This window comes from Diaporthe citri (assembly GCF_014595645.1).
Source record: "Diaporthe citri strain NFHF-8-4 chromosome Unknown scaffold_6, whole genome shotgun sequence".
NCBI lineage: Eukaryota > Fungi > Ascomycota > Sordariomycetes > Diaporthales > Diaporthaceae > Diaporthe > Diaporthe citri.
In genome coordinates, this window is record NW_025064851.1 from 3,269,294 (window position 1) to 3,549,361 (window position 280,068).

The following is a 280,068-nucleotide window of genomic DNA, read 5'->3' on the forward strand; positions in this document are numbered from 1 at the left end:
AATCATAAAGTTATTTTTGCTAATATAAGGCTTTTAATAAAGTTAATTAAAGCTTATAATAAGGTTTATTTATTAATAAATTTAAAGGCCCTTTATAAGAGCGCCTTATTATAAAGCGTATTTTAAGGCGCCGCTAATTTAAAGTTTTAAGGGCTTAAGGCTTTCTTTAAATACCTATTTTTATTAGCTTTAATAAGGTTTTTAAAGCCCTAAATATAGGCCCCTTTTAGCTAAGGGGGTTGTAAATAAGCAAGCAGCGATTCGCTATAGCATAATTAAAGGGAAAATTCCCAAAAAAGATTTCGGCAGCTATAGCAAGGTTTAAACCTATGCTCTCTATAAAGAGAAGCCAAATGCATAACCAGTGCGCCACGCAGCCTTATAATTTAATATATTAATTATAATAAATTATTAAAAAATAATTATTTAAATATAAATTAATAATTAAATTAATAATATTTTTATAATTTTTTAATTTAAACTTTTTATATAAGCTTTTTATTTAAAATTTTAAAATTATAAATTTATTATATAATTTATAATTAATTAATTTATTTTGAATTTAAATTAATATTAAATTAATAATATTTTAAATTTTATTTTATATTTTTTTAAATAAATTTTTTTTTAATTTTAATTAATAAAAATTATATTTTTATTTTTTTATAATAATTAAAATAATTATATTTATAATAATTAAATATAATTTTATAATTTTATATTATTTTTAATAACTTTTTATATAATATTAATAATACTTTTTTATATATTTGTTTTATTTAAAATTAATAATAAATTTATAAAACATTATAAAAAAATTATAATAATGTAAATTTTATTAATATAATATTTAATATATTAATAATAAAAATAAATATTATTTATTATATAATTTTAAATAATAATAATAAAATAAATTTTATTAATAATTATAAAAAAGTTATTAAAAATATTTTAAAATAATTTAAAAATTTAATTAAAAATTAAAATATAATTTAAATTTTTAATATTTTTAAAAATATTAAATAAATTTATAAAATAATTATAATATTGTGGAAATAATATGTATGGGCATTATATATAACGTGCTTATGCAGTGAGTGCGCTGCAGGTAATGCATAGATTTAAAGGTATAAGGTTTAAATTAATCTTATTAATAGCAGCTGCCAGCTAATACTAGCCGGCTGCCAGTTAGCGGTTATATGCCCTATATATAAACTATTATAGCTAGCTTATAACTAAATAAAAAAAGGCTATAACTTTGCTATAACCTACCTTTTACATTATAGCTAAATTAATTATATACTTTATTTATTTATTATTAACTATATAAAAGTTAAATTAATATTAATTAATACTTACTTAATAAGTATAAATAATTAAATATTAAAGAAATAAATCTTATTTTGCAAAAGTTTATTTACTTATAATAATTTTATTAAGAAACTTTATATTAATAATAATATTATAAGCTATTAAAAAGCTTAACTAAGCATTAAAAACTAATTTATAATAATAATACTTAATCTTTAATTATATTTATTAATATAAATCATTAATAATAATAATTATAAAAAGCCTTAATTAAAAAGCCTTTCTTAATATATCTTTAAGTAATTATAACCTTTTTTAATTATTAAAAGCCTTTTTATAATACCCTTAATTATTAATTAAATTAATAATAAGCTTTACTTAATTTTATTTAATTTATAATAAATGCCTAACTTTTAAGTAAAATTAATTAATTTATAATAAATACTTAACTTTTAATTATATTATCTTTATACCCTTAACCCTCCTTATAACACTTTTAAAAAGCCCTTATTTACTACCCTTAAAAAGCTTTTACTTAGTACCCTTAAGAAACCCTTGCTTAATACCCTTAAAAAGCCCTTACTTACTATTCTTAAAAAGCCCTTGCTTAGCACCCTTAAGAAGCCCTTGCTTAGCACCCTTAAAAAGCCCTTGCTTAACACCCTTAAAAAGCCCTTGCTTAATACTCTTAAAAAGCCTTCTTTTATAATTAATACTCCTTAAGGCACTTATATAACGCCTTAAGCCTTTTAACCCTTTAAAAAAACCCTTAAACACTTAATAAAGCATAAAGCGCTTAAATACTTTAAAATATTAGCAAAAAAAGCAACTCTTTTAGCTAATTTAAAACCGTTAAAAGGAATAATTAAGATTTATTATAAATTTAATTATATAAACAACTTAATTAAACCTTTAAGATATTTACCTTTTAATAATAATTAATATTTAATTAATAAGCATAACCCTCTTTCTTCTTAATGCCCTCCTTATTAATACTCTTTAATAAAATCTTAAGCATAAATTACTTAAAAAGCTAATAAAAATTAATTTATTAAGCAATAATAACATTTAAGCGTTATTACTTATAAGTAAATAGTTTAAAAACTAATTATTAGCTTATAAACATAATATAAAAATATTTTCTTTTCCTTTCTCTTTACTTTATAATTAATTATTATAAGATTTACTTTAATAATAATAGCCTTTATATTAATAATAACCCCTTTCTTTAATAAAAAGAAGGTTATTAATATAATTAAAAGCTTTAAAGATTATTTAAGCTATAATAAAGATCTTTTTAATGAATTTTAATGCAAATTTCATGGATAAATAAAGGAATACTTTTAAAAGATTAATTAAAGGCTTTTTTATAAGCTTAAATAAATACTTTATTATTATAAGGTATATATAAATTGCAATTATATATTAATAATAAAGGCATTAATTATTTTAACTTAATTAAATAATTAAGAATTGCTTTAATAATTTTAAGAAGAATTTATAATTATAACCTTTTACTTATAATTAAAAGCATATAAATATTAATAAGAGCTTTTTAAAAAAAAGCCTAAGCTAATTAAAAAAAAGCTAACCATTATAAAGCAACCTCCTCTTCTTCTTTATTAATTATAACCTCCTTCTTAATTAGCAATGCCCTTAATATAAGCCTTATAATAATAGCCTCTTTTATAAAAATAATAACTTCCTCCTTATTAAGAAATATAATAGCAATAACCATTATTAACTTAAGCTTAATTTATTCCTTAAGCACCTTAATTAACTTAATAATAAAAAGAAAAAAGCTATTAAAGTAATAATTAATTAATTAAAGAATAATATTTAAATACTTTAAAGCTTTAAAATATTAATAATTAAATAATTTAATTAAGCAATTTAAGCAATTTAAGCATTTAAAGCATTTAAATGCACTTATACTTAAATACTTATACTTAAACACTTGCATTTAAACACTTATACTTAACCCTTTAAAGTAATAATTATAAGGTACTTAACCCTTTATAGCCCCTTAAAGAATAAAATATTTATATTAATTAAGCAATTTAATTAGCTAAGCAATAATTTAAAGAAAAGCATAATTTTAAAGCATTTATATATATATATATAAAAGACTGCCAATATGGAAATAATATATATAAGCATTATATGCAGCATGCCCATATAATAAATATGCTATAAGTAATGCATAAATTTAAAGGTACAAGATTTAAATTAATTTTATTAATAATAGCTGCTAGCTAGTGCTAGCTAGCTGCCAGTTGGCAATTATATACCCTATATATAAACCATTATAACTAGCTTATAGTTAAACAAGGGAAGGTTGCAGCTTTGCTGCAACTTACTCTTTATATTATAGCTAAATTAATTACATACTTTATTTATTTATTATTAATTATGTAAAAGCTAAACTAATAAATATTATTATTAATATTTTAAGTTTTTAAAAAAATTATTAATAATTAAATATGTAATGGGCTTGGGCTATTGCCCAAGCCTTATATAGTGTAGCTAGATAATCCAAGGGAGCTTGGATTATTACATACTTTTTGGCATAAATAGTTGCTGCTTTGCAGCTTATGGAAGAAGGCGCTAGCCAGCCTACAGCCCCTTTGGGGCCAGCCCATAATAAATAATCCAAGCTTTAGGGTTAAGGGTTTAAATTATGTTTACCGCAAGTAAATGCAAGCACCCCTTTCATAAAGAAGATCCCTGGCTTAAAAGGCAATATCGCGGGTAAGCCTTAAGGGTAATTATATTACTATATATAAGGAGGGAGCCCTAAAGGAAGGGGCTATATAATGGGCTTAAGCTATTGCCTAAGCCTTATATAGTATGGCTAGATAATCCAAGGGAGCTTGGATTATTATATACCTTTTGGCATAAATAATTGCTGCTTTGCAGCTTATAAAAGAAGGCGCTAGCCAGCCTGCAGCCCCTTTAGGGCCAGCCCATAACAAAATATTTATTTAAAAAATAATATATTATAAATATAACGGTTATATTAAGGTATAATTAAATGGTAAGTATAAAGCTTAATTAGCTTTATTTTAAGGGTTTTTAACAAGGGCTATTTAAGGGCTTTACGTGCCTTATTTAATTAATATATAACTTATAAAGCTTATATACCTTATTAATAATGCTTATAATGCATTGTCTTTATAGCGGCTATTATAAATATTAAGTATTAAAAAAGAATATAATATCCTTATTATTAATAATCTTAAACTTATTAAGAATGTTATATAAGCAAAAGCATTATAATTATTAATATTAATATTTTGCTAATTTCTTTTTACTTTTATAATTATCCTTGCTTTTTTAAGGTATTTTTTATTATTATTATATTTAAATGCATAGCCTTATATATATTAATTAATTCCTAATAATTAATTAACTTATAAAGTAATTTTTAATAATTATGTTATATTAATTAACTCTTTTAATATATAAAATATTTTAATATACTTTTTTCTTTTTAATGCTTAATCTTTTTATTTAATATTCGCTTAATCTTATATTTTTCCTTTAAAGGCAAGCTATTATTAAGCTTATTATTTTTTATATAATAATGTATTAAGCTAGGTTTTAATAGCTTATAATTAAAAGAATTATTTTTAACTTAATATTAATTAAGGTATTATATGCTTATTATTAAGTAAACTTAAGTATTCTTATTTTAATTATTAATCTTAAAATTAAGTTTATAAGCTAAAGGAAATACCTTTTTATAATAATTAAGTTTTATTATTTTATTAAAATAAAGGCTTATAAGCTTTGCTTATATAAAACTATACTTTATTATTAATATTAAACTATTTTTAATAATAAGTAATATTATATAGCCTTTTAAATTTTAATATTATAATATTTATAATTAATTAAGCATTTTATTATAAGTATTTTTATATAAATTAAATATTTAATAGCTTTTAAATAATATTAATAAATTATTTAAAACAAATAAGATTTTAAATTTAAATAAAAACTTATAAGGATTAATATTAATTAAATATTAATAAGCTTTATTTAAGTTTTATTATAAAGTAAATAAAATATTTATTTATAATTTACTTAAGTATTTTATTATATAATAATAAATAATTATTTTTATATCTTAGTTTTTTTATTTAAAAGCATTATTAAATTATAAGTAATATATTATAAGTATAAGCAATTAAGTATTAAAACTTTTTTATAAATTTATTTAAAATTAAAAAATAAATTTAGCATTTTAATTAAAGATAATAATATATAAGCAAGCTTAATTATTAAAAAGTAATTACCTTTTTAATATTATACTTTATTACTTTAATATATATTTTATATACCTTAAAATTAATAATATTTACTTAAAAATCTTATATATAATAAGCATTAAAGCATTAAACGAATTAAAATCCTTTAATTATTAAAATATGCTTATTAAGGGCATAATTAATAATTTTATAATAAAGTTAATAAAAATAATATATATTAACTTAAATAAAGCTTAAATTAACTAAAAGCTCCTTATTAGCTTTTAATTATCCTTTTTTTATGCTTTATATTAATAGCAATAATATATATACTACATAATATAATATTTCTTTCTTAAAAAATATATATTATTTAATGCCTTTATTATATAATCTTTCTTAAAGTAATGCTTATTATTATATATGTTATGGGCTAGCCTTGGGTCGTCTGCCGTAAGGTGTCCGAATGGGGTTTATATTCAGAGTGCAAAGGAAAAGGTTCACTCCCCATCTGCACCCGCGCCGAAGCCTATTCTTATAGGGCCAAAGCCCACTAACTAATCACAATGGGCAAAGCCCAAACCATAACAATATATATTATAAAGAAACTCTTAAATTAATGCTTATAAAATTATTAATTACTTATTATTATTATTATTTATATTATATAATAACTGCTTATATAAGTAAAATAAGTAGTTAAGCTTTAAAGTAAAGATAATATTCTCATTATAACGCTATATAATAAGCTTATATCCTATAATATTTAATATATATAATGCTTTAATAATTTTATTATAAGTAAATAAAGCTTTATAAGCCTTTATAAAGCATATATATATTTATAAAGATATAATAACTTTTAAAAGAAATAAGATTAAATTATCCTTTTTATTACTTTAATAATTATAAGCTTATAAGTTATTAAAAATGATATTTAATATATTAAGGCCTTTTTATTACTTAATTACCTTATTATCCTTTGCTGTTAATTATAATAAAGTATTAAGGATAAAGTTTAATTAATTTATTATATAATAAATATTAAATTAATATTTTATTAAATAAATTAAAGCATTAATAAGGCGGCAATTAATGCAATTAATTAAAAAGGTATTTAAATAAATATTATTTAAAATGCCCTTAATAGCATTATAATTTATTAAAATAATTAAAGGCTTATAATAATTAAATAAAATCATTATATATAATTGCTTTATTATTTATATTAAATAAGCAACTTTTTACTTTAAAGATTTATAATTAACTTTAGCTTTAATAAAGTAATAACTAAGAAAAGTAATAAGTAAAATTACTTATATTAAAATATACTTACTTAATTTTTATATAAAATCCTTCTTAAGTTAAAAGGCCATTATATTAAAGCTATATTATAAGTAATTATTTATTTATAAGAATAGCCTTTTATAAAAATTTATATAAAAGATTTATATTTCTTAATAAATAAAGATTTAAAGAGTTTTAAAGCTTTTAACTTTCTTAAGCATTAGCTTATAATAAATGCAATAAGTATATATTTAATGCATATCCTTATTATTAGCAATAACTTATCCCATTTAATAATTTTTAATTAATCAAACTACCTTTAAAGTTATGATAATATTTATATATTTTATATTTAAAAATACAAAATACATAAATACATATATTTACATTTATATTTAAATACTATATTTATATTTATATTTATATTTATATAGGCCTTGTATTTTATATTTATATCTATATTTATATTTATATTTTTAAAATTTTAAATATAAAATATAGATATAAATATAAGTTATATAATATTTAATTTAAATTTTATTATTTTAAAAGAGAAAGAAATTTTAATTAAATTTTATTTAATTTAAGCATTTTAAATATATTTTTATTTTATTTATATTTAAATTTACTAAAAAGCTATAAATACTTTATATTTAAGGGGAAAAAAACTTAAATAAGATAAGACTTAAATAAAAAGATAAGCTTTTTTTATAAAAAAAGTACTTTTATATTATATATAATAACTATTTAAAAAAAAGATATAAAATTAAAGAAAATATACTTAAATAGCTAATTTTAAGCTTATTTTAAAAGAATTTATATTAAATTTAATTAATTAATATTTATATATAATATATTTTATATTTATATTTTATATTTATATATTTAGATATATATATTTATATTTATATTTATATTTTTATATTTATATTTATATTTTATATTTTTAACATTTTACATATTTATATTTATATTTATATTTTTAAAATTTTATATATTTATATTTATATCTGTATTTTATATTTTATATTTTTTGTATTTTCATAACTTTAGCTACTTTATAATATTATAATAACTTAAATATTTAAGCATAATATAAAATTATTATATAAAGAAAATTAATAATGCTAAAATATATTTTAAAATTCTTAAATAATGCTAAAAACTTAAGCTTTTAAAAAACTTTAATTCTTTCTTTAATTATTATTTATTTAAAAGCATTAATATAAAAATTAAGCAGCTTTATAAAAGAATAGCTAATATATAACTTTATTAAAGAAAGAAAGATGCTATATTAATTAAATAATATTAATATTTATTTAAACTAAATAATATATTCCTTATATATATTAAAAAAGATTATAATATTATTAATAAAAATATAATAAAAATTATAATGCTTATAAAGCAAGCAATTTATAAAATATTATTTATAAATAAGTAAATTTTAAAATCTTATTAATATTACTTAAAAGCATTTTAAATTATAATAACTTATAATTATAAAGTAATTTTAATAAATTAAATAAATTAAAAATTAAAAAAAGAAAGCAATAATATTAATAATAATAATATATAATTTATTATTAATAAATTTAATAATATTTTTTTAAAGTAATAATAAATAATTATTAAGAATTGCTTATTTATTAAAAGGTTAAAAATTAATAATTATTTATTTCTTTTTAATATTATAAACATTATATTAAATTATAAAAATAAATATAATAAAAAAATAAATATTATTAATAAAGTTTAATTACTTATCTTTTTAAAAATTATTATAAACTTAATTAATAAACTTTTTATTTTATTAAGCTATTAAATAATATAAATAATTAAGCTTAGCATATTATTAATTATTAAGTAAGGGTAATTTTATTATTTATTCCTTAAGTATATTAATAAAGGCCTTATATTTCTATATATTAAGAAACTTTTTAATTACCTTTTAAAATTACTAAGCCTTTTTTAAATTTATAATATAAATATAAATATTATTTTTAATAATAATATTTATAATATTATTAAGCACCTTAAGGCTTATGAAATTATAAAGTAATATTAAATAATTATAATTTACCTTATTAATATTCTTTATAAAGAAACTTAAGTTAAGATCTTTAATAAAACCCTTGCCTTTAATAATATAATAAATTATATTAAAAAGGATATAATAAATAATATTTTATTAAAAAAGGCATTTAAAAGCAAAATTGTAATAATATTTATATATTTTATATTTAAAAATATAAAATACATAAATATATATATTTATATTTATATTTAAATATTATATTTATATTTATATTTATATTTATATTTATATAAGCCTTATATTTTATATTTATATTTATATTTATATTTATATTTTTAAAGTTTTAAATTTATATTTTATATTTAAAATATAAAATATAAATTTAAATATAAGTTATATAATATTTAATTTAAATTTTATTATTTTAAAAAAGAAAGAAATTTTAATTAAATTTTATTTAATTTAAGCATTTTAAAAATATTTTTATTTTATTTATATTTAAATTTATTAAAAAGTTATAAATACTTTATATTTAAGAGAAAAAAAACTTAAATAAAATAAGACTTAAATAAGAAAATAAGCTTTTTTTATAAAAAAAGTACTTTTATATTATATATAATAGCTTTTTAAAAGAAAATATAAAATTAAAAGAAATATACTTAAATAGCTAGTTTTAAGCTTATTTTAAAAGAATTTATATTAAATTTAATTAATTAATATTTATATATAATATATTTTATATTTATATTTTATATTTATATATTTAAATATATATATTTATATTTATATTTATATTTTATATTTTTAAAATTTTATATATTTATATTTATATTTATATTTTTAAAATTTTATATATTTATATTTATATTTATATTTTATATTTTATATTTTTTATATTTTTACAACTTTATTTAAAAGCTTAATATTAATATTTTTACCCTTAATTACTTAAATTAAATTAAATAAAATATTAACCTTATAATTTATAGCTAATTAATCCTTTAAAAATATAAAACTTAAAATTAAATTAAGTTATATACCTTTAATAATAAAGTTTATAATAAGCATAATAATTAAAGTAATAATGCTAATAACTGCTATTATTCTTAATGCTTTAACCGCTCTTATAAATAAAGCTATAAAGTAAGTTAAATTCTTATATTTATAAATAATATTTAGCTATATATAATAATTAACCTTAATTATTATATTAATATTATTATATAAAATCATTAAGTAAGGGCTTTTTAAATTTATTAATATATTTATTATTAATAAGTAAGTAAATGTAAATATAAAGTAATGTTTTATTAATAAGTTAATATATTATATTAAAACTTAAGTAAATTATCTTAGCTTAAAGGTATAGGCTTTCTTTAAGATAACCTTATATATTATTAAGTTAAATACTTACTTTTTAATAATAAATAAAATAATAAAGTTACGCTGCTTTAAATATATAATAATATTATTAAAGTATTAAATATTAGCTTATTAAAAATAAAGCTAATTATTATTAAGTAATGCATTTATAAATAAGTTATTAATAACTTAAGTTATAATAATTTAATAAAGAAAATTAAGGTTATTATTAGCTTAATATTTATAAGTTAAAAATAATTATTATATAAGCTTAATTAGCTTAATAAAACCCTTATTAATATTATTAATAATATAAATATTATACTTAATAATAATTATATTATTAAAGTATTATAAAAACTTATAATTTATTAAGTTATAACTTATGCTTATATTAATATATATTTAAAGATTTAAATTATTAAATTTAGCTTAAATATTAATTTATAAGTAAATATAATCTTTAATAAGGGTATTCTTTATTAATTAAAGTTAAACTTCCTTAATAATGTTATTCTTAATATATTAAATAAGAATTATATAAATATAAAAAGCTTTTATTAATTAATTAAGGTTAAAATAATTATAATTAACCTTAATATGCTTATTTTATTTAATATACTTACTTAAATACTTAAATATTTAATTTTAAGAATTAAATATATAATTATAAAAGTTATAAGTTTTATTATTTTTTTTATAATAATATTAATAAATAAGTAATAATTAAGGCTTAAGGACCTTAAAGAAAGAAATATTAATAAGGCATTTTAAGGGTTATTTACTTAATATATATACTTAGGTAAAGAAAGAGGTAATAAAGTATATAGCTCTTTATAATTAATTTTACTCCCTTTTAATATTCTTATAATTATCCTTAAACTTATTATTCTTATATTTCTTATTATTATAATTATTATAATTATAATAATTAAAATAATAATAATTATTATTATATAATTAAATGTAATTATTATAATAAAAAGGTAATTAAGAAAAGTTATATTAAAAGAAAGTTTGCTTATAATTATAATGATTATCTTAACGTTAGTAATTATTAAAATTATTATATTAAAATTATATAAGCTTATTTTTAATGCCTTATAAATTATAACAATATATAAGTAATTAATTAACTTAATATTTAGCTTTTATCCTTTTATAATACTTAAGGTAGCATTAATTAGCTATATTAATTAAAATATTCTTTATTTTTTTAACATTCTTTATATACTTCTTTAATAACTTATATTTATAAAAAGATTTAAAATATAATTAAATTTGCTTATTTATTTTATTTTAAATATTATTAATAGCTCTTTTTTATTTAATATTTTCTTAATTAAGAATATTTATAATTTAAGCATATTATAAGTTCTTTTAAATAAACTTTTAAAAAATAAACTTATTTTTAACAATATCTTATAATATTAAAAGATTCTTATAAATTTATAAATAACTTAAGTTAACTTTATTAAAAAATGCTAAGTTAATATATTTATAATCTTAGCATATCTCTTTATATAAAGCTTAAGATAAGCTAATTTAATTATCTTATTATTTTATTAATAAATTACTATTCCTTAAAGCAAGGTAAGGAATATTTATATAATTGTTTTCTTAATATTATTTAAATTATTTAAGTTTAAAAAGGAATTTAAGCAATTAATAAAGCTTTAAATATTTATAAAGATTAAGTTTTTATTAATTATAACTAACATAGTTTACTAATAAATAGTGCATATTAATAAGTAGCGCACTTTTGCAACTTTCGCCAACTTTAATCAACCCCAATACTCACTTAATACAAACAATTTAATTAAATTTAGCATTAATTAATGCCAACTATAATTAAATCCTTATTTTTAATTAATTTCATTAATTTAAAAGCATTAATATAATTATAATATTAATTTAAATTAATTAACTTTTAATAAAAAATATATATTTAACATTATTTAATATTAATTACACCCTTAAAAAGTTAATTCATTATAAACCATTAATATATATATATTTATATTAATTAACGTTAATTAAGCTAAATTTATTATAATATAATTAAAATTTAATTAAATAAACCCTTTTTTATTTTTTTATAAGTTTTTACATTATACTTAATCTTATTATAATTATTATATTATCTTTTAATTAATTTACTATAAATTAACTCCTTAATATTATTACTTATTTTATTAGCTAATTACTTCCTCTTTTATTTCTCTTAAATAAAAGCTTAAGATTTCTTAATTATAAATGCTCCTTTAAGCTATACTTAAGTTTTTTTAACCCTTTAATATTTAATAAATACTATATTAACCTCCTTAAAAGTATAAACTTAATCTTTTAAAATAATAAGTTTATATATTATTACTTATATATTCTTTATTATTTAATTAATAGCCTTTATAATTAATATAAAAAAGCTTTTTTAATAAATAAAAATCTTATTTTTAATAAAATTTAATTACTTAATAATTTATTAAGCATTTAATAATATTTAAGATTTTTATTTTTAAAGAAAAATAAAGAGGAATTATATAAAAGTTTATAAATAAATATTAAGCTTAAAAATTATAAAATTAAGGTTTTAAAGGGAAATTTTAACTTTTTTAAATATAAACTTAATATTTTTTATTATAAAAATCTTATTATAAGTTATTTTAAATATAAAAAAGAACTTAAACTTAATAATATAATTAATAAAGGCTTAAATAAAGAAATTAATTTAATTATTATATATATACTTTAAAAATAAATATAATAATATATTAATAATAATAATTTTATTATTTTTATAATATTAATTAAATTTAGTTAATATATAGCTTTTATAATTATTTATAATTAATATTTAATAATTAATATTTCTTTTAACTTAATATATTTATTAAAGTATTAAATTTATTTTAAATTAATTTTATTATTTATTTATTTATTAAAAGTAAGTTTAATAATTTAATTATTTAAAAAATTTATCTTTATTACTTAACTTATAAAATATTAAATACCTTAAATAATTATAAATAAAAGAATTTATAATTTACTTATATTAATATATTTAATAATAATTACTTATTTTTAATTATTAAGCTAAATTAATTTAACCTTTTTATATTTATTAATATATATAATAATTATTAATGCAATAATTATATTTATTATAAAGCTAATATTATTAAAGTTATAAAGATTATTATTAATAATTTAATACTTAGCTATTATATTATAAAGTAATTTAAATTAATTTTTAATAATTTTTAAATCTTTATAAAGGGCCCTTTAATAATTATAAAAATAATTAAATTTAGTTTTAAGGCTAACTTATTAATTTATAAAGCATTAAGCTTAATATTTATTAATAAATTTAATATCTTGCAATATTAATAAAAGGTTAGCTATATTTTTTATATTAAAAAGTTATAAGGAAAATCCTTAAATATTTTAATTAATAATATATTAAATAAGCATTTACTTTTTAATTTAATTAAGTTTATATATATTAATATATAATTCTTTATAAAAGTATTATTAATTTATTTTATAATAAAGTATAATTTTAAGAATATTAAAGATTTATATAGCTTTATATAATTTAAAAGGTTTAATGCATTTTTTAAGAGTTTTTAATTATTTAAATAACTAAAAGTATTTTATTTTCTTTAAAAGGTTTTAACATTATAATTATTAATTTTTAATGCATTAAATATTTAAATAAGTAAATAAATAAAGAATTAATATAAAAAGCATTAATGCAATTCCCATTAAAAATAATTCCTTTATTAAAACTTAATTACTTTTATTTAAGTTGCAACTACTTATATTACTTTAAATTAAACAAATTAATTAAAAATAAGAATTTAATTATAATTAGCATTAAGTAATGCTAAATTTAATTAAATTATTTATATTAAATAAGTGTTAAAATTAATTAAAGTTAGCAAAAGTTATAAAAGTATGCTACTTATTAATATACATTATTTATTAATAAACTATATTATATTAATATTATTAAGGTTATTATATTTTAAATTAAAAACTGTAATTTCCTTTTTTTAAGCTTTATTAAAGAAAAAAAAGTAAGTTTAATCTTTATTAAAAAAAAAGTATTATAACGTTAATTATAAGGATTTAAATTTAAGTTCTTGCTAAGTAATAATTAATATTAATTAATATTATTATTATTAAAGTTATTAAAGTTATTTAAATTTAAGCTATTAAGGTTATTTCTTAAAGCTCTTCTTCTTTAGCTTTCATTATTATTACCTCCTCCTTATTTATTATTTCCTTTATTACCTTTATTATCTTTTCTTTCTTTAAAAGGATTTTTATAGCTATATAAGGGGTGCATTTTTAAAAATGGATTATTATTTTTAATATTGCTTATTTTAAAATATAAATTTAAAGCATTCTTAACTTTATTAATATTTAAACTTAAATTATTAATTAATATTTTTAATATTTTATTTATATAATTTATTTTATTATTAACTTTTTATATTATTATTAAAGCTTAATTATTAATTTATTAAGCTTTAATAATTCTTACCTTTAACTTATTAAACTTTTTTTAATATAATAAATATATTTTTTAAATATATTATTATTTAAAATAAATTATAACTTTTTTAATAAAAATAAGCATTTAACCTTTATAATTATATTTTTATATATAAAAAAATAACTTACTTTATTTTTAATTATATTAATTAATTAACTTTTTAATTAAAATAAGTTTTTATTTAAAAAAGCATTAAAAAGCTTTATATTATTAAATATATAATGCTTAAATAAGCTTAATTAAGCTATAAGGCTTTAAGTAAATTATTATAAATTCTTTTTTAAAATAAAGGGGATTTTAATAATTATAAAGCTATAAATTAAAATAATTATTAAATATTATAAAAAAGAAATATAAATAATAAAATTAAATAATAAAATAATATAAGGTAAATAACTTTAACTTTTTAAATAAGCATAAAATAATTAAAGTAACTTATAATATTTATAATAAATAAATTATTTAAGATTAAAGTAATATTATAAAAATAATTATTATAATTATTTAATTATAAAAGAAATTAATATTTAATTAAAACTTATTTTATTTATATAAATAATTATAAAGTAAAAAAGTATTATAATATATTATTTTAAGTAAATATAATATATAATTATATTATTTTAAGAAAAGTCCTTAATAAATATATTTTTTATTATAATATAATTAAAAATTATTATTAATAATAATTAAAATTATATTTATAAATTAATAATTATATTATAAAATAAAATTAATATTATAATAAAGCTTTACTTAAATTAACTTATTCTTAAGGATTTAATAATATTAATTAATCTTTATTTTATTCTTATAATTTAATTACTTATATATTATATTCTTTATATTAAAAAGGCATTAAATAATTAAAAAAAATTCTCTTTATAATATAAAATTATAGCTATTATTTATAATAATTATATTAAAATATAGTTAAATAATAAATATAAGGCTTAATTAGCTTTATTTTAAAGGTTTTTAATAAGGGCTATTTAAGGGCTTTATATGCCTTATTTAATTAATATATAACTTATAGGGCCTATATGCCCTGCTAGCAATGCCTGCAATGCATTGCCTCCGTGGCAGCTGTTATAAGAAAAATAATTTAAAAAGAAATAAAGTATTATAATTATTTAAATTTTTAAAAATAAATTTTATTATTTAAAAACTTTATAAAGAATTATAAAAAAGGTTTTTTTTTAAAAAAAAGATTTATAAAAAATTATATATTATATAATTTTTTAATTTTAAATAATTTTAAAATAATATAAATAAAATATTATTATTATTATTATTATTATAATATTTTAAATATTATTATATTTTAAAAAAATAAGTTTTTTTTATAAATATTAAAATAAATTATTATTTATATTTTAATATTTTTTATTATTTTTTTATAAATTTAAAAAAATAATATATTTATTTAATTAATTATATTATTTATTTTAATAATTAAAATTAAAAAATAATTTAAATTTTTATATAAAAATATTATTAATATTTAAAAATATATTTTTAAAATTATTATTAAATTTAATTATTTTATTAAATTATTAAAATATTTAAATAATTTATATATATAAAAAGAATAATTAAAAAGAATATTTTAAAATTATTTTAAAATATAAAAAAATATTAATTATATAATATAAAAATATTTATTAATTTAAATAAATAAAAATTATTATTTATATTAAATTAAAATAATTATAAATATTTTTAATATTAATTATATAATAAAATATATTATATAATTAATAAATTTAAAATATTATAAAAAATATATTAATTAATAAATTTATTTTTATAATAAAAAAAATAAAATATTATTAATTTATTTTATTAATTTTAATTATAATATAATTATTAATATTTAATTAAATAAAATTTTATTATTAATAATTATTATTTAATTAATAATAATATAAATTTATTATTTATTTATTTTATTATTTATAATTATTTAAAAATAATTATTAATTAATATTAATTATATTTAAATTAATTATATAAAAAAATTATAATTATAAATTATTTAAAAATAATATTTTATTATTATATATAATTTTTATTTATTAATATTTTAATATTAATTATTTATATATTTATTATATTTATTATTATTATTATTTTTTTTTATATATATATATATTAATATTATAATACTTTTTAAATAATAATAAATTATTTATTTTAATTAATATTCTTTTAATTTATTTTTATTTTTATTTTTTTTATTTTTTTTTTCTTTTTATTTCTTTTTATTTCTTTTTATTTCTTTTTATTTCTTTTTATTTCTTTTTATTTCTTTTTATTTCTTTTTATTTCTTTTTATTTCTTTTTATTTCTTTTTATTTCTTTTTATTTCTTTTTATTTCTTTTTATTTCTTTTTTTTTTTTTTTTTTTTTTTTTATTTCTTTTTATTTCTTTTTATTTTTTTTATTTCTTTTTATTTTTTATTTCTTTTTATTTCTTTTTATTTCTTTTTATTTCTTTTTTTCTTTTTATTTTTTATTCTTTTTATTTCTTTTTATTTCTTTTATTTTTTTTTTTTTCTTTTTATTTCTTTTTTTTTTTTTCTTTTTATTTTTTATTTCTTTTTATTTTTTTATTTCTTTTTATTTCTTTTTATTTCTTTTTATTTCTTTTTTTCTTTTTATTTCTTTTTATTTCTTTTTATTTCTTTTTATTTCTTTTTATTTCTTTTTATTTCTTTTTATTTCTTTTTATTTCTTTTTATTTTCTTATTTATTTATTATATAAAGTTCATGGCTGCATAGCGAACACTTAAGAGAAGCTCGTTATTCTGGTTACAGTTCCCTCAACCTGCTGAGTCTGCTGAGCCTGCTGCCTTTCGTTGAAATCGGCAACCTGAGCCCGTTAGTACTATGATCCTGGAAATTCAATTGGTCAGACTGGCCTGTACAGGGAAGGATCACCAGATCGAAGACTGGAGTTCAGAGTCACCATGTGAAAGCAAGCTTCTTCAGTATTGTAAAGCAGACTTTGAAGGGATGTGTTCTCCTTTTTGACGCTCGCAATGGAAAACTTTCCAATTTACCAATCAGTATGCTGGATTGAAAGGTATATCTACTTCCTCGCTTTGGGCATCTTCTTATCTTCTATCGCATCAATCTCGTGCTTCTTGTAGAAATGAGGCGCCAGCTCTCTCAACCAGCCCACCTCGATCGGTAGGCAACTTCTCATGTACTCCTTGCTAGTCTGAACCAGGTCGTGGTAGATGACCGTCTTGGGTGGTGGGTGCAGCTCCTTGAGCACACTGCTCGGGTGGACCCAGACAGTTGAGTTGTTCTTCATTGTCCTGTACCCATCGCCTCTCCTGTCCATGCGTGTTGCGTTGCTGAAGAAGCCCGCCGTGAGCGCGCGCTGTATCGCGCGGAGATTGTTGGCTCCGCAGCTGGACAGCTGCACCTCGACACGGTCACACAGCTTGGCAAGTTGATCGCGGACATCCCGCGCACGGGTCAAGCTTCTTTGCTGCAAGAAGTTCTCCCTCGACCAGATAGGACTGAAATCACTCTCGACCCATTGATTCCAGATGTTGAGCAACGTCAAATGGTCCCCGCCCTCCTTGACTGTAAATCTTCTGCGTGCAGAATCCGCATGAATCTTCTTGTCTTTGGGTCGGAAAAAGAGTGCCGACGCCTCGTCGAGCATGGCGACAATGCTGAGGACCTCCTCGACTGCACCCTCCTTGTCGGCTGCTATGACAGCTTTGGCGACTTCGGGTGCGGTTGGGAACTCGGCCATCTGTCGACCAAGGCGAGTCATTTCACCCTTGTGATTGAGAGCTTGGAGGGCATAGAGGTTGTCGAGAGCAGAGATGAGGGCTTCTGTGGGCGGCGGGTCAATGAAGTCAAAATCGAGGAGCTTCTCGATACCGAGGGACTTGAGTTGCAAGACGACGCTGTTGAGGTTGGTGCGCTGGATCTCAGGTGTCGGCGACTCGTCCATTTCGTTCATGTATGAGAATTTGGTGTAGAGGCGGAAACATTTGCCTGGTCCTACACGGCCAGCACGTCCACTTCTCTGGTTCGCAGCTGCTCTGGAGCATGGTACGACGTTCAAAGACGACATGCGAGTGGCAGGGTTGTAGTAATTCTGCTTCTCGTACCCGGTATCTATAACATAGACAATGTTGTCGATGGTCAGGGACGTTTCCGCGATGTTCGTAGCCAGCACAAGCTTGCGTGCGTTGTCAGGGGTTGGCTCGAAGATCTTGGCCTGGAGGTCGCTCGGAAGGTTGGCATAGATAGGACATATGATCAACTCCTTGATACGGCTTCCCAATTTCTTCGCGATGTCGCTGATCTGCTGCTCGGCCGTGTCAATCTCATCTTGACCGGTAAGGAACACCAATATGTCGCCCTTTCCTTGGGTGGTATGAATCTGGAACACGGTTGAGATCATCGCTGCAACATAATTGCTTTCTGGCTGGGGAGTGTAGTAGATGTCGACGGGATACCTTCGCCCGGGGATGTTGAAGATTGGCGCGTCGTCAAAATAGCTCGCGAACTTGGCTGCGTTCATGGTAGCCGACGAGATGAGTAATTTGAGGTCTGGACGTTCTCTTGCCAGGTCCTTTAGCAAGGCCAGGAGAATATCCGTGTTGACACTTCGCTCGTGAGCCTCGTCGATCATGATCGCAGAAAAGTCGTTGAGCATGGGATCCGTCATAAAGTGTCGAAGCAACATACCATCCGTCATGTATTCAAGAATCGTCTTGTCAGAGACGTTGTTCTCGAACCGGATGGAGTAGCCCACTTCGTTTCCTAGTTTGACTCCCATTTCTTCGGCGACACGAGCAGCAACACTCATTGCAGCCACTCTTCGCGGTTGTGTGCAACCAACTTTGGCACCGTCCTTCACGAAGCCCCCCTCCAGAAGGTACTGAGGCAGCTGAGTTGTCTTTCCACTGCCTGTTTCTCCCACCACGACAAGGATCTGATACTCCTCCAATGCAGCCAGAAATTGGTCTCGGTAAGAGTATATGGGGAGCGTCTTCCTCGTCTCTTGGATGGAGAGCTGCTTTTTCTCTGCGGCGTCGATTTGAGCGGCGAGATATGCCTGTTCCTGAGTCAAGCCTGGGTTGACACCGTCCAGCTTGGCAGCCTGGATCCATTGCACGTATTGGTCCTCGTCGAATAGATGCTCGTATGAGCCATCGTCCTCCAACTCGGGCCTGAGGATCTGGGCCTTGGCCTTTTGGGCCTGTTCCCTCTCCCATTCCTCATGTTCTGTGACAAACTTTTCCTGCCCATACTCGTCCCTTTCAACGTACCGCTTGTATAATGCCTCCTCTTTCTTCTTCCTGTCGATTTTCCCCTTTTGCGTGATATAATCCTCGGGCATGTAGTAGCCCTCCCTGTGATCGTCGATGCGTAGCCTCTCCTCAGCAAGACGAAGCAGCTCCCGATTCTTCCGGAACTCCTGCCTTTCTTTCTCCGTCAGACGTGGGTTCGACCGCTCCTCTTCGAGCTCATCAGCCACCTGTTTCCTGAGGAGCGCGATCTTCTCCGTCTCTCTCTTTGCGACATAGCTCTGCCTCGAGCGGATACGCAGGTCTTCGACATCCCGTAATTCGTCCAACCTGCTCTTCGAAGCCTCGACCTTCCTGCGAGAATCTCCCCGATCCTTCTCTCGGAGCCGCTTGTCAAGGGCATCGCGCTCCTCCCTATCACGCTCTGCAGAATCGCGGTTACGGCGGCCGTCGTCTTTGTGATCATCGTCGTCGCCATGGCTAATTTTGACGCGTTTGGATGCAGACTCTTTAAAGTCAGCGGCTTCAGCCTCATCCTCTTCTTCGACTGGCGACTCATCAGCCCATCTGTCCTCATCGCGGTGGCGGCGGTGGTGACGGGACGACCTCTTGCTCTTCTTCTCTTTCTTCTCCCTGGGCGATTCGGCTGGGTCGTCCATGGGGATGAAGGCGTATCTTTTGGAAGCCATGGCGAACTGGGTGCGCCTCTCGCTGGGCCGGCTAAGCTGTGGCGGGTGATTATGCAACAGCGAGGCCCTTATCCCCCGTCTGATGGGGTGCCACGAGATCACAAACGAAGGATCTCAGATCAAGACGGCTTCGCAGACAGCCCGATGTGTTGATTGGATGTCCTGCTTGACGGCTGTTGAATGATGGCGGAGAGAATGGCCGGGACGTTGCAGCGCTGCCGAGGAAATTATTGTGGGGCCGCCGACACGGCTTATTCCCACTGGCAGGCAGCACAGCTCCTACAACTTTGGGGCGAGGTACCACCTAGGAGTTGAGAGCTTGGGAACAGCAGGCATCTTAAGCAGAAATAAAGAATGAGTTGAATGTGACAGTTGTTTGGCTTGAATTCTCAGTCCATCTTTTGTTATTTACGCCTAGCAGTGATGTCAGATACGAATATGGTCTAATCGACCAAAGCATTGCCAAAAATGTTCTGGGCCTTCAAGCAGAGCTTCTTATCTGTTAAGGGGGAGCAGATTCAGACAGCAGATGGGGTGTCAAGCCGAGGTCATTACTATCAGCTGAACTCTTATCTAAACCCCTGCCTGCCAGACTTACACCCATCTTTTTAACACGCTGGTGTTTTCCAACCGTCTAAATCGGGCGGCCGTCTAGGAATAAGAACACCTTTCTCAGCCATTTCCATTTTCTCCCTCGACTCGACCCGGCCTGACCCACCCATCGTCACTCCTTGGAACTGCACCTCCCTCTCGCTACTTCCTCCTCATATGCTGCTCCGACTTTTCTAGAGAAGATTGCTTTTATCTGGCTGGAGAGGGAACGAAGCCGAGATGTTCATCAGAGGGGCAGCTTTGCTGCTCCTGCTTGCGCTCCTGCAGCTTGTCCTTTGCGCAGAGGACTTCTACAATGTACGACATTCTGTCCTTGTCACTTGTCCGTGGTCACTAACATTCGCAAGCTCCTTGGAATAAGCAAACAAGCCTCCGACAAAGAAATAAAATCAGCATACCGAAGGTTATCTAAGAAGTACCACCCTGACAAGAACCCGTAAGTCCAGCCCGCGCAACAGCCAACAATACACGCACTCCACCCACGTCCAAGATACTGATATACCACAACTTACAGCGGCGACGATACCGCCAAGGACAAGTTCGTCGAAGTCTCCGAAGCTTACGAAGCCCTCATCGACCCCCAGTCTCGCAAGATCTACGATCAGTATGGCCACGAGGGTCTGAAGCAAAGACAGCAAGGCGGCGGCGGCGGCCATCACGACCCATTCGACCTTTTCAGCAGGTTCTTCGGTGGAGGCGGTCACTTCGGCGGCCATGGCGTGCGGCGCGGCCCCAACGTCGAGGTCAAGATCGGCATCTCCCTGCGCGACTTCTACAACGGCCGGACGACCGAGTTCCAGTGGGAGAAGCAACACATCTGCGAGGAGTGCAGCGGCACGGGCTCGGCCGACGGCGTCGTCGACACCTGCGGGCACTGCGGCGGGCACGGCGTGCGGATCACGAAGCACCAGCTCGCGCCGGGCATGTTCCAGCAGGTCCAGTCGCAGTGCGACCAGTGCGGCGGCCGGGGCAAGGTCATCAAGCACAGGTGTCCCGTGTGCAACGGCGCCCGCGTCGTGCGGAATCCTACGACCGTGCAGCTCAACGTCGCCCGTGGCGCGGCCAGGGACTCGCGGCTAGTCTACGAGAACGAGGCGGACGCGAGCCCCGACTACGAGGCTGGCGACTTGATCGTCATGCTGACCGAGAAGGAGCCGGACTTGGAGCAGGAGAACCCCGACCGGGTCGATGGGGTCTTCTTCAGGAGGAAGGACGACGATCTTTTCTGGAGGGAGGTCATTAGCTTGCGCGAGGCGTGGATGGGCGACTGGGAGAGGAACATCACCCACCTCGACGGCCACGTCGTCAAGATCGGCCGCAAGCGGGGCGAGGTCATCCAGCCCGGCCACGTGGAGAGGGTGCAGGGCGAGGGTATGCCCAAATGGCACGAGGACGGCGACAGCGTCTACCACCAGACCGAGTTTGGCAACCTGTACGTCGAGTATGTGGTGGTTCTGCCCGACCAGATGGAGAGCGGCATGGAAAAGGAGTTCTGGTCGATCTGGGAGAAATGGAGGAAGAAGCAGGGCGTGGACTTGCATGCTGACAGCGGAAGGCCGGATAAGGTCGTGGTCCAGGAGGATGCGCATCCACATGAGGAGTTATAGGATAGATGGGGTATTTTAATGCCTAAATAGCGCTATCATAATGAAGTAAACCATTAAATCAGTAACAGCCTAACCATTGTGTAATGTTCGCCAACTATTGATAATGTGAGGTGTGAGGGCATCACGACCGGTGGTCATTTCTCAGCCGGTGATCTCCATGGCGGCAACAACGGACTGATCTGAACATGTTCATTGGCTGTAGCTCACTGTGAAGATTGGTCTGTACAGAACGCTCTGAGCTGAATCGTCTTCAGCACGGGAAATGTCCAGTATGGTTTATTATATAGCATACGTTAATAGCAGGTGTATGCAACCTCACTAGATTTTCAAGGAGCATGTGACAAGCGTACGTGAGAAATTGATGAGTGTTTGTATACCCTAATGTGGATGCGCTGAATGTGGTTTTGACGTGGAACACTTACCGGATAGCGTTCGAAGCCAAGTATACGCAGGTGTCATGGAACACAGGCTGAGCATACTGTGGAGTCAAGGACGAGAGTCGTTTATGTGAATGCAACGCGAATTTGGCTATCTGTCTGAGCCTAAAGCAACGGAGAAATAACTAATGTCTCGAGAGTGCCAATGTTGTGGCCACGGTCCAGCTTCATCAACCGTCAATGCTGGATCCGCCAAAAAGTTCTAAATGTACAACTCGGAAATGCTGTCGCCATTGAACATGCCGACTCGTTCAATTCCGGCGTGCTTCTCAATTCTCGCCCTCACCGTTCTTTTGATCTTCATTCTCTCCGAGGCCCGCAGACTCGACGACATTCTCGCCGGTCTCGTCATTCATGACTGCAAGCGTTCCTTCGTTCACGCCATCATGTTGGCCAAAGGTTTCTTCACTGTCCTCAGACTCCGAGGTTGTCCGGTCATTATTCTCGTACAGTTTCTCAATGATGGGCCCGATCGACATCGAATTTCCATCGTCATATTTGCTCGAGATAGACAAGACGTCTTTGACTTGAGTGTTTCTGACCAGCGTCGCGAATTGGTCATTTTCGGTCAAAACTTGTTGGAGTTCCCCGATTTTTCTCGCGAGTTGTCCCCTGTCATCTCCAGCGGCCTTTCGAACCTTGTCCTCTAATTCAAATGCCCTGATCTTGACGTTGGCTTTTCGGTTTTGGGCGGCAGCGGCGGTGAGCTCATTCTCGAGTTGGTCGATTTTTGATCTGTATTGGATATTTTGCTTTTCCAGACTCAAGAGTCTGTCATCTTGGGCAGTGTATTCTCGGAGGATGTCGTTCATGTTCGCGCCGATTCCAGATGAATGAGCCAGGGCTGCTTTGTGAACACCCAGTTCCCTCGTAACGATTCTACTGCAATCGAGTAATGTTTTCTTGTCCCTCTGGAGCTCTTCAACCTCAGTTTTGAGTTTTTGGTTCTCATACACGATTTGGGCCCTTGAACGATCCGAGAGCACGTCATCGTTGTTCTGGCTCGTGAGTTCTGTGATGAGAGCCTCTTTTTCTTTCACCAGTTGATTCGTAGTCTCAATCTCTTGAAGACGCTTTGACAGCTCTTCGTTCGTCTTCTGCAATTGGAGCTTGTACCTCTCGGCCCGCAACATCTCTGTCTCTTCGTTCCTGCTCTGCGACTTGCTTTGCATGGATCTGCTTTTCTCGTTCATGGCTTTGATAGTTTGTCGTGAAGGCACAGTTGGAAAAGAAGGCGAATCAGATGACGCAGAATTACTCGGCATTGATGACAAGCCAATTTCACCCATTGACTGGGCAAGCATTGCGAGGGTATTTCCACCCTGCCCAGAGAAATGCTCAAGAGCGTCTAGCAAGGGGTCTTCGTCATTCGGCGATGGGATATGTTGGCCCGCGGCATGAACCAAGTTCTTGACCTCCTGAATGGTCTTTGGATCGGTGCTGTTGTCGATGTATCCGTGGGCCTTGAGCACGAGGTCGTTCCAGTCTTGAATTTGGCGTTGCCTTTCCTTTGTGGTTGTCGGCCTGGTTGAGACTTCTTTAACGAAGTATTCGATGTCCCGTAAACTGTAGCGTGCTCTTGGTCCTTCCGCATCAGGAGGCGCATTGTCACGCCATGTCGCATCGGCGTCGTAACTTGGTTCTTCAGCCCTCTCATTGTCCCAGCATTCTAGCGATTCATCCTCACTTGTCTCGTCATCATCGACAGGGTCTTCTTCATTGCATTCCCTGGATAAGACTGAGTCTTCGGTTTCTTGGACCTTTTGAGATGTCTTCGTCTTTCGTCGCTTCGCTGCGGGTAGTTTGCTAATAGATGATGCCGAGCCTTTTCCGGGAGATGCCTTGCGCTTCGGTTTCTTCGTGGCCTGTTCCGTGTCATCTTCTTCATTGGATGAGACTGAGTCTTCGGTTTCTTGGACCTGTTGAGATGTCTTCGTCTTTCGTCGCTTCGCTGCGCGTAGTTTGCTAAGGGGTGATGCCGAGCCTTTTTCCGAGAGATGCCGATTTTGCCTTGCGCTTTGACTTCTTCGTTTGTTCCGCAGTATCTTCCGGATTCAAGATATAGTCTTTGGCTTCAGTCCAGTTGAACGAACTCTTGCCTTCTTTTCCCGTAGCGTGATCTTGGAATATATCAAAGTCGTGCCCGTCGGTCATTCCAATGTGATCCAGCTCCTGTATCGCCGTGTTTCCCCAGTCCGTCAGAGGCAGTCTTGATCCTCTCTTTTCGCCTGGGGCTCGCTCACGCCACATGCTTGGTATGTTGCCACCAAGCATGCACCAAACCGCCAAGATAAACGGCACTGTGTCGTCCGTTATTGGTGTCTCAGGGTCCCCGGTAAGAAGTTTTCCAACTTTCTTGCATTTCTCGTTCGAGGCAAGCTGATTGTTGAACCCATTGATCTTCCTGATGTGGTCGGCAATCTTTCCGTCCGGGTCGTTAAGGACCTCTCTCAGCTTTGCCATGCCTTGGGCCTTCGCGTAGTCCGGTGTCTGTGGCTCTGCAACGTAGCGCTTCCAGACGGCATCCGTGTTCCCATCGATCTGGCCGTGGGAGACTGAATTACTCGGAGATTGGCTCGCATATTCAACAGACACGTGATCTTCGCCCATCTCAGGCGCAGCGGGCGTAGCGACTTCGCCATTGACAGCCCTATGCATATCGACTCCGTCATCAGCGGCCATAGCCATGGGAGCCTTGTCGTCAGACGCCATGTCGTATCGAAATCCCTTTGACTTTAGATAGGCAGAAACTCGCGTCCGTAGTGTTTCAGCATTGCTAGACTCGAAGAAGAATTGTCATTTGTCTTCAGCGATGAGTTGTAATTAGAGGTTCGGTAATGTAGTAAGAGGTTTGGTAATGTAGTAAGAGGTTTGGTAGTGTAGTAAGAGGTTTGGTAATGTAGTAAGAGGTTTGGTAATGTAATCAGTGGTTCGGTAAGATCGAGTTGCGTTCACTTTACAGCGAGACTTTCTTGTGCGGGACGAGCAGAATCGACGTGGCTGTCTAGTCGCTCGGATCGTCGTCGCCGGCCGCTCTCTGGTGCCGACCGAAGAAAAAGTGTTGCAGGAAAGGTTGAGTTGAGCTCAGAAGGGCTGTGAGATTTGCGGTTTTATGCCCGAAAGACCTACTAGCGGCGCTCCTGCCAGATGTGAGTCTTATCGATTGATTGTCTCTAGTGCACTTTTTTCACTTCGCGTTGACCCAGAAAACTGAAGACCTTGCGGAAGGTTGAACTGGTCTCAGAATGTTGTGATGCTGTGCGGTGCTGTGTCCAGTGGGTTTGCTAACAACCGTCAGTTGTGTGCCTTCTAGATCGACGGTCACTCTCGCCCACCTTGTGCCCCGACAAAAGTTCGCTTGCATGTGAAGAAAAGGCGACTTCAATTGAGGTGCCCCCCCATGCCTCTTACACCATTTTCACCCACGGTATTTGCCGTAGAGTGCTGATCTGTCTCCGACCCGTCGCGCTGGCCTCCTGAAGAGACTGAAGAAGAGCTCAATTAGAAATTCTGGCTGTGAGATTCTGGGTTTTGATGTCGGTGAGAAGCCTCTAGGTGCAATAAATGGCCCCACCTTTCTCCCATTATCTAATCAGACAAGTACAATGTAGACTACCTATTTGCCCTACGAGGTGAACGTATTCCTGTCTGCGGTAAAAGATGTAACATCTGGAGGTATAGGTTGGCTGCTCTGCAACTTCTTCTGCACACTCTCCTCCTCTGTCTTTCTGAGATAGTTGTACATCAAATGAGGGTTATATTTGAATCTCTATCTTGAGCTGAAGTTTGACTACCAAGAAAAATTGAGGTCACTATCTGAGCATTAGTTGACATTGGAGGCCGTTCACGGGTAGTGAATCAGAGGAGGAATTGGTAAGAGATCTACTGATCAAAATAGGTATTGGATTTGTGAGAAATAGTCTAGTCTATGTATAGTGCAAGAACTAGATTTGTTTTGCTTTGAGCTCAAGTCACAGGCTTAGCAGCTCATTTTACTGGGTACATATCTTTTCGCCTCACAAATTTTCTCTGAGGTATTCTTCTCCTCACTAGTAGTCAAAGACAGCAAAGGGCTGGACAGTAGCTCATATGTGACGTAACCATCCGCTGGAGCAAGCTTCCAAGGTTACAGCCACCTAGAATGTAGCGACAGACGTCTCAGAGACAACTTTAGAAGCGAATCAGATTGACGGTGCAGCGAGACGGGACATTGCGGACATGGTGGCGTACAGATGAAAGGAGTCATTCAGTTTTTCATGACGTAACTAGCGCACTCTCTCCTCTCCCAATATGACTGACAGCTCAATGGAACTTGTAGGAGGGGTTGGCACTTGTTGTGGGCGCAATATCACCGTCAGCACCCATATACCCACGGCTGCTAAGCTCTCTACAAGACTCATAGCTGGTATCTAATCCCGCCTACCTCATTCCTAGTGATGATATTCAAATGTGAGTCGGAGATCCTGTGGTAGAGCTCACGTTGATTCAAGGATATGGTGTCTATTGCGGCCCTTGAGAGCGATAAATGATGCAGTAGATATTGATAACCCTTGTTCCCTAATAGATTTTCGCCCCCAACGCGGTGCTCTTCGGCGTCAGTCTATGTGCTTTTACTTTGGTGCTATTGCGGATGACCCTTCAGGCTAACCAAAGGTAAGTCTGAGTGTGTGAATACCCTATGAAGGCTTATAGTAGTGTAATAGAACAGTATCCACATTGTATTCATGTCTGCACTGATAAAATAGCTGGCAGGCTCCAAGAGATCATATAGTGCGGGGTCATGCCAATGGCTTCTTCAGTGCCTCTTGTCAAGCACAAATGTCTAGGTTCTAGTGGAATACATGAACAGATATATTTGGTGAATCATGGCTGCATGTTGATACTCCTATGGAGATGTTTTGACTTGGGAACTCCCCAACTGACCATCCATGCCCATTCCCCCCCCCCCCCAAAAAAAAAAAACAATAACTTTTAGTAAAGGCGTGGCTTATCCACTGATAGTTGGCGCAGTCGGGAAGTTGAAGCTGATGGAGGCTAGCCGAGGAGTGCCTTCCGGTCGTACTGGGCGCTCGAATCGCTGTGGAAGACTAATTCATTCTCATAATCGGACGGGCAGACCGGTTTGAGACCGGGAGTGTTGGGTGCGTGATCACAACGTCCTCAAGGCGGCATATTTTCCCACAAATGAAGGCTAAAGAAGAAATCACCCTCGCCGTTTGCTTCCAAGGTCACCAGATGGCGCAATCCCATCCCAACTTGATCTCTTCCCATCCATGTTCGTCTCATCCTCTGCTCCCGAGCTTCATAGCCGGCCAAGTACTGCGGTTTGTCAGATTGATTACCCATGCGGCACCACATTCCGAAAACTGGATGGTACTAACATTAAGCTTCTTTTTATGCGGGTCCGGAAATCATGCCACATTCCGAGGAGACGCTTGTAGTAAACACGTCCGAGGCCCCCTTCAGCCCTCTGGGGTCCTGGGTAATCAGCATGCGAAGCCAGTCTGGGCCTTGGGTTGAGCCCGAGCTGGCTTGGCGGCCAGCCGTCAAGCCTTTGCCCAGCTGCGGTCCCTGACCTGACGATCGGGGGTCGTCCGGAGTCCGATGTGGTCTGGCCTGGGGCTCCTGTCAAACCTGAGTGGTGGAATCCTTGGCGCGTCTGCCATGACCCTCGTTCAATATGGCTAAACCCATCCACTGGAGCCCCGCTGCTGCAACCTTAATCTATCAGACCCCAGACTTTGCGGCTCCAATACGTTCTCACTTATATTGACGTCGTCTCTCCCTGAGCCGGCATTGTCGATCACGACTCACAACCAGTCGTTAGGCAAAAGGTTCCCATACGCCGGGCTGGTTTGCCAGTACCTGCTGAATTTTCATTGCTCACGCGGCTCTGCACCTACGGTCGGCTGTGGCTTGCAAGCATCTTGGCACCTCGCCTAGATGACCACCAGAAGCTTACTTCTGCAGAACCGAAACACATGGCCGCCAATCGCTCTCGGGGGGTCTCTCCAGCCCGTAGGACCGGTACGCCTTAATATTTTTGTTTCATCACCGAGCCACACATGACTCGACCCAAGGCTCGCGAGACTTGTTTCGAGATCACAGACCCTGAAATAGGTGCTGACCAGTCAATTGGGTGCATGCGCCCATTGGACCGCAGTATGTGAACAATACAGACCCCAATGGGCCAAGGCCACAAGCCTCGGCTGACCCTGGCTCGTTCGAAAACATCCTCGAGGATGATGTGCTCTGGCGTCACCGCGCGTTGCAAGCGCAGTGGCGTATGGGCTATGGGGATGTGACGGGCTGTCAGCCTGTCACGGAGGCTCTGGCGTTTGTCCGGACATTTGGGTAGCACTGGTCCTGCAATAATCTGACGAGGGCAGGTTGTGCACCACCCAAGCCTCTGGACGAACGCGTCGCTCTGTCGATCCCTGAGTCTGAGCCATGGCAGACCTACGAATTTTCAGCCATTGGCCCCCAACAACTCCTTTCCCCTGCTTGTTTTCTGACGCCCGGCCAATGCTAGCCACGGACACCAGTTTCTTTCGGACCCACCCCGTCGCTGTTTCATGCCGCTGTCTGTCCAAGTCCAGCCTGGTGTCGGTAGTCATGGACAGGGATGACGGCTTATACGTGCTCCATGTATTAATCAATCGCGGGCCGCTACGCCATTCTCCCATAGCCCCTTGCAAGACTCTTCCCAAGGCCGTCGAGGACATGTCACAGCTGGCATGTCACCCTGGGATACGGGGGTACCGCGCGCCTCGGCCATTGACCACATCTTGGTCCAGATCACATCAGATGTATTAATTATTCACGGTGGAGAAAAGTCCGCGGTTTCCCCCCTGCTGTAGCCGCGGGGGAATTATTCTTGGGTCGAGGCCCATGGTTCGATTGACTGCACGGTGGCAATCGTCAATCTAAATTAATATGTGAATGCCGGGTAGATCGAGCTACCCACATTCTGGGTGAGAAACATCCGGCTGAATGGCCTCCGATCGATGGAGTAACACAAAGGTATTCTCGAAGGCTCAAATATATAAGAGGCCACAGCTGCCCTTCCTCGTGTTGGTTACCCTTTTCATCAGCACTCAAGTACTTCTAAGAGTATTTAGCTAGTCTCCCTCTTTTAACAACCGCGTTTCGACAACGTCAACAAATCGTTTGACACGACATTCACTTCATCGCGCAGTCTGACCGCATCCATCAGAAGCTCATATTCCTCAACACTTACAAGACACCACCAAAAACACAAGCCGCCACAATGAAGTTCTCACTCGTCGCGCTCTTCGCCGCCTCTGCCATCGCCGCCCCTCAATTCGGAGGTGGTAAGGGCAAGACCGCAACCGGCGTTCCTACCGGCTTCCCGGGCTTCCCGACTGGATTCCCAACTGGAATCCCTTCTGGGTTCCCTACTGGATTCCCCACAGGAATTCCCTCTGGGTTCCCTACTGGCTTCCCCACTGGATCCGGCTTCCCGTTCCCCACCGGTGGTTTCCCCGGTGGTTTCCCCGGCGGCGAGGACGAGGACGACTCTCTGTTCAACGTCGAGAGTGGAGATGATGAGGCTGCTGATCCTCGCCCAACCGGCAAGGGCAAGGGCAAGGGCACTGGAAAGCCAACTGGCTTCCCTGGATTCCCTACCGGAATTCCATCTGGGTTCCCTACTGGGCTCCCCTCAGGGTTCCCTACTGGCTTCCCCACCGGGCCTGGTGGTCCCATCCCGACTGGCCGCCCTGGCGGTGATGAGTAAAGACTCAACTGTCGTGTAACGGAGGCTGAGTTCTAAGTGTGTGGACGGCCACGAATGCGGACGCGCAAGTCCGATCAGCTCACCGTGCTAAATGAACCAGTGCGTACGTATGTCAGTTACTTCGGCTGCACATCACGACTCAGCCTCCTTCGGTCACCTCAGCTCGGACCTTTCGGCGGCGGGCGAGCGTCAGAAACCACCTTGGACAAACGTCATTAAACACCCATTCGCGTCAACCTATCCCCTTCACCTGATTCGAGGCTTGATTTGGATATCAGACTGAGGATTTACCTTGTTACTGGTGTCTACCTATTCTTCTGTATATATGAGCGATTAGCTAGTTGAGGACCACCTACCTATACCAACAAATCCAAAACACCGTACTATTTAAGCTTAACGGTTCCGCAAAGTCCTCGTGATGAATATGGTTTTAGGCTTTTACCCATAGAAACAAGAAGTAATAGTCTAATACTGTAGAATGACATGGCTGTTCGATGCCGCGGAATTGCTTGGCTGCTTCTGCCTCAAAACGCACGAGTAAGCAATCAAAGAATTTGTGGCACATGCCTCCTTGACAGCAGGTTCAAGTGAGAGTCACATGCGATTGAATTTCCTCCAGTCTCTCTCTTCGGAATTTCGTGCAAGTCCCTCCCGCTCATCCGTACGTCACCCCACCTAGTCATTTGATCAACCACTACCGGATGGTCATTTCGCAGCGGCACAGAATATTTAGACGAATTGATACCGAATGGACGGACATTTTGCCTTGCAATGGTAGTCTGAATACTCAGGACGAATAATGACTCCCTTTGTTATTCTTCTTGGGTACACGATCCGTAACAATCTTATCGTCGCCCTTGAGGTAGGCACCACCTCTGATACAGAAAAAGTCTCAATTGTTCTTTTCCCACTCGTAAACGTGAGAAGATTTTACTCCCGTATCTCGATGACCTCATGATGTCCACCGCAATGAGAATGATGAACATACATCGCCCCAGCCTTTACCAAGACTCGAGAACAAGACAGCTCCTGCCCTCCCTCAACTCTAGTCGCGATAACCAGCTGAAAGCACGCACTGCCCACGAAATACAAATACATCCGCTTCGGTCCGTGAAGACAATAAAGAATAGCGCAATACGACGCAATGTTACTCCAGCCATTATGGACTCGGAGCCTCTCGACCCGATCCGTGCTCGACCTCGCCCGCAAGCCGATGGCGGATCATCGGGCCGAGCACGAAAGAGAGGCACGATCTTTCAACGAGAAGATTGCGCCGACGTCCACTCGATGGTAGAATGCGAGTGAGGAATGTGTCGACACCATCGGCAGGGAATGCGACGCCTTCGTTCACCCTGGTTATGTGTGACGGTGAAGGCGCAGACCTTGAATCGATCACGCTTCGGAGACTTCTGGTCCGACTGCCCCCAGGAAGAAATGGTCCCCCGAAATAAGCAAATTTCAAAACACGGTTAGCTCGTCTCGGGTTAGCAACTCTCAAGCTTCTTCAACAGACCTTTCGGCACAATTTACCGCTGAACGAGGAGGCAAATTTCCGGCTGGGCAGAGACGACTGCCATAGCGCAGAGAACCGTTGTTTCCAGGCGGAGGTAGTATCCGCAGCCATTGCTGTACGATGGCGAAGTCGTGACCTTTGGAAGGGTCGTGGGCTGATGTTGCTTCCGTTGCTGGTCCCAACATATTTCGAGCTTTTCATGGGTTGACGCCCAGGGGAAAGGAATCTGAGGATTAGGGACTTCTTGGCTAGTGTCAGTGGTATCATGTGATTGATTGTTTTTGTTTTCGGAACCCGTAGCTGTTGGCAAACGGTGGATGATTAGAAACATCTGAACTTCTCAGGTAATTTTATTCGATCCTGCATTACGGAGCCGAGTGTTCATGATGAACAAGCTAATGAGCACTAGGCAGTAGTCCTCCAGTTTGGCAAATACTTTTCTTAACGGTACGAGTCGGTGGCTGACCTGCCAAAGCCACCGAGTAACTTGAACTTGGTCCATATGTTCAAGAGTAGGTAGAGAGTGTGTTAGGTCAAAACACGCGTCTCAACAGCGGCCGAGCCACTTCGAATCTCCTCAGCAAGATCGCCATGGTAAACCATCTTCTGGTGTAAATACGCCTTTCCGATGAACAGCCAGTCGTTTGGATCATACTGCGGACATTGGTCCCTATCATCCGCGCTCCCTACTTTCCGTAGGATAACGGGAACCTGTATCCCAATCGCCACGCATACCTCGTCGCCGACCTGAACATCCGGGGGCCCGATTCCGAAGTGGCCGCCTGCCGTGACAAAGCTTGCCCTGTTGGCGCAGGTGGCTTCGCGGGCTGCGATATAAGCCTGATTCTTTGCCGATGCTGTGCTGGCTTCGGCTGTCCGAGACGATGTGTAGCCAATTTGTTGACTGGCCGAGGAAGGCTCAGCCGAGAATTCTCCCGCCGTGATGCTAAGTTGGAATTCTTCTTCGAATGTTGCCTGTCCCAGTTCAGATTTGCGGCTCTTATGAGCTTCCATTGCCATCCGTCGCCAGGTAGGCAATACCGAGTCCCATGCATTCCGGCCCTGGAATGAGTTCACCATCGTTGATGCTTGCCTGCTGATAACTTTCATGGTCGAGTTGACCAGCGCGTTGATAGATCCTCCGGCCAACGGCCCAGTTTCCACTACGTTATCGCTCAGATGAGACAACACCTGAACATCCAGCTTGTGTGGATTCCCATTATAGTTTGCATAGCCATCTAGATCAAGATGCTTCCAATCTGGAGGAACTGTGAGAGAATCTGGCTCTGGCGGAAGTGCCTGGACCGGAATATTTCCAGCCGAGGAAAAATTATCGTCCCCCTCGCCCGGTAGTCCAGTCCAGAACGGCCGGAAGCGCAGGCCCGTGTCCACTGCTTCAACGTCCATAAAGGCTGGACACCAGCTGGGCAGATACTGCGCCCCTTTCATCATTCGTAGTACTAGGCATTGATGGGCTCGTCTGCCTCGCCCATTCTGCTAGAGCCATGACCGATAGGCTCTTTGTTCGCCGGATGTGTCTTCGCGCCAGGTCGGTAGACATGAGCGAGCTGCGGCGTTCGTAATCAGGTCGTACAAGGAGTGTCTCTAAGTCAATCGGCTGGCCTGAGGCTAGGGAAAGGCCACCGATCCCCTGCGCCAGTCCTTGGAAAGCGAAGACCTTGTCACGAGGCTCGGTGGCCCGTCTAGAGCGAAAGTCATAGATCAGGGACAATAGGTCTGACGCCCGAGCCTCGCGGGGTTGGACGACATCCTCGGAGCCTGTGGCTTTTGGTGCATCACCAAGTGACGAAATCGTCGTCCTGGCTCTCCAGTTGTCCCGCAACGCTCGAAACTCGTCAATATATATACCAGTACTCGGGAACAAAGGCAGCAATGCGCTGCTGTCCATAAACCAGCAGAAACGATCCCAGCCCAGAGTCTGCGAGCCACAGCAAACCGTGACGTCGCGGGCCAAGACAAGTTCCTCGGTCACCCAGACTCGGGTCCACCAGGGTCTTCGGAGCAGGTTTGACAACACTTTGACAGCTCCGTAGTGTATGCAGTTATGTGCCTCGAGAGAACTATTTGCCGCCTCGACCAGATTCCCCAGCCCCCAAGGTTGAACTTCATCTAGCCACACAACCACACCGGAAGCCATCGAGTAGATGTGCTGCATCAGTAGGACCTGGGCGCTCCTCTCAGCGAGATCTGCTTGGTTGATGCAAATTGCGTCTATCCAAATTGCTCGTGGCTCTCTGCGGCGGCGAAGGTGCAGAAGTGCCTGGAATAGAGCGGTAGACACCGCGAATGCACTGTGATTGATCTGGATTGCCTCAGCCAGACCTGGCGGACCCCAGACGCATGAAAGAGCTTCATACTGAATGCTCTGTGTCGAAGCCAGATCGTTGACCTTGAGGCGGCAACAGATTGGTTGCTCGCGATGGCCCGGTTCTATGACCAGAACTATCACCAAACCTTCTTTGCGCGTACCACTCAGAGTATCAAACTCTGGCCCCCTTCACGCTCAGCGTAGCATATATGCTGGCGTTGCGATTTTGTTGTCCGAGTACTCTAGTGAGTCCAATTCAGAAGCAGCTGTCTTTAGACGGTCCAAGAAGTACATCAGAAACCCCACTGGAGCCAGCCAGACTTGAAGCTGCAATGAGAAAAACATGGGCACAACGCCTGAACCCTCAGGCTCTGATCCGAAGTAAAAGCCTGGGGCGATGACGATGACAGCAATGAGGCTCTGCACCCATCGGAGTACACGAAGGACCCTGGCCTCGAAATTCATGCTGCGCAAGACCACGAAGTCGACAATTGCCGAGTTCACGGTACGCCATAGGGTAGTCGAATTCGTCGAGGATACACGACCAGTCGATCCCGATTCTGCCCAAAAGCAGGAGCCAATTGTTGCGCCGGTCCGGGTGCCCATACTCAGAAAGTAGCTCCAGGAAGATCGAGCGAGCCATATCACGACCTTCTCAGTTGAGTCCACGTGCTCTGCATCCTTAGGCGAGCCGAAGCGCTTCGGCAGACTTAGGACGGCATCGCGGACCCTTCCCGACAGGACGAAGTAACTCGGAAGCACGAACGTGAATATCATGGACGCCGGAAAGATGAGGCACAAGTGGACAGCCCCGCCCCGCCCGCGATGCCCATTTGTACTAGGCCTTGGGTTCGGGCGAGCAGGCCAGCCAATGGCCCTCCAAGCCGGCCATGTCTCGACAACGGCCCGACGCGAATGAGGCTCTGGGCGATAAGGACTAAAGAGACACAGAAGTTTGTCGCCAGAAGAAAGGGCATGAAGAAGATGACCCCGCCGCAGAAGACGACGAGGAAGATGCCGGTGTAGAAGAGAGCAGTACGCAGGTGCGTCCGGAGCCGCGACTCTTTTGCTTCATCTTCAGCCATGCTGGGATCGTATTTCTTTGGCCGCCAAGGATACCGAAATCTGATGGAGATTTCAAGGAGCTGATCGGCAGCACTCCAAGATTCGCGAGCCGAGTTCAGCTGAAAACAGTTGCACAGCTGCCTGCCGAATGCGGGTCAGATTCGACCCCTGAAGGACATCTTGCATCTGTCGTCAGTGTGCGTCGCTCCACCACTATGTCTTTGTGTTAATAGCCTGTGCATGATCAGTATAGCCTCAGGAAAGAAGGAGAAAGAAATTTTCAATAGAAGAGGATTGCAAAATGCATCTGAAGCTAAAAGAATAGTTAAGTGCGAGCAGATATGTGCTCCATTCTCAGAGGCCATTCCCATTGGTGCTGAGGGGACACTGGAAATATTCCCAACTCAGCTCGCGTGCCAGCTCATTGACCCATGACAGCTTCGGGACTAAGAGAGCCTCATGAAGTTAATAGCGTCAGGCGATGTTACCTAGGTACCGGCCTTTTAGCGGGAGGCTGCAGAAGCAGCACGGCTGGGCTCGAGGCGCCGTCCCCGCGGGCCTCAAGCCTGCTACAGACACACAACACCGGCGACAATCCAGCTCGCGTCAAGAGGGGAACAGCAGCTTTTGCGCCTCGAAGAGTCCGGAAGCGCCCTCACTTCCAGTGCGCGTGCCTGACGGATTTTAGGTCCACGGAATGAGACTCCACCATGGATTTGCTGAAAGCTGGCTAGTGCCAGACAACAACTGGTTGTGCTGTGATGCGCACCAGGGCATTGCCTGCGGGTTGTTCTGTGTCACAAATTCCATTGAATGTTGGAAATCCCACCAGGGCTATAAGAACGCAGCGTTAAGAATGCCCAATGCTCGAGCCTTGGTCTGGGAGCTCATTACCAGGTTAGGTTCGGACAGTATCGATAAGGTCCCACCTCGGCAACTACCCTTTGACGTCATCACACGAGATGGGCCGTGTGCCTCTGGTTGTCCGCATCAACGCTTGGAGTCATGCAGCAATGAAGGGACATGCCATGTGCGGGAGCGACCATTAACTCATAGAGAGACAGAACCATGCTGAGTGCGACAGCTCCTTGGGGTTATGGCCGAGCCTGCCGGTACAAGGCCAGCCTCATGGAGGAGGGGTCGGGGGCAACAAGAGGGGGCGGGGCAAGAAGCCGGTGTACGTGCACCTTGGTTGCCTTGGCTGCTCTGGTTTCTCCATCTGGGGGGCGATGATCGATCTCGAGCAGATCCAGTCATCACAACTACTGCGTGATACATGGCGCCCCGCCTCTGTGATGGGAAAACCATGAGCGGTCACAGGGCTTTTGCGGGCTTATCTGTTGTCTGAGACGAGTCTTGGTGATTGGGCAGCGAGGCTAACCCGTGGACTGACCTCACAAGAGAAACCTTTGCTCTTACTCCGATGCTGCCGCCGTAGCCAGCCCTACCGTCTGTGCAGGTGGCTTAGCTCCTCAGTCAGAGCCCGGCCAAGGCGCTGCAGCGGTACCACCGCGTCGCTCCCCCGGGATCGAGCTTTCTGCAACCCATCCGCCCATGTGGAATTCGTGTACAGACAGACCGACCCACTCGAGCCACTGACTGACAGAGGCACATCAAGGCCGTGTGGGCTCTGATCTGGTTTCTGCAAAGTGGTTGCATATATGCCATGCAGCAAGCCCCCCTTGTCTCTGATACGACAGGCCCTCAGGCAAAGGAGCAGACTGATGGTGTGGAACTCTGCCCGGGACTCTGCTTGGCTTCCATGTTTCCAAAAAAGCAAATGCCGGAACACATCATCCAGAGGGGCATGCTGAAGGGGGAGGAAGAGGGGGATCTTGTGCTCCAGCAATCCAAACACCTGGCTGCCGCTTCCTCTGCCTCTCCCCTCTTGTTTACGTCCTGCGGATCAAGGCGGGAGGACTTGATCGGTCCGACACGCCCGCGAGGCCAGGAACAGAGACCGCCCCAAGAATAGTGGGCCAGTGCCATCAGCAAGCACCCCAGGGTGGATTTGTCTCCGAGGTGGGGCCTAGACCTGAGCATGGGGTCGGTCTTACACTGCAGCGGCAAGCACAACACCTCTCAGCCTCTGTCCGACAGCCAGTCTGTCAGTCTGGGTGGTGTCTGCGTGTCTGCGTGTGATGCCCATCCAGCTGTGCAGGCGCAGGCGCTAGACCTCATACTGTGAGGTGCATGCCGTGGCCACAGGTTCTACATGATTCTGTTGATGTCGTCAGCTGTGCCTCCTTCCCATCGCACCCGCACCCGTGGGCTCTCCCCCAGTGCAGTGCAGTGCAGTGCAGTGCAGTGCAGTGTTGTGTTGTTGTATTGCACTTGGTGCGGATCCGTTCGGCCACTATACTGCATACGTACCGTGCTGCAGTACAACAACAACAAGCACGGCAGTCTAAGAACAGGTGCGTCTAGTTCTCTTCTTTTTTGCCCGCGTTGCCCTGTCTGGCCTCGCCGGCTTCGTTCGCATTGTCCGCTTCGCCCCGGCCCAACCGCTCGTCGCTGTCTCGTGGCCCAGCAGGTGTCATCCTTACAGGGCAACAGCACTAAGAGACAATCGGCCTTGTTCAACCACATGGGCAACAAACAGTCACTTGGGTCCATCATCTAATGCTAGCCTCGTCTAGTGCTAGCCAACGTTTCCCCTGCAAACCACCGGCCAGATCCTGGGACAGCTGCCGAGTTTTGTGACTGGGACGGGGGGACTCGACCGTCGGTTGAGTCCGTCATCCTGCCAACCGGCCGCCCAGCCATCCTAATTTTACACCCAACAGCGACTCCAACAACACCCCCCCCCCCCCCCCTCGCCGCCCTCCAACACCAACAACACCACCTGTTCTCCCGAGCTGACCTCATCCGGCCTTTTGAGCCCATCTTCTCTCCTCTTGGCCTGGCTCTTCCGTCTTCCCATCCCGAGTCATTTCCCCACATCATCTCATACATATCCGCAGCCTTCCCTACAGCACCTGTTCGAAACCCCCTCTCAGCCCCGACTCCTCTCTTTGCTTCGTCACCTCCTCACCCCGTGTGCGCGCATCTGGCCCCAAGATGCCTGACACGGTCTACCGCGAGTCCCGCAGCTACGTGCGGGAGCGCGACGACCCGGAATCCGACGACGATCGCTACAGAGGTGCACCCACCGTCCGCCGCTACAAGGTCACTCAGACCCAGCGTGCGCCGCCTCCTCCCCCGCCTCCGCCCGTCGAGCATGTAGAACGGATCGAGCGCACCGAACGTGTTGTCGAGAACGACTTCATCGAGGATGATCGTCGTTCCAGGTTCTCCACGCATTCTCACCATCTGCACCCCGGGCGCTCATCCGGCGACTTGGTCGAGGTCGATACCACACGACGAGTGGACAGGACCTATCTGCCCGAGAGGCCGAGATCCGCCTTCGACCCGCCCGCCCAGAGGAGCACCCATGTCGTGGAGAAGGTCACGGAAAGGGAGCGAGGCAGATCGCCAACCCCCGAATTTTACGACATAAGCAAGAGGAGTGTTGTCCACGACGACGGTCGCAGTGCTGTTTACGAAAGGACCAGGGAGGTCGAGCGCGAAGACCCGTGGCCCGCAGACCGCCAACGAACCACTGTCGAGACGAAACGCGTAGTTGAACGTGACGACGACCGCTGGTATGATGACCGGGACCGACAACGAACAACGGTCGAGAAAAAGGTTGTTGAGCGAGAGGGTGACCACTGGTGGGACGAGCGTGAACGTCCCAGGGGCGGCGAACTCGTCTACGAGAAGACAAAGGAGGTCGAGAGAGACCGCGGCCCGACCTCTCCGCGCGACTGGGACCGGCATTCACACTCTCCGTGGGACCGTGACAACGTCGATGTCCGGGTCGAGAGACGTGTTGAGAAGCGTGACGATGGTGTAGATGTCACCATGCAGCGCCGCGTGGAAGAGCGTCGCGACGAGACACCCTACGGCGAAGTGGAGCGGTACCGCAAGGAGACCGAGTACTACGAGCCGGCACCCCCAGACCCCGCCCCCATCATCATCCGCCAGCGCGCTCCGGAGCAGAGGATCATCGTGCAGGAAGCCCCCGAGCCAGCGCCCATCATGATTCCGTACAGGCAGCAACAGAACACAGTGGTCGCGCGGCGGGAAGAGCCCCGCGAGGATGAGTACTACTACCGGCGCAGGGAGGTAGACAGGTATGGCGACCGTCGTGATGATTACGCTGTCGCTGAATATCGCCGTTCGCACTCGAGGGACCGCTATTCTGACGGATATAGATCTGACGATGATGACGTCTACGTCAGGAGGACAATTATTCGGCGTCAACGGAGCAAGTCGCCAGAGCATCACCACAAGCTGCATCTGGCGGAGGGTGCGGTGGCCGGCGCTGGTCTGGCCGCTCTTGCGGCCTCTCGGCGCAATGGTGATGGTGACCCTCAGGGAGGTCGGGGACGCAAGGTTCTTGCTGGAGCTGCCCTGGGTGCCCTGGGCACCGAAGTATTCAAACGCGCGCGCTCTGCTTACAATGACCGATATGGTGATGATGAAGATCGCTACCGGGACGACTACAGGCGCGGGCGGTCACGGTCACGCGGGGGTGACTACCGTGACTACCGTGACTATCGTGAGTACCGGGGCCGTGATGACGACTATGAAGAAGAGCATGATAGGCACCACAAGATCAAGACCGGGCTCGGGCTCGCGGCTGCGGCCCTGGCTGTGGCTGGAGCAGCTAAGTACTACCAATCCCAGAAGATCGAGAAGGAGGAACTGCGCCGTGGACGTAGCCTGCACCGCTACGACAGCGACTCGGGTGACAGTTACATCAGCCGCTCCCGCAGCAGAGGACCCGGAGGGCGGTCCCCATCTCGTGGCTCAGGCGTCGCCAAAGCCGCGGCTGGAACCGCCGCCGTCGCCGGTCTAGTTCAGCACTTCCGAAGCAAATCCCGCGCCCGCCAAGAGGGTGGATCCAAGTCGCGCTCACGGTCGCGGCTCCGGACCGGCGCTGAGATCGTTGCCGCTGGGCTAGCGGGCGCAGCGGGCAAGAAGCTGTATGACCGTTCCAAGGACAAGAAGGAGGAGCGTGAGAGGGAACTCTCGGACGAGGAACATGAACGCGAATACCGGGAGCGGGAGCGGTCCAGATCTCGGAGGGATAGGTCTAGATCGCGATCCCGCTCCAGGTCGCGTAGCAGGTCGCGCTCTAGACCCCCCAACCCGACCTCTGCCGCAGCCGCTGATCCTGAGCTAGGTTTGGTTGAGTATGGCGGCCACCCCCTGTACTCCGACCGAGACGGGGACCATCGGCCACGAGCGGCCGAACCGGGTTACGAGTCGGCGGAGGACAGGAGGAGACGGAGGAGGGAGCGGCTGGCCAGGCAGAGGTCGCAGTCGAGGGGTCTGGACTCAGAAGATGATGGAGTGTATGATGAGAAGGAGAAGAAAGAAAAGAGGGCTAGGAGTAGAAGTCGCTTCAGGGACATGGCTGCTGGTGCTGCCGCAGCGGGCGCTGCAGCGATCGGGTTGAAGAAGTATGGGGATGCTAAGAAGGACAAGGAGAGGGCTGAGTCGAGGGAACGGAGCAGAGAACGGTCTCGAGAAAGGTCGAGAGACCGGGAAGACAGAGAACGGGACAGGGAGGCCAGGGCGAGGGATCGTGCTGAGAGGGACCGGGATCGTAGGGACAGGGAGAGAGATCGCAGAAGTGAGTGACACCGAGCCCAGCCCACTCACCACACAGCATCTGGCCTTTGACGGGCTCTGATTTCTAACTACTTTCATTAGGTTACGAGGATTCCGTCGCGGACGGACATCATGACGCCTACGACTCGCAGCGGCCTCCGTCTCCACCACACGCATCCGGCGGCTACTTCGATCCTCGCCCACCAGGTCCCGCCCCTGGCACCGATACATACCAACAGGGCTTCACACAACATCCTAATATGGCCTCTACGAACCTTCACGACACTTATACGCCGTACAACCCTCAAGAGTATCACCCTTTCCCACCGCCACCACCAGGACCGCCGCCAAATTCTGCGTCGACTCCGACTGGAATGCCACCGCCGCCAACAGGGGGATACCGGCGAAACGACCCCGATCAAGTGAGTAGCGAAATATCTGATTCTTCTGTCAACGCCAATGTCAATGTAAAGGATGGGGACCACGGCCACAACCGTGAACGCGGGCGACCCAACATTCGCCGCGAAGCTGAGGGTGCGTCTGGTCTCGGTAATATTCCTCCTCAAAACACAACAACACATCAAGCACAGGCACCACAGCCTTCTGGGCCTAGCCAGCAACCACCTTCGTCGGACACCAGGAAGGATGGACAAGGACCTACGCCTTTGGCCTAAGCGGGCTCTACGTTTTTGAAATTGATGTTTTCTTTGCCATGGGAGCCAATCTGGCCAACATGGGATGTCGATCCGCGTGGGAACTAACAACTGTCATTTCTCCTACGCAGATGGTATAAGCCAACCCCTGAAACGCTCTCCGTCCCGCGACAGAACGCCATCAGCAGCATCCTCTGCCTTGTCGAAACCTGGACAACGTGCGCCCTCGAGATCGCCATCTCCGCCCAGGACACCGTCTCACGTCCAGTGGGTTCCACTATCACCACAATCCTCTCAGACACTCCTCCGTCACCGAGCCACCAAGTCACGCGAGAATGTAGACGACGAGAACGCTGCAGCAGCCGATAACGATAGCGCCATTGTGCCGGCTCGCCGGCGCTTCCGCAAGCGGCGGCGCAACTCAGACCCCAGCGCCAACCGTCCCGTGGTCGGGAGGCATCGAAACGAGCTTCCAGAGTCCGACCGGTCGGAATCTGGGAGCGAGGAAGAGATCGAGGTCCTGCCTGATCGCTTCGATGGGACGGGCCGGCCGATCGACCCCAACGCTCCGTCCAGCTCCCGGAGCGCACGGGTGAGAGGCGGGTGGACGGAGCGGCGGGGTGACTTCGAGTATCGGTCCCCGCGGCCGGGAGGCACGCAGGCGAGGGGCATGTGGAGTGTCGGCGGGACGGACCCAGACCAGGTCGAGAGGATGATGCAGGACGTCACGGGGATCATCGGCGATGGCCCGCCAAAGGGCGTCAGCGGCTGGATCGGACTGGCCGGGCGGTTGCTGGGGAGTGGTATTCTCGGGGCTCACGGTCTCCCTGGCCCACATGACGACGAGTATGATAATGGTGAGCAAGACAACGGCGGCGGCCGTCGGGGTGGTGGTGGAAGGAGCAGGGACGTCGACAAGGTTGGGTATGGCGGCAGTGGAAGCGAGATCAGCCGCGACGAGAGGGGCAAGGGGAGGCGGAGGGTGAACGACCATGATGACACGGACGATGTTGACGAGGACGACGGGATGAGGAGGAGGAGGCGACGGAAGAGGCGGGAGGTGGAATGACCACCTGCTCGCCTCTGTCTGCCTTGGTGATGATTTGACGACCCATTTTGACGCATCTTTGTTCTTGACCTGCATTGTCATTCTGTTTCTCACGATTCGGGCGGCTTCTTTACTTCTTTCGGATATCCATCATGTCATTGAGTTGGGCCGTCCAATCCAAGTCATGATAGCGGGAGACGATAATTATATTACGCACTAGATGTCATAACGATCACCAAAATGGAGGACAGGAGGAAAGGGAGGATGGCCCAGGCTATGTATCGTTGACTGTGGTGGTTTGATATGGTAACGATGGTTCACGACTTATGAACAACAAGACCTTGAGATTTACATCATCAACGACAGCTATGTTCTAATATGGGCTGCTGCTTCATGAGAATATTGCATGTTTCCAACCACTCCAATGTAACCCTGCTTGAGTGACGTTTGCGTGTGTGTTTGACAAGTAAGGCAGCTCTCTCCTCCGCCGAAGCGGACCGTCTACGAAATTTGAGTGTATCATCCCTCTCTTCCCGGGCGAGAGTAACAAAGGGAAAATGAGTGCGCACTGTTAAAGCTATCCGAGATTCTGAACACGGAATTACACAATGCATGATAATTGGGTGGCACCACAACAGGCTCATTACAGTCTGGCCCATGATCAAACGCGGTTTAATTATGTGAAAGCATCGCATATTGGTTTTGTCTATCTGAGGGTAAAGCAACGGAAACTGTCTAAAGTCCCCATCCCCCCCCCCCTCGGGAGGCCAAAAAAAAGGAAGAAAGAAAGAAATGGTGGCTTGACCATGGCTCAATTTCAACTTGATAACGTTTGGCAAGTCAATGTCTGAGTGTTGCCTGATGTACATGATCCCACGGTGAGAAATTAGCAGCATTCTGCTTCTCGAGCCTTTCGACTTTTGATTCCAGATCTTCGATCATGGCCTCCAACTGCTTTCTTGAGAGTTTTGCGAATAGGCGGTCAGAGCTTCCAGTGCCATCCGCCTCATTTGCTGTGGCTTGTTCAGGTCGACTGTGTACGTCCTTCGGCTGCGCCTCGTTCGCAGTTTGGAAATCTGTCTGCTGCTGATTTTGTCTGCTCAAACCAGTTGTCTTTTGCCGTTTCGCTGGGCCCGGATCCTCAGGCGAGAGAACTGCCGCGTGTTTCGCGGCGCCCGCCCTGCCGGGGCTCCATAAGCGATTGTAATAGCACCAGAAAGCCGCATCGTAGTTGTAGGATTTCTTGTGAAGTTTTCCTGTGATATAGGGTTTGCAAAAGTCGAAGTTGAAGTGGGCGTTTTTCCCAAGATTCACCAGTTCTGTGGCCATCTTGTTGCCCCAGTCCGTGAAAGCCCTCTTCTCACCAAGCTTTTGACCATTCTCACGCTCTGCCCACGTGCTTGCTGTGTTTCCACCAAACATGCACCACGTCGCGATGATGAAGACCACATCCGTACCTGCCTTCCCTTTAGTGTGTGTCATGATGGCCGCATCCTTGTCCGCCTTCTCATCGGTGAGCATTGTTCAAACCATCTGGCATCTCTGGTCCACAATGTACGGACAGTGTACAATGCTCTTGGCGATTTCATTTTCGGGGTCGTTAAGTATACGTCCCGCCATCGCTATGCCTTGGATCCGCGCGTCAAGATCAGTGGCAGGGTTTGCTTCATATTCGCGGCATCCAGCGCCTGCCTCCCTTTTTGACCTCTCTTGTGCAGCCGATGCTTTGCTCTTTGGGTCAGTATTCAGGGTCTGCCTTCCACTTGTTGTGCTTCTGTTATCCATTTTGCTCCTGTCGTCGGGCTTGGACGTCTCCATGTCGCCGTGAAGCCTAGAATGTCTGAAAGTCCTTGACGTTGAAGCCCACAATTTCTGGGCTCACTTGAAGTGCTTGTGTTGTCAAGTTGTATCAGATGAACCGTTGCAGAGGGTTGGCAAAAATCAGGTTGCGTTTAGCTGGCAGCGAGATTGTGTCGAGGTCTACAGTCAATAAGGTTGACATGGCTCTTCCATCGCTGGATTTGTTGCTACTGGTCCATGTTCTGACCAATCCAAGTTTGTGAGTAAGTCTGTGCTGATCTCAAAAAGTCCGAAACTTTGAATGCTTGGAGTTCAAAAGGTCTGGAGATCTGAAGGTCGAAAGGTGTTGCGGTTTTGTATCCTCCGGTGCTTCTTCCATCCAGGTGTGTGCTGTCTCGAGGCTCAACTTTTTTTTTAACGTGGCTCTTTCAATAACTCGATTCTTTTTCTGCTGATACATGTCCCAGCCCAAAGGAAATTTAGGGGACCCGTTGCGTTGGACTAAAAGGTTGAAAGGTGTTGCGAGTTTGTGCCCGCAGGTCTGCTAACGGCGCTTCTTCTTGTGCCTTCCCGACTTACCGGCACTGTGTTTTCTCTGTCAAGCCGACAGCAGAAAAAAAAGTTGGAATGCTGAATTGATATCGAAAAGCTGTAAATAACTTTTGCAGTATTTTGTCCAGTAGGGCTGGTTAGTAGCGCTCCTGCTAGTTGTGTGCCTTTCTCAATTCGTAGGCACTCTTGGCTACCATGTTCCTCGCCAAGGTCACCAAAGTCAGTGGGAAGGAAAGGGAATTGTGTTCCATCTATGACATGTCTTTTACTCAAAATACGTCTTATGTCTCCATGTGTCTCGTGCCCATGGTTTGTACCGTCAAACCTTGACCTGTCGCTGTTCTCCTAGTCTAGAGAGAATGCAGAAGAAAACTGACTTTAAATCCTAGCAGGGGGATTCCTAGCTTTGATGTCTGCCTGCTCTCAACAAATTGCCACACTCTCTCTTATTCAATCAGACAAGTACACTGCAACTGTTTGCTTCGTGATATAAGTCCATGTTCCATTGTCAGCATTACTGGTGGTGGTAAGAAGTTAGCTTATGTAAGCAGTCTGGTGCATGTTGGCTACTCTACATTCACGAATTCTCCAGCCTAGCAATGGATGTGGGGGATGGGGGTTTGAGTCTTGGGAGCATGATGAGTCTGTAGATATATGGTTCCAGTATCTCGCTTTTTATAAAGCACTGATACTTGTGAATTCCACCTTGAGACCATCCCGCATGAGACACGGAAGCGATGGCAGATGCAGATTGCAATTTTCTGGGAATGAGCTGGCTACTACAAAGTCAGCTGGGAAAGCAATTTTCATGAAAATCTCCTAACAGAAAAGCTCATATGAGAAAAAATGATATTAGATGTCAGATGAAAGATGAAAGATGGTGATAAAGGTGGCATTCCTATTTGAAGATATTACATTTTGTGCAGTGAGGCCAATGGGACAAGCAGATCCTGACGTTCTAATGTGATCTCCCACATGAGTGGTTTGCATTTATTCATGCAGCTCTGCCTTAGATGTCTTGTTCTACTTTTAGAGATTCTCCAAATTCTGGTTGCCTGGATTGGATATTGTGCAGAATTTGAACCATTTATAAATGCTAACTTCCTCAAACTAGAGTCCATTCTAGCCATCACAAGAGATAATTATGTTCAAAACCTACTATTATCAACATTATATATTTTTCTAACGCTGGGTATTCAAGTGTTTATTATTTTATAAAGGGATTAAATGTAGTTATATTACTTAAGAAGCATATATAGATAGATAAAAAACGAGACCACATACTAAGAAATTATTCAAAGTTAATATACAGCCTTTAATTAAGTATAGAATAGGTTTGAGGAGTGAAAGGCCTGCAAATCGACAGGTCTGGCTGTGGCAGAGGACTGTCGCTGGCATGAGCACGAACACCACCAACCCAGCTGGACGATATAACACTACTCGGAGGTACTCAATAGCAGGAAAACACTCTTGTTTCCCCCCATTGGTTTGGTTCGGGATGAGAAACCATGGTAAAGACTGACACACCAGCAAAGCACTTTGTGGTGGTCAGCTGTCCCAATCACGGAATGCAACATCGTTCATTACAGACCCACCAGATCTCATTGCTTGACACAGGCACATCGACTCTCCTTCACAGACCTAGCATCTCAGACGTAAAAAAACAAGGAATTGTGCCTGTATGGCAAGAATGTGTATAGTCGACAAAAATGCTGTCAGCCTTGCTGACTACATATGTCCCTTCGTCACGTAGCCTCTCCGAATGTCAATGATCTACAAATATCTTTTAGGCCAGCAAGTCATGAATAAAAGATCTGAGAAGTTATGCCTTCATGGGCGAAAACTCCATTCACAGCAACAGAAAGCGATTTCAAAAGCGTCGCCGAATTTGAGCCCAAGATTCAATACCGTGTGTTTCACAAGGCATGCCAGGGAAAGACTGGTATTCTCATGCTTTCGTGTGATATATTCTTAGCATCAACCAAGGCTGGATTTACACAGCACCATGGAATTTCGTGTTTAGCAACATCACACTTTGGAAATGATGCTTGAGTCGTCTGTCAGGGCTTGATTGGGCCAGTCCGTGCTGAGCGAGAGCGAAGGCACGTGGTAATTGTTGGCTCTTCCCACCGCCTATCCAGCGCGGCTGCACCTCGCATGAGCCTCGACATAGGGGCAACGCGGAGCTATGATTGGCCGTTAGTCCTGATGGGCGCGCGAGCGGTCGTGGCTGGGCGGTGGGTCATGGCACGAATGAGCCTTCGTCAGCTCATCAACAGTGCCGACTTGGCAACGGAGCCCACCCGGCGCGACTGCCCTAGCCTCTGGTGATGGATTGATTGCTGGCTACACCTGGCGGTTTTGAGTGGGCGGAGCCTCACTATGCGGCTCGCCGCAGCGTTACACGATGATGTGTTTAAGCGTTTATCACTGTATGAAGGGACTGGATGCATATTGCTTAAGAAGCATGTGTGTACAGATTAAAAACGAGACCACTTACACGATGACGAGGGGCTTCGTAGGCACCCCTGAAGATGAGAGTCCAGAGCGGCCAGGCGCTGGCGACAGTAGCAGCGATAGGGTCAGAACAAACTCGATCCTTTACTCTCGGTTCTTGATTCTGACAAGAGGGGGGTTCCTCTTGGCTTGCATGAGCAATTTGTTCAATTCCGGGTCCGACGTAGGCAATCTGGGGAAGCATCTAATCCAGGCACATGGCCCGGACAACGGCGTGAACACCAGTTGGGCCTGGATGAGCCAGTTCGTCCGAGCCAAGGGCACGCATGATAGTGACAGACTAGACAGAGCACCGGATAGTTCCATGTAGAGCGCACCTCGATGCAATGTTTTATCTTCAAAACGTTTCGATCTTCGCTGCAGAGAAGATCATGTCTTGGAAAGCTCTTAGTTCGATCTGACAATAGAAGCCAGAAGGGAGCGCAGGATGAATACCCGCGGTTTGTGAGCGGGCTGGGATGGGCCAGACCGATCGTCGCCAGGGTGCCGGGTCAGGGGTGGACGGCGGAACGGACTCGAGGTACGGATGAGGCCTGAACGGGCCCGCCAGCTCGAAACACACGTGCAGGGACGGCCTGCGTCGCCTGCACGGACTGGGTGGTTTATTAGCTGACGAGGGCTGCGAGGTTGTGAGTCGGGCATTCACGGCGGCATGGTGGCCACCAGGCCACATCCCGTTCCGTTGTCCATGCGACAATCAACTGCCGGGCAGTTTGCTCAACAGGAACATGCCATACAGGGAAGGTCAAGCCGTCCCTGGGACGCGATAGCTGACTGTGCCTGCCGTCAGCCTGTCAGAAGCTGCACCCCGCGACTTCCACCCTGGGTAGGTAGGCAGACTACAAATGTCCTGCAGGTGTCATTATAGCCCAACACGTTTGCACGTGTGATGAGGACTGGAGGCCCCTGGGCTCTGTCATCGGGTACCCAGGTACCTTTGTGGTATAGTAAGCCGTGAGGCTCTGGCTGGGGGTGGGAACTGCAAGCCTGGTAGTGGCTCAGGAAGCTGCTAGGGCCAGATTTCTCCCAAGTGCTTTCCTAACAACTCTGACCGTCACTTTTGGTTCTCACTGATAGTGAGCGACTCGCGGTGTCAGATCTTCCATCACGCAAGCCCGATCCCGGGATCGCGAATCCACATCTGGCCAGTGCTAGTGGACAACGGAATCGGATTTCTCAGCGTTCGGACACGGGGGGGATTCTGCTCTCGCATGCATGTGCAACGCACATCTAGTCCACCCAGGCACTTGCGTGCATGTGGAATAGGCCGAGCGGCCCTGCGAAGCTAAACTCCGACTGCCAACCCCTCCTCCCCCTGTGGTGGGCGTCCGCCTCGACGCCAGGGCCAATCCGTGCTAGTGCTCGCGAGGAACAAAGCAACAGGCCGGCTTCCGGGCGACGGCGGAAGCCTCGACGAAGATTCGATGATGGAAGACTAGAGCTTATTTGCTTCAGCCTGGCTCCTCCCGGCGCGTGGTTTGTCAGCTACCGTGAACGGTGAACAGTGGACCATGGACCCAAGTATTAGACAGCTAATAAGTCTAACTATGCACCAAGCGGCTTTCTGCACGGTCGTATCCGTCCACAAGCGGAACCTGGGAACATCATGATTCATACAGTCTGCCCGCCGGACATGGCCAGGGAATAGTAGGCTCTGGGATCGCGACGCGCGCCTCCGTCCTCCCATCCCCGAGCCCCCTTCCCACCCACATCAAAGCCGTTGACATATCTCGGCCGCGCTGGGGAGCCCAGCACAACCAGAGTCAGCGCATTGACCGGGGCCTATCGAGGTCCCAGAGAAGCTGTTCAATGCAGCCTGTCCGTTGGCCTGTGCCGAGAGACCCGGCGGCCCTAGCAGGGGTCGTGCCTTCTAGCCTCAGTCGTTGGTAGCCTTTTTGGTGGTGGTCGATTATCACGCAAGAGCGACTTCCAAGGTTTTTCGAGGAGGAGGAACACCTGTGGCTGCACCAACCCCCGGGCATTGCGGCCGAGTACTGAGTGCCTGTGTAACTTTTCAGGTTAGCTGCAACCCGTGTCTGCTGTATCAGGGCACCTCGGCGGTACATCTTCCTTTGAGGACAGTCCATGCAAGGCCCAGTCTCTCGGTGGAACCGCCTTGTCGCTCAGGGTCCCGGCATCGAGCTTTTATCTCTGCACGCACACAGCAATTCTCGAGTGCGACGGAAACGACAGGACGACACACGCGCTGGTCCACCAGCGTTCATGGCCTCGGCCTCCACAGTCCCTCCATTCCGGCCCTCCTTTTTCGAACTCTATTCCACATTGTGATCGGGGCTCCGCTGCTCTCACGCTTCTCCTCCTTCTTCCCCCTCTGCCCTGCCCTTGCCCTGCCCTGCCTGGAGCTGGAAGGAGGCCCCTCCTCGTCTTTGTCCTGGGATCCTCAAACTTGACTCAAGACGCGAGCGAGACACGGCCAGGCAAAGTGCAGTACGCCATCGATCTGACCTCCCAATCTCCCCAGCACTCTCCGTAATCTCCACCGCCTCTCCCAGCCCGCCAGCCCATCCATACCATCCATCGCCGTCTTGGTCCCCTGGTCCCTCTGGAGCCCCTGCCCTTCCCTGGCAATCTCGACCCCCGGCCGCCCTATGATTCATCAGCCCGTCCTCCCGCTAAGTACGACCTGACGCGGCAGAGATCCAGCATTTTCCGATATCAGATCTCCTACATGTAATATCTTTTGTCAAGCTCCGTCACCCTTTCCACCATGGGGAGCTGAGCAACAACAATATCTAGTGCTTCTACTCGCACCTTGGATTCCCGCCCTCGTAAATAAGACATTCTTCGGCCTGTCTTGTCTCGTTCATACTCACATTCAGCTACCGTCTGGGCATCGCGCCTGCGAACGAGCTGTGGATTTCAAAGACTAATCAAAGAGGACCCCGGTCTGCCAGCATCTGACGGGATATAACAACACCATACCGGCCTTGCCTCGCGAGAATCCTGGAATCAACTGAATCGAACACGCACAGAAAGGAAGTGTCAGTTCCACAGACATTCAAAATGACGGGCCCTGTACACAACAGCGCCGTGTTCATCATGGGACACGAGCAACATGCCCCTGTTGTTCCTCCTCTCTCACCTCCGTCCCCCGTCACACCCAGCAACGGCCCCGACCTGTGCATGCCGATCGAAGAGCTTAGTCTGGATAACGATGTCGTCGTTGCTGGCCCGTCCTCGCCTCCTCTCCCGGAAACACCGTCCACCCCGAGAACCCCCGAGTTCGACGATCAATCCTCCTCCTCAGAGCTTTTCGATGACAGGCTCGCCAGTGCAATTCACGTGCTGAACACCGAAGCTACCTCTCTCGCCTCCCTCACTCACCTCTATTCCAGTGATCCTGTGGCCCGGGTCGCATTCAATTCTGCAGTCGACATCATCACTTCCCGGCAGAGAGGGGCGTCACGTGGCAAGCTCGTGATCATCGGCGTCGGCAAATCCGGCCACATCGCGCGCAAACTCGTCGCAACATTCAACTCCCTCTCCATTCACGCCTCCTTCCTGCATCCTACCGAGGCTCTCCATGGCGACCTCGGCCACATCGGCGCCGACGACACCCTCATGCTCATCACCTTCTCCGGCAAGACGCCCGAGCTCAGCCTGCTCATGCCGCACCTGGACGCACGGCTACCCCTGGTCGTCTTGACTGGAAAGACTCTTGATGCTCCGGTGGTGCTCGAGAGAGAGAAGCAGGCCTCCGGGGCAACAGTCCTGCTGCCCGCGCCGATTCATGAGAGCGAGACCGTGAGCTTCGGCGTCTCCGCTCCCACCACCAGCACCACCATGGCGCTGGCTGTTGGCGACGCGCTGGCTCTCACGTGCGCCCGGGAGCTCAATCCCATGGCTGGCGGTGTGGCCGCCATATTCGGTAGCAATCACCCCGGCGGCGCTATTGGCGCGACGTACAAGAAGCCCCAGACCGTCAGGGACGTTATGGTCCCCTTGGCAGACATCACTTGCCTGTCAGGGTCACAAGTCCAGGTGGGCGGGGACGTCCTGAAGGCGGCCTACGTTTGCAAGACCGGCTGGCTGCGCGTGGGCGAGGACGCCGTCGTCAGCCCCTGCAGGATACGCCGGATGAGCTCTGCGGAGCTGGCCATGAGCGTCGCGCAGATGCCGTGGCTGGCCGTCCCGCGGGCGGCCTTCATTTCACTCGGCGCGGCGACGCAGCTCAAGGACGCTGGAGAGTGGCTTCGCGCGAACATGCAGAAGCCGCGCGACTTGATTGAGGACGAGGATGTCTGCAACCCGGAGTCTATCGTCGCGGTGCTGGATGAGGGCGAAATCGTGGGTGTGATGGAGGCGTCTGCTGTTCTGGAAGCGGCCCTCTGAACACCTACTGTGAACGAAGTAATGAGGACTTTTTGAAGGACATGGTTTCTGGTTACTGGCGGGTAAGGCGGCATTGGCATGAGCGTACATCACTCGCTCCTTCTATTTTCAAACGGGTTTACACGGGGCGGCATTCATTGAAAGGAACAAAATATGCAAGACTTGAGTTTGAGTCCGCGGGCTCTAGACCAGACTTCATTAGAATTGCGAGCGAACGCATGATCTTGTTTCTCCTTGGTGCGGGAGTTTATCTCCGGACAGAGACGGTTCGGCTGGGTTTCTCTGGGAAAATACCATAGCATGTACGCGTCCCGAAGCAGGACTGCGAAAGCCTCCATGTATTATTGATTAAGCAAGATCTCAACGACGGTTAGATTCGCGGATTGCAATATCTGCGCGGCTCGCTTACTCGGTTCCTCTCGAGAATTCGCTGGCTTCAGTCCGTGATTATGCAAATAGAAGACTCGCCGCCCTTCTTGGCTGATTCGCGTGACCAGTCGACGCAACGCAGCTTTGAGGCGATGACTACGAATTCATTTCACTTCATGCACGCACGGGTCGTGATAGACACTTGACACAATGTACGTACATCACAATAAGCTGTCCCTTGGCACTCTTCGGCTCAACAGGCTCATCCAATATCTCACAGACCGCGGTTCATTGATTACTGCAGATAAATTGATTACAAGTAAACTTCTCACAGACGGCAACTCGAGATCAATTTAGCAAGTCAGTAGCCTCACATAATGAAGTTCCCTAGGGAGGCCTTGGCCTATTTTTGCAAGCTTGGTCCAAGGGAACCATCAATAGAACCAAGACGGGGGTGAAACCACCTAGTCGGAGGACGGAGACCAAAATCTGTGTCACCTTGATACCAGCGAGTCTGGGTCATGCTCTTGGACTTTGACTTAGTTATCATACTGCGCTCTGTTCCTAGGATCCAGTGCCATAATATATTTCTCGAAGTCTTCACATGTTCGAGACATTCGTGACATCTGCTCGATTTCGGCTAGCTAATGATTCGGGCTGAGATCAGTCAGTACACTGCGGGAGTGTTTGATACATGGGAGCAAGGGGTTCGGCTATATCACACTAGTCCCTTGACAATTCCGTCGAGCGATGCAGATGTGAGCAACAAGGCAATTCTTCTCGGTGGACTCAGTTCAATCACATCTTCAGCAAAGTTTCTGTGGTTCATCCTTCCAAATTTAGGTGAATACGGCTCTTTGCCCGCTTCGCCCCGCCGCTTTGCTGATCGTTACCACTATGCACAGCACATTTCAAGCGACGGCACCAATCAACACTGAATTCTCAGCGAGAACCCAACAGAGAGATAGCAAATCTAATACCACGGTTTAACCAAAAAAAGGGCCCACAACCACGGTTTACGTTAGTGTTCAGCGTTACTGCAATCAAGTCTGTAGCCACGACTTCTGATCCTTCAAGAATGGTATAAACAAAGACAGCGCTGAAGCATAGCTTGTGCAGGAATAATGTGGACGTACCGCTACAGCGAGACCATATGCCACTTTCGCGGACAGACTATTAGTCCTGCACCGAATTGCATTCCCTGCCAGGCTGCCAACGGTGTGTATCCTGTGCTTGTGGCAAGGACCCAGCAACACTACTGTAGAAGTGTGAATGGCAACGCAAAAACAGATGTCTTGGAGGACGGGGCTCAACACCTCTGTAATCCTCAGCAAGGCTTTCGTGGGCAGTGTTACCGTCAGTGTACAGTTACTTATTGGCAGCACCGATGGCGAGGAAGTAGGTACCTATGCAAATCCAAATATGGCTCAAGAACTATGTCCAAACCCCGTTACGGTCCTTTGGGACTGAATTCAGCGACAATGTAGATGCCGTGGAGAGAAGCAGACCGGTGCATGCCGAGCCTGGGACTCACCAATGCATGAGAAATGTCAAGTTCTGAAGTTAGGGGAGCGCCTCGTACCGTTTGCACAGATCTGCACAGTCAACGCACCCAGGAGTGAGGTGAACATGATTCTCGTGGACTCCAGAATCTCGTCAGTTGCAGAATTTGAAACAGGTCGCTGAACATATTGGGACATGCGCCATCTCGGGATATCGCATGCTAATACACCAAGGCGATGCGATGTTAAAATACATCCAATCCGACATGACCGTAGCTTCTTCCGTCAAGCTGCTAACATGCAGGCATTGTCTGGGCGTTCATCTATAAAGCGAGCCCAGTGAGAATAGGACTGTTTAATCGGGAGTTGATACACACATGGGCCATGAGAACCCGACTGGTGGGTTAGAAGGCCTCCGTTCGGCGTTGCCCCGGTATGTATAGTCTGAGGGGAACAGGCTTATCCTGTTGACCGTGGAGATCGCACACGGAGCATTTTCTTAGACAATCATCCTTAGCTCTACCTAGATACACCTTAGCCGGAGCACCGGGGTTTTACTGGGTACGGAGGTCTTGAATCACGGGATAGGAGACGTCGGGCACGTAAGACATAAGGATTGTTGTCCGACTAGGTCGTCTGGCGATGGCAAGCAGTCAGTCCCGAGTACCATGCAAAGTAAAGGGTCCTAGGACATGCGGAGTATATTGTGGGATTATGGTCAGAACGTGACAGAACCAGGAGCTTTTCGTAGCTCCTCAAGCTTCGCCTCGTATCATTCCGACTAATACATCTATGTTTCTTGTGCGATGAACAATTTTGTCCGGCTATCAACGCCCGCACGCCCACTCTTTGCGGGGTGATATCAAAAGGGTCATTTTCAGCCAGGAGTCATCCTCCTCAATCCAGTCTAGCCCGTCGCTGGACAGAATCGGTGAAAATGCAGACTTGCCCCCAATAGACTGGGGACGTTTCGTCTAAGCCCGCTTCCAAAGCCTCATCGATTGTGTCGTTTTCGTCCACACTCCCTTGATCAATGTTGGACGTCCACCCGTCTCCTTGGGAATTATCGTCACCATTTGGGGCAGATTCGCTTGTTTTGGACGCCAGGTCTGAGTTTGCATTGCGAAACCAGTCAATCTTCTCGAGCCGTCCATCTTCCCGAGCCGTCCATCTATCCTGGCGAGTATTTCATCCACTGTGATACCCAAGACTGGGTCTCTCAAAGACTGACTCTCGGAAGACCTAGCAGACGCTCTCTAAGCGTCATCATCGCTGTCGCTGTCGCTGTCACTGCTCTCACTGTCACCATCGCTTCCCGACGTGTCATCGTCCCCAGCAACAGCTGCACCGGCGGACGACTCATCCTCAGACCCTGACTCCGAAGAGGAGCTGCTCGAGGAAGAGGTTTCGGCATTGGCGCGCCCATTTGGGACTTCCGATTCCTCGTCCGAGCTAGAGTCCGAGGATGATGAGCTGCTATCACTGGCATTATCGGCTTCGGCTTCGGCTTCAGCTTCAGAGCCATCAGAGCTTGAGTCACTGTCTGAATCCGAAGATGACTCTGATTCGGAACTGCTGCTGTCGGTGTCGGCCGTGCGCAGCTTCTTCCTTCTCTTAGTCTTCTGTTTCGTGCCCTCAGCGCCGGTTGCTTTTGCGTCGGCACCATTTAGGACAGGCACCTTGACCCTCGAAGATGTGGCGTTGGTCGTGCTGGCCGAAGGTGCTGCGGCATCGTCTTCGCCGCCTGAGGATTTAAGAACGTCGACGACCATTTCTGCACGCATGCGCTTCACGAGGCGTTGCTGGACATCTTTGTCGACCGTCCGCAGGGTGAATTCCACCTCGTCGAAACTTCTCTTGGGTGCTCCGGTGGAGCTGCCACCCTCCGCCTCGTCCTTCTCCTTCAAGAGCTCGGCTACCATCTCCTCGTACTGCCCTTGCTTCTCCTCCGCGCCCTTGGTGCCCTCTGGGAACCCCTTGGGTCCGGCTTCCATGTCCTTCTTCCTCACCTCCTCTGCCTGTTCAATCAGCCTGGTCCTAGAGCCACCTTTTATGTCGTTGATATATAGGTAGAATGCGTCAATGTCCGCCGCCGGCAGTGCTTCGGCCTTGTACATGTACTTTAACAACAAGGTCTGGTGGTTCTTGTTGAACTTCCAGGCATCGCGGGCTTTGTGCCACGTCCTGAGGTACTCGAGAGAGGGCGTGAGATCATGTGGCTGTGGATTTGACTGTGGCTTGGAAGCCTTCTTCTTCTTGGCTGGCTTTGGTTTCTTGGGAGCCGCCTTTTTGGTGTCCTGCGAGAAGGAGACGGACTTCTTGGAGGGTGTGAAATCAGAGTCGTTCCACCTAGGGCGCTTGTTGTCTGATGCAGGGTACGAGCCGGAGGGGAACTGCTTCCTCTTATTGAAGGCCGGTGTTCCGTACTGTCCGTCTGCATTGAAGTTGGATCGCTGCTGGTGGTGTGCGAAGCGGCCTGAGGGAGGGGCGGAGGTTGTTGTGGTCGTGGGTTGCGAAACGGTGGCAGCAGGGCTTCCGTCCGAACTGGCTCCCTTGAGCTTCAGGCCCAATCGCTTCCAGGCTGGCACGGCCGACATGATGGGCAGGTAGCAGGTAGAAAAGGGAGGGTGTGTTCAGGTTGTGCAGCGGATTCGGGAAAGGGGGGTAGGGTGAACTGGCTCCAGTAGTGGAAGGACTGGAGAGGCACCAAAGTCAAAACGGCCTAGCTATCGCAGGCTCGACGAAGATCAAGGACGGCAGTCTTCATGCGCAGGGTCGGGATTGCATGGGACAAAACGCGCCGACTGGACGGAGGGCTTGGTAGGGCGTGCGTTGGGCTCAGTGCGTGACAGCAAACGGCGTGTATGTGCGTGTCCGTGTCTGTGTGGTGTACATGTGTTGAAGCCCAACCGCAGACAGACTCGTGCTGCTGCTTGGCCAGAGTGCCGCAGGAAGGGAAAGCAATCTGTTGCCTCGAACTTTTTCTCTGGCTCCTGGTGGGGCAGCCAGATAGACAGGGTCCCAGCAATCGATAGGCAGGGGTCAGATCTCCCAGGACCTAGGTAGCCTAGCAGTTCTGCGCTACAGCACCTAGGTAGGTAGCGACTAGAAATCTGGGTACGCCTGTACCCGAACCTGGAAGTGAGCTGGCTGCGATTGACTTACATAAGCTTGGAGCTCGGGCCCGCGGCAGGCCAACGCTAGCTTGGACGCTGACGGGTGCTCCAGGCAAGCTACGGCCAACGCGTACCCAGCCCAGGCAAGAGCTTCATTGACGACAGCTCTCTCCAACCAGCCTGACCAGCCATCAACACATCCGACTGCTCCCAACTACGACTCTTTCTCCCACCGATTTCGACGACAGTCTTTCCTCGAGCGAACAATCCAAGTGGAAGCCCTCATCCAGGCCAACCCCCCCAACCAAGCCCTCAAGATGGCGAGTACGTCTTGTCCTCAGCTGCAGCCGATCCCACGGCTGGCTTCCTCCTTCGTCTCATCGTGACTGACACCAGACCCATGAACAGGCACCGGCATCGACAGGCACATCACCATCTTCTCTGAGCAGGGACGGCTCTATCAAGTCGGTATGATCATTCCTCCGCATGCGCTTCTCTTCCCGCCTCCCCAAGCGACCGACAAGGACAAACGGAGAAGCGCGAAGTCCTGCCCGAGAGACCGGAGGCTTGATGCTGCGACAGGGGGCTGACATGTTGTGACTTCCGTAGAATATGCCTTCAAGGCCATCACCGCCGCCAATATCATGGCCATAGGCGTCCGGGGCAAGGATTGTGGAGTCATCCTGTCGCAAAAGAAGGTCCCAGTACGTCACTCTGGCTCCTCCTGACTTGTCCCCGCCCGCGCTAGGCACCGCTGACCCGATACACAGGACAAGCTGATCGACCCTGCGTCCGTGTCGCACATCTTCCAAATATCCCCCTCAGTCGGCTGTGTTATGACAGGCTCCATCGCCGACGCCAGAGCCTTCGCCCAGCGCGCACAGGGCGAGGCTGCCGAGTTCAGATACAAGTACGGCTACGAGATGCCGAGCGACGTTCTTGCCAAGAGACTGGCCAATATCTCCCAAGTCTACACTCAGCGCGTAAGGGGGCGCCCGGCTCTTCGATATACAGATCCTTAGAGAGGCCACATTGCTGACTTGCATTGAACACAGGCCTACATGCGACCCTACGGCGTGGCGACAACACTAATATCACTTGACTCGGAACTTGGGCCACAGCTCTTCAAGTGTGACCCAGCAGGCTACTACATTGGCTACAAGGGCACGGCCGCAGGACCCAAGCAGCAGGAGGCGCTGAACCACCTCGAGAAGAAGCTGAAGAACAAGGATCATGCAGAGGGCAACTGGGAGGAGGTCGTCGAGCTGGCCATCACCACCCTCAGCACGGTTCTCAGCATGGATTTCAAAAAGACGGAGATTGAGATCGGGATCGTTGGCGGCCCACGCGCAGACGGGAAGGAAGGCCCTGATCCTGGCTTTCGGAAGCTGACTGAGGAGGAGATCGACGAGCGTCTCCAGGCTATCGCTGAGAAGGATTGAGCTGAAGGATACCATTGACGACGAGACGCAGCCTGATAGGAGGCCATCAGGATGCTCTAGTCGAGGGCTGCGCGGGGGCCATCGGAAGGAAGGGATTTGCAGAGCGGCGAACACCCGCTAAGCTGAGGCCCTTTGTAAGCTACTAGATATTGCAGCAGAAACGATTAGAATCAAGACATGAACTGTACATCAGCCGGCGGGACCTCGCTGTTGCATCGGAGACGGGCTCAGCTCAGTGCTGCATGAGCTGAAGATGACAGAACCGGTGGCTTGGCAAGACACGGCATTCGGCGGTCGCAGCGCAGGCAAAACCCACACCGCTCCGGGCGGCCCTGTAGCAAGTAGGTTTCCGCCGAAGAAGGCGGACGGAGCGGAGGGCAGGGCAAGGCAAGGTGAGGCGAGGGCAAGGCGAGGCTGGAGGGTGGTGTGGGTGCACGAGATCGCTGTCTCACACCATCTGGCGGCATTATCAGCCGGACCAGGGCGTGTGCGGCAGGATCTAAGACACGAGGTAAATCGCCTGGGTGGGCAGCACCCAACACCACCCAAGAAGAGACCCCAGGTTTAGGTTAAGTTCCCGAGGCGATGGAGCGGGATTGACGATGCGGCCATCTCGGAGGCCTACCGTAACTCGGAATGGAAGAGCCTCAATTGTGGCTTGGTTCCCACAAACTCCACAACCCGACGCCCAGCACATTCATTACCGAATACGGAGGAGATTCTGGGAGGTAATGATTGTCACCCGACTTGGGCCTGGACGCTGCCGGGCTCATCCGTCTGCCCGTCTCTCGCGTGCTCACCCTCGCACCACCAGGTGCAATTTTTCCCGCTTGTTCCCGCCAGCGCGCCTATACTCGAGCGCTTGTCCCCGGCGACCAGGTTGCTTTTTTTGGCCGGCATGCACGCACCACGGTGCCCGTCAGTCCCCCTTCCCCCCCTCGAACGGGACTCTTTTTTTTTTTTTTTTTTTGACGAGCCTGGTGCCGAGGTCTTCACCTGCATTAGGGTTCAGCTCGCCCCCCCCCGGAGGGGCGTCTTGAAAAACGTGGCCGTGGGTCACGGCAACCACCTCTTCCGCCCGACTATGTCGACTATGTCGACGGCCTAATGCACGAGTGAAGCTTGCCGAGGTCAGCTTTGCCTTGCTTGATGTCATCATTGGCCGCTGGGGCGCAAATGGCTGCCAGTCTCGTTCTTTTGTCGAGAGGTGAAAACTCTCCTATCAAGGCCGCTCCGACTGCAGGACCCCCTGTCCCGGTCCAGAAGGGGCTGCTGTCGTGCCTTAGTGCGTGCGTGGCGACAGCTGAACTCTCGTCTGCCATTCCGATTCGGGGGTTGATGGGTACACATCCGGCAACATTTCTCCCACGATGGACCTCCCAGTTTCCCTTTTCCTCCTCCCTCTGTCCCTCTGGCCCCTGACGGGTGGGCTTTGAGGTCATCACCCACGGCTCAGGTTGCAACACAATGGAGTCGACCTGAAGTCTAGCACGCCCGTGCATATGTACATCGACCCCAGCAAAAGGCTCGTCACGCTCATATTCTCCGGTCGACCCGTGGGTTCGCCCCGTTCTTCTAATTTTGGAATGTAGCTCTACAGTCGGGATGTCCCCGGATCGCTTTGTGGGGAAGAGGGCGCCCAAAACAGCTGCCTGGGTTCTCGCTCAGCACAGGGTTCTGGATGCCACCCCCTGCTTGTGCATTCCGTCCCGCTGGGTGTGTGCTTCCGCCGAGCCCCTCTCGGCCCTGCTCTCCGATTCGTCGGGAGGGCTGAGAAACGACGTGGATATCGACATCTGAGTTCTTGCAGCTCCTCCCACGATGACAGCTGATTGAGGGCCGCTAGTACCGTCGCAATGGCTCCCCCTGATGATCGCTGCACTGCATAGGTATCCCAGGTATCCAGGTATCCTGCGGCCTGCCATGTGGCAGCCCACCTGTCACTGCCCTTGGAGTGGGGGGTGGAGGAGGAATACGGGCTGTCACCTGTGTGCATCTTTTCTCGTTGACTCAGGTTGGACGATTAGTCTTGTCCGATCTGGTACCCTTTACTCGGGTCATTGATATCATGAAACTTCTATACTTTTTTGAAGCCGAGATGCCGTCGGAGTCCTCAATTCAGAGTTTTTTTTACCCTCCGCGATGTCGACATGCACTGTTATATCAGGCATGCTTGTGGCCGCCCCAACCAAGGCAAGCCCGTCGTGATGCCGTCTAGACCATCGGCGCCAACGACCTGTCAATAGTGCTCCTGTCACAATTCAGCCTTGACTTTCAGGTCTGTCGATCTAGGCCCTTTTACTCAATATTGTCAACTTTATTTATCTTCCTAATTCGGGGGCCACTTGCGAATTCATATTGACCTTCATAACCGCGCCTTGTGATCTCTTACATTGGCATTGCTCAATTTCTTTATGAGCACCATCCCTACCTTTCACATACTTTCCCGTTAGGACCGGAGCTTTTAGGCTTACTTGTTAATAATGGACGGACGTAAGTGGCTTTCTCCTTACTCGCATTCAACTCATGCCTGGGGCAAGATGGTGCCCGACATGGTGAGGCTCGGGCCTCGAGGCGACCATGTATGTGGACTCGGCGCCCATGCTAACCTGCTCATAGTAAACGATTTTCGAACAGTGCGAGTTGCCGAGGTTCTCTCGGACTTCCAGAGCATACAGTACTTCATTGCGGCCGCACCTGTGGACCCACCGAATATGAACGACTACTACACCGAAGGGTGGGCTGCCCTACGGCAATGTAACCTCGATGGCCAGCGGATTTTGAATTGTGGTGCGGATACGAGCGTTCCTGAAACGAGTGGTGGGCCCGACGAGCAGGCAAAGGCCGAGTTGAAACAGTCAGTCCCCATGGTTGGTGCTTCGTTTTGCGGGACCTGAAGGCTGACGACAGAAACATTGCGCACGGAGCAGAGTTCTCCTCGATGCGTTCGCACGCCGACACGAGGCACAGAAGATATATCTCCGCCAAGCTGCTGCGCAGCGGTGGATCGAGTACCGGGAACTTAGTCTCAAGGCACACTCTGGGAGCCAGTCCCAACTGAGACGGTGCGACCAACAGCTCAGAGCAGTATGTTTTCCAGACCAGACCGCCTCGCTGTTGCTATCGAGACCGAAGCTGACGGGGCACTGTCACAGGAGCTCCAAATGATCACAGACGAGGCTATCTACGCCGAGCTGCAATCATCTGACATTAACAGTGAGTAGCCTCCACAACTCGTTTTCCTCCTACCCATGTTTGGAGTGGTGCTGCCGCCGCAGATCTTGTAACGAGCTGTCTCTCGGAGGCCGTCCCCTGGTTGGAGTTCAAGGGATAGACTCCGGTCAGGTGTCCACTTGCATCATCATCTCCCCTACCCACTTCATCAGAGCATCTGATAGCTGACTCGAACCGCTTCTGCAGTGGGCCGCTGGACGGCCGAAGACCCCAGCCTACGCAGTATACAGCGTTGGGTTCGCACTCGACGATAGAAGCCATAGACCGATCCCGGGATCAGCATTCCCCGACATTAATGATCAACGGCCGACTTTTTGTGCAAAACATAGCGGATACCCAGATTCAATTTTTGTTGTGTGGATATAAAACGATGTAAAAGATTTCGACGGTTGCAGATTGGATGAGTGCATTGCATTATGCTTGAGTCTCATTTCATAGAGGGAGGACTGAGAACGACAGGTATCGTCTCCAGGAGGAAGGTTGTGTGTTTTGTAAGATTGGGTGGGATTTCTGGCTTTGATTAACTGCCTGGCGCAGTCTGGACTCATATGGGGCAGGATCAGATGTAACAACTTGCAGGGCGAGGAACGCCAGGATGATTTTTAATAGTTGAGCATAAATTTCCCTACATCCACCCTAGGCTACTATGAGGGTTACCACGTGGCAGGTAGCTTTCTAAGTGGGCACTTGCAACCCAGCAGCAACCCACAAGGCTGAACAAAATCCACAGGCCTAGCCGAGGAGATGAATCAGTACTTGCTAGGTAATTGTCTTATGGTTCACTTGACTTGTAGGCTGCAGGAAAAATGGATGCACTCACACCCCTGAGCATAGTTTGAGGTTCTATATGGTGGCTTCCTGGATTCTAAAATTACCCAAGCTTGTGGCTTGGTTTAGCCCATAGGTTTCGTTCTTGTATGGGGCAGGCTGGCTGTGGATTACAGGCTATTGAGTTTTGAGCATAAGTGTATAATAGGCAGGTGCCTGAATATACTTCTAGCAAGTATGCCTGGATACTGGGTTACCTTCTATCTGTCCCTAAGAGGAAGAAAAATTGTAAAATCAATTAGGAGTCTACTATTTCTTTCATAACAATGGCTTCAAGCCTCTTGCATGGCAAGCACCAGTCCACTTGGACCACGGCTGGCATGATGGCATGGACCTCCGACAGCATTTGAGGTTCTGAGCACTTGACTTGAACTTGTGCCGGATGTGTCCCAATAATACAAGATCTGAGTTGTTGTGATGGTTCGGAACAAGAAGCCTTGGGTGTGAAGGCTGGTCTCTACCAATATGTACCATCAGATACCTATCATATATTATCTGGCTGTCTAAGAGACTGCACAAGACAAGTACCTCTCCTAACCAGCACCTAGGTCTTCCATTCTGATGTATGCTGTGACGTTGAACGCTATGAAACAGTCATCCTTGTTAAAACAAGGCTAGGGGACTACAGTGTCCTAGAGCCATCTAGAAAGAGACTAAATCCTGGGCATCTCCCCACGACCTAGGTAGGAAACTAGCAGACATTTATTTAGGTCTCCCAATAGCCTTCTTCAAAAAATAGCACAGGTACACCCCTTGTCAAATGGGTGTGAAGGCCTGCGGCTAGGTGTGTAGAGTAGTCAGGAACAACAGAGTGCCTGGCCTGAACTCCTGTCATAGACCCAAGGCTAGAGAGGTAGAAGAACAGTCCGCCGAAATAGGCACTGTTTGATGGTTGGACTAAAAGTACTGGCTTTGGATCACAAATTCAATCTCAAGATTGTTTCTGTAGTCCGTTGAGCTGCACTATACTCTGCAGTCATACCTGGACCTGAATGTTGCTCCTAGCCATCTTCATGTTCACACCCACAATTGATCACAACCACACTGACAACCACTTCCCAAAGACTATGAAAGTCGTCAGACTGGAATCCATCCCGTCACAAACCATTACATCGCGTACCATCTTGTCACAAACTACTGCTCTGCAGGCCGCCATCTTGTGTGCACCACCACCTTGTGGAGACCAGATCTGTGGTACTGACCAATCTTATCATGCTCCATCCACGGAGGCAGAACCGGCACAACGGTGCAAGTGGCTATAGTGGCAGTCATGGGCGTCTTCTCCAAATATGCAGAACATATGTCATCAACCGATTTGCTCTCACTCTCCCAGCTGGTCTGCTGCCCAGCGACATGATCCGCCCGTTGCTCGACAACACGCGGTCGTCACGGCATAAGTTTATCCTTGGAAACGCGATCTACTACAGGCTTAAAGCTCTGGGGCGAAAGCACAGGAGGAAGATCACCGCCACGCTTCTGGACCAGTCGCCGTCCAGGGGCCAACTTCTCCACATGTGAGTAGGGCCTCCGACCGATCGTGTCTTGCCTGGTCAGGGCGGCTGAAAATTGACCTTGAGACAGACTGGACAATGATGCAGTCTTTCGAACCCGGGTAGAGAAAGCCAGGGCAGTGTACGAGGCATACCTCCGTCAGCGCCGAGATGAAACGGCGTTGGTGGAAGAGGCGCAAATGGCGCCTCCCACAACGCCTGACCAGCCACAGAGCAACCAGGACGTGCCCAATCAAGCACGTACCCAGATTCAGACCCAGTACCAGTCGCAGCCCATGGTTCGGACTCACACTCACCGAAACCCCAGACAAAGTGCCAGGGGCCTTGGCCGTGGTGAGGCTCAAACTACCACAGTTGTCAACGGTGTCCCCATCCGCCCACCGCCCTCCCACGCCCAACCCCAGCCCCAGCTCCAGCCCCGACAGAATGTTGTGGTCAATGCCCACAACCGCGTTCCCCGCCCTGCTGCAAATGGGGGTCGCGGACTGCTACTCGAGTTCGAGTACCAAAACGGCTGGTTGATCTGCAGGAACCTTGAGACCCATGAACATTTCGTGGTACACGAGAGGACCATAGTGGTCAGTACACTTTCAATGAGATTTTGTTTGTCCCTGGCTGAGAATTGCGGTGTGGTGTCCCCAAGACAACGGGGGCTGGAGACTCCTCTCCCGTTGATGGAAGTGGCCATCGATTTACTGACAAGATCATAGATGATACTCGAAATCATGGCCTTCCTGGCCAGTGGGAGGCAGGTCCTCTGGGTTTCTCGTCTGCTGTGCTGCATCATCATCCTGTTCTCATACCGCATGGCTACGAGGAGAGGTTGAAGAACTTGAGCAATTCCACACTGCAGACAAGAGCTGCATTGGAAAACGACAAAAGTGGGAGGAAAGAAAACCAGCACCTCATTACCAATGTGGGCCAGGATACTCGGGGCGGCTGGCCATCATTCTTCAAAAGTATTGCCTATCCAGGCAACCAGTTGAATGACTTGAGAGAAGCACATTACTTGGGGGGCATGTGTAGATGCTGGTTCTCTATGTGCGAGTATCAGAACACAGGTATGTTGAGTGACAGCAGGAATATGTGCAAAGACAGTAACGGGAAGGCGGGTTGAGCCAATGCCAATCGGTCTATTTGTTCTTGCTATGCACACACAATGCAATACCTGTCAGAGACAAAACCATGCTGCGCATTTTGTCAGTAAAATCTTGCTTCGTGGCAATGACACGTGAAAGAAAAATGAGAAATCAGACGGCAGATGTTGGGATGCTGGGATGCTGGGAGCAACTGGGGAGTCACCCAAGATGGGGAAAAGCCCCTGTGTTTGGCACCGGAGAGTAGCACCACGCAGGACTTTGGTGGCAGGGCATTTGTTGGGTGTCACAGGCATGAAGTATGCAAGTGGGCAGTGGGGCATTATGCAAAGGGATGGGGAAGAAGAAAGAAGGAGTTACCCAGCCATTGTGTCTGAATGAATGTTAGCCTCATGCAAAGCTTGGTTCTTTTGCGGCATAGGAAAGGGGGAATGGGGCGTCAAGACTTACTCCGACTAATAACTTTCCCATCGACCCACCAGTCACCAATGACAGTGAAAAGGAATGCAAGTGTGTTGACGATGGGGACAGTTAGGCTCAATTCTGAGAACGTGAACATAGTCAGTCAGCACACCCAAGCACGATATCAGCCCATAAAGGCCCAAAGCCCCACAGCGGGAGGCCCAAGAGGCCCAGGGCCGGGTTGACTCACCAGCCTTCCCGATGAGCAAGAAGAACCACACGCTGCCGGTCAGGTTCAGCAGCAGCGGGATGGCGTAGCGCGGGTTTCGCAGGAGGTCGACGACGGCGAAGAAGGTGCCGTACACCTTGGACCTGAGCCAGCTGGCCTTGACGGCGTCGGACTCGAGCACCGGGTGCGGCGCCGGGTGGTGGTCTTTCGCGGCGCGGCGGATGAAGGGCGTCGTGAGGCCCCAGGCGATGCCGACCAGCGTGAAGCCGACGACGTAGTTCAGCGGGCCGGGCTGCGGCTCGTCGGCGTCTGTCATGGTTCCTCTGTTCTGGCCCGGTCGGGCGCGCCGGCAAACCACCCCCTTCTCGGCCTGGGATCCTGGTGGTGGTCGGGCGCGGTTGGGCGAGCGTGGGCTCCGCTCAGCTGGGCGGGAGTGGAGATGAGCTAGCTGTGAACGCTGGTTGTCGGATTAGGTGAGGCTGGATGGAAGGCTGGACTAGTGGTGCTGCTGAGATTCGATAGTGTGTGCCTCTGGCTTGACGTTTGGCTTGACGTTCAGCCTCGCCGTGTTGTGTGCCGTGCCCCGTGTACCCGTAATGGGGGGAGAACGGCGCAGCTGGCCGGGTGACGTTGGGAGTGGGGCTGAGCGCGCCCTCGGCTCCGGTCCGCTGTAGGTGTGGGGATGGTCGGGCCCGCGTGCAGATCCCATGCATTGTCAAGGGCTGAGGTGCCAGCTTGTCTTACGTCGGAGAACTCGAGACCCTTGTTATGCTCAAGAGTTATGCTTATCACAAGTCTTCGGGTCATTTTGTGGTAGTCCGTCCATTGTAGCGCTGGGGTGGGACACCCGTGAGCCCTTTAGATGCCGGTGCACTTTAGTACCGTCTATAATTACGACATGCTCAGGGTAGCAGTTGTACTTGGTCACAATATTTCCAGAATCGGCAATCTGGTGCTCTTCCAGAAGACGACTTCCCCCATAATCTACCGAAGTATGTCGATGCCATGTTCTGCGTTGTCTTTTCAAGGGATTGCCCTCGGCGTCACCGTAAAGAACGGTGTCCCGTCCTGGTAAAATTTCTAGAACAGGACTTTCCCTTGAGTTTAGGTCGGGACTGAGGTGCCGATGAAGCTCGCGCTTCGGTGTGTTCGGGGTGATTCGGGGCATTTGTCAGGTCACTGTGGCTTGGACAGAGGGGGAAATGCCCAGTGTGTGTGTGTATGGTGAATCAGCCTGTCAGCATTGCGCATCACTAATGTACCTGCAGATCTCTCCGGAAATAATGACCCGGAGACTCTTTCGATTCGTATCGAGGCGTCGTCATCTAGGAATCACTTTGCGGGCGCTAAAGTAGGTAAGTCGTCGAGGAGGGCGCTCATAGGCTTACGGACCAAGAACATAGGACTTGGCAGCGTCGTTTATATTGGAGTGCCTCCCTTCTGCCAGTCGTGTTCGTAAATCATGTAGGTCTGGTCCGTGCAAGATGGCTGACGACAACGACAGGCGCAAGTCGCGGGCTGAGCCTCAGTGTTTCCCCAGTCTTTCGGGTCGGCACAACCTTGGAAGGCTTCTAGAAGGCGGGAAACGTGACTCGAAACGGGTGGCAGTGTAAGTGTAAGCTTTGCTCTGTTTCAATTAACAAAAAGACGGCACGGGCGGCATGATGTCGCGCCGAGTCTCAGCAGGCTGACCTAAATTGAATTGAGTTGGGCTTCGTTGGGTGGTTGAGCTGTGACAAGCTTTGGGTGAGGTTGTTTTGACTTCCGGGACAAGTCTGGATGCCGCATCGTGCATATGCACAATATTGTGCAGCACCCCATCGCAAACCAGCATCGTAGGTGCTGAGTCGGGGTCGGGCAAATCGTCAAGTGGTGCGCGTCCCCGGAAAGAGCCAATCTGCCCTCTAGCGGGTGGTCTGATTCAGGATCGATGATCGATGCGCGCCGTCGATGGTTGTCATGGTAAAAATAAACACGCAGCTGTGGGGCGTTGGGCGTTGGGCCAGAACGGTGGTGATGAACACACGGCAGTATGGTCAGATTCTGCGTTTTCAGCCTACTGCATAGCATAGAAGGCTGCTGCACTGCAAATCGTAGAGGCCACCAGAGCCTGCATGGCAGATCGTGAAGTGGCACGGGTCCTCCTGCACGCACGCATCAGAGGGTGATCCGCATCGTCATGGTGGATATGGGTTTGGTGGGGAGCGCGGTGGGGATAATGACCGTCAATCTTGTGTCAATCCGGTCGCTCATCATTCTCTCTGCCTCTTACTGTGCCTCTGCCTGCTTGCAGTGCCGTAGAAACAAGTCATTGCCTCAGCCTTGCTTGGCAACTTCAGATTCAGCTGCACAAGCATCCACTTTGTCGGATCGGACCTTCCAACCATCTCTCCTCACGCGGTTGTTTCACATGCTACGGCCAGGCCAAATAGAGGCGAGGCAGAGACAGAGGCATACGGAGAGCAGAGAGGGCAGGAGAGAATGAGGGAGAGACAGGTACTTGCTTTTCCGCTGCGCTAAGTTGGTAGTCGACCGTACCTGCTTCTCAGACGCTTCCGGCCGCTGCCAGCCTTCGCTCATCCCCCTGTCAGCAGGTTTTAGGTTTCGAGCCAGGCAGGCCAGGCAGTGCCAGGCTCGTGCCCTCAGCTGCCCTGGCTCCCCAGCTAGGCCCCTGGTCTCCCTGAGTGTCCTCGAGCTCATCCCTGTCGAGATCCCGCAACAGTCGATGCAAACAGCGCCCTGTAATTGGGCCCAGCCTCCCCGTTTTCCGCACTAGGCCGCTGGTCCAGGCGTGCCAGGCAGGGGACGTAGCCTGGTACATACGGCCTCTGCGCCGGCACACACAACAACGTCGTACCCCAGCCACCACTTAACCCACTTTCGCTGCGCCGGGCATGTCGTAGCTAGCTGGGTAGTGCTTTGCTCTGCTGCTCTGCGCTGTGGTGCATTGCGCAGCTTGCTTGCCCAAGAAAAACATTGGGAACACCCCATCCATCATCGCACAGCAAAGCCTCGTCCTCCGTCAGCAAATAGACCACCACGGCCAATCCAGAAAGAATCCACTCTTTCTCCTTCTCTTCTTACCTCTCCGCCTCGTCTCGTCTCGTCTTGTTTTCTTTACATTACCTCGCCTCCAATCTTCAAGTCGCACAGCTCCTCCTCCTCCTCCTACCCATCCCCTCCCAAGGTTGGTCCGTTCGTTCTTATTTGTGTAACGCGGACGCTACACACTGTCGACTTCGTCTTTTCCTTGGCCCCACGTCTTGTGCGATATTTTCATACCCTCTTCACACTTTTCTTCCCATTTCATGTGATAACGGCACGGCTGTATCATCGTCCAATCTGCCCCGCCTGTATCTTGCAGATGAATCACAAGCCTGGGGGACTTCACAGCCCAGGCAACACGGCGCGAACCGTCGACAACATCTCCGACTCGCTCTGGGATTTTTGTAGGCACTGAACGCCAAAATGGTCAAGGCTCATCCTCTCAATGCGCCTCATACGGCTGGTCTCTTCTGCGACATGAGCCTCGATGGCCCCGTAATCGGTACCCTGGTTATCATTGTCGACCGTGCAAAGAACCTGCCCAACAGGAAGACAATTGGGAAACAGGACCCTTACTGTGCTGCAAGGCTAGGCAAGGAGGCCAAGAAGACGACCACAGATATCCGAGGAGGCCAAACTCCCAGGTGGTAAGCCTCAAGTTTCACTCTCAGCCCAGACCAACGCTCATGTGCCTCTTTCTCTGACACTTGCAAACATCAAGGGACCAAGAGATTCGTTTCACTGTTCACGACTCCCCAGACTACTACCAACTCAAGATTTCGGTCTTCAACGACGATAAGAAGACCGACTTGATAGGAGAGACATGGGTCGACTTGCGTGACATTGTTGTCCCTGGCGGCGGCCAGAATGACCTGTGGCATAACCTGACTTGCAAGGGCAAGTATGCTGGTGAGATCCGTATCGAGCTCACCTACTACGACACTCGTCCAAAGCCCGAGAAGCCAGCCGCCAAACCCAAGCAAGTAACCTCAGAGACGGATTCCCCTGCGGGTTCGCTCAGGGCCGCACCACCCAAGAGACGCCCTCTCCCTTCGGATCCTTTTACCGGCCAGACGCCCGCACAGCAGCCTCCGCCGCCAGTACCAGGCCATCTTCCTGCTCCACAAAGGCAGCAACCAGGATCAGCAAGAGATTACCCTACTCCAGATCATGTACAGACTCCTCCTCACCGAGCACAGCCAAACCCACCACCGTCCCATTCGCCGGACCATACGCCCTCGCACTCAGGACACTACAGCAATGCTTCATCCCTTCGTCATCGGCAGGGCGACCCCTACTCTTCGGCACCAAACAGCGCATATCACACCCCGTCAAACCATTCTGATGCACGACATGCACCTTCAGAAGGGTATCCTCTGTATCCTGAAGACGGAATGGAGTCGCCTGACCACCACGGGCACACCCCGGATAAGAGATACATGCCATCTGCTCCCTATGGTGCGCAGTCGAGCGAGCAGATGTTCAAGCTAGACATGGACAATGAGAGGCCACCCCCGCCACCAGCCCATCGCAGCACGCCCAGTGCGGCGTCCGAGCCAAGACACAGCCCCGGCCACGAATCGATGCTTCACAACCAGACACCGCCCGCGATGAGGATGGATGTGCTCCGGAATGAGGCTCATCGTCAGTCTGCATCGTCAAGTGCATATCCCGGGCGACCGGTATATCGACCATACGATTCTGCCCCATCTCCGCAAAGCAACGAGCTTCATCTCGGCGGGGCTCATCAAGTTTCTCCGCCTCGCCATCATTCTTATGATACTTCCTACGACACACATCACAAGTCTATGCAAGCGACTGTAGAAGATGTTCCGGACTCCCCAAACTCCGGCCTACCAGATTATGGCGAGCCTGAATATCGTCAGGACCCTAGCCCTGCTCCCCTCAGCTTGAGAGGCCGCGGCAGTGCACCTCCTGCCCCCTACTCCGGGTCTCCTGCTTCGGGTGCCCGCCAACAGGGCGCGGCCATTGACCACATGCAGTCTGATCCGTCTTTATCTTCAAGAAATCGTCCATCCTACACCGCTTCTCCATTACCATATGATCCGCAGCCTCAGATCGGGGGCTACACACCGTATCGTGGTGGTAGCGGACAAGAGCTTGAAGACACTCAAGTGCGCGCTCCTGATGGCTCTATGAGATTTGCCCTGCCCTCTATCCCAGCCTCGCTGGTACCCGGGGTTGACCCTGGTCTCTCCATGGAGATCTCTCAAAGAATCAACGAGGATAGGCGGCACGAAGCACGATATAGTCAGCCTCCACCTGGAAGCCAGCCTACAGCCCTTGCTGTGGCCTCGGTCCGGGGGCGTCAGATGACTGGGCCGCCACCGAGCTACGGCGCACCGCAGCCCAGGCATGGCTCACATGATGCCTACGAACGCAGTCCTTCTGCAAGGCCTCCATCACAGCATGGGATGGACAGGAGGGGGCTCTCGCCCAATCCTAGCCCCAATGGACAGCATACTATCAGGAGGAAGTCGATCAGTCCGGCCCCGCCACAAGAAGGCCGCGGCCTCTCTGGCGTTCCTTTTGGTCCTGATTCATACGATGCACTGAATCCAGTTCTGTCTACTTCAGCTCCAAAAGAAACGATCAGACCCGACTATGACGAGGTCAACGGCAAGATCATCACTCATGATGGGAAAGAAATTGACCCGTCAGATCATCTGCCCATGGATACATGGGCGCCGGAACCTGAGCCCAAAGGCAAGAAACCATCCGATTCTACCACCACAAGACCCGCCTTGTCAGGCCCACAGCCCATTCCACCATCGGGACGAAAGCCATTGCGAGTCCGCGAAGTTAGGCCCACATCCACGGCTGCTCTTCCACCAGCAACATACATCTCTCCGGAATCGGGTCGACAGCAGTTGCCGCCACCGAACACAGGACGCAATCGACTGCAGAAAAAAACTAACCGTTCTTCTGCCATGCCTGTGATGATGTCTGGTGCGAACGGCGCCGGCCCAGGCCCGCTGGCGCCACTTCCACAGGCCCAGGATAATTACGCGCCTCGGCCTCTGGGTCGTGCAAGTACATATGACTATGAGAACCACGCTCCGCCACCGATGTACGACACATCCTCTGGCTCATATGCACGAGATCACAGCGCTTCAGCCCCTCCAATACCGGCCAAGATCCCCCTGGCTGCCGGCCCAGGCTCCTCGATGCATATGCACAGAGGCGGATACGGCGATTTCGGAGGGGAGAACTCACTCATGGAAGAGATGAGTCGGATTGATATTGGTACTGGCAGGGCAAGGCGCCACCACCAGAGAATGGGATATTAGAGGTATCCTGATCTGCCGGAGCTGCCCGAAGGGGGAAACTCCCAAGTACCGACGAGTGAGCACGAAGATGAAAGAAATTCCGGACAAGAAAAAAGAAGTCGATCTTAGGATGGACGAACCTCAACTACGAAAGTGTTCGGGCGAATGAGATTTCGCAGACGTGATGGAAATGCGTCGAGTTAGGGGACGCAGGGTAGCAAAAACCGAATCGAGATTGGAGGAACACGGAACAAAGAGCGTTGGAATGGAGATCGAAGGGAAGGAATTGTGTGGTCATTGGGGTCTATTCGCTTCCATGTCTTCTTTTACGATATATGGGCGGGCGTTTCTTGCATGCTGTGGACAGGATGAGCCGAGTTGGCTTGTCTGCGATCCAAGAGCTTTACGCTCCGGCATTCTCAAAGTTTTCTAATTCCTGATCACAAGTCGCAAGGCGTACACGAGAGCGAGCGACTTGGACTCTTTGTATTATCCACACATTATACATCGGCATCTAGGTTTGAGATACCCAGCTACGAAAGATTAGAAGTCATTACAAAGTATTATTCACGGTCTCGCCCCAAGGCATTTTTGAAAGTGATACTGTGAAGTGGTAACTTGTCGGCTTTGTGTGATGAAACCCCAAAGCCAGAGGTGAAATTTCAACGAGGATTGCTTGGTATCAAATCAAATCATTACACAAAGTCCTTTCTTCTCAGAGCCAGCCATCGGTCCCTCCATTTTGCAACTTTTCGGTGTCCAATCTCACGAAACGCCAGGGCCATGCCAATCAAAGAATATACAACCATCCACACAAACTTAACAGACCAGACTGCAGCCGGCCTCGCCCACCCGACTAGGACTCGCCCGCGATCATCAACGCCTCCAGCATGCCGCCCGTCTGTGCGGCAACCTGGGCCTTCTCGACCTCCTGTCCGACCCTCTTCCTCAGGGTCTTGAAGCCGGCGGCCAGCTCCTCGCTGCTGCCGACGTGCTCGGCATAGAGGTCAAGCAGGTGCAGGCCGACGTCGACGCAGGCAGCGCGGTACCGTGGGTCGATGATGTGGTTGCATATCCAGTGTAGCACGGGCTCGACCGTCTCCTCGTCGCGGCCCTCGAGGGCGGCCCGCAGGGCGCTGCGGTGGCGCAGGGCCACGAGCAGAGTCAGCACGTTAAGCTTGGAGTGGTCGGGCGCCGAGGTGTCGAGGACGCCGTCCAGCGCCGCGGCGTACCTGCCGTGGCGCAGATCGGACTGCCAGGGCTGCTCCTTCTTGCGCCTGCCGGACGCGTTGTCGTTGTCGATGAGAAAGTCGACGTTGTCCTGGACGGTGGAGAGCGACTTGTTCATGGCCTCCTTGCGCTTGCGCTTGGCCGACTTGGCGTCGTCGAGTTGGCTGAGATCAGTGGCGGCCGCGAATCGTGCGCGCTCGCGCTCCTTCTCGGCGTTGGAGCCCGTGAGCCGGGTCTTGAGGGACAGCACGCCCGACTGCATGCCTACTGCCAGGTGTCGGTCTGCGGCGTTTGCGCCGGCGGTGATGACGTTGAGGGAGAGCACTGGTGACGGGTATTTCATCCCCGAGACGACGTTCCACGACCCCGTCTCGAAGACCTTGACGTGCCCGTCTAATCCTCCCGACACGACCCTCTTGCCGTTGGAGGCGAGGCAGAGAGATGTGACTGTCTTTTGGTGGTTGGTGATGACCCGCAGTGGCTTGGCGGCTACCAGGTCCAGCACGGAGATGGCGTTGTCGGCTGCTGCGAGAACGGTGGTGCCGCCTGGGAGGGGCAGGACCTCCTCGACCGGGGCGGCGTGCTTGAAGGTCAGGACGGAGCCGGTGGGCACTCGTGAGTCCCATATCCGCACGGTGGAGTCGTAGGATCCGGTGACGAGCATGTTGCTGCTGGCGCCCAGGCCGCCGGGCATGAAAGTGCCGCTGCGCACATAGTCCTGGTGGCCGACGAACTGGCGCGTGGGCTCGGAGCTGGGCAGGTCCCACAGGCGCACCGTCTTGTCGTCCGAGGCGCTCATCAGCATGGTCAGGTCGGTGGGCGACCACTTGGTCACCCAGACGGGCTGCTTGTGGATGTGCCATGTCTTGAGAATGGCGGCCCTCGAGCCGCCCGCGACGTCAAATACCTGCATCCTGCCGCTGTCGTCGCCGGCTACGAGGACGCGCGAGTCGGACCGGATCTCACCGCTGCGGGCGACGCTGTCGAAGCGGCCGATGGTCTTGAGGGGCTCGCGCTTGCGGATGCTGTAGACATCGACGCGGGGGCCGGCGGTGACGGCGAAGAGGTCATTGTTCTTGGCGGCGGTGGTGGACGAGGAGGATGAGGTGCTGTTGCTGTACGGGGAGGGGAAGCTGATGTGGGCGACGGGCCAGGACGCGGTTGAGGTGTGGGATTTTTGGTTCTTGAAGGTCTTCCAGTAGCGCTGCTCGGCGGTTATGGGTGATGGGGCTGCGGGCAGCTTGATTTGTTGGAGTGGCCTGACTTCTGCCGCCATCTTGTCTTTGCAAAATGGTGAATTGGTTGGTGGACAGGAAAACAGATGGTCGTTGCCGTCCAGAAGCTGTAGGTGAAGGCATTGGACAAGCAGATCGTCTTGGCCAGGAAACTTTTCGAGACCCACTGAGCTTATCGATATGCTATCTTACTGGCTAGTGCTGTCGATAAGCCAGATGCTGCTAAGTAGCACCCAGCGACTTGGGAAGGATAAACGGGTGGGGAACCTAGACATGCCGCCGCACTTCTTTGATGGTTTACAGCACTTCACACCTGGGCAGTTGTGACTATTGCGGCAAGTGCCCGTCATACCTACCTAGGTAGGCACCAAAGTAATCACCTAGGTATCCAGGTACATGGGTTTTGTTTCTGTCCGTTTTGTTCGAGTGTTGAAGTGTTGAAGTATCCAAGTCAGGTCTGAGGCTTACCGTCAAGGAGTATCAGTACTGACCCAATGACGGCCCCAGGACCTGTTTATCACTGTGATTCCTCATCATGGCTGACCGCCTGTGGCTGCTTATGCGGTTTAATGTGCCGTACCTTGTCTGTCCTCACCGGTTGACCAAACGAGCAGACGAGTGCTGTCTGGCGGCCGGGACGGCTCATCTGACGCTGCATTTCGTTTGACAGGAAATTGCTTTTTTTCTTTTCGGCCGCCGTGACCTGTCACTATTCACTATGAGATGTGCACCTTTCCATCGCACTAGCAAACTAATAACGGAGGAGAATGTGCAGTTGGTCGCCTCCCTCCCGCAGCCAACTGCAGATGGAACATTGGAAACGGCAGCAAAACAATATCAAATAGCAGAAAACGCCCCACCCAAGGGTCCACGGCGGCTGGACAGGGACCTCGGGAAGTGCCACTGCCTTCCAAGCCTAGTCCATAATGCCTATCATTCACGGTCTGACTGATCGGCCGGGGCTGGCTCTCTCTTCCCACCCGGTTTCCATCAGCTCCGCCTCTCCCCTCGGCCTTGCAACGTAACCACACACGCACACGCACCATGCCAGACCAACTAGACTAGGCCCATTGATCAATCGCAACCTTTGACCGATTCTTCCCTCCTCTTGCTCCCGCCCGTTTGAATGCGTGCTTTGACTTGCTCTGTTTGTGGCCCAACCCTTTCCTTCCGAGCCAGCCCGACCCGAGCAGAAGTGAGCACATGGTCAAAGACGAGAGGGGAAGCGAAGAAGCATGACTGCTTCCACCCACCCAGGAAGTCGCAAGCTGGGGCTGTGAACCTCTGCTTGGTTGCACTGCAGCATCACTGCATAGGGAAGCACAGCACAGCACAACGCAGCACAAGACAGTCTGCGCTCCTTGCCCTGCACTGCACTGCTCTCTGTGCTTGTTCCCAGGCAATCCCAGGGCTTTCATTTTCGACCTCCGGCCTCCCACCAGGTCCCATTACATACCTAGCACAGGAAGGACCCAGGTCCTGGCGCCATAGGTGCCTTCTTAATTCAACCTCCTTGAGCATTGTAGCATTTTCTGCATCTTAAAACTCAAATTCAAATTCGCTGCTTCCTCCCTCTCTCCTGCTGCTCCACCTCGCCAGACTGTCGCGGATCACGGCGCGCTTTCCTGAAAATTGGCTGCTGCCGAAATACGGGCACGACACTAAGTTGTCCAGGGCAGGTGCAAGTCGAAGAGTCGCCCACCCACCACCGGCCGCAACCGCAACCGCAACGACAACTCGAGTTCCTTCCTATCTACCTCTTGCTAGACAGATCTCTAGTCTCCTCCAAGGGCGATTTTCCCTCAGCTTTTGCCACTGGGTCCGTCTCCATGGTATGGCCTGTTTACTTTCTCCCCAACACGGCAAGCCTGTCTCGTCGGAAAACCCGCGACTGAACCGCTCGCTCCTGCATCACCAGCCTCAGTTAAGCAAACCCCGCCACGACGACGGACTCGACTTCTGCATGAGCCCTCCAATATAACATGCCTGGCCCTCCTCAGACCTCGGGCTCGGGTCAACACGGCGCCTACAGCGCGCAGGTCGTCCATGCCAACTCTACCCTCAATGCCTTTGTCGGAGGGAAGCAAAAGGCATGGATGGCAAATGCTGCTCCTGTCCAGCCAAGTCCGCGCCCTCAGCCTCATCCTGCTCGACCTCAAGCGCAACAGAACCAGCAGCGCCTCCCTCCAGTGCTCCCAACGTAAGACACCCGCACGCGCCTTGGTAAATCCCCCGCCGCTTCGATGCTTCGAGCGCGGGCCGTGACCAGGTGCCACCCGTCCCTGGCGCTCGCTCCGGAAATGGGATGATATTAGCTCTCCGTGATGTCAACCTCCTTGGAAATAGACTGCTAAAATATGGAATGCCGACAGGACCCCTGCGAATGTGAATGTGCTGCCCTCGCCAGCACCGAGCGACGAGCCGAGTCCCGCTTTATCAAATCCTCACGACAGTCCGAATCCTCGTACCCGTCCCGTACCAACTATCCCTCAGAAACAGACAACCGGACAACCTCAGACTGTGCAACACTCCCTGTCGCCCCGAGCTCCCCGGCCATCCCATCCTGCGCACTCCGCCCCCGCCCCCGCCGCCGCTGCGGGGGCCGTCGAATGGACCGCTGCGTTGGAGCACGCGACCAGCGAGACGTCCTCCGAGGGTGTACGCACCTCACCCGCCATGGCCCCTCCGAATCTCCCTCAGCCGAACCAGACGGGCCAGGTCGCAAACGGTAGAAATGATGTTGGCTCGCCCGTGGTCATGTCTGGACGCCCAGCGGCGCAGTCGTCGTCGTCAGCTCCTGGGGAAGGTCGTGCCGGCAAGAGGAGACGTGTTGAGTGCGCAAATCCACGGTCTCTTGCCGATGGACTTGTATTGACTTCTTCTCACAGTCCAGCTGCATCAAGCCCACAAGCAGGTGCGGCCGGTTTGACATTCGCAGGCTTGGCGACTTTCATCGACAACCGTGTAGGCCAAGAAGGTGGTGACCAGGCTCTACAGCCTACCGTCGAGAAACCTCGCTTTCACATCCTACGAGACGCATGCGTTAAGCAAGATTACTTCTATCTCATCCTGCATCAGCTTTACTGTCTGTGGTCTGTCAGCCCGCAAACGGTACCTGACTTGCTGCCTGGTGATATGGGGACCATTGCAGTGGGTTTCGAGATCTTGGACTCCGTTCTTAAGAAGAACTCTGGGTTTTCAAGGTCCAATCTGGAATGGTGCGCAAACTTTCCATGTCAGAGGGTTGACCTACCTCGTAGTCCGACTGTCTACAGCGTGGCAACGTTTCTCGTCTGTCTAGCCAACAACTGGACATCCCTCCACGAGGGGTCCTTCAATCGAGTCTGTCCCTATCTCATGGACGAAATGATTGGCAAGCTGCAATGCTACTCTATCGTCCTGCAGGGTATTCTGTTCACAGCATCGCGACGGAGGCTTGGTGTTTTGGATGGCCAGTTCGGTACAGAGATGGATCAACTATTTCGCAAAGATCAGCAAGAACACATATTGGATGGCCAATTCCGAGTCCTTCTGTCTTCCGATGGGGCCGGCGAGCTCGAACGGCGCAATCAGGCCCTTATCCAGCGATACCAACAACTCATTTCGTCAGCCAAACAACACGAACAAGAGAAAGCCCGGCGGCAGCAACAACTAGTGTTTCAACAGCAGAATTTGCAAAACCAGCAAGCACAAACACAGTCACCGCGACAAGCTACGTTCCAGACCAACCCCTTACCCAACACCATGTATGAGTGGCAGCAGAACCAAGTGGCTCGAGCAGATCAAGTCAGGAGAGCCTCGCTTCAGACCGCACATCCTCCGAATCCATCGTCACAGCGGCCCGTAACGTCACCAATGATGGGTACAACATATCACACCATGAACAGTCCGCCCATCCCACAGACTATGTTCAGTCCGCCTGCTACCGGGCGTCAACTAGGGCATGTTCCCCCAGCACTAGTTCTGCAGAGTTCCTCGACCGCAGCCATGCCTACCTCGCAGATGATACAGTCGATGCCAAGCCCTCAGGCCTATGCGCAGGGCGGGCTCAACCATCAGCAGTACAGCTTTGGTAACCATCGTGCCCCGACTCAAAGCATGCAAAGCGTCCAGTACATGAATCCTTATACGCAGAATATGGCCTCCGTACATCAGGCTGCCGCGCAGCAACAGTGGCCCAGAGAGATGTACCAGTCGACCGGCCAGCAAATGCCAGTGTTGCAGTTTGCGGGCTCTTCTCAATTTGTTTACGGACCTGGCCCGAACTCACGACCACAGGTACCACAACAAGCGATGGCAAATGTCCCACCGGCAGCAACCTGGTCTCGTCTTCCGACAACATTTGTCCCACGGCCGGGCCAAGTGATCGAGCGAAGTGATTGGCCACATTCCCACCAAGACAGGAAGTCTCTCATGATGTCTTTGCATCAGGCTCACGCTCGCAGCCCTGATCGGACGCGGCGTGCTGACGAGGAGGCAGAGCGGCACTACCAGGCTGTCCGCTCTTTCGCTATTGAACCGTTCCGTCTAGTCTACTTTCATGAGCTCGAGTTCACAGTGGCGCCTGAAACTCACTCGTCGCTTTGCAAAATGAAAGGATTGCCGCGTGTCAATGGCCAGCCGTCAGTTTCTACCGTTCACGAATATACAAATGGTTCACTTCGGTACCGGCTTCGTTGTTGCCGGATCGATACAGATAAGGCGGTCACAGAATCGGACTGGGTCACGAGAGAGACATCTTGGCCAGATTACATTTTTCCACACTTCAATGAAGAAAAACTCGTCGTCAGACGAGGCACCCACCATGGAAAGGATCTCCCCGTGGAGCTGACGGATTTTGTTGTTCCAGGAACCAACAAGCTCAAGGTAGCGACCATGCAGGCCGGGCCGACCGCCGACAAGATAGTCAGGCGGTTCCACTTAGCAGTCGAAGTCGTGGAAACTCTCAGCCACTCGGCAATTCTAGAGCATGTCTGGACCACAGGTGTTGTTGATTCTGCGCAGACCTTGGAGAAGGTCAGGAAGAGAATCGATGCGGTTCCAGACGAGGACGGAATTGCTGTGATTGATCGAAGTGGTGTCACAGCGTCAGAACTCTCCATAGACTTGACCGACCCCTTCAGCGCGAGCATATTTTCGATACCAGCCCGCGGCTCAGCATGCACTCACATGGAATGTTTCGACCTCGAGACGTGGCTGAACACCCGCCCAATCAAGCAAGCGACTTGTCACCAACATGCTCTTACTTGCCCGAAACGTCTCGAGCCTTCGGATCCCGACAAGTGGAAATGCCCCATCTGTTTTGCAGATGCCAGGCCAAGGAGTCTTCGCATCGACAGCTTTTTGCTTAGTGTGCGAAGACAACTGGAGGAGCAAAACAAACTGGACACGAAGTCCATACTTGTTGCAGCTGACGGCACATGGCGGCCCGTTATCGAGCCAGTTGACGACGAGGATGCTGGCAGTGATGGTGACGGCCCCATTTCGAAGGGTCCGGTCGCGACCTTGCGCAAGCGACCAAGCAAATCAAGCTCGGTCGAGAGGGCGCCGGTAGAGGTCATCGAGCTCGACTAGGGCCGTTAGTTGACGCTATGGATGGCGAGTGGTTATGAATGCGTTGCGTTTGGGTCCAGGAAATCTGCTTTTCACATCATTACCATTGGCTTTTTGAGCATGGAGTTCAGGACCAAAAGGAGGCATTTCTTATTTAGGCGTTCAAACATCAGGCACAGCATTTTTGATTTGCTTTAGCAAATGGAGGTTAGGAACGAGGCGCGATGACCTAAAGTTTCGAGCACGGAGCACGCTGATGGCATATCGCTTTGGCCAATGTATAATGCACCAGGGGCTTTTGGCTGGCCCTGTCACATAGTAACACAATATTGTGTGTATCTAGTAATAACACCAGAACGGGTATCCTGATGGCTGCTCAGATACCTTGACTGAAAAGTCACCCTGTGAGAACGGATTGAATACCATACCACCGTGGCCGCGGGCACAACTCTCTCACATTCAACAGCATTGCAGCATGTCGATTTTTTTTGATTTTTTTTTTTGTCACCGACGCTCGAGCTTCGAGGGGAGAGCGTGATTCAGAGCGGAACAGCTGAGGCCGTCATGTACTATTTTACTCGCATTTTCGCCAGCAGGTCTTTTCTTTTCTCCCCCACCCTTCCCCCCTTTGTTTCTTGACTCGGCCTGGGGCCATGTCTCTTGATTGATGAAATGCCTACTAGAGGATGAATGCACGCTTTTGTAACATTGACGAGCCGCCGGGATCTGACACGAAACTTTGCGAATAGACTGAGGATGTAGGCAGTATTCCCCATCGCCTATCGTTGTGTTGATGAGTTCTCTGCACACAATATCTTGATACAATTGATCTTGACATTCATTACGGTTTGCACCGTGGTCACTGTTGTAAATTCGGTGAGTAATTAAGTGCGTTACCCATTGACTTACCCACTGCGCTCAATGTTCGACAGTCTGTTTTGTCGAAGATTCGACAATCTACAAGCGTGTATTAAGGCAATACCGTCTTAAAGGCGTGTATGTGGGTACAACCAGGTGAATGATATTCCGATTGACTCACTTGTTGCCCAGGTGCCACTTGTCAAAATATTGTGCAATTGTCCCAAGATAGGACTGATTGTGCGTCAAGTCCCAGAGCATTCGCGAAGGCCTGGCGAAGAGACTGAGATATAATGAAAATCTCAGGAATTTGGCATTTAGACTGTTTCATAACGGAAGGAGAAACAGATAGGAATGATAGGAACATAAACGAATGTGAACAGTACTCAGTTTCGCTGCAATGTCTTTTCTTCCCTATTCCGTCAATGCTGCTCAAATACGTCTTGAGGCTGTCTGCTTGGGATCAAGTCTCGAGGGTTTTTTTTTTTGGAAAGCTCACCCAAGGCACCAATTACACCGGAGTTTGATACTGCAAGTGGATCTAGAAATAGAGGCTTGTCACTGTTTCATCTCCTCCAGCCTGCAATGATGGTTCCACTTCACCACGTGCGTTCGGAGGACCTTGGTCACCACGCCTAAAGGGCGAGTCATTCAACTTTGTCGAAAGCCATTGTCCGCACGCGTTGTTGGTCTTTTACCCGCCTTTCGGATATGCGGCAGGACTTCATAAAAGTCCAAGTATCTAGTCCACCTTGGCAGCAGACCCAGATCGCTCGTCCAGCTCGATTTTCCCCTGGTTCCTGCGCATGACCCGCTCACCTAGGCCCTATCAAGCTGCGATACCGAGATCGAACTGCAGAAGATCAATTTCCACTCTTCGCTTACCGCAGAGGACGAGTCATGTCCCTGTGGTTGTAAGCGGAGCTACAAACAACTTCAAAATGGAGCTGGTTCCCGGTCGAGATCCAGGACGGGTTGCTTGGATTTATACCGCTGTATCGGCCTCACGAACTTAGCCCAGGGGTATACCCTTCTCCAGAGGTCCATTCATCCTACATTCTGCCAGCCATCATGCAATAGCAATGAGGTTCTTTGGCCTTCAATTCCTCGCGACGGCCGGTCTCGTTGCGGCTTCCCAATACTCCCACGGCAGGATCGTCCGAGCACGGGGTTAGTGGAGACAAACCATCCAACAATGGAGAAAAGTAGTTACTAATAGGGTAATCTGCTCGCCATAGACTCGCAGGTCACCAACCAAGAAGTGGACAACTTCAAGTTCTACGCTCAATGGGCTGGCTCAGCGTACTGCAATGACGATTCCGAGCCGGGCGAGAGCGTTGTCTGCTCGCTAGACGTCTGCCCGGATGTCGAGAGCCACAACGCGACGATAGTCTCGAGTTTCAGGTAGGCATAATTGACTTCCATATCCAGTCTTCTTCTCTCAGGAAGTCATGTTGCCAGGAATGCTGATACTTACCATGTTAGTGACAAGACTTTCACCAGCCTAGAGGGCTTCGTAGGCCGCGACCCTGTCCGGTCGGAGATTGTCCTCGCCATTCGCGGCAGCGAATCGATTCGCAACTGGATTGCAGATTTGACACTCAGCAAGACTTCGGTAAGCACTAGCTTCCACGGACTTCTCGGCTTCCTAGCTCTTTGGAAGCTGACTCGAACTGCTTTAGTGCTCCGACACTGGCCTGCCCGTGTCCGACTGCGAGATTCACAGCGGCTTCAACGACGCATGGGAGGATATCTCAGACGACATTTACGAATCCATCTGGTCCGCATTCCAGACATATCCCAACCACACCCTCGTCGTGGCCGGCCATTCCCTCGGTGCGGCCGTCGGGACGATTGCGGCGGTGCACCTGAGGGAGGCCGGCTACCCCTGCGACCTCTACACGTTCGGCAGCCCGCGGGTGGGGAACGAGGGCTTTGTTCAGTTCATAGCGTCGCAAGAAGGGCGCGAGTACCGCGTGACCCATTCAGATGACCCCGTCCCCAGGACACCACCTATCGATGAGCCCTTTGGTGGGCTTTTTGGGAGCTTTGGGGGTGGGTATCGACATACCAGCCCTGAGTATTGGCTTACTGTCGAGGATGGAAAATATGTTCCGGCTTCGTCGGTGACTTCGGATAACATGGTCTTGTGCGAGGGCATTGACAACGAGGAGTGTAATGGGGGCACCGGTGGCTTCGATATTTCGGCTCACAGGTATTACTTTCGTAATATCTCGGCCTGCGCTCCCGGGTTCCAGATATAACATTCTTGTAAACTATTATCACTTGATGTAAATATAGAGGCTTTCTCCAGAATTGTATGGGGATTACTAAACTGGTGGAGATGCTAGCGCCTTGAGACTGCGATGAACTTGCCTACCAACCTCGCTCGGCCAGGATCAGAAACAGAAACAGATTTTCAAGCAGACTTTGACAAAGGGCGAGACTTGGGACAAGTTGTACCAGGTGTCACTGCTGATCTGGCGTCACGGGCCTCGACTGCTTGCGAAGACCCACTCGGTGCACTCGCCGCGACCGTTGTATACGGAGGTTTGAAGAATTGAATGTCTTGTCTCATTTGCAGATCTCCTGTCGATCTCCGAGATCACCGTAGCCCTTCTTATACTTTCATGTACTGATGTGGCTTTGACCTCGAGAAGACTGGCTGAGAGCTTCGTGTCCGCAGGCCCGCATTGAGTGGTGACCCATCAATGGTAACTTTCAGACGCTTGGAAACGTCGACATGTTTCAAAGGGGCTTCTTTCATCCGTCTGTGGCCATATTTTTATGAGGCCATTCCCTCTGAAATTCGAGATGTGACCTCCATCTAGAGTCGCCGGGCCCGCCGCAAAGGAGAGGATATGGCACCGAGGACTATTCTGACGTACTGTCCGTAGTTGATCGGAGGTCGGGCTACGCTCGAGCGTCTGAGCTTGAGCGTCTGAGCATGAGCTCCCTAGCGAGCATCGACTCTTTGCTTCCTGCCCACGGATAATGTGTCCACTGTCTTCAGTTAAATCTGAAATCGCCTCAGAAGTAGCACGCCGGGTTCGACATTTCCCCATGCATTACTCAACAAAACCCATTAGGTATTTCAGCTACTATCCTTTACTTCCGTGAATGTGGAAGATCCGTATAGGCACCTGAGTCGAGTAAAATGGGGTCAATGTTCCATATGGTCTGCCGTGGCGTATGAGGGTATCCTGCTGGTCCTTGACTGACAATTCCACCTCCTTGACCTGGAGACCGGATTTGGCGCAGCTGTCTCTGAAAACCATCAACGTGTCTGAATTTCTCTGGGTGGCCGAAATAATTATCTCCGTGTCCGGGTCAAGCTCCACAAGCTCCGTCAACGTCGATACCAGAAACGGGATAACCTTCTGGTCGTAAGTTACATCGGCGCCGATGACCAGATCGATCTTCTGGCCCCCGTTCCACTCCGGCTCTTCCGTTCCGACCAGTGCGTGGCCCCACTTGAGGAGTTTTGGGCTGAGGCGCGCAGAGCTCGAGACGTTGTAGTCCCATTCCAAGCCGTTCAACGCAAAGTTGTCGGCAAGTTTCTCCACAACCTCCTCCGACCCATCAGACGACGTGACATGTGTTGCAGCCAGCATTTTCGCGCACAAGATCGAGAGGTAACCCGTGCCTGCGCCCAGCTCTAGCACTCGTTTGTCGGCAACGAGATGGCTGTTGATGGACAGATATTGGCCGAGGTGAAGGGCAGCTTCCCATGTTCTGAGACCGGTGGTGCCACCGGCAGCTAGCAGAGCACGGTTTTCCAGGATATCAATGTGCTCAGGGGGCTGGACGAGGGATAAGCGGTACGTGACGAGACACTTGCGCTGGGCCTCATCTGCCTCAGACATCAGAGGCTCGAACATGAGCTCACCCAGGCGGTCCATTATCCTGTCTGAAACCTCCTAACATGATCATGTCAGACCAGATTCTTGTAGCTGTTGGAAAATGGGCGTTTGTCAATTTCACATACAAAGTCGTCTGCTTCGTTGTCGCTTATGCTGTCCTGGATTCTCTTTACCAACTCTTTCAATACTCGCAATTGAAACCTGGCGCTCTTGGAAGAAGGCGAGCAACCCTCAAAGATACGATCGAAGATTTCATCTTGGGCTTCTGGTCGCTTCAACGCTTGCCCGTCGGGATAATCAAGATGCGCCTCTAGTTGAAGGTATTGGCAGCAGAACCGGTCTATGGCCGCTTTGCCAAGCTCTGATGAGCTAATGTCTGGAGCTGCCTGTGGTTCCGCCATTGACGAATGTGGGACCATGAACTGTGTGGAAGAATGGAAGAGTGGGAAATGTAACCAGAAACAATCGTGCCAGTGATGGTGGCACATATGATGGTCTTGTTGGTGGAATGAGGGTTGCAATTGAGGCACACAGATTTTCAAAGAGAGCTTGAGGGGCTTAGTCATCTTGGGCTCACCACGTAGCGTCACCAGGTGTTGAACAACACACAGGTCAATGCCTTATTCTCTTGTTGCAACCTACCTAGGTAGTTTCAGTGACCACTCTGCATTATTTGAGTCTCATTTGAGCAGTAAGTGACTCAAAAATCCGGCAGTAGGTATAGTCCGAGAGGGTAGGTGTGCCGCAAGAGGGTATCCCACAGGGAATTGTCGGAGTCCACAAAGACGACATAGCTGACTTCTGGGTGCCTTATCTAAGTGAAAGAGGAAGGAAGCCTTCTGAGTGCTTTCTCAATGGGTAAGATTGTGTAGACAATATCAACTTCTCTGAACAGAAGACGAGCTCGAAAGGAAAGAGTTACTCTAAACCCCCCAACCACCCCTGCCCCCCCCCCAAACGAAAAAAAAAAAAGACATGCCATGGTATTACGAAGAACCCAGGATATATGGGGTAGGGTTAAGTAACTTCCAGCATACATACGTGTGGAAAGTCACTACTACATGTGGGCTCGTGTCAGACTGCAGAGCATCTGGTCTTGACATTTCCAAGCAAAAAGCCAAAAAAAAAAAAAAAAAAAAAAAATATTTTTCAGGTTGCCTCAAGTGAGGCGGGTATACTGACAGCTCCAGGCTCCCAAATGACCTGTACTAATCTAATCATGGCTTTCCAAAAGCCCCAAAAGTTGCGCCTCCGGATTTTGAAGTCGGAGGACGGGGGGAACTCTCATGCCGTCCTCTGCGCTGCTCCTTAAGCAACGGGAAAGACCCTACAGCCCGAGCTCCAACCTCCCTCGAACACAAAGCACGATTCCGCCGCCCACCCTCCTCACATCACCAGGTTCCCAAGCACGACACCGGTCGTCGCAGCCAACACAGCGCCCACTATCCTTCCCATGTCACCGCCATGGCGCCAGCCGGTAGCGCCGCTGGCCTTGACAACAGGCACGTGCCATCCACAATGCGTGAGCGTAGCGTCTCTCGTCTTGCATGTGTAGTAAGTGACCTGGCTGTAACCCTGCTGCGCGAGGGCAGAGGCCACCTGCGGGTCGTTCTTTGGCGGAGGCGGCGTGGTCTGCGCCCTGGCCACCGTCTGAACCTGCGCCGGTGCCTCCGGGGCGCTTCCGACCGCGGCCGCGGCGGGTTCTTCGCCGCTTTCCTCCTCTGTCGAAGATGATGACGAGGAGGTCGACGAGTCTGAGTCTGATTGCGAGCCGGGCGATGGATCCGAGGGCGTGGTGGGTGCGAAGACGTCGTCCCTGAGTTCCAGCTCGGCCTCGCCTGGCCGGCCTGTTCTCCTCGGCCCCGAGGACACCGGGATAGTGGTTGGTGTCTGCGTCGTTGTGGTCGTTGCCGTCTGTGTTTGTGTGATGGTGAGGACCAGGGGATGGCCGTCTTGGGCGGTCAGGGTGACATGTCTGAGGCTCGGCTGAGATGGGAATGTGAATGGGCCGGCCGTGGCCAGTTCTGGCAGGGCCAGGAGGACCGTGAGGAGAGAGATGGCCAGCATCTCGGCTGTTTGTTGCACAAAGAGGAGCCGGGGAGGGTATCCGAACGGGGATTGAGTGGTGTGACGAGATCCAGTGACCAGATGATTGACCCCAGGTATTCAAAATCGTGGCCTGAGATTGTTGTGGGCGTGTGTGTCGTCTAATTGGGACCTCGGATTTACAGCCACTGATTTAAATGAAGTGAAATACAAGAGAGCCTCAAGCCCGTCGAACAAAGAACAAGGGAATGAATGAACAGAAAAGGTTCTTTGGGAACATTGTGCGGCAGCGACTCGGATACAATCGCCGGCGAAAGCTTAATAAAGAGCAAACACATACACTCAATGGTGATGGGCTGTGTGACAGTGACGACTCCCACATTCGCCGCACCCCCCCCCCTTCCGTCTCTTTTCCTTGCACCGCCCTCAATCGAAGCCTCCAGCTCAACTGCCTAGTGCATAGGGAGGGCAGCAGGCAGTGCGCCGCAGCCAGGCGATTGACGGGCATCCGTTTCAAGGTGACCGCGTCTCGGCGTCCACCCAAGCTCACTCGCGGGCCACAAAGCCCCCAACCAGAGGGGATCCCCGCCCATTAGACATGCGCCCCTCCCTGCAGCTCGCAGCACCGCCGCAACTATGCTGCCTGACAGGCGCGAGACTGGACGATAAAGTTTTGTCACTTTCTAGAATTGTTTCAAGTTTTTACCAGCGAGATGGCACTCTACACGGTAGATCTAGGACTCCGGCGCCGCGGCGCATCCCTGCGGGCACGCGCCTGTGTAAAATGATTGGCTGTCTGTCTCCCAGGACCGTACGGCAGCTGCACACCCCTTGTGGGGAAGCAGGGGCTTTGATTGATCGGGCTGATCCAGATCAAGTCGCTGCCACCGAATCAACCGCACCTCCTCGGTTGGATCTAGAAACCTGCCAGAGAGAAACTTTGACCAGGAAAGATGTTTTCCAAAGCCCTATAAACCAAGCTATAATATGCACTTGCCAAGGACGGGGACGTCAACTCGCAGCTAGCATAACGCCTCGAGCAGGATCAAGATTCGGCATTTGCGAGGAATGCAAGTGCAGTTCTGTGCTCGCGGGTTGGACTGGGAACATCCGGTAGCTCTCGCTTCCCACATGGTGGTCTCACAGCTTGCTATGCACTGACAAGAAGGAAGTGAACGTGCCATGAGGACGACAATAGTCAACGTCTTAATATGTGGATCTCCTGAGCTTGGGAGAAGTCGTTGTCGCCACCTTTCGCATCCTCACTATGAGTGCTTAGAAAACTAACATAGACCAACCGGCCATCGCATTCAATCCGGCCATACTAACGGAATCCAAACCACCAAATTCATATCACCAGGCCGCCAAGCCCTAGTCCTACTGGATCAAGCATGCGTTCCCCTAGAAGCGGTGACCAGACGAACGCCCCCCGACTTTGCCAGCTGAAGCCTTTCTTCCACCAGGCTCTTGATACGTGCTCGGCGCCCATTCCCCATCCGCCCCGGCGTCCGCCCCATCAACCTCCGCGACGGGCATACTGGCACCCCTCGTTGCCCTCGTTGCCCTCGTTGCCCTCGTTGCCCTCGTTGCCCTCGTCGAGGGCGATCTTCTTGCTCGCAGCTTGTTGATGGTACCAGGGACACTGCCGGCGGCCGAGTCATGGTAGTCACCGTCAATGTCGTCGTCGGCGTACCTCTCCGTCAGAGCCTCCGCAAACGGGTCGTCGTGGTCCGAGTCGAACCGTACCTCATCCTCTCCATCCTCCCTTTCCGCCGGGGACTCATCGACTCGTGGCCCTGGGCTACTGGTCAAGAGCGACATAACCTGCGATCCAGCTGGGATTTTGAAGGAGCCCCCTTTTTGTGCCCGGCTCTTGCTCGGCTCGGCTGTTTTGCGCAAAGCCGACTTTGGCGACGTGGTTGATTGCCCCCTACCTCCTGGCGAGCTTGAGAGGGCGTGGGCCGGCTTCTGGCGCAGCTTGGATAGTGATGGCGGGGATACAGGACCGTCGAAACTGGCGATAAGGGACTTGGGTTTGCCATTAGGAGTGGGCGACCCCTTGGTACCGTGCTTCCTTGCTTTCCTCGCAGTTTCCCCCGTTTTGGCCACAGGCGGGCTTGAGTTGCTATCCATCAGGCGACTGCTCCGACGTATTCGCTGAGAAACACTTCCCTCGTCGTTGGTATTCCGAGGGCTCTGCCTGACCGAACGTGTCAAATGACGGCTTCGCTGAGATACTGGAGTGCCATTAACGCTCTGGCTTCTGCCGTTCTCCGGGGACCTCGATCTTGTATTCGCTGGGGAGGAGGTTTCGTTGATGTCAGGAATTCCTGCCATCTCTTGAGGCGCCTGGGAGGCTTGTTCGCCCTTGACATTGGTCTGGGAACCAGCAGCCTCTTCTTTGATGTGCTCTTTGAACTTGGCCATGGCTGGCTGAGAACCTATGAGCTCAAAGTCAACGAAGATACTCGAAGAACCAGTCGAGGCTGAGCCGGCCGAGGTCGGACGGCCATTGGCTTCATGGGAAATCTGCGTAGATTTGAACGGCGTGAGGTGTGCCGCTGCATCCTGAGCGTGTGGCAGGTCGTCATTGTAAACCTCCTGCGTAGGAGTTCGCTCATGAATGACCCCATCAACCTGTCCTCGCTCATCCGCTGGGTACGAATCGTTGAGCGGCGTCATCGTCGTCAAAGCCATTCATTATAGCCGAGTCGTCCGGCAGCCCGTGTCCCAAGTCGTCTGAATGAGTGATGAAGTCTGGGTCGATTTGTCGTCCACTGCGGGCGCTTGTCTGACTTGTGAAGGAGACGTCCAACTTAGGATATTCTACGTTCCCCTTGGAGGGAGTATGGCCAAATGCGCCTCCATTCTCATGTGTATTGTCTGAGTTCGCGCCTAGCTGACTGGGGGACTGACGGGCTGAATGGAAATCATCCAGGGCAGTCGCGACAGCTGGCAGGTGCGCTTCTTGTTGTGAGGGGTCCTTGGACCCGTATTCAGACGGCGCTTCTTCTGATGCTTCTTCTGATGACACTCGCTGTGACGACTGCAACTGACGAGAAGGTAGCATTGAGGACGCTTCTTCTTCCAGTTGGCGAGATGGACTCCCAAATTGAAGGAGTGTGAGCTGGTCAATAGACGATCTCACCATGAGTTGGCTGATTTCAAACCGGCGTTCTTCGCTTATGGACACATCCTGAGCTAGGGCCTCAAGCTGGGCTCCAGCATCGGTCTCATTGTCAGCGATCATGTCGTGGTTCGTTTCAGAAACAAAGCTCTCTCCTGCTGTGATGGGTCCATCGGTGCTGTCAACATCCGTCACATTGACCTTATCGCCTTGTCCATCCTGCTCAATATCCATGGTCTTCGACTGATCACTGTAGCTGGTTGACTTATTGCTGGTCTCGACTTTGCGAATCGGCTGACTGTCCGCTACCTCGACGTCTTGCTCCGGTGGTTGGGTCGCTTTATTCTCAGTGGTAGATGGAGAAGGCCGCCGGACCATGCGCGGATCAATCATCTCCGCGAAAGAAATGTCTCTAAAACCCAGGTCTGCTTCCTCGTCCTCCTCTTCGTCATCTGGCACTTCGAATTTTGCGTAGATTCGCCCTCCTTCATCATCATACTCCTTCTCGTCCTTGTCGACATCTCTATCGCGCTTTGCTAGTTGAACTTGAAAGTCTCCACTGCCGTCAACTTCGGTGACAACAGCGGTCATGAAGTTGCTCAACTGCGGTTGCCAATTATTGGCCTTGGTGAGCAAAAGCTGCTTCCATGCAATAATTAGTCCAGGCTGGATGTCGTCAAGCGAGAGTTGAGGGAGCAAAGACATGTCCGCCGGCAGAGCTGGGAGATCCTCATCTACCGTTGGGGTATGACCAGTGCCGGTATTCTTGGACTCCATTTTGCCTTGGTCCAGACCGACGGGTTCGTCGTCATAGTTCAAGGTCACATCATCTTGATTCAAGGAAAACATGGTCGTGTCCTCCCTGTAGCTGTCTGCAAGCTGTCTCGATGACTTGCCGCATTTCCGCTTCTTTTGACTTTGGTTGGATCCGTCATAGAATTGGGAGTCGTCTCGCGACTTCCTCTTGCCACGACGCTGTGATGAGTCCCAACGCTGTACGAATGGAAACGGGGGCTCGCTCAGCGCTACTCCTTCATTAACGCACTCTACCGCACGGTACGAGATTTTCTCTCTCCAAGCATCTGTGTCTTCTTTCCCCTTGCTCAGATCCCTTGGCGCGTTTCCAAGAGGCGTGCCCGTACTGGGGTCTGTAGCTGGCTTGTCACCGCCCTTTGAGACACCTGAGGGAACACCCAGTGACTGCAACAACGCCTGTTTCTTCGCCATCAAGTCGGCATCTTGCACAGTGGGGACTTGCGGGCTCTCGACACTTCTGGAGGCCTTTTGTGCTGCTTTTTGGATTCTCCTCCGTGCGTTGCGTCTTTGAGTCTTGGTCAGGCCTTGACCTGGAGCCACAGGCGTTTGAACAGATGATTGGGATGCAGCGGAGGTAGAGCCAGGCTTAACGGAAGATGACGTTGCTGTGGTCGCGTTCTGAGACCGAGATGCCCTCGTCCCCCTAGATGGCGTGGCAACTTCTGCCTCCGGCTCTGACTCTGAGCTTGAGTCGCTGCCTGATGACGAGTCCGAGGATGAGTCCGAGCTATCTGCCTGGCTGTCCTCGTCGCTGTCGTCGGAGCTCGAGCTATCGCTACCGCTTTCCGACGATGAACTTTCCGTCACGTCTGATGAGGAAGCGACTCTAGCGGGAACCATGGTATTGCCATTCGCGCCGTTGGATTTTATACTCTTAGCAGGGCTGCTGGCCGGCGAGGATTCGATGACATTTCGCCGCCGCCGGTTATTTAGGCCGGCTCTGACACCAGCCCTTGGGCCGGAGATGCTTTGATTTCCATTACTGCTGGCCCGTTTCCCACCCTCAACCTTCTTGCCGTGATTTACAGCGTCGTCTCCGGGACCACTACTATCATCATCGCTCGAGTCGCTTTCATCGCTGCTTGAGTCGGAGCTGTCAGCGCCGTTTGCAGCAGACGGAGGTCTCGAAGCGGGATCGTCTCCGGCGCTAGCATCGCCCTCGCTGTCACTACTTTCGTCGTCTTCGCTTTCAGATGATGTTGCGTGTGCTTCAGATTCGTCGTCTTCCTCTTCCTCATCCTCTTCAGCGGAGGAAGATGAATCCGTTGCGTCGTCCTCGTCTCCAATACGGCTGACTTCCCCAGGGGCTTCTGCGGGTTTCCTGGGCGGCGACGAAATAACCATGACCTCCTTTGGCAACTCTAGCTGGGTATTCAGTACCATGGTTTGTGCGAGGTCCAGTCGCGGCTTCAGCTGCTGAGCCAGCGTCTTCCATACGCTACCCACGTCGTGGTTGTGCTTAACAAGAAGTTTTTCGCACACGTCACCTGGCACAGCCGGGAAAGCAGATCGGACCGCAATGACCTTGTCCGAGATATCATGGCTGGATCGATTGCGAGAGTCAGCATTTGTTCGCCCAGACCGCATATGGGATTCAGGCTCAGAGTCTTCCTCAGTGAAGGGGCCAAAGTCATTAACTTCCCCCCGGACTGAGGGTCTCTTATGAGCACCATCATTTCGGCTGCGAGAGCATTCGGAGTCTTCTCGGTCCTCGGCAGGTTGATTATCAGCTGCTTCCTCTGCAAGGCCCCTCAGCTCTTCGCATAGGTCTTCTGCGTCCGGCTCAAACAGATCTTCCTGGTCGTCTTCTGCCTCGGTGTCTTCCTCGTTTTCGCTCGATTCACTACGGTCATCTGTATCGTCAAATTCGGCGCTCGCGGTTACGCTGCGGGGAAAGTGGACGCGCCGACTGTCCTTCCTCGTTTCAGGCTCGCCGTGTTGCATCAGCAGGAGCGGCCCCTCCTCTTGCTCTTCCTCTTCCTCTTGATCGTCCCTTGATTCGTAGTATTTGTCGGCCAGTTCCCCATCTAAAGTCTCGACTTGGTCGTCATCGTCGAATTCATCTTTGTCGAAGTCCCCATCGTAGGTCAGCCTCCGCCGCTTTCTTGGGGCAATGTGGACCGCAGGCCGGCCTCTCGGTGCTCTGAGCCGTGGACGGCCGAAAGGTACGCCGTCGATCAGGTGCTGGCCGCCGCTGGAGATCTGGTCTCTACCACTGATCCGACGTTTCTTCAGGTCGTTGGTCAGGAGGGGTCGGATGCTACATCACGGCAGTGAGTACTAGATCTTGATCTGGACGTAAGGCGGTCGACATGCAATAGGGAACGCACAAGATTTCATCGTCCTTTTCGAGAATGCTCGCGACAGACTGGAAGTGCAGACACTCGAAGGCATGGCCATCCTTGGCATGAAGCTCAACGGTGTAGTCATCGAGGCCCCAGTCGTCGCTCTCGAGCGGAATGGACTCGTTGACGAGCTCGACGAGCTGCGCAATGGTTGGGTCATTGTCCAGGGGTACATTGAAGAGAATCCTGGCTTCTGGTAGGCCATGGCGGCGAACGACAAGACGGAGGCGCAAACTTTGGTCCATTTTCTGTGTTTGCAAGTGCGAAGGATGTGCGGTGGTGGCCCGCGGGGAGATCAGCAGGCGAATTGTGACATTCAGTGACAGAGCCGGTTGGGGCTCAAATGGAATGCAGAAACGTCAAGCATTGTATTGGGCTGTAGATACAGGGGAACTGGTGTTGTGTGTTCGCACAGCTGAGGTTTGCGTCCCCTACAGCTGCCGTGGCGATGCGACGGGAGCTTCTTACTGTTGCTGGCGCTGGCGCCGTCGCTGTCGCTGTCGCGTAACGAAAATAAAGTTCAACAGCGCCGCGTCCGAGGCCTAGCTCTCGACAGGTCCGCGGGGTCACGCGGCAGCCAATTTAGTACTGCATGGGTGGCACGGCAAGTCCAAGGATCACAGCTGCTCGAGTCCGGTCTGATGTAGCAGGGTTAGGGTCCAGCGGCCCGTCCTTCAGCTGGGGCCTCACCTTGGAACTTCTAGAACAACTTCAACAACTGTGTGTATACAGACTTTCAGTCTAGCGGACCCGATCACACAACGGACCTCGGGAGGGGATGCACCGTCTGTGCTTCCTTTTGGCGATCACCCTCGTCTGGGGAAGCCCATACTACCGGGAACGAGCATCCCCGGCCAGTAGGATCATCTCAAACGGGGCCCCTTGCCTGCATCCCAACAAATCTGTAAGCCCACAGCAGAGCCTCACAGGACATGGCTATATAACAGGGCCCAGCTATACCACTTCACTCAACGGCCATCCGAGCCTCAACTGCCGTGCCTGGTAGTCCGTGGACAGCATGTTCCCTGTCCCCGTTGTCTTGAAGGGTCTCCCATGGCTCGGTTCAAAGTTGCCGCACCACGATTCTATGTCCTGTCAATCATTTCAATGCATGATCGCCAGGACGCAAGCGTGGTGTAGCAGGTTTCAGTTCTGCCATCCTTACCTCGCCTTGGTCCGACAATGGCGATATGCCGCGTCTTGATCTGGTCATCAACTCCTTACAACTGCACCCTCACCCAAGCAGCCACAACACGCATTGCTTCCATAGGGTTCTTCCTTGAAACACTGCGAGATCTGGAGGTGCCCTGTGATCATGCCGCCCTCAATGCGCATGCGTGAGTCTAACCTGACATCGAGGCGCTCATTCCAGGTCTCACCTTGCCTCCGAGGTGTCACGGCCGAACCGTTCGCTGCAACAGAAAACAAAAAGACGGCTTTGAAGCCGTCTTGCCTCGCCGGCCGCCAACTTCCAGTTCTGGAAGTGTCGTCCACCGCCAAGTTCCTGTTCTGGGACCCCATGTGTTGTCTCAAGCCCCCGAAAGGGAGCTCGAGCTGATTTCATCCTCCCAAGATCTTTCTCCTTCTGGATCTTGGTACACGTCTCACCAATGCACAACATCCCAAGTTGATGTTCACCCTATTGGCGGCTCCCATCTACCGAGATTCCTGGTCAATTTTCTGAGCTGGCCCAGATGCACTATAGCTCGGTGGCTTGCCTAGCATAGCGCATCCCGGACAAGATCACACAGTAGACCCAGGACCCCGTCTTCCCAGCGAACACACGAACCATGCAGCATCGCGGCGAACAGGAGGGTGTCCTCGCTGAAACATAGCATATTTTATATGATTACCCGGCTGTCAACTCCTTTCAGATCGAGCTCCGAAACCCAGCTGCTCGCTGACCAACCGGACCTTCAGCCCTTGTACAATTCCCACGGTATTGTAGCCCTAGGATCGCTGAATTGTTCCCAAACCTTTCCGAGCATCCGTATCACAATGGCAACCAAGATCCCCCTCGGATCATAGCCGGTAGGGTGCATATACTCCTCTTAGTCACATTGACGGCATTGCCGGATTCAGATCTTTAAGATCCCCAGCCCCCCTTCCACCCTGCCTTCAGAACTCAGTGTACGGGTGAAATTTCGAGGCTCCTACGAGTTAATGGTAACGAAAAATCCTCTCATGTTTGCGCCGATGACGGGGCAATGATATCCAGGATTCATATCACAGCTTTCTCATGGCTGCTGTGCTTCTCGGCCCTTGTTAGTGGGCAGACGACAGTCGGCCAGCTTCTTCAGCAGACTCCAACATGCGCCGTGAGTAGTACAGAAGACACGCTCTCTTTTACCACTATGTCGCAGCCGGCTGACTTGAGTCGTACTAGGTGTCATGTTTCCTCGACGTCCTTCCGGATGCTAGCTGCCTCGCCAGCATCGACCAACTCAACTCATGCATCTGTTCAAACGTAACACTGCTCACCACGCTGTCAGGCTGTACCCGACTGGCATGCGAAGTTCCTGACCAGATCGGTGAGTTACCTTTGCTGCTGTTGAGCCGTGTAAGCCTGGCCCTCGCTGACGACATCTACTATCCTCACAGTGGGCGAGAATGGTCTGGGTCAGATATGCCGTGATGCTCCTCTATTTGTGGAGTCACAAGCGACGTTCCTCAAGGTCCTTGCTATCATGGCGATGGCTCTTGCTATCCCAAGCATCGGGCTGCGGTGGTATGCGAGATACCAGTCCTCCACGCTGGGCGTTGACGACTACCTCGCCCTCCTGGCTACAATCGCCTTGCTAGCTGTCAGTGCTGTCCAGCTCGCAAGTAAGTTCGACTCTCCATGGGCATATCTATGAACGTATTCTTATTGTCACAATAGGCTCATTCATCGGCTTCGGCGTACACGTATGGGTCGTTGACCCCCGAAATGCCATTCCCCTATTGCGATTTTACTGGATCAGTCAGCAGCTCTACATCCTCGATCAGCTGCTAACCAAGATCTCGCTCCTCGCTCTGTACCTGCGGGTGTTTCCCAAACGCTGGATCAGCCTCACGGCTCGCTACGGCATAGTTGTGATGGTAGTCCAAGAGACCATCTTTTACTTCCTCATCTTGCTACGTTGTATGCCCGTTTCCGCATCCTGGGACATACGCGAGAAAGGTCGTTGCCTAGACCTAAACGCGATCGGGTTTGCGGGAGCTATACTGGGTATAGCGGAGCACTTCGCCATCTTGGTCATGCCATTACCGGAGTTATGGAAACTGAAACTTTCCAAACGGAAACGAATTATGCTGGCGTTCGTGTTCAGTCTAGGGTCCTTGTGAGCCCCCCCCCCCAACCTCCACCCGCGAACTCCGTCAGAGTTCATCCTATGACAGCGAAACGCGTCATGTGTTAGCATCCCAGCAGCTGCTAACAATCTCGTTTCAGTTCGCTATTCACTAGTGTGATCCGTATAAGATATGTCAGAAAGTTCGCGCCCACGGCCGACCTGTCTTGGGACATAGCTCCGGCCATATCTTGGTCTCTCATCGAGTTACTGAGCACGGTAATATGCCTGAACCTGCCGCCGTGCCGGCAGCTCATCAGCAAAATCATCCCACGTCGACTTGCCACAACCATTCACAAGGGACACAACGGTACAGGGGCGTACGGTGTCTATGGAGCTTATGGTGCCGCCACCGAACGTGGCGCGCAAACCATAGAATTGAAGAGCAAAACTCCGCCGATGGGCGGCATCTTGCACACGACTACTATCGAGGTCACACATGAACGCAACTTATCCGATGATGAGCTCCTCATCGTCAAGACGAGGCCGTCGGTGTCGTCCGCCGCATCGAGGAGGAGCCTGCAGACTATCGATGAGGAGTATGACGACCCTAATGAGCGTGGTCGGAGCAAAGTAAGGCGGCCGCCTGCGGCTACTACTGTGAGGCGAACGCCGAGTGTGGATGTGGAAATTGATCGATCCAGGTTGGGTCTGTACGACTTTTTTCCACACAAAGATTGAGTGGAACTTTCATTCACCGACTCACCTCACGCAAGCAATAGTAAGAGGTGTGGATAATCTTTTGAGTATGTAAATTTAATTTACTCGCGTACCATGCCTGAAAGATTTCTGTCTTATGCAAGAGACTTTACTACCGACCGATAACCTTCATGTAAGCACATCATATTTTTCACATTATCTGCCTAGTTATAATCAGGCCTCACAGCAATTGATAGTCCTAGACCGTGGCAAGAACTTGTTGGGAACCTGTGAATAACTAGTCAGAGAACAGCGTGTAAATCAGCGTGTATAATACAATAGATCCGGAGGGGCCGGTGTATCAGCACAGACAGCCACCCAATTGAATGAGACGCACTTAAATCAATGCTCATCTACGATCTCGATGATTCAAATAAGGGAGCATCGGATGTTTCAACAAATAAACTAGGAGGTGCGGGCCCGAGAATTGGCTCTGTGGCCCGTTTTATTCGATAAGTTTCACGTTGTTCCTCATCGACACGGATGAATCAACAGTCAACTGTCAGATGAGGGCCAAAGCAAGTGTGATAACACCACTCGCGTTCGTCTACACAGAGAACTGCCGATGTTACTATTTGGGCCTTTTGAGTTTGATATACTAGTACTAGTAGTATCTCGCGAAATGTCTGAGCGAGAGTGTCAATTGTATTTTGAACTTCAGATTCGCGTATAATCTGGCCCCGAGTCTCACAATCACCCGATTATCCCGCCAGCTCGAATGACGTCCCAGCACATTCAAACGCAACAGACTCCATCGTCACCATCAGCGGACGATCCGAAACTTTGTGTGTATTCATCCCATTGCAGAACACGCAAACATTTTGTCTAAAACGAGTGTCCACTCGCAGAATACCAAAAGACCGTTCCCCGAGAACACAGTCCACCACCTGCAACCTACACAGACAAGCCTACCAGAGTCCCTGCAAGCCCAAGACCGGCACCGCCATCAACAGCGCCACTCCCACCACCCCAGCCACGTCGGCACCCCGCCCGGCAGCACTACTGCTCGGCGCAGACGACGACGCCCCCGGCGCACTGGCCGTACCAGTCGATGACCCCTCAGAGGCGGTCGCGGTAGCGGTAGTCGAGCCCGAAGACTCCGTGGCCGTCGTCGTGGACGACGCGGTGCCGGTAGAGGTCTCGCTCTCAGAGACGGTGGGCAGGGTGAACCCGCCGTCGGTGGTGCTGGTGCTGGTGGAGGAGCCGCCGATGATGCCCGTCGGCGTCGACGTCGGCGTCCCGTCGGCCGCCCTTGTGGCACAGTAGGCCTGGGGGCACTCGGTGCAGTCGCTCGGGTTGCTGATGACGCAATCCTCGTTGGCGGGGCAGACCGGGCACTCGGGCATGACCTCTGGGCACATAACGCAGCTGTTTTGCCGGGGTTGCGGGGCTGTGAGGATTGTCAGTGGTCGGTATTGCTGAAAGTGCCCGATACCCGGGTAGGTATAAGACGGGGCTTGGTGGCGATTGGAGCGAGACTTACCATCGGCGAGGGCCGATGCGCCAAAGATGGCGATGGATAGCGCAGCCTGGAAATGCATGGTTGAATAAGTTCTGGTTTGCGTATGATTAAATGGTCACAGAATGATGGGACTGAGCCAATATACAAGATGGGGTTTTCAGCTTGACATCGAGGAAGAGGGGTAAGAAGAGGTGCTCCTCGGGATCACGAGGCCAAGAAGCTTCAAGTCGATCGCACATATATATACATATGCTTCACCGAAGATCACAACTTGTGCAACCAGCACAACATGGTCTGCAGGGGTTCCCAAGTGCCTTCGGGTGGAGTGAGTTAAGGTTGCAGTAGAACGTGGCCCTGCAGTGCTTGTGGCCCAGGCTGCCACCCGCGATCCTGCCGGACTGGCTGGGCAAAGTCGCCCCCCAGCCCCGGGCCCGTCCATTCAGCCAGTAGCGCTGCGGGATCCTGCGTCGTATCACCCACTGCCCAGGTTCTCTCCCAGAATTGTGAGTTATGACCTTCCTTTCTTAGCCAGTACCCAAGTCGCGTCGCATGAAGTCACGCGGCGCACATGGGGCTTCCTATTCAAGACCTGGGTACACGGGGCGGCATAGCAGCGAACACAGCACTTTCTATATGCCGATCGATGAGGGGGGATGTGATCAACTTGCTCTGATACCGCCATTGATCGTGCAAAGGAAGGGCAGAAGAACCCGAGTTTCAATCGAATCCATGGTCGTGCCCATTTGGCCAGGCGCCCTGCGCTGCTCCATCCCCATACGGGCCTCCCATGACGGCATCTGATGCAGTCAGAGTCGGTGTCGCTCGCCAAGAAATCGGCTTTTGTTTTAGTATGAAGCTCTCTGTAGTGACTCGGTAAGCGAGGCGGGCCGCATTGTGTCCACGGCTGTCTCACTCGGATACGCCAGGAGGGTGCCTTCAACAGCCAACCTCTTCCAGGTGTCCAGTCAAGTGTCATTTGTCTAGTATTTTCTGGGTATATGCTGAGCAGTTGTGCAGTTGTGCTCCCCAAGGAAAATGTGGGTTATGTACATTGATACACTAACGCCTTCAACATCTCCGTTTTATGTGTCTTTATTTTGGTGTGTATATCACTGTGGGCCCGAGTCCATGTCGAGCATATGCCCCATCTTCTCGATCTTGTATTCAGAGTCAGCTTGGTATCCAAAAGGCTGAGGGGAGAAATTACGTACCTTGGTCTTCAAATATCCCTCCACTTCCTTGCTCCTGAAGCCGCCCCGGCCCCTCCAGCTTAGGGGCACCATCTCAACCCGCTCCCTGACCACGATCTCCCTGTTAGGCCCTTCCACCGCCCGGATCTTGTCCGGGTTGTTGGTCAGCAGCTTGATGTCCCTCTGGCCCAGGTCCGCCAGCATGGCCGTGGCCAGCCCGTAGCTCCGCGCGTCCGCGGGGTGCCTCAGCAGCAGGTTCGCCTCGACCGTGTCCGAGCCGAGGTCCTGCAGGTTGTACGCCTTGAGCTTCTCCCCGAGCCCGATGCCCCGCCCCTCCTGCCTCAGGTAGATGATGATGCCGCCGGCCTTGTTCGACGGCAGCGACATCAGCCGGGCCGCCTCGTCCAGTTGCTCGCCGCAGTCGCACCGCGCCGACCACGCCGTCTCGCCTGTGTAGCACTCGCTGTGTATGCGCACGAGGGGGATTTCGCCGCTCCCTTGTGACACGGCCGCGTCGCCCCCCTCGGCCTGGCCATGTGGCATGCCGCTACTGGTGCGGCCGGGGAACAGCCTCCCTACGTAGGCCCCGCGCACCATCCGGTCGGTCTCCGTCTCCCCCGGCCGGGGCTCGTCCAAGCTCTTGCTCCGTATGTTCTCCCCGAACACAATGGCCAGATGCTCCTTGTTGTCCACATCGTTCGAGTACAGGTGCAAAAACATCTCCGTGCCGGCGACAGTGGGTATGCGTGCCCGGACGATGCACTCAACCTGTGGCAGGCGCTCGACGAGGCGCGGGCGCTTGGTGCCGCAGCCGGATGTGGAGTCGGGTAGCGTGGAGTCGACGGGTACAGCGCGTGCTGGGCGTAGAGTGGTGGAAGGTGGCCCAATGGATGCGCCGGTGACGGAAGAGACAGATGTAAGCGGCGTAGCAGTGCCCGGCGTCGAGGGAGGGGTGAAGGAGGGGCTGAGGAGAGATGGCGGTGGCTCGGCTATCAAGGCCTCGTCCTGGTCTGGGTTGGAGGTTGGTGGCTGCTGTGTCTGAGGAGCTGCTGGCGCTTGGCCATCGAGCGCCGCGGCAGGAACGTCGACGTCGCTGTCACCATCGCGAGGAGTTGTCCGTGGGGAGTAGAAGGAGGGCAGCTTGCTTGCTGCTGTGTCGCCTTGATTCCGCCGTTGGCCCTCCAGGCCGGACTTCTCGGGCGCCTCAATGCCAGGCATATCCGGAAACGTTGAAAACGACGCTGTGATCCGAGGGCAGCTCCTCCTGGACCTGGAAGTCGGGTTCGTTCCGTGCCGTCGTGTTCAAGTATGCGCCGTTGGACTGGCGCCGATCGGATTGTGCGGTTCGGTGGGGCAAGCACGCACCGGCTCAGGGGTCGTCGCAACGGCCGGCGAGCTTTACTCCGACCTGGGTGGGGGGGGGGCACGGGACGGCTTGTGCAGGCTGGCAAGTCTTGGGAAAGCGTTGAGAATAATTGCTCGCTTGTCTAGGGAATCGTGAGAAGCTGCTTGAGAGTCTAAAGTCTAGAGGCTAGAAGATGCTGAAGCAGACGGCGGGCAAGAGACTTGGCCCTTCCGGCTGACTCGAAAGTAAGTATTGTTCCAGTATTAGTCATGGACCTGGATGATGACGAACGGGCGCAGAAATACCCACCGCATTCTACCTAGGTATCTGCCGCGGTCGGTCAGGGCCCATTCGCCGAGGTTCTGGGGTCCTCCGAGACTCGCTCTCGGCAGTCGGGGTTCAAGGACGGGCCGCTTTAATCGCCTGCCCTCACAATTAAACATCATTGACAAATGGCCGGCTCTTGTCAGTACCTAAACTCGTAACTTTTGCCTTTTAACACAACCGCGATGTGGCTCTACGCTGCCAACATCTTTTTCATTTACAACTCCCGTAGAAATTTCAAGGCAGGCATGGCAATCAAGTCATCAGATTTTTAGGCCCTTTTTTTTCGGCAAGAGGACACTCGGCTCCAGATAGTGCACCATGTGTAATACTCAATGCTCAACTTGAATTGGAATTGTTATTTCAAATATGGATACTGGGCCACAACCAAATCCAAAGTTTACAAAGGCAGAGCAATGTTCTTTGGCCATGCCGTCGGGTTGCGCCAACTGCCCAAGATGAAACCTCGCAGGGGCACCGTGTAGTGTTCGCTTTGTCCTGCGCTGAGGCTCAACGGTCATGCAGACATGTGGCCCGGCGTTGAGGACCAGATAGAGTTGAATTCAAAACATGCACGGAGTAGTCCATTCTGTATCGCAAATAGTCAAATCATTGACACAGACAGGGCCCCGATGCAGTCACGGGCATGTGAAACTCGGTACCGGAGTATGTGCTGATCGTAAGGCGGTGTTCGGCCGTGCTGGACGACCAACAGGTCCCCGGCGAATCGGTTATGGTCTAAAATGCGACATACTGAAGACAAAACTCAAATTCACGGCTGTTGGGGGGCTATCGTTAGAGGTTCGAACACAAGCCCAATTCGTATCGGCTTGCGCACAGAAGCATGGCAGGTCTAAATGACCAGCATAGCTCACACCAGGATATACAATAAATTGTAAATGTCCAACAAATTCATAGCACCGTTAACATGTCCAAACAATATGTAATTGGAAAACATTTGTACAGGTTACTATAAATGAGCCTTACGACTTTCAGGTTTTGCGGAATCATCCGCTCACAGCCATCCTAATGCAGGAGGAGATACATGACGCATCTGCTCCGCTCCAGCCCTGCATGATGAAAAGCAATGGCACATCTGCTGAAGCGGCTGTGTGAAGATTCCGAGGCAGGAGTGGCACGACTTTGGGAACGGTACGCAAGATGCAAGAAAAGTGCTGAACGCTTTGGTATGCAGATTGGCCTCCTCAGCCTTTCCTGCTATCAAATGAGAGGCTGATGGCATCAAGACAGACCTTTTTGAAGAATCTATCGCATGGTCCGCTGGTGAGCAGCCTCCTCAGATTATTTGTACTATGCCTAGCTATTGAAAATGTGCCCTTGCCACAAGCATTGGATGCCTCGCTACTTAGTGAAGGCTCCTGTGCAACTTCGGCGTAGGACACTGACAGATTGTGCCCTTTGACCATTTCCTTGCGTGAGAAAAACATGTTTCAAATGTCCTGAATAACTTTGAACGCTGCAGTTAGGCATTCTGGACCCCGGCCCGAAAGGGTATCGGGGCTGTAAGCATATTTTCGGCTCGATCGTGCGAGCCCGTCGAGATATCGACATTGAGGCCTACCAGATGCAGAGAGGGAAGGGCTCTCCATGAACCGGTAGTGGCCGACCTCATGCAAGACGAGAAATTCGTACAGAAATTGAAGCACACGCTCTTCATCAATGCCGTCTGGTCTCTCTCAAAAGGCGTCTCTGAAAATGGAAACGACGACGAACTCCACTGGATCCAATCGCCCTGGCTGGTGAACATCGAGCTCCCTAGAGAACGTGAGCGTGGCATGCATTTGGAGGATTCAGGTGGCCCGCCTGGGTCTTGGGATGACGAAGGGGTCAGGGTCAAGATCCCAGGCCTCTAGACAACCTTCAGAAGGCCGGTGAGTCCAAATCTACTTCTACCCAGGAAGCTATCCAGAAGCCCCCCGAGCTGGGAGAAAATTGGAGGATTTCGTCGGACAACAAGGGTCCATCTCTTTCGACCACGGCAGGGTCATTGTGGTAGCTGGAGACGAGTCCACCACCTGAGCACCACCTGAGGGCTGAAGCTATCGTCGGCAAAAGCCTCGCCGAAAATTTCCGGTGAAGGAGCTCCCATTCAGCCGCAGAGAACGGGGTTCTCCCATTTGTCACCGCTATACCATGGCAACGAAGCTTGTGTAGCTCTCCAACCCGATCCCCTGAATCCCGTCGAACTGGATACACAACCGAATACGGCCGGGTTCGGTAGGACAACAGGAGTCCGAAGAATCCCACCAGTCTGGCGGTTGCAGGTGGGTGATGGATGGTTTGGAGAGAAATGCACAAGCTGGGAGTGAGGACCACTACGTGGCGCCCTCATTGGAAACCTCGCCCATCCGAGTAGGGTGCGAGATCACTGCGTTTGCCGACTCGAGACTCCAAGACTACCGACCAAAGCCTGGGTGGCACTAAAGACACAACGGATGGCCGCAACAGAGGCACTGATCAGCCCGAGGGTGTTGAGTGAGGGGCCATGGACGTTTTGGCGGAAGGGACAGGAAAGCCCTAGATGGAGGAGGAATGTGTGGGTTTAATGGACCCATCCCCACCCCCAGACTGTCAGACCGTGAGCAGGGCCCACAGTGGAGGTCCTTAGCTCCTTGACCTGTGGTTGGCCTTTTGTCCAAGCGTTTTGACGGTGCTTGGTATACATATACTTGGCGGTTCCTGCATGTCTGGCAGGAGTGTAGTGATGGACATGATTGATGGAGCATAGCGAGTGTCCCAATGCGGAGTGTTCTGCCGTTTGTCCTTCGTGTTCAGGGAGAGGCAGGGAGGCGGCTGGGGAAAGCCGGGGGACCCAGCGTGCAGGGATGGCCAACTTGGAAACGTGAAGCACAAACAGCCCAACGGCGCTTTGATTTGATGTGATTTGCTGATTAGATAGCACGAGACAAATGACGCCGGCTGGAATGAGGGACCTCTGGTGGAGGGCAGGCTTTTTTGGCGCTTGGGGTAAATTCTCAGCCACTGGCTGGTGCCCACTGCTGTGCCCAGTCAGCTTCCCTCCGTCCCTGGCCTCCCCCGAGGTTCCTGGTAACCTTGAGTCCTGCTGTTGCTGGGTACGCTTCGGGTAGAGTGGCGCCCAAAATAATAAGGTTGGTTACATCCAAGCGTCCGTCCCGTTACGCACTCTGGTCACCTGTGTGGCTCTGTCGTTCCCCTTTCTCGTAACTTGGCTGTCCAACTTTCCAAGCCTCAATCTCCCTCTCCCTTCCTTTTCTGCCCTCCTCACACCTGACTCCACCACGTCAACAACCTCACCCCAGGCCAGGCCATCACGGTTGTCATCGACCCACAATTCTGATCTGCGCCTCTGCTATCGTCTGTACTGCATTCATCGACATCCATATCGGCTGTTCCATGAGCACGATTTAGCACCGCTCGTGCCGTTCTGACGAGGCGTCGGTTGTTTAGCACTCGCGACCAAAGCCCACGCAATCCCTCGTATTCGCCCCTTTCCCGGCACGCCCAGCTGGCCCAAAACCTCCTCTTCGTCGCCCGACCCAGCGTTTTTACCATCGTCGCTCGTTTTCTGCCATCGCCAGATCCGCAAAAATGCCGTCTATCGCCTTGCGCGCCGCTTTGGCGCTTCCTGCCCTTGCTCCTGTCGCCAATGCGGCTTATTCCATTGCAAGCAATGGTATGTGGTCCTCCCGCCCCAGATCCCGCCTCAGGTCCCGCCTTGGCTACATTGGCGCCCAGCTCTTGGTACGCCTTGGTATTGTGGCATCGCTCTGACAGGTCATCCGCAGACGACATCAAGACGACTGCTAAATCACTTGCTTATGACACCATGAGCTACTACAAGGGAAACACCTCGGGCCAGACGCCTGGTATCCTGCCCGGGCCTCCTCCTGCCGGTGATTACTACTGGTGGGAGGCCGGTGCCCTGTGGGGCGCAATGATCGACTACTGGCACTTCACCGGCGACAGCACCTACAATGATGTCGTGACGGATGCCATGCTCTTTCAAGTCGGGCCAAATAAAGATTATATGCCCCCAAACGTCACTGCATCGCTCGGTAATGACGATCAGGCGAGTCCTGCCCCGAGCATTCCTCGCTCCTACCAAACCCGGAGTGTTAACATCGTGGACAGGGCTTCTGGGGCATGTCCGCCATGACTGCCGCCGAAAACAACTTCCCCAATCCGCCCTCAGACGAGCCTCAGTGGCTTGCCCTCGCCCAAGCCGTCTTCAACACACAAGCAGATCCTATAAGACATGACAATACCTGCAACGGTGGTCTGCGCTGGCAGATTCCCCTGTCGAATAACGGATACGATTACAAGAACAGTAGGTGACCTTTTCGCGGCGGACACGGCTGCATTCCGTACTGACATCATCCAGGCATTGCGAACGGCTGCTTCTTCAACCTCGGTGCACGGCTGGCTCGCTACACCAACAATCAGACCTACGCCGACTGGGCCGAGAAGACTTGGGACTGGGTTCGAGGTGTCGGGTTCATGGATGCTGACTACAACATTTACGATGGTGCTCATGTCGGTACTAACTGCACCGACATAAACAAGGCTCAGTTTTCCTACAACAACGGCGTCTTCCTGCTCGGTGCCGCTCACATGTACAATTACGTGCGTATATCCCTCCCTCACAACGCCGTGGCCACCAGCCGCTGACAAGTGTATAGACGAACGGAGACGAGACCTGGAAGTCGCGTGTGCAGGGACTCCTTGACGCCACCATCAAAGTCTTCTTCCCCGACAACATAGCCTACGAAGTGGCTTGCGAAGAGCACATGACTTGCACGACCGACATGCTGAGTTTCAAGGGCTACGTTCACCGGTGGTTGGCTACCATGACCCAGATTGCACCCTTCACGCACGACCAGATCATGAATGTCTTGGAAACTTCGACGCAGGCGGCCATCAAACAGTGCACAGGGGGTACGTCAGGCACTCAGTGCGGGTTCCAGTGGTCCAGTGGCTCGTTCGACGGCAGCGTAGGCGCTGGGCAGTCCATGAACGTCTTGGGCGCTGTTTCTTCACTGCTGGTTGCATCAGTCGAGGCACCCGTAACCAACGCCACAGGTGGCACAAGTGTCGGCAACAACAACGCCGGTTCTTCGTCTGACAGTTTCATGGGAGACTCGAGACCGCCAACCACTGGCGACAAGGCCGGTGCATCGATCCTCACAATCCTGGTCCTGGTCGCTGCCGGGGGCACCTTTGGATGGATGTCGACAGGCATATAATCACACCCGACCTGCACAACCACGCAGTTCTGGATTCGTTTCTTGGTCTACGCTCTCGGTAGCTGCCTGGAATTGATAATGGTTTGATGAGGCGACGTTTACAAGGACTGGGCCACGACGGGCATGTGCTCAGAGCACAAGCCATGTGAAGAGCGGCTGGACAACGGCGTCACGGAAGGGTTGCACAATTACTACTGGGAAAGATCTCTATGGGAGGGGCGTTGATATCTTGCTTCTCGATCTGTTCATAGGACAAGCTTCTGCTAAAGTGGCATATAATTGGCCTCTCTGCCCGCGGGGGAAGATGCAGCGGGTCCTACATACCCGCTGCCAGCTGCGGGATGAGCTAGAGCATACAGTAAATCGTATTGTCATAACTCTGAGGAGACGTTGTGAGACTCGTTGATTCGCCGCACTGGGCAGTCGAAACCGTCACGAACCATGAGGTCATCGACGCTCAAACATCAGATGAGCGACTTGTGAAAGCTGCTGACGACGTCCACATGGGCTGTCACCTAGGGCCGTTTCAAGGCGGGAGGGCTGTCTGTGTGATGTGACATGGATCCCACGAGGAAATGACGTCCGCCGTCCATGCAGCCTTTCACTGGGCACCCTTGATGGTTTGTCACTGCAGACGTTCACCTACAGCTCGATTGCCTGGCAAAGCAGGTACGAGAAGTCCAATAGAGGTTGAAATAAGCTATGAGTTCTAGGTCGGGGCCCCGACCTGCAAAAGGTGGGTACTCATCGTGGGAGGAACGAGATGATCTACGCTCGCGGTCGTAAGCGTGGGTGGAGTTTTTGGGAGGGCGGATCCTCGTTGATGTAAGCAGGCTGTCAGGCGGGCATTTTCGTCTCTTGTTTGTGCTCCACTCCCGTGGGAATTTTGTGCTTCTGCTCTTAAATGGGATTCATGAAGTCCGCTGAAAACGCAGCGAATTCGTGACATTCTATAGCTCTGTTCTTTGAGAAACGACATGCCTGATTGTGCCGGCGTTGCAGTTGGTCAAACCACTGAAGACTTCGGGCCGGCGGGCACGGGGTTGGACTCGGCGATGCGTTGTAATGGTACGGAATCTGAGAGAAGTTTGAGAAATCTCACTGGCGCTGGACTCTTGCGACACGTGCAGCTTTGGAAAGACTGTATATGGTTATGCCGAGCGTACAATATTTCTCGGTACACGTCAAAAGTGTAACGCCGGAGTGGATTTGGGATGGCCCCCTTGCCCCTGAACCCCGCGTGTTTTCGCCCGAGTGCCTGCGGGATCATCCGTCGCCAACGGCACGAATCTCACAAAGACCATTCTGTCAACTCGTACAACTCTTTTCACCTGCTGTCATTTGGCATTGCGTTGAGCTCTTTGTGTGACAATATTGTTGGCTCGACTCGGAGCTGGTGAACTTGTTGGCCAAGGGCCCGGATCCCTCTCGTGCAAGACGTCCCAGCACAGGCTTGTTTCAACCCCGACCCACGTCTCACCGGGAGCAATAATTGTGTTCCACCAACCATTCTCACGAACATCTCTTCTTCTCCTTCTTCTTCTACCGTTTTCCCCTTCCATTTGTACATCACACACAGCACTCAAGATGGCAGCCCCTTTACCAGACTTCACAGACATAGCCCTCTTCCCCACCTTCCTCACAGTCCCAGAGCAAGACCCGGCAGCACCGCCGTCGGTGGCAGCGCTCCCGCCGGGAAAGGGACCATGGTACCTCGTCGCCCAGATCAAGGACAATATGACCATCAACAAGCCAACCCTCGTCCTCACCGACCGGGGCGCCAACCCCTTCGCCCTCGTCTGGGAGGGGCTCGGCCGGGATGACCTCGACTTAAAGGGGCTGGGCTTCAAGAAGGGCTGCACCGCCGTCATCCCCTACGCCTGGCGGACCAAGCCCGCCGACGAGGGGAAGCGGGGCTTCGTGAGGGTGGAGAAGAGCGATGCGCGATCCGTGAGGTCTGTCCCCGGACCCCTGGAGAGGGTGCTTGCGCTGGGCGGGAAGGCGAAGGGCGCGAAGTGTGAGACGTGCGGTGGAGAGGGGCAGGACGGGTTGAAAAGCTGTACTGGGTGTGAGAGGGTTGGATACTGCAGCAAGGTGAGGTTCGGCTTTTCACGTCAGTTGCAAGAGATGATCGCTAATGGTCCCGTACAGGAATGTCAACTAAAAGGGTGGAACGAGGGAGGGCACAAAGGCGACTGCAAGATCCTGAAGGCCCTAAATGGAATCTTCACATAACACCTAGTCATCTTCGGTGGCCTTCTCCTCTTGCTCCTCTTTCTCCTCTGTCTCCTTCCGCCTAATCAGCTCATACATGATATCAGTCCTCATCGTGTATTTCGTGCCCTTCACGACGTCGTCGCCGCAGTGGAACAGCCGACGATGCTGGAAGATCAACACCCTCCCCGCCTTTGGGTCCACGTCGACCCGCCTCTCGCTGTCACCTGAGAGGAAAGACGTCGCCCCTCCGACCAATTCAGCGCTCTTCCCAGCTTCGGCCACGGAGTCATTGAGGTACAGGTGAAGGGTGAAGAAGGTCTTGAAGACCTTCCCATCAACCTCCTCGCTGAACGCACCATCGCAATGTGCTGCAGCCTCGTTAGCCTTGACGCATGCCGAGTCGCCCGCTTCCAGCTCCTGTCTCCCGGTATGGATGAAGAGGGCCCGTGTCCAGGTTGAATAGACTTACGCCGAAAGAACTGTCCCGCACCATACTTCAAAAACCGCATCCTCTGGTTCAGCCGCCTAAACTCCCACCTCTGCTTCTCCACGGTCCACTTGGGGCCCCTTCTCCTGAAGGCCCCGAGCTGCTCGTCGCCATCTATCACGTCCAGCCTCTTCCTCAGCGCCTCGGCCGCCTCACCCTGCAGGCACCGCCGCCAGATCCGGTCGACGACCTCCTGCTGGTCCCAGACGATACGGTCTGAGTTGCGGTACCCGCTGTCGAGCACCTCAAACCCGGACCCGGCGTTGACCATGGCCGGCTTCCACGGGTTGTGGTCGCCCGTCGAGTTCATCCGGGACACGTCGACGCTCGACTCGGCGAGGTCGATCAGGGTCTGGCACTCGCTCGGCGAGAGCACGTTTTCCAGCACCACGGCGAACAGGCCGTTGTACTCCGGGAGCGGGCTCGAGGCCCAGTCGACTGGCGATATGGTCACGGGCTGGGCGTCCGGGGGAGGGGCCGTGAGGGAGAGGAAATCTTCCGGGACGGCGACGTCGCGCGATGCATAGTGCATCCTGACTGGTTCGCCCTCGGGTATGCCATGGGATCTGGCATTGTCGGACCGAGGGTCCGACCTGTTGTATACTTTTTCTTTGAGGAAGTCAAACATTGTGACTACGGGAATAAAGTGAACACTATTTCGTGTTATGCGAATGAGGTCCAAAATCAGGCTATAAAGATCTTGGAAGACATGAAAACAAATGAAGCAGGTATGGGCAATTGATCTTAAATATAATTCAGCCTCGCGGCCCGCTAGTCTACGAGAGCTCATTCTGGGCATTGCAGGATTTAATGCGGAGCTGATGCCTGGAACGCTGACAGTGTCCTAAGCGTGCAAGCGGTGGGGCAGTGTTCGCCACGTTTCCGGGCCCTGGAGTAGAAAAATGACAGATTCATAAGAGTCACAATGTTGAAGACACATTTTATTTGTACGACCATTCGAGGAGTGCAGGGACAAGTCACATGAGGCCAATGTTTCACATCGAGTAGTTTCGTCGTGCCTGGTGTTAGTGGAGCCACAGAACCCAGCAACCTTGCAAGGCAACAGGATAATCTACCCCTAGCCTTCCAGGCTCTAGCATAAGAATCATTTGGTACTTGCATCCACAGAAAGAGAAAATTGAGATGCTGTGAGGAGGTACTTTTGGGCAAGTGGATGCAGGGCAGCCGCTTATAATTGGCAGATGATCTAGGTACCTAAGCACAATTCACCCACCTGCCGGGCCTTCATTGACTTCACCTACCATCCCTATGGAACCAATCATCTTCTTTTGGGAGATAGTGCAGAATTAATTTCCATTACATTGATGAGGACAGGGAATCAGTTCCCTGAAGCCTTTATACCCCATTGGAGCAGTGGCTATATCGCCCAGCATCCCATGCACGTCACCTCCGGCCGAGAGGGCCAGATATAAACAGGCCCAAGTAGGCTCCCCTTCTACAGAAATAAACAACTCGTGCATTCTTTTCTATTCAATAGACACATTGTATTATGGTGGCTTTGGTTTCTGTATGATTTGCTGGGTCGTTTCCGCCCAGAAGTGCGACTTACCTACTCGCCGTTTTAAAATGATCTCTTCTTGGTATTCCACAGCTAATTTCTCTTGTGAATCGCCCCTTTGCCATGTGAATGGCTTGTTGAAGGAGCTTGATTAAGGAGCTCTCAAACTCCATTTGCGCTATCTACAACTCTAGAGTAATTCAAAGCGAATGGATATTCATACCTATAGAAATGGATAATATACTAGTACATCACCAACACCACAGCTATATATTTCCATGCCTAATATCTATATGCCTAATACTTACATACCTAACACCTATATGCCTAATTTATATTATTAATGGGGTGCTAAGTATATGGGTGCTAGGCGTATGGGTGCTGGGTGCTGGGTGCTAGTTGTTGGGTCTGTGAATTGGGTATGGGTATTGAGTGCTGGTGATGTACTACCATCCGTTTTTGCAGGTGTGAATATCTTTTCTTGATTCAAAAGGAGCAAGGATGCACACAGCAAGACATACCAAACAGTATGTGACTCTAGAGCATTTCAAAGAGCTGCTGATAGTTGCCAATTTCGCTCAGTCCAATGAGGTTATTTTGTTATAGTCAAGCTACAGTAACTGCTATTTCATCTCAAATAGTCCGATGTTGCTGCCAGTATGAGAGCTTCCCAAGAATAAGCACAACTGCAATGGGCTGGTATCAAAATTTACAACGTAAAAGTGTTATAGGCTGTGACTTTGTTGACATTGACCTCCATCGAGGTCATTACCTATGCCCCAGTATGGATATGTAGTGACTTGGTCATTGTGACAACCCCTACCCACGTGTGTATGATGTTTGGTGACAACACGGAGTGATGGAGCATCCCCTCAGATTGAAGACTAGAACAAGGGTTGTAAGAAAGTCATTTACTCTCGGTGAGTGCTTTGCCTTGAGAGTTGCTTACTGACAAAGCGTACCGTCTGCTACCCGGCCATTTCCAAACTCTCACCGACTTGAAGCAACTCAGACTGGCCTTGGAAGGAGGCACAGTTTCCCGTGCTGTGGCAGCCAAGTACCCTGTGTCAGCTTGATTCAGTGACTGACTGCTTTTGACCCAGAGACTCAATTCTAAATACACCAGCCTTCGTCAGAAGATGGCAACAGTGATTCCCTGAGGGGACTTTCTCATACAGGAGCTCTTCTCTCACTACAAAAACCCCTGACTTTGTTCACCTTCCCGCTCTCCTCGAAACCATCCATCAATCCATCTGCAAGCTTACGTCTCTCGGGATCCCAACTAACACCTCATTGACTCCATTGTATAGCCAGAACATTCCAACCCTTTGCAAATTATCACTATGCAGGGACCGACCAGACTTCCGCCAGACTTTATGACAGCCGCCAAGATTTTCGGGGCATTTCTCCATCACTACACTGATGAATGGAGATATTCATTGAGCGGTTCTCAAGAGCATCCGACCAACTCAGCGGCACTTGAATACGTACTTGATCAGTACAATTTTCGGATGAGGGATATCAACAAAATTATTTTGTTTGGGTTGAGAGATCCAGGAACGCACAGCGAACAGCGAGCCAGCTATTACGGTCAGGCTCTGACCGATGATCAACAAACCGCCCAGAGGGTCAACATAACACGACTTGGAATCGCCCGGCACATTCAGGAATACATTCGCTTGAATTTCCCACAGAATGGAGCAGTCAGTTTGTACGTCTGTGAGGGTTATCTCAGCGAATATACCAAGGCGCGTCTTCGAGACCTAGGAGCGACCGCATTTGTGTGGGACGGCTTACCCGACTACATCAACCAAAACAGCCTCGTCTACGATGTCACCAGGAACCCGGAAGTGTTTCGCAGAGACGTTGAATTTAGCTGGGAAGGCGCCAAGGTACCACCTGCTGTCGTGCTCACGCGCATGGATTCTGTGGAGCCGTACGGCGAGTTGGACAAGTAAGTCTACGTGCCCTCTCCCGCATCCCCGCGCCAACGTCTAATGGATTGGATCCATATCTTACAACCTACGTTATTCTCGGTCTTCCATAATATACTGACAATGTTAGTGAACTTCTCGAGAAGTATTGGCTGGGCCCATTGATGAACTTCGGCCCCTCTCCATTCCCAACACACAGGTTGCAGGGCATGGACTGGGCGCGCCAGCAACAGTTGCAGTCACAGCAAACCCAGGAAATGTACTCTGAAAAAAAATCAAGAACTCACGTTTATTTTCGACCGGCATATGGTCATGCTGTGTCGAAAGGATCTCAAGAGGGATGATGACGGTGACCCGGTTCCGGATCTCGAGTCATAGTTAGGAACCCCTACCTCAGCATCAAGGACCAGAGCATCAACAGATGGGATTGTATGGGTAATATGGTGGTAATGGGGAAATAAGTGGAGGTTCACCAGATTTGAACGATGCTTCTGGGCCTTGTCCGTCTGGCTACGGTAATGTTCGCCATTCATGATGATGATGGCCCGCACCGGTAGTTGGCTTGATCTTCCCAGGCACGAGATCTGGCCAAAAGAAGACCACAGAAATTTAGGAATGACCAAGACAGGTGGAGCTATGCTTTTCGGCCTCTCGGTTGGTTTTTGGTGGGCTTTTTTGGGTTTTTTTTTTTTTTCTTTTTCTTTTTTTGGGTTTTCTTTTTTCTTTAGGGGGACGGGAAATGAGGGGTTGGACATAATTTTGGGATTCTTTTTGGAAGTCTTACAGGAGCTTCTTTTTTGAGGCACGCTAAACCTAATTAATGGCCATTAATGATTAAGGGCAGTAATATATTATTAGCAACTACAGTGTGCCATTATTTGTATGTGTTGTGGAGTGGAATGCTGAAGTCTTATATATTGGCTATAGCACATTACATCAGTGTCTATCTTGGGGCCTAGTTTCCCTGCAAAACCTCAGGTGCTTTTGAATTTTATGGAGAGATGAGATCGAAATTTTGGCTGGTAGCTGCAGGCACTCAGTTCAGTGACATTTGTCTGGATGAAGATTTGTTGCCTACTGATCCCTGCTGTGCTTTCCAATGTGGTTTCTTTTTTTCCTTAGTGGTAAATTCAATGATGTTGCTGGATCCCATTTCAGACAAAGGTCTCACCCCTTGTAGGTTACGGATATATTCGTATAGGAAGTATGCACTTGAGTATTATCACTTTCCGTGACGAGGGATGTAAGAATGAAACCGATGAGCTTTGGGAACTCTGGGTTTTGTGAAAGGCAGCGATAGTTCTGGCGAATTCTGCGATATTTGTATTAGAAGTGGGCGCATGGTTAGAATTCTGATTGCAGAAGACGTCCAGAGGATATCCTTTATGAAGACGTACGTAGGATATGACCCCCATTCACTGCCACAGTCTTACGCCACTGGTGTGAAATTGGTAGATATTCTTATGAGTGTGCATCTAGCGAAGAAGCCCGAAACTGTCCAGCATGGCTGGTATGGCATGAACTATCTCCCTAGGCTCTCTTTGGAATAATCAAGGTGTACTGTGGGCGGCTGTTGTCCACTTGAGTGCTTCTTTAGTTTCACAGACGCATCTAGATATGATTACGGTCGACCTCAGGCAAGCTACCTACGTAATAGTACTCATCCATAGCTACTGTGTGTTGCACGTTATCCATTACTAGTAGACATTGACCCACAAAAATATTGACATTTTCCTGCTGGAACTTATTCATCTGTTAATTGTGTGACAAATGTCATGGGCTGTTGTCCTCACTTGAGGATTATAACATTGATCCATCTCGTTCATTATCACTGATGTTGATCTAAGAGCCATTTTTGGGTAGACCACAGCGCTTACACACGGCGAGTGACTAATTAGATACGCACACCTGACGGTTCGACTCCGTATCAAACAAGAACCATCCATGAACAAGACCGTAGAGGCGGCCGCCATGGATATCTGGTTTTTGAGATCCGTGAACTATGCTGGACAATCTGGCGTGCACGGGGATGGCAGCCGTCGACTGGTGTGGGAGATGTGGCCCAGCGAGAGTAACTAACTAGTCGATGACCCTGGACGGGACATTCCGCGAAGCAAGTCGAGAGATTGTGAAGTGCGGGCTTGACTCATGGGGTCAAGCACTGGACGTCTGGAGGGCTGGTGGCAGTAGTCCCTCCCTGTCAACCAAGCCACAGGAAAATGACAGCCAAGGACGGAACAGAGCATCAACAAATACAGGTACAAGGTATCTCTTACCAGCACTTGGTGGCGGTGTAAGTGAGATACGGCAGAGCTTGTTGTCGTGAGCGGGATCGATACGAGGGGCATTGACGCGTCAACCGTCAGGGAGAGAAACACAGAGGCAGCCGGGTGTCCATGCAATGCAATGACAAACCATCCATGATGGACCATCATCAGCCATTGGACGTGGGCTGAGGATGGCCGGACTGAGGCTGGTCGAGGTGGTGGTGTGGGTGTGGGCTTGCGGGTCACTGCCGCCCTACACATGCAGGTCAGCGACTCTGTCGGGAATTCTGTTGGCTGGCCGGCTAGGCTGCATGGGGTAATGAGCTATTGACCGCCCTGCCGCCCTGGGCGAGCTCATGCCACCCGGCGATGCGAGCTCCCCCTACGCTACCACCCGCACCCCTGTCTCAACGGATCTCCAACGTTGTTGAGAGGGCTTCATTCACCTCAGCTCCCTGTGTCCCCGATCCCCTATTCATGCCATGCCATGCCATGCTTTGCCATGCTCTGCCATGCTTGCACTGCTTGCAGCCCAGCTTCTGGTGCTGTCCGTATCCAGGTCAGGTACAAGAGAACGAGCGACTTGGCGCCAATGGCCCCTGGCAGCTGAGTGAAAGCGAGGCTGATGCGACAACCGAGCGATGCAATGCACAGATGGCTATGGGCGGACGTTGCTGTGCTCCCCCAACTTGCTCGTCGATCAGCCCAGCCGAGACAAAGAGAAGGCACGGCAGGTTGGATCTAGACTCCCAGACTCCTCCCTGGCCAGTGACCACCACCACTTCCTCCTGCCAACCCGCAAGCCTGCCCTCCCATGCCCATGCGGATCTGACCTGATCTTGCCTGACTAGACATTCCCCATCAAACCACGTCCAACGGCTCCCCGGGGATTCCACATCGGCGAGCCAGCAGCAGGCCAGCAACAAGCTCGCTCTCGGACATCCGTCAAAGTAAAGTCCACATTAGCTCTCGTCCCATACCTAGATATACAGATCTGCTTCCCGTCCCGGTAACCTCTCACGATTCTGATCCTCCTCATCCTGTCTAAACGGCTTGAACTGTACCTCTCTCTCATCACACTCCAATTGCTGTCACCACTTGTCGGCCGGCCAGCCAGCTGTATCCCTTAGATAAACAATCGTCCACCTGCCTGTTCACTCATTCACACCGTAACCGCGGCCACCATGACCAGAGTCACAGCTCCCCGTGAGATCGCCAAGCTTGTGAGATCTATAAGCACCACGGCCGCTGCACCTGCGCCCAGCAGGCTCATCGCCAACTCCTCCAAGACAGCATCTGCTCGAGTCCGCAAGGAGCTCGATGCTGCTGCAAAAGCAGATGTCCCGGCCTCAGAGGTGAGTCGGGCAGTTTTCTCTCTCGTCCTAGTCCATCCACGTCCGACCTCCACGCCTTGACCCAAACACACAACCCCTTCCCCCCAACTCGGTCCCCGAGACCCGTTTCCCTTATCCCCATCTCAGCCTGGCCAATACCGAAACCGAACTATCACCGATCTGATCCCCGACTAACACACCCACCCCGTAGCGCACCCTCACAACCAACACTCGGCCCACGCCAAATCCTCATAGGGTAATCCCCCTGATGCAGGGCTTCCACACCACCCAGGCGCCTCGCTACGCCCAGGCCGACGTGTCGACCATCGACTTCGCCGTCCTCCCCTCACGGGAACAGCTGTTCGGCGGCGCCCCGGGCAACGACGCCTTCTCCCGCGTCCGCGTGCCCCTGCTGCCCGACAACTTCACCCCGAACCGCGCCGCCGTGCCGGGCAGCTTCGCGCCCGAGGCCGCCGACGCCCCGCTGCGCGCCCCGGAGATTGTCGTCATGGCAGCCGATCCGTCCAGCGTCAACGCCGTCTCCGCCCTGACCGAGGTCGAGGCCTTCTCCCCCGACGGCGTGGAGCTGAGCTTCGCGCACGCCTTTGGCGGCGGTAGCGGCCGTGGTGGCGCCGCGCAGGAGGAGAGGTATGCCGGTGGCATGCTCAAGGACCTGTGGGCCGGGCTCAAGGAGGACGTCCTTGGTCCCAACGGCCAGGCTAAGCCTGTCTTGTAAAGCGTTTTGTAGGACATTTTGTGTTGTGTGTTAAGCGACAAGAGGGATGCCCGCCCAGCTCTGCGATGGACTCCAAGCTTCGGCGATGGCGAGGTGTATGACGGTGTTTTTTGCTCTTATTACTGACTGGCACAGACCGGGACCAGCGAGGTCCGTCAGGCGATGATTGTGTCTTTGTGGTTCCATGTCTTTTACTGCTTTTGGGGCATTTTCATAGAAAGGGAAAAGGCACGATGAGTGGTCCAAGGAAGGGCTGATGACTTTGATGCAGTGGTCACTCGTTAGATTGTTTACGAGATGCTGCTTGCTATCCTAAGATTGTAATCAAAACCCAAGAGCTGTTGATGGTATCAGAGCTCCATCCTCCATTGTATTTCGGAGTCTCGAATCAACAGCTTGTTGATGGCCTGCGTTGACTGTCCGGAGTAGTTGGGAATTCACTTTTTTTTTTTGGTAGTATTATCCCCCTATCTAGAGGCTCCCTCCCTATCTCTCAGGCCGTGTCCGCTTGTCACCCCAGATTCGACAAAGGAGTCCGCTCTTGACTCTAGGCTAGCATTTCGTTAGTCCTCGGCGGTCGACTTCTCCTGATATCTCCACACTAGAGAGTGCCCTCACTATGCCCGTTGGTAGGGGGCCCGAGCGACGCCCTCACAACCTACACCCGTCCGCCCGTATGAGGCCTGACAATATCTCCTAACCTCTCGGAGTTTGTCTTGGTTGCAATAATTTGCCCCGATCCCCCTCAAGTCTTGCGCAGGTCAATGCTTAGCTTTCCAGCAGGCCCTCTTCCACCCATAGTGGTACAGTCTTTGGCGCAAGTCCAGTGTCCATTTCGAGCGCCATTGTCTTCCATATTCAGTTCCCTTCCTCAACCGTCATCTATCGTTTCTTCACACTCGGCCTCGGCTTGCACTCATCCTGCTGCACAGGGTGCAGCATGATCTTGATCGGCTGCGTCTGTGTGTTGCCCTGGTAGCCCTTGGACCAGTCGTAGCTTATGGCGTAGGCGAAGATGTTGCCGTTCTTGTTGAAGTTGGTCGCGGTGATGCTGCCGCCGACGTTGGGGTAGCCCTTGAGTCTGTGCTTGGCGTCTTTGTCCCAGAAGTGGAACGTGCCGTCCGAGCCGGCCGTCGAGAAGGTGCCGTGGACGGGGTGGAAGGAGATGTCGTTGACGGCGTAGACGTTGGTAACGTTCCCTTGCGGTGGGTCGCGGTGGCACTTGAAGGAGAAGTTGGAGCTGTTTGGTTGTTAGCATGTGACCATGAGACCAAGCCCATGCAGGGAGAAGCATCGTGGCATCTGACGTACCCGGAGTCCTTGTCCTCCACATATTGGATCGCACACCTTCCCTCGATACTGCCGATCGCGAAGCCTGCCGCGTCGGCAAAGCAGCTGACAACCCGCGTCTGCCACTTGAGGGGGCTCTGTAGGGTCTTGTAGAACTTGTCGGGGCTGGCGAGGTTGACGACGTTGATGTAGCGGTCGGCGGTGCCCACGACGAGCAGGTTGTTACGCACGTCCATGGTGTAGACGCGCTCTTGGCACTGTAGGGTAGCTGCCGGGGAGCTTTGCCTGCAGTCCCAGTACTTGACGGTCTTGTCCCACGAGCCTGTCGCGATCATGGGCGTGCCGTTGGCCTCAAAGCAGCGCACCACACGGATGGGCTGCTCGTGCGCCGCCACCTGCATCGTTTGCTGCGTCGCGAGATCGCATAGCTTAACTTGCTTGTCGGCGGATGCGGAGACGACTTTCGAGCCATCCTGGTAGTTGATGATCGGTTAGCATCGTAACAAAGTAGACCACAGGCCGGGAGGGAGGAGGGCTGCGCAGCAGTGCGCGCTTACCTTAAACCAGTCCACACTGAAGACAGGACCTTCGTGGTCGTAGGCATGTCGTGGTTGTGCCTGGCCCTGCGGCGTGACCTCGTAGAGACGGACTTTCTTATCCCAGCTGGCGACTGTGAGGAAGTCCTGCTGGGAGCTTTGGTTCGGGTTGAAGGAGAGGTCTGTGATGCCGTCGGTGGGTGGCTGCTGGACCTCGACATCCTGCTTCAAGTCTCCAACCGTATTGGAAGACGCTGCCGAAGCGGACGGGCCACCAAAGAGACCAGACATTTTTGGCGATCTGCAATCCTTCCTGCGGTTGGAGGAGAGAAGAGACTTCGTGCGGGGGACCAAAAGGGGTAGACGCGACAGCAGGCAAGTTATCCCGTTGACCGTCGCTGTGTCTTCCAACCTTAGTGTTTCCCTTGAGTTAGACGCCTGGGCTGGTAGGCAGCGGCCTGCTAAGAAATTCGACGCGATCGGCCTGCCAGCCATGGTCCCAACTGGGTCCCAAGGCCCAAGAACCCTGCAGTGCCTCGAGCCTCCGCTGAGTACGTAATCAAAATCTGATTGGCCGAAGCGTGGCCCCACTAACGACCACTTTACATCAAAAACTCAGTCGCAGAGCCGCAAGCCTTCTTTCCTTCTTCCCTTCTCTTTCAAGTCCCCTCGCCCAACAAATCGCCATCGAAGCTTCAAACGGAGACATCTTTCGGGGTGTCTCACAAAACACTTGCTTCGGGAGAAAGTCCCCGGACAGTCTTTCTTCTCACGAAGGGAGAATGCCGAAAGGCGCCGCCATAGAAGCACCACGCGGCTGATCTCTGCTCTCCTCCGTTCCCTTGTCTGGCTTGCCTGCCCTGCCTCGCCGCTACATCTTTCTGGTTTGCGTCCGTGGTGTCTCAGTCACCGGGGTGCCTGTCTCGATGTGTCACATGGACGAAGATATGAGTCCGACGCGCAGAGCCAGGTCCTGGCTGTTTTGGGCTCCTCGGCGCGGCCGTTCGATGGCGGGGCGGACGTGATGTGCGGCCTAGTGCTGGGGGCGCTCTGTGGGGAGGGCTTGAGAACGTTTTTGTCGAGATATCATAGGTATGCGATTGCCCCATGCCAGGCTCTGCCTGGCTGGGTTTACTCGATGGGGCTCATTCTTGGTGCGAGGGGACTTCACGCACACCACACAGGCTTGTTGCTTGTATTTGTTTCTCGTCTGTCTGGGACTGAGTCGACAAACCAAACTTCTGGGCCTCGTGGGAGGCTTTTTCCTGTCGACGACGTCTTGGCCGGTCGAGGATCGGATACAACACAGCACAACCTCTTTGAGTTTCACATGATGAACACCATTTATAGAGTCAAGCACTGAGGCGGTGCCTACCTAAAATGGAGGTACTGCCGCTGACGATACAATAATGCGTTATGGTTTCTGACGAACTCATTCCTTTTTCGCTCTGCATCTTCATTTTTCACCGTCACGTTTTCACAATTGCAGATAGAATACATAAGGCACGTTAGTGATCAAAAGAGGCTCAAACCCCGGGCCTGTACAACTCAAGTTGCGGCAGGCCCTGTCTTTCAGAATCTCGATTGTTGGCGAAGTTTTTGACGCTTTCATGATCCAAAACAGAGTGAGCCTTGATCGCCTGACCCTCAAAGTCTCACCGACCCAATGCCGCTTGACCAGGCCCAAACAATGACCCTTGTCCCAATATGACTCCAAACCGATGGATATCTCCCAGTGCCTCAAACCCGGCAACTACAACGGCCTGATGAAGGAATAAGAAAATGGTATCATGTCACCGAGATTGCCGCAACATCATCACTTGCGTATTATGCCAGCCGCGCCGTCTTTGCATCCATCACATCAGCCCTCCGAGCACTATCTTCCCCACGTTGGCCACCTCTGTCTTGACCCCGTTCCTGCTGGTGTCCTCGAATTCCTTGACGATGCCCTGCACGATGATTTTGCGCACCCTTGAGTCCGCCTTCGTGAAGAGCTCGGCCACGGCAGCGTTGCACTCCCTGGGCGTCGGTAGCAGGCTCAATAGCCGTGCGTAAGCATCGATCAGAACGTCACACAATGTCGCGAACGTCTCGAAGAAGTCCGGGTCGAACGGTAAGGATGGCGTCAGCAAGTGCACGTACTCCTCCCCTGGTAATAGGTCCGCCTCGCTCTGGCCGAAGCTGACCACGCTGGCCGAGCCTCCGAGGCCGTTCCCCACCGTGAATGCACCGTTCGATGCCGCCTGGCCGGACATGGAGCCACCATTTGTGCTGCTGATCCCGCCGTCGCCAGCCTCGTATAATATCTCGTTGTTGGCATTGCTGCTCCGCCTTACTTTTGAGGAGGGTGTGGCCCGCCTGAACATCTGCGGTATTCGCGCGCGGGAGAGAGAAGAGGTGGTTGAGCCTGAGTCTGAGTGTAATTGTTGGAAGGAATCGAACTCTGTTAGTAAGACGTTGAATGCGCGCAGGAATTCCATGGGCGTGGAGGAGTTGAGGTCGATGACGGTCGGGAGGGATAGGCCCAGGAGGAGGTAGTTTGTGGCCCGGCGGGCAAGTCGCCGGGCATCGAAGTAGGGCATGCGCGCGAGATCGGGCTTATCGAAGAGGAGGGTGTTAAACCAGTAGACACGGCCTTCGTGGCTGCGTGTTGGCAGGGCAAGTCAGCGTCTCTGGGAGCCTAGAGATTGGAGAGTTCGTAGGGGGACTGGGACTGGGACGTACGCCTTCCGTAAATATTCTAACGTGGATATCCTTTTGTTGGCCATCTCGTGTATATGCTGATGCACCATGTTGGACTCGTTCTGCATACCTCCTGCCGAGGGGGGCGGCATCATCCCCCCTCCCGAGGGGAACCCGTTGACGGGGGTGGTGCCGGACCGGCTCAGCATCCTGGAGTTGGATGTCTGAATATAGCCGCCGGAGATATCCATGTAGGACTTTGGAGCGGAGTTCGGGGAAGCAAAGACGTCGGTGTCGCGGCTCGTTCTCGCAGCCGCTGCAAGGGCAAAATCGGGCAGGGCGGGCGGGTTCCCTCTGCTGGTCACGACAGGCTTCTGACCGGTTGCTACTACGCCCAGCGCAGCGCCGACGCCATCCCTGTCCCGGAGCGAGGAGCTCGAGTTGGCGCGACGGCGCAGGCCCCTGAATATGGACTGCGACTGTAGCTGCGACGAGTGCGAGACGAGGTTGTCGAAAGACTGCTTGCCGCGGAGCGAGTTCTTGCGCAAGAGGTTGGGGCCAGGCGGTGCTAGAGCCGGCTGTGCTTGGAACGGGTCGCCGTTGGTGGTGGTGCTGGCGAAGCCGCCAATGCCGGCTGAGATCGGAGGGGCGCCGGAGCTTGTGCCTGGTCGCGGTCGTGAGGAAGAGGCGGTATTGTTAGTGTTGGCAGCGGTGGTGGCGGCGTTGGGACTGTTGAAGAAGGAGAAGTTGAAGCCCAAGCCGGTGGGAGTTGGCGGGACGTTTGCGGCGCCGGGGCCAGGCGCAGGTGCAGGCGCAGAGGCGCTGGACCGTCTCCTGGTCCTCTGCATGGCGGAGCGGTGCTGAGCCGAGCAGCGCAGCGCAGGCGCGGCCGAGCCAGCGGGCGTTCCAACCAGCACCCCCACTACCCACGCACCAACTGCAGCTCGGGTGCTGCCCAGATCAGCCCAATCTAAATTTGCAGGGCGTCCTCCACTGTGGCCCCCAGGGCTATACGAAGCGATTCAGCCCTATAAGACGGGGGCTGCAGCAGAGTGGGATTCGCAAAGGACGACAGAAGAGGAGGGATTGAGGCTGGCTCTTGGGGTTTGAGGATTGCGATGGTTCGGCCATGGTTTAGTATACTTGACGGAGGGCAACATCGGACAGAAATGGAGGCAGGAACAGAAATAGAAACAAAAAAGAAAACTGCAACAGGTTCCCTGGTTCCCCTGGTTCTCCTGGACAGCCCAAGAAATACTGCTCAAGCTTCCGCTCAGACTCATGCTGTGGCAGGATTGTGTGGTAGAGGCGGCAACAGCCTACCACTCAACCACCCAACCACCCAACCACCCAACCAGCCAGGATCCAGCTCAGATATCCGGATCATGCCAGCTCTGGAACCGTGGACTGGGTCCCGTAGACTGCTGATGCTGGTCGAGGAGCCCTTGCCCGGGTCCCCTCCACGCCCGGTGCCGGCGGCCATTGGCGTGACTTACCTGGTGCTGCACCCTCAACATCAAAGCGCACGACCTTGGTTTGTTTATCGTGGCATGATCGACCGTCAGTCAGGACAGGGAGAGGACACAAGCCGGCGCCGCGAACCACGGTGCATCGTGTATCGCGCATCGCACACTACGCACGATCAGGCTTGGTGTGGACGTCTTCAACAGGAGAATTGCCTTTCTGGAAGTCTGGTCCGCCTGAAACGGCCTGTCATGTTCCAGAGCCGAGTTGAAAGACCGAGTTCACTCGCTGGAACTGCCTCTGTGGACAGGACAGTGGGCGCAAATGGGATTTATCGTAACATTTGCCCCGAGCCGACAACATTGCCATTTGCGATTGGCCCGGTGGGGTCTTCGCCCCAGGGTTGTACTATGCCAATGCCAATCTGCTGCTCGGACAGGAGAGAAACCACCAGATTGGATTTGTCGGAAACGTGGTGGTCCAGCCCATGTGCAAAGTTTATGTTGTCTGTCGCCGGCCCTCGCAGCGCTCCAGATCTGGGCACGGGCAGATTCAGATGGGGAGTTGCATTCTCAGGGGCACAGGGGTCGGTGCTTCCCCGGGCGATTGCTTGCCCACTGAGGGGTCCGCTCACCTCCGCTGGAATTAACCCAATTCATAGCCTGGGGGACATCAAACCCAGACAATGCAGCAGTCGAGCCACTCTGCTACACCAACTGTACACTGTAGACGGACCGCTCACTCACTGATCAGGTGTGACTGGTTGCTTGTCTTGTGATCTTGCGTCCGGGTTAATGCTTTGCCCAGACCGAAAGCACTCGAAACAGTCCAAAGGAAGCTTAATCACTCAGTCAGTCGACCGGTGAGAACACACATACTGTCCTCTCGCACACTCCGTCCTGTCTCCCCTGCCCTGCAACTATCTAGCCTGGACCATGTCAGCCACAGATCCCATCTCTCCCCCAGGGGACCCTGCCCCAGAGGTTCTGGATGGCCGTATCTGGGTCGACGGATGCTGGGACTTCTTCCACCACGGCCATGCCGGTGCCATGCTCCAGGCCCGCCAGCTGGGCGACGAACTCTATGTCGGCGTGCACTCGGACGAGTCCATCCTGGAGAACAAGGGTCCTACCGTCATGAACCTTCAAGAGAGGTGAGCCACCCATGCTGTCTGCTCCTATACTGTCCCATAACATTATACCATCTCTGACGCAAATCACAGACTCGCTGCTGTGGACGCCTGCCGCTGGGTGACCCGCTCCGTGTCACACGCCCCCTATGTGACACAGCTCGACTGGATCACTCACTATGGCTGCCGTTACGTCGTGCATGGCGACGACATAACCTCTGACAGTAGTGGCGAGGACTGCTACCGGTTCGTCAAGGAGGCGGGCCGCTTCAAGGTCGTCAAGCGCACCCCCTCCATCTCCACCACCGACCTCGTCGGCCGCATGCTGCTCTGTACCCGGACCCACTTTATCAAGTCGTTGCGCCGAACGCTCGCGGGTAGCGACGGTCATGGCAGCGATGTGGAACGCAAGACCGAGGGAGCGGCCATGACGGAGCGAATGAGACTGTATGCTACCGATGAGACGGCTAAGAAACCCGGCGCAAGCGTGTGGTTCTGGGAGACGAGCTCGCTGCATGCCAAGACGGGGCACGACGGCATCGACGACAATGGCACTTTTACGCAGTTGTTCGAAGGGCCAACACCGAAGCCTGACCAGAGGGTGGTGTACGTCGATGGCGGGTTTGATCTATTCTCGAGCGGCCATATTGAGTTCCTGCGCCTAGTGGTCGAGGTGGAGGAGACGAAGGCTGCCGAGAAGGGATGGAACAAGGACTACTCGCCTGTGTATGTCGTCGCAGGCGTTCACGACGACGAGGTCATCAACCACTGGAAGGGCGTTAACTACCCCATCATGAACATCTACGAGAGAGGACTGTGCGTGTTGCAGTGCCGGTATGTCAACTGCGTCATCTTCGGCGCCCCTTTCACGCCCACAAAGAACTACCTCACGTCCTGGTCTTGGGGCACCCCAGATGCCGTCTACCACGGCCCCACCTCCTTCATGCCTCTCACCTACGACCCCTACTCGGAGGCAAAGGAACTCGGCCTCTACCAGGAGATCGGCCAGCACAGCTTCCAGGATGTCAACGCAGGCAACATCGTGGACCGCATCATGAAGAGCCGCAAGCAGTATGAGGAGAGGCAAAGGAGGAAGGGCGAGAAGGCAGATGTCGAGGCAGCTGCGAAGTTGAGGGAGCAACTCGAGGAGGAGCAAAGAAAGAAAGAGGCACAAAGCTCAGCATAATTGCGTCCGTGCTGGGCGAGTCATACGGTTCATCACATCATAGAGCGAGAGCACGATCTTCAACAGTATCTCGACGGAGTCTGGCAGCGATTCATAGAGAGGCGAAAAAGTAAATGCTTATAATACATAACAGGGACACATCAATTCTCTGATGCGTTCGTCCTAGCCGACCCACCATTCTTGCTACGGTTTTTGAAGGGGATGCGTAAGAGTTTATCACACGCTCAAGAGACCGGGTGCATAAGTGATTGATCCAATGATGAGTGAAGGCTATTAAATGAGACAACAAAATGGTACTCAAAGGTTGGTTGACACATGAGTACAACGGCTGGGTATGGAGGAGAGATATAACAACAATACATCTTGGGGGGGGGGTGGACAGTACCAGGCTAATTGGTGTCGGGGTCAAGCAATCTCTGAATCTCAGGTCATATCAAACTGAACAAACAAGGACGAGGTCTCAGTCAAACATGAGCCTCAAGCATTGCTTGTTCAATGGTAGACAGCCCCAGGGCACGGACGGGCAAACAAATTTCTCGATTGATGGCCAAAAGTTGAACCACCGGCGGGAGTTGAACCTCGACTCCCGCATCGCCATCTTAAGTCCTGACGGCACAGTGCGATGTTGCTGCGGAATCAAGGAGGCATCATCCAAAAATATGAGGCCCAGCCAACTTTTAGCTGCTACTGCGCCCGGCGCTTTCGCGAGTCCGCATTTCTTTGCAGTGCTACCCACCTAGGCGTTGGTACGGTGGACACTGTGTCTGCAGGGTTGTTTCAATTTCGCATGTATGCAAGGTATCTTCAGGTTAACCGCCCGACCATTGCTAGCTCGCCTGATTCCTGGCTGCAGGGAAGTTTGGCAGTATCATATAGCTGAGATGAAAATGACTGTGCTGCGTTGGCCTACCCAGTGGGCCGGTCGGTCGCCAGCAATGGGCGGCTACAGCTCTTTGCTTGCTCGCCCTTCTCCAGTGCCACCCGTTGATGTCCTTCTGTATCTATCTGATTCTTTCTGTTCTGGGAATACCTGTTGGAGTTCATCTAATCCATACTGCCAGATGCCTGCCTCGATGCCAATGCCTTGCGTGTTGGCCTGGTATCAAGGCCGCCACAGGTTTACATGTGGGCAAGACGTAGACACTGTTGCTTCCCAACGTCTCATCAAATTGCATAATCACGAGTTTATTCTGTACCTATGGCCCCCTCTTGGCTACTGTCCAATCGAACATTTTCGTCTAGAGCTCCACTCGTATTCAACTGGACGACATGCCTGGGCCTGGTGAGTTCAAGTTAACAACATCACGCAGTTGAGTTAAGCACTGAAAAGCGGTCAAAGTCTTGCTCACACCTCTGAGTATTTATTGACATCCATTGTATACCAACTCTAGTCTATAGGACATGTACTGGTAAGAGAACGATGTAATAGTACAGCACAGAGGGGTAACTCAAGTGTGATACGCACTCATGACACAACACCTCGCCATCTTCTTGTCAAGGAACCGGCCCGTGGACTACAGCGAGTCACATAGATTCCCTTAAATTATTGCGATCGTATTTACCCGCAGCCTTCGCGGAGCACATCCGGATCCTCGTTCAAGACCACATTGCTAGCAGTGTAACTGAAGTCATGCCTGAAGCCTCCGTGAGCAAACGAGTGCAGGTATATTGGACTACATATTCTGAATTCATCCTTACTCAACTTTCAAAATGTTTACTTAATCCCAGTGTCATTAAAACCTACTGAAATGCGTTACCACGTATCAGAATGAGATACATTGCATGTATTTATTTGGCAGGTGTTTTGTATCTAAACGCTTGCATGGCTAACTGCCACAAAACTTGCCAATTTTGGACCGTCCGGTAGATTACAAGACATGTAAGCCGACAAGATCATATATATGACTCGTACCTAGCTCGTGTCTGACTATCTATCTAGGTAGGCAGTTCACTGAACATTTATTACATGCGCGTATTCTGCCTCAAACATTGAATGATTCCATACACTGTTTCAGTTTTGGGCGTACGAGAGATTAAATTGGATCTTGGCATGCATGTAGCTCACGAAGTCTTGTCTTCCGATCACGGCAGTACAAATCCACAAAAATGGACACAACAAGGGCGTCTTGAAGTGCAGATGATGACAATTGCGGTGACCGGGCACGCAAAGCCGCGTCAGAGAACCGCCCTCGTGATAAGAAATGTTCCAAGGACCCTCGGCAATTGGCGTCTACCAGCGGTTAACTGCGGCATCACGTCTCAATTTCCCACCTCACTAGTCCAACTTCCAAGATCTTTGCGCCACGGACGACATGTCGCCCTCTAGCATGTTCTGCCGCAGGAAAATCTCAAACAAATCCAGGTCGATCACGGCTTGACCGATCGAGATGGTCAGTTTTTTAAGGATAAGCTTTCACAGGGCCACGGTGCAGCCGTGGTGCAGGCCGACACGTGTAGGAGCAGTGCTCTGATATCGACATGCGGGCGGTGGGCGGCGGGATGGACGGGATACCTATAAAGAGGACGACTGACTCTTGATATGCATAGCACACATGTCAGACGGGCACAACACCAAAGGCGATCTTAAAGCTTAGGAGACGATCAAACCGAATCTGGCTTGAAATCATATCGAAATCTGACTTAAGTCGAACCGAATCTGACTCAAAGACAGCTTATTCTCCTGGCGCGATGGGCGCGTAGCCAGCTCATGCCTGGACGTCAAAGAACCACTGCCGGGCGCTGCAGATACCGGAAGCCCTCAATGCCCAGACGCCTAGTGATTTGGGACGTTGAGAAGCACGGCAAGGCGATGCAGGGTTCTAATAAAAAGACAGCGTCGAACTTGTCGAGATGAGGAAGGCGGTAGGAAAGGGGAAAACTAGACCAAGCACGCCTAGATCCGGCATACCACCTCCCATCTCAGCACAGGAGCGAGAGGCCGAGCCTAGAGCCTCAGCAGCATTGCATTGAGCAACCCCAGACTGGCCTCCATGCGCACATGCGCAGCAAGGGCAGCCGTTCCGGAACACGGAGCCCTCTTCCTGTTAGCATCGATGTTTGCATTATCAGACTACTCCACCGTCTGTTGTCTATCATGAATCAAGCTGCCATTGGCCAATGAGTCACCTGCCCCCCTGGATCGGGATGAACGTTTGTTAGTCCACCTCGGTCCCAACGTCTCCTTCCTCGAAGCTAGTGAACGCTTATAAGAGCAATTGGGACCTCGCTAGAATTTTCTAGTCTGTTTCTTTGTTTATCCAACCTACCAACTCCTTCCCATTGTGACCCATGAGCACACTGTGACTTGTCAAGCTTTCTTCGTGTTGTCCTTGACCACCCCAGTCCCCATCGTCGACCCCTTGATACGCCAACCACACGCATATTCTCACCGGGGCACATAGGAATAATATCCACCATGGCTCCCGGCTTGATCACCCCCACTACATCCACGTCGGATGTGGACCTCACCTCCAAGGCCATCGAGCACAAGCTGGAGAAGATCAACGCTCCCTCCAAGCTGGCCGAGCTGGACGCCTCCAAGCTCACCTACACCCTCACCAAGAACCCACGCCCCGTCCCTGATGAGGCAACAGCCTACGCCGGCACAGAGACAATATGCTCCGACCACATGATCACCGCGACCTGGTCCGCATCCAACGGCTGGGCCGCCCCTGAGCTCAAGCCCTACGGGCCCCTGAGCCTGATGCCGACGGCTTCGTGCCTGCACTACGCGACCGAGTGCTTCGAGGGCCTCAAGGCCTACCGGGGCTTCGACGGCAAGTTGAGGCTCTTCCGGCCCGACTGCAACGCCCAGCGGTTCCTCATGTCCAGCACGCGGATCAGCCTCCCCGGGTTCCCGCCCGCCGAGCTGGAGCGCCTCATCCTGGCGCTCATGGAGGTCGACGGGCCCAAGTGGCTGCCGCGCGACCGCCCGGGGAGCTTCCTGTACATCCGCCCCGCCATGATCGGCACGCAGCCGCAGCTCGGCGTCGGGGCGCCCAAGGAGGCCCTGCTGTTCATCACCGTCTCCTTCATGCCGCGCATGGACGAGCCCCTGGGCGGCATGAAGCTGCACACCAACCCGGAGGACATGGTGCGCGCGTGGGTCGGCGGCTTCGGCTACGCCAAGCTGGGCGCCAACTACGGGCCCAGCCTGCTCGCCACCCAGGAGGCGAGGAACAGGGGCTACGGCCAGATCCTGTGGCTGTACGGGTCCGAGGGCTACTGCACCGAGGCTGGTGCGTCCAACTTCTTCGTCGTGATGAAATGCAAGGAGACCGGCAGGACGCAGCTGATCACGGCGCCGCTGGACGACAGGCTCATCCTCGACGGCGTCACGAGGAGGAGCATCTTGCAGCTTGTGCGAGAGAGGCTGGGCGATGAGGTGGACGTCGTGGAGAGAAAGTACACGATCGACGAGGTCCTCGAGGCGGATAGCGAGGGACGGATGATGGAGTCATTCGCGGCGGGCACAGCAGTAAGCTTTCCTTGCTTCTTTCTTCTTTCAAACCACCTGGGCAATTAAATCAAGCTTTGCTAACCTTGGTACCCTTCAGTTCTTCGTCTGCCCCGTTTCTCTGATCCACCATAGAGGAAAGGATATTGGGTTTGGTATGGGCGGTGGTGAGGGAGGGAAATATACCCTGATCATCAAGAAGTGGATGAAAGACATCATGTATGGCGGGGATGATCATGCATGGGGTGTCGTTGTGAAAGAGGAGGTTTAAACTAACTTTCTATACTTGCCTTTTATTTTCTGTCAGCAAAGCATTACAGGTAGGCGTTCTGGTATTTGGGGCTCGGAGGCGTTTGTTTCTTCGATAGATCTGACTGTCAAGGACGACTGGTCCACCAATTTCAAGCCAAAATGAGCAATATCGACCAGATACACCTTTTTGACTTCAAGTTCAGAGTCCTCAACAGCGGCTTCCACATTGCCTGTACTCACAGGCTCAATCCCAGAGTCCAGCATCCCGAGGGCAGCAAGTTGAAGTATCTCCTCCGTCGGTTTAGCAACCAGAAGCAGCACCAGACCGGCCACAATACCTCAAACTTCACTAGAAGAGCACCTCGTCGGACGAGTTTGCACCAGACATTGGAAGCTGCCAAGATTGTGGCACACTTTTCAATCTTACTTAGTCTTCCAACAGATACTGCTGCAGAAGAGCGGACATGGCACCATGTATCTTTTTGCCAAATTCCTATAGATGATGTGAGCAGACGTGGATGGACTCTAGATCATGGGCATGGAAGCCTACCTTTTCGCACGCCCGAGCTTCCTCATGCGAGTCTTCGATGATGTCCTCTGCTTCTGCGCCAAAGGCTTTCATGTCTTCCGCCAGAGACTGCCGCACATCTTTGCCAGAGTAATTCTTGCCCGCTGGGAGATTGATTTCGCCACCCAGTTCAGCGAGCCTGGCCTGGACCTCCCGTTCAGCGGCCTCCCAAGCGTCCCACAACTGGTTCACTTCCGTCTCAAGGATCTGTATGAGGTCACCAACCGCGGCAACCTCCTCGCCGATGCAGACCTCGCGACGAGTTGTATTTCCCTGTTCGTCGCTGGAGCTTTCCGCAATGACTGTCTCAGAGGGTGGTTTGATCATTTTCTTTTGGTTTGACTCCACAAGAGCGAGGAAGCGATCATCTTCGCCTTCCATGTCAGCCATGACACCTTTCAAAGCTTCGTACAAGTCTTGAAGCTGAGTGAGCCCGTTGTTGTGGAGTTGGCTCGACTCAGTCGCGAAGCTGCCTGTTCAACAAGAGGGTGTCAGAGCGGCTGGCACGATTTAGGTTACGAATGCACGAGGATAAGGAAAGCCATCGCACCTGCCAGCTCGTCTCTCAGCTCTTTGGCGACAGGCGATTCATTGACAACGGGCCGACGCATTTTGTCATGGTTTTGCTTTTCTTGATGGAATGGACGTGAGGGTTTCTGCTGTTGTACTAGACGAGGCGATGTCGGAGACGGCCGTGGTATCTGGCCCTGGCTTTCCTGTGCAGGGCGTCTCTGCTTGCCGAAGAACGCGGCTGTCACGTCGATGTATCGAGGCTTTTCAGGGCAGAGGGTGGCGGGCGCATTTGACTTCTCTTCCCCTGCTGAATTGAGACGAGCAAGCAGGCTTTTGCGACTACCGTTTTGTTGGTTGTAAGAGTCCAAGGGATCAAGACGGACTCGCTTGACGCCATATCGGCCCCAGTTACCTGTGCTGCCAAACATGTTGAACCCAGAACTTGGAACCTAGTAAGGGGTTAGAATCACAGAATAATCCTGCTGGTGGCTTGTGCCTTGCGTCGTCGACTGGTTTGACGCCTGAGCCATTCGCGAGGGAACCATGCCCTGAGAAATGAAATGACGACTTGTGCGGGACAGGATGCCTGATATTTCCAACAGTTTAAAACAGCCCAGAATCGAGAATTGTTAGATTAAAAAGGAAGGTGAGAATTTAATGATGACTGCTAGAAATAGAGATGGACGTGGTGCTCTGTGAGTTGAGGGAAGGGAAGGCACTCTGTCCTCGGGGTACTGCAGTTGCCCATTTGGGCAACAACCTCAGATGCACCTGCCACTCCCAAAATGCGAGTGCACAAGGCACCATGGAATGACTTGCTCACCAAAGTCTGCACAGATGTTGCTCATAGTCAATTTGTCAGGATTCTCTGGCTCAGCACATGCCGTATCTGGCTTGATGTTAGGAAAATGGCCTTGCCCAGCACGAGCAGCAATCCCCGCGTCGACGGGAGAGGTCTGCAGGAGCCAAGGTTTATCCGCAGACAGCTCGTGTAACTTCGTATGGCAGTCTCATAACATTCAGCTATCGACAAGATGAGAATCGGTGTAGATCAGCTATGGGAAAAGCTGAATTTCCTATAACTGAACCGGGTACTACATCAATGTCTCGGTTGCGTGATCAATCACACTTGTGACCTTGCGTCAGAATCTAAACACCATCCAGTCGAGAATCTCGGCCCATCGAGTTGTCTCAGATCCTGCCTTGCGGCACGTTGTATTTTTGTGGTAGCCTGGACACATGGTCCCTCCATGCTCCGTCATCGAGACAGGTTGCTGTCAATCTGGTTGCTCACCGCCAGCACATGGACCTCTTTCACTTCTGGAATGACACAACAGCGTACCGGAAGCTACCATTAGCATACCCCCTTCGCATCGCACGGAAAGCCTGCAGGAAAGCAATCCCATCCCTGCCCTGGCTGAGCGCGAAGGCCCACAGAGATGGGTTCTGGACCAATGACCACGAGATGTCCCTGAGGCGCAGCCCTTGTTAGCCTGGTCATGTTGAACGCTGCTGAGAGGTTCGCTTCACGAAGCACTTACCAGGTCGCCTTGACATCCTCGGATATGTCCTTTGGCCCACCGGAGACACTCAGACCAGCCTCTTTAGCGTAGTTAACATAGTCGGCTTGTGCGCACAGAGGGGGGAGGAGCATGCCATCTGGTCTCATGTCAACATCGTCGAGCCCCATCTTCGAGACCCTCTTGGCCGGGGCAATTGGTCAACGACTTTCGGCGACCTCCACTGGGATTCACAGACCTTCGATCGGTTTTATATCATCGGTGAACTCCTTCTCGCCCAGGCCCTCCGCCTTGAACCAGTCAGCGAGCGCCAGCTTGCCGCCCTGCTTCAGCGACTTGTGCGCGTTCTGGAAGAACAGCTGTTTGTTGGGGAAGTGACTCAGTGCCTCGCAGATCCAGACGGCGTCAAACGATTCGGACTGTGCGGCAAAGACGTCACCCATCTTCTCGGCGTCGAGCTCCACAAACTTGACCTTGCCCTTGCCGATTTTGAGAAACCCCTCTGTATCTGCCTCTTGGTCTGCCAGGCTGGCATCGTCCTTGGCGGCCTCAGATTTGGTTAGGCGTGTCGCCATCTCGACCTGCTTACTGGAAATGGTTATGCCGGTGACCGTGCAACCCAGCTGTGACGCCAGGTATCGTGACGTGCCACCGATTCCACATCCTACGTCCAGGACCTTGCTTCCCTCGGCTATTTGCGAGGTCTCCAGCAGCAGGCGGATGAGATTGATCTGTGCCTGTTCTTTGGTTTCACTAGCCTTCGACTCTGGCGTCGGCCAGTAGCCATGGTGGATGTGGGTGCCCCTGTGTTGTAGAGGGCGTCGTTAGCAAGCGTGGTGGCTTGGTCGACCAAAGCACAATGCGGTGGCAACCGAGATAGGCCTTTCTCGACCGTCAATGGATGAAAAGCCTGGATAATGGCAACTCGAGCATCCACGTCGTGACGTACCACAGGCTCAGGTAATACTCGCTGGCCAGATCATAGTGGGTTTTGATCCTGTCCTTGAGAGCTTGCATGGTGTCATGCGCGAGACCAAGTGGAGTCTCATATTGCTTGCTAAGCGCAGTGTTGTCCTCCACTGTGGTTGTCGCCATCATGGTTCAGATTAGGTTGCGTTTGCGAGAATAATGAGATGGCTTGTGAGTATATGCAATCGCAGGTGATGAAGCTGAGTTCAGTCCACCGTTCAAGCTCCTCACAACAGTTTCCGTTTTGGAGAGTTGGTGAGGTCGCATACCCGCGGGTTGCTCATGCCTGCCTCATCTGAAGTTTGAAGCCGAATTGGGGCTCGTGATTGGTCCGTCCCGGGGGCATTGAGGCAGGAAGCTCGGCTTGCCTTGGGCTCGGAAAGCGCTTCCTTGCCTGTGACAGGCGAGGGACCAGAGCTCCGGAGCTCATTGCCCCACTCTGTCTGTCTCAGCAGTCTCAGGCTCTCAGCAGTGTCTGCCTCAACAACAGCTTCGAGCCTGCGGGCACGGGCACCGCCACAGAGGTGAAGCTGGGAGACGCAGGGAGACGCAGGGAGCTTGCTTGCCCATGCGTCCCGGCTTTTGACTTCCGGTGGGGCGCGTCGGGGCGTTCGTCGACGATAGTTTGCAGGGCAACATGACAGCTCCGACCTCATCGGACGTGCCCGACTGCAAAGCTGCCCCGGATCTCTTGGCATTTATCGTCGACCTGTCGACTGTCGAAATTCTCCGCTGAGAGCTTTTCCTCCATCTTGTCTGCTTGTTAGGCTGCGACGACAACACCAGGCAGAGATGCCGAAAGAGACCAACATCCAGCGGGGAGTCGGAATGACGAACTTTACGTGCGTTCAACAAACTTGAGACAGCTGGCGGTGAGCGTGGGGTCCTACCGCGTATGGCCTTGTGCTCTGGGATACTGTGCATTGGCAGCCAGCTTCTTGGCTGTACTCGTCGCAAGGTCTCATCTCGAGGCATTTTACAAGAGTCTCCCTCGACGACAACCAGGCACGCTGGCAACTGACCTGGACAAATACTGTACCTGGACGCTTGGGTAGACTCGTTGGTCAAACGTGTGAGCGGCCTGGTCTGGCCTGTCAAGAGACCCATGGAGCAGTCCAGAGCGGACTATTGGATTCCTTGGCTGCCTCTACGCTGGCCTGCTTACAGGTGGCCGTCATGGCTGGACTGGGGCTAAAGTGCAGCACAAGGCCAGACATCCTGACACCTCGTGGTTTGCACTCCACCGCGACAGTTTCGTCTTGGCGGAAACAGGGCGAGCCGGTGAGCAAAAAGGCAGAAAGGGCAGTGCAAGGCTAGTGCCTACAGTAGCTGTCCTGGACCAATTGCGTCACCGTAGCCCATTCATCCCATGGAACCTCCCATCCCGAGGAGTCATTTGGCTTCTCGTCATCCCGCCGCCGCGCGCGAATCGCCGGGCCGCGGCTTCGCTGCACAATTAAGGCCATGCGAGAATCAAAAGGCGCACAGTCCATTGGACAGGGCATGCTGGCTACACAATACATGCTGCCATTATGCATATTATTGTGCTCGAACCAACCAGCACTGATAAGAGAGGTTGTCCCGCATACTGCAGTGCGGCATCTCGGCTTCCACAACCCAGGTGGCTGGCTTCCTGCAGGTCTCAGAGTGGCCGACTTGTCCAGAAATACCCTCCCCTCCCCTCCTCGTCCTTGCCACTGCCGTCAGATCTGAGCAAAGTCGGAAGCTGGGGGGCCACAGGTTGACGCAACACTGCTGCGGTGCACAGGCACTCAGGCACCGCAGCAATACTTGGCCAGAAGAAACAAGAAACGCCTTGAATCAAGCTCTCACACTTTCTCATGCCCTGCCCGATCTGCTTGAAGGGTTCAAGCTTGCAAAGTGTCGCTCGCGGGCAACTTCCACCCACGCTGGCTTCGCTGAGCTTCATAAGCAAGCCAGGAGCCACCTGCAGTCGCCCCAGTGCTGACCGACTGCCTAGAGTTGCTTCGCGTTCACGTTGTTCACTACCCCTCCGCCGGCAGCAACCATCACGCGGCTGTGTCTTGATCTATTAGTCCAGAGAGTCACCCCAACCTTGTCAGTAGCCTGCATCTCTCCTCCGCGCCAGCCTATGAGCTTGCCCCGGATCGACACCATCCCTTCCAAGCTTCCTCTTGCTTTGGGGCCGCCTTAGATCGCCCTAAGCCCGTGAGCCGACTCGACGGCTTTTTAGTTCCTATAAGACCGCCTGACCGCCAGACCTGTGCCTGATCTTCAACATTTCCCAGGCTCCTCAAACCTGTCCTCGCAAAAGACGAGTCAGCGCTACGTAACAACTCGACTTTCTTCCTGCTCACGTTGCTGGACCAGCTATCTGGCCACGCCACGTAACCGATTCTCGACAGTCCATCAGACTCCGAAAAGACAGCCAGTCATCGCAAACATCTTGACCGCAAAACAGTCCAACCCGTCTCTGTGACAGGCCAGAAACAGCCCGGGTGGGTCAAGACCCAGGTCGACGTGTGCGAAGCCGGTTCCAGGGACCAGACAGACCACCCCAGACAACCCAAAAGACATCCGTGCCGTTCAGCCGGTGCACCGTCCGCCAAGCCCCGAGGGCTGCCCCAGTTAAACGGCCGCCACGCCACTCGTTGTTCATCCACCAGCGGCTCCACCATTTGGTTGCCCGCTAAACCATTTTAGGTGAGCCTCAGCCTTCCGATGCTTCCTGACCTCTTCTCTACACCACTCGTTTCCACAGCGGCGCAGGCATCTGGAGACGCGCCCTCCCATCCAAGCGGATGGCTCGAAAGGCCTGCGACGGCCACACAAGTTGGCCTGGAACTCAACTTTGCTCCCCTAGTGCGCTGGGCTCTCTGCAGCCGGCGCCTGAGGGTGGGAATTCAGGCCCAGTCGGCCGATGGCTCGCCTCTCAAATTGCCCCATGGGTGCTTGAAATTGTTTGGCATGGGTCCCAACAATGAGATCGGCTCACGGCTACACGGCTCACGGCAGCCTCAATGCAGCCTCTCTGATAATAGGCCTTCTTGTCCCACTTGAAAAGCCTTCTTTGCAAGATTCAACAATTGTTCCAGAATCTTCGGACCGCTGAAAGCATCACCGACCCGTCTCAAATCTCTTTCGTGGCACTTACACTATTCTCACTTATTGGTGGCATCGATCCCCTCTTCGCTACCCTTCCTGAGTTGCCGAGTGGTGGTGAAATGAGAATACCCACTGTATCCTTTCTTTAGCTGTCTTCGCCTCTTCATTTATTACCCGACTTTACAAGTGCGCAGGTCGCAATTGCAATCTACACGCAGGGGACAATAAGAGCCGAGTGGTGCCTCTTCCCGGTCTTCCGTCGAGATATTTCACGGGCCCGACTTGACGTGGCGGAAAGACACGCATTGCTGTCTACTCGCTTCTCGCTTCTCACGAATCACTACTACGTGGGCATCAAGCTGAACAAAAATGGTTTCTGTCCGCAGGCCTCGTCGAACTCCTCGCCATTCCAGCTGGAGCACCTTGGAGACCAGCAGCATGACTTCCATGCCCCACAGTGACACATCGTCACGGCCTCGGAGCCGAGAGACCGGCTTTCCTGAGCCTTTCTGCGGCAGTAAGTTTCGGTTCCAACCGTGGGATCTTCAATTGTCATATTGACCAGCCTGATAGGCCGCAACACGACTCTGCCGCACCCCGATGCAGACACGTCCCCGAATGCCTGCATTTCGCAAGATGACATCTCCATCAGCCGCGTCGAATCCCGACAACGGCGCTCTTTCCGCGCCAAGAACAAGCGCACCATCAGCCACGGTCTTATCACGCCCGAGATGGAGCAGATGTACAGCGACATGGTTGCTGTGACTAGCGATTCGGAATCCTCACCCACGAGGGAGGACCTCGACAGACTGCCGACCATCCCCGGGACGCCAGCTGTGGGACACATGGCCAGACCACCATCGAAGGATGGCGGCGTTAGTCTCGCTTCTACCTCGACGGGTGACAACCGGAAGTCGATGGAGCACGATCAGAACAACTTCCGGTCGCGGTTATCGAGCGACAACTCCTCTGCCAAGTCAAGGAAGAAGGGTTTCATGCAGAGGCTGGGCATCTCACACCACAGATCCTAGAGCAGCGAAGAATCCTGCGGTACACCGCCTACCTGCCGTAGGAGAAGAACAGGATGAACGAAGAGGCTTCCCCTGCAACAAAAACACTTGGACGCCACCAAGTATTCGGCAGCAAATTGATATTTTCTAAAGCGATAGCACGGAGTTGGGTATTTGACTTACTTTTTTTTTTTTTTTTTTTTTTTTTTGGAAACCGGAATGATCTGGGAAAAGGGAAGGCTTGGATTGGGCAGGGTCGGACGAGGAAGTGACGATGTTCTTTTACCAGTTGGGTGGGATAAACAGAACCTCGCATGCACAAAACAAACAATACAGAACATGGAGGAGGAGAGAGAAAACGAGTGCAGTGTGCGAGTCAGACCCCTATCACCTAAACTCGAGAGACATACACAAATAGTTGTCTATAGAGTACTACCTAGCTATTCTTCGTCACACTCGCTGCATAGCCTAGCTTTTATTTGTTAATCCGAAACAAGATGACTAGAAATCAACGACGACTTTGATTGTGCCTGGTTCTATGCTGAATTCGTCTGACGGCGATGCCCAAGTGAAAAAAAGGGGGAGGAGGTTCACTGCTATGCAACGGCCGACGATGCGTATCCGGTTCTCAACTAAACACACGCGACCAGCCTAGGTCCCCCTAAATCCATAGCCTGCGGCCCCCCTCGTCCTCCGCCATCCCCGCCGGCAATCCTCCCCTCCCGGAAAAACCCACCAGCCCCTGATCAGCTGCCACGGTAGGTGCTGTAGCTATAGGGGGCCAGCAGCAGGGGCACGTGGTAGTGCTGGCCCTCCTTGACCTCGAAGACGACGGTGACCTCGGGGAAGAAGGTGTCCTTGCCCTGGGCGGAGAAGTAGCCCTCGGTGTCGAAGCGCAGGGTCCAGCGGCTGGGCCCGCGGATGTCGCCCAGCACGTCCTCGAGGATGTAGACGGGCACCTCGCCGGGGGTCTCCGGGCTGCTGTAGGGCAGCCAGGTGCGCACGCGGCCGTCGTCGTCGGTCGACGACTCGAAGACGATGGGCAGGCCCGACGGGTGCTTGTTGGTGGCGGCGCCGTTGCTGCTGCTGCCGCTGGCGCCGTTGCTGGGCGGGGCGCTGGTCGTGTCCGACGTCAGCTGTAGCCGCACCCGCACGTTCCTGGCTGGGGCGCCCACGGTTGTGTCGAGGATGTGGCAGGTTATTGGGGCCTTGGTGGCGGACGCCATTGTGAGAGGCTGTGGGTGGTTGGGCTTCAGAGTTGAGGAGGCTTTGGTCGTTTGGCGATGGTGGTTGGTAGTCTTGATTCCGGTGTAAGTGACGGAGTATTCTCAGCTCTGGCGGGGTAGAGAGCACACACAGAGTAGAGAGACCAGCAGGACGGGCTCGGTTGTTTGCCAGTGCTTGTATTGCGAGTGGTCTCGTTTGGGCTGAGGTTTGCTCTAGCAGTAAGGTTTTGGCCTCGATATTGATATCCTGGGCAATTAAATCACAGCGCCTTTTTTCCAAGTCGAGATGAATTGGCTGGTGGGCTGCTGTGCTCCAACTCTACCTAAGCTATATAGGGACCAGCTCCCAACTCTGCCAACTTCGCAGGCCAAGCTTGCGCCGCTGTCCGCCCCCAGAGCTGTAAGGAACCTGCCGTTGTGCCTTGGCGAACGAGTAATACTCCGTTAATCACAAAAACGTGCCCCAGATGAGTCGAATAGACTAGATTTCGCAGTTTCCAAGCATATTCGTACTGAGTCGAACATCCATTAAATAAATAGGTACTTTTATCTGGCTCAAAGTGATCGGACATGTGCAAGATCGCGGGACACCGCTCGGAGCCGAAGCGGCTGCGCGCCACCCCACCATCCCACGACACGCCGCCGGTGACGTTGCCAAGGGTCTCCCTCCAGCGCATCTCACGCACCGAACCAGGTTCTTTCCCAGTCCAGAAGCCACGAGAAGGCACCACAGCTACAGCCTGGCCACCTCTCTCTAGCCACCCAAGAACGGTCGATTCGCACGAAGCTCCCCACCCATACAGCGCCAACTGTCTCAACCCCATTACACGAGAGAGCTGTCAGTCAGAGACCCCACCAGCCAGGCGGTCAAACGTCGACAGAAACGCACCGCATCGACCCCCCCCCCCAACGAGCCACGCACCACACCCAAACCCAGCATGTCTTCCACCGCCCTAATCGACGTCGATGACGACGCGCTGGAGCCCACCCTCCAGTCCATACTCGACCAGCGCTCCCTCCGCTGGATCTTTGTCGGCGGCAAGGGAGGCGTGGGCAAGACCACCACCTCGTGCTCGCTCGCTATCCAGCTCGCAAAGGTCCGCCGCAGCGTCCTGCTCATCTCGACCGACCCAGCCCACAACCTGTCCGATGCCTTCTCGCAAAAGTTCGGCAAGGAGGCCCGCCTCATCGACGGCTTCACGAACCTGTCCGCCATGGAGATCGACCCCAACGGCAGCATCCAGGACCTGCTCGCCGGCCAGGGCGCCGACGGCGACGCCGGGCAAGACGCGATGGGCGGCATGGGCGGCATGATGCAGGACCTCGCCTTCGCCATCCCGGGCATCGACGAGGCCATGAGCTTCGCCGAGGTGCTCAAGCAGGTCAAGAGCCTGTCGTACGAGACCATCATCTTCGACACGGCCCCGACGGGCCACACCCTGCGCTTCCTGCAGTTCCCCTCGGTGCTGGAGAAGGCCCTGGCAAAGGTCTCGCAGCTGTCGTCGCAGTACGGGCCCCTCCTCAACGGCTTCCTGGGCTCGCAGGGCGGCGCCCTCCCCAACGGCCAGAACCTGGGCGAGATGATGGAGAAGCTCGAGTCGCTGCGCGCCACCATCTCCGAGGTCAACACCCAGTTCAAGGACGAGGCCCTCACAACCTTCGTGTGCGTCTGCATCCCCGAGTTCCTGTCGCTCTACGAGACGGAGCGCATGATCCAGGAGCTCGCCTCGTACGGCATCGATACCCCACTCCATCGTCGTCAACCAGCTGCTCTTCCCCAGGCCGGGCAGCGAGTGCGAGCAGTGCAACGCCCGCCGCAAGATGCAGAAGAAGTACCTCGACCAGATCGAGGAGCTCTACGACGAGTTCAACGTCGTCAAGATGCCCCTGCTCGTCGAGGAGGTCAGGGGCAAGGAGAAGCTCGACCGCTTCTCCGAGATGCTGATCAAGCCATATGTGCCACCCTCATAGGGGCGGTGTGGGTGGATGGATGGGTGGAGGGGTGTGAAACGTGTTGTTCAGCCTGTGGGATGTATTATAGACAGCCATTCGGGTGCAGGTAGAACACGGGCGCTCGACAGCCATAATAATGAGCGTGAAAACCAAAAGCATTCAATCACAATGTGGCGATGTTGTGCTCCAGTCTCTACGGATGGTCAAGTCCATCGAATTCCAGTCTCTTGTCGTTGGAATACATGAATCTAGGCGGAATCAGGTTCGTCGGAGTCACCAGTATCACATTAAAGATCACCAAGAGGTACATGTCACTCGAAAAGTAGAACACAGTGTTGAGGAGAACCGTCATTGCATTCATGAAACTCGTAAATTGTTGAGCGTGCTCGTCTATCTGGGGCAATCGATTCTCCTCTTCTTTCAGTTACCCTGCCCTGGCGGAAACCATCCAGGGAGTCCTGTCCAACGCCGGCACTTATTTTGATGAGAACAAGCCGTGACGTTCCTGAAAGTGCGTGTCGCGTAGAGTCAAAATCAACCAGCAGGCATCGCGCCCTTTTCTTCCAATTCCATCAGCCTAGGTGCACTTGCAGTGCTCCTGCTGGACCGAAAACGCCAACGCCTCTCCGTATGCAAGTCGTTTTGTTTTGAAGATTGTACTGATCCCCCTCCTTCCGCGAGACTGAAGATAGCACGCCTGTCATGCTACACCGCATCGCCTGATCAACGCCGTGGCTGTCCCGTGGCGACAAGCCAGAGAAATGTATGCCTCAGTCGCAAACATGAATAGTGGGAAGATACTGTACAGCCGATCGTGGTTGTCGTGATGTCCTAACGTGGCCGGCAACCCCGGAATGGAGGTGTCGCCTTCACGTCGCCCGCCTAGAGCTCACGGTAATCACTGGGCCTGACTCGGCGCTGACGATTCTGGTGACGGTGAGGGTTGAGCGGCTTCCGGAAGTACGCGTCTTCGTCATTGCCGTTGCCGCTGTTGCCCGCCTGAGAGAAATTAGGCTGTCTAGGCCCAGTAGGTGGACCGCCGCGGTTGAAACCTGGACCGCCACCGTTCATCGGGCCATTGAAGCGATTAGGCGCAGCACCGTTCATGGCGCTAGGACCAGTGTGGAAGCCGCCGTCGTTCATGCCGGGACCATTGTTGCTGTTGAACCCGCCATTCATCATCATGGGGTTCATGGGGGTGTTCATCATGGAATTGTAGTTGTTGTTCATATTGTACCCGTTCATCATGCCCATCGGCATACCCATGGGTGGGTAGCTGTTCATTCCATTCATGCCCATCGACATATCCATTGGCGGCATGCCGTTCATTCCATTCATGCCCATCGGCATACCACCCATGGGCGAGTAGCCGTTCATTCCATTCATGTTCATGAAACCGGGCATCATGCCGTTCATCTGCTGCTGTGGCTGCGTCTGCTGTTGCTTCTGCATCATAGCCTTGGGGCCCTTGGGGATCTTGATGTCCGGCTGATTTACGGCGGGCTCCTCCGCCGGCCGCTTCTTGGAGTTCGGCAGGTTGCCGTTGGCAGCGGGCGAGTCCTCCTTCTTGACTGGTGTTGACTTGGAGGACGCGTCACCAGCTGGCGACTTCGCCGAGGGAGGAGTGGGTGACTTGGCCTTGACCTTTTGCAGGCCGTCTGTGCCGTCGACGGGTTCCTCAGACTTCTTAATCTCCTGTGACTCATCGGCAGCAGGTGACTTGGCTGCCTCGGGGGTTTTGGACCGTTCCTTCTTGGCCTGTTCCTTTTCCTTGAGATACTCTTCGATCTTGGCCGTCGCCTCCTCATCAGGCTTTAGGTCGTCGATGAGAACACCTTCCGTCTGACATGATGGACAGACCAGGTCGCCCTCGATGAGCGCATTAGTAATGCAGTCATTGCAATACGTCTTCGCACAACAGGGTGTCTTCATTGGGTCTATGAACATTTTGTTGTCGATGTCGCATTCCAAGCCCCTCTCCTGCAGCTCTTTCTCACCCTGTGCGGCAATCTTCTTTGCCTCGGCAGAGCCCTGTGCTTTGGCCTGAAACTTTTGCCACGATGCCTTGTCGGGCTCCGCGATCACGAACTCTCCGTCCGCGTTCACCATGATTCCAGCAGGCGTCTTGGAGTCGTCACCGTCCGCCCCTTGAGCGAGAACGGTTGCCTTATCCACGGTCTTCAGGAATGACTTGGGGATGCCAGTGGTTCGCTTGACGCGAGGGCGGTTGTCGTACTCGGGGTTGTCGTTGGTAGGGCACTGTTGAATCCAATGACCCTTCTCGCCGCATCTGTGGCAGACGTAGCCGTTTGGAGGCTCGTGATCGGGAACGTTGGCGGGCTTCTTGGAACCTGGCTTGTAGACAGGTTGCTGGTGAGACATCTCTTCCTGTTGGGCAGTCCATTCCGCTCCCTGTGCTGCGAACATGGCCGCTACCTTCTCCTCTTCGGACATAGCGGAGGCCATCTTGGCGATGGCATCGGATTGCGACTTGGCTGCTGCTGCTGCTTTGGTAGCCTGTTCCCGTCGTGAAGCGTTCTTTGCATTGGCGGGCATCTTCCCAGAGACATAGCGAGCGGCACGTCCGGCACCAGGCCTCATGGCGGGGAGACGCCGAGCGAGCACCGTGGTCGAACGAGGAATGACGGTGGTGTCATCGTCGTATTCTACGAAAGTCAGCATGGCCGCTCCCATCAAGAATCTATCTCCGTACTCACCTTCGCTTCCGTCTTCATTGTAGAGGGCAAGGTCGAAATCTGTTCCGCTCCTGTCGAGGCCATTCTTGACGATGATGTCGCGCTTCAGCTCAAAGACGGATATGCCGGTGCCGTCGAATTCTATTCGTCGCGGCTCCTTCTGCGACATAAACTTGACAAAGACTGAGGACGTCATCTTGGCCTGTGATTACTGGTTTGAGGGGAAGTCGGTTGAGATGATGCAGTCTGGTGGTGTTGTTGAGCACAAGTGCGTGCGAGTCCGCAAACGAGCGAAGAACGCAAGAGACTCAAAGGCACTAGAAGTTAGGTGCTGTGCAGAGCAGCGGTGTTGGTTGAAGGGTCTTGAGGATGGTCGCACGACAAGGGAGAACGTAATAAGGTAGTTGGTGTGTGTTCTTGATCTTGTTTCTTTTTCTGGTCTTTTTTCAAGACGAGTGGCTTCTCAAAATCGCTTCTTTTTGCTTCAACTTGACCAGACTTTGCAAAGCGGGGAAAATATCAATTCTGATTGTACTCGAAAGGACAATACTTGTTGAATGGGGAGCCCAGCGGATAATGGATAGAAAAATTATTACAATCTGCCAGCAGGCCGCCTATTCACCCAGTCTTCGAAATCAATCGAAACGAAGCGGCTGAATAGCAAAACCCTCCCTCAACAGTCGCCCAAAAGTGTCAAGTTCCTCGAAGGCCAAGCCCTCCCGTTTGCCAGAATGACCCAGGCGAAAACTCTAGCAGCACAAGGATCGCCGTCTCATGCGAGGCGGGGTCGAGGGGAACAGAAACTGGGAGCGTCTTGTCTTGACTTGTCTTGTCACGGGGAGCGGTAGACTGTGGGTGAGCAAGTCCGGTGAGTAGTGCGCGGATGCAACGCGCGAAGGTCGCAGTGTCAGACAGACGCCCTGTGTCGACCTCAAATGAGCGGTCGCGATCAAAGAAGCGCAGCAGCTCGATGGGCGGAGTGGGCTGCGATGGTCGTTGCGATGAAAGAAGGTGGTCAAAGGGAGCGGTGATTGACGGGGGAGGTGGAGTGTCGCAGGAAGAAGATGTGAAAGAGCGAGCGGGAAACGAGAGGGACAACTTGACGCAGGGTGCAGCAAGAGTGCCTGGCTGGCTGGCTGATAAATTGGGGCCTTTTGCTGTTCTAGCGCGGCCGCTTATGTCAGCCACTTCCAGTCACTTCTAACAACTTTCACTTGTGGCCAGTTCTGCCGTTCCCTTCTCCCGGCCGTTATTAGAGTGTTCATTACGGCCTTGTTTCTGTACAGTAGAAACTCTACCGCAGTAGGTGCCTGCTCTTCCAGCTGAGGTCCGAAATGAGGGTGTCTACGCAGGGATCACGCGCACACTAATGTGTTGCGAGTCGAACTCCCAAGGCTGGGGCAGCACCCGTCGCTGCGGCCGCATTCCACCGTGGCAGGATGTGACCGCAGCGAGTCTGCCTGTTAGTTAAGCACTATGACCGCAGCCATTATCCCTCACAGAGGCAGTAGCACACTAACCTGTAATCTGGCCGCCCCCGTTCCGCCCTCCCTGCCACCCGGATCAGCTCTGGCAAGCTCCGACGGCCCTCTGCAGCCTGCCGACTCGTGTGACAATTCGCCTCTTCTGATTTGGCTGGCAGCCAGTGCGCCGGCCCCCCTCCCCTGCTGCAGAGGAAAATCAACGCCCAAGCTCCCGCTACCCCAGATTGTCAGATTGTCAGTGCATCGTTCGATGCCATACCATCTCCGCAACTTTGCCTCCCCTCCTCGACTGACCTGACGACATCACCACCTCACAGCCGCATCCGTCCCGCAAGCCCTTGCGTCTCGTCCTGAAACCTTATCTGCACTGGCCGACATCCAAGCTCTCCGGCTCCGAATGGAGCGAGCAGCTTCCGTTTGAATTGGCACCCGCAAGAAAAAGCCCAGCCCCCCCCTCCCCACCTCGAGCTCTCCCTGCCGGGCTTCACGTGCCGCACAACCGTACGGCCTCACGACCTCAAGATTCCACGTTGCAAATCATACCTCTTGAGGACGCCCTTCACACCTGAAAACATTGTTTGAAGGCAATATTAGATCTGAAGACACCAAAAACGCCAGATCCTGCCCCTCCAAATCCCTACGGCTCCGCTTTCACAGCCTGTTTCAACCGCCAAAATGGTTCTCACCCACACCCAGAACCACACCTATGCTCACCCCTTCCCTACCGTCACCCTCGCCTACTTCCTCCGTTACTGCTCTCCGCAGGTCAACCCTTTCGCTGCCCACGTTCTCAGCACCACCATCTCCAGCCACGTCGACCCGGCCACAGGCCAGCTGCACACCACCCGCATCCACCTGAAGAAGTCACGTATCCCCTCCGCCATCGTCAAGCTTCTTCCCGCTTCCATCACTGGTGGCGGTGGTGACAAGAAATCATATATCCTTGAGACCAGTGTCGTTGACATCAAAAATGGATGGATGAAGACGGAGAGCCGCAACCTGGACTTCGTGGGCGTGCTGTCCGTCGTGGAGAAGCAGGATTTTACGGCGCCTACCTTGCCCGCGGCCAACACCACAAGCACTGATGTCGCCACAACCACCATATTCCGGTCAAGGGTCGGCGAGCGCATCCGGGAACGCATTGGACAAAAGTCCGAGGAGGCCAATGCTCAAGGCGGCTGGCTGGCTAAGACCATCATCCAACGCAGCATCGAGAACATTGCGAGCCGGAAGACCCAGGATCAACTAGGCAGGAGCCGCGAGGGCATGCGGGCTGTCTTGGAGCGCTTGCGCAACAACGGTGTCAAAGGCATCATGGACCTGACGCGCAGGACCAGGGAAGAAGGCCTGTGACCCGGCTTGCCCCGACCCGGGGAGTTTGACGGGAGACGACAGGACGTCGTTTTATTAAGACGCGTCTTGCATTTTCTGTATACCATCACCAATCATTTCAAAGCATGGCGTTCTTTTTGGGTTTGCTCGGGACAGCCGGAGTCCTGGCCTCGGGGAATTTTGTTTTTTGAGACACAGTCTGGGATGCTGGCCACCGATGGAGGAAACACTCTCGCTCGAGGCTACGCTGGCGTTTTGTTTTCACTTCTTCCCCTCTCCTGGTATAACATCGGTCAAAAAATCATAGGTAGCACAGCAGGCGGAAAAGGCAAAGGCTGTGCAATAGGAGAGGCATGGCAGGAGAGGAAGTAAATCCTCGAGAGATGGATATTGGATGTTTCAGAAATGTATATTTACAATCATTATTATCCATTTCGCACCCTGTCAACTTCCGTGGGCCTTTCGTGACATTGCAATCCTCGGCAATCTTCTCCAGCAACCGTCAAGATCACCTGCACTTCCGGCCAGATCTACCCGTATAGGAGGAAATGTGCACAACGCAGGGCCTTCCGGTATAGCCGTCTAGCTCTCGCAATCGGAATGCCGCTTGCGCTCAAGTGACCCGTGACCTCAACATCAACTGAGCCCGAGTTATAGAAAAGCCTCCTGTGGTATAACCTCCTTTGGGATAACCTCCTAAACTCATATGCCTCCTCTTCTTTGACAGTGCTGTGGATAGTGAGTGCCTATGTTTACCAATGTACTTATTAAACGTAGCAAAGACTAACCTGAGCCTGGACAAGGTGCTCTTCACTACATTTTAGCTTAAGATATGAGACAAGCATAACATCCTTCTCTCGTAGAGATTAAATGAGAATGTTTATGTATGTAGTCCCCTTGAAGCTTGAGTTACAGCTGCCTAAGGCTCCATAAAAAGCAGCATTAAATATCGACATACTGTAGTAAGCATAACACTCTGCCACAGTAAGCACTAAGCGAAGTTTTGCAAGTCAAAATGCAGTGTAGGCGAATCAAAATGGTATCGTGTCAAGCAATAACATGGGTCTGGGGTCTAGATGCCTGCATTGCCTGTATTCGGTAGGATCAGAAGCGGATATTTGAGGTATGGGTGATTTTCTTCTTTTCTTTCCACTTTTGGTTTCAACCTTTCAGCCCCTCGAGGATTTGTCTTGTCAAAATCTTTTCCCTCTCAACTCTTCTCTCTTTTGCCTATCTCTGTCTTTCGTGGTCACAAGCAATGCCTACATCCAGCAAATTCCACCGGGGTGAATGAAAGGAAACCTCACCCTGGACCAAGAACGACATAGCCACATCTTCGGTGTTTTCGACAAGGGAATCGAGCGACACACCTTTCGACGTGATCTCGCCAATGGGGCCAGAATATGATGAATACCTACAAGGCCCCCATGAGATTCTGCAAGATTCGGATTCCGGGTATACCAAATGTCCACAGAACTTGGAGTCTCGTGGTTCTGCCAGGGAACGAAGGGCGATATTCAGTTCATGGTGGTGGGGAGAAATTGTAGCGGTGGCCGTTAGCATCGCGGCCATGATCGCCATGCTGGTCGTTCTGGCACAGTCAAATGGCAGGGCCTTGGCATGGTGGACATTCTTATTCCAGCCAAACACCGTCGTCTCTATCCTTGCCATGGTCTCCAAAGCATCCATGATGTTGGTTGTGAGCGCCTGCCTCAGCCAGCTCAAATGGAGGCATTTCCAGGGCCGCCCGCGGCCCCTGAGTCATTTGCAGGTCTTCGACGACGCCAGTCGCGGCCCACGGGGGTCTTTGATTTTCGTTGGGAGTTACGATTTGGTTCTGCTTTGGGCCTCCTTTTCGCCATCATTACCATTGTTGGTTTGGCGATTGATCCTGCGGCCCAGCAAATTCTAGAATTCCCCAGCCGGACGGCGAAGCTGGAAAATGTTACGGCGAACATCGGCGTGGCCATGGAGTATGAGTCTTTGGCCTACACAAATCTATACCCACAGAAATCTGGAATATGTTTGTTTACCTCACTCCTGTTCTCGTCAAGGTCACTCTGACTCTCGTTCCAGCGCTCCCGATAGAGTACTGGAACCAGAACACACTGACCCTGGAGTCACAGCTCCTCAATGCAATATTCGGAACAGTCGACGCGCCGAGTTTCTCCTGTCCACGGCCAGCATCGTCGTGTACATTCCCAAAGTTCTCCTCGATGGGCGTGTGTGGATCATTCCGCAACCTTACCGATGTTTCCTTCTATAACTGTAGTTCAGGCAATGGCGGAATAGATCCTACCAACCTGACCTGCATTTATGACTATGCCGGGCGAAATCAATCCGAGAGTCTGGTTGAGATGACCTGGGCCGTCACCGATCCAAATGGGGATGGAAAGCAGAGTGTCTCGGACTTCACCTGGTTCCGATCGGCTACTACCACCCGTACTGATGAAATTGGTGGCAAGTCTCTTTCAATGACCTCCGTCCGAGTCCGAGACACCCAGGACTCGCCGTCAGGCGATGGTCCGACACCACCGACAGAGATGCTCCAGTCCAATTGGTACCTCTGTCAACATACATATGAAGGTGCAGTTATCGATTCAGGAACACTTGTGCCTGGGGAGGCCAGTTCTGAGCCATTGGTTCCTGTCCGGAACAGAACCATACCAGCTAGCAAGACTGGATACCTTTACGACGAAAACATCATCACGTACCGTGCCGATTCAACCGGCCTTGAATACACCACCGTCACTTTCCCCTTGGACCGAAAATATGGGTTTCTTACTAAAGCTCTGGAAACCCGATTCGGCCTGTACGGAAATGCCTCGTACGTCGACTCCGGCAACAACGACATCCTCGCTCTGGGCTATTACCTCAAAATCACGGATCTAGAAAGTATGACGGAGAATCTGGCCCATGGAATAAGCGCGCAAATGCGTAGCAAGTCGCCTGGGGACAACAAAAACCTGACTATGTTTGGTGGAGATGCCTTTGCAGTGGAGACCTACATACGGGTCCGATGGCAATGGATGATGCTGCCATTAGTAGAGGTGGTGCTGGCCGCCTTGCTCCTGGCTGCTACTATCTTCAAGACTAGGACCGGACCGCTGCTCAAATCCTCAGTGACGGCTTTCCTATTTCACGGGCTTGATGGATGGGACGCTGCAGACGTCAAGGCGGGTAGCTTGGAAACCTCGGATGATCTGGAGAGGCGCTCGAGGGCCATGGTTGCGGCCTTCGCAGAAGATGAAGACGGCTGGTTGAGGTTTGTTAAGAAGTTGAGACACGACGTAGTACGTTGAATAGGGTCCACTATGTTGTAATATAGTCGTCGGACTCTTACAGTCGGGCCACGGCTTCCGCCCGAGTGAACCGTGGTCTGAAGATTAACTTCTTTGGCGACGGGCACTGGATGACCGACGAGCATATGTGAAGCAAATTCCTGCTTAGTGGCTAGTCGTCGCCATCAAATCGGACCGCGAATGAGCCGTTGAGATCCCCAAAGACTGAGCGGTACTCACTGCAGCTTGGGTCACCCGTTCAGGTTGCGCATTTTTCGGCCTCCGATACCTCGTAATCAAATCTTGCGCGCCCCAATCTTCTCTGTATATCCCAAAGCGAGATTTTGTCACATGAAACTACCAGCAGCAACCATTGCCGCAAATGACCGGAGTTTTTGTGTCCCCCACGGTGACGAGCTAGACAAAATCCTGGGCGGCCCTGTCCTTCTCTGCACTGCTCACATAGTTGCATGCCTGTCACGAGGTCTCTCGTCCCATTGAAGATTTGACTGAGCCAGCGCGACACAGAAAGCTCCCCATTCGCCTGATGTTCCCGCGGCGATGTCATCCACCAGATGCTGACCGTATTGTTCACGGTAGGCTTGCTTGACTGCAGAGAGGTAGTGGCCATTCCAGTGAGCACGCACAAGGCGACTGGTCAAAACCTCATGCTGAATACCATCGTCTCCACTCGGCGTGAGTGCTTGGTGGAGCAGCCACGCATCACGAGTTGGCCGGTTCAGAACGCCGTACAGAACGTGGTAGAGAGCGTAGTCCTTGGCAAATAGTTAGCAAGACCAGCTCGGCGAACAAAGGATGGCAATTGGGGATGGGTTTACGAAAACATACTCTTAACTGCATAGTCCCCCGAAGCGCATCGGCTATGAAGTCGCTCTCGTACTTGCGCTGGTAGATGGTGAGGACCTCCCTGAGATGCGCATCGCTGCGCAGGATAACAATTTGCGATATAGTGGTTGCAGCTCCTCTGTCACCAGCGACTGCCTCGAACAGCTCGTCTACATCTTTCTCGACCAGCTGCATGTCTATAGGCTGTGGCTGCCCGGAATGATCGCGCTCTTCCATCTTATGCCCGGAGAGTACTGCATTCACAGCCTCTCTGAACCAAGCCTCGCCTTGTCGCAGATACGGGTCCAAAAAGGTCTCCAAGCTTGTGCCATGCTCGCGCTCAAGCTTGTTAGAGTGAATTCGGAACCCATCCTCTATCAGGCGCGCTTCTGTGTTTGATCTCCCCAAGAGGGACTCAATCAGAAGCTGTTGGCCCTTGCGTGCTTCGTTGCCCATGGTCAATGACAACGAGATCCAGTAACTTTCACTCTCCCACATACCCAATGCCGTTGCATAAGCAGCAGTCATGAGTCGATTGTCGTCGTCTTTTAGCCGTGCTCGGATATGTTTCCCGACGTTGACGCCTTTACGCTCAGGACCGACCTTGACCAGCCTCTTGTATTCCGTGCGCAGGTTCATGATCTCATGGTGGTGGAGGTTTGGCAACAGATCAATCAAGCCGGCCGTTTTGACCTTGCCGGGACCACTGAGCGCCTCAGCAATGAGGGCTGTCACGCTGCTGATATCTGAGTCATTCCCTGCTCTCTCGCCTATGTCTCCGGAGGACGCAGTCGCCAGGAATGCTTCCCAGCGGGGAAATCAGGCTCTCGACGTCAACAGTCGGTGTCTGGTAGCTGTCGTGCATGTATAGCTCTCTCGCGAGACTCGGCTTTCCCGCATCACCGGCGACGATCGCGAACCTCTGAAGCACCTTCCTGATGGTTGACTTCCGGAACGGTTTCAGCATGACCTCGTTCACGTGTCGGATGACGCCGGTGTCATCGCAACAATGGGTGTCTCGCACCCCAGTGTGCGGATTAGCTGAGTACTCGCCAGGCCACTGAGTCTAGGCATCTGGATATCCATGAAAATCAGATCAAACTTGTCGTTGTGACGGCCCGAGTCTGCCTTGTTCCAAAAGAATCGAAAGCTGTCCGCTGGGGAAGTTCGCATGATCAGAGAGGACATGGTTTTGGAAGTCTCCTTGCTCATCCATCTGCTCACCGCAGAGTTTGCAAGTGAATAATGACCTGTGCACTGTCAACTCATGGTTGAACCATGTCGCCCGGTCGACAAACATCTCGGTGTCGCAGTGCTTTCCTCCGTATGTGCATATGTATGCCTTGAGGTCGTGGTAGGCGTGGCTCCTAAGTGGAATCAGGTTTTTAATCAATCTCATGTATGTGACCTAGGTGCGCAACGTACGTACCTCCACGCCCTTTCAGTACGAAAAGATTGCAGAGTAAAGCAGAGGGGACACTCGAAGTGCTTTCCCTCGGGCCCTATATCTCAGATGCCAAACTTACTAACTTGAGGCTTCTCTTTGAATCGAATGTCGTGGAGGCCGTCAATAATAAGGCACTGTCGTCTTGATCCTCAATAGGGGGCGCAAGGAACTCGGAAATCCAATTTTCTGCCGGCTTAACGAACGTGGTAGCCTTGCTGGAAAGTTGCTCCGTCGGGGCTTCAAGATCGATGGACAGCGTGGGCTTGGGCTCAGGCTTAGTCTCCTGACGGACATCCACATCCATCTCGAGTCTTGTCCTGTGGTCCCTGCCATACTTGCTGAATTGGCGCCGCTTCGCATTCGCCCTTCCGAGCCGTGTCGCCAGCCCCCTCCCCCTACTTCTCGGCTTTGGATGCTTCTGTTCCGCATAGTCGGTGTCGAACTGCTCAGGAAAGGAAAACCTTGACCGTTGGAGTGCCCGCTGAAAGCGGTCATATGCTATGTCTCTCCGTACCAGGATCCCTATTCGGAACAGAGCCTTCATACACTCGTTCATCATGTCAATCTATAAGGAGCGCAACTTGCTCATCCTTCGAGATCTCCTCTTCTTCATCCTGAAATTCTTGATCGTCCGGTGTGAGAACAAAATCCTGCATAGAATTGGTGGCACTGGTCTTGTTGTTGTCGTCCTCGAAACATGCCGTTTTCACTATGATTTATGAGCGGAAACTCGAGCCCTGGCAAAATTGGAGGGCTCCTACCGTCTTGTATAGCTTCATAGAGATCTTTGAGGAGTTGAGATATTTGTTGCCGGACTTCTGGGCTTTTAGATAGCCTCGAATCCAGAGACGTGCGGCTGTGTGGTGGATGCCACGCTCCCATATTTCCGGCCCATAGAATGAATCGATCAAGGATTGTTGGTAGGTCTCTCGTATATATAATAATTATATAGGAAGTAATTATATATTAATATTATTTTATTTAAGTTTTAAAAGGCTATATACCTTAAAGAAAATAATTAAAGTAGCTTTTTAAGTATAAAAGTTATATTTATTAATATTTATAATTTTTTTTTTTAATAAATATATATAATTTTTATTATAATTAATAATTCTTATTATAATTAACTTTAAAATTATAATTTATTATATATTAAGTATATATAATCTTTATTATAAAAAAATATTATTAAAAAGGCTTAAAATTATAATTTATAAATTTTAAAATAAATTTTAATAATTTTTATTATTATATTATTTTTTAAATTTATAATTATTATTATTATATTATTTTTTAAACTTATAATTATTATTATTATATTATTTTTTAAATATTATATTTATTATTTTTAATATTTAGCTTTTAAAATTACTTTTTTATAAAAATTATTAATTTTTATATAAAGGCCTTAGTTTTAAATTTTTTTTTTATAAAAAAAGTTAATGCTTATAAAATTAATGCTAAACTTTTTAATTTATATTTATTTTTATTATATATTTTTATAATATAAATATTATATATTTTATTTTTATTTTTATTATTAAAATATACTTAATATTACTTTAAATTATTCTTTTTTAATTACTTTTTATTTTTTTAAAATTAAGTATTATAAGTAATTTAATTATTTATTAAGTTTTTTTTTTACTTTTTATTAATTTTTTTAATTTCCTTAATAATTATCTTTTATTTAAGTTATTTAAATAATAATATATATTTTTTAATAAATTTCTTTATATATAAGCCTTATATATACTTATTAATAATTTAATATAAAAAGTTTTAAAGCTAAGTTAATATAATAATTTAATTTTTTAATAGCTAAATCTTTTTAATTTAATATATATAAAAAATACTTAAGATTAAAACTTTTATTAAATTATTTATTATAAAAATTATAATAATTTAATATTTAAAATAATAATTATTTTAATAATTCTTATTATTAAAAATATTATATAATTTTATATTAAAAATTTTAATACTTTTAATATAAATATATAGCTTTTTAATTATATTATTAAAAAATATTTACTTATCTTAATATTAAAAGTTATTAATAATTTAAATAATAATTATTATAAAAATATTATTTAAGAAAAATATTTTAATTTAAGTTATAATTATAGCCTTTAGCTTATTAATTTTAATAATTTCTTAAAAATTTATTTTAATAAATAGCTTACTTTTTTTAATATTTAATATAAAAATAAAGTTAAAGGTAATTTTTATAATTTTTATTAAGATTTTATTAACTTAATTTTAATTATCTTTATTATTAATAATAATTAAATTATTATTAATATTAAATAAATAAAAGTTATTATTATTAATATTTTTATTAATATTTATTAAATAAATAAATAAATAAAAGTTATTATTATTAATATCCTTATTAATATTTATTAAATAAGTATTATTAATAATAATTTTATTATAAGAATTAATAAAATTAATAAGCTTATCTTTATCCTTATTAATTAAAATAATTTTAATTCTTTTTATAGCCTTAATAATAATTTTAATCTTTATTTTATTACTTAATAAAAATATAATTATAATATTTATTTTATTAATTAAGGTTATAATTATAATATTTATTTTATTAATTAAAGTTATAATTATAATATTTATAAAAAAATCTTAATTTTATTTAAGGATTATAATAAGGCTATCTTTAATATTAATTATATTAATAATAATTATAATAATAATTATATTAAATATATTTTTAATATAAATAATAAATATAATATTTATTAAATAATTTTATTTATTATTATTATTTTTATAAAGTATATTAATAAAAATATTAAATAATTTTTATAAGTTATTATTAATATTTTTTATTATAATAAAAAAAAAAGATTTTATAAAAATTTAATAATTAAAATAAATATTTATAATATAAAACTTTATAATTATTATATAATAATTATTAATTTATTTTTTAATTATAAAAAAAGTTAATAAATTATAAATAAATTTAATAAAAGTTAATTTTAATATTATTATTAATAAATAATAATAAAAAGTAATAATATTAATAATTATAAGGTTATCCTTATATATAATAAAGTATTAAAAAGATTTTAATTAAAATATAAAAAATTAAAGTTTATATTAAGGATTTAAGTTTAAAAAATATAAAGTTTTATAATTAATAATAATAAAATTAAAAAAAAAAGATATTAATAATAAGTTATTCCTTTTTTAATAAAAAAAAGCTATTTTAAGTTTTTTAATTAATTTATTTATTTATATATAAAGCTTATTATTATTAATAAGATTTTATAATATAATATTTAAAGTTAATTTTATTATTATATTAATAAAATTATTTTTTTATTTATTTACTTTATTTTAATAATCTTTTTTATTTTATATAATTTTTATAATAATATAATATTAATTATAAAGTATTTTCTTTTTTTATTTTTAGCTTTATAAGGTATTTATATAAATTATATAAATTTATATAAATAATTAAAGATATATTTAATAATAAAAATTATTTTATAATTATTTTAATTATTATAATTAAGGAAATTTTAATATTTATTTTATTTATTATATTATAAATTTTACTTATTAATATATTTTAAATAATATATTTATACTTTATTAATAATTAATAAAAAATATTATTTATTATTATAAATTTCTTAATTTCTTTATAAGTTTTATTTATAAAAATAATAATATATTTAAATTAAAATATTAAGTTTTAATTATTTATAAATAATTTATTTATAAATATAAAAAGTTTTATTATTTTAAAATTTAAAAATATATACTTAATTATTTATATAACGTTATTTATTTATTATAATAATTATATATTTAAGCTTTTATAATTTTTTATTTTTAAGTTTTATATTTATATAATTATTAAAAGATTATATAAAGCTTTTAATTAATAAATTAAAGCTATATATATTTTTTAAGCTTTTTATTTAAGATATTTTTAAAAAATATCTTTAATTATTATATTAATAAAGATAAGTTTATTAATTTATTCTTTTTATTAAATAATAATTAAATTAATAATATTTATAATTATATAAGCTTTATTATAATTTATTAAATTTTTAAGTATTAATTTTTATTTTAATTTTCTTTATAATTTTATAGCTTTTATTTTAATTTCTTTTTTATTTTAAAATTTTAATATAAATAAAATTAATATATTATTTATTTATATATTTATTATTTTAAAAAGTTATATAAACTTTATAATTATTAAATAAGAATTATATATAAAGTAATTTATTTTAAGCTTTTATTAATAATATTTTTAATATATATTAAATTAATAAATATTAAATTTTACTATATTATATAAAAATTAAATAATATAAATAATTATATTTAAAAAGTATTTATTTTTTAATTCCTTTAATAATTTTATAAAAATTATTTTATATAATTTTAATTTTATTTAAAGGTAAGCTTAAATAATATCTTAAAGTATAAAAATTATACCTTTTTTTTAAATTAATAAAAAAATAAATATAAAGATTATTTATTAACTTATTTTTTAAATAATTAAGCTTTATATTAAAATTAATTCCTTTTTATTATTATTATAACTTTAAATAATAAATTAAGATTTTTTATATAATTTTATAATTTTATTTTTTACTTTTTATATTATATAAAATTTAAAAAAATAATATTTATTATATTATTTTATTAACTATTTTTTAATTTAAAAAATATTTTTAATAATAAAGTTATTAATTTTTATTTTATTAAATTCTTTAAATAATAAACTTAATATTATAATTATTTTATTTTATTTTAATTTAATTATTAAATTATAATTTTTATTTTTTTCTTTAAAATATATAATATAATAATATAATCTTTTATTTTTAATAATAATAATTATATAATAAATTATATTTAAGGTTTTATAATTAAGTTTTTTATTTATAAAGATTATATTTCTTTATTATTATTTTAATAATATAATTAAATAATTATTAACTTAAATATTATAACTTTATTTAATATATTTAAGGTTATATTATAGCTATTTATAATAATAATTTTATATAAATCTTTTTATCCTTTTTTTTCTCTTTATATATAAACTTTATATTATAATAAATATTTTATATTAAAAATAAATTTAACTTTAATATTTAATATATTTTATATTTATTATTTAATTATAATTTTTTATAATATTTTTATAATCTTTAAAATAATCTTTATTTATTTTTATATTAATAATAATAATAATAATAATTTATATAATACTTATAAATAAGCATTAAAAATTAAAAGTATAAAGATTAATTTATTTAATTTAATAATTTTATTAATAACTTTTATAATTATTTATAAAATAATATTATTATTTATATTATTATATAATTTAATATATATAATTTTATATGCTTATTTAAAAGCTTAATAATATTTTTTAACTTTCTTAATAAATTAATATATTTTTATAAAAACTTATTTATATTTAATTTTTATTATTTATATTTTTAAATAAAATTTTAAGAATATAAAGTTTATTTTTATATTATATTTAATAATATTTAATAATTCTTAATATATATTAATTTAAAGCATTTATAATATTTATTATATAATTTTTATAAATATAAATTTTAAGAATTTTACTTTTTAAAAAATAATAATTTAATTTATAATATAAAAAATTAAGTATTTACTTAAATATATTATATTAATTAAGATTTTATAATTAAATTTATAATTATTATATAATATAAACTTAAAATACTTAAATATAAGTTTATTTATTTAATAATAATAATATATCTTTTTAATTTTTATTATTATTTATTTATTAATATTTAAATTATTAGCTTTTTTAAGTATTTAATATAATTAATTTATTAATAAATATTTAAAATAATAATAAAGTTTCTTTATTTTTATTTTTAAAAAAAAATATATAATATTAATAATTTAATTTAAAAAAAATTATAAATAACCTTATTTTTTAAATATTAATATAATAATTATATTATTAAAAGAAATTATTTTATTTATAATATTATTATAATATATTTAAAATTTATTTATATTTATTAAATAAAATAAAAATAAAATTTATATTTAAATAATATAAAAATTAATATAATTAATTAAAGTAAAAACTTTTATTATATTAAATAAATTAATAATTATTTTATTATTAAATTTAACTTTAACTTTTTTTATAATAATTATATTAATTTAATACTTTAAGTTTTTTTATTATAATATAAAAAATTATTTATATTTAATTATAAATATTAATAATGCTTTTATATTTAATAAAATTTCTTAAAAATAAATTTAATTATATTTATTTTTTAAAATAAATTATTAATTATAATAATTATTTTTTATTTAAAAAATATTATTTTTAATAATTTAATATATAAATACTTTATTAATTAAGAAATTAATATTTATATAATAAATTTCTTTATTAAGTTTTTATTTTTTATAATATAAGTATTATTATTATAATTATTATTTTAATTTTATTTATTTTTATATTTATAAATTTATTTTTATTATTTATTTTATATTTTTTAAATTTATTTTAAAAAAATATTAAAATTATTATTATTATCTTTATATTTATATTATATTAAGTAGCTTTTTTTTATTAAATATTGCTTATTAATTAAATATTTAATTAATTAATATTTCTTTTTTTTATAAATATAATATTTTTTCTTTTAAAGTTATTTTCTTTTTTCTTTATAAGTATTATTATTTTAAGCTTTATAATTAATATTATAAAATTTTAATTATTTAAAGCTTAAATAGCTTAAATTTAATTAATTAAATTTTTAATTTCTTTAAAATATTTAAAATTATAATTATTATCTTTTTCTTAACTTTTAATTATTATATTTATAATTAATATAATATTAATTTAAAACTTTATTTATAATATAAATTATAATTATATAATTAAATTATATTTTTATTATAAATTTTAAGTTTAAAAATAATTCTTTATATAATTAAGTTAACTTAAAAAGAATTATTTTTAATTTAAAAACTTTTTTATAAGTTTTAATTATTATTATTTTTAAGTTATTCTTTTTAATATAATTTTAATTTAATACTTATTAATAAAGTTATAATTTATTAAATATTAAATATAAAACTTTATATAAATTTTTATTTAAGTTTTATATTTTTATTTTTATAAATATTATTATTATTTAATTTATATAATAATATTAATAATTAAAGTTTATATTAAAATATATTTTAATTTTAAAATATATTATTATAAATATATTAATTTAATTTATAAAATAAAAATAATATATTTTAACTTAATTTTTAAATATTTAAAGAAAAACTATATAAAATTAACTTAATTAAATTTTAATATAATAATAAATATTAAAAAATATTTTTATTTTATTATTTAATAAATTATATAAATTCTTAATATATTTATAAAAATTATTAAAAAGCTTTATAAATTATATTAACTTTATTAAATTTAAATACTTATTAAAAATATATTATAAAAAAAGAGTTTTATATAAGTTATACTTTTTATTTAATAAAGATATTTTTAAAATAACTTAAAATTATATTAAATATAATATATATTTTTAATATAAACTTTATTTTTATTTTTTTATTAATAATAATAAATTTTATTAATTATATTAATTTTTAATAAATTATATTATTAAATTTAAATTTTATAATTATATATTTAAAGTTAATAATAATAATAAAAATTATTTTAAGAATTATTTTTTTAATAATTATTATTATTTAAAGCTTACTTATAATATTTATAAAAATTATAATTATAATTATTATTTTTAAAATTATATATAATATTTATTTATATTTAATTTTAAGGTTAATAAAGTATTATAAAGCTTATTATTAATTTATTTTAATTTTTCTTTAGCTTAAATTATAATAATTAAATTATAATATTATAAGTTAATTAATTATTATATTTTATATAAATATTTTATATTTAAAGAAAAACTTTTAAGTATTATTAATAAAAATTTAGCAATATTTTAAATATTATTTATATTTATATTATATAATTTTTATAATAAATAATAAAAAAATTATTATTATAAAGATTTTATTATATATAATTTATTAAAATATTTATTAAATAAGTAATTAAATATTTTATTAATGCTTTTTTTATAAAAATTATAAATTATAATTTTAAATTAATATATTTATAATAAATTAAATTAATTAAAATTTAAATAAATATTTTATTAATTATATATAAATAATTAAAACTTAATATTTTAACTTAAATATATTATTATTTTTATAAATAAAATTTATAAAGAAATTAAGAAATTTATAATAATAAATAATATTTTTTATTAATTATTAATAAAATATAAATATATTATTTAAAATATATTAATAAGTAAAATTTATAATATAATAAATAAAGTAAATATTAAAATTTCTTTAATTATAATAATTAAAATAATTATAAAATAATTTTTATTATTAAATATATTTTTAATTATTTATATAAATTTATATAATTTATATAAATACCTTATAAAGCTAAAAATAATAAAAAAAAAATACTTTATAATTAATATTATATTATTATAAAAATTATATAAAATAAAAAAAATTATTAAAATAAAGTAAATAAATAAAAAAAATAATTTTATTAATATAATAATAAAATTAACTTTAAATATTATATTATAAAATCTTATTAATAATAATAAGCTTTATATATAAGTAAATAAGTTAATTAAAAAACTTAAAGTAGCTTTTTTTTATTAAAAAAGGAATAACTTATTATTAATATCTTTTTTTTTTAATTTTATTATTATTAATTATAAAACTTTATATTTTTTAAACTTAAACCCTTAATATAAACTTTAATTTTTTATACTTTAATTAAAACCTTTTTAATATTTTATTATATATAAAGATAATCTTATAATTATTAATATTATTAATAATTATTATTTTAAAGTTAATTTTATTATTATTATTACTTTTTATTATTATTTATTAATAATAATATTAAAATTAACTTTTATTAAATTTATTTATAATTTATAACTTTTCTTATAATTAAAAAATAAATTAATAATTATTATATAATAATTATAAAGTTTTATATTATAAATATTTATTTTAATTATTAAATTTTTATAAAATCTTTTTTTTTTATTATAATAAAAAATATTAATAATAACTTATAAAAATTATTTAATACTTTTATTAATATGCTTTATAAAAATAATAATAATAATAAATAAAAATTATTTAATAAATATTATATTTATTATTTATATTAAGAATATATTTAATATAATTATTATTATTATTATTATTAATATAATTAATATTAAAAATAGCCTTATTATAATCCTTAAATAAAATTAAAATTCTTTTATAAATATTATAATTATAATTTTAATTAATAAAATAAATATTATAATTATAACCTTAATTAATAAAATAAATATTATAATTATATTTTTATTAAATAATAAAATAAAGATTAAAATTATTATTAAAGCTATAAAAAAAGCTAAAATTATTTTAATTAATAAAAATAAAAATAAGCTTATTAATTTTATTAATTTTTATAATAAGGTTATTATTAATAATATTTATTTAATAAATATTAATAAAAATATTAATAATAATAACTTTTATTTACTTATTTATTTAATAAATATTAATAAGAATATTAATAATAATAACTTTTATTTATTTAATATTAATAATAATTTAATTATTATTAATAATAAAAATAATTAAAACTAAGCTAATAAAATCTTAATAAAAATTATAAAAATTATCTTTAATTTTACTTTTATATTAAGCATTAAAAAAAGTAAATTATTTATTAAAATAAACTTTTAAGGAATTATTAAAATTAATAAATTAAAAGTTATAATTATAACTTAAGTTAAAATACTTTTCTTAAATAATATTATTATAATAATTATTATTTAAATTATTAATAACTTTTAATATTAAAATAAATAAATATTTTTTAATAATATAATTAAAAAGCTATATATTTATATTAAAAGTATTAAAATTTTTAATATAAAATTATATAATATTTTTAATAATAAGGATTATTAAAATAATTATTATCTTAAATGTTAATTATTATAATTTTTATAATAAATAATTTAATAAAAGTTTTAATTTTAAATATTTTTTATATATATTAAATTAAAAAAATTTAATTATTAAAAAATTAAATTATTATATTAATTTAGCTTTAAAACTTTTTATATTAAATTATTAATAAATATATATAAAGCTTATATATAAAGAAACTTATTAAAAAAATATATATTATTATTTAAGTAATTTAAGTAAAAAATAATTATTAAAAAAATTTAAAAAAATAATAAAAAATAAAAAAATAATAATAAATAATTAAATTATTTATAATATTTAATTTTAAAAAAATAAAAAATAGCTAAAGAAAATTAATTTAAAATAATATTAAATATATTTTAATAATAAAAATAAAAATAAAAATAATAATATTTATATTATAAAAATATATAATAAAAATAAATATAAGTTAAAAAATTTAATATTAATTTTATAAATATTAATTTTCCTTATAAAAAAAAATTTAAAATTAAAATTATTATATAAAAGTTAATAATTTTTATAAAAAAGCAATTTTAAAAGCTAAGTATTAAAAATAATAAATATAATATTTAAAAAATAATATAATAATAATAATTATAAATTTAAAAAATAATATAATAATAAAAATTATAAGTTTAAAAAATAATATAATAATAAGAATTATTAAAACTTACTTTAAAATTTATAAATTATAATTTTAAGCTTTTTTAATAATATTTTTTTATAATAAAAGTTATATATATTTAATATATAATAAATTATAATTTTAAGATTAATTATAATAAAAATTATTAATTATAATAAAAATTATATATATTTATTAAAAAAAAAGAAAAACTATAAGTATTAATAAATATAATTTTTATATTTAAAAGGCTACTTTAATTATTTCCTTTAAGGTATATAGCCTTTTAAAACTTAAATAAAATAATACTAATATATAATTGCTTCCCATATGATTATTATATATACGAGAGACCTACCAACAGCGATGCTTCCCGAATGGGGTGTAAGCTCCAATGTTGCCAGGTCGTCAGCAGGCCCAATTGTCCCATCCAATGGCTCCGAAGAGCTGCTATGGGAAACGGTCCGAGGCACATCCATTGTTTCACACATGTTGCTGACATGCAGCAGCGCCCCTCCTCAGCCCATCGTGCCCCATGTCGCGTTTGATTCTTCCCCTATCATCAGCTTTCAATCTCAAAGACCAGTCATTCGCCTATGAATCGGACTACTTGATCCTGTCATGTCGGGCTTGGAGATTGCCGGCCTCGTGCTGGGCACATTTCCCATCGCCCTCGAAGTACTCGACAAATACAAAGAGGCAGCCAGACGTCTTGGGTTCTGGCTCAGAATCGCTGCTGAGTATCAGAAATGTGACTCTAAACTTCAATTCCAACGCCTCTTATATATCAACAACTTGAGACATCTCCTCCTCCCTATGGCAATGCTTGGTGATGCGGGTATCGAGGAGCTGCTGGATGATCCTGGAGGCCAGGCCTGGAAAAAGGATGAAACCACCTCCATGTTGAAGCAACGCCTTGGAAGTTCGTATGAGCTTTATTTGCAATGCATGGTTGAATTCAAGGAGGCACTTGGTGCGATTAACCATGAGCTTGCTCTGGAGCCTGGTCAGTCTCAAAGCCGGACGGCGCAGGCGAGTGACGCGAAACCTGTCCAGAGATTTACTTGGCCCTTGGCCTCAGGGAACTGACGTGGCTGAATAGGTCTCCCAACAGGTTGGCTCAACATCAGGAAAGATCAAAGCTAAGACCAAGTGGCAGGTATATCGTGTGAAGTTTAGCCAAGGGGGAAAAGGAAAGAGACCGCCTGTTCGCGGAGTTGCAAAACTGCAACGAAAGACTCAAAACACTCCTCCAAATAAGCAAAGACGATAATCAACTCGCACAGAACCGAGCATTGAAGAATTTGAAACTGTGAAACACCGCACTCTGCAAATTATGGCGTGAAGCAAGCATGATTTTCAGAGCACTGTCCACAGTGTGGAAGTGCAATTGTCGGGCGCAGCATTCGACAAAACTACTGCTGGAGCATAGGACCAGAGACACATCCGAATTCAACTTGTTGTTCGAGAAACTAATCCAGCCACGCCATGATTTGCGCAGGATTAGGATATCCCCAGGAAGCAAGGTTTCGGTCAGTTTATCATCGCCCATGCAGCATCCTGCCTTACAAGGAATTGCCTATATCGTTGAGCCGAACCACAAAAACTTTTCTCCGACAATTTCTGCTATGCGGAACAGCAGAGAACCAAATGAAAATTCCATTTTGAGGTAATGAACTGTAATTAACGGTGATATGATCCTGGTTCCTGGCGCTAACAAGGCCGCGTCTAGACCACCGCCGTCAATCACTCTCTCTCCATTTGAGTCGGCTGCCTTGCCAGCACCCACTCAAGGACCTGGTCCAATAACAAGCCTTTGTCTCTCCTTAGACCAGACCGACGGGGTATTCTGCGGATACCTACCACAAGATGACTGTCAGTGTTTCGTATACAAGGATTCGGACAGGCCAGTCTTATCGCCCAACTTCATCACCCTGGACCAACTCCTCCGCAAACAGCGGCTGCCCATGCCAAAACGCAGACATCGGTTCGCACTTGCATGGATTCTTTCCTCGTCCTTTCTGCAACTACTTGAGTCGCCATGGCTACCAGCCTCCTGGAAGAAATCCGACATTGTCTTTTATCAGGGTTCAAAGCAGCCGGGGCGATATGCACTCGACCAGCCTCATCTCAACCACCATCTGGCCCCGCAGGCGGAAAGTGGACCATTGACAGAACGTGATTGCAGAATGCAGCTTTCATCCTCTCTGGAGGCGCTGGGAATCGTGCTCCTGGAGCTGTGCTTTGGCGAGCTGCTCGAAGAGCAGCCGTACAGGACCAAGCACTTGAATTCCGGCTGTGATCCGATCGAGAGGACATTCGACGTCGCGGCAGCCAAGGAGTGGCATGGAGAGGTCGATGAGTATGCTGTTGCTGTCGGGTGGTGCTTGGGTGGGATATTGAGTGCGCCGCCGGATAAGTGGAAGGAGGAGATTCTCCAGAAGGTGGTCCATCCTCTCGAGCCTTGCCACAGACACTTGTCGCAGCGCATAGACATGTAATATTATAATTGCCATTAATTGCGTTGAAACTGGCCCAAGACTTTCGAAATTGCTACGTTCGTATGCCAGGGCCACAGATTGTTAAGGACTTTAATATAAGGGTGGTTGAATATAAGCAGAGTGACTAGGGATATATAGCGTATAAGTGGCGTGTAAGAAGCGCTTAAGTAGTTTATTTAAAGAGTAAGATATAACTAAACTTAATTCCTTTCCTTCTTCCTTTCTTTATCCTTAGGGTTCTTTCTTTTTATAAAGGGAGCAGCTTTTATAATGCTTTTAAGTATTAAAAAAGCTGCGTTATTTTTTAAAATGGATAAGTATTAAAGGTTTTTTTTTAAGCTAATCCCTTTTTTTATATAAAAATTCTTAATAAATTACCCTTTCTTTTAAGTTCTTATCTTAAAAATAGCAATATATATAATGATTAAAAAAAATATATATAAAGTATAAATAAAGGGTAAAAGTTTTAAATAATTATAATTAAAAAGATAATAAAAAATATTTTATTTTACTTTATAATAAATAAAAGGGTATAATTATAATAAGTTATATATATATTAAAATTATAATTTATAAGCATTATAAAATATATTAAGGAAATATTATTAATTCTTATTATATTTTTTATTTAATTATAATTATTTATATAATAATTATATTATTTTATTATATAAATAATATAATAATAATGCATTTATTGCGCTCTTATATTATATTTAAATCTTTGCCTTTTTTTAATATTTTCTCTTTTTTTCTTTTTTAATTTAATATACATTAACTTATTTTATAAATATATCCTTTATTAATATAATTAGCTTTAATAAGGCGCTAATAAAGCATAATATTTATATTTATACTTATATTTATACTTAAACTTATATTATAAATTATACCTTTTACTTTATTTATTATATATATATAATGCTTATATTAAGTATATATTAATAAGTTATAAAGTAATAATAATAATAATAATAATAATAATAATAATAATAATAATAATAATAATAATAATAATAATAATAATAATAATAATAATAATAATAATAATAATAATAATAATAATAATAATAATAATAAAGTAAGTATTTCTTCTTAAGCGGTATTATGGTAGCTATGCAATAGCTACAGCATATTTATATGCAATGGTTAATAAAAGGGTTTTTAAATATTTAGCTTTACCCTTAACCTTAATATTTTAAGTTTATCTTTTATAAGTATTAGCCTTTTATTATTCCGCATAGCATTTCTGCAATATTTATATGACATATAAGCCAGAGTTGTAAAAATATAAAAAATATAAAATATAAAATACAGATACAAATATAAATACATAAAATTTTAAAAATACAAAATATAAATACAAATACAAAAATTCAAATACAAATACAAATATATATATTTAAATATATAAATATAAAATATAAATACAAAATACATTATATATAAATATTAATTAATTAAATCTAGTATAAATTCTTTTAAAATAAGCTTAAAACTAGCTATTTAAATATATTTTTTTAATTTTATATTTTTTTAAAAAAGACATTATATATAATATAAAAGTACTTTTTTTTAAAAAAAAGGCTTATCTTCTTATTTAAGTCTTATCTTATTTAAGGTTTTTTCCCCTTAAATATAAAATATTTATAGCTTTTTAGTAAATTTAAATATAAATAAAATAAAAATATATTTAAAATGCTTAAATTAAATAGAATTTAATTAAAATTTCTTTCTTTTTTAAAATAATAAAATTTAAATTAAATATTATATAACTTGTATTTATATCTATATTTTATATTTTAAATATAAAATATAAATTTAAAATTTTAAAAATATAAATATAAATATAAATATAAATATAAAATACAAGGCCTATATAAATATAAATATAAATATAAATATAGTATTTAAATATAGATATAAATACATGTATTTATGTATTTTATATTTTTAGATATAAATACATATATTTATGTATTTTGTATTTTTAGATACAAAATACATAGATACTGTCATAACTTTAATGTAAGCATTGCTTATTAATTAATAGTGCTTAGCCCGGCAATAATAAGCATAGCCCTTCCGCTAGCCCGCCAGTTAATTAACTAAGCCCCTTTATATATTCTTACCTTCTTTTTGCTTATATAGTATAATTATTATGCATATAAGGCTTATAAGCATTGTTAATAAAAGCATAATGCCTTAAAAAAAAAAACTAAGGGTCCGGTAATAAAGGGTGCTTTTACGGTTGCTTTTAAGTAATGCATGCATTGTATATATACCTTAAAAGCTAACTTAAAACTTATTTACTTTAATTAAAATAATTTATTTTCATTATACTTATACATTGCTTTTAAAGCTTAGCTATAATTAATAATAATATAAAAATTAATTATTATTATTAATATTATTATAAAGTAAATAAAGGTAATTATAATAAAGTATAATTATTCCTTAAATTATATATATAGCTTATTTATAGCTTATAAGTATTATTAATAATGCTTTAAATCCCCTTTATAATTATTAATGCCCTTAAGGCCGCCCTTATAATTAAGAATGTTAATGCTATTATTATTATTATTTAAGCTTTTTTTAAAGATAAGGTTATTATTGCCATTATACTTATATTGCTTATTATTATTATTATTATTAATAATAAGCTGCTATTCCTTAATTAATATATTATTATTACCCTTAAGGGCATTAATAAATCCTTAATAAGCATATATTGCTTATTTATAATATATAAGTATTGTAAGGTTGCCATTGCTATTAAAGTTGTTAAGAAAAAGAAAAAGGAAAAGTAAGCAATGCTTACATTATACCCACGTTATGCTTATAATGTACTTATGCTTTTTGCAAGAAAGGGGCTTGATTTTAACCCTAACTTTTTTAAAGAATTAAATAATTATATATTTTGCATATTTTTATTATACTTAAGTTGCTTTTATATTCCTTATTTATTTATTATAATTCTTATTTTTTCTTATATTAGCTTTTTATATTTTTATTTTTTATAATTATTTCCTTATATTTTTAAATTAAAAAGTTATTATAAATATTTTTATATAGCTTTTATAAATTATCTTTATTGCTATACGTTTTTTATTAAATTAAATATTATTATTATTTATATAAGTTTTTATAATTTAATATTTTCTTAACTTTATAAATATTATCTTTATATAGCTTAATATCTTTATATAGCTTTTATGCTTTATTTATGCATAATTTAAATAATTTAAGTATTAATATAAATATTATATTATATATTTTATATTAATTTAATAATTTTAATTAATAAGTAAGGCTATATTAGCTAATTACTTTAATTATTTAAAAAGGCTTTAAGTACTTATTAATAAGTTTATTGCTTTTATGCTTTACTTATAAATATTTAATTAATATTATTATTAAGTCCTTTTTTTAAAATCTTTTATTAATATAGCGTTAATTATATTACTTTATATATTCCTTATTTATATAGCTTAAATATTGCATTATTTTAATATATTTATTTTTTAAACCTTAACCTTTTTTATTTATTATAAGTATATTTATTTAAAATAGCTTAATAATATTTATAAGTAATTTAAAGTAAAATTTAAATAAGTTAAATAATAATATTATCTTTATTATTAAGTATATTGCATTATTATATATAAATTATATATTAAAAAGTAGCTATATTTAATTAGCTTATGTAATGTTTTTATATATGCAAAGGTAGTATTTTAAGTTTTAATTTTAATGCTTTATTTAATTATTTATTTAAAAGTAAAATGCAATGCTTAAGCAATATATTATTATAAGGTTAATACAAAGCGCTGCTTAAAAGTAATTAATAAATAAGCTTTTTTAATTAAAGATAATGCCGTTAAGTATATTATAAATAAGAAAAACATAATATATTAATAAGTTAGCAAGGTTATTACTTATAAGCTATATTATTATAAGAATATAAATAATAAATTTAATTAACTTATTTATAATTATTAAAATAATATTATAAGGCTTATTATTTTAAGGGTTAATTAAGAGTAGTAATTTTATAATAAAATTTGTTAAAATTTCTTACTAAGGTTGCTTTAATATTAATAAAGCAATAAAAAAGTTAAGTAGTTTATACTTAAGTATTTTAATTTATTAATATATTATATATATATTAATAAAGTTCTTTATATCTTTTAAAAAAGACTTTTAAAAATAGCTTTATATAAGCAGCTTTATTAATTTATTAATGCTAAAATAGTTTATTAATTTATAATTATAATATACTTATAATAATTCCATTTATATAAGCAGATTATTAAGTATATATACCCTTTTATTAAATAAAAGCAGGTTGCCCTTTAAGTATTATACTTTTCTAGCTTTTAAGCTACGCCCTTACTTTTTACGCTATATTTTAATTTATATAAAAGCATCCTTTTATTACAATTTTATAATATACGCCCTTATAAGCTGCTTAAGCAGCTTCTTTATTATTATTATGCTTTGCTTTTTATTTAAATATAAAAGGGTGCTTAAATATATACTTTAATCTTAAGTAATTATAAATATAATGCAGCTTTTCTGCTTTTATACCGCTTTATTATAATTTTTATAATTTTCTTTAATATAATTAATTTTATAATTATATTTATTTATATTATTATATGCTAGTTAAATAAACTTATAAGGCTTATATAACTTATTTATAACTATTTTTATATATATATAATTTAATCTTTTTAAAAGCTTATTTATTAAGTTCTTTACTCTTAGCTAGTAATTAATAATTATATTTATAACTATTAATATATTAAGTTAGCATAATTATTATATTAATAAGTTTCTTTTTATATATTAATATTTAAGATTAAGGTAATTAATAATTATTATTATTAACTTTTAAGTATAATAAAGGTAATGCTTTTAAATTATAATAATATTAATAATTATAAGCAGCTTTTAATTACTTATTTTATAATGCATTTTTAATAATATTAATTTTTATAAGCAAAAGGTAATAAGGTATTATTATCCTTTAAATAATTAAGTAATAATTATATTAATAACTTTTATAAATATATTAATTTTAAATTATATGCAAAACATAAGATTAAAGTACCTTAATAAAGGGGCTATAATAAAAAGTAACTTAATATACTTAAATGCAATTTATGCATTAATTAAGAGCATTAAAGGACTTAAGGTGCCTTCTTTTAAGCAGTTAGTTAAAAATGCCGTGATTTTTAAAAACCCTTTTATAAATTGCTAATAAAATCTTATATATTTAAGGAATATATAAATATTATAAATGCTATGTAAAAAAGGCTATTTTAAAATAATTATAACTTAATTATACTTTATAAAAATTCCTTTTAAAGTAATTATAAAATTTAAAAATTTAATTTAAGTTACCTTAAACTTATACTTAATTATATTAAAATAAAAGTTTTATTAATATAAGTATTTAAGTATATTATATATATATTATATATATATATTATAATTATTATTATAAATTAAGATATTATTTAAATAAATAATATAATAAATATTAATTAATCTTATTAAGGCATAATTAATATAAGTTTAAAATATAATTAATGCATTAATTAATTTAAATAATATAATTAAATATTTAAAGTATTTATATTTTATATAAAAGGCTATTTTTTACTTATTATTTATATAAATTTTAAAATAATAATATGCTTTTTTTATATTTAATTTAATATAAACTTATGCCTTAATTAATTAATTAAGAATTTTTATAATAAATAATAATAATATATAATTTTTACATATAAGTTAATTTAATATATAATAATTAATGCAAAGATATAACTTGCTTTCCTTTTTAAGCATAAATATAATAAATATATTAGCAAGGCTAATAAAGGGTTAAATTTATTTTTATATTAATATAATATTTAAGTAGCTTTTAAGTATTTTTAGCTTTGCTTTTAAGAGTAAATATAATAAGCCTTATAATAATTATACCCCTTTTTTAACTTAATTTTATAGTTAATTAAGGAATATTTAACTAAGGTTTTAACGTTATTATTAAAATAAAGATCTTTAAATTTAGCATATTTATTAAGCAAGCATTATTTATTAATTATACCTTTTTTTTTAACTTTTAAAGTTTTTATTAATTCTTAGCTTAAAGTTATTAATAATAAATAAATAATTATAATAAGTAATACCTTATTATATAAAATTTATTTAAGTATTAATTTTATATTAAGTTATTTTTAATAAATTAAGAATTATTAATAATATTAATTTTATTAAATTATAAGGTTAATAACTTTTAATTAAATATATTTAAGGATTATATTATAATTAAAAAAATTTATTATTATAAAGTAATAATATTATATATAAATAATATTTATAAAGTTATATAATTTAATAAAAATAAAGTAATTATTATAAGTAAATAATGGTTTTTAATTTAAAGTTATTAATTAAAGCTTATTATTAAAATAATAGCGCTATTTATATATATTAATTATATTATAATTAATTAAATTTTTTTAGCTTTAAAGTTTATTAAAACATAAAGGTATTTTATATAATTATTAATTTTAATAATAATATTAAGGTTAAGTTATTATTATTTATAAGCTATATTTATATTAATTTATTATATTTATAAAAGTTCTTTATTAATATTTAATATTTAAGGGTAATTAATTATAATATACCCCTTTTAATAATAAACTTAATATACTTAATTAAGGTAATTATTATTATAATAGCCCTTTATATTATAAATATAATAATTATTTCTTTATAGTTTAAAATATGCTTTAAAATAATGCCCCTTTTATTAATAATTATAATAAGTTACTTAAAAAGCAATAAATAAGCTACTTAAGTTAATTATAACTATAATGTTATTATTATATATAATTTTAAACATTATAATATTTATTAAGTTTAATTATTATAATTAATATTATTAAGTAATATAGCTTTATTAATAATAATAATTATAAAAAGCTTAATAATTATTAAAAGCATTATAATTACTTTATAATTAAGCTATATTTATATTAAATATAATAAATAAAGTTATAATAATAATAGCTTTTATTTTTTAAATAAGCTTAAAGAAATTACTTTAAATATTTAAAAACTATATTTATAAGCTAATAATAATATATATATTATATTAAAAGTAATTAATAATATTAATAATTTATTTAATATTATTAATAATATAATTAGCTTTTATTTTATTTTTTTAATATTATTAAATAAAATTTATAATAAATTTATATTTACTTTATGCAAAGTTTATATGCTTTATAATTATAATAATTATATAAGTAATTAAGTTAATTAGCTAATTTTAAAGGAATTCTTTAAGATTTTTAAAAAATAAAAAGTAAAGGTTTTAATTTATTAATTTTAATTAAATAATATAGTTAATTATTATAAGCTAGCCTTAAGTTATTTATTATAAAGTATTTAAATAGGGTTTATATTTAAAGTATAAAGGAAAAGGTTTACTTCCTATTTATATTTACATTAAAGCCTATTTTTATAAAGTTAAAACCCATTAATTAATTATAATAAACAAAGCTTAAACCATAATATATCCTTTTTTTTTAAATCCTTATAATAAGCCTTAAAGAATAGCTATATAATAAAAAAATAAAGAATATTATAATTTAATTATAAATTAAATATTATTTTTTACTTAATTATTTAATTATATTTTAATACCTCTTAATTATATTAAAGGCTTAGCTTATTATTTATAATTAATATACCTTAACCCTTATAATTTAATATATTAATTAAAATAAGTTAATAAAAAATAATTATTTAAGTATAAATTAATAATTAAATTAATAATATTTTTATAATTCTTTAATATAAACCTTTTATATAAGCTTCTTTATTTAAAACCTTAAAATTATAAATTTATTATATAATTTATAATTAATTAATACTTAATTATAAGCAATTTACTTTATTAATAAAAATTTCTTAAATTTTAAGCATTTTTATAAGGCTAAATTAATTAATATATAATTAATTTACTTTAAGCCTAAGTTAATATTAAATTAATATTACTTTTAAGCCCTATCTTATAAAAAAAATTTTATACCCCCTTAAATAAACTCCTTTTCCTTATTAACCTTAATTAATAAAAGCTATATCTTTATTCTTTTATAATAATTAAGGTAATTATACTTATAATAGCTAAGTTAATTATATATAAAATACTTAACTTTGCTTATTAAGATTATTATAATATTAATAATGTAGTACGGATGGGTCATGGTGAATCTGCGGTGAATTTGCCGTGAATTCACGGGCATTTATAAATTCACGGTACTTTTATAGTAAATTTACCATGAATATATAGTTTTACAATGAATTTACTATATATATATTTAAATAAAGAAATTCCCTGCGAATTTATCTTAAATTTATAAGGAATATTAAATTTTAAACCTTTATTCCTATTATTATAATAGCTATAATTATATACTTTAATTATATAATTACTTTATAAAAGGATTAAGTAAATTATAATTGCTATTATTATAATATTATAATATTTATAAATTAAATTATAAAATTTTTAATAATTAATAAATTAAATAAATATTAATTTAAGCTTTTTTAAATTATTAAAAAAAAATAAAGTTTATTATAAATTTATAATAAATATATTATAAATAAAATATAAACTTAATATATAATTTTTTTTTATATTTTTATTATTATTTTTTAATTTTTAATTAATAAAAAAGTATTAATAATTATTTTAATTATAAATAATAATTTTTAAATAAATAAATATTTTTTTATTTATTATATTTAAAAAAATATAAAGTTTATTAAATATTATAATAATATTTATTATTTAATAAATTCTTTATAATTATTATATTATTATATATAATTTATTAAAGTTATAAAATTTTTAATTTAAAGTAGCTAAAAATTAAATAATAATAAAAGAAAATATTTTAATTTTAAAAAATTAAGTATTAAGCTTAACTTTTTTAAAGATATTTTAAAATAATTTTTAAATTTAATATTTAATAAATATAAGTTTAATTAATAATTATAATTATTATTATTAATTATATTAATTAATAAAATATAAAAGCTTAATTATTTATTAAAAATTATTAAATAAAATTTATTTAAATTAATTTTAATTAAAATATATTAAATTTTTATATAAGCTTTAATAAATTATTATTTATTTAAATTATAAAGTATTAATTAAATATTATTTTTAATTATTAAATTATATATATTATGCTTTATTAATTTATAATATATAAAATTTATATTTTATAAATTAATATTTTTATTATATAATTAAAAAAACTTAAAAAAAAATTAAAATTATAAGGCTTATTAAAAATTTTTAAAATTTTTTAAAATTAAGTTTAATATTTAAATTATATTTAAAATTTTAATCTTTATATTTAAATTTAAAAAGTTATAAGAAAACTTAAAATATTAATATTATATATATTTATATAAAGCTTTTTTTAATTTTTTATAAAATTTTAAAATTTATAATTTTTAATTTAATTAAAAAATATTTTTATTTATATAAAGTATAAAACTTTTTAAAGAAAATAAAATTAAATTAATAAGTAATTATATAAATAATATTATTTTAAGTTTTTTAAGTTAATTAAGCTAATTTTAAAGCTAATTAAAATACTTATAAATTTATTAAAGTTAAATTATTATATTTTTTATAATTATTTAATATAAAATTAAGTTAAATAATAAATTTAATTTTATTTAAAATATTTAATTAAGAAAATATTTTTTTTATTAATAAAGCTTTTTTAATTAAAAAATTATAAAATAAAAATTTAATAATAAAAACTTTTTAATTAAATAATTATTATATTTACTTAAAATATTAATTAAAAAATAATAAAAAAAATTAATTATATAATTATAATTAAAAATATTAAAATTTATTAAATAATAATTATTTATTTAAGCTTAATAATTTTTATAATAATTAAAATTTTAAAGATATTATTATTAAATAATTTAAATTATATAAAAATTAAAATAACTTTTAAAATTTAATTTAAATATTTTAAATTAATAAAAAGGTTATTATTTAAAAAAACTTTTAAGGCTTTATTAATTAATATAAAATATATTTATAAAATAATATTTATTAAAAGGTTTAATTAAATTATAATTTACCTTTTTATTTATTAAATATTATTTATTTATAATTTTAAATAATATTTAATAAAAATAAGTATTATAAATTAACTTAAGAAAGTTTAAAAGCTTAAACTTTATAAAAAAGCTATTTATTAAATAACTTTTATATTTTATAAAATATTATTAAAATTTTATTAAATTAATAATATTACTTTTAAATAAATATATTTAATAATTAAAATATTTAAAAATATATTTAATAAATTTATTAATTTATAATATTAATTAAATAATTAATTTTTTTTATAACTTAAAATATATAAAATTAAATTAATAAAGCATTAATTATTTTTTATTTTAATTACTTTTTTATTAATAAAGATTTTTATAAATTTAAAATTAAATTATAAGAAAAGTAAAAAACTTAATATTTATAATAAAAAAATTAAATAATAATAAGAAAATTTTTTTAAAAAATATAGTTATTATTTTATTTTTTAACCTTAATTAAGCTTATTTATTTAATGCTTTTATTAATATATATTAATATATTAAATCTTTACCTTTAAATATTAAAAATAAATTAATTATATTAATAAATTTAATTATTTTATTTTAAAAATTATATTTTAAACTTTATATTTTAAAATATAACTTTAAAATAATATTAAAAGTTATTTAATACTTATTAATAAATTTAAAATAATTAAAATAAATAAATAAGCTTATTTTTAAGCTTAAAAATTATTAATTAATAACTTATAATAAAGTTAAAATTAATTATAATAACCTTAATAAAGTATATAATTAAATTTATAGCTTTATTAATATTTTAATTAATAAAATAATGCTAAGAATTTTTTAAATGCTATTATTTAAATATTTAATATAAATAATAATAAGTTTTAATATAATTCTTATTATAAGAATAAGCTAGCTATTAAAGATTATTTTCTTATAAATAATAAGTTAAAAGCTATAAAAAAAAACTTTTATTATAAAAAATAACTTAGCTTATAAAGTACTTAACTTAAATAAAGGAATTAATAAGCTAATTACTTTAATATTAAAGAATAGCTATTATTTTATTAATAAATTAAATTTATATAACTTAATATAAATAAGCTTTAATATTTACTTTATTAATATTAATTTATACTTAAATAAATACTTTTACTTTAATTTTAATTAAGTATATTATAAATATAACGCTATCTTTATATTAAAATTATTACTTAAGAAATATTTAAAAGCTTATTTAATAATAAATTCTTATATATTTATTTATAAAGCAACTTAAAATAAATTAATATTATATATAAATTAATTATTAAAAGTTTTATTATTATATAATAAGTTATATATTTATATTTATATATAAACTTAAAAAGCTATAAATAAATTATTATTTATAGCTTATTATAATATTAAAGCCTTAAAATGCATTATTTCTTAAAATTACTTAAGATACTTTTTATAAGCTATAATAAATTAAGTTATAAAAGTTAATATTTAAAAAATAAAGTATATTAAGATTATTAATTAAGCTAAGTTTAATATATTTTATTAAATTATTATAAAAAGCTACTTAATAATTATTATTATATATATTAAAATATAAATATTTAATTATTTAAATATTAGCTTATTAATAAGTTAAAAGTTTATAATTCCTTATTAAATTAATATTTTAAACTTAAAAGGAAAAGTTATTTTTAAATACTTTAATAATATATTTATAAATATTATAATTTTTATTAAAGCCTTTAAATAAATATATATAATTAAAATTAATATAAATATTATAATCTTATTATATTTATATTAAATTATATTAATATTTATTATAAAGTTAAAAAAAATATAGCCTTTTTATTTTAACTTAAATAAAAAAGCTAAATTAATAACTTAATAAGCTATAACTTTATAAGTATTATTATAATAAATTAATTATTATACTTTATATATATTTATTAAAACTTTTATTTAAAAATAATTATTTTTTTTATATATAATAATATAAAACTTTTTAATTAAAAAACTAAAATAAAAGCCCTTATATATATAACATTAATTACTTAAGATAAGTTTTTCCTTTAATATTTAACTTTATTTAATTTTATAAATCTTCTTAATAACTTAAATTAAAGCTTAAATTATATATTAATATAATATTAAAATACTTAATTAATACTTTAATTAAATAATTCTTTTAAAATATTATTATAAGATAATCTTTTAAAGTTTTAAAAATAACTTTAATTTAATAATAAATTAAAAATATTTAAATTTAAAAATTTATTAAAAATTAAATTATTAAATAATATTTATATTTATTAATCTTTTAACTTATTTATAAAGAAAGTTAAAAATCTTATTTAAAAATACTATTAAATATTTAAAGATAATAAATTAATTAATATATTAAAAGATTAATAAATAAAAATATTATTAATAAATAATTAATAAAATTATAAAATTAATAAGCATTTATATTATTTAAATAAAAAGAATTAAAAGATAATAAATAAATTTATAAATAGTTTTTATTAAAAAAAAAAAATAAAATAAGTAATATTAACTATTCCTTTTAAATTACTTATCTTTATTATTTAATAAACTATTTATAATTAATATAAAGATTAAATAATAATAAACTTAAAAGTATTAAATAAGGTTATTATTTTAAATACTTATTTTTTTCCTTTTTAATTTAATATTATATAATAAATATATAATAAAAGTTACTTATTTATAATAAATATTAATACTTTCTTTTATTAATTTATAATTTATAAGCTATATTAAGATAAATTTATTATTATAAGTTATTAAAAATAAAAATAATTTAAGATAATAATAATAAGATTTTACAACTTTCTTATTTATATTTAAAAATATATAAACTATACCTTATAACTATATAACTCTTTTATTATTATCTTTATTAATAATATTATTATATTCTTTAACTTAACTATAAAATATTTATAATATTTATAAATAATCTTTAGCTTATTTAAAGCTAAAAATTTATTTCTCTTTCTTAAGAAATTCTTTTTAAAATACTTATTAATAAAATTACTTAATTTTTATATTAATAACTTAAAAATATATAATACTGCTAATTAAATTTAAATTATTATAAAGTTATAATTTCCTTTTACCTTATAATAATTAAAAAAGTTTATTAAATTTATAAAATATTTTTAATATTTTATTTTATGCTTTAGCTAAAAAATTAATTTATTATAATATAAAAAATCTTAAATGCTTATTATAATAAGAGTTAAAGATAAGCTACTTAAGAGTAATTTTAAAAAATAATATATAAAGAAAGCTAACTTTAATTTTATTATAAAGAAACTTTATATCTTTATTAATCTTTAAATAGCTTTAATAAGTTTAAATACTTTCTTTTATTATAACTTAAATAAACCATTATTTATCTAGCTTAATGCATTAAAGGAAGTTAATTTTTTAAGTATTTATTTTTAATTAATAAAAGAATAAAAATAAAATGGATATTTATTAATATTAAGATCTTAAATATAATTAATAATATATTTAAGCAAAACTATTAATATAATTAAAAAAAATATTAACTAACTAAATTAAAGGTAGTATGCCTTATATAGCTAATTTAAAAGCTTTAAATTATAATTAAATTTAATTACTTATAATTAATTTATATTTTAACTAATTATATTGCAATTATTAAAATTATTAATTATATCTTTATAAAGATAATAAATAAGATAAAAATAAATCTTAAGCTTACCTTAGCTTTAAAATACCTTAGCTAATATTAACTCTTAATGCATTATATATTAAGAATAATTAATATTATTATTAATGCATTATTATAATTATTAATATATTAGCTAGCTATTAATAATAAAGAAGTCTTAAATAAATTTCTTAATTTAGCTATTTATACCTTATTTAAAATTTAACTTAACTTAAACTTTAAAAATAAAATATTAAAAGTATACTTTAAAAATAAGAAATAATTTAAAATTAAAAGCTAACTTTAATAATTAAGTATTAATATTAATATACCATTTAAATTAAATAATAATAATCTTTTTTACTTTAAGGATTATAATAAAAAGTATTAATTATATATTTCTTTAAAAGTAATAAAATTTATTATAGCTAATGCTTATAATTTTAAATATTACTTTAAAAAAGAAAGAATTTATTAAGAGCTAAGAAACCTATTTATTATTAAAAACTATTAATGCAAGGTATATAAGTACTTAAATACTTACTTAATATATATTATAAATTAAAATAATAATTAAAAATTATTAAAAAAAATGCAACCTATTCTTTTATTATTAATATTATTTTATATTATTATTATAAACTTTATTATAAATCTCTTAAAAGTATTAATAATATATATCTTATAGAAAATATTATAAGCCCCTTTTTTTAACTTATTTTTATTTATTATAAATAAATATATTAAAGCTTTTCTTATTATTTTAAGAAATATTATATATATAATAAAAGATTAAGTAAAAGTTATGCTAAAAACCCTTTATTTAAGCAATTAAAGAATCTTAAAATATATTATCTTTAATTAAAATTACAAATTCCTCTTTAAGTTTTAATAAAAACTTTAAAGAAATTTAAATTTAAAACTTTTCTTCTTTATTATATAATACTTATAAATTAATAATTAATTTAAAATTAAGAATTAAATAATTAAAATAATAATGTAAATAATAGTAATTATTTACTTAAATTATAAATAAATAAATTTAATACTATTATTATAATTTAATCTTAATAATATATATAATATAATAATAAAGTATTTCATTAATTAAATACTTTATAGCTTTAATTATTATTATTAATAAATTAAGGGCTTGCTTAACTTTATAAGCTATATTAAGAAAAAACCTAAATTATAATTACTAAGGCTTAAATAACTGCTAAGTAATAATATAATAAAAAGCATTATTAAATATAATTTTAATTAAAAAACTAAATATATATATCCTTAAGAAAAGAATATAATTTATTAAGAAAACTAATGCATAAATTTTCTTAATAATAAATAAAATTATTTAAGGTTTAAAAAAAGGTAAGTAAGCTTATATATTAATTAATGCTTTTATTATATATAAATATATATATAATAATCTTAATTACTTAATTATTCCTAGCCTAGCTATTAAGCTTTAATCCATATAATTATAATCCTTTATTAATAAAAGCTATAAATGCTATTAAAAATAAGGTTAAAGGCCTTAAAGCCTTTAAATATTATAAAATAAAAAGGATTATTTAAAGATAAGATTATAAAGTAAGCTAAGGCTTAATAATTACTAAGTACTTTATTAAATAAATAAACTACTTATATTATTATAATATATAAATATTAATTTATTATTTATAAGTTAATAAATTAATTAAGAACTTTAAGATATAAAGGGCTAAAATAAAGGCCCTTTATTAATAAGCTAATTGCTATATTATAGCAAAGCCTTCGCTTTTTAAGCTAGGAAATATTTTTTAGCTAAGCTTGCTTATTAAGTAAGGAAGGTTATTAAGAAAGAGGATTAATAATAGCCCCGTTATTATAGCTTTATTATATTAAAGCAGCATATAAGCTACTTAAAAAATAATTACTTAAGTATAAATAATTTATTATAAATTTATAATAAATTAATGTATTTAATCAGCTCTTTTAATTATATTACTTTAATTATTTATAATTTTATAATATATCCTTTTAGTTTTTATTAATATTATTTATTATTAAGTTTAATTAATTATTTTATTAATTAATTATTATTATATTACCTTAAAAGCTATTATTAATCTTATTATTTTATAATATTATTTATTTATAATAAGTTAACGTTATTATAATTATAAATTTATTAAGGTTAATAATCTTATTATGTCGAACTTTTATATAATTTTATACTTAATTAGCTAGGACCCTAACATAATATATTTATAATAAAGTTATATATTTAAATATTATTATCTTATAGCTAAGTTATGTAAAGTTAATAAGTTATTAATAATTAACTATTATTAAGCAGCTTATTTATATAATGAAGAAATATATATATCCCTTTGCATATATATTATTATAACTTACTATAATAATTTGCTTATTTATTATTAAGGTAATTATAAAGCTTTTTAATAAACCCTTTATAAGAAGGGATATAATGGTTTTTTTAATTATAATGTTAAATATAACGTCTTTATTCTTTATAACTTCCTACTTAATTATTTCATTAAACGCTTTATTATTAAGATATAAATTAAATTATTTATTAATTAATACCTTATCTTTTACTAAATTAATTATAATAACCTATTATATTGCAGCTAGAATCTTTATAATGCTATATAAAAAGGTAAGCAAATATTAAAAGACTTAAAATTAATAAAGAAAGATAAGTAAAAGCATATAATTAACTTCCCTATTTATAATTATTATAATAACCCACTAAGCCTATATTTATATAACTCATCTCTTAATATTTATTATTAAGGTATATTATAAAATTATTAATATAATATACTTTTTAAAGATTAAGCTTGTAACTTATATAATTAATTTATTTATTAAGATAAGGAGATTTTAATTATTAATAAGAAGGCTACTGTTATTATTTTTATTGCGGCCACCCTTATTTATATAGCTAAGAATTTAAGCATATACTTAGCTAAGTAAACTATTAACGTTAAAATTAATAAGACTGTTATTTTAATGTTAGTTATTAAGGTTAGCTAATTATTTAATAAGGCTTAAAAGCCTTAATCCCTTATTAATATTCTTTATTATTTTAACTTTAGCCTTAATTTATTTATTTTTAACTATAAGCATAAGGTAATTATTAACCTTTTTAATAATAATAAAAATAACATTAAGCTTATTTACTTAATTACTTTAAAATTTAATCTTAATAACTTATTTACATTTTTAGCTAAGAAAAAGGCTAACGCCGCTTAATTTAAGAAGGTAAACTTAGCTATTATTATTATACTTCTTAAGATTAAGAACTTTTATATAAATATTACTATATTTATAAGCAAGTTTAAAGAGATTATTAATCTTAAGTTTAACTTACGTTATTTTATTATTATTAACCTTTTTAATAGCTATCTTATTTAATATAATAATATAATTAATATTAATAATTAGTGCATTATTATTATCTTTATTTATAATAAGTATATTATTATAACTTTAATCTTATATATTTTCTTTATTAATTTATATAAGGCTATTAATATTTTATACTTTATTAATTTAAATAATAAGATTAATTGCATCCTTATTAGCTTTATTTTATATAAATTGCTATATATAAACTAAAACTTTAATGTTATTAAGATTTGCTATAATAAAGATAATTAAATTAACCGCTTAATTATTATTTATACTTAAAAGGCTAAGTTTAATAATTTCCTAATTATTATTAATTAAGATATTATGCATAATTATATAGCTAACCTAATTAACTATATTAAAACCCATAGCATAATAAAGTATTATGTACTAATTAATAATAAGGTTAATTTAATTACCGCTAATATTGCTAATAACATAATTAACGCAATTTAAAAAATTATTAGCAATAGCTATAATAATAATAATGCTGCCAATATTAATTAAGCAAAACTAAACATTAAAAATCCTATAATTATATAGTTGCACTTATATTTTACTATAATAAGAATTAAGAGGAAATAGTATTATTTTTATTTTACTTTATTTTAAAAAAATTTATTATAAATAAAAGTAATTTAGATTTTTTCTTTTAATAACTAGCATGCTAATTAATTTATAAATTAATAATTTTATATTAATATAAAGAAATATTATAAAAATAAAATACATTAATAGCTATAATATTTATATATATAGCTTAACTTACCTTATAAATATATAACCATACTTGCTACTTTATTTATCTTATCTTAAGAATAATACTTAGTAAATTTATAATAAATTTATAATAAATTTATAATAATAATTAAAACTCTTATTATAATGCTATAAAGGTAAATTAAACCTAAGACCTTATTGCATTTAGCTATTACGTTCTTTATATTATAGCATTACTTATATATATCCCTAACCTAACCATTTCATTATTAATTGCTTTAATAAACCCGCCTTATATAATTCGCTTTGCCGCTATTAAGCATAATAAAAATAAATTAAGTTTTATTAATATATTAAATTAAAGTATACTCCGCTATTTACTTAAAAATGGAAGTTAGCTTATTGCATTATTTATAAAAAAAACCCTTTAGCATTATTATTAATTACTTTTATTATATTAAATATCCCGGCTAAACTATAAATATACTTATATAATTATTTCTTTTTAATGTTTAAAGTTTATAATAGCAGCTAGGATACCTTATTAAGAATTTTTATATTTTCTTCGTTGCTTTTCACCATTATTAAGGCAGCTTTTAAGGTTTAAACTCTTTATTTACCGCTATTTTCTAAATTTACCTAAGTTTAAACTACTTATTAATACCGTAAGAAAATTATGCTTAAAAGTAAATTATTTATAAGGGGGAATTTAATATAATATAAATAGGTTATAATAAATTTATAATAAATTTGCTATAAATTCATAAGCATTTATGAATTTATAATACTTTTATAGTGAATTTATTATAAATATATAATTTTATAGTGAATTTACCATATATATATTTAAATAGAGAAATTCCCCGCGAATTCACCTTAAATTCATAAGGGACATTGAATTTTAAACCTTTGTTCCCATTAATTAATATTTATTACTTTATTATTTTAGGGTTAAGTATTATCTTTCCTTGCTGTAATATTAAAAACGCCCTTATATTGCTATAAGGCAAAGTAAAAGGCCTTAAATATATTTAGCCACTCCTTATAATTAAGCTAAGCTTTCGCTATAAAGGTTAAGCTATTAATTATTAATAATATTTTATATTTATTTAATTAATTTTAAATTTTTATTATATAAGCTAATTAATTAAATTAAGTAAGAAATTTTATTATTTCCTTTTCATAACGTTGCTATAATATAATTAAGCTAAGCCTAACATATCTTTACTTAAAAGGGTTCTTAAATGCAAAGCAAACCTTCTTTAAGAAGCTTTTTAGCTACCCCTTAAATATCTTTATAAAATTAATATAAGGTAAAAATTAATTACGGAAAGTTTTTAACTAACTAAATATATAAAAAAATTAAGCCACTTTAGCGTTAATTGCCTTTTTATTTATTATAAACTTAGCCCTTATCTTTACTAACTAAGTTATTAAGTATTCTTAAGATAAAAGTTCTTTTAAATAAGGAAGGGCTTAATAAGCTATTATTATTCTTTCTAAATCTTATTATATTAAGTTTTATATAATTATATTATGGGTTTATAATGCAAAAGGACTTTAAATATATATTATAAGCTAGCCTTAGGTTATTTATTATAAGGTATTTAAATAGGGTTTATATTTAAAGTATAAAGGAGAAGTTTACTCCCCGTTTGCACCCATGCCAAAGCCTATTCTTATAAGGCTAAAGCCCACTAACTAATCACAATAAGTAAAGCCCAAACCGTAACATTAATTTAGTTTTGCTTAAAAGCATTTTTTAAATAATATATAATATATTTAGTTTTTTTTAATTAATCTTTAAATAATATAAGTAAAAATAATATTAAAAATTATATAAAAAGGTATTTAATTTTATAAAGAATAAATCTTAATAAGTTAAGAAAGGTAAGTTAATAAATTAATTAAATAGCTTATATATATTATAAATAGCATTTTTATTTATAAAAAGTATAAAGGGTTAATTTTTAATAAAGCTTTTAAATATATAATAACTTTTTAATTTATTTTTATTATTTATAAATAGCGTTAACTTTATATATTTAATATAAAAGCATTACTTAACTTTTTTTTTTAATTATTAATTTAATTTTTATTTTTAATATTTAAAAATAAAGTTATAAATAATTATTTTATTAATACTTTTTTTAATATTTAAGTATAAAGGTATAGCATTATTTTTAATAAAAAGTAATGCATTTAGCTTTAAAAATTAAATTAATAAAAATTAAATATTAAAATTAATAATAAATTAAGTTTTTAATTTAATAATAAAAATATTAAATTTATTTTATTTAAATATTATAATATTATATTAATATTTTAATTAATTTATTTTCTTAAAAAAAATTAAAAGTTTAAATTATAAAGATAATTAAATATAAGTAAAGTAATTAAGGATATATAATATATAAATAATATATAAAAAGTATTTAAGTAATTTATTTAAAGAGTAAAATATAATTAAACTTAATTTTTTCCTTTTTTTCTTTTTTTGCCTTTAGGGTTCCCTTCTTTTATAAAGGGAGCAGCTTTTGTGATGCTCTTAAGCGTTGAAAAAGCTGCGTTGTTTTCTAAGATGGATAAGTGCCGGAGGTTCTTTTCCAAGCCGATCCCTTTTCCTACATGAAGATCCCTAACATCTAAGATTGGACAGGATCCTAACTCATGCTTATCTGGTAAGGGAGTACCTGCATCTAGCGTTTAGCTTCTCACTTATGTATCATTACGAGTCGTCTGAGGTGAGTGTCTCAATTATTTACATGTATCCTCAGGAGCATAGTGTCTGCTATTTGAATCTGCCAATTTCCACGACTCTCTCTCTCCCGAGGCATCAAAGTCTTCTCAAAAGGCAGAACAGGCCAAGTAAAGACGAGAAATTCCCAGTGTGGTTTTATGAGAAGTTCCCGCCCGCAGCCGCAAGCTCGGCAGCAGACACCTGCGTCACATTGGGGTTCGTAGTGAACGGGTCCACAGAGCTCAGGCTGCTCACGCGGCCCAGCAGGACCTCGAGCTGCCTGTACGCCGCCGTCGGCTGGTATTGCGGGACCATGTGGCCCGAGAGGTCGATGCCGACGTACGTTAGCCCGCGCTCCGTGTGAGTCGTGCCCATGACGCCGGACGCGGAGAGGGTGCTCTGCGAGACCTCGTCGTGGTACGGCACGTAGAAGGGGTCCTTAGGGGCGGTTTGGAAGCCCTGAGCTCCGCCCCAGGTCATGTTTTGGATGGCCAGAAGTGTGCCGTTTGCGATCCTTGTTCGGGTCTAGTCAGCTTTTGACTGCAGTAAACGGTATAATGAGTCGGAAGTAAGGTATTAACTTACAAGACCATATCCAGAGCTCCGTGGCCGATGATGACGTTTTGTGTGCGCTCGATTACACCAGGGAGGACGGTGATCGAGGACGGCAATGAAGAGTCACCTCCGCCGACAAAAACGTCGCCGCTGGCACACTCTTCCCATTCGATCTTCGGCGCGTTGATGGCCTCCTGAACATCCGTGCGGTTGAAGTAGATTGAGGCGCCTTCGGGCTGATAGCCGAATGAGCCAGGGACTGTAAGCTCGTCAGTACGATTCGTCCCAACCAAAGGAACGTGGAGTGAACATCGAGCTGTCTAGCTCAAGACGCAAGTAGACTCACATCCCAAAACATCCCACAGCAAGGGGCACGTCGTCTGGACAGCATAGATATCGAAGCAGGGGTTCACAGCCGTCACCGCATCGAAGATGTCTTCATACAGCGCCTGGCAAGAATCATTGTTCTTGCCAGGGAGGTCATCCGGTCCAGGGAGGAGGCTAGGCGGCGGGAACGAGAGGAACTCGTTGCGGAAGTCGGCATAGCCGCAGGCAGCATCACGGGCTCGAATATCAGCCCAGAAGGTGTTGTTGAACGGGAAGACGGCGGCGGCGGACTCGACAAAGGGAAGGACCGTGACCCCGCTCTGTAGGTCATCATAGGCGATGCTGGGATCGTAGATCATGATCCCGGAGACGTTGTAGTAGGTGGTGTCGTTGGCGTCCAGCATGGCACTTGCGATGTAAGGCACGTATTGGCCGGCGTACGACTCGCCGGTGATGTAGACGCTGTAACCTTGCATGCCGAATGCGTCGACAAAGTTCTTGAACCAACTCATGAATTGCTTGCCGACGTCCTCCTCCGAGGTTGCCGTAGGGATGCCCTGGGAGAATCCCGTACCGACAGGCTGCTCCACCCAGACGACATTTGTGAGCTCGTGCCAGCTCCAGGGGTTGGCAACCGGCTTGTAAGTGCCATATTGCCATAGGAATGGGCCATTCTCTTGCAGGAAGCCCTCAAGGGATGAGCAGCCGGGCTGTTTCCGCGTCAGCACTCTGCTCATTGCTGGGTCAGAAAATACTGGGACTATTTAGTTGTTCTTACTCCGCCATTGAGCCAGATCAGTATCTCTTTCCCAGCTGCCGGGTTCGTGGAGGGGAAGAACCAGAAGAAGAGATTACTGTCGCTGGCATTGGTGCCTAACGGGATGGAACCAGCGTACGATTCACCGACGTCGAAGTCGACGTCAGGTATGGCGGTTCCGTCCACCACGAACTCTGCAAGACGATATTGGTTCAGCAAGGTTGTGAAGCCAAGGACGGTCAAGCTTTCCAGTGGGTTCGCTTACTTGCGGTCGTGTTAGTGAGGAACTGAGATCCCGCAGTAGCGCGCTTGGCAGTTGCTTGGAAATCGCGCGGCATCAGAGGCGTGTCCGCCGCGGTGCTACGTCCCGCCTTCTGCAGCCTGTCTGCAAAACCAGCGACATGACGAGTAGATCGTCCGGCCGTGGCGGCGCCGGCGAGGGCAAGGGCCGAGAGCAGCTGAGACAGGTGCATCTTGGAAGCTGTCAGGAGGTGAATTGACGTTTGACAGTGGCACTCTGGGGACGGAGGACAGGAAGCAGCCCTGAGGGTAGTGAGAGGGAGATCTCCAGGTTATATCACTACGTTGCCCCTGTGGGACCGGGATGCTACTGTGGACGCGCGTGAGGATGATCATTACTTTGTCGCTACCTGTGACTACCTTGTAATGCAATAAACCAATGGAAGGTGAAGATAAGCAGCGATTCACGGCTTGTCATCTAGATTACTGACAAGTGATGGAGTGGCTTGCTTGTCCCCTGGAGAGATGGGGAGGCAGGTGGACATGTGGACATGTGGATATGTAGCTCGGCAAATCGGCCGATCCAAGGAGCACCCTCTCCTGGTTGAAAGATGAAGCCGGTCACTCGCAAGGGATACATGATGTTGGGCACTCCGTCACGAAGTTGCCAAGCACAGCAAACACGGGCCGCTTCAAGTTGCGGACTGAGGCAAACGATTGAGAAAGGGACAATTGTCACCTTGTGTTGCTGTGATCACTGCTGTGATCAGGAGCACCCGCAGTCGGTACTTGTCATGTCGTGATGAACGAGTCGGCCGTGATACTCAAAGAGGAGAACGACGCCCCACCGAGTGCAACGGTGGAAAAGTAGCGATGCAATCGTGCATGAGCGGCGGCGGGACCCACACAGAGTCTTGGCCCAATTTGGCAGGTGAATCAGGAACCAAAGGCAATGGACATGGATATGCTTGGAAAGTGTGTCATGGCTTCTAATTAGACGGGTAGGATGATGAGACCGCGAGATTCTGTCGAAAAAGCATTCTTTTAGAGGTGCTTTTAGCAAGTGCACCTAGTGACGGCGTGACATACGGATAGCTTACTATTTGCCTGTGACAGCACCCAAGAATCCAGATGCTGCCCCGCCGCAATTGAGGCATCGGAGGTCTGCGTGACCAGGATGCACTACAGGCAGGAGACAAGGGAGTACAGAAACACGGCCATTCAATAATCGCCGTTGTTGGATGCTTGGGGATGGTCGTGTGGTGAACCAGGGGATCTACACATCAAAAACGCCACATCGGATGACGTTGATCACTGACATGGGTGTCGAGCCTTCAACGTTCCCGCAACTCAATTGCTCGAACTGGCAAGCTCAAGGCTTCTACTGACGGGATCCCCAGTGAAGTTTATTCAGATTAGCTCAACCAAAGTAGCTCCTCCAGGAGACGACTACTACAGTAGCCAGACCATCGTGGTTATCGAACATTCACCGATGCAACATCCGGCGTTGCAGACAGATGTGCACTACAGCAGACAGTGCTCTATTCAGATCCACCCTGACAATATGCAACATTTCCTCGCCTCAGAACGTATAGTCTAATTACTTGGTGTATTTCTTTGCAGTATACCCTCTCATATATTTGGGTCTATCTTCTGGCCAACTCGTAAGATATACAGTTGTGGCAGGACAGTAGGGACATGTACCATACCTGGTTTCCTACCACCCAGGCGGGAATCGCCGAGCAATGCAGGAGATCGCTTCATGCACCTCAGTTCGAGACGGCACAGGCCGGGAAGCTCCTATCAATGCATTCTTCATCCTGAAATTATTATCTTCACTTTGTACAAGTCAAGATCCTCACACAAGTACAACCTTACGTTGACCAAAGTTTTCGCCAACAAGGAGATCTGAAGCAAGTACGTGTACAAACCAACCCCAGGTCACTTGTGAAGGCACCAGCAAACATCACCCGTTCGCGGCTCTCATATTGGTCCATGTTGCTGCGCAGCAGCCAAGCTCGTTATCGAAGTGGGCAGTATGCAGGAATGCCGTATCCAGAGCGCAATTAATCACATAATTATGAACATCCCGCTTGGACGGGGAAAGCATCATCTTCACATTCGTGCATCAGACTCCCAACTGATCAGAGTCACCTTTCAGAGGCGCAACAAGCAGAGTCTCTGCAATGTCCCAACTAGTTAGACAGCGTGAAAGTTTTGAAAACTTCTCACTATTTTGCATTTTCTTGAATTAAATGAATAGTTGAGAGTAAAGCTCTGGTAGGCAGGACCAGTCTATCAGAATGTCACAAGATTAATAGAGCATGGATCGGAATGGCTGTTCAGAGTCATCTCTACCAACCTTCCTTGAAATTCTGTGATAATGCCCCGTATACTAATTAGACTAGGCTAGGCGCAATGGCGCAGCCACTGATGATAGAAGTGAGCTTCGTCCAGTAGTTCAACTCGCTATCGGCGAGATCATCTTGAGCCCAAAGTGCATGCAGCAACACTGTCACATGGTTGAAAGACCGTGACGTGACTCTCTTCTCTGTCCTCGAGATGAGATCCAAGATAATTGCTCGTTGGTCGTCAGTCCGAGCCTCGCAACCCAGCACCAGGATAGGAAATTGCCGCTCGCAGGAGGGCAGCTGGGAAAGCAGTGCGAAGCCCTCATCGATACGTTGCTGGGTCCGGGCTGCCTGGCCGAGAACATTTTCGCTCACTCGGTTAACATATACATGGACAGCCAGCCGGTAAATCTCGACTGCCGTCGTTATATCCACAGCCTCGTCGGGTTTAAGCAAGACCGGTACCGTTCTGATCCTCCAGTCGAGAACAGTCAAGAAGGCTTTGTGATCGTCAAGAGCTTGGCCGTTTGCTACGCCCGAAGGAGACCGCGGCACCGAGTCACAGAATTCGGATAGTAGTTCCGGGAGGGCTGAAGTTGAGGATGGTTGCTGGGATATACAACTCCGTCTCATTCTAAGTGCTGGCAGTTGTTGAGCGTAGCCTTTGGTCGCAGTCAAGGTGTCACAAGGAAACCCAATATCTTCCCCGTGCCAGTGTTGTAGAGTGAAGCGCATCATGACATCGTGATAGTACACCCAGTCTAACAAGGCAGCCAGGTCTTCATGCTCCTGTGGCGTTGCAACCTCGGACGCCTCGAGCAACTGCTTGACGGCGGCAAGATAACAGGACCATTGACTTGAGGTACAAGAAGATTGGTGGACCTGACCGGCGGCTGCATTAGCAGACGACACGTAATTAGCCGCTGAGCTGAAGAATCCTGACCTCAAAAGAACACAGCAACATTCCGGCGGCAATGTGCTGGATTACTTCGGTGACACCCAACTTGCCCTCCGAATTGGCTGCTGCCGCCAGTGCCTTCAGGCTCGCGATTTTCAGCTTGACCGCCTGTGATTGAACACCATAGCGATGCAGTGAGGACAACGCAAGGAGTGACTGCAGAACGGCAGTGGCCGAGCTTGACTTGTTTGTGTGGGCGGCACGCATGAGGACATTTCCCAAACTAGCTGGGTTGCGGCCGAAGGTGGTGAGAGACTGGGAAGCCGCATATTGGACTATGCTTGGTCAGCCTGATGGCGTGTCTCATTTCAAGTGGACAGTAGGTAGACACACAATACTGGAAAAGATCCTTGTCACTGATGGACATTTCGGATGGGTTCCACGGCAATGGGATTTGAAGTGTCAGCCGGGCTTGCTCTAAGAGGCACGTCAGTTAACCCGTTACATTGGTTGGTAATCCCTATAGATACTACAGAGCTGTGGGATAACCTCGTGTGGGATACTCTCCCGAGGGCTACCATCTTTCAATATGCCTAGGTAGGGGGGTAGGTAGCTAGCCTGCCTTTTCTGGACGAAGCTGTCAAGTAATAATGCATTTCTATGTCCCAGGCGGTAGTGTGGACCATGCTCGCGTCAGAAATGCGGCGACTTGATCTCCGGAATGACGACCTCGCGACAATAGCACGCCGGCCGTCTCCTGCTTTTGGCCATGACAAGCGGATATTATAGCCCTGGCATGCACGCTTTGATCGGGAACATTGCGAGCATGTCGGAACAGCACGATCGCAGTGGATCCTGCGCTCTGTAGTCGACAATTTCAGTCTCGTCTCTCACTTGGGTTTCATAGTAACCCGACATCTGGGACACACCTCTACATGTGCCACAGCTCCTCTTTGCAACCGGCACCTTAGGGTCTGCTCTGTGAGGATCTTCGGTGAGGCAGTCCTGCGCCATTGCCGTGCATATGATAGGTCTATTGCGAGTGAATGGGGATCCACAGAGACGTTGAAATGGATTCGCGGAAAGTTGCCTCCAAGATACCATTTGATCTAGGATTCTACTTAAAATGCGATAGCACAGAATTTCGTCCTGGCTCTAGAAGTGATTGATAATCCACGGCGTGATCACCCTTGCCGGCAACTAGGGTGGTTTGAGCCTAACAACTCGACCATGCTTACCAAGCCATCAGATGCGCGTTCCCGAATGATGCATCCTGCAGGTAAGCTGTGGAATCTAGGGATTGGCAAGTTTGCGCGGGCCCTGGTCAGTTTAGTTTAGCCTACTGTAGCTACCGAGATCCTAAATCGGGTCCCGGATGGATACATGCACGTCAGACCAAGAGACGAACTTCAGACAACTATGAGCGAAGCGCTTGGCACCGCCGGTGATGATCGTATTTGAAATCTCCACTGCTCTAATATAGTCACACGAGGTGAGATGTTTGAGGTTACTGATAGGAAGGGATTTGTAATTGCTCGAGACATGCATTCTTCACTTCAGCACACTAGAAACACTGATACAAATGAGTATATATACCCTCCTGTTGTCCGCTCATATCAACGTGAACAGGAACAAGCATTCCAGATATTTCACCAACATCTTTCGACAGCCATCACACAAAGCGTGGCCATCACCTTGAGACTTTTTAACAAATTCATATCACATTTCAAATCTCGTGCTTCAGCCAAAATGGCCACATATGTTATCACCGGCGTCTCGAGGGGTCTTGGTGTGAGTTCAGATCACGAGCGCCAGGCACAGGATCTGAATACCGTCTAATTAATGTCCAATAGTGGGAGTTCCTCAACCAGATTTCAAGCAACCCTGACAACACAGTTGTTGGCATTGTCCGAAACAAGACCTCGACGGACAAGAGGGTGGCTGAAGAACTGAGTGGGCGATCCAACATCACCATCTTGGAGGCGGATCTTACCAGTTATGACGCGGTCAAGGTACTAGAAAAATTCCCATGAGATGAACTTTGACGAAGCTGCAGCTGCTGACACTTGCTAATTAGAAAGCTGCCGAAAGCTCTGTCGCCGTTACTGGCGGAAAAGTCGACTATATCATCGCTAACGCAGGCTATGTACCTACGTGGGACATGTGGGACGGCCTTGATGTCCTGTATGTATACGAAAGTTCTCAAAACAAAGGCTCTGCCTACAAGACTCATATGCTGACCTGTGGTACTATCAAGGGGAGAGAAGCCTGTGGAGTTCGAGGAGCAATTCACCACTCTTTTGCGCACAAATGTCATCGGCAATGTCTATCTGTTCAACAGTTTCATGCCGCAGGTCCTCAAGAGCAAGGTGAAGAAGGTGGCTACCATCTCCAGCGGCATGGGGGACATGGATTTCGTGAAAGACTATGACATTTCGATGGCCCCTTTGTACGCTGCCAGTAAAGCGGCCATGAACATGATCGCCGCCAAGTTCAGTGCCCAGTACAAGGAGCACGGCGTCCTGTTCTTGAGCATCTGCCCCGGCATGGTCGACGTCGGTCACTTCGAAACCGGTAAGTCATATCTCCACGGTGCAGCACGGTGTCAAACCCCCCAGCTGACCTTGTATTCTCCCCAGTGACGCCAGAACAGCAGCCTGCCTTGGAAAAAACCTTCGAGAAGTTCAAGAGGTACTCCACGACTTTCGAGGGCCCGGATGCCCCGCCGGAGTCTATCAAGGCTGTGCTGTCGGTCATCAACAACTCCAGTATTGAGAACGGAGCAGCTGGCGCTTATCTATCGCACTTTGGGAACAAGAGGTGGGTGTGAGCTATCCACTCGCTCAGTACCTTGATTTGGGGAGGGCGGAGGCGTTGAAACGAGAGGTCTGCTCCGTTATGTATTGCGAGATGGGCGGTGGAGATGTTACTGAGAGCAAATAATTCAACCGGGTGAAGTTTGGTTGCAACACATTCAGCTGCATCGAGTCTTCTCCACGCTTAGTTAAGATACATTGGTAGATTGTAATAAGAGCCTTGACCAAAACCTGGCCCTAGGAGACTTGAGATAGTGCTGCGTTTTTCTGGGCCTCTGCAAGGACTGAGGTATCATCTAGGTGCATGGACTCGATATAGTACAGGATTATGGACACTCTATTTCTTCTTGGCCGCCTTCTTCGCGTCTAATGCGACAACTGCCTCCTCTTCCTCGATGACAGCTTCGATGTCCTTACCCAGCCGCCATTCCTTCACACTGTCCAAGATCCTGTCAAAGGTCCTGCCGCCGCCGAGCACATCTGGGAGGTTGTTGACATCGAGGCCACTCCTGTGATCCGAGCATCGGTCCTGACTGTAGTTGTACGTCCGGATCTTGTCGCCACGCGTGATCTTGTCTTTGGACAGGACACTGTCCCTCAAGCTTTTCGCCTCCTCCTCCCTGGCCTCACGACGGGCGATGGCCATCCTTGACCGAAGAATCTTCCACGCGGCATCCCTATTGGCCTGCTGCGACCGCTGATCCTGCATACTCACCTGGATGCCAGTTGGAGTATGTGTTAAGCGGATGGCCGACTCCGTCTTGTTGACGTGCTGACCACCGGCTCCTCTCGCCCTCATGGTCTCCGTCCTGACCTCACTCGGTTCGATGTAGAAATCGCTTTCTGGATTGTTGAAGTCGCTAGCACCGGCGCCGTTCTCAGGGAAGGATGGTAGGACCCACACAGCCACCGCGCTGGTATGTGTCCGGCCTTTGTTCTCCGTGACGGGCACGCGTTGCACCCGATGTATTCCTGCTTCGGTACGGAATAGGTCGTACGCGCCGTTGTCCTGGACTTCCAGCACCGCCTCCTGTAGGGGCAGCTCGCCATCGGAGCCTTTCATGTCGCCCGCGCCTTCTGCCGTGTCGTACTTGACAACCTTGGCACGGAAGCCTTTGCGCTGGCAGAACAGCTGGTACATCTTGAACAGCGAGTCTGTGAAAAAGCGTCCCTCGACGCCGCCAGGGCCGGGCCGGAACTCGAGAATGCAGGGCAGGTCCGCGTATGGGTCCTTGGGCGTCAAGCTCGCCGAGAGCTTGTGACCAAGTGTGCCTAGCTGCTCGTGGGTCGCACTGAGTTCTTCCTGAGCCATTTCACGCATTTCAGCGTCTTTGGACTGCAGGAGGCCGCTCAGCTCGGACAAGGAGGATTGCGCCGTCTCCCATTCTCTCAGGGCGGCTGCGACGCCGGCTATCTCGCCAGCGCGCTTCGCGATTTTCGGGTCGAAGGAGTCGGCGAGCTGCTGACTGAGCTGGCCATGTTCGACTGCAAGCTTGCGGGCGCGCTCGAGGAGGACAGATGGAAGGGTGTATGGGGAGTCTGCGCGTGCAGCTGGTTAGATGCGGTTGAACACCAGAACGTCGCGACCTGCTGCGGCGTACCTGTGCTAGCTCTCCTGAGGAATTGGCGCGATAACGAGGGCGTTTGCGACCTCAGACAGCGCAGAGACACCCATGATGCTGCTAACATAGTCTCACATCAGTAGGGATGTCGAGAATAAACGGGGTATCGCCCGGCCAGAGCTCGAGGTCAATTAGAGAAAGCTGTGCAGATCGAAAAAGTGTTGCCTGCCGCCGAGATGATCATCACTTTGGCCTGGTTCACCCCCTGGGCGTGGATCTATAACTGGTCAATTGAAGACATTCGTTTGATGTCTTTGCCAATGAAAAAGGGACACTGTAGTCGAAAGAGTCATTCTTCTAAAAGCAGTTGACCAGAGGGGCAGTGCACAGCTAATTACGACCCTGGGGGGCGTTGTTGACTCACAATTAGTTCATGAATTTAATAAGGACAGTCAGAGGGGAACTGCCCCGCCAACCGCAACGGATGTTGACCCTTCCAACCTTTCGTTGAAGTTCCCCAATCCACCACCACCTTGGTCCTTCCTGTGAGCATTCGACGCCTGTGTGCTCTTTCCTGCGGTGACCTCCTCCTCGAAATATTATAGTGGGTCTGTGAGATTCCACTGGAGTTTCTTCCTGCTCCTTCCTGACCTCCCCTCGAGCTCGTCCCAGCATGAGCGCAAACAACGCCGAGGCTCTCTCTGAGTCTCCTATTCCCGGCCACACGGGCAAGCAATCCGTGGACCCCTATAACGTACAGGGAGAAATCGACGAGCATGGCAATGTCAAAGCGATCGACTACAACAAGTTGACCGAGGAATTTGGCACCAAGCTCATCGACCAGGCGCTGCTCGACCGGTTCGAACGGGCAACGGGCCAGAAACCACATCGCTTCATGCGCCGAGGCATTGTCTTCAGCCACCGAGACCTCGAGGTCATCCTCGACCGCTACGAGAAGGGGGAGCCCTTCTTCCTGTACACTGGCCGCGGGCCGAGTTCCGACAGCATGCACATCGGCCACACGATCCCCTTTACCTTCACGAAGTGGCTGTCCGACGTGTTCGATGTGCCGTTGGTCATCATGTTGACGGACGACGAGAAGTTCCTGTTCAGCGAGAAGAGGACAATCAAGGAGGTGAAGGAGTACTCCATGCAGAATACAAAGGACATCATTGCGTGCGGGTTCGACCCCAAGAAGACATTCATCTTCTCCGACTACAAATACATGGGCGGCGCCTTCTGGGAGAATGTCACACAGGTGGCCAAGCTTATCACCTGGAACCAAAGCAAGGCCATATTCGGTGGCGACGGCAGCACGAATATCGGCAGGGCTTTCTTTGGCGCCATCCAGGGCTCGACGGCGTTCGCCTCCACGTTCCCTCACATCTTCGGCGACGACGCAGAACTCACCAACAAGATCCCCTGCCTCATCCCGTGTGCTATCGACCAGGACCCGTATTTCCGCATGACAAGGGATGTCGCAGCTCGCCTTCACTGGGCCAAGCCCTGCATGATTCACTCGCGGTTCCTCGACGCCTTGCAGGGCCCGGGCTCCAAGATGTCCGCATCCATTGACTCTTCCGCCATCTTCATGAAGGACACACCCAACCAGATCAAGAACAAGATCAACAAGTACGCCTTCAGCGGCGGCAGGGAGACGCTAGAGGAGCACCGAGAGAAGGGCGGTCAGCCCGAGCTTGATGTCAGCTACCAGTATCTGAAGTACTTCATGGAGGACGACGAGGAGCTGAAGAAGGTCCACGACTCGTACAAGAAGGGCGAGATGCTGACGGGCGAGCTCAAGGCGCTGTGCATCAAGTACCTGCAAGATTACGTAAAGGAGTTCCAGGAAAACCGGGCCAAGGTGACGGACGAGGTTCGCGATCACTTCATGGCCATCCGGCCACTCGAGTGCAAGGGCAACCCCAAGGCACAAATTGAGCTGCCCATCCGTGCAAAGGCAGCGGCTGGTGGGGAAGGGGCCGGCGAGGAGGGTGCCGGAGACGGAAAGCTGACCAAGAACCAGTTGAAGAAGCTCGAGAAGCAGAAGCAGATAGAGGCCAAGAAGTTGGCCAAGGCGCAGGAGAAGGAGGCCAGCACAAAAGAGTAATCGACAAGAATCAAGCGGATGTAGATCGCATGCCAGGCATCCTCCCGTCAGGCTAGACAGCTTAGGTTTTATTCTAGAGGGCCTATCGCAAGCTAATACCACAGCCAGGGAGAGCTCTGTCATTGACTTAGAAAGCAAGGACATGGCCCCAAAGCTTGTCTTCACGTGGGCTGTCTTGCGTTCGTTGGACAGCGAGCCTCGTCACGGCGGGGGACGCCGGATTGTCTCCTAGACCGGGCTTATTGTGATGCCATTATTCCTCTCACTGCATGCGCAAGTCTCTGCAGGTGAAGTGCACGAGAGAGAAGTACACAAAATGGCAACTTGCAGCGAACCTCCCGCCTTACAGCCCATCCCATCTTGCTCAATCGTCCCATGTCATGCGCCGCCCAATCGACATGCATATGGCTACCCGAATTGCCCCCAGGCCCCAACTATGACGGACGAGACGAAACCTGCCCAGTTGGCCAATCGTAACCCGGAAGTGCGGGCGCCGGCTGCATGGTTGCCGGTTCGGGCTGCCGGTGCTCCACACCGTTCCTCATTCTCTGAGCTTCCTTCCGAGCGAAACCCGCGCCGATGTAGCTCCTCCCTCCCTGCCCGCCAACCCCATGGGATGCTTGGCTAGCCCTGACTCCTGGCTTTTGGGCTGGGGCTCCCGCCCTGGTACTGGGAGGGGTCGAACGAACCATGCCGCCTAAAGCCATGAGCCGTTGAATGACTAGGTGGGAGGGAGGAGCCCACTAGGAATGCACTCTGGGGAGGTTAGCTTTATCCGGAGGCGAGTACAAAGACCGCGGCACCCTCCCGAGATGTTTGTTTCCGGTCGTCACAATACACGCCGTTTTTAATTATCTTTTCCGGCCTCTGTCCCTCTGTTGACCTAGTTTCTCTGCCCATGTTGTGAAGGTTCCTCGTGTCCTCATTCGGGGTGAGCTACTCTCAGACCCTCACTTGCCGCCTACCCAGAGTCAACGGGCACTAATACTCCCCGCCAGCGACGCCGTCGAAAATAGATAGATCTATACTAAAGTGTTTACATTGCTCACCCACGGCTTCATTGCGCACTTCTCCCCGCCCGCCCTGGAGAGGACCGTCCAACAGGAAGTCAGTCAAAGATGCCTCTCCCAACGAAAGACCTCTTCCCAGGTGGGGGACCCATGTTTGGCAAGTTCAGCAGCAGGAGAAGCGTCGTGCATAGCACCAAGGGCATCGTCGCTTGCACCCAGCCCCTGGCAGCCAAATGCGGCATCGAGATCCTCGACGCCGGCGGCAACGCAGCTGTAAGTCCCGGCCCCGTACCCGTCGCACGCCTGGGACCTAGCCTGACGAGACCTTTTCCCCCTGTTGCAGGATGCTGCAGTCGCGGTGGCAGCCGGCATGAACATGACGGAGCCCTGCTCCACGGGCATCGGCGGCGACATGTTCTGCCTGTTCTACGACGCCAAGACCTCCAAGGTCAGCGCGCTCAACGGGTCCGGGCGGTCGGGCGGCAAGTGCACCCTGGACCAGCTCCGGCGGGACATCGGCCGCGATGTCCCTGACATCCCGGACCGCAGCGTGCACGCCGTGACGGTGCCGGGCGCGGCGGCCGGGTGGGTGGACACGGTCGACCGGTTCGGGTCCGGCAGGCTCAGCATGGAGCAGATCCTCGCGCCGGCGGTTAAGCTGGGCGAGGGCGGCTTCCCCGTGGGCGAGCTGACGTCTGATATGTGGACCAGGTCAGAAGGCCTAATCAAGGGGGCGAGCGCCAACGGCGCCGAGATGCTCAAGGCGGACCCGGCGGCGGCCGGGGGGTGCAGGGCGCCGGGGCCGGGCGAGATCATGAAGAACCCGACGCTGGCGAGGACTTTCCGGACGCTCGCCACGGAGGGGAAGAAGGGCTTCTACACGGGGCGCATTGCGGAGGCGATCGTCGAGGTGGTGAAAGCCAAAGGCGGCCACCTGGAGCTGGAAGACCTCGAGGACCATCTCGAGCGGGGCAGCGAGCCCGTGGAGCCCATGTCGCTCAAGTTCAGGGGCCAGGGCCTGCAGAGGGGCAAGAAGCGGCAGTCGGACGGCACGGTCAAGGACAGCGACGTGGACGAGGGCGACAAGGGCGTCGAGCTCTGGGAGCACCCGCCAAACGGGCAGGGCATCGTGGCGCTCATGGCGCTGGGCATCATGCAGGAGCTCGAGAGGCAGGGCGAGATCCCGACCTTTACGGCGGACAAGCACAACTCGGTCGAGTACCTGCACGCCGTTATTGAGTCGCTGCGCATCGCCTTCGCCGACGGCAACTGGTGGGTCGCCGACCCCAACGTCTCCCAGGTCCCCAGCGCCGGGCTCGTCGACCCGGCCTACCTCGCCCAGCGCGCCAAGCTGTTCGACAAAACGAAGGCGTCCAGCGCCTCCCTCGACCGCGGGTCGCCGGCGCTGCAGAGCAGCGACACGGTGTACTTTGCCGTGTCCGACGCCCAGGGCAACGCCATCTCCTTCATCAACTCCAACTACGAGGGGTTCGGGACGGGCATCATCCCCAGGGGCTGCGGCTTCACGCTGCAGAACCGCGGCGCCAACTTCGCTCTCGGGCCTGCGGGCCACCCCAACCTCTACGCGCCGCGCAAGCGGCCCTACCACACCATCATCCCGGGCCTGGTGACCAACGTCGGGGACGGCTCGCTGCACAGCGTCTTCGGCGTCATGGGCGGCTTCATGCAGCCGCAGGGCCACGTCCAGGTGCTGCTGGGCCAGATCATCGGCAAGCTGAGCCCGCAGCAGGCGCTGGATGCCCCGAGGGTGTACGTCTCGCCCAATACCGACGGGGGGCCCGTTACCGTCCACGTGGAACGCGGCATTTCGGAGCAGGTCGTCAACGGGCTGAAGGCCCTGGGCCATTATGTCGACGGACCCGTAGGCGGTCTTCAAAGATCGATGTTCGGGAGAGGGCAGATCATCAGGTGGACGGTTGATCCGGTCGAAGGGACCGGGGTTTGGTCCGCCGGCAGCGACCAGCGGGGTGATGGGGCAGCCTATCCTGTGTGAGACGTATGGGCGTATTGCGTTATGTCGCGTGAATGTTAACGTAAGAGTTGGTGTTGCGCATATATATTCGGGCTAGACTCTTTAGCTCAACCTCTGATGGTCATGTGTATCGTTGCAACCCTTGTCTGTAACTTGTTGCAAATGCGTTTCGTTGTTAGTAGTAATATACAAGGCTCTCATCTGAAACCCTGATGGTCTGTACAATAGCCCACAGCATACATCGATAAATCTGTTGCCATCTATGCAATGAATGACCTTGCGCCCGTGTGGCAGTAGTCGCCACGCCACTACTACTCCTTTTTCTCCTCGCCCTCGGTGGCCTCGGGGGCTGCTAGGACCGTCTTCTCCTCGAGAAGTTTCGCAAGCTCGCCGTTCTGGTGCATCGAGATCAGGATGTCGCAGCCGCCGACGAACTCCTTGTCGACGTATAGCTGGGGAATAGTGGGCCAGTCCGAGTACTCCTTGATGCCTGCCACCAGTATCACATTAGTACTTGGTCCCTTGCCAGGACGGTCGAACCACCGCATGGCCGCCACCCTCGGGGACGTCTACCCACCTGCGCGCAGCTCGGAATCCTCCAGAACGTTGAACGCGGCGAACTTGTTAGGGTCGACGCCCTGCAGCCCCAGGATCTGGATGCTGGCCCTCGAGAAGCCGCATTGAGGCGTCTCAGGCGTGCCCTTCATGAACAGTACCACCGGGGCCGAGGCGACGGCCTTGTCGATTGCTTGTCTTGTGGAATCGGACAGGAGGCGTTGTTGTGCGAGCGACAGCATGGGCGATCGCAGGAAGGCCGGGGCGGCCGGTCTCGAGGCTCGCGACGCCAGGGACGACGCCGCTGGGCGGGCGGCTTGCCGAAGCAGCTGCTGCGAATAGTGATTAGTATTTAGTCGTGTTCCTAGCTCGAGAGGAAGACGCAGGACTCACTGGTGATAGTATTGGCCGCATGAACATCTTGGGCGTCTTGATGTGAAGAAGACGAACAGGTTGTTGAGAGAGGCAAGCTGAGTGCTATCGGTCCCAAGTTCTGATGGCGTCAGTTGTTGGTAGGTGGGCCCAGAAAGTTTGACCAGTGCCGAGACGCGATAGGTAATAGGTACGTACCTAGGTACGTACATGTAATAATTACTTCCGTCAACGGACAACCTCATCTCATCATCACCCGCTTATTAACGGCAATCTATGAGTCTTCTACACAAGCATGTAGATTCTGGAAGACAATGGGTTCGCATCAACAGCTATTACAAGATCTGGTACAAGGATTTCGTAACCCTGCACCCCGCCTCGGAATCAAACACTCGGAGTCACTCGAGTCTCAACCGACTTCGGCACCGTCTCATTGTTTTTGTCAGCGGTTTGATTTCTCATCTACATACAACAAACCACATAGACCGCAACCTTTAGCACAGTTCTCGGAGGCCATAAACGGTGCATCCAACCCGACCAGCATATCTGCATGACAAGTTGACAACAACTGTGCTCAGTAGGTCTTCCTTAGTCCCTGCTCTGCTACGTGCACCCGAAGGCATCTGTGTGAGGCGTTGGCATCTTTGTGAGTTGTAGGACAAGGCATCAAGTGTTGATAGTTGATAGCTGCACAGGCTGTTGGATGTGAACAATACCGGAATCTCAAGACCTTATAAGCACATCTATCCCTAGCATATCTGCGCTCCCAATTGCAGACTCGGAATTTCTCAAAGTTACAAAGTTGCCTCACACCACAGCCCTCCCAGCCATGGCAGCCACCACACCAACAGCCACCAGCTCTACGCCGACCAACGTGCTGGCTGAACTCACAGCCTCGCGGGATGACGGCAAGGTGCACCTCCTCCTCGCCGCCTCCGGCTCCGTAGCAACAATCAAGATCCCCAACATCGTAGCCGCGCTGACCAAGGCCCACCCGCCATCGACCCTCTCCATCCGGCTGATCCTCACCTCGTCCGCCTCGAACTTCCTCGCCGGCCAGGCCGCCGAGCAGCCCGACCTGCAGTCCCTCCTCGCCATGCCGGGGCTGGACGGCATCTACCACGACGGCGACGAGTGGGGGCGCGGCCCGTCCGTCGGCCCCGAGGAGGGCGTCTGGCGCCGCGGCGGGCCCATCCTGCACATCGAGCTGCGCCGCTGGGCCGACCTCATGGCCGTCGTGCCCCTGAGCGCAAACACCCTGGCCAAGGTCGTCGGCGGCATCTGCGACAACCTCCTGACGAGCGTCGTGCGCGCGTGGGACGCCGACGGGCGCGTCGACGGCCGCAGGAAGAGGATATTGGTCGCCCCGGCCATGAACGTGAGTGCCCCTGGGACACGTGACCCCCTCCCCCACCCCCTAGCCACCTCAAGGACGCGATATGGCGATCCTCAGACCAGAAAGAACGCAACTCGGACTGACCACAGGAAACAGACGGCCATGTGGCTCCACCCCATAACAGCGAAGCAGATCCGCGTGCTGGCCGAGGACTGGGGCGTCGTCGAGGCCGCCGACGGGACGATAGAGTCGGGCTGGTTCGAGGTCCTCCGGCCGCAGGAGAAGAGTCTTGCCTGCGGGGACGTGGGGGATGGCGCCATGAAGGAGTGGACCGAGGTCGTGAGGATAATAGAGGCGAGGCTGGGCTTAGGATCGGATCAATGACCATGACAGTACACGAAGGCCTGGGGAGGGCAAGAGTTGGAGGTGTGATTAATTATGCCCGTGTCGTGCCATTGAGACGTGAGACAAACACATACCAAGTTTACAAAAACGAAGACCTTACTCATCCAACGTGATGGAAAACGTTCTCTTGCAAAATGTGACTCTTTTAGACAGATGAGCTCATTATCCATTTGATTTCTGCAGCGTAATATTACATTACTAAACACTATCGCCAGTGGCAGAGGACTGCAGATGTCTCTCCCCACCAGATGGAAACCCCTTTCTTATTCATGCGTGCCTTTCCTTTTTGCAACCAACCAGCTCATGCAACCCAAACGCCACAGCCAACTACGAAAAGCGCCTGGGGAGTCGAAGCCTGACACCGCCCCCCCCCCCTTGTTTAGACGCTCCTGCTTGGGGACATTCTGAAAATGTGAATTGTCGTGAAGACAGGCAGACACCCACTGTCAATCAAGCCTTGTCTTCTGGACTGAAGAGAAACCGTCCCAATGATGATGCAAATGATAAGTAGCACTGTCGTGCTGAAGAAAGGAATAGAATGTCACGCCATGGCCCCTCCTACAAGATGGTGGGTTTTCACGGTCGTAATCCCGTTCGCGCTGACTTTGTTCAATAGTGGGTTGTTCGATGGCGCTCTTTGCAACACCCTGCCCGGGTATTTCGTGGTGCGCAAGGGGACGGCAATCATGGTAGTCTTCACCTAGTCGTGTCGGAATGTACAAGAATCACCCTTGCTGCACATTCCCTTGGCCCAGAATGTACAGGGCTTGGTGCCGATCTTGTTGGGATTGATGCCACGGGGCACGTTGTTCACGTGTTTTCCACCGCGGCCCTTATCCCGACGTCCCGGATGATCCGCATCTCGATCTCTATCATAATCACGGTCGTCGTCGGCTGGTTGACCACTATTTGTTGGCTGTTGTGTCCGTTGGGATTGGTCTGGCGCCTGACCTGCAGCAAGAGACATAATGTATGCCATGTAGTCAGGGTCGGTGTGGTTGGGAGCAGCGTGTTGTGGTTGTGGTTGTTGCTGGGCGGCTGAGGTGCCACTGAGGCTTGCGAGCAAGGCTTGGAGGTGAGGATCTGCTGCAGCCTGAGCTGGCTGTGGTTGGGTTTGGGCGGGTGTGGCACTGAGGGCAGCTAGGACAGCTTGAAGCTGGGCGTTAGACTCTCCGGCAGCTTGCACTGGGGCACCTTGTTGTTGAGAAGGCTGTGCAACTTGTTGATAAGGGTCGTAAGCCTGTGCATACGGCGTCTGCGCAGCCGCTTGAGCCTGATGGGCTTGGTACTGCTGGAGCTGCGCGTAGTAAGCCGCCCAGGCTGCTGCTTGTTGGTCTGTGGAGCCTTGAGCGGCCGAGGGCATCTGTTGCTGTTGAGCAGCGGCAGGTTGAGCAGCAACAGGCTGTGCCGCCTGCTGCTGATGGGCTCGCTGCTCCACCCGTTGTCTATCTTTGTTGTATCCGTGCCACCATTCTGCAACCTTCGCGGCGTCATGCCTCATCCACTCAGGAGGTTCGGTGGGGGGCACGGGTTTGCCCTTGAGCATCTCTGCCACGTCCTCGACCAAGTCGGCTGCTGGTTGAGTTCCAGGATCCGCGTAGTCGTAGCGACGGTGCGTCTTGGGGTTTGCTGGATCGTAGGGGTTGGGGTCCCTCCACTGCTTGACTTGCTCAGAAGTGAGGAGCGCAAAGACTTGATCTTCTCTGGACATGTTTTGATGAAGGACGGTCGCGGTCGTGTCAAAAGCGCCCGACGCATTGGAGTGCATGTTGAGCTGGCCTGTGGCGCCAGACAATGGAGCCTGTCCTTTCTGGGCCCTGCGCAACGCGTTCAGTCGCGCCCAAGACAGCCCACGCGAGCTTGCTTCGTTCCAACGGAGATGGATTTCAGCGAGCTGTGGTTCGCCTTGTGGCAAGGACGCAACGGTGCCTGACTGCATGTCTGTGTCTTCTTGCGGTCGCGTGTGCGGGGACTTGGGCGTGGGAGGGATGTCAGATGGATCGGTGTAGACGACCATCAATTCCTTGCTTTCACGCTCCACAATGGCTTTTTGCTGTTCGGTTTCGAAATCAACCAGGCCCCCACGAGTAACAAATTGCTTGTCCCTCCTTCCGTGAGGGATTGAAGAAAAGTCGATGGCGGAAGGCTCAAACCACGGTCGGTAAGGTAGCTCGTCTTCTTCGTCTTCGTCTTCGAGTTGCGTGCCACCCTGCAATCCCTGCTTGAGCACCATGCCTTCAGACCTGTCATCACGTGCGTCGCGTATCATGTTGCTGGCTCTGCCCTCGTCCTCGAGGCTCTCCCTGTGGAAGACTCTGACCTCCGTCAGTGCATCATCCTCCTTCCAAGTGACCCTCAAATGGCGTCTCTTTTCCTTCCGTAAGCGCCTGGCTCTCTCCTCTGGGGTCTCGTCCTTCTTAACCTTGGACTCCCTTTCGGGCGTCGTGCGTCCGGCCGCCTTCGGTTTCGAAATTTCGTCCAGGAGAGAACCAATCCCACCAAACTTGGAAGTAACGGGTGCATCGTCTTTGGCCGGTTCTGTCTTCCTCGTCTTTGTGATCTCTGGTCTTGGTGGTCCGCCTTCCTTCTTGACCTCGGTCTTGCTCAAACCACCTTCAGGCTTCACTAGCGGAGCTTTCGGTGCGGATTTGGAGACGGCTTTTGCCTTGGCACCCAGCATACCACTCCCAGAGAACAGCTTGGCCTGAGGAGTGGTGGTACTAGGAGGGACCACCACCTTGGACGGCGCGGGCTTATGGCCGGGAAGATTTGCTTGTGAGGCGGAGGGCTCAGTCGCGACTCTCTTTGCGGACTTCGTGTCGCTCTCCTCGTCACGAGGCCGCTTCGCAGATGACACAGTTGGCGGCACCTTGGCAGATGTTGTGCTCGGTACTTTCTTCTTAGAGCCGTCGGCAGTAGCACCGCTGGGTGCAGGCACGCCCTTGTAGGGTGCATTAGGGGGATCTGGGGTCGAAGTGCCCTCTACACCGTCCAGCCGCCCTTCCTTCAGGACCTCCTCCTTGGTCTTCAAGTTCTCCTTGATTTTCTTCACCAGTTCCTTCACGTCTGCATCACCTTTGGACTCGAACTTTTTGCTGATCTTGGCAAACTGGAGGTTTGTCATGAGGAATTCCCTTTCCATGGTCGTCACCTCCGACATCAGCCGCAACACGGCTTTTGCAGCTTTACCGTTGTGGTCAGCGGAATTATTGGCGTGGATCAGGCATGTCACGAAGTCACTGATGAGCTTCTGATTTCCACCCAAATTTGCCAGAACTTGGTGGTCACCCCACTTGTTCGCTCCCTCCACGGCTCGACAAATAATATCCAACCTGCGCGCAACCTTTTCCTTCAAGGCAGCAGCGTCCCCCTCTTTCGCCGACTTAAGCTTTTGCTTTGTCGTCTGGAATTCGCCAGTGAGCCCTCGAATCAGCTTACCGTATGCAGCCACAGCGGCGCCAATTTCTGTCCCTGAAGGATTTGACTTTGTCAGATAGACCACACCGATTGAATCCCATTCAGCGGCATCAGCCTCGTCTGCCGGTCGAGTCTTGCTTCGTTTGGGGCCTGGCTTGCGAGAGGCTTTCTCCTTGGCAGCTGCAGTCTCTCTCATCCTTTCCGCGTAGTGAACGGGCACAACTCCCCCGAAATGCTGCTTTAATCGCTGCTCCTGGTCGTTCTGTCCCACGCTATCATCTTTCTCCATAGCCCTGGACCATTCTTGTATGATCGAAGACGCAAGAGGTCGGAGTAGGTTACCTTGCGCTGGAAAACGGTAATCAAGTGGTCCGCCGATGATCTCATCTGGGTCCCTGAGATCGCCAATTGGTGTCTCTTGCTCCGAGCCGTCCTCGAGGTCCGCTGGAGGAGCAAGTGTGAACCCAATGTATCGCGACCGTACACTTGGTATCGCCTTGTCATCCTGCCTTATTACACGGGGCGGTGCAAGACCACCCACAGTAGCTTGTTGGAAGGAAGCTGGTGATTGCGTAGGCACATTGGCCCTCGGTTGAACGGTTGGCTGGGCGTTCGGTTGGGTGTTCGGCTGGACAGGCTGGACATACTGCTGCATAGTCTGTTGAATCTTGGGTTTGATGTTTTGTATTGGAGTAGTGTTGTTCATGGACAATGGGCTAGCCGCTGGCCGGGGCGCAGGCATGGTCTGTGAGGACATAGCTTGCTGGAGATTAGCCTGCTGGGGCATGAATCTACTTTGCGTCGTAGGCGGATTCGAGAGAATTGGCTGCGCTTTGGAAGCCGTCATCTGCTGGGGAGCCGAGAACGGCACTGCCGGACTGCCACGGCCATTTTGAACTCCGAATTGTCCCTGCTGCATGGGAACGGGAGGCATCTGATGGCCACTGAATGGAGACTGGCGGAGCTGTGTATTTGTGCCAAGAGACTGAGGCGTGCCTACTCTTGGTGCCTGCTGTTGGAAGCTCATCGTTTGGGGCTGACTTGGCTGCTGACTTCCGTTCTGCACTGGATGGACCTGCTGGTGTTGAATTATTGCAGGTTGCTGCTGATGCTGGTGCTGCTGCTGCTGCTGCTGGTGCTGCTGTTGTTGCTGACTCATGCTGGGTTGTTGGTACTCCATTGTATGTGTATGTCGCTGGTTCATCTGTTGAACCACTGGCTGGGGGGGGTGTTGCGGTGGGCTCCTAGCATTGGATGAGACTTGCTGGCCTGGTGAATAATTACGGCCCCCGGAAGGCTCTGCAAGATACTGATGTTGCTGCGCCAGAGTGGTGGGCATGTCCGGGGCGAATGTACCGGGCAAGCCATTTGCATGAGAGCCATGTTGCAAGCCACTACCATACGATATGTTGGTCAAGGGATTGGGCTCGAAGCCAAAGTCATAATCCCATGTCAATTCTTGCTGGCCATCCAGTGATATCTGGGCCGGGTGCGAGTACGTCTGAGGTTGTTGGTGGTTTGTAATGTGAGGATTGGGCCCGGAGAAGCCTTGGACTTGATATGGTTGCCCTTGGTCCTGGGTCTGGGGCTGATGTTGGTGTTGAGAGTGGTGCTGGGGTTGGGGCTGATACGATGGGTACCCATTCTCCTGCAGGAAGTGGCTTTCTTGGGGCTGCCACTGGTGGGCATGGCCAACAGAATAGGGGTTGTCGTCCAGACCACCACCAGGAGGAGCGCCAAAGGATGAGTTCACGAAGGGTCCTTGGCCCGGCTCAGGGCCATTCTGATTAAAATGGGAGTAGCCCCATGGCTGATGGTTATCACCACTGGCCATGGTATCTCCCCTGCCCATCTGCCGGTTGCTGATGGGCCTGGTCTGCGTTCTGCACTCTGCACTATGCACTCTGCCAGGCAATGGAGAAGGTCGTCACGTGCGGCCGCTGTGATTTATTGCGGTATCGGGTGTGCTGGAAGACCGGGCTGATGATTAGAATGCAATTAACGGGAAAATGAGCGTTCCGGGATGGTGAGGTGAATGAACGGTCCAAGATTGTCGACGGACAAGGATCTAGGGTGACGCTAGTCCAAAAGAGGAAAGGGGGAGGGACAGAGCTGGACCTAAGACGGATCGAGAGTTAGCGGCAGGTCACACACCAAGTTAACAAGTGTGTGTGCATTTGACGATCCGAAAGTGCTGGAAAACATGGGGAGAAAGCTTGACGATGCAGGGGATGGGCGGCATTGAAGCGGCCGTGGTATCTTGCAGCCGCCACTTGGGGCAAGCAGTCAGGCAGACAGCAATCATTGGGTTCGCATCCCAGACGGAAGCACAGCAGACAGTTTGACAGGCAGTCGGACGGAGTTTTGCAGCGTTGGTCGGAGCCTAAGCCTTGGCTTGGAGACGAGGATCCTTGGTTTGGGTTTGGTTCTGTTCTGTGTTGTGAAGCCGTCATGGCCTCATTCTGGTCCGGATTGGATTGACAGTGTTGCAGTCCGGTGTGTGACCAAGGGACACACAATTATACCGGTCCTTGTCCACGGGCGAGGCTGTGTGTGGAATCGTAGGCTGGTCGGGATGCAGAGAATGCTGGTACCGGGGCGATGGGAGGGCCGTGGGGTGCAGTGCGGGCTTCTGGCTGAGCTGCCTAACAGCAACGGCCTTGACCGTTCTGCTTGTCCGTCTCTCCCACCAAATTCGTGTCCTGTTCCCAGGTTCGGCGTAGAGAGGAAGCAGTCAAACAAAGAATGATGGGCAGTACGTGCAGTGCAGCCTTGGAGATGAAGCAGCTCAGTCAAGTCGAGCTGCTCTCACCCCTCAGGCCCTGACCGGTTTTAGAAGTGCCATTTGCCAACTCTGACTATCGCTGTCGTTTCGCTGCTGGGCGTGCGTAGGTGTGGGTGCGTGTGTGTGTGTGTGTCTGTCTGCCGTTCTGCCTGTCTGCCTGTCTGCCCGGCGCGTGGCCGGATCTGCATGAATCAAGACCAGAAGCTGATTGATGAGTTTTTTTTTTTCTGTCTTGCTTGCTGCTGCAGCACCTCCGATCCCTAGCTCGGACGACGAGCATCTGGAACCCGAAGATACACGCACTCATATTTTAAGAAGAGCCTTGTAAAGGCCACTGACGCTCGCAGTGTCTCTGTCGCAAGCTCGCCGCACCTGAGTCGTGTTGCAGTCATTCCCCCCTCAGGATGGAGGTGGGCAATTTTTTTAGTCGTTACCATCTGGAGGTGTGCTGCTGCTCACAGAATTCCCCTGGGAGTCCCATGCACCTCAAGAGGCTCCAGTGCGCATTTAAACGCGGCATCTGGGTCTCAACAGGCACGCGAAACAACAATTCAAGTATAGGTCATGATAACATACGGTAGTGCTGTGCTTGAGTGTGTGGTGATTGTCTGTGATGGGAGGAAAAATGTAGTTGGGGGCTTGGAGAGTGTAGATGCATACCCTGGATCCGTCCGTCCGCCTGCTTTGGGTGTTTTCAGAGGTCCAAAGCCAGCCCAGAGATCCTTCCTACGCCGCTTGATCGCGCCTTGGAGGCTCTATCCTCCATCAAGACAAAGCGACAAAGCTGAGGCACGTTACAACATCGCTCTCCCTCTCTGATACCCCAGAGACGGCGAGGCGCGTTCTGTCTATCTGAAAGGATTGACTTGACTGGCCTTGGCTTGGCTTGACTGGACTTGACTTGACTGCAATGAAGGAACAACCGAATCAACGACTTAAGAGTAAGGTGCAGCGCCAAATCCACGGATATTAAGAAGTTCCGAGATCTATCAGATTGGGGTGGGCGATCCCGCTCCAGATGATGGACTTTGATAGTCTCTACGTGGAGGACGGATGTCGTCGCGGTTGTGTTGATGGTTGAAAGGAAGAGGGAGGTCGGGAGGGAAAGGAGATGGTGGATGGGATGCCGCAAGGAAAAGGGAAAAGGGCTAGCTGGTCATTGTTTCATCAGCACTCAGCGCCCAGCTGCCCAAAAATGGAGGTCACCCAGCCAGCCCAGCTCAGTCAAATCGGCTAGCGGCCGTGCCAGCCACAGCAGGTAAAGGTATGCGCCTAGGCAGGAGGAAGCGCAGGGGACGGGGGCCGGCGGGCAGGTGATTGTGGGCAAGTGCAGCTAGAGGTGCACGGTCGCAGCTTCCAGGGCCGCAGGGTGAAGCAGACTGGCAGACCAAGGGAGACCTGCCCTGGCACAGGCGCCTCGGCTAGGTGGGATCCATCGTCCTTCGTTGGACCAGGTCCCACTGGCCTGCCGCATTATGTCAGCTTCCAGAGCAGCAGCGCAGGAATACAGGCTCACAGCTACGTATTGTGTAAGTCAGAGGAGCTTCAGACACCCTCCAAAGCCTGCCAGTCGGCCACTCTCGAAGTTCTACGAGGACAGCTGTCGCCAAAGTGCAGCCTGCGCCAGCAACAGTCATCAGGCTGGCCAGCATCACTGCGAGTCCTGCTGTCTTATATCTGGACACTTCTTGCCGACTCAGATTCGCCCCCTGGAAACGTGTCTCTGCGCCGCCAAACCGCCCATGCCGAGCTCCCACCCAAAGAACACCACCGCTATCAAAGCAGTCAATAGCTGCTCCGAACAGTCATTATGGCAGCGCGCGGCGCCTCGTTGCGCGACAAACAGATCGCGTCGCTGAAGAAGATCTTGAACCTGAACGAAGACGTCGAAGCCGGTGACAACGACGACTCGCATGCCAACGGCCTCGCAACCTCGCCAATCGCCTGGAAGGTCCTCGTCTTCGATGACCTAGGGCAAGAGTACGGATGCTATGTTCTTTCTCGAAGTAGTTGGGCGCCGTGTGCTGATGTTGAGGGACTACAGTGTCATCAGCTCCGTTCTGAGGGTCAGCGATCTCCGGAGCCTGGGGGTCACGATACACCTGTGAGATATGCGCAAGTTCCTGTCAATGTTGAGGGGGTTTGGGCTGACATGAGAGACGACTAGGAAAATCACGGCTCAGCGCGCACCAATACCCGACGTGCCGGTTGTCTACTTGCTGGAGCCGAATGCGCAAAACCTCCAAAGGATTACTGAAGACCTTCAGAAAGGACTATATACCCCTGCATACATCAACTTCCTGTCCTCGATCCCTCGACCGCTGCTCGAAGATTTTGCGACAATGACCGCCACGGCAGAAACATCTGAGCAGATTGCGCACGTTTATGACCAATACCTGAACTTCATTGTTGCCGAGCCAGATCTGTTCTCCCTGGGCATGGAGAAGGATCACGTGTATTGGGCCCTGAACAGCGCAAAAACAAAGGACGAAGAGCTTGACCACGTCGTTGACAAGGTTGTCAGCGGGCTGTTCTCCGTCATCGTCACCATGGGCGTCATACCAATCATACGAGCCAGTCGCGGTGCTGCTGCTGAGATGATAGCCCAGAAGCTTGACCGGAAACTCCGTGATCATATCTTGAATTCGGGCTCCAAGGACGGCCTTTTCTCGAACCGACCCAGTTCGTCTGCTGGAACCCCTACGTCGCGGCCTGTCCTTGTCCTCCTGGACAGAAATGTTGATCTTACACCGATGCTTTCACATGGCTGGACCTACCAACACCTGGTACATGATGTTCTAAACATGAAGCTGAACCGCATTACAATCGAGACGCCCGTCGATGAGTCAAAACCTGAGAAGGGAGTTACGAAGAAAGCGTACGACCTGACGGCCAATGACTTCTTTTGGTCCAAGAACTCGGGTCTGCCATTCCAAGAAGTGGCAGAAGACATCGATGCGGAGCTGAACCGATACAAGGAGGAGTCAGCCGCTATCACAAAGAAGACCGGCATATCAGATCTCGAGAATCTTGAGATGGACACGAGTGCCAGTGCTCAACATCTCAAGGCCGCGCTCACAGTACTTCCGGAGCTCAGGGAACGGAAGGCTGTCTTAGACATGCACATGAACATCCTGGCTGCCATCTTGAGTGCGATTCAAAAGCGAGCTTTGAATGTAAGCAAACACTGTCAGCGAAGATCTGACAAGCGTGGCTAACATGGAACCAGGAATACTACTCAATAGAGTCGAATGTGATGAAACAAACGAAAGCACAGATCCTGGACTTGATTAAGGACAAGGAAAAGGGCGACACCGCGTTGGACAAGTTGCGTCTCTTCGTCGTCTGGTTCCTCAGCACAGAAACAGATATCGGCAGGGCAGAGTGGCAGCAGTTTGAGGAAGCCCTCACGGCAGCGGGGGTCGACGGCACCTGTCTGCCATACATAAGACAGTAAGAAGCACCTCGTCTTCAGCAGATCTGGCAGAAACACATACTGATACTGGAACACAGAGTCCGTGCTACGACGAAGATGACACAACTCACAACTCTGGATTCCTCCACAGCTCAGCAGCAGCCATCAGCATCCTCAGACCTCTTCAACCGCTTCTCAAATATTTCTTCGCGGCTCACAGATCGCCTCAAGGAGACAGGCGTACCAACAGGCGCCCTTTCAGCCAATTTCGATTCGATTGTCGGTGGACTGAAGAATTTCCTCCCCGCAAATCAAGACCTTACCATCACCAAAATCGTCGAGTCCATCATGGACCCGTCCAGTGCCGCTTCGTCGGCCATAGCCAAGACAGAGAACTACCTCTACTTCGATCCGCGAAGTGACCGCGCAAGGGGCACTTTGCCACCGCCCTCTACTCTGCGAGCCGGGGGTGCCGCACCAGGTGCGATGCCAGGCAGCGCGAATCTCGGGCCAGGATCAGGAGCATCTTTCGGGCAGAGAAGACAGGGTTTCTCGGAGGCTGTCGTGTTCACGGTGGGCGGTGGGAGCATGGATGAGTATGGCAACTTGCAAGAATGGATAAAACGTACGGCAGGCAGCGGGGACCGGACGAAGCGAAGGATCGTGTATGGAAGTACGGAGCTCGTCAATGCTGCCGACTTCATCAAAGAGGAACTGGAGAGGTTGGGACGAGAGGTGCAGTAGACTGGTCGCGCAGTCCGCCTGGACGACCAAGGCCTTGTTGGTGGACAAAGCCTGGCCCTCGGAACCAGAGCTTTGCAAGGCAATTGAAAATAACTTGAAGCCGCGTCACTCGTCCGCACACTCACCTACGACCTGACTATAATATCTATACCATGAATCGCCGCACCCAGCACTTCATGTGCAGTGCCGCATTCAAGGACCACGGTGACAATCTAATCCGGTCCTCTCTAGTCCGCCCTTGATCTTGGGCCCTCGCGTCCTTGCCGGTTTGCTGGACAACAACCGCCCTGGCGACCAGGATAAATGGGCAGGCTGCTTCGGCAACATCCGTCCGCGTGTAGGCAGGTAGGTGAGGTTGCTAGTCGGCCGTAATCTTCGGCTCCCGGCACTCCATGGTTAGTCTGCAGGAAGCCGATGGGAATCTCCGAGCCCTTCGTTGGGCGCCCAACCCGGCCGTCAGCCCGGGGAGATATAGTCATTTCCAATCCAATTTTCGTGCCTCTATTTTGGGGGCTTTGTGCGGTGCGCCACTACGGGGGGCTCACGCGTCAGCAGTGTCAGTGTGTGTGTGTGTGTGTGTGTGTGTGTGTGTGTGTGTGTGTGTGTGTGTGTGTGTGTGTGTGTGTGTGTGTGTGTCAGTATGGACCGAAACACTGATCCTGTTTCTGTTCCTGTTCATGAGCGGAGGCTGCCAGAGCCCCGAGGAGGGGTGTTATATAAAAAGCAACGACTCCCATTCGGGTCGAGTCATGAATAAGCCTTTTTTGCCCAGGCATGGCAACCCCCGCCCCTCGTGGAATTATGTTGATGTAAGATGGGCAGTAGTGTAAAACGGTGCTCCACGGGCCGAGCCCCTTGTCCAGCCTGGCTGAACCATCTGATTACGTACGCTCGCGGCCGCGGTGAGGCTCCTCACCACCAAGCACCAGGAGTTCGGCACCTTTCTTGCCCTGGCGGCAGGGGCCCGCTTATTTACACTCGCCGGCCCAGGGTCCCAGGGTTTTGTTTGTCTTGGCCGGCGACGGTTGAGTCGGGTCTAGCAACTGGTGTTTTGGGTGAAACCCCCGCCTGCCGGAATGAAGGAGCCCACAACCCACATCAATGGCGAGATGTTGATACCACGGAGAGGGACGAAGTGTCTGTTCTTCACAGATCTTGCATACAGCCGCGGCAACGGCTGCATATGCGCCCGCAAGCTTGGCTACAGCCCTGTCCGGGCCCAGAACACTTTGCAGAGGAGAGGGAAGGTGGGAAGAATATCCGCAAACGGTCGATTGGTTAACAACAGGGTATCGCACTTTTTTGGGAAATCAAATCGCTCGGAACAAAGTATGTACAGGAAATCGTAGCCAGGATATGCGGTCGGTCCTCAGAGGGCCGAGCCGATGTGAACCACGCGCTCGTCGCCGTTGCTGAAGGTCGACCTCGACTCCCTCTGGTCCCGGTGGTCCTCGGTGCTCAGCTTCTCGAGGTCCCGCAGCTCGAAGTGCTCCACCGTCCTGGTGCCAACGTTCAAGCCCGCCTCGCCGCCGTCGTCGCCGTGGGCTGAGGCTGCAGTGCTGCTCCTCCTGCTCCCTGCGTCGCTCATCACGTCCGAGAGCGAGTGCGGGTTGTTTGCCGCCGCCCACGCCCGGCTGTTCCTCGCCGTCTTGTTGGTGCCCGTGCCCACAGTGGGGATCTGGCCGGCCGTCTCGTTCAGTTTGGTCGACATGAGCGAAATCTGCAGGTCCTGTATGATCAAGCGGATCACGGGCAGCGTCTGCACGATGATGGTGCCCGCCACTTCGGCCTGGTACCAGATCTCTGTGTGGCCCTGTCTCCAGACGTACCACGAGTCATACGTGTTGAGATTCGGGTCCAGCATGTACCAAGTGCGTACGCTTGTGAAGATGGCGATTCTGAAGTTTATCGAGTCAGCAGATGGCCGGGAGATTACTATCGACATCGATTCAGGCGGTACTTACACTGTACCCAGGCTCATGGCCACGCAGAGGCCGACCTTCTCGTACCTCTCGATCCTCAGCTTCCACGTGACCAGCCATGGGAACAGAGACAGGACAAAGTCTATGATGATGTTGAACACTGCGCAAGATCTGTCAGCACCTAGTGCTTGAGCACCGGCGCGGCACGATGCCCGCGTGGGAAATGACTCACCATTCTGCCCGATCTTGATCTGGAAGACGGTGTCATACGGGGCGCACACGCCTGGCATTTTCCACCAATATGCGTCCTGACCGCAATAGTTGACCCAGTTGAGGAAGAGCAGGATGACGAGGTAGAGGTTGAGCGACACTATGATGACCCATAACGCATACCTCTGCCAAGACTCCGTGATCCTTAGCAGGGTCACGGCGAATGCTGTCTTTGAGAGGGTCTGGCCGACGGTGATGAGGCATGATGATATCGAGACGAGGATGAGCATGCGGTCGTCCCATGTCTCGGAGACGTAGCCCGTGCGGAGCTCGACGGTGATGAAGATGTTGGTCACCAGGAGCACCACCTAGCACATTGATCAGCATCGAGGACCGGGCGGAGGGGAACGACGGGGTGTGGTGATTCCCTTACCCATGAGGACACCAGTATATGATCATCCCACCAAAGCCCGTGGCGCCGATGTATTTTGCTCCACACGCGGAGCGTCAAGAATGCGGTTGCGCCCACGAACAACGTCCATATCCCCCAGTTGACCTGGCTCTCCGGGTTCACGAACTTCATGTCGGGCCCAGCCCGGGGGGTTTCCACGCTGGCGGAGCCGGAGGTGGTAGCAGAGCCGGTGCTGACCGACTCGTCCCTGGGGGGAATCATATTATAACAACAGTAGGAGGAGGAAGAGAATGTGCGGGCGATGACGAGGCCGTGCTGTAATCTACCGCGGAACGAGAGAAGGGTAGAGAAGAGTCCGGAGAAAAGAGAGGCTAGCCGCACAGGTAACGGGATGGCGGCATGATCGTGATGTGATGATCGGATCGGAGCAGGAAGTGACAGGCCGGGGAGGGAAGAGCCAGAAGCATCTCTCGCTCAACTCGTGGCGGCACCCCGAGTGCTGGGTCCGCGTGGGATTCTTATTTATTCCTGCCCCCCCTACCAGGCCGGGCGGGCGACGGTGGTGATACGAACGGGAAATGATCTGCCAGTGCGGGTCCAGTCTCGCAGGGCGAACCTCGGGGGCTGTGACAACGGGGACTCCACAAGTTCAATTTATCTGGCGCCTCCTTTCCCCGTGCCCCCTCTGTAAAGACCTGTGTTCCCGCCTCGTGAACACGTCTTGCTCCTGGCCGCGGAACCGGGTGTCGAGGAGGGAAAAAAAAACTTGTGGAAACCCACCCGTCGTGTGTGCCCGACTGCTTCTATTCGGAGAATTTCCATCGTCCAGATGGATAGCGTTGTGAGATTGCATCGGGACCCGTCAAGCCTCGTCAGGCGGCCGGCAGTCATCACCACGAGCCCTGACTGCCGTGTTGTGCAGTCCACCCAGGGCGCCATCGTGAAGTTCCCCCGGGGTTCTAGCCTCGGATTGCCGCGTGGGCGGGATGAGTGCCGTTCGTGACCGGGGCCGCATATGGGGCCAGTAGATCCACAAGCCACACACCTACGACATGCCCATCCCCACGAAACACTCAACCCTTTGCTCCATGTAATCTGCATGAGATGGACCGGCCGTGAAGAGTTTTCCGAGGTTATGAACGTTGGCGTCAACCACGAGGAGGTGGTCGCCAGTCTGGCAGCCTGGAAAAAACAACCGGCCATCAAGGGTAGCAGCAGGATCGCCAACCACCAGGTGTCAAAAGACCCGGTTGGCGACTCGAGAGGACCCGCAATCCCGTCGCGCACCACCCGTCACGCAACGCAGCGCATCGCAGCACAGCGCACCGTGAGAAGTGATGGGCGGGTGCCAAAACCGGCGGGCAGGACCGCCGCCTCACAAAGTCGCAAAAGGATCCATCACACCTTCCCGTTCGGTACCTGGCAATGCCAGAAGACAGTAAAAAGCCCGAGGAGCCTTATCTCTAACTCACAGACCACCTTGGCTGCAAAGCTAAGTCAAGCTCAGAATTTGTGCTTATATAAGGTATGGCTAGGGAGAACGGGCTAGCTTCGCGGCCAAGGTAATCTGTATCCAAAATGCTGCCTATATAAGAACCAAGGTACGCTCCCAATTTCTTTGCTTATCCTTAACAATAAAGCCTTTTTCTAACTTTTTATACTTTTTAGCAAATTTTTCTTAACTTACGTAAGTATTTTTCTAAGTTTCTTAAATAGTTATTAATTATTATCTCTTAAGCTATACTCTTTTTACTTAAAAATTAAGAAAATAAGATAAGGGTAATTAAAAAAGATACTTTATATATTTAAGTCCTCTTAATTAATTAATATGGTTATATTTTATGAAATGAAGGAAATTTAAGAAAATAAAAATAGGAAAAGAAAGCTTAATTAATTCTCTTATTTAGCATCTTATTTATATTAAAATTGCTAATTAAGAAGAATATGCAATTAAAAAGTATTTAAAGGGCGTTACTATCATTTTATATAAACGCATACCTAGGTTCCAAATTTTTTGCATTTTAATCTCAAATATCCATTAAACGCATTCAAACCCACCCCTAATAAGCCTGTTCTACACTGCCACCCTAGCCACTTTGATTAGTAAGGAAGCTCAGGCCCTAAAAACTAGAGCGTTTGATGGAGATCTGAGCTGTCTGAGATAAGAGGAGCCCCCTTGCTTCCTCCTGTGCCCAAGAGCAGACATGCACGCATCCTGGGCCCAGGGCCCACGACCCACCCAGCCGGTTCCTGCCCCACATGCCCATCACCTGCGCGAAACGAAACACCATCACCACCACCAGCACGCCAGCAGCAAGTCAGTCGCCCGGTCATGTGGGGACCAGCACCACCATCACCCCTCCTCGCCCCATTCCGACAGCGAGGTCACAAACATGATCACCCGGAGAAAAGCACAAGCAAAAGGGGAACCACGACCAGAATGCCATCCCAGCCGCCCGTCCATCTCATCCGTGCGCACATCCAGCGTGGGCCGAGGCCGGGCCCCTCGCCTCAAACTCATGCCGACACCCGGGGCGCCGTGGACGCCGCCAGCCGAACAGTGCTTTCATTGCTCATCTTGCATCGTGAAACAAGAGGCTCCCGGTGGGGACCGCTTGTGCCGTGCACAACAACCTCGCATACCTGTAGTGTAGCACTATACAGCAGCACTCCCAGGGAGGAAGGATTCGCCCAGCCGCGACGGTCCGCACACAAAAACCAGCGAAGCCCGTAGCGGTGAGCGGGTCCACCTGGGCGCTTCCTCTCGCGCTGGTTGATCAGCCTGCCTCCCCTCAGAATTGAGTTCGAGGCAAAGCCATGGCAAACAAGGACCGGGACTCGTTCGACGCCGTCCGTCCTGCCCGTCGCCGCCGCTCTGGCCGCCGCAGCCGCAAGCCGCAGCTGGGCGCGTCAGAATTGTTTCCCAGGCCGGAGGGCCACGCAAACCTTCAAAGCGGAAACTTTTGTGAGATTGACTTGCTCCGGTGGACCGGCGGCATGTCCGCCCAACCGGCCACCGTAAGCAGTCACAGCACCCTGCAGCTTGGCAGGGCGCGTCGGCGTACGTACTCGAAGCGACGGGACCCGTCACATCAGCTCATTAGCATGGTGGGCGTCCCCGAGTGGCACGAGCTCGGAAACAAGCTGGCTATATGTTCACCCTTGCTGCTGCTCATCACCTCCGCGGGATTCCATGGTCCACGCAAAAGCAATGCCAGGGGTTTCGGACGACGGACGAGAAGGGCCTATATTTGCCCATCGCCATCACGAGGGGGGAGTGGGAAAGGGGAGGCTCAACTTCTTGTCCTCATCTGAGGTGGGTTGTGTTATCCACCCATCCTGCTTACCCATCACCAATTCCTGCCGAAACATCGCTACCCGCAGAGGCCCATGATTCGCAGCACCGAGGTAATCGACGAAGTGCGGTACCGACCAACGGAGGCTACGGTCCGTCGTGGCAAGTGAGGGTCGGCTTCGGATCGTCTCCAGAGAGGCCTGCAACAGACCTGCTTCTGCCGTCACCTTGACTCGGTTCTCGCGCGACGGACTGGAGAGAGTCTCCGAGTCAGGGTCCAATCGAGCCAGGAGAACAGATGTACCAGTCTCCTGGGACTGTGATCGATGAATGTGACTGTTCAAAGGACCGTGTCTCACGTGGCGACGGCGCGCCGCCTTTAGCTCTGCAACCGTTCCTCCAAACTCTAATATCCCAGTCGGAACTCAGGCCACCATCTGCTTACTGCAGCGAGCACGGTCAGAGATCGACTTTGAAGGTTATTCATATTCCATGTATTATCATACGTTGTATCTACTCAAACCCCTAGAACCCTACCATTTCACTCGGAAGTCATTCACAAGACAGCTATTGCAACTTCACAAGAGGCATACATCAACATTGAGCAAGTGGTACCGGATGCAGGTAATTCACATATCCTCTAACCGTGTATCTCGAAGAATATTATGTACTCCCTCCCTTGTCCCAAGGATTAAGCGGACATCAAGTCCTTCCCTTCACCGGCTCTCGCCATCCGTGCATCAACCAGGTGCCGGGTTCCCAGGTCTCATGCCAGACTGTGCCCTCGAGGGCGAGGAGAGTCCGATGACACGTTGAATTCGAGCAACTCCCTCAATGGAAAAACATCCACAGGCCAACTCGAAACACAAAACAACTCAAACGAGTCCTGATTTTCGAAACACTGACAGACACATACAAGAACATCGATCCAGCCGGTGTAGTGCAGCCAGAGTTGTGCGAAGAAGTGACACAGAACTGACCAGAACAGCGAAGCCAAAAGAAATTGTGAAATTTCCCAATTGACATGAAATGCACCGCAGTGCATGTTTTGAGAGTCTTGTAATTCGTTCACCGTTCGAAACAGCAAATCATTCGTATCATTCAAAAGTAAGAAAGACATGGGTATGTAAAGTAAAACTCCGCACAAGTACACGCCAGAGAGAGGGCCCCAAGAGACCAAGCAGAAGAAGAAATGTAACGTGTGAGGTGATGAAAGAACATGAAGAGCAAAAGAAAATCAAGAAGCTGTCCATCATCAAAAGTCGTCGCTCCTCTTATCATCATCAGACGCCCCTAAACATCCTGACCACGAGGAACCACATCGCGCCGAGGAACTTGAACCCCGAGAGCGCAGCCACGGAGTAAAGCACCACTGCCATATAGATGGTTGTCCTGGTCGTTTCTGCCTCCTCCGCCGCATCTTGGTCCGTGGTGTTCGACGAGGTCCCAATCTTTTCCAGCCCTGCAGCACTCAAGACGACCGCGACCAGCGCAAAATTGGAGATCATCCACACCAGCACGACTACCGTACGGACACCGCGGTAGTAGTCCTGTTGCTTTTCGTCGAGCTGGGAGGCCGTGAGAGGCTTGTTCTCCTTGACGGGCTTACGACTGAACACCTGCAGTTCACGGTCGTACTGGGCATTCAGATCGCCCTCGTCGGGGAGATCCGTCTTGCCCTGGCCATCCTTAAGTTCGATAGATGGCAGTTTGTCCGGTTTGTCATCACCCTTGGTACCCCATGAGATGTCGTGGGTATTGCAGAAGGCATAAACATTAAGAATGTTGGTGAAGGTCGGGGTCAACAGCATGTACTGGCCCAGAGACGTGATCATGTGCCATGGATCAAACATGAGCAGGGAGGCGATCAGCCAGATTCCGTAGGTCGACATTACCGAGACAATCAAAGTGTAGAAGACCTTGTTCTTGAAAAGATCGGCGACATTGAACCCGTCGGCGTCGTTGATGTCGGTCTGGATGGCTACCACGGAAATATAGATGGCCGCAAACATCAGGTAACTAGGACACGGCTTGGTTAGCACAGGTTGGGAGGCTCGTCCACCTAGGGCTAGACTTACATAAAGATGATTGCCCAGAAAACGACCATTGCCATGTAGTATGGGCCCGAGCCAGCTGGGCGATTACCCATTGACAGGACGAAACAGGTCATGAGCGAGATACCATAGAGCCATTCAAACACGACACCGAGAATACTACCAGCCGTGCCCAGGAGCGTGTCGTCGCCCAGACTCGTTGTCAATATCTTGAAGACCAGGAAGAAGTTACCGATAGCGAACCAAGCGAAGATCATGTTGATGGTGTTGAACGTGAACTCGGCAAAGAAGGCCAGCTTCCGCATCAGGGAGTGGTCCGAGCGGAAGAACTGGTAGAAGTGTGCAATAGCGTAGATGGCAGCGAAGAAAGACCCGTTCAGCCACCTACGACGTTGTAGGATGAGTTCGGTGACAGTGTCGGGCACATCAGTCTCGCCTGTAGCCGACTTGACGTACTGGAGGATCCAATGGCAATTCCGCTTGGTGACGAGCTCGAAGCAGAGGATACGATCCTCAGCGAGATACATGTTTGAAGTGAAGATACCCGCGCCAGCACCTTCGAGCTTCTCTCCGGCGAAGTACTTCTCCAGAGGGCCAAGGCCATTCTTGTCATTTTGAAGAGCAACGTATCGATACGCTGAGAAGGCACCCGGCAACACCGATATGAAGCCGAACGCGGACTCGAGTGGCTTGTCGAGGATGTTGCTCATCTTGTACTCGAAATTCTGGGCTGCAACCAGTGGGTTGAAGAGGTTCTTGCCGCCCTGCAGGAAAAGGAGTCAGCCAACAAAGAACTGCGGAAGAAGTTTCATCTAGATAGGGAGGACCAGGCCACAGTATGGCCGTGGCTTGTTTCCAAACCTGCAGCCTAACAATACCTTTGAGGTACAGGCTACAGATAGGAAATTGATTTTCCAGAGAGGGTCAAAATTGTATCCGGAAGCTGCTTACTGAACCCAACATGGCCTTGATCTCGCCACAAGCGCCAGCGCACATAGGCTCGAGGTCGAAGGCCTTCCAAAGGTGGTAAATGGAGTTACCGCCGGGCTTTGTTCCAGCGTCGATCAAAACGGTAATGTTGGGATCTAGGACGCGACCAAAGGCGTTGAAAAACCATCGGTGGGAGTTGATCTTCTTCTGGTTCTTCTCCTTCAGACAAAAGAGCAGCTGGACCGGCTGCTGCTTGGGCACCAACTGGACCACGTCGTTCTTGATCTGCATGCCGACTTGTGAAGTGTACTCGTAGATGTGAGCCGTCACGTCTTTCTTGTTGACCTGTTGCTTGGCGATACCCTCCTGGTATACACCCATACCAGCGAGAAGGGCCCTCGTCCTGGGGTTGATCTTGGCACGACCATCGCTGACCACGCACACCACGATCTTCTTCCAAGCGTCTTTACCCCAGGTCTTGCTCTCGGTCCGCTTGCACATGTACTCGACGTTCTTGAGCACACCGATCATGGTCCTGGCGAACAGGATCTCGTCCTCATTGTACATTGTGATGACGATAAACAGCTCCGTGTGTCTGGTCTTGCTGAAGAGCTTCTGTCGCAGGGTGAAGTTCTCTTCGTAAAAGTTGTTTGGGTCACAGGTTGCTGCTGTATACCGCATGTGGGTGAATTCGTCACGGTCGCCGTGTGGAACCTGGTTGAGTAGCCTCGGTGGGACAGGGCAGTCCAGCACCAAGTTGCCCCGATACAACAGCACTTCCTTCACCGTCTTCCAGCGCTTCAGCCCACCACCTGCCTGCTGCTGTTGTGGTTGGTCCCTGTAGCCCTCGCTCATACTAGAGTCTTGGTGTTGCAACATCGGCCGTCTGTCATCGTACTCGAAACCTGGCTCGAAGCCCGGTTGCGCTCCCTGGGGCTGCGGCTCGTAAGGCTGGTTGTAGTAGCCGTCGTGGTGTGCCTCGGGGTTAACAGCATAGTCTTGGTAGCCAACGTGCTGCTGCTGGTCGTAGTGGCCGCCGACGTTCTCCATCGATTGCTACCTCACAGGTTAGTGGGACATAACCCGTCTAGACTTCACAGAGGAACTCACAGCTGTTTGCATGTGTAGCGAGTCTGCAGGGCTGTACGTCCTGCCGACGCCGCCGGGCGGCCCCAGGGGCATTTGAAGATGTGATGCGGACGGGTTCTGGCCGTAGGGATTGTCGTCGAGCTGGTAGCCATGCTGGAGCGGGTGGCCCGGCGAAGGCGTCCTATGGGCGTGAGGATCCATCATGTGACGGTCGTAGTAGTCGTCGTCTGTATGTTTTGGCGATTAGATACTTGACTATGAAATATATCTGCGAGGCGGGACGGTTCAAAATCGCCGTCGGAGTATCTGAAGAGCCCCTCCAAACCGCAGCTGGGTCAAGGGAGCTGCGCCACGATTTGGACTTTGTTGTGGACAAAGGTGCAAGGTGCCGGCCGTAGGCTCTGAGTGACTGGTGGTCGGGCGGGGCGTGTAGACAAGAGGACGTCACACGACGGGTAGAAGTACAATATAGTGGAGGGTAGGACGGGTGAAGAGAAGAGTGGATTGTCAGGGAGGAGGGTGGGATATTGTTTTTAGTGCCCGAGTCGAGGAATGTCCTGATCCGCCTATGACGCGAAGCGAGAGGAGGGGAGGTGGGCAGGAGAGCAGGAGGGGAGGAGGGGAGCCAGTAGGAGACTTGCCTAATCGATTATACGACATGGTTGTTGTGTTCTGGCAATGCGCAGTCGAGGGTGGTTTTTGGAGTTGCTCCGTCACCTGTCAAGGGTCGCAACCTGGACGTATATTGGGCCACAACCAAGTTCGAAGCCCACAGTTGTCGTGAAGTGATGACTTGTGTCAGAGGTTGTATTCGGTCACTGGCCCCAACAGGACCCCTTCGGAATGTGCCAAGGGTGTGTGGTGGAGCGTGCTGTGTACTGTGGCAGAGACTGAAGTCGACGGGCACTGACGGCGGTTTCGAAAAGGGTGCTGCGGTCGGCTGCGGTGGTTTGAGCCCCTATTCCGTGCGGTACCTGTCTGCACTTGCGCTTATGCGAGTGGCCCGCGATGCTTGCTCTGCTTGAACTCTGCGGTCTGGCAGATAGGGAGACAGTAGTGGATGCTGAGCTGGTTCGGACGACTGGCTGGCTGGGTCACAATGACAACCGTCGCATAGGCTGAACTCTGTGCGGGCAATCTGGCAAGTGAAAGAGACAGAGTTCTGGGCAAATCTCGCAACCGCGATGTCGAGTTGGTTGGCTACCACGCCCGAAAGCTACAATGGCTAGGCCGAGGCTTGGAAGTCGGGAGTGCGCTGTCTGGCTTCGTGGCCGTCTCTCTGGATTGATGAAGGGGGCGCTCGAGATCAGCGCGGGCACGACACTGGCTGGGGAGAAGGAGTCGTTTCAGGCTCACAGGGGAGGCGCAGTAAGCTACCCGTGACGTCGCTTTGGAGGGAGCTGGCCGGGGGTCACCATGGCCCGCTGGGGCGCTTCATTGGCCTGTGCAGAGGCCTTGTGGGGGTGGTGCAGGGGTGGGGGCATGGGTCTGCGAGTCTTGGGAGGTTGTGATCGATGAGTGGTAATAAATTTCCTACCAGCCTACCAGCTTAGTCCTTCATTGCGACCGTTGCAAAGGCTCCCGCGAGAGACTTGGGAGTCGCAGGTCACAATCTCCAAAATGCCCATGCCCGTGCCCGTGATTCTGCGTGCTGATAGCTGATAGCTGCCGACCTGCGACCTCATTACCCTTACCGACAGCATCCCAGCCGGTCTTGGGTCATTGAGTCGCTGCAACCCTGTTTCGTCACCCTCATGCGAGCGGCCTCCTATTTTATTTCTACCACATGTAGTATCTGTCACTGACGTGGTGCCGACCAATCCGAAGACGTCGTACAGCACGGCACGCAGTATGCAGCGGGAGGCGTCTAGCAGGCCGGTCCCTCCAGTAAGAACAAGGCGGAGAGCGCTGGTCCACGATGGAGTCACAGGCAAGAAGAAAAAACCCAATTGTTGACGGGCGGTTGCGTGAGCAACCAAGGATTACTGGGTGGGGCAGTGAGAAAAGCCACGGTTGGGAGTGACCTACTGCGTCTCACACCAGCATCGGAATCAAGCCGATTCCCAGATTTCGGCTGTGCTCAGTGCTCACTATCGCCAGCTCCACATGCCCACAAGCCCACTTGCCCACATGATCGGGCGGCTTGCACCTCAGCCAGCAGTGGCGCTCCCCACAGTGGGTTCGCTCGGGCACGGCATCAGCTTGTCGGGGATGCTGCTGCAGTGCTGTTGGGCCTGTTGCGTGTGGCGCGGTCGTCGTTGCGTCGTCGCCCTTCTACTTGTAGGAGGGAGCACAGACTGCGCACCGTAATCAACCATCTGCAGTCCTCGTACACAGACATGCATACATGCAGACACGCCAGACACGACAGACCGGACCAGCGCGGGAGGGCATCACCCCTGGGCATCTTCTCCAAAGTCGGCTGAACTGAAAGCAGATCCCGCCCCGGCTCTTCAAGCGTGGCAGAGGCAAAGACGTCAGCTTCCAAAATAGTAACACCAACCCGCCCAACGCCATCAATGCCGTGCAGCAGAAAGCTGCAAGAAGTTCGCCGCCACCTTCGGCACCTCCAGGATTCCGGCCCAGGGTTCCGGGATCCAGACAGCCCACAGCACAGGCCAGTCCACCCAACAAGGTTGCCGCGTCGTCGTCACAGATGCACTCCACAATATGCACCCTGCCTCAGTTGCTTCCCACATTTGCCAGCTTCAAGACAACTACTTGTTAGACAATATATCTACTACGCCACAAGCAATCGGCAAACTTTGCCGCGGTACTCCGTCTCGCTAGGTTCCCTCTTCGAAAGATCCATGGCTTTCATCGGTTTCTTGGGATCAGTTTTCCGTTTCATCAGACCGATAAAGGTGGCTATAGGGCAATGCTGACGTGCTCGTTTGGCTCGGCCACAAAAGCTCCGACCCTGCGTGGTCTCTCCGGGTGTGTAGGAACAGCTTGGATCGTCGCAGGGCCTCAGAATCCCTTGGTTTGAGCATCGAACAAATGTGGCTCTAGTCTCAGGTTGTATGCCCCCAGCTCTTGTAGGAGCTGCATATCCGAGTCTCGGCAAAGCTCTGATTTCCAGGCAATGTGTACAACTTCTCCCTCATTGTGCGACTATACACCGCTTGGTATAGCTCCATCGCACCTTCCTCCACAGATTTGACGCGTTACTAGCCGGCGTCAACCACGGCGGCCCCTTGGGCCTCGGGGCCAGTTGTGAAGAGACCGGGCTTGACGCCGTGGCCTCGGCCACTATGCTCCAAACATGTTTAGATCCAAGGCCTTTCAAGACGGCTGGTGGCCAAATCCTTGGTCAAGGCCTGCAGGAACAACAGTCTTGACTCGGCGCCGCCCATTGGTAAGCTCGAGCTTGTTAGAAATTCACCCAGGAATCCTTAATGGTTGCCAGACGTACTCTGCAACCTCACTTCTTGTCATATTGCCTGATCTGCTAATTTGGTCTTCGCTCGTAGTCTACAACAGCGCCAGCAGATCTGTGCAAATATAAGTCTAGCGGCCCACATCTGGTCCACCCCCTCATATGGGCCACCCCTGCACACTATATATCCCCTTCTAACTCAACGGGTTAAATAGCTAATTTTAGGCAGATTTGAATATACATAGAAACTAACAATGGTAATATATAAACAATATTTTAAAAATTATATATATAATACTTTTATATATAATTAAATAAATATATTTTTATTATTTTATATATTTATTTAATATATATGCTTTTAAAATTAATATAAATTTAAATATAGATTTATAATATATAATATTTAAATATAATAATATTTAAAAAATTATAAAAGGATTACTTAAAGAATTATTAATATTTAAACTTTAAAATTTTAAAATATTAAGATTTATAAGGAATTTTTTAACATTTTATAACATTTATATTTATATATATAATTCTTTTAATTCTTTTATTATTAATATTATATAAATTAATTTAATTTTTAAATATTTTAATTAATATAAAAATAAATGTATTTTAATTATATATAATTAAATAAGGTTTATATTTTAATATTTAGAGAAGTGGAGTAAAAGTGGAGAATTTCTTCTTAGAAAAAAACTTAAATCTTTTATATACTATAAAGGAAATTATATATAAAAAGAAATATATATATAGAATTTAATTTAATTTTCTTTTTATATAAAAATAAATATATTATATTTATAATAATTATATTTATAAAGATATTTCTACTTTTTATAAAATAAAATCTGTTAAGAAACACTAATATTATATATATATTCCTTAATAATATTTTTAAAATCTTAATTCTAATATTTAAAAGTTTATAAGTATTTTAATAGATTTTTTAAATAAGTAAGATTTAAAATTTAGCTTTATATATTTATCATAAAGCTGTATTAAAAATATCACGTTTATATATTAAGAAATAATAAAGAAATCTTTATTTATATAAAAAGAGTAATAGATAAATAATTATATATATCTTAGTATATATAATATATATAGAATTCTTTAAATATTATTTCTACATAGAGAAGTGAATATAATATATATATTTAAATCTATATAAATTTAAATATTTTATTCATTGAATAAATAGTGGTTTTGTTTGGTGAATTTTGTGTGCAGGGGTGGCCCATATGAGGGGGTGGACCAGATGTGGGCCGCTAGACTTACCACCATTTGCAAGGCTAAATCTGGCCGCTCATTGTCGCATGTAAAGTTTGCTGTACAAAAAAGTGCGCACGTAACTGTACAAATTGGACTTTGTCAATTCAATCTCGTAGATTTATTGAGTGGTAGACGGGAAGCTCCCTCAACTTCGTGACAGCACTGTGTACATGTCTCGCTGCCTTCAAGTGGTGGTTGTTCGCTGGAGAAGTCTTCAGTTGCTATATTCCTGGAATTTGCTCGGCTCAGATCAGGCTCAAGTATGCTAAATTTGAAGCATTCTACTTCAATCCGAGAGTGAGTTTTCCCTCTACATGGTTCGAAGGGCTGCCAGGGTAACAAATTGGTATGTTGTTAGATGACTCTGCAATGCGCTCTTCGAGACATCATTCTTCCTCATACACAATATAACGAGCGATTAGGGGCTTCTATGCAGCTCATGGTGTCACCACGTCCATCAAATGCCCAATTGCTGCTGTCCCGATACTGTGCCTCTTGCATTAGTAGGTGGTCGACGTCGGGCTCACCTTGATGCGACCTGGGGTACTTCAGTACATGCCCGTATCTGGGAACTATGGGTCCCCTGTCCGTACCTGCAGCTTCCCCAGGCCCGCTCCCACCTCGCCGATTCGGCACCGACACTTTTTTCGGCTCAGAACAGACTATCTGCAAACGAGCAGCAGAGACACTGTGATCCGATAGACTCGTCAAGGCTTCAGTAAACACTTTAGTTTACTCACGGATGCCTGCAGAATTAAGTCTACGACCATTGGGTCAAAATGTCTTGGCCAGAATCGCCAGTTCGTCTGACCCTGCTTGGTCTGAGTACGGTTTGCTTGGAGTCCGCTCCGTTTGTCTTTTTTTCAGTTCGTAGTTTTCGAAAGGTACACCTTGGATCTTTCACTTGGCCCCAGCTTCGTAGATCTAAAGCAAATCGACAAAAACACTGCCTCTCATCACTGATTGTATCCCCTCGACGTCCAGTGGCAGATCCTGGACCACACCTTGTTGTCAACCTTTCCACCCTGTCAAGATGCCTCCTCCACCGTCATTCGATTACTATGCTGAACTCGAGATTGAGCGCTCAGCCTCTTTAACGGAGATCAATTCAGCATACCGGCGACTTGCCAGGATCCACCATCCAGACAAGAATCCCAACAACCAGGAGGAAGCCACAACCAACTTCCAGCGACTCCAGCTGGCCCACGAAACTCTTTCCGACCCTGTCAAACGCGAGCGATACGACACCGCACCACCAGGCTCAATCTTCAGCCAAGAGGACGAGGAGCTCTGGGAGGACGACGAGGAAGATCCCTTCGGATTTCCTCCCTTCCCGTTTCCCTTCCCTTTTGAATTCTTTTTCACATCTCGATTCTTTCGTGGACCGCCCCGTCGTGGCACCTCGCAAGCCCAGGCAGCCTACGACGATCTGAGAGCGGAAAATGAGCGCCGAAGACAGGAGAGCAAGCGACGGGAGAAGGAGGCCAGAGATCTGCGCGAGGAAGAGCAACGCCTGCGCCAAGAGGCCAAGAAAGCTCGCGAGAAAGCAGCGGAACGATCCAAGGCTCTGGAGAGGCGCCACCTTCAAGACGAGGAGATGAAGAAGCAGGAGATGCGATGGAAAGAGATGGGCGCTGTCTCCAAGGAAGAGAGGCTCCATACCTGCCTACACTCAGAGCTGTGTGACAAAATTCAGCACACCAAGAAGTTCAAGTGCACGGCATGCTCAGTGAAGCGCGGCATGATCGCGTTTGAGTGCCCTCACTGCTCGGCTTTCCTTTGCCAGTTGTGTGTCACCGACTTCTCTGAGAGACGGAAGAAACTGGATATGCAAGAGCAGATGGAAGAGCCTTGGATGCCGAAGGACTCTGCTGGCACGAGCAGCAAGCCCACCATCAACAAGCCCAATGCCAACAAGTCTACAACTGGAGAGTCCGCTGCCAAGAAGCCTCAGAAGAAGAAGAAGTCCAAGACCAGCGGTGCCGCCAAACAGACTCCCATCTCGGGCAAGACCGGCAATGGCAACAAGGACAGTTTGGAACGCGATCCAGTCTTGAGTGAGGTAGATGACGATAAGGCAACACCCACTTCCCGGGGATTGTTCGCTTCTGACAACCCATACAACATCCTTGTGGATGATGAGAAGACCACGTCTCTCACGTCCGAGAAGTCTATACCACATGCTAGTACTCCTGCTCAGACGGCCGCTCGTCTCTCAACCGCACGCCCTGACGGTGCCAAGGGTGACGACGACAAGCCAGCTTCTACAAAGTTTGCTCAGTCGAAGAAGAAGAGGCAGAACAAGAAATCTGGCAACAAGGACAGCTCAAAGGAGAATGTCAATCTGCACGGTCAGGATCAGAAGACCGACACTAACATTGCTGTCGAGGCCAAGGCGACCGGTGCGATTCACAACACTCACCGGCAGACTTTGGCCCCAGGCCCTAGCGAATCCTCCTCTCAGAGTGTGGCTGCCCAGCCTGTCTCCAACAAAACCGTCAACGACGACGTGAAAGCCAGCGTGAGCATCAAGCCGCAGAAGCCGAAACATCACAGTGCTCCATCCCGTGAAGAGAAGCCGACGGGCCCAGGTTGCGGCCCCTCGGCAGGCGCAACCGGCGGTTACATTCGAGCCTTAGACGCAGCGCACAGCCCGACCGTGGCCGATCTCCGTCAGGCAATGGAGAAGTTTGGGGCCGTGAAGTGTCTGAAGATTGTCAACAAGCGCCGCGGCATCTCCCACGTGGATTTCGCCGCACACGAAGGCCTGCGCCGGGCCATCGCGGCCTCCCCTGTGGTCGTGAGCGAGCAGATCACCGTTCGCGTGGTGGAGTTGAAGCACTGCGACACCTGTGGCAAGGCTGGCCACGTTGCCCGGACCTGCAGAGCCGCGAAGAGCCCCAATTGAGGCGGACTCGGTTGACTGGAGGCTGGGGTCCGGGAGCGTGCGTCTGTAAGGCATGCGGAGCGTTCTGTCAACCCACCGTGTCAAACCCGGGAAAGCGATGTTGTCGCACAGAAGGCTGCGGGGGTCATCTGATGCCCGGTCATTAACCCACGAAGACATGGCGATGGACTTGGGTAACGATGATGACGAGGGGGTGCGAGGGTCCTGAGACGATGAACTCGTGAAGATCAGGCGAAATGTATTCGGCACCCGCGGAGCGGCTGCCAATGAATGGGGATGGTCATCCAGATCGTTGACGAGATTGGATTTGTTGATCAGAGACCCACATAGATGATCACTCGCTATGGGAGTGAGGTTTTCCAGTAGCAGCTGGCTGATTTGCTCTCACTGGTTACTGCGGATAATACCCAAAGCAGCGGACTCTCTATTTTGTAAACGTAGCTCTCTATGATATTTTCTGGAGCAGAGTTCTCCTCCAGCAAAACTCTCGAGCAGGTCTTCGTCCCTAGTGACACGACTATCTACATGATAGAAGTCTACACCCAGCCGTAGTGTGTACTGGAACGTGTTGGTTGATATATGTTCCGATCTGTGAATCTAAGTCTCGGCTATCCCCGTTCCAGTCTCCCGAGTCGAGACGTGATCAGGTTTTGACCCAGATAGAAACACACAATAGTGCCTCTTACCTACGTCTTCCGCGCCTGCTCATATTGAAAGTCATGTTACACATTTTCGAGGCTGTCGAAGCTCATATACACTCCTTTTCATACTCAAATACCCATTTTTCACAATTATTACTCATAGACATAGCAGAATGGCCCCGCCGTCGTGCTCAACAACTCATTGATCTGCCTCGGTGGGCCCGCAGCATAGCCATACTGCACATAGTCATCAATAGTGATGTCTGGGCTGACCGGGTCGTTGAGGAACGTCCCGGTGCCGGCAATGCTGTTGTCCCCCCAAACGCGTGTCTCCGGATCCTGCATCTGCCACAGCCACCACACGCGGTCCATCATCGTGTGGTGCAAGTAAAATGCAGGGTCTCCGGGCGAGACGTATAAATCGCGGCCTGGATCTCCACCCAAAGAAAAGTGACCTATTAAAACGTGTCAGTCAGCAGGAAAATTCTCAAACCCGTCGTCACAGGTACATACCTCCACCGTGCACACCCAACGTGGTCCCGCCGGCCACGAGCGCGTCCGGCCAGCCCTGGAAGAGAAGCTGGAAGGTAGCAATGTCGGTGTAGTTCTGGACGACGCTCAGCACGCTGCTCGCGTTGGCGAAGTTCTGGTTGATGTAGTCGGTCAGGTCGCGCTTGAGGCAGCGCGGGTTCCAGGAGAAGATGCCCGTGTCGTTGTGCGGATTCACTTCGGACACGCCGCCGGGCAGGGAGACAGATACCGGGCCCAGGTTCACCGTGTAGTTGGCGAAGGGGCCCGACTTCACGCAGCCGCCGCCGGTGCCCGCCGGGACCCAGAACGGATCGAGGCCGCCTCCCGCGACGTTCACGGAGGATTTGTTGGCGATGAAGTAGCCGTCTCCGGACATGGATGTGTCACTGCCGTCGAATACCGGCGAGGCGTGTAGCCCCGTGATGGCGGTCTTGGGCCAGTTCCAGTACTATGGGTGTCAGTTTCTACCACTTGTTGCGACTGTCGTCAGGGGACGGATAGTTGAAAGCCTACCGGCAGGTTCCCCTGATATCCACACTCATCCCTCAATGCTTCCTCAAACAGATAAATGTAATACCGGTGCCATGATAGGAATGTGCCGGTATAGTGGATGGTGAGAGTCTGGTTCATGTGGGTGGCAACAAAATCGTCGAATCTTGTCTTGATGCCGGATCCAAGTTCCGAGGGAGCAAGGGCAGGTGTAGACTGCAGACACCTGACCGCCCTAATGTAGTCCTTTTTCTCATCTCTGTCGAAAGAATCCCTGCACCAAACTCATCAATCATCAATTAACGAATTCGGACAAATACATGTGCATGTCCGAAAGTACTCACCACTCCCTACGAATCTCGACGTTGGCCTCAGTACAGCTTCCATTTCTCTTTTGAAGAGTATCTACTGCGGTTGATCGAGCTGTGTCGAAAAGATCCTGCAGTTGATTGTAGGTATCATGATTGGCTGTGTCGCTGGACAGGCCAAAAGGCTCTGAACGGGTGAGCACCACTGGGGAAGCCTGCAAGAAAAGAAGGGCGAGACTCCGGGACAGCATCATGAAGTAGATACCGAAGACGAATGATGAGATGGAAGGACTGCCACTATGAGGGAGACAGCAATTATGTGCACACTGATCTTTGGGCACTTATCACAAGAGAAACTCATCAAGCCTGAGGGCACCGGGGCATTTGGGGCTGCCATTGCTTATGGAAAACGGCCTGTTGCTTCTGCAGGAGTAAGATTTGATAATAGTGGCTCGAAAAAAGAGTCTAGACTCACTTTACTATCCAGTCCGAAGCTGATGGTGCTGACGATCTTCCGATTGGACTCTAAAATGCATGGCGCAGAAGTAGTGTACACCGTAAAGAAAATGACCGCTCAAAAGATTTTATATTGTGGCCACCGGACACTAGGCCTCAAAAGACTACAAATACCCGAAGGTCTGGTCCCTCATTTCAGGAAACATGCCGGGAAATCGACTGCCGTCTTACCTAGAGGCCGCTGGAGACTGCCAGCATGTTGGGCACTATGCACGACCGTTGGACAGAGATCAGAAACGACTAATATATTCCATGCAGCCAGTAATCAGATACATGGGCTCTTTATTATGTCACAATACACTCCCTCCAAGATGAATGGCTCATGGGCCTGATCTGGCTGCGGTGCTGGATCTCGCTCACCACCAGACGAACCCCCGAGAGCCACAGATTCTGCATCGACTCGGTCCCGGAGCACTCCCGAGGTCGATGACAGCCCCAGCTCGGAGAACTAAACCCCAGTCTCCTCCAGTGGGCCCATAAGCACTTGAGCTCGCCCTACTGCAGGCTAACATACACCGCATGCGTAGTGAACTAGACACATTGTTCACGCAACAGGGTATGACCCAATACTGGATATTCAATTGGATACCTGTAGAGTTCTTCCGCTAATCAGCCTGCTCGTCTGATATTATGGAGCTATATCAGAAAGTGTCCCCCATTATTTCCATAACCTAGAGGCGGTGCTGTGATTACGGCTCGTAGGGATTCATGAATTTAGTACATAATTTTTCTTATAGTACAATCTTCCTTGATTTGAGCTATTGTGGGAAAGTTCTCTACGGGGAAATCTCTAGTAGCTTTTGGCTAAACGCCATGTTGTGAGGTAACCTACAAGGTAGTTGGTCCCTTGGTAGGTGCCATCTTGTCCCTCTTCCTGATCCCCTGCTACGTTTACGAATTCTTGAAAGTCTGGCCAACATTTGAGGTCCCTGCAAGTTATCATGTCGTACCGATGCGACCTGGCGGCACGGCTCGATCGACCCACAGCACATGCACCACTCCGAAGCGGCAAATCCGGTATAATACACGACCGGCGGCACAAGACGTATCTCAAATTTATTCTAGATTTCACGGGTTTCTAGAGTACCTGAGCCTGTTCACTCGATTATGCTTATGTAAGAGTCCCGCTGGCGCATGTGAGAAGACATTTCTGATCTCGCCGGTAGACCCAATTTCCGTAACTGGAGAAGCCCAATCCTGAAGCTTTAGGAGACCTAAGCTGGACATAAGTACCCCGGTGTGGAATTTCTTCCCGTGCGGGAGTCGAATCCTATAATGGTGAGACCGCTCGATGACAAGAATCGGACTGAATGTGAATGTCTTCTGAAACTCTCGGTGACCAGGTGTTGAACACCATATATCCACTCCTGTGCTTCCGCCTGCTCTTTCGAGTAACGTAACGTGGGATGCAGTTGGTTTGAATCCTCATCTCTGAGCACCCCGTCTTCTCGGAGTCCCGGTGCCGACAGTCTTGGTCGCGTATCAATCATCAACGAGATGAGGCCAACTGACACGGAGACCGAGCCGACGTACAAGGATGAGGCTCTCGTTGGGACATGGGCCAACGGCCAAGGCTATATTTCCTTGCGAATGGGCCCATTGAAGGATGAGGAAGGGCAATCGAGGGAAGTCTAGCCCGATGCCGGTTTCCTTGCCGCCACAGTGCTTGAGCGCCCTTCTCTTTTGATGTCAAACTTTGAGGCCTCGTTTGTCTTGGGTATTCATTACGGGCGGTCGGGCCAGTCTGTATACGTAGGTGCCCAGCTCCTTGTTCTGATGATTACTGTGCCTCATCTGCGAGCCGGTTAAATAAGCGTGGAATGCAGGCTTTCCAAATAGTGCAACGGTGACCCGGACTCTGAAAGGATTCTCGATCAGACGTTCACCTCATCCTTTGCTTGAAGTTGCCATGCCATACCACGCATCTTAGCCGACAGTGGCGGCAGGAGATGCATCCTCCTACTTTGAAGTCGAATCCGAGTGACGATGAAAGGATCGTGATAATCGTGGCCACCTTGGTTGCACACTAACCGCCCTGGTCGTCCTATCGCTGCGTGTGTTTGTTCGGGCCAAAATCATCCGGAACTTCGGTTGGGATGTAGGCTGGCGTTCGCCGTTCCCCATCTGATGTCGTGCAAAGATAATCTGACACAGTCGTCCTGTAGGACGCAGCAATATGCCTGGCTATGCTCCTCTCTCTAGCAGGCGAGGGCATAATCATTGCTGAGGCTCATTATGGAGCGAGACGCCACTTTGGCGACATCCCTCCCGCGATGTACTCGGAAGGCATGAAGATGAACGTGATTTCGGGGCCGATATATGTCGTCGCGGTAGCAACTGTGAAAGTATCCGTCGGGCTTGCGTTGCTGAGAATTGCGGGACACACTGCGTATCCATACCTCGTCATGACTGTCATGGCTATCATGGGAAGCTGGGCCTTCCTCAGTAATTTTGTGAGTCGAGAGCCACCACGTGAATCAACCTTAAGATGAAAATCCTATACGCCATGACACAGCCGATACTAGGGTTACCTCCGACTGGCAGCTTCATGATGCAGACTATAATGTTCCAGTGCAGTAATCCAGCCATGCGATGGGACAGCAGCGTCAAGGGCACCTGCTGGCCTCAGCATGTCGTTCAGGGCCAGGGACATACTGACGCGACTCTGAACATTGCCACCGACGTCTTCTTCGCAGTGGTCATCCCAGCCCCCCTGTTCTGGAACCTCAACGTCAACCGCCGGACGCGTGTATGGCTCATCGCCGTGCTTGGTCTGGGAGTCTTCGCATGCGCCGCCTCGATCATCAAGAGGGTCTATTTGTACAACCTCGGGAACTATAGCGACTGGTTGTGGGATTCACGCAATATATCGATCTGGCATGTCGTCGAACTCAACACGGGGGTCGTTGCGGGAAGCCTCCCTGCCATGCGACCTCTTTTCAGAGGGGTACTTGGGGGCAGCACCTGGGATCGTCAGCATCATAACGTCTATTTGAGGAGTAGTCAGCTGGGCACCACCGCTTCCTCAGGCAAAAGGAACACGTGATTCAGGGCAGTGACAAAAGGACGGGGATCGGCTGCCACGGATGAGACGAACAGCGAGCGTGCGTTCAACGCAGGTGGGAAAGGTCAAGGCGGCAACGAACCGGAGCCCTACGAGCTGGGATATCTCGGAACTCGACGCAGCACCATGAGTACCAGCTTTGTGACGAGTGGTGGCAACACGAGCGGGGGGGCCGCAAGCGTCCACGGCCAGGGACATATCAAAGGGCAATAGGGAATCAGGAAGGCGTCGACAATGACAGTAGATTTTGAGGATGTAGGACTGGCCAAACGAGCAAATATTCATCTATGCGGATGTTGTTTGCGGTGTGGCCCACCCTTGAGAGTCAATGTATCGGTTGCATCGCCAGGTGTCTTCTGTGCTCTGCGGACGATTCCGAGGTAATGTTTCCAACGTAGAAAGTAGTGACAGAGGAAAGTGTGAATCGGACAGGGGCCACATGAGTGAGAAGGTCGGACGTGCGGCTCCCGGTAGAGTGGACAACACCTAGGGATCTCAGATCCTCGAGATTGTTCCACAAGAGGTTATCCCACAACAGCTTATCCCACCACAAATCATCCCAAAGGAATTGATCCACAGGGCACAGCGCAATTGGAAGTTATCCCACAGGAGGTCATCCCACAGAAAGTGGCCTAGACGATGATGGTATACTACAAGGAGATGTATACATGGTCCCGAATTCTTGGGTCCCTCTAAGCTGTTTCAGACCCTGTGTTCAACCGGACTGTCTGTTCTTCGGATGAAATTAGGTGACTCACTAACAAACTTCCATTGAAATCAGCAGGTGGTCTGCTAGTCTGGTGACATCTGTTGATGCCAAGCTGTCATGGCTGCAGAGCCGTTGGCTCTCGGCATACTCCGGTGCTGCGGTACCTGTATACATGGCCGCGGGAAGACTAGGAGCGACCAGTCGCCAGATACTCGGCAAATGCAGGAAAACTTGTTAGGACTTCTGAGGTCGAGGCTCCGCTCCCAACCCCTATCCCGGCCAACAAGCAGGCACGTTTTGAAAAGCAAACCCCGGAGGTACGGTAGGGCGCATTGCTGCCAAAAGCATGGTCAGCGTGTCCCGGGAGGGCGGTACTGGAGGCAGAGGCTGTGCGTTAGGCTGCTTTGGGCCATGCGAACCTCTGGGGAAGGCCCCATCGACTCTCCATTGGCCCTGCCCGTTGTCGGCGGGGCCCGATCAGCCCATGATGAGCGTCTTGTCACTCGATTCCCGCCCGCGGTCTGGCCATTTCATCCTTCTATTTTCGACGCTCCGCCGAGCAGTCATTGCGACCAGCAGCGACCGGCGCTGGCCCTGCCCCTTTCGGCGCGCCTTAGGCCGTCATCTGCCTGCGCATCTGCTCACTTAGTAGTCGGAATGGCATGATGGCCTCGCGCCGACTCTGGCCTGGTCCTCACCTGCCCAGCGCAAACCATGCTAAATCGGTCTTTGCGGGGATTGCCCACGAGAAATCCTCGCCGGCCATCTGGCCATACGAGAACGGCTTCCTGGGGAAATTTCGACAGATCGGAAAGGTAAGGCTCGTCCGGCTGGGTGCAGCTTGGGAAGTCATGGGTTTATAAGACCGGGACGGCAAACTGCTGTCAAATGTTTCTGTGCTCCCTCATCATCATCAAACACCAGCCTAAAAAGAAACATCTCCAATCAACCTCATTCTTCCTAGTCTTCCTAGTGTATCAACACCTGAGACCAATCTCCACACAAACCTAGTCTGGGAACACAAAGTCTCCTCTCCACACAAATCATACCGTACCTGCAGCACCAGAGCTCGCAACACTCGCACGACTCTCTCCACTCGTCGAATCAGACACACGCCAGTGACACCACTGTGGTTCAAGTCGCACACAGACTCAACTCACAAGTCATACAAGGACACTCCCTGTCTTAATTAACAACCACAACTACCAACAAGCAATATGTCGCCCATCGTCGCCCGCGCCGCCATCCGTGCCTCCACCCAGGCACAGGCTACCAGGCAGTTCTCCGTGATGCGCACAATGCGCAACGTGGCACGGTCGTTTGAGCCTCACCCATTCCAGCGCCTGCCCATCTCCAGCCAGACACAAAGCGCCAGCTGGGGCAAGCAGGTCAAGCGGGTCGGATCCCAGGCCGTCGTGTAAGTACTTGAACCTCGACAAGCCCTATTCCAAATTGCAACTTTCGTGCTAACTTTTCCTCTGAAGTTTCGCAAGTGGCTTCACAGTCATTCTGGGCTGGCCATACTTTGCCGCCAAGGCTCTGGACGGCCGCATCGGCGCTCTCTAGATGGTCTTTCCCAACATCTCGGGGTCAAGAGGGGGGATATGGAATGGGATAATAGAAGTGACTGGGACCAAAGCATTACATCTGCACAGCGCTCTGCCCATCGCGGATATTGCATAGTTCTCGGCGTTCTGGAATAGGTGGATACTTTGTGATTGGGTTTAGAATACCACGATAGTTCTCAAGTACTCTCAAAAGAGTATAATTTACTTTGTTCAAGATGATTGTCTTCACTTGCCGGCAATGTCATTTGATTTTCGGTGATTTCATTTTGCCACGATAATTATGAACTCGCAAGCAGTGGATCAGTCGACGCCGTTTTTATTTTTATTGTAGTCGACTACCCCAAACTCAAGATGCAGTGGATGTCGTATTTGAACTGATGCATTGTGAAGAAACGAGAGCCCCTTCGAGGTACTCTCTCAAGACTCCGCATCGATTGCACTCCTCCGTTAACTTGCGGTGCTGCTGTAAGATTAACATCACGAAGTTAGAAAGGTAGGTTAAACTAGTAATTGTGCAGCCTGGCCACGAGACGCGAGATTTAGCTAGCTGAGACAGGCCAAAATATTCGTCTCTGACCATGCAGTCAGCTTCAAGGCATTTCAGCACTGAATGTGGTAGTCAAAATTTAACAAGAAAATTGTCTGACGACTTCCGCTCCCATGCTGCTTTTTCGCTCTTTACCATTTCTTTGTTCCGCTGTGAGAGGAATAGGCTGCAGCTTGACAGCTGAAACTTGGGGCAGCATGTGGCCCACGCGTCTCGCGGAAGCCAATCCAGTCACGCTAGCTCAGGGACCCCTGTTGATCTGTTTGGCGAGTTGTTTGAATCGCGTCGTGCGGCTCGTGCCAGTTGACGTTCTGCCGTCCAAACGCAGGCGCAACACCATTACTGCCACCACAGCCAACACCACCACGACGGCTCGTTCCCCGAGCGCTATTCGACTCGACGAACCGTTTCGCATATTTCTGGCCGCGTCATGACGAAAGACCCGAGGTGATTCGCACAAGAGAGAGCCGCAAACGACGCGACAGAGCCGGCACTCCCTGGCAAAAGCGGTGACCAGCCTGCGCCCCCCACGTATGCCTACACCGGGGCGAGGTGCATCTACGATTTCTAGCTATTTGCCCCATATCGTGAATCTGGGAGGGGAAGACGGCTGAAGCGGAGACAAGATGGCCGAGTCCCTGCACAACGCGCCCATAGTGCTGGACAACGGGTCCGGCACGATACGAGCTGGCTTCGCTGGCGACGACCTGCCGAAATGCTACTTCCCTTCCTTCGTGGGACGGCCCAAGCACCTTAGGGTACTGGCCGGCGCGCTGGAGGGCGAGGTCTTCATCGGGCAGAAAGCTGCGACGGAGCTCAGGGGATTGCTGAAGATCCGGTACCCTTTGGAGCATGGCATTGTCACGGACTGGGACGACATGGAGAAGATCTGGGGATACGTATACGACGAGGGGCTGAAGACGCTGAGTGAAGAGGTGAGATTGCCCGTCCTTTCGACGCCGGGAGGAGCTCTGTGCACCTGGAATCCAAGCTGATCGTGAGGACTTGGCCCTAGCACCCCGTCCTCCTGACAGAACCGCCGCTCAACCCACGGAGCAACCGCGACACGGCGGCGCAGATCCTCTTCGAGACGTTCAACGTGCCGGCGCTCTACACATCCATACAAGCCGTGCTGTCGCTGTACGCATCGGGACGGACGACGGGCATCGTGCTCGACGCGGGCGATGGCGTGTCGCACGCGGTGCCCGTGTACGAGGGCTTCGCCATCACCAATAGCATCCAGCGCATCGACGTCGCCGGTCGCGACATCACAGAGTACCTGCAGACGCTGCTGCGGAAGAGCGGCTACGTGTTCCACACCAGCGCCGAGAAGGAGGTCGTCAGGCACATCAAGGAGGCGGTCACGTACGTGGCGCACGACCCTAGGAAGGAGGAGAAGGACTGGGCGCAGATAAAGCTGGACCAGAACAAGGTCGTCGAGTACACGCTACCGGATGGCAACAAGATGAAGGTGCGTCCGCGGAACGGAGGTCTCTCATCTACATACCGACCCATTGCTTCACCATGCGGGAACAAGCTGACGTTGAGGAACGCGTGTTATAGATCGGCGCTGAGCGTTTCAGGGCGCCCGAGATCCTGTTTGACCCGGAGATCATCGGCCTCGAGTACCCAGGCGTCCACCAGATCGTGGTCGACTCGATCAACAGGACGGACCTGGACCTGCGCAAGGCGCTGTACTCCAACATCGTGCTGTCGGGCGGCAGCACGCTCACCAAGGGCTTCGGCGACCGCCTGCTGACCGAGGTGCAGAGGCTGGCCGTCAAAGACATGCGCATAAAGATCTTTGCGCCGCCCGAGAGGAAGTACTCGACCTGGATCGGCGGCAGTATTTTGGCCGGGCTGAGCACGTTTAGGAAGGTGAGTCGAGATCCCGGCTGGGAAGCCTCATGCTGGGCCGTTGGTGCCTCGAGACCTTGAATTTTGGCTGACTGACACTGCGAATAGATGTGGGTCAGCATTGACGACTGGCATGAGAACCCCGACATAATCCACACCAAGTTCACATGAGCTAGAGCAAGGCTGTGTTGTGTGAAGGGCAGACAGGATACAGGAAGGTATTGCAAAATGAGACATGAGGTAAAACGCAAGAAGCGAGCGAGCGCGTATTTCATGTTGCCTGGGGTTGGAGAGTCCTTGGACCGTGCGAGAGGTAGTTGATGATGGGTAGCGACTCGCAACTAGAGGCATTTACTGCTGCAGTATCCGGAGTTGCAAGCTCACTATAGATGGAGAAATGATACCCATGGATGATGAAAGAGCTATGCCAGTTGGCTGAGAGGCCCTGAGCGCATCTTACTGCCCGAATGTCTGTACCGGCACTCTCCGCCATACCCTAAATGAGAGAGAGGTCCTCAATGATTGGTCAGCTTCAATTGAACTACAGTTCTTAATCTGCAACTCCCGAGCACGCCAACATCAATATTCGGGCATTGGAACTGAGAGTCACATATAGTTTTATCAATCTCACTTTCATTAGACGCTTGATGTGGAACAAAATGACAAGCACAGTACAACGCATTGTATGTTGATGAACGTTCATAAAAATCGCTTTGAGGGGTATATGGTACACCAATGGTTTCTTTTCACCAGAACAAACGCCGCCCGCAATGAATTTCCTTTTCCCACCCTGGAGTCTGCCAGCCAAGGGGGTGATCGAGTTCTTTAAAGATTGTGAAGAAAATCGATCCAGGTCCATCTCTCTTTTGAGCTTCCTGTCTGCACTGAGGCACCCCGGGGTAGTAAACGCACGCGCCATAAGTGACAATTCGCTAATCTCCCGACCGAACTTTTTTGAGGGTGACCGTTCAACGCCGTAATCGCAAAAAGTGGTGTGTATGTGGGTGCCGGTTGGATGGTGCAACAATCACCATCAGCTGGTGAGGCCACCGTCCAGGTCACTCATCAAGACTTGCGAGTGCGGGTGAATTGCCCCACAAGTCGTGACCCATGGACGAACGGCGACCGACAACGAGCCTTCAGAGACACACGTCCAAGCGAGAGGGAGCACCTATTGCTTGTTGGACAGCGAGGCGCTCAGCCGTCCCAGGAATCCGGAGCGCGTGCTGCTGCCGCTCTTGGTGGAGGCGTTGCTGGCGGTGGAGGCGTCGCTGCCCTTGCGGGATTGGTGCTTGCTGGCGGACAACGAGGCGGACTTGAAGTTTCCCGCGCCGCCGCGGCCGGTGAAGGCGGGCCTGGAGGCGGACTCGGTGCGCTCCTTGCGCTCGTACTCGTCCTCGAAGGACATGACGGGCCGCTCGATGCTCGAGTGGGCGTTGCCCGCGCCGCCGCGGCCAGAGTGGAACTTGGTGGTGGCCGAGGTCGAGTTGCTGATGGTGGGGTGGATGGGCGTGGGTACGCCTGAGGGTGCTGTCACTGCCTTTGGTGCCTTGAAGAAGTTGCCCGCGCCTCTGTTTGTCTGTGTTAGTCTAGGGTTTCTTTCCATGATGGGGCTCGCTTAAAGGGAGGGGGTAGAAACGTACCCACGACCGGCGTGACACCAGGTCGATGCTGCCACCGTTGGGTGGGGCTCAGTGATGGAGTAGGAAGGCATGTTGATATGTAGATATGTGTACGTTGGTGTGGTGTGGTTGTGTGTGTGTATGTGTATGCGTATGTGCGTATATGGCTGACTCCAAACTTGCTGACGGTGTTCGTGCTGAGTTCGGGTGCTTTGACAAGAATGTAACGAGAAGGTGTATTCACTTGATTAGACTTCGAGGAGAAGAGGGGCCACAAACAGGTGGTGGTGTGAGGGCGTGGTGAGGAGGGGGGACTTGATATAAGAGAGGTGGGACTCACTCACACGGGAGAGCGAATACAACGAGTAGGCGAGTACTTGAGTACATAGTACCTTGATGGAGGGGCAGAAATTTACAGAGCCATGGGATTCCACTAGAACCCCCGTGGCAAACCAACCGTGTGACCAGAAATGTGTGCCATGGCCATGGCAATAATAGCAGTAGCGGCTTAATTGCTCAGCAAAGCTATGACAGTTTGTGAAGAAAATTTCACCAGAGCAGGATGGTGTGTCACGACCAAGGAATGAGGAAACGTGCCAGGTTTGCTTGGGATGGAGTAGCAGGAGCAGGCTAGGGGGGCCGTGGGCTGCGTGGGCTGCGTGGGCTACCTGCGGCAGAGGGAGGGAAAAGTTCTTGCAGCACCATCTCGCTTGGAACTGAGGCCACTGACTGCCCCCAGGTGAAGAGGCCCGCTGGCAGCAGTCCGGATACAGGCCTGGCCGCGCTGGCGCTTAGCAGTTAACGGCAGTTGCTCGCAGGCCCCTCGCCGTTGCTTCAGGGGGCCCCCAGGGGTGCCCAGGGGCGGCACAGGTGGCTCGTGATGCCGGATGACCATTCAGTTACGAAATGGCGTCTCGTCTCTTGTCACAAGACCTGACTGCCTGGCTTTCGATGGGGTAAGCATTACCCCATAGATTCCCTCCCTGCGACACTTTTTTAGTCATGCCCTGTCTCGCCCCCTTTGTACCTCACCCGCCCTCTTTGGCCTGCGCCGGTACTTGTGTCCCCCTCTCGGCAGAGACGACGCTGGCATGAAAATCATCTCTAATTGCCCTTCGACCTTGTTGTTTCGCTTGTGTTGGTTCCCTGTTGGTCACGGTACATGCCTCGTCAGTAGCACGGCAGGGGTCACTGAGATCCGGGGTTCGCCAAGCTGTAGCGAACCGTTGGTTCGAGTCGACGGCTCTATGCTCCAATGCTCTATGCCTGCGACGGCCACCGACGCCCATGCGCTCCCTCGCGAGATTATGATTCGACCGCGGCCCTCTCGTCCATCCGTCACGATACATTTGCAATTTGTGGACAAGATTGCGTTCGCCAGCTTGCACTAGAGCTCGTGCTCGAGCTGCGAACTGTCGCACTCACAGACTGGCGTGCCCGGTGACTCCTACTTTCTGGAGCTGTCTTCCGTGCTTCTGCTTTCAGAGGTCCAGCTGTGACGCTTCTACCGGCTTCGACCAGGTGTCGAACCCTCGCGATGTTTTTACGCACGCGTGCATGTACGGATGTGCCCATCAGCTTACACAGGAGAAGAGGCAGTTTCTTGCTGAGCTGGTCGAGTCCGTCGAGTTTGTACTTCCCAAGGTCTGCGTGTGGGCCAAACCTCGTGGGATGAGCAAGTGTGCGCCAATTTGTCCGTGCCGTGCCACGCATGGCAGCATGGCAATGTAGCATCCGTTATTACCTCCCTTCACATGCACCCCTGGAGTCGGCGAGGGAGAAGGCATGGAAGCTACCCAACCCCGGATTTTAGGGCTGGCCTGGATTGGTGGTGATGCCAGGGGCAACCGATCGCTGCAGATCTCACATCCAACCAGGCAGCTGCATGCGACACCCACCCAGTCTACGTGTAAGAAGGGCTGGACACTGCTGGAGAGGCCCACCGGCGCGGGTGTTGTCAGCCAAGCTCGTGAGCCCCAAGTACATAGTACACTATGTGTAAAGGAAGAGCTCCTTCGACGGCTTGAATCGTGCGAGCTCCTCCCGTCCCGCCCCCTCAGCCTGTCTGTGCCAGCTTGAAGGTCCACCGATGACGCTGACACGCAGCCCCGTGGTGTCATGACAATCCACCGCCTGAGAGCTCTCGAGGCCCGCGAGCCAAAGCTGCGGTTTTGACAGCACACTAGCACATCGCCCCCGGCACGGTCACGGCGCCAGGCAGAATTTTTTTAGCAACACCTCATCATTCTGGTCATTCGGCGGTGGGGCCTCGGCTGTTCGCGGTCTATGTGGGCCTTCCCAGGGCTGATGATCTCGGACCGGGAATCTGGGGAAGCGCGAAACGGCCGAAGCTCGCCCTGGATTGCGCCTGGAATCCTGGAAATAGCGTGGGAAAAAAAATGTTTTTCTCTGTCTTTATCCTTCCCTCGTCTCTCCATTGTTTGCCTCTAGTCCGGTTTTTCCTCCTCTGTATGACTCTTCACCACAGCAACGTCATCTACTATTCTTTGAAAATCCTTCACTAACACAGCTGTACGCCGTGCTGTTGGCATGGACGCCGAGCAAGAAGACATATTAGCTGACCCGCGGAGATGCTCCCTTCACCCAGTGGTGTTGTAAGAGGTTTCACTCCGCTTGGAGCTCCCGGAGTAACACCAATCCTACGCGGTCCAGGCTGTCACGAAAGGTCGGCCAAGACATCTGATTGCTATTTGCTGGATCATTCAAGCTACGGCTGGTATCCCTGAGACAAGACCGGGCGCTGAAAGACGTGACGGCAACGCCGCATGGCGAAGTCTGCAATGTCACATGTGCACATTTCTGAAGACGGAGGATGTCTTTCATTCGATGAATCCGAACAAAGTCCTATTGCCACAACGCAGGCCATACACAGAGACACTCCCAGCTAGACCCATACGACAACCTGGCCACGTGACTTGAGCCTGCATCAGCATTGCGAAAAGCAAGCGTCGAGCGGTTGGCAGCCTTTTTCTGATCACCCCAGCGCGTCTCCCGGGACACAGAAGTCAGAGCTGATCCCGAGCAGCCTCGTTCCCTCACAACGACCGTCTTGCGCACCAAAGGTAACGGCTTAATCGAAATTGCGGTACTTTCCCTCGGCAAATGTGACATAATGTGGCAGGTCTTCCTTCCCTTCTACCAGACTAAGGTAGACCTTCGCATGCGATTCACCGTCTGGTGTTTTGCCTACTGGTCCCCCGTCTTTGGTCCTCTCGTCGGCAAAGAAGAATCTGGCGTACTCTGTTATCAGCAAGTGCTGGGAGGAACTAGAGTGCTGGGCGCTATGCTGATCTGATAATCTTTGACGGCCGAGTCTGCGACGACCAAGTTGTCGTCGATCGAACGTAACGCCATGAGCGGAGGGGAACTCGCATCTCATCGTCCAGTGTCGATTTCTAGACACCGCGATTTCACGCATCGAAGGGGCAAGGATGATGAAAAGAGGAACAGCAAGGGCACATACCTGATTCCCTTGCTCTTGAGCACACCGTCGGCTGTGCCCACCCAGAAATTCGCACCAGACTTCCCGATCCCGAGCGACGTGTACAAGGCAACAGGGGGGATCGTCTTGGGCAGCAGGTTGCCAGTCATGATGAATGTGCCCTTCCTGCCGTCCTTGCCCTCCCGTTCCTGCCACACCTTGACGGCCTCCCTGGCGGCAACATACGGCGACTTGATCATGATGTTCAGGTCCCGGTCCAGGTCTGAGTCCGCGATGGACAACGGGTTTTCTGGCTCTTGGGGAGGTGTGAGTCCCGCTGCGTTCCAGATCACGACCGAGGGGAACTCCAGGCCCGCCGACCTGATCTTGTCGAACACTCCTGTGACCGCCGCTAGGTCTGAGATGTCAGCCTGGATATGCAGGGGGTTGGACGAGGTGTCGGCCGACGACGGGCTGGAGCGCGAGACCGTAGCCACGCGATATCCGGCGTCGACGAAGCCCTTGACGAGCGCTGTGCCGATGTTGGAGCCGACGCCGAAGATGACGGCTACGTCCGAGTTCGATGGTGCCATTGTTGTCCTTTGTTAGGAGGTACCCAGCTTTTTCTTTCAGAGAATAATCTTTTATTGGCTTCCTAGGTATTGCTTTTGACTTGATGAAAAGAGTCTCAGCCTGGCCTCGAAATAGCTTCTATAGCTTCCACCACGAGACACACTGCTTCCTTTTATCTCCTCTCTCCGTAGACAAACTGCGACCCAAGCCGTCAAGGTGGATGTGTAACAAGACGCAACTTCCCCTCGATTCCACGCAAGCTGCGTGAGCTGGTCATTACTAATGCCTCGCGTCGCGCAGCCCCCTGATTTGGAAGCACGGCTCCTTTCGGACATGTCGGAGGCATCAACAGCCCGCATGCTCCTGCTCCTGCTGCTGTCACCTACTATAGTAGCCACACACAGACGACAGCCAACCCGGGTTTGTTCTCCTGGCCAATACATGCCCACCATTTAGTCTCTGTATGCAGTGCGGAGGAAGGCTACACGAGCTCGCGCCGCCAGCACTCACCAGCCGGACTAAGCTCCGGCCGGAAAGCTTGAATTGGTCCGAAGTTCACTGTGTGGTGCACGCGATACGTATACACACAATCTACCTCTACACATTTGTTTTACACAGTCGATGGATTATGCCAGAATAGGAGCATGCATTAAAACAGTTTCCAAGGGTATCTAACATGATGATCAACATATGCTTAGCCGCGGCCGGTCGTGAGTGAGATGAGACGGGACTATCTGTCCATTCCTTTCCTTGAACGCTTCCCTCGTTCTAAGCTCCAATCGTCATCATCACCATCATCACCATCGCCAACCAATGAGGCCCGCTGGATTCAAGAAATCAACACCTCGCCGCTCTTCCCCTTGATTTTCAGCCTCGTACCGCCATAAGCCAAATGGTGGTCATGTCATCGTGATTGTTCAATTGTTCGCCTCCCTGTCCCCCTTCTTCCGCAACGTCAGTCGTCTATCATCACAACAAACTCCCCTGAAGTGCCTTTTTTTCATGCCTTTTTCAAAGTATGTGTTGAAATGAATTCTATAAACGCACGCTGATACGGCGGGACACCCTCAATGTGGCAAAGTAAACCACAAGGAGAGGATGCCTCGAGTCATTCCCCGGTCCAACGGGGAAGAAAAGTATTATTATTTTTTGTGTCGTCCAGGAAATCGGTAAGAGTCCGTTGCGTTGATGTATCGGGCAGGCCATCCAGCGGCCAGAGCCCGGACTCTCACACGGCGGCATACCTCGCGCCACGAAGGTGCTGCTCCGGGAGAACATGCCCGTCGTTTCTACCGGTCGAGACCATTTTGGACAGCACGCAGCCAGCCATCATAGGGAGAGCCCTTCCTCTAAAAGGTATCTGACTCCTGTGACACGACAGAACCGAATGTATCTATACCAAATGATCGCTGTTAGCTACCTCTGCATATGTCTAGAAACTCGTCGACTATGTAGAAAGTTGCATACCTCTCTTCCTCCTCCTCTCCTCATCTCCAGCCGGAGCGGGGCTCTTCGTGCCCATTGCACGAGGCCCACTGGGTCTCCGGCCAGGCGCACCAAGGACGTTCTGCAGGTTGCGATTCTCTGGCTTGGGGCTACCGGAAGGCTTGTATCCCAGTGTTGAGATCCGACTCCTGGTTGGGGTCGTAGTTCGCGGTCCAGGCTCTTCCAAGGGCTCCTTCGGCGGTCGCGGCGGTCCTGACTGGGCAGGCGAGTTGCCCGTCCATGTGTACTGGCCCTGCTCACCAGTGGCAGACCCATTGCTGTATCTTGGCTGGTGCCCTGCATAACGGCCCAGACTAGTGACCGAGCCAAAGTCTGCAGACTTGGGTGACATGGGAGTGTCGAAATCCTGGGCGGAGCTCTCAAGGGCATTCCGGAACTGTTCGGTCTGGCCTGGGCGCGGTTGTGGGTGCTGCAAGTTCAGTGAGTTGCGGTGAGCCTTGTATTTGGGATCCTCTGGCGTTGAGTAGTTCACAGGAAAAGGTTGTACGGTCTGAGGCTGCACAGGGCTCTGTGAAGTTGGGACCGGAGTACGACTCACACCGGCCATGGTGAATTGCATTTCGGGCTCAATCTGGTTGGGATCGTGCCGTTGGTTTCCATTTAGGTTCGTCTCCGAGTAACCAGAGGGGAGATGGTCGTCGCCGTAGGGATCCGTCACTGGGTAGTTCTCGTATATTGCAAAGTCGGAACCTGAGCGAGAGGGTCCTCCACGCAGTGAACTGGCTTCCGTCTCCTTGGATTTTCTGAAAGCCTTGCCAACACTCGACGCGGTGGTTTCAGACCAACGGGAAATTTTGGGAAACCAGCTCGCAGAACCGCTCGACTTGTGCTTCTTCCGATTCTCGGTGCGAGGAGTGTTCTCGTTGCTCAGTGACGCTTGGGCACCTGGTGGCAACTGCGGAGGAGTCCCCAAAGGGGACGGAGCTGCCGCGTTCGGGCTCTTGATCCGGACTGAGCATGTCTGTGTTGCTGTGGTTATGAACCACGACATTGGAGTCCTCGTTGAAATCGTCCTCGTCTCCCTCCGGCACGGTACTAATCCGGTGACCCGATACCTTTCGCTCGTAGCCATACGAGGCATTTCGGGGGATGGAAAGATGGCCAGACTGACTGCCGTAGCTTGCAGTCGAAGTACCTGCATGACCCTCAGGCTCATAGCCACGATCTTGCTCATACTGAACCGCTGGCTGGATGTTGTCGAGGGATGGGCCGCTGTCATGGCTGATACCGCCGGGAGCAGTCTGCGATTTCAAGACATCAACCTCTCCAAGCAGCTGCATCAGCATGTCTTCGATCCTAGTTAGGTCGTTCGTACCTTTGGCGCCGAGTCCCTTAAGTGCCCTTCGCCAAAGGTTTCGTGTCTTTTTCTCATTATCCGTGCCAGCTTGTGAGCCTTGGACCGACCGCGCCGCGCTGCCTGGGAACGGCCGTGGACCGCCGAGGTGGCGCTGCACGGTCTTGTCGGTGTTGTCCTTGACCTCTGTGATGATGACATCTTCGGTGTCCGCGAGCATCTTCTTAATGTCATCAAACGAATTCCGCATCTCAGCAGCGGTACGGACCAGAGTGACCAAGATCTCAGTATCACGTGCGCTGCGTTGAGCATCACGGACCATGAGGTGCTGCATGAGTGCGATGATGTCGTTTGACTCGATGCGGTCAATGCCCGCACCCGTGGCAGCATCGTACAAAGGAGAGCCCATGCCTTGAGAAAGACCACTCATGTGTTTCGAATCCTGTGGGTTGTAGAATGGATCCATGTTGCCAGGCATGGGCGGATGCTGGTTGTAGTCGATGCCCTTGCCCTTAAGATCGGGCGTTCTGTTAGGGCCCTGTGAGATGTAGCCTTCATCGATCTTTGGCCCAAATGGGCTTCGGGCACCATAGCCTGTGACATACCCATCAGGGTCGAAGTGAGGCGCTTGACCAAGATCGATATCAAGTCCAGGCGCATTGGCGAGAGGACTTGTGCCCTCATAGGGGTTGGTGACGATAGTATCTCGCTTGCGGTCCTCGGAAGTGCGGTGCCACTCTTCGTCTATGTCCTGACTTGTCTGCCGACTGTGAGAGTGTGCCATGGCAGCTGCGGTTGCCACCGCAGCGGCACCCGCGGCCTCGTCGAGGGTCAAGGACTGCCCGCTGACAGATTCCTGGAGTCCTCGACTTCCATTGACGCTTCGTTGTGTGGGGGTCATTGGTTCCCGTTCCTCCCAATGGTCGTTTCTAGCTTCTTGCGTAGCGCTGAATCGGTCACTCATACGCGATGGGTTGGTGATTGAATCATCGTCATGGCCGAAGTACCCTATCTCTGGCAATGGATCGTTGAGGTCTGGCAAGCCGCTGTGTCCGATGTGGGCCTTCTCATACTCTCCAACGAGGCGGTCGACACTATGTGTCGGGGTACTGGCTGGCAGGTAGCCTTCATTAGTTCGGTCCTTGAATGACTTGTTCCGCTGGACGCCTTCTCCCACAAAGTCGCTCGTAGACTCCTCATGTTCAGTGCCCTGTCTGCCCTTGCCCTTTGCAGCTGCCCGGAGGGCTGCCGCCGCAGCACCGACAGCAGCACCAGTGATGGCGGCTTCCGAAGCCGTTGGAGAGTGTCGGTACTTTGATCTTGCAACCTTTCGACCATATTCGTCGAGGTCGTACTCCTCAAATTCGTGTGGTGGTTCAGAGCCTTGTGAAGCAGCCTCTTCTTCGGCTGTACGGCGACTCTCGAGGGAGCCCTTGTGACGGAATGCTGTCTGGTCTGTAACATCTTCCTCGCTGATGACCTCGGAGCCACGAGCATCGTACTGGCGACCACTGCGGCCAGATTCGCCTGTGAGCACTGAATCGTCCAAAGCCGAACCCTCAACTAGAGACGCAACGTGAGATTGGACACCGGTCGGAGAGTTCACCAGATCTGGGTTGGCGCCGACCGCACGCACTGCTTGACCAGATGTGACGCGGTCCAGTTCGCTGTCGTCTGTGAAGGTGGTGTTTCTGTAACCCAGTCTTGAGCTCTGCACACTACGATCGTCTTGGTATGATCCTCTGCTCAAAAGACTGGGGGAGTCCGCGCCATGACGAAGGGACTTGTCGGGGGACGAAAACGACCCAGATGTTCTGTGAGTGAGCCTGGACTCGCGGTTGTGGATCTCGCTTCCACCCTCCGTATAGCCCGAAACGCTTGGTATGGGGCTGAGACCACGACGCTCAGGCTGGTATGGCACATACTTCAGAGGAGGAGGCACGTCTTGGGTGTTATAGTAATCGTTGTAAGGGCCGTCATCATAATCGTCTTCGTCGTCATCATAAGGCTCTACCTGGCTGATTGGAGCTCGTTGTCCATATTCTCGGTCTTCGTACTGTTCCTCGTCATCGAAGCCCCCTGTCCTCTTCTGAGACAGGGTCTTAAGATCCCCATGGGATATGTTGGCATGCTGGGCTCCGAGAGCCTGGAGAGAGACTGGAGTCCTTGTTGGTGTAGGACTGCTGGTCACAGTAGACCTTGAATCGATAGATGGTGTTCCCCTGGCAACTTGTTGCACTGGCGTGAGTTCTTCACTGGCCGAGTGGGGCCGCTCTGTGTCAGCAGACATAATGGATGTCCGGGTGATCTCTGAGGGGTTGACCTCGCTCAACAACGGCATCGGTGCAGCGGGCTCACCGAGCCTTTCATGCTCCTCAACGTATATCTCAGAGGCGCGGCTCTTTGCTTCAGCTCTGCGGCGGCGGCGCTGTTCCCTTGCAATAGCCGGTGATTTCTCGTTCAAGGCGGCTGCAGCCATGGCGGCGACGGCGGCTCCTCCGGCAGCAGCTTTCAGCTTGTCATTGCTGCGCGATACCTCCGAAATTTCGTGCAGCGACTCGTCGACAGAATCGTGGTCCACGCTTGGGACGGGGCTTTCGACCAAGTCATGACGAGCTTCTCTTCCTCTCCGGTCTTTGCCCCTGGAGAGGTTCTCTCTGGATTTGCTTGAGTATCCTGACTGACGGCGTTCACTACCAAGATCGTCTCGAGAAGCCGTTGTCCCACTCGATACAGAGCTTCGACGGGCTTCCCGCTTGCTCTGCTCCCTCTTGATGGCCGTGAGCTCAGGAAGGATAAGCCGCCGGATGGCATCCTCGACAGTCTCTAGGAGCTTGGGGTTGTTGATTGAGGATCTCGAAGCACCGGAACGCATAGAGCTGGCGTCCATTGAACGATGGCTGTGAGAAATGGCTGATGAGACCACACTAGAATCCGCGCCAGATAAGACCGACTCCTCGTTCAGCTTGCTAGACTTCCTCCGCGACGACTTGCCAGACTCGGACTTGTGTTCACTGCCACTGCTCTTGCGACTCTTGGACTTGTGCCTTCGCTCTGAGCTGTCCCGGTCTTTGGACTTGGACACGACCGACTTCTCCTTCTCACTAAGCTCGGATCGGCTTTTGCTGCGCATCTTGTCGGCTAGGGCAGCGGCGGCGACTCCCGCAGCTGCACCACCAATGACATCTCTCGCCCGCGAAGGACTCTTGCTGCGCTTCTCGGTAAGCCTCGTTGAGGGGCCAGAACCATCCAGGAAGCTGTCAGTGGGGATCGCTGATATATCAGACATGTTTCCTGGCTGATAGGAAGCCTTGCTGTCAGCACTTGGTATTAGTGGGCTCGCAGGTCGGCGCCGCCGGTGACCACTTCGGTCGATCTCGACCTCGATAGGGTTGCGAGAGACATTGGACTCTTCAGTCGCAGACGTGTACGAATGCATGCTCTTTGCGTCTTCCTGGTCACCGCTGACAGCAGACAGCGCCTCGTTGGACTTGAGGCCGGTCGGGGTCAGCGGAGCAGCTCGCTCCTGGCGGCGAGTCAGGGAGGCCTTGCGGCCACTAGACGACTTGGTTTCTGTTATCTGGATGCGGTCGGTCTTCCGATTCTTGGATGGGGTGAGGCGAACCCGCACGCTCGGCTTGCGTTCGGTGCTCTTGGTCGGGGAGGCGGAGGGCTTGCCAGCCTCGAAATACTCAATCAGCAAGGAAGTCTGAGAGCGATCAGGCATGTGGCCGCGGGTCCTGATGGTGACGGGTGTGCCGTCCTCTGGAAGGGAGTAGGAAGACTTGTCGTCGCCTGGCTTGGAGACGTCAGAGGGCGCGAGCTCTGTCTGGGTCACAGTCGACTCGGACTCTTCTGTGGGGGCTGGGAGTGGAGGTGCTTTCTTCGAATCGATACCCATGGCGTGCAGCGATCCCACCAGGCGTGGGCTTTTTGTTGGACTTGCAGGATGAGGTAATGTGCCACTCGATAGCCGTGCTGGAAACCCGCTCTATTCCCAGTCCTGGCCAAGTCCCCGGGTGCAGGACCACTGCACCATGCAGGCGGGGAGCAACAATTGGGACGGGGCCAGAGCAAGGCGGGCGGTGGGCTTGTCGCAGGGCGAGCCTCGGACTTGGGGCTGCTTTGTTTTGGTCAAGACATGAGGTGCAGGAAATGGGAACCGGGGTTTGCTGCTGAGGCAAAGTGAGCGGTTGGGAGCCTTGTTTATGGAGCTCTGCCAGAAAGATGCAGGTCGCACTTACAGCAGAGAAAAGTGCAACCGAAACAGTCTCGAGCGACGTGCGACGGTACGGTCGGACGACCAGAGAGAGGGGGGCAGAGGAAAGGAGAGATTTGACTATGCCCCAGGAAGTTTACCGTGCACTGAGAAGATGCAGAAAAGCGCTGGGGAGAGAAGAGTAGGTTGCAACGGTCAAGACGAGGTTGGTGGCGGTGGAGGAGCCTTGGGCCAGTCCAGGTTCAGCTCTGGTTTCTCCCAGCCTTCGAAATAAGTGCACCCCGGCCACGAAAGTGGGCAGGCCCCCAATGAGATTCGAAGCGATGCGATGCGACGCGCTTGGATCGCAACGGCCTGCAGTTAAGCGAGCAGGCTGCGTATTTGAGGTATTGGGCCGACAAGTTTCCTGGGAGGTTCAAAGAGCAGCGCAGCGAAAGAGGGTAGATGCGAACTGAAGAGTGAGGTCGGTTTGGAGGAGGGGGGTGTGGGGGGTTGGTGGTGGTGGATGGGCCAGACTGAGTGCGGCGGGCAGTGTCGAGGCCAGACCAAGCTCTGCCCTGTCCTGCCCTGTCGAGCTGTGTGCACTGCTCCTAGCTGCAGGTACGTAGACTTATCAATCTCGCGGAGCTGTGCCCAGAAGTCGAAAAGTCTCTCGGGCAGGAGGCCGTCTTCTCCGATCTTGTCTTTCTACAGTACATGTGTCTACTTTTGTGTGTTCAGACCTTGTCGCTGCCAGGATTTTACATTAGGATGAGGATTCTACCGCCCTCTGCCGTGCTTCCTCCGTTCGGATGGCCCAGGTCAGGTCAGGTCAGGTCAGGCAGGAGAGGACAGACACGGGCAAGGAAGACTGGATGCGAGGGCGGTTGGGCTGGCTAGGCTGGGATGCCGGTGTAAAGGGTGGCTTGATGAGCTGGCAGGGCCGGCGGTGCTTGTTGGGCCGACCAATTGGTCTTGGAAGACCGTCTCCCGCGCAACGAGTGGGTGCGGGCTGCTGCAAGGACAAGGGGTGCAGGGCACACTCTGGCCACTGGGCCGCCTCCGAGCCCAGTCCCGACAACCTAAATCGATCATCATGTTACTTCGAGGTTGTTACAGCTTGTACCGAGCCGGCTGTGCAGCACCGCTCACCACTCATCACTTGGACAATTCTTGCATCCCAGGCGTACCGCAGGAACACAGAGAGTGAGAGAGAGGAACAGACAAGACAGGCGCCGGTCGGCAGTTTTCTAACTTTGAGTCGCCATCGCGAGTCACTAGCTAGGCGATCACCACGAAGCTCACCCAGCTGCATACGCTGACTCTTTGGGCTGTTTCAAGACCTTGCCCTGTAAATAAACAACTCGACCACCCGTCATTCCGGGGAAACCAAGGTCCACTACCACGCAGAGCCAGCCCACCACCCGCCCAGGCCCGCACGCAAAGCCTCCTCACGGCTCGAGCACACCTTGCAATCTAAACTTCTGACCGGGCGACCACCGGGTCCCGACATGGGAGACCCAGTCCGCCCTGTCCACATCGACCTGACTGACAGTCGTCATCACCCAGCTCCAGCAGGTCGGAATACGTGAGCAGACGGGTCATCTGGGCTTTGAGCTTTGGACCAGAGGGCAAAAAGGGGAGATGCTCGAGTACGACTGGTCGGTTAGCCAAGTGCTCGCACCCCGACAAGCCTCAGAGGATCGTCGCAAAGACTACGAGATACCCAGTAATAGTACTGTCTATATCACAGCTGTCAAAGTGGGCTCTCGAGTCCGCTGCATCACTTCGAGGGCTAAGACAGGCCAGCAGACTACATAGTCCCTACTAGATGTCGAGTACTCGCTCCCTCCCAAGCTAATACTTTCCCAACAGACGGACAGATATGCAGCCAGACCGGCCTGGCCAACATAGCCTACAGCGCACCCCCAGTGGCGAAAACCGCGGTCGTCGCCTGTCGCACCGGATAGCAGGTCGTTGTTACTGGATGTTATCCCGCGTGGTACAGTATCCAGACTAGACTATGTACATCTTTTTTTTTTTTTTTTTTTTCATGCGGTCCCACATCCCACGCGGCGCCCGCCTGCTGCAGGGCCTTTCCCTTCATCCACCCTCGGTTGGCCTCTCGGATCGCCCCGTTCGGGCACCTGGGCACCACTCGGCCGGGCAGATCTGGCAACCCAGCGTTTCGAGAAGGTGTTGAGGGAGACCCAGTTCGCCTTCGTCCCTCCACTCCAGTCATGTGAGACCTGTTCTGGCGTAGACATGGGATTTGCCCCCGTCTCTGTTTGAAAGTCCGGAGCCGCGTCCTCGGTCTCAAGTCCTCAGTACTCGAGAACAACAAATCCGGTAGACTAACTGGCGTATCTCTTTCTGTGCCCCTCTTTCCCTTGCCCCTCAACCCATTTCCCCAGTGCCCTTCCGGCCACCTGGCGGGGAAGACCTCGTGTGACGGGAAATGCCGGCAGCCTGCAGCGTGCTTCCGCAATATGGGCAATTGAGCATGGTGGGCACGCAAGTGTCTCAAACCGGCGCGCAGTTGTCGTAAGGAGATACCTGCAGCGCCGTTGGCGTCTGAGAGGGCAATTTCCTCCTCCTATTCTCGCCGCACAGATCCGCTGAAAGCGCCATGGGCAGCATGGGTGCATAGCAAGCGGGACTGGCCTCCGGCAGACCGTCAATTCCCAGTCACACAGTCGGAACATGCATTCACTACAACTAGGAGTCCTGCAGCCACGTAATCGAAGATGGTTGAGTGTCGGTCCTTGTGTATCTAGCCCATGCATTGTCACTACTAGGAAACCTGAAACTAGGACTGCTGCCTGTATGTAGTCGTCTTCGCTCTGCGATAATTATCCCCTCCTAGCATAGTGCTGTAAGCTGTCCTCCCGACTTCTTGGATATCAATTTTGCACAACGCCTGAAAAACAATGCATGTTACGGAAAATGCAGCCCTCGCGCCGCCGCCGTCATCCTGACACTCCGGAATGGTCAAATCATCTCCTGCACCGTCTCGTTCTTGGCAAGATGAGTAGGGAAGCCTCCAGCAAGAACGGTCCTCAGAAAGTCGACCTTGGCCGACAACGCCCAGCTGTCAATAGTCATCTTGTCCTTGCCGACGCTGATTGTCTGCCGGTACCCAAACTCACTGACGTCACCGCCGTGCGAGCTGACGACGGCGTTGCCACCCGTGTGTGGGTTGGACGCGGCCCATCCAGCGGTCGAGTAGCCCGGTCCCTTGCCTCGTTCGAGACCAGTCGCGATGCTGTTGAAGTCCGACTTGAGATGCCGTCTGTCGCGCTTGGACATGGATTTCGAGCCTCTCGATGCCTCTCGCATCTGCTGCGCCAGTCTCTTGGGGTCGTATCTGAGGTTCATCTTCTCTCCAGAGGATTCCTCCCACTCGGTTGCGCTCTCAAACAGCAGCGCGATGTTGTTGCCGGCGCTGGTCTGCACGTAGGCGTCGGTGCTGTTAAGTTGCTCCACGAAGGCTTCCATGGCTTGCGCACTCTGATCAGAAAGATCCTCCAGATGCGCGGCCATGAAACCCCAGCTCTCGAGGGCAGCGACTACCACGGGCGCGACATCAGCTGCCCCCGCGGTGTGCCCGTCGCTCTCGATGATGTCGAGCATGTACAGCATCATGTCCTCGGCGGCCTCGGTCGATCCATCGCCATACATGGCCGCCACGGCAAGGGCACGGAGCGCTGCGGTCTTGACTTCTTCGGCCCCATCATCCTCGCAAGTGGACTTGAGGCTTGAAACGTACTGGTCGAGGACTGTGTCGGTAGGGTTCGTAAGGATCGTCACCGAAAGGGCCTTAAGCGCAAGGGTGCGTTCGGTCGCGCTGATGCCCGACTTAATTGCTCTCACAAGGCCAAGCACCAGGTCGTTCATGGGCGCCTCGATCTCTGAGCGGACGTAGTAATGCCGCGCCAGGTGCAGGTACGATTTCAGCATATCCTCCCTCTCCTGGTTGCTGATTTTCTTGCGCTCGCCAGAGCGGCCACCGGCGACAATCTGCGAGACTCTTGCGTCCACGCGGTCGACCCAGGCGCGACCAGTACCGTCGTCGTCGCCGTGGTCGGAGGTACCTGAGGTGGTGCTCATGGTCATCATGTCGTCGAAATCGGAGTCGCTATCGCCCTCGTCCTCGGACGCGTAGCGGCTAGGTGCGCGCGAGCCAGCGGGGGAGTGTCCGGGCGAGGTGATTGGCGTCGCGGACTTGGAGTCGGGACGCGAGCGCGCCTTGCGGGACTGTGTCTTGCCACTCTCGAGGAGGGCCTTCTTTCGGAGGTCGTGCATGATGGATGTAGTTGACCGCGGAGTGCGGTTTCAGCGACTCTTGCGATGGTGCAGAAATGGACGAAGGGGCGGCTCGTAAAGCCCACTGTGTCCTGTTGTTGTGCCCAGACAAAAGTCGGCGCGGCACGGTGTGATGCGTGCTAAGTGTGGGAATGATCAAATGCTCTGTGATGTTGTGATGCAAAGATGGAGGCGGGAACAGTGTTCGTGGGTAGAATGGTGCTCGAAACAAAATCCATGAGGGTTGATCGCGCGTGTTACGGGTTTAAAAGGTTGCAAAGGTGGCGTAGAGACTACGTGCGTGTTTAGGATGGAACTGGGACGAAATAAAATCAGGAGGGTGAAATGGGCTGGGGGGTTTTGAGCAGCACACAATTTGGGTGGTGACGGAAGAAATCCCAGTTGCCTCCGTCGGGCGTGTCTGGCCACTCACATGTGCACCGAAAGCGATCAACCTGGACCAATTGTAGGAATGCTACTTTTATTGTACGGTGTGACCCGTGTCTGCCGGTTCAGCCCGTCAGAATCATGTCACCTGCCCAGCCCCAGGTTCGCAGATTACCTGTGTACATTCCATGTTTCCCATGAATATATTCGTTTTTGCCATCTTCTCGTCCCCGACTGACTCATATGCACAGCAGTAACAGAGCCTTCTGCTGACCTGAGATACAAGACTGTTCCTTGGTGACGACAGTCAGGCAAGCCTTACCAGTCACGGCCCACCTTTCCTGTCGACCAGCCCGCCTCCTGTGCGGTCGCTGTGGGTCAACCGATGCAATGGGCGGGGCACTGTAGGGGGAAGCTGGCCAGTGCGGTGAGCAGGGGGCTAAAGTGATTGCAGAGGCGCTAGGCTGGAAATCGTTTCGCTTGACTTGTGCCGAGCCGAGGTGGACACTGTTTTGTACACTGTGTGGGCGTCGATAGTGAATGGACAAGTCCAACTGAAATAATGCGGAGGATCATTGGCCATGCCGTGATGAAGCGTCTCCAAGGCCTTTGAGTCGAGGGCGTATTGTGCACTGCTGTATGTACAACGAAAGTGCTGCAAGCCCAGTCCATGACTGGGTAGGTACTTCTAGCCGTGTTTGCCTGGGGCTGCCTGGTTGCCCTGTGAGTCCGTGAGTCTGAGACTCCACCCGCCGCAGGCAGTCACGTCCATGTCAGTTGCCTCGGGCGTTTCCTCTCCAGACGGGAGCTCTTGAAACGAGGACCCCGCTTGCCAGTATCTACCAAGTGGCAGGTATACTTTTAGATAGCATCTCTACTCTCCTCACTCTGCTCAGACAGATCTGCTCACGTACATTGTGGGTGATTGCTCGTGGCGATAACAACGGAGTGATGGACTCTTAGTTGCAGTAGTTAACTGTGCACCAACCTCTCTCCACTCTGCCCACTCAGCTGCCACCCCAAGACGTCCTCACCAGATAGCTACAAGCGCGGGGGGAGATCCGCAATCCATGAGCAGCTGACGTGATAACAGGAGGCTCGGGCGACGGGCATCCAGCGGCCTACCTGCGAAGTCTACCTGCTACCTACTAATGGGTACAAGGTGCCAAGTAGCTTCCTCTCTTATCTAGCAGTCCCTGATTGCTGCCTGCTAGCCGAGCACACACGACTGCTCTGTCCATCCCTAACAGTACCAGCGGCACAGCACTGCACATCGAGTAGGAAGGGAGCTCAAGTGGACCTACAACCCCCCCTGCCCCACCTTCCCTCCCGCACCTCTCCATCTACACCTCCCATCTCCAAACCACCGCCGCCCTTTCCCCTTGGCCTCTCTTTGACTTGGACTTGATCGACGCCGTCAAGCCCTTCGACTGTTAGACTGTCATCGTCTCTGTCTTCTCCGCATCCTTTCTGTCTTAAATCGTCTGGTCCCCCTCTTAAATGCGACCGTCTCGAGGTGACGAGTCCACGTCCTCGCCGTCCTCAGGCCTACGTATCTAGCCTGACAAACCGCTTGTCCTAGACCGGACAATCAACCTCGCTGGAGCCTTGTTGGATTGGCCTTCGAGCAAATAACACTTGTCTCTTCCCTGGAACCCACTCATCAATAAAGCCCACCTTGTCAACATTCACTTGCACAAAATGGCCGTAAAAGTCACGGACGAGGATTCTGGTAAGTCCCATGCCCTCAGCCCATGCCACCCCCCTCCCCTCCGCTTCCTGTACTGCCTCATCGCTGGCAGTGAAGTCCACCTTGGGCTTCATTCTTTGATGAATTGTTCTGAGAGTTGCAACGAACAGTCCTTATCTTGCTGTCGACCAAGAGCCCCACCAGCATTACGCACCCGGAGCGACGAATCCTCCTCACCCAGTCCCGACCAACACTCAAGATCGGACGGTCAAGTAATCGCTCTGCCTTGGGCCTGACACCGACACTCGACAACGGGTACTTCGACTCTCCCGTTATGAGTCGAGAACACGCCGAGATCGAAGCCGACATTCCCAGACAGGTCAGTCATATAGCCCATATACGTTGACGTACAACGGATCTAATTGGTTCCAGGTCGTCAGAATCCGTGACGCAGGCTCTATGCACGGCACATACCTCAACGACGAACAGCTCGACACTGAGGTTGCCCGGCCTCTTGTTGTCGGTGACGAGGTCACCTTTGGCTCGTCTGTTTACCGAAACCAGAAGACCTTCAAGCCTGCTACCGTGACAGTTGGCATAGAATTTCAAACTGCGTCAGTTTTTGCTACATGTCATGAAGTAAGAACAACACTAACGACACATTATAGCAGTCAAGCGGATCATTCCCCTAGCCGTGTCTTCACTGTTCCGGACGACTGCTCGACTGACGAGAACGAACCTTTGGATGACAACGCGCCTCAGAAGATCCCAACCTACATTTCTGAACAAGAGATCAATCCGTGGAGGGAAGAGATGAACGAACAACAAGATGTGGTGCGCCAGATTGACGGCATCATCGAGATCGAATCCACTTCCGAGTCGGACTCCGACGCTCTTCCACATGATTGCATTTCCATTCTGTCCGGTGATGGCGATCACGATGCTATGGATGCCGGAGATCTAGCCGCAGAGTTTGATGATGACGATGACGAGTCAATAAGCTTGACGGATGATGAGGAAACAAGCTCTGCACCGGCGAGTCCCGTCGAGTCTATTGATCTTGACGATCTTGATCTCGAGGACAACAATGGTGTTCGTTCGCCATCCTGGAATAGTGTTTCCACGGATCCACAGAGTGAACATATGGCAGAGCAGCCTCCATCTGGCCACAATTCCGAAGACGAACAAGGCGTTTTCCTCTATGATTCGGAGTCTGAAGAGATGGATGACATTGACCCCATCGATGTCGACTTTGACCCTTACGCGCAACCCGTCATCCATCAGAGCCAGTATCCGCCAGCACAGACAACTCTTCCGACCCAACCAATTCCATCCGGACATCCTATCCTCCCGTCAATCAGCACCGCGGTGTCTCAGCAGGGTTACCCCGATTTCAATTGCCAACTCGCCCCAGTAATGCAGCCAGCGCCACGCCAGCCAAGCCCATCTGACGCCGTTCTGCCGGTTGGCCGTCGTCACCATGGGTCGGAGGACGATTGTGTCGTCACAGTGAAGAGCTTGGGACTTAAGAGCGGCAAGCCTGATTTTTTCGAAGCCCGAGAGCAGAACAAAATCAAAATGGCTCACTCGGGGGCGTTTCATGGTCCGGGTTCCAACCCATTCGCACAGATAGCCTCGGACACAGCCAACATCGATAAGGACGTACCCCGTCCTGTGACCGAGGATATTCTACAATGCCCTACGTCTTCATCCACGGAGGTTGAGCATCCATCTGCTTCTGCATTGAATAAGGAAGCTCAACCAGAACCAAACCCTCAGCTCGAGGCTCATACGGCACCAGTGCCACAGCCTTTCACAGGTTTCTCGGCCCGAATGAAAAGTCAAGGCAACCAAGCACTCGCGAAGAGCTCGTATGACTTCATACCAATGACTCTCGAAGACGCTCTCTCGGCTGCACCTCTTGAGGAGACTTCTGAGACGGACATCAAAATGCAGGAAGCTGTAGATCCGACGTGGACTGCAGCTTCTGCTGACGAGTTGTTCCAAATGAAGCAATTGGCCCAGATTCGAACGAATGAGGCGTCAGGGTGTCGTTTGGACCCTCCGGAAGCGCCTATGGCCGCCGAACGCCCAGAGCCGCGAAAAGACACTACCAAGGGCAAGCGCAAGGCAGCCGACATTTCGGACACAACTGACGAGGAGCGCATGTGGCAAGAGCTGGAGGATGCTGGCGTGGTGCTTGAGCCCAGCAGCCCTGCCCTTACTCAGCCAGAGATCGAAATGGACTTGTCGAGGCTCTCCTTCCACAATACCTCAGAGCAAGGATCCACAGCCGTGAGACCAACCAAGATGAGGAAAATCGCAGAACGGGTTGGATACGCTGCCCTTGGTGGTGCCACTGTCGGCGCGATGGTTTTGACGTCGCTCATCTACACTGCGCCCAACTTTGCGTGAGCCATGGTTGGCCTGCGAACTCATTCACTTTTGCCTTGTTGTTACGTGTGCTTGCATGAACCTTGTTCAGGTTGAAAGGCGGGATTGTTTTTTTTTTTTTTTAAGGATGAGCAGGAAAGGCGTTAATTTCCTAAACTTTATTCTCCTCCTGAGGTTAGGAGATGCTTCTGTAGGTTGGAGCTCAGGCAAGGCAGTGTGATACTCTGGATCAACGGGGCATGCCACAGGAGGGGTCAAGGCTTTCCTATGTGCTGCACGGATTCGACCGATTTCTGGGCCGTTATGATCACTACGGCAGACGATTATGATTGATTTTTGAGTCTATTCTTTCCAGGTGTTGAGGAGATAGCTTTCCAGCACAATGCCACGCTGCTCAAGACTTATCAGTTGTCGACTGGTCGCCAAACATGAATTTTGAACTCCCGCCGTGATCACGGACTCCTGGGAGATGCACGATCATCTGCTTGCAGATCATCCACATATGCCCAATCAGGTCAGCGGGACTATCATGGCATGAACTTGCCTTTAGACTGGGTGAATAGCTTGCCCAGGGCTAGCTGCAAAGAACAGACAGCGCTCCGGCAGAGAAGTTGGCTGCTGTTAGTATCATCATCTTCTACCGGGCCACATGAGATTGATCACTGAGGGGCAATGCGTGAGGGAGGATGCGCAGCAGAATCCTCACGGTCCTTGATGATAGACCACTCGCAAATCATATCAAGACCAACGTGGAGGATAGGTATAGGTCGCAGTAAAGTCTCCTGTTTGTTGGTCATCTGCCCTTCCGAGCGGCTCATGTGGAAGGGCCAGAGACAATTTTTGTTCCCTGGTAGAGCAGTCTCTGTGTCAGAGCATGCATATGTACGTACGTGTGGTGTATGTGTGTAAGCTAGACCAGATTTAGATGTCCATATCGGTCAAGGCATAGGAAGATAATGGTCGAGAGGCTGATGTTGAACTGGTCCCAAGAATAGGACATGAAGGCATGCGCGAGCCCAAAATATAGATCTGAACCTGAATATAGTGCTATCACATGCACTGTCATCATCATCTCAGCCTCCTAAGCTTTGACGCCAACAAGGATCTGAGGATTTCCTCATGAGCGATATAACGTACGTGAACAGCTCTCAACTATGATAAGAACGGCTTTTGATGACTTTCATTTCTCCAAGCATGATCCAGAAACTTACTTACCCACTGTCGGCATTCACCACCGCTAGCATACTCTTATGATTAATTTAAGTGCCTCTAGCACGATATTATTCGCAAATAAGGGACTTCCACTGCATGAATTTGATTTTGACAACAGGTGCATTGGGTGGTATATATGAACTTGTCCAGAGTCTTGAAACTGTGCATAGCTTGATTATCGGCCGGCTGTATTCCATCTGGTTGGTGATCGAGTTCGTTCCAGCTTACATGTAAGATAATGGTAGACTGGTAATAGGAAATATACAGCGGGGTATGCAAGACAATATGACCTGCACAGCTTCCAGTTCGATCAAGGAGAGAAAGTAGTGAATTTGCTGTCTTTCGTCGGGCCTCTTACAGCAAAGGTTCCTTGCAAACGCAGGCAAAATGCTGACTATAGATGTGATACTGATTGGTCACACCCCTGCTCGGGTATCTGGGGTGCAGACGGGAACCGGCTCCGCACTCGGCGGGCTGCATGGTTCGCTCGCCTTTTTTGGGGCCAATTTTTTTTCCCTCTGGAAGAATCGCAGAAGAGTCATTCTCTACACACACAACTCCATGTGTCCCCGGTCACAATGAGGTCAATTGAAGTCGCCAGGCGCTCAGGAGCGTTGGCGAGGGTAAGCCAGTCCCTCAAAAACCCAAAACGCACCTTGGGACTGACAATTCTCGACCAGGGCGCCCTCCACCGACAACAACTCCGTTGCGCCCCGACTTACACTTACACGCAGACTCGCCGCCTTCTTTCGACCGGACCGGCCCTGCCCCCTGTTTACGAGACGCTCTACACGAAATACGCCGAAGTTAGACGAGTGCTGGGGCCGCAGAGGCTCACGCTTGCTGAGAAGATCCTCTACAGCCACCTGAACAATGTCGAAGAGAATCTCATGACCAACACCAAAAATGGCCGCGACATCCGAGGAAAGGCAAACCTGCCGCTCAAGCCCGACCGGGTGAACATGCAGGATGCTTCCGCCCAGATGGCCCTGCTGCAGTTCATGGCGTGCAACCTCCCCCAGACCGCGATCCCCGCGAGCATCCACTGCGACCACTTGATTGTTGGCGAGCAGGGCGCCGACAAGGATCTGTCTGCCGGCCTGAGCGCGAACCAAGAGGTCTTCGACTTTCTCGAGTCTGCGGGCAAGAAATTCGGCATCGACTTCTGGCCGCCCGGGGCCGGTATCATACACCAGACTGTGCTAGAGAACTATGCCCGGCCGGGCCTGATGATGCTGGGCACGGACAGCCACACGCCCAACGCCGGTGGCCTCTGTACCATCGCCATCGGTGTCGGTGGTGCTGATGCCGTCGAGGCCCTTGTCGGTGCGCCCTGGGAGCTCAAGGCACCCAAGGTCCTGGGCGTGCGCCTGACGGGCAAGCTCAACGAATGGGTCTCGCCCAAGGACATTATCCTGCACCTAGCCGGCAAGTTGACTGTCCGTGGCGGAACTGGTTTTGTCGTGGAGTATTTCGGGCCGGGTGTTGAGACGCTCAGCTGCACTGGAATGGCCACAGTGTGCAATATGGGGTGAGCACAAGTTTGGCTGCTTCTAGATCTTGGCTGGGTTGCTAACGTATTCTAGTGCTGAGGTCGGTGCAACAACCTCGGTGTTTCCCTTTACAGAAGCTTCTGCGAGGTATCTCGAAGCCACCAGGAGAGGAGACTTGGCCAGTGCGGCCAAGATCTTCCAGAGCTTCCCCGGGGTCGGCAACTCGGAAGACGCGTACTTCAGGTTCAAGGCCGACGAGGGTGCGGAATACGACCAGCTGATTGAGATCAACCTCTCGGAGCTGGAGCCGCACATCAATGGACCCCACACCCCAGATCTGTCGACGCCTCTGTCCCAGTTCAAGAAGACTGTGCAAGAGGAGCAGTGGCCTGAAAAGGTCTCCGCAGGCCTCATTGGCAGCTGCACCAACAGCTCTTACGAGGACATGACCAGGGTGGAGAGCATAGTGAAGGCCGCTGAGGCCGCTGGGCTGAAGCCTGCCACTGATTTCTACGTCACGCCTGGCAGTGAGCAGATTCGAGCAACTCTAGAGCGCGACGGCATTTTGGAATCATTTACTGGCGCGGGCGGCATCGTTCTCTCAAACGCATGCGGGCCCTGCATTGGACAATGGAATCGACGAGACGGCGTTGAGAAGGGTACGCCAAACGCGATATTGACATCTTATAACCGAAATTTCCGTGGCCGGAACGATGGCAACCTCGACACCATGAACTTCCTCGCCTCCCCTGAAATAGTCACCGCAATGGCGTTTGCCGGTTCTACAACCTTCAACCCCATGACAGATACACTTAAGACGCCCGACGGTAAAGATTTCCGCTTCCCGGCACCAAAGGGCATGGAAGACCCTAAAACCCCCTTTGAGTACGGCAACGAGACATTCAAGGTCGCGTCACAAGCGCCAGACCCGAGCGTCCCCGTGGCCATCTCTCCCACCTCGGAGCGTCTTGCCCTCCTCGACCCGTTCGAGCCATTCCCTGACCACGACCTCACCGGCCTCCAAGTCCTCGTCAAGGTCAAGGGCAAGTGCACGACCGACACGATCTCCGCAGCAGGCCCGTGGCTCAAGTACAAGGGTCACCTCCCCAACATCGCCACCAACACCCTCAACACGGCCGTGAACGCGGCCACGGACGAGGTGAACGCGGCGTACGACTTCGACGGCGGCAAGCACACGATCCCGGACCTCATGAAGAAGTGGAAGCAGGAGAACCGGCAGTGGCTCGTGGTCGCGGAGCACAACTACGGCGAGGGCTCCGCGAGAGAGCACGCGGCGCTGCAGCCGAGGTACCTGGGCGCGAGGATAATCGTGTGCAAGAGCTTCGCGCGCATCCACGAGACGAACCTGAAGAAGCAGGGAGTCGTGCCCCTGACGTTCGCGAACGAGGCCGACTACGACAAGATCGACGCGTGCGATGAGGTCGCCACCGTCGGGCTGTACGAGATGCTGCGCAACCAGGGCCGCGGCGACGTGCAGCTGAGGGTGACCAAGAGGGGGACGGGCGAGGAGTTCCTGATCCCCGTCAAGCATGCGGTCAGCAAGGACCAGGCGGGCTTCATCCTGGCTGGAAGTGCTCTGAACCTGCTCTCAAAGGGGGTTTGAGTGGAGAGGCTCTCTGGATGGCGTTAAACAAAAGCGAGAACAAGAGAAAGAAAAAGGACCTGTTGGTAAAGATACCAGGGGAGGCTTGTGTGCTTTACGAAATGTGTATATGAAATGGCGCATGTGTCTGACAGCTCGGGCGTTGCTGGCTTTTGACAATTGAAACAAAGATTTCTAGTGGCTTTGGGGTCTTGCCTGTTCGAATCTATCCAGGCATTTAGAACGGTGAGGCCTCACTGCAACATTTATGTGATGTTGACGGCAAGACTTGACTGTATGGATGCGATCCAAGCCTCGTGGCATTAAGATCCAATTTTTATGAAGATGGATATTCGTATCCACTAAAACGGATGGTACATCCATAATATACCTGCTAACTAAGCATTATTACGTAACTACAACCTTACCACACTACCCCATAATGCTCTTTATAGCTGTAATTATTAATGCCCCTGCATAGCCTTTATTATTATTAAATTTAATATAATTATTATATATTAATATTATATTAAATTAATTAAATGCTTATTAAAATTAATTAATTTAATATTAAAAATAATATTTAATTATTTAAAATTTAATTTTTTAATATTATAATAATAATATAAGTTTTAAATTACTTTAATTTTAAAATATAATAATAAATTAATTATTATAATTAAAACATTAATATTATTATTATTAATTATTATTAATTAATACTTTTTAACCTTTTTTTCTTTTTAAAACTTTTTTATAATAAATATAATATTTATAAAAATCTTAAGTTTAATTTAAATAAAATTATAAAATTTATTAAATTTTTTATAATATTAATAAAAATAAATATTAAATATATAAAAATAATATATATAAACATAACATGCCTATATAATAAGTGCATACATGCAATGCATAAATTTAAAGGTGCATAATTTAAATTAATTTTATTAATAGCAGCTGCCAGCTGGTAATTATATATAACTATATACAAACCACCCAAGCTAGCCCATAGCTAAACAGCTGCAAGTTATAACTTTATTATAACTTATATTTTAATATTATAATTAAATTAATTATATATTTTATTTATTTATTATTAATTATATAAAAGCTAAATTAATATTAATTAATGCTGTTGGCGGGTGCAGGGAATTACGTGAGAAATGGTACCGCGCTAAATTCCGGCTGGCTATAAAAAGCTAGCTTTTACGCTTATTCTAAACATTCTTTTAAGAAATCAACTCTTTTCTTTTTATATATATTTAGTGCTTTAATTAAGCTTTTCTTATTTTTAAGAATTTTTAAAATATTTATTTTTTCCCTTTCTTTAGTTTCCTTTTATTCCTATTTTCCTTTTTTATTATATTAAAGCTCCTCCTTAAGTTATCCTTAAGAGGGTTTAGCAGAACCTATCCCTTATTATTTAGGTGGCTTGTTTTTATTAATAATTTAGCCTAGGTATGATTTTAATTTTATATATCTTTAATTAATAATAAGAAAAATAAAAAGTTAGCTATAAGCTAATTATTTATTAATTTTATTTTTTTTTATTTCTATATTAAATATTGCTAAATTATTTTATATTTTAGCTTAAAGCTTTAATTAAAGCTTATATTTATCTTTAACTTATTATAAAGAAAAGTTAAGTATAATTAAACTTATAATAATATTATAAGTACCTTAGGATTATTTTTTAATTTTAAGGTACTTTTTATACTTTTAATATTTAAATAAAATATTATCTTAATCTTATATTAATACGCTATTAAGCTTTAAACTTATTTTAAGTTTCTTATTAAAGATTATGCTTAAAATATAGTAATAATATAAACTTAAAACTAAAATAATAAATTTAAACTTTATAAACATTACTTAATATTAATTAAAAGTGCTTTAAACTCTTAATTAATATTTATTATTATTATTATAACCTTAAGTTTAAAATAAAGGGGGCTATAATATAAAATTAAGGCACTTACCTTGCTTACTTATAGATTTAATAAGTAATATTATATTATGCATTTTTATATTAATTAAACTATATAGGAAACTTAAACTTAAAGTATAATCTTGCTTAAGTTTTAATTAAACTTAAATTTAGTTTATTAAGAGTTTAATATAATATTAATAAGTAAGGCATTAAATATAAATTTAAAAAGCTTTCTTTATTATAACCTTATAATTCTTATTTCTTAATAAAATATCCTTTTATTAAGTTTATTTTATTTATTATATTTATTAATATCTTTATTTTTTAAACTTTAATTTAAATATCTTATAGCAATATTAAAAATAGATTTCTTAAAAATAATTGCTTTAATTAAAGATATTATTGCTTTTAAGTTTCTTTATCTTGCTATTATCTTAATAAAAACTATTATAATATATATATTATACTTTTAAACTTAAAGCCCTTTTAAACTTACTTTTATTTTAAGAATATCTTTAAATCCTAAAAACTATTTATTTTTTTCTACTTAAAGCTAAAAAAGGAATCCTAAGAAACTTATTAAAGGAAAAAAGAAATTTAATTTTGCTTTTTATTAATTAAAGCATTAACCTTGCTTTAATTAAACCCTATAATTTACTATTAATAATAAATTAAGAATTTAAAGTAATATTTTAAAAGTTTTACTTTTTATTAATATAATAATTCCGCTATAAATAGCTTTATTTATAATTTATAATTTAAATATTTTAAAGTTTAATAAAATTAATATTATTAAGGTTTTAAATAGCCTTAAGATTATTGCTTATTAATTCTCCTACTTAAATAATTAAATCTTAAAATTGCTTAAGCAATGCTATATTACTTTAAACCTAGCAAAAATAATTAAAAGCATTATTATTAAATAATTTATTTAAAAAGATTAAAAGAAAAAGCTTTTTATCTTTTATAAGTTTAATAATTAAACTTATTATGCAAACTTAATTATAATTATTAAAAATATTATTTATAATAACCCTTATAATAACTTAAAAGCATAAAAAAGAAAGATTGCAAAATATAACTAAGAACTTAATAATATAAATAATATCTTTTTTATTATAATTTAGCCCTTTTATAAAGCGCTTTTATTATATTTAAAAAAATAGCTAGCAAGAAAAGGAATTACTTATAAGTTAATAAGAAATATTTTTTAATTAAACTTTAAGCATGCCTTGTTAAAAGTTATTAATTAAGAACTTAAGTATTTTAAGTAAAATAAGTATTTATTTATATAAAATAATTTTAATTAAAATTTACTTAGTTTAAAAAGGTTAAATTTTTTTTAAGAAAGCTAAAATAATTTTAATTTTTTAAATTACCTTTAAAATAAAAACCCATAAGCTTAATGATTTTTATTTAAATTTAATTATATTAATATTATTAAAAAATATAATTAAGATTTATAAAATGTAAATAAACTTATTAAAAGGTTTATAAAGTTAAAACTTAACTTAATTAAGTTTAAAAATAAATTTAAATTATTTTAATAAAATATTAAAGCTTTTTTTTATAATAAATAATAAAGTAATTTTAAAATAATTAAGCTAGGAGCTATAAATTTTATTTAATAGCCTTTAATAAGACTTAATTAAAGTAACTTTAATAATAATAAGGCATAAATTATAATTTTAGCACTTTTCTTTAAAAAGGATAAGTTACTTAAAGTTTACTATAGCTATACTTTTTAAAACTATAATGCATATTAATGCAATAAGCTTAAGTAACTTTCCTTAAATAGCTTATTAATAGCTTTTAAGCTAAAGGAGTTATTAATATTCCTTAGCTTACTTAAAAATGCTTAAGCTAGCCTTTTAAAATATTTAAACCCTATTTATATTTAATTATATTGTAATTAAAGTAGCTATAATTTAAAAAGATATATTTATAGCTGATTAAAGTTCTTATTAAAAAAGAAAAGGTTTAATTTACCTTATATAATTAAATATTGTAAGCTTATTAAGGCGGATTCTTTATTTAAAGGAAAGGCTTTATTAAGAGCCTTAAAAGTAATTTAAGAGCTTAATAATTAAAAGAAAGTTAGCTTAATTTTAATACTTATAAATTCTATAAATTATATAATTTATATTAAGGAAGAGCTTATAATTATAAGCAATAATAAGCTCTCTTAAATAAATATTGTTATAATTAAAAGAAAGCATATAACTAAGAATATTAAAAACTAAGATAAAGTTATAAGAATTATAAAGGCTAATTATATTTAATTTAAAAACTTTAAAAAAGTAAAAAATAATTAATCTTAAATTATTAATAATAAGTTATAATTAGGAAATAAAAAAAAGATAGGGGAAAGGAAAAATTTATTTATTAATTAAGATTAAACTTAAAAGGAAAATGCTAAATCTTTTATAATAAAAGCAAGCTTAGTAAATATAATAAACTTAAAATTAAAAAAGTATATTTAATAACCCTTATTACTTAAAGAAAAAGCAGCTTAAGCAATTTTAATTGTAATTATTAAAATAAATGCTATAAATATTTTAGCGCTTAGCAATATTAATTTAATCTTAATTAAGCATTTATTAATAATATAATTTAAAGTATATACTTTATTAAAGGTATTTTTTAAGTTAATATATCTTAAGGGTTATGTTAAAAACCTATTTTTTAAAGTTAGCGTAATTGCTTTTTTAAGAAATAATATTAAGGCTGATATTTTAATTAATTTATTGCAAATTATTTAATACTAAGTTAACTTTATTATTATATTTATTATAAATATAATTAATTAAGGATATTTTAATTTAGCTTACTTAATAATTTATATAAAAGTAAATAATTACTTTTCACAGCTTGCTTTCCTAAATATTAAAGCTAAGATAAATCTCTTACCCTTATTATATTATAAATATAATAAACTTTTATATGCTTTGCTTAATAATATAAACTTAATAATATATAATGGGGATTTCTTATTTTTAATTAAAGTTATAAAAGAATAGGTTTGCATTAAATTAAATAAAATTAAAACTATATTTTTTATTATTAATAATAAGGCCCTTAATACCTTATATTATATCCTTTTAAAAATGCCCTTTTTTTTAAATATAAACTTAATATTTAAATAATTAAAGGAATACCTTTATGCTTATTTTATCCTTAACAATACTAAGGTAATATATAATTTAAAATAAAAGAACTAAAAGCTCTTTAAAGTAGCTTTATTTAAGAAAGCTTAGGTTCCTTAAAAATACTTATTAGCTTTTAAAAGCATTTCTTTACTTTCTTTAAGCTTTAATTAAAGCTTAATATTAATTAATATATTAATTACATTAATTTATCTTAATATTAAAATAAAAGAAAATAAAAAGATTTTAAGCATCTTTTTAAATAAAGATATAAAAAGTTTAATTCTTGCGTTTATAAAAAATTTTTAAGCTAAGGTTTAAAAGATTTATTAAGCTAAAGAAAAAGGTTAATAAATACTAACTTATATTTATAATGCTTATTTATAAAAAAGAGCTATATATATTAAAAAATAGGTTAATAAGATTCCTTTTACTTTAATTACTGCTAAATTAATTAATAAAACTATTTAACCTTTAATTAGGATTCTTTATAAGCAAATAAGTATTAAAGTTTATTTTATAAATAACTATCCTTTTAATAATATTATTCCTAAGGGTATAATTAATTAAAAACTTGCTTATAAAAAAGGAATAAAATTAGTTATAAATAAAAATTATAAAAGTAAATATAATGCTTAAATTTAGCTTAAGTTTTCTTTAATTAATAAGGGATTAAGATTAACGCTTAATTAATTAAATGCTTTTTTATAAAAAAACTATAACTTCTTTTTAAAGTAAGAAAAAAAAATATTTATTTATTTACTCTTTAATTAAGAGAAATCTTTAGCATAAAACTAGTTTTATATTATTTAAATTAATATTAATATAGCGTTATTATAATTTATTTATATGATTCCTTATAAAGCATATTAAGCAAAGATAATTTAGCTTTTAAAAGCCTTAAGGAAAATAGCTATTAAAATGCTTAGGGATTAATAAGCTAATGGAGTTATTAAGAAATCCTATGCTATTTATAGGAATTAATGATTTCTTATAAAAAAGAAGAACTTTAATTATTAATTTATTAATAATATCTTAAAAGCTAATAAAGTTATAATTAAAAATGCTTTTATCCCGCCATTAATAAATAAATTTACTAAGAAGTTTGCAATATATAAAATACTATTTCTTTTTAACTTCTTTTTAAAATATAATTAAATTAAGCTAAATAAGAAAAGCTAAGATATTATAACCTTTTTTACTTTAATTAAATTATTTTAATAATATAACCTACCCATAAAAGCTATAAATTCTATTGCTTAGTTTATATAATATATGGTTTAAATCTTTTATAACTTAATTCCTATAATATATAAATTCTTTTTTAATAACATTATAATTAAGGGTTTAAAGATAAACTATAAAAATAAAGAAGTACTTATCTTACCAAGGGTTTAAAAATATATAGCTAAGCATATTAAGAATCTTAATAATGTTCTTTATAATTTTAAGCTAATTAAAGGGGTAATTAATGCTATTAAATTAAAATAATATAAGCAATAAGCTAATATTATTAATTATACCTATAAAATACTTAGTTAATTTCCATTAAATAAAAAAATTATTAAAATTAATAAGTAAAATACCTATAAAAATATAACTAAGCTTAAATCCTTTTTAAGCTTATTAAACTTTTATAAAGCATAAATGCCTTTTTATAAGATTATTATTAAGCCATTATTTAACCTTTTAAAAAAGGGTATACCTTATTAATAAACCCTAAATTATTAAAAAGCTATAAATGCTCTTAAAGCTATAATTACTTTAAAGCCATACTTAATTAATATTAACTATTTTAATAATAAAATTATTCTTATAATAAATATAAGTCTTAAGGGATAAGGCGCATGCCTTATACAAATTAAAAATAAATTGCAATACCTAATTTAATATAAAAGTAATACCTAAATAAGAGTTAAAAAGCTATATAATGCAATAAAATAAAAATGCAAAGCTATTCTATATATAATTAAGTACTTATGCTTTTATATTTATAGCATTTACTTTACCTTAAAGATAAATTTAAATATCTTAATTTAATAATTAAAGGAATTTACCTTAAATATATTAAGCGCCTATATTATAAGGTAGCTAGCTATAATTAAAATATATAATTTCATTATTTATTATATTAAAGGTTTTAAAAATATTATTATAAATGTACTTTTTAAAAAGCCATTAAGGCTATTAAATAAGGCAAATTATAAATTTAAAAGAAATATTAAAAACTAATATAATGCTTCCCTTAATTAATTATCTTAACCCTAGTTATTTAATTAAAAACCACTATTACTTAATAATTATTTCTAATTAAAAAAATTACTTAAGATTGCTTAATACCTTTGCTATAAAACCTATCTTAAAAACCTAATACCATAATAGCAATTATTTTTTTATAAAAAGGCTTATCATTTCTTTATTTATAAAGAAACTCTTTAAAAATAACTTAAAAAGGATTTACTATAACGGCAAGTTATTAATAACCCTAATTAAAGATAGGAAATTATTAAGAACTGCTATGCTTCTTTTAAATATTATAAAAGGAACGCTACTTATTTCCAAATCCAAGCCATATATTATTAAAAAGAAATATACGCCAATATTAAAAAGGCTATTGCTAATTATCCTTATTGCAATAAATAAAATACTTAAATTTATAATAATGGAATTATTTTAATTATGCTAAATTAACTATTTATTAAGATTTATATTAATATTTAATATTTACCTTTTAATTAGGGATATAATAAGCTAGTTAAAGGATAATATAACTTAATAAAATAAGTTAAAGCTATGCTTCTTAAGATAGCTAACTTAAAAAGCATTAAGAAGTTCTTTATTTAAAAATTCCTTTTTAAATAAGGGCTTTTAATAAAAATAATAATAAATAAAGAATAAGAAAATATAAGTTAATTTGCTTAATATTTCTTAATAATTAAAGTTGAAAAGATTATAATCTTAGCATATAACCCTTATATTAATAATATTATTAAATATAAATACTTTACTATTATTGCTGTTATTAGGAAAATGCTTAATAAAGGGATTAAAGGCTGGGTATAAATCTTACCTTATGCCCTTTTTATTAATTAAACTTTACTTAAAAGATCTTATAAAAAGAGTTCCTTTTATCTTTTTTATAGCTTTAAATTAATTATTTTAATTAAAACCACTATTCCTATATAGCATATTTAAACCTAAACTTTAAATATATCTACTTAAAATGCTTTTAATTCCCAGCTTTAATTACTCCTTAATCTTTAATAGGATATAAAAGTAGTAATTAAATTAATCTTAAATTATAAGAAAAAAGCTATGTAATAAAATATATATTATAATTTCCCTTAACCTATTCCTTTAAAAAAGGATAATTTAGTTTTGCTTATTAATAAGCAAAGGAAAGCTAATTATTCCTTATTTTAAAAACTAACTTATTATTAATTTAATTCTTTTATTATTTATAAAATCTATTATAATAATATTTATAAACTTTAAATACTTAATGGTATTTACCTTTTAAGTATATTTTTATTAAAATAATTAAAAAGATTTATTAATTATTTCAGGATATAGAAACTTAAACCTTATTTGCTTTAAAAAATTAATTTTATAGTTATTATAAATAATAACCCCTTTTTAAATATTTTAATAAAATTTAGCCCATTTAACCTTATCTTAAATAACCTTAACTTTAATTATTATTAAAATTAATTAAATATATCTTTATTTACTGCCTAAGTATATTAATTATTTATAAGCTTAAACTTATTAAATTCTTTAAACTTTAATATTTAAGATGCTAAACTTATAATATGCTTATGCATAAAATAAAGGAACTTAGGAAATAAGCCTTTATAATTTATTAACATTCCTTTGCTTTAATTAAATAACTCTTAACGTTCTTAATATAATTAGCTTAGTAATACTTTTAAATCTTAGCTTAGATATTTATTTAAAAAGGGGGGGGTTATCTTTTCTTGCATATGCATATATATATATTTATTATAATATAAAATTTCTTTTTTTTTTATATACATTTATTTACTTAATTAAATTTAACCTTAGGTTTAAATATAAAATATTATATTTTTAAAAAATATATTGCAAAATTTATTATATACTTATTTATTATTTTTTTATTAAGATTAAAAACTTTCTTTTTTTTCTAATAGCTTAATTTACTTTTTCCTTTTTCCTTTTATCTTAATTACTATTTATACCTTGCTAAAAACTTATTTTTATAATTAATATAATAAGAATTTTGCATTATAAGGTTGTAATTATTAACTTTAAATAATACTAGCCTCCTTATTTTAAATAATATTAAAGCTAATTATTCCTTTAAGCTATGCTATTTTATTAATAATAATTATAAAGCTAGGCATACTCTTAAACTTTACTTACTTAACTATTATAGCCTTTTGCACTTTTTTTATATTACTATATTTATTAAAGGTATAATTAAATTTCTTAATATAATAAATATAATTAATATAAGCATTATTATAAAAATTATATAAAAAGCAATAATTAAAAAAGGGAATTATAATAAGAATGTTTTTATTTATAATTAAGAAAAAGTTATAACTTATATATTTTAAGTAATACTTATAAGGGAAAGCATTTTAATAGCTATAAAAGGCTATAAGCAAAGCTACTTAATGGTAATAATTAAAGTAATTATATATTACTATTATATACTTTTTATAAAAAGCCTTATTACTTTTCTTAATAATAATAATATTTATATAACTTTTAATTAAATTCTTAATATTATTTAAAAACTATTTTTTTTATAGCTTATTAAGAAACTTATTAAATAATTCCTTAATTATCTTTTTAAAAATAAAATTAATAAGTTGCTAAGTAAGGTATTAATTTTATTTAATATTAATAATCTTATATATATAAATGCCTTTTATAAAAGCATTATAAAGAATAGTTTTAATAAATTAATTTTTATTAAAAATGCCTTTTAGCTTAAAAAAGGTATAAATGCCCTTAATTAAAACTTATTTAGCTTATAAGTTATAATAAATAGCTTAAGAAGGGAAAGGGAAATCCTTTTACATTAAACTTCTTAACCTTAATTAAGAAGGGTTTAATAATAAAGATGCTATTATAAAAAGATATTTAAGGATAAAAGGATTATAATATTTTGCTTTAATTTTAACTTAATTTAAAGGCTAATTAAAATTAAAAAGATATTAAAAAAAAAAGAAAGAAGAAACTTAAGAAAGGAAAGAAAATTTATATATATAAAGTTGCTATAATAAGAAAAAGCAGGCAACGTTAATAATAAGCTACTTTATTACTAAAAGAAGTAATTTACTACCTTGCTTTTAATTAAGATTAATTTATTGCTTAAAAGAAGTTATTTACTTTTAATTCTTTGCTTATAAAAAAGTTATTTATCTTTTCGCTATAAAAGAATTTTAACTAAGTAACCCATTTTAATTTATGCTTAATAAACTTATAAATTAAAAAAGAAGTACTTTATAATTAACTATTATTTAAGAAAAACAAGAAATTATATATCCTTTTACTTTAACTATTAATAAAATAATAAACTAATAGCTTTTAATAATAACTTATAAGCCTTCTTATCATTCCTTCCTTTTAATTAATGCAATTATTTAACTTAAGAGTAATAAGTTATTAGCTTTTGCTACTTTAGCTTATATACGCTATTATACCTATTTATTTATAACTAAGCCCTCTTCCTTTCTTTTTCTTCTTCTTCTTTTTCCTACCTTTATATCATTATTAATTAAAGGTTAAAAATTAGCTACTATTTAGTTATTTTAATAATAATGCACTTTTAATATATTAATCTTTTCCCTTACTTAATTCTTATTTAAAAATAAGTAATAATTATTTATAAAAGCTGCCTTAAGCTATAATTAAATATTAATTATATCTCTTTCTTATTTTTAACCCTCTTTATCTTAATTACTTATATAGCAATCCTTAAGAATGCAAGGCTCTTTTTATTACTATACCTTCCCTCTTTATTACTTAACTTTTATTACTTACTCTTTACTTTATTACTTATTTCCTTTGCCTTTTTTCTTTATAATTAAAAGCTAAAATATCTTTTAGCTAAAAAAATAAGGTAAAAAAGCAATCTTAATTGCCCTTATATTATAAAATACCTTAAAACCCTAATACCTTAATTTTAATAATTAAGCCTATTAATTTAAGAAAGAATAATTTAGCATTAATAATTTTAAAACTTTCTTATTTTAATAATTTTAAAAACTTATTTAGCAAAGTATTATAATTTTTAAATATTATAAATATTTAAAATTAATAAAACTTTGCTTAAAAAGTAAGTGTTAACTTTTTTAAAAATCCCTTTAAAATAAGAATTATTATAAATAAGGTTTATTTAAATAATATTTAATAATCCTAAACCCTTAATTAGTTATTATTCTTTAATATAAAATAAATAGCATTTAATAATAAGCTTATAAAGATAATATAAAAATATTTTTTAAGTATTAATTTTTACCTTAAGCTAAGAAAATTAGCTAAGTTAATAAATTTAATAAAATAATATTAAGCCTTTCTTACCCTTAATTTCTTTAATATAAAAAAAATACTTTATAAATATAAAGAATTAAAAACTTAGTATATTATAGTTTTTATAACTTAATAGCTTTTTAATTTTTAAGATATTATATTCTTACTTAAAAAACCTTTATATTATAATTATACCTTATTTAAGAAATATTAATAGCATAAATTAATAAAGAATTATAAATTTATTATTATATTTATTTATATACTTAATTATTAAATAATGGTAATTTTTAATAAAATAAAGAATTATTGCTTATTATAAAATAGTTTTATATTAAAAAATAAAAAAAGCAAGATAAATAAAAATGCTAAAGTGCTTATTTATAAATATTTAATAATTATTTTAAAAGATAAAATGCAAGATTTTAGCAAAAAGTTTATATTAAGATTAAGATAAATTAA

General features: G+C 45.6%; 65 protein-coding genes across 65 annotated transcripts; 33 read left to right on the forward strand and 32 right to left on the reverse strand.

Moving 5' to 3' along the window:
- Positions 1-17,909: 17,909 nt before the first annotated feature.
- INS49_012882 (uncharacterized protein) lies at positions 17,910-20,789 on the reverse strand (the record flags this gene model as incomplete). Its single annotated transcript, XM_043173584.1, has 1 exon — positions 17,910-20,789. The coding sequence occupies one exon, from the start codon at positions 20,787-20,789 to the stop codon at positions 17,910-17,912; it is 2,880 nt and encodes a 959-aa protein (XP_043022881.1).
- A 907-nt stretch (positions 20,790-21,696) lies between these two features.
- On the forward strand, positions 21,697-23,008 carry INS49_012883 (uncharacterized protein; the record flags this gene model as incomplete). The annotated part of the gene is made up of 3 exons (XM_043173585.1): positions 21,697-21,730; positions 21,795-21,837; positions 21,916-23,008. 3 exons carry the CDS (start codon positions 21,697-21,699, stop codon positions 23,006-23,008), a joined length of 1,170 nt encoding a protein of 389 aa, XP_043022882.1.
- A 706-nt stretch (positions 23,009-23,714) lies between these two features.
- Positions 23,715-26,157, reverse strand: INS49_012884 (uncharacterized protein; the record flags this gene model as incomplete). Its single annotated transcript, XM_043173586.1, has 2 exons — positions 23,715-25,396; positions 25,689-26,157. The coding sequence occupies 2 exons, from the start codon at positions 26,155-26,157 to the stop codon at positions 23,715-23,717; spliced, it is 2,151 nt and encodes a 716-aa protein (XP_043022883.1).
- Positions 26,158-30,715: 4,558 nt separating this feature from the next.
- On the forward strand, positions 30,716-31,204 carry INS49_012885 (uncharacterized protein; the record flags this gene model as incomplete). Its single annotated transcript, XM_043173587.1, has 1 exon — positions 30,716-31,204. One exon carries the CDS (start codon positions 30,716-30,718, stop codon positions 31,202-31,204), a length of 489 nt encoding a protein of 162 aa, XP_043022884.1.
- Positions 31,205-33,245: 2,041 nt separating this feature from the next.
- Positions 33,246-36,131, reverse strand: INS49_012886 (uncharacterized protein; the record flags this gene model as incomplete). The annotated part of the gene is made up of 4 exons (XM_043173588.1): positions 33,246-34,108; positions 34,179-35,233; positions 35,288-35,890; positions 35,947-36,131. 4 exons carry the CDS (start codon positions 36,129-36,131, stop codon positions 33,246-33,248), a joined length of 2,706 nt encoding a protein of 901 aa, XP_043022885.1.
- A 3,040-nt stretch (positions 36,132-39,171) lies between these two features.
- Positions 39,172-43,494, forward strand: INS49_012887 (uncharacterized protein; the record flags this gene model as incomplete). The annotated part of the gene is made up of 4 exons (XM_043173589.1): positions 39,172-40,286; positions 40,368-41,794; positions 41,875-42,194; positions 42,724-43,494. 4 exons carry the CDS (start codon positions 39,172-39,174, stop codon positions 43,492-43,494), a joined length of 3,633 nt encoding a protein of 1,210 aa, XP_043022886.1.
- An 819-nt stretch (positions 43,495-44,313) lies between these two features.
- Positions 44,314-44,994, reverse strand: INS49_012888 (uncharacterized protein; the record flags this gene model as incomplete). The annotated part of the gene is made up of 1 exon (XM_043173590.1): positions 44,314-44,994. One exon carries the CDS (start codon positions 44,992-44,994, stop codon positions 44,314-44,316), a length of 681 nt encoding a protein of 226 aa, XP_043022887.1.
- Positions 44,995-51,366: 6,372 nt separating this feature from the next.
- INS49_012889 (uncharacterized protein) lies at positions 51,367-52,695 on the forward strand (the record flags this gene model as incomplete). The annotated part of the gene is made up of 1 exon (XM_043173591.1): positions 51,367-52,695. One exon carries the CDS (start codon positions 51,367-51,369, stop codon positions 52,693-52,695), a length of 1,329 nt encoding a protein of 442 aa, XP_043022888.1.
- Positions 52,696-55,822: 3,127 nt separating this feature from the next.
- Positions 55,823-57,163, reverse strand: INS49_012890 (uncharacterized protein; the record flags this gene model as incomplete). Its single annotated transcript, XM_043173592.1, has 1 exon — positions 55,823-57,163. The coding sequence occupies one exon, from the start codon at positions 57,161-57,163 to the stop codon at positions 55,823-55,825; it is 1,341 nt and encodes a 446-aa protein (XP_043022889.1).
- Positions 57,164-57,999: 836 nt separating this feature from the next.
- On the forward strand, positions 58,000-59,124 carry INS49_012891 (uncharacterized protein; the record flags this gene model as incomplete). The annotated part of the gene is made up of 5 exons (XM_043173593.1): positions 58,000-58,006; positions 58,091-58,150; positions 58,292-58,386; positions 58,453-58,665; positions 58,738-59,124. The coding sequence occupies 5 exons, from the start codon at positions 58,000-58,002 to the stop codon at positions 59,122-59,124; spliced, it is 762 nt and encodes a 253-aa protein (XP_043022890.1).
- A 2,540-nt stretch (positions 59,125-61,664) lies between these two features.
- INS49_012892 (uncharacterized protein) lies at positions 61,665-65,524 on the forward strand (the record flags this gene model as incomplete). The annotated part of the gene is made up of 6 exons (XM_043173594.1): positions 61,665-61,981; positions 62,055-62,211; positions 62,280-62,340; positions 64,520-64,700; positions 64,768-65,275; positions 65,408-65,524. 6 exons carry the CDS (start codon positions 61,665-61,667, stop codon positions 65,522-65,524), a joined length of 1,341 nt encoding a protein of 446 aa, XP_043022891.1.
- Positions 65,525-66,150: 626 nt separating this feature from the next.
- Positions 66,151-66,741, reverse strand: INS49_012893 (uncharacterized protein; the record flags this gene model as incomplete). The annotated part of the gene is made up of 3 exons (XM_043173595.1): positions 66,151-66,167; positions 66,245-66,337; positions 66,447-66,741. 3 exons carry the CDS (start codon positions 66,739-66,741, stop codon positions 66,151-66,153), a joined length of 405 nt encoding a protein of 134 aa, XP_043022892.1.
- Positions 66,742-69,893: 3,152 nt separating this feature from the next.
- On the forward strand, positions 69,894-71,294 carry INS49_012894 (uncharacterized protein; the record flags this gene model as incomplete). The annotated part of the gene is made up of 3 exons (XM_043173596.1): positions 69,894-70,117; positions 70,192-71,132; positions 71,191-71,294. The coding sequence occupies 3 exons, from the start codon at positions 69,894-69,896 to the stop codon at positions 71,292-71,294; spliced, it is 1,269 nt and encodes a 422-aa protein (XP_043022893.1).
- Positions 71,295-73,616: 2,322 nt separating this feature from the next.
- INS49_012895 (uncharacterized protein) lies at positions 73,617-75,266 on the reverse strand (the record flags this gene model as incomplete). Its single annotated transcript, XM_043173597.1, has 1 exon — positions 73,617-75,266. One exon carries the CDS (start codon positions 75,264-75,266, stop codon positions 73,617-73,619), a length of 1,650 nt encoding a protein of 549 aa, XP_043022894.1.
- Positions 75,267-79,815: 4,549 nt separating this feature from the next.
- Positions 79,816-80,799, forward strand: INS49_012896 (uncharacterized protein; the record flags this gene model as incomplete). Its single annotated transcript, XM_043173598.1, has 2 exons — positions 79,816-79,900; positions 80,075-80,799. 2 exons carry the CDS (start codon positions 79,816-79,818, stop codon positions 80,797-80,799), a joined length of 810 nt encoding a protein of 269 aa, XP_043022895.1.
- Positions 80,800-82,718: 1,919 nt separating this feature from the next.
- INS49_012897 (uncharacterized protein) lies at positions 82,719-83,900 on the forward strand (the record flags this gene model as incomplete). The annotated part of the gene is made up of 4 exons (XM_043173599.1): positions 82,719-82,806; positions 82,875-83,040; positions 83,122-83,251; positions 83,319-83,900. 4 exons carry the CDS (start codon positions 82,719-82,721, stop codon positions 83,898-83,900), a joined length of 966 nt encoding a protein of 321 aa, XP_043022896.1.
- An 837-nt stretch (positions 83,901-84,737) lies between these two features.
- On the reverse strand, positions 84,738-85,900 carry INS49_012898 (uncharacterized protein; the record flags this gene model as incomplete). The annotated part of the gene is made up of 2 exons (XM_043173600.1): positions 84,738-85,556; positions 85,625-85,900. 2 exons carry the CDS (start codon positions 85,898-85,900, stop codon positions 84,738-84,740), a joined length of 1,095 nt encoding a protein of 364 aa, XP_043022897.1.
- Positions 85,901-86,885: 985 nt separating this feature from the next.
- Positions 86,886-87,566, reverse strand: INS49_012899 (uncharacterized protein; the record flags this gene model as incomplete). The annotated part of the gene is made up of 1 exon (XM_043173601.1): positions 86,886-87,566. One exon carries the CDS (start codon positions 87,564-87,566, stop codon positions 86,886-86,888), a length of 681 nt encoding a protein of 226 aa, XP_043022898.1.
- Positions 87,567-88,743: 1,177 nt separating this feature from the next.
- INS49_012900 (uncharacterized protein) lies at positions 88,744-94,078 on the reverse strand (the record flags this gene model as incomplete). Its single annotated transcript, XM_043173602.1, has 7 exons — positions 88,744-88,810; positions 89,084-89,158; positions 89,239-89,341; positions 89,480-90,199; positions 90,450-90,591; positions 90,694-93,748; positions 93,819-94,078. 7 exons carry the CDS (start codon positions 94,076-94,078, stop codon positions 88,744-88,746), a joined length of 4,422 nt encoding a protein of 1,473 aa, XP_043022899.1.
- A 1,962-nt stretch (positions 94,079-96,040) lies between these two features.
- Positions 96,041-97,846, forward strand: INS49_012901 (uncharacterized protein; the record flags this gene model as incomplete). The annotated part of the gene is made up of 5 exons (XM_043173603.1): positions 96,041-96,151; positions 96,220-96,364; positions 96,435-96,659; positions 96,715-97,156; positions 97,267-97,846. 5 exons carry the CDS (start codon positions 96,041-96,043, stop codon positions 97,844-97,846), a joined length of 1,503 nt encoding a protein of 500 aa, XP_043022900.1.
- Positions 97,847-98,772: 926 nt separating this feature from the next.
- Positions 98,773-99,405, reverse strand: INS49_012902 (uncharacterized protein; the record flags this gene model as incomplete). The annotated part of the gene is made up of 2 exons (XM_043173604.1): positions 98,773-99,254; positions 99,348-99,405. The coding sequence occupies 2 exons, from the start codon at positions 99,403-99,405 to the stop codon at positions 98,773-98,775; spliced, it is 540 nt and encodes a 179-aa protein (XP_043022901.1).
- Positions 99,406-100,435: 1,030 nt separating this feature from the next.
- INS49_012903 (uncharacterized protein) lies at positions 100,436-101,734 on the reverse strand (the record flags this gene model as incomplete). Its single annotated transcript, XM_043173605.1, has 2 exons — positions 100,436-100,483; positions 100,538-101,734. 2 exons carry the CDS (start codon positions 101,732-101,734, stop codon positions 100,436-100,438), a joined length of 1,245 nt encoding a protein of 414 aa, XP_043022902.1.
- Positions 101,735-105,776: 4,042 nt separating this feature from the next.
- On the forward strand, positions 105,777-107,431 carry INS49_012904 (uncharacterized protein; the record flags this gene model as incomplete). Its single annotated transcript, XM_043173606.1, has 5 exons — positions 105,777-105,861; positions 105,974-106,194; positions 106,320-106,515; positions 106,570-106,811; positions 106,868-107,431. The coding sequence occupies 5 exons, from the start codon at positions 105,777-105,779 to the stop codon at positions 107,429-107,431; spliced, it is 1,308 nt and encodes a 435-aa protein (XP_043022903.1).
- Positions 107,432-109,018: 1,587 nt separating this feature from the next.
- Positions 109,019-109,595, forward strand: INS49_012905 (uncharacterized protein; the record flags this gene model as incomplete). The annotated part of the gene is made up of 2 exons (XM_043173607.1): positions 109,019-109,455; positions 109,583-109,595. 2 exons carry the CDS (start codon positions 109,019-109,021, stop codon positions 109,593-109,595), a joined length of 450 nt encoding a protein of 149 aa, XP_043022904.1.
- A 74-nt stretch (positions 109,596-109,669) lies between these two features.
- Positions 109,670-110,763, reverse strand: INS49_012906 (uncharacterized protein; the record flags this gene model as incomplete). Its single annotated transcript, XM_043173608.1, has 2 exons — positions 109,670-110,016; positions 110,118-110,763. 2 exons carry the CDS (start codon positions 110,761-110,763, stop codon positions 109,670-109,672), a joined length of 993 nt encoding a protein of 330 aa, XP_043022905.1.
- A 2,234-nt stretch (positions 110,764-112,997) lies between these two features.
- INS49_012907 (uncharacterized protein) lies at positions 112,998-113,612 on the forward strand (the record flags this gene model as incomplete). The annotated part of the gene is made up of 1 exon (XM_043173609.1): positions 112,998-113,612. The coding sequence occupies one exon, from the start codon at positions 112,998-113,000 to the stop codon at positions 113,610-113,612; it is 615 nt and encodes a 204-aa protein (XP_043022906.1).
- Positions 113,613-117,039: 3,427 nt separating this feature from the next.
- On the forward strand, positions 117,040-117,925 carry INS49_012908 (uncharacterized protein; the record flags this gene model as incomplete). The annotated part of the gene is made up of 2 exons (XM_043173610.1): positions 117,040-117,210; positions 117,401-117,925. The coding sequence occupies 2 exons, from the start codon at positions 117,040-117,042 to the stop codon at positions 117,923-117,925; spliced, it is 696 nt and encodes a 231-aa protein (XP_043022907.1).
- Positions 117,926-118,807: 882 nt separating this feature from the next.
- Positions 118,808-120,042, reverse strand: INS49_012909 (uncharacterized protein; the record flags this gene model as incomplete). Its single annotated transcript, XM_043173611.1, has 3 exons — positions 118,808-119,165; positions 119,237-119,688; positions 119,773-120,042. 3 exons carry the CDS (start codon positions 120,040-120,042, stop codon positions 118,808-118,810), a joined length of 1,080 nt encoding a protein of 359 aa, XP_043022908.1.
- A 1,565-nt stretch (positions 120,043-121,607) lies between these two features.
- On the reverse strand, positions 121,608-123,281 carry INS49_012910 (uncharacterized protein; the record flags this gene model as incomplete). The annotated part of the gene is made up of 2 exons (XM_043173612.1): positions 121,608-122,394; positions 122,476-123,281. 2 exons carry the CDS (start codon positions 123,279-123,281, stop codon positions 121,608-121,610), a joined length of 1,593 nt encoding a protein of 530 aa, XP_043022909.1.
- A 1,551-nt stretch (positions 123,282-124,832) lies between these two features.
- On the forward strand, positions 124,833-126,212 carry INS49_012911 (uncharacterized protein; the record flags this gene model as incomplete). Its single annotated transcript, XM_043173613.1, has 2 exons — positions 124,833-125,050; positions 125,120-126,212. The coding sequence occupies 2 exons, from the start codon at positions 124,833-124,835 to the stop codon at positions 126,210-126,212; spliced, it is 1,311 nt and encodes a 436-aa protein (XP_043022910.1).
- Positions 126,213-129,627: 3,415 nt separating this feature from the next.
- Positions 129,628-130,939, forward strand: INS49_012912 (uncharacterized protein; the record flags this gene model as incomplete). The annotated part of the gene is made up of 2 exons (XM_043173614.1): positions 129,628-130,689; positions 130,769-130,939. The coding sequence occupies 2 exons, from the start codon at positions 129,628-129,630 to the stop codon at positions 130,937-130,939; spliced, it is 1,233 nt and encodes a 410-aa protein (XP_043022911.1).
- Positions 130,940-131,347: 408 nt separating this feature from the next.
- Positions 131,348-132,429, reverse strand: INS49_012913 (uncharacterized protein; the record flags this gene model as incomplete). The annotated part of the gene is made up of 3 exons (XM_043173615.1): positions 131,348-131,413; positions 131,471-131,961; positions 132,039-132,429. 3 exons carry the CDS (start codon positions 132,427-132,429, stop codon positions 131,348-131,350), a joined length of 948 nt encoding a protein of 315 aa, XP_043022912.1.
- Positions 132,430-133,315: 886 nt separating this feature from the next.
- On the reverse strand, positions 133,316-134,619 carry INS49_012914 (uncharacterized protein; the record flags this gene model as incomplete). Its single annotated transcript, XM_043173616.1, has 4 exons — positions 133,316-133,472; positions 133,543-133,660; positions 133,760-134,325; positions 134,471-134,619. The coding sequence occupies 4 exons, from the start codon at positions 134,617-134,619 to the stop codon at positions 133,316-133,318; spliced, it is 990 nt and encodes a 329-aa protein (XP_043022913.1).
- Positions 134,620-138,015: 3,396 nt separating this feature from the next.
- INS49_012915 (uncharacterized protein) lies at positions 138,016-138,608 on the forward strand (the record flags this gene model as incomplete). The annotated part of the gene is made up of 2 exons (XM_043173617.1): positions 138,016-138,094; positions 138,151-138,608. The coding sequence occupies 2 exons, from the start codon at positions 138,016-138,018 to the stop codon at positions 138,606-138,608; spliced, it is 537 nt and encodes a 178-aa protein (XP_043022914.1).
- A 725-nt stretch (positions 138,609-139,333) lies between these two features.
- Positions 139,334-139,813, reverse strand: INS49_012916 (uncharacterized protein; the record flags this gene model as incomplete). The annotated part of the gene is made up of 1 exon (XM_043173618.1): positions 139,334-139,813. The coding sequence occupies one exon, from the start codon at positions 139,811-139,813 to the stop codon at positions 139,334-139,336; it is 480 nt and encodes a 159-aa protein (XP_043022915.1).
- A 938-nt stretch (positions 139,814-140,751) lies between these two features.
- INS49_012917 (uncharacterized protein) lies at positions 140,752-141,784 on the forward strand (the record flags this gene model as incomplete). Its single annotated transcript, XM_043173619.1, has 2 exons — positions 140,752-141,542; positions 141,595-141,784. 2 exons carry the CDS (start codon positions 140,752-140,754, stop codon positions 141,782-141,784), a joined length of 981 nt encoding a protein of 326 aa, XP_043022916.1.
- An 864-nt stretch (positions 141,785-142,648) lies between these two features.
- INS49_012918 (uncharacterized protein) lies at positions 142,649-144,658 on the reverse strand (the record flags this gene model as incomplete). Its single annotated transcript, XM_043173620.1, has 2 exons — positions 142,649-144,432; positions 144,484-144,658. 2 exons carry the CDS (start codon positions 144,656-144,658, stop codon positions 142,649-142,651), a joined length of 1,959 nt encoding a protein of 652 aa, XP_043022917.1.
- A 1,963-nt stretch (positions 144,659-146,621) lies between these two features.
- INS49_012919 (uncharacterized protein) lies at positions 146,622-147,299 on the forward strand (the record flags this gene model as incomplete). The annotated part of the gene is made up of 1 exon (XM_043173621.1): positions 146,622-147,299. One exon carries the CDS (start codon positions 146,622-146,624, stop codon positions 147,297-147,299), a length of 678 nt encoding a protein of 225 aa, XP_043022918.1.
- A 2,000-nt stretch (positions 147,300-149,299) lies between these two features.
- On the forward strand, positions 149,300-150,711 carry INS49_012920 (uncharacterized protein; the record flags this gene model as incomplete). The annotated part of the gene is made up of 2 exons (XM_043173622.1): positions 149,300-150,543; positions 150,624-150,711. The coding sequence occupies 2 exons, from the start codon at positions 149,300-149,302 to the stop codon at positions 150,709-150,711; spliced, it is 1,332 nt and encodes a 443-aa protein (XP_043022919.1).
- Positions 150,712-151,017: 306 nt separating this feature from the next.
- On the reverse strand, positions 151,018-153,408 carry INS49_012921 (uncharacterized protein; the record flags this gene model as incomplete). Its single annotated transcript, XM_043173623.1, has 7 exons — positions 151,018-151,335; positions 151,409-151,848; positions 151,906-152,175; positions 152,291-152,422; positions 152,455-152,562; positions 152,630-152,772; positions 152,936-153,408. The coding sequence occupies 7 exons, from the start codon at positions 153,406-153,408 to the stop codon at positions 151,018-151,020; spliced, it is 1,884 nt and encodes a 627-aa protein (XP_043022920.1).
- A 10,842-nt stretch (positions 153,409-164,250) lies between these two features.
- On the forward strand, positions 164,251-164,775 carry INS49_012922 (uncharacterized protein; the record flags this gene model as incomplete). The annotated part of the gene is made up of 2 exons (XM_043173624.1): positions 164,251-164,635; positions 164,732-164,775. 2 exons carry the CDS (start codon positions 164,251-164,253, stop codon positions 164,773-164,775), a joined length of 429 nt encoding a protein of 142 aa, XP_043022921.1.
- Positions 164,776-165,818: 1,043 nt separating this feature from the next.
- Positions 165,819-166,130, forward strand: INS49_012923 (uncharacterized protein; the record flags this gene model as incomplete). Its single annotated transcript, XM_043173625.1, has 1 exon — positions 165,819-166,130. One exon carries the CDS (start codon positions 165,819-165,821, stop codon positions 166,128-166,130), a length of 312 nt encoding a protein of 103 aa, XP_043022922.1.
- Positions 166,131-187,078: 20,948 nt separating this feature from the next.
- INS49_012924 (uncharacterized protein) lies at positions 187,079-189,034 on the reverse strand (the record flags this gene model as incomplete). The annotated part of the gene is made up of 5 exons (XM_043173626.1): positions 187,079-187,436; positions 187,508-187,736; positions 187,824-188,514; positions 188,583-188,755; positions 188,827-189,034. 5 exons carry the CDS (start codon positions 189,032-189,034, stop codon positions 187,079-187,081), a joined length of 1,659 nt encoding a protein of 552 aa, XP_043022923.1.
- A 2,166-nt stretch (positions 189,035-191,200) lies between these two features.
- Positions 191,201-192,477, reverse strand: INS49_012925 (uncharacterized protein; the record flags this gene model as incomplete). Its single annotated transcript, XM_043173627.1, has 3 exons — positions 191,201-192,034; positions 192,096-192,385; positions 192,444-192,477. 3 exons carry the CDS (start codon positions 192,475-192,477, stop codon positions 191,201-191,203), a joined length of 1,158 nt encoding a protein of 385 aa, XP_043022924.1.
- A 1,322-nt stretch (positions 192,478-193,799) lies between these two features.
- On the forward strand, positions 193,800-194,880 carry INS49_012926 (uncharacterized protein; the record flags this gene model as incomplete). The annotated part of the gene is made up of 5 exons (XM_043173628.1): positions 193,800-193,841; positions 193,904-194,045; positions 194,132-194,234; positions 194,308-194,624; positions 194,690-194,880. The coding sequence occupies 5 exons, from the start codon at positions 193,800-193,802 to the stop codon at positions 194,878-194,880; spliced, it is 795 nt and encodes a 264-aa protein (XP_043022925.1).
- A 323-nt stretch (positions 194,881-195,203) lies between these two features.
- Positions 195,204-196,555, reverse strand: INS49_012927 (uncharacterized protein; the record flags this gene model as incomplete). The annotated part of the gene is made up of 2 exons (XM_043173629.1): positions 195,204-196,405; positions 196,468-196,555. 2 exons carry the CDS (start codon positions 196,553-196,555, stop codon positions 195,204-195,206), a joined length of 1,290 nt encoding a protein of 429 aa, XP_043022926.1.
- Positions 196,556-197,101: 546 nt separating this feature from the next.
- On the forward strand, positions 197,102-198,538 carry INS49_012928 (uncharacterized protein; the record flags this gene model as incomplete). Its single annotated transcript, XM_043173630.1, has 1 exon — positions 197,102-198,538. One exon carries the CDS (start codon positions 197,102-197,104, stop codon positions 198,536-198,538), a length of 1,437 nt encoding a protein of 478 aa, XP_043022927.1.
- A 1,118-nt stretch (positions 198,539-199,656) lies between these two features.
- Positions 199,657-201,562, forward strand: INS49_012929 (uncharacterized protein; the record flags this gene model as incomplete). The annotated part of the gene is made up of 2 exons (XM_043173631.1): positions 199,657-199,821; positions 199,892-201,562. The coding sequence occupies 2 exons, from the start codon at positions 199,657-199,659 to the stop codon at positions 201,560-201,562; spliced, it is 1,836 nt and encodes a 611-aa protein (XP_043022928.1).
- A 290-nt stretch (positions 201,563-201,852) lies between these two features.
- INS49_012930 (uncharacterized protein) lies at positions 201,853-202,516 on the reverse strand (the record flags this gene model as incomplete). The annotated part of the gene is made up of 3 exons (XM_043173632.1): positions 201,853-202,031; positions 202,119-202,428; positions 202,490-202,516. The coding sequence occupies 3 exons, from the start codon at positions 202,514-202,516 to the stop codon at positions 201,853-201,855; spliced, it is 516 nt and encodes a 171-aa protein (XP_043022929.1).
- A 781-nt stretch (positions 202,517-203,297) lies between these two features.
- Positions 203,298-204,188, forward strand: INS49_012931 (uncharacterized protein; the record flags this gene model as incomplete). Its single annotated transcript, XM_043173633.1, has 2 exons — positions 203,298-203,846; positions 203,961-204,188. 2 exons carry the CDS (start codon positions 203,298-203,300, stop codon positions 204,186-204,188), a joined length of 777 nt encoding a protein of 258 aa, XP_043022930.1.
- A 721-nt stretch (positions 204,189-204,909) lies between these two features.
- Positions 204,910-209,460, reverse strand: INS49_012932 (uncharacterized protein; the record flags this gene model as incomplete). The annotated part of the gene is made up of 1 exon (XM_043173634.1): positions 204,910-209,460. One exon carries the CDS (start codon positions 209,458-209,460, stop codon positions 204,910-204,912), a length of 4,551 nt encoding a protein of 1,516 aa, XP_043022931.1.
- A 2,761-nt stretch (positions 209,461-212,221) lies between these two features.
- INS49_012933 (uncharacterized protein) lies at positions 212,222-214,570 on the forward strand (the record flags this gene model as incomplete). The annotated part of the gene is made up of 5 exons (XM_043173635.1): positions 212,222-212,391; positions 212,456-212,515; positions 212,579-213,587; positions 213,641-213,864; positions 213,925-214,570. The coding sequence occupies 5 exons, from the start codon at positions 212,222-212,224 to the stop codon at positions 214,568-214,570; spliced, it is 2,109 nt and encodes a 702-aa protein (XP_043022932.1).
- Positions 214,571-215,939: 1,369 nt separating this feature from the next.
- On the reverse strand, positions 215,940-217,375 carry INS49_012934 (uncharacterized protein; the record flags this gene model as incomplete). Its single annotated transcript, XM_043173636.1, has 4 exons — positions 215,940-216,468; positions 216,535-216,652; positions 216,725-217,070; positions 217,136-217,375. The coding sequence occupies 4 exons, from the start codon at positions 217,373-217,375 to the stop codon at positions 215,940-215,942; spliced, it is 1,233 nt and encodes a 410-aa protein (XP_043022933.1).
- Positions 217,376-221,692: 4,317 nt separating this feature from the next.
- INS49_012935 (chitin synthase I) lies at positions 221,693-224,686 on the reverse strand (the record flags this gene model as incomplete). Its single annotated transcript, XM_043173637.1, has 4 exons — positions 221,693-222,428; positions 222,488-223,227; positions 223,415-224,449; positions 224,504-224,686. The coding sequence occupies 4 exons, from the start codon at positions 224,684-224,686 to the stop codon at positions 221,693-221,695; spliced, it is 2,694 nt and encodes an 897-aa protein (XP_043022934.1).
- Positions 224,687-230,178: 5,492 nt separating this feature from the next.
- Positions 230,179-232,053, forward strand: INS49_012936 (uncharacterized protein; the record flags this gene model as incomplete). Its single annotated transcript, XM_043173638.1, has 1 exon — positions 230,179-232,053. The coding sequence occupies one exon, from the start codon at positions 230,179-230,181 to the stop codon at positions 232,051-232,053; it is 1,875 nt and encodes a 624-aa protein (XP_043022935.1).
- Positions 232,054-232,847: 794 nt separating this feature from the next.
- INS49_012937 (uncharacterized protein) lies at positions 232,848-234,273 on the reverse strand (the record flags this gene model as incomplete). Its single annotated transcript, XM_043173639.1, has 4 exons — positions 232,848-233,149; positions 233,208-233,673; positions 233,739-233,988; positions 234,059-234,273. 4 exons carry the CDS (start codon positions 234,271-234,273, stop codon positions 232,848-232,850), a joined length of 1,233 nt encoding a protein of 410 aa, XP_043022936.1.
- A 2,451-nt stretch (positions 234,274-236,724) lies between these two features.
- INS49_012938 (uncharacterized protein) lies at positions 236,725-237,584 on the forward strand (the record flags this gene model as incomplete). The annotated part of the gene is made up of 2 exons (XM_043173640.1): positions 236,725-236,991; positions 237,054-237,584. The coding sequence occupies 2 exons, from the start codon at positions 236,725-236,727 to the stop codon at positions 237,582-237,584; spliced, it is 798 nt and encodes a 265-aa protein (XP_043022937.1).
- Positions 237,585-239,528: 1,944 nt separating this feature from the next.
- Positions 239,529-239,877, forward strand: INS49_012939 (uncharacterized protein; the record flags this gene model as incomplete). The annotated part of the gene is made up of 2 exons (XM_043173641.1): positions 239,529-239,728; positions 239,796-239,877. 2 exons carry the CDS (start codon positions 239,529-239,531, stop codon positions 239,875-239,877), a joined length of 282 nt encoding a protein of 93 aa, XP_043022938.1.
- A 1,175-nt stretch (positions 239,878-241,052) lies between these two features.
- Positions 241,053-242,454, forward strand: INS49_012940 (uncharacterized protein; the record flags this gene model as incomplete). Its single annotated transcript, XM_043173642.1, has 4 exons — positions 241,053-241,361; positions 241,442-241,897; positions 241,990-242,304; positions 242,392-242,454. The coding sequence occupies 4 exons, from the start codon at positions 241,053-241,055 to the stop codon at positions 242,452-242,454; spliced, it is 1,143 nt and encodes a 380-aa protein (XP_043022939.1).
- Positions 242,455-243,454: 1,000 nt separating this feature from the next.
- INS49_012941 (uncharacterized protein) lies at positions 243,455-243,997 on the reverse strand (the record flags this gene model as incomplete). The annotated part of the gene is made up of 2 exons (XM_043173643.1): positions 243,455-243,854; positions 243,927-243,997. The coding sequence occupies 2 exons, from the start codon at positions 243,995-243,997 to the stop codon at positions 243,455-243,457; spliced, it is 471 nt and encodes a 156-aa protein (XP_043022940.1).
- Positions 243,998-246,996: 2,999 nt separating this feature from the next.
- Positions 246,997-247,940, reverse strand: INS49_012942 (uncharacterized protein; the record flags this gene model as incomplete). The annotated part of the gene is made up of 2 exons (XM_043173644.1): positions 246,997-247,156; positions 247,390-247,940. The coding sequence occupies 2 exons, from the start codon at positions 247,938-247,940 to the stop codon at positions 246,997-246,999; spliced, it is 711 nt and encodes a 236-aa protein (XP_043022941.1).
- Positions 247,941-249,269: 1,329 nt separating this feature from the next.
- On the reverse strand, positions 249,270-254,621 carry INS49_012943 (uncharacterized protein; the record flags this gene model as incomplete). The annotated part of the gene is made up of 3 exons (XM_043173645.1): positions 249,270-249,313; positions 249,388-250,187; positions 250,243-254,621. 3 exons carry the CDS (start codon positions 254,619-254,621, stop codon positions 249,270-249,272), a joined length of 5,223 nt encoding a protein of 1,740 aa, XP_043022942.1.
- A 3,288-nt stretch (positions 254,622-257,909) lies between these two features.
- On the reverse strand, positions 257,910-259,223 carry INS49_012944 (uncharacterized protein; the record flags this gene model as incomplete). The annotated part of the gene is made up of 1 exon (XM_043173646.1): positions 257,910-259,223. The coding sequence occupies one exon, from the start codon at positions 259,221-259,223 to the stop codon at positions 257,910-257,912; it is 1,314 nt and encodes a 437-aa protein (XP_043022943.1).
- A 2,088-nt stretch (positions 259,224-261,311) lies between these two features.
- Positions 261,312-263,715, forward strand: INS49_012945 (uncharacterized protein; the record flags this gene model as incomplete). Its single annotated transcript, XM_043173647.1, has 4 exons — positions 261,312-261,342; positions 261,471-261,679; positions 261,733-261,914; positions 261,972-263,715. The coding sequence occupies 4 exons, from the start codon at positions 261,312-261,314 to the stop codon at positions 263,713-263,715; spliced, it is 2,166 nt and encodes a 721-aa protein (XP_043022944.1).
- A 1,769-nt stretch (positions 263,716-265,484) lies between these two features.
- Positions 265,485-268,023, forward strand: INS49_012946 (uncharacterized protein; the record flags this gene model as incomplete). Its single annotated transcript, XM_043173648.1, has 3 exons — positions 265,485-265,529; positions 265,587-266,437; positions 266,493-268,023. 3 exons carry the CDS (start codon positions 265,485-265,487, stop codon positions 268,021-268,023), a joined length of 2,427 nt encoding a protein of 808 aa, XP_043022945.1.
- Between the last annotated feature and the right edge of the window lie 12,045 nt (positions 268,024-280,068).